General features: G+C 42.2%; 2 protein-coding genes and 1 long non-coding RNA gene across 5 annotated transcripts in view; 2 read left to right on the plus strand and 1 right to left on the minus strand.

The window, feature by feature from the left end:
- Positions 1-8,915: 8,915 nt before the first annotated feature.
- On the minus strand, positions 8,916-47,722 carry LOC141490574 (uncharacterized). Its single transcript, XR_012469271.1, has 3 exons — positions 46,582-47,722; positions 13,728-13,807; positions 8,916-10,201 (listed from the first exon to the last, which is right to left on the minus strand). It is a non-coding gene; the product is annotated as an uncharacterized LOC141490574 (long non-coding RNA).
- Positions 47,723-47,974: 252 nt separating this feature from the next.
- Positions 47,975-154,156, plus strand: MB21D2 (Mab-21 domain containing 2). 3 transcript variants are annotated; one of them, XM_074190629.1, is made up of 3 exons: positions 48,131-48,215; positions 65,244-65,356; positions 149,897-154,154. In XM_074190629.1, the coding sequence occupies exon 3, from the start codon at positions 149,899-149,901 to the stop codon at positions 151,159-151,161; it is 1,263 nt and encodes a 420-aa protein (XP_074046730.1). In that variant the 5' UTR covers positions 48,131-48,215; positions 65,244-65,356; positions 149,897-149,898; the 3' UTR covers positions 151,162-154,154. The 3 variants fall into 3 exon arrangements, with proteins under 3 accessions (XP_074046729.1, XP_074046730.1, XP_074046731.1); XM_074190628.1 differs by lacking the exon at positions 65,244-65,356 and having other exon boundaries at positions 47,975-48,215; positions 149,897-154,156; XM_074190630.1 differs by lacking the exons at positions 48,131-48,215; positions 65,244-65,356 and adding an exon at positions 84,063-96,875.
- A 70,600-nt stretch (positions 154,157-224,756) lies between these two features.
- FGF12 (fibroblast growth factor 12) overlaps positions 224,757-288,358 on the plus strand; it is a 490,477-nt gene continuing 426,875 nt past the window's right edge. Inside the window, exon 1 of the mRNA XM_074190632.1 lies at positions 224,757-224,989. Coding sequence (XP_074046733.1) covers positions 224,977-224,989 — 13 coding nt within the window. The 5' untranslated portion in view covers positions 224,757-224,976. The remainder of the gene's footprint in view (positions 224,990-288,358) is intronic.

Consider the following 288,358-nt stretch of genomic DNA (forward strand, 5'->3'; position numbering starts at 1 on the left):
AACTCCCCTCTGGGGACCAGCACAAGACTCACAGCAACACTTTTATAATAAGCAATTATCTTCTCAACCCCATTTTCCCCCAATGGGGCACAGAGGTTGATCTAGAGAACAATGGGGCTGATGTCATTTATCTCTGTCCCATCCCCAGCTCATTCTCTTCTCCCCAGAGCCGTTGGCCTCCTGGTCTCTTCTTTGTCCTCCTGAATAGAGAACAGTCCAGAGCAGAGTCCATCATTTTGAATGCTCATGACCAAGACCAAGTCACTGATAAAATCTTTTTGTTCCAATGAAAAGCCAGTCTTTCAAAGGATCCACCAGATAATCAATCAGCCAACATTTATTAGGCACCTATGATGGAGCAGGTTCTGAGGACATAATGAGGAAATAGTCCATCATTACCAGGAGCTAAAGTGCTATGGACCTTCCTCTATGATTTCCTAGATAATACCTGGCATTGATATCATGGATCAAAGTTTGCAAAATGCTAAGCACAGTTTATCTCACTTGAACCTCACACCCACACAGAAAGGCAACTGCTAGAGATATCATGATCCCTGTATTATAGACCAGGAAATATGAGGCTCAGCAGGGTTCATCTGGTCCAAGGTCACACTATCCTATCGTTAAGCTTATTTGATAGATAATGAAACAACAGTGCCCATTGGCTAATTGATTTGTCCATTCCCCCCACTCTACCTCCAGGAAGTATCAGAGGTAGGGTTTGAACTCAGGACTTGTGGACTTCAAGTATAGTACACCAGTTACATCATATCTTTAGACTAGAGTTTTCTGTCCATATCGTGGCCCCTGGAGCAGCATGGTCAAGCCAGTGGTGTCAAACTCAAATAGAAACGGAAGCCCTTCAGGCTGCATATTGATTGAGAAAGTCACAAATTATCCATGTCCACATAGAATTTTATTATTTATTTTCTTAGACATTTTTCAATTACCTTTTATCAGGGTCAAGTTGGGCCACATATGACAAGTAAACTTTTAATTAGATGGCTCTTTGTTTGTATATACACACCCATCATATATATATATATATATATATATATATATATATATATATATATATATATATATATATATATATATATGTAGATATAGACATGCATGTATTTATATCTATCTTCATCTAGGAGCAGACTACTTCAGGGACTATGTAACACAGTTCAGAGACCCACCCTTCATTCTATGATTTTGTCATAAGAGATCAAGGCTAGTGAATCTATATAAGGAAGGTGGTTAGAGACTTCAGGAGAAGAAGGGGACCGTATGGAAAAGTGACCATCAGGGTACAAGGGTTCTTAGTATAAGACAAAAGATAATAATATTATTATAGTATGCTTTCTGACTACTGAGAATACAAAAAGGAATAGCAGAGGGAGAAAGGGAAAAGAGAGACAGAAAGACAGATTCAGAGACAAAGAGAGATAGAGACACACACAGGCACAGAAAGACAGAGATGCATAGAGAGACAGATTTTCAGGTTTACCAAACACTAGATTCCCATTGTGGGAAATTATAAGGTGTCCGGTTTCCACAGGATGTAAGAGGAGACTGTTAGTTTAAAAAAAAAATCTCACAGATATCCAACAGAAAAAAAGGTTAGTGTTCCGGGTTATTGATTAGACTGAGACACAAGCCTACCTGCAGGAATGTGGAAGTAAAACAAAAGGGGAGATAAAGGGATTACCCTGACCAATCACTGAACTGGGAGAGGCCTTCCAATTTTCCAACCTCAACTAAAGATGCCAAACCTGAGATTAGACCGAAGCCTGCTCCAAATATTCCAGGTTGACCTAGGATCTCTGACCTTACACAATTATGCTTGCATAATTAGGTTCATAAATAGTAACTTGAATAGTCTCTGTGATGATTGCTCATAAGCATAATGTGTTGTATGAACAGGAAGGGGGAACATAATAAGGAGTGGTATGGGGTAGGCCTATCAATTAGATTATACCCTTGATGATTCAGATCACTGGCTGACTCAGAGGGGAGGAGAAAGTCTTTCACACTGAACATAAGACTAGACATTATCACAATTTGAAGCTTTTTTCCACTGGGGAAATTGCCCTTTCCTGCAGGAAAGTTAATTAAAAGCAATATAATCACTCCAGGCTAAGTTTTTTTATAATTATAGGTAATTCATAACACCATGGCCATGTATGGTTGTGTGATGTGCAACTAATCTATTTCATTATTTCTTAGCCAGGACCAAATTGCTTTGATGACTATGACTTCATAATATAGTTTGAAATAGAGAATTGCTAGACCGCCTTCATTCATATTTTTCATTGATTCCCTTGATAATCTTGAACTTTTGTTCTTGCAGAGGAATTTTGTTATTTTTCCCCTAGATATTTGAAATATTTCTTTGGTAGTTTGACTGTATGAAACTGAATAAGAAAATGAATTTAAGTAGTGCTGTCATTTTTCTTATACTGGCTTGGCCTAGCCATGAGAAATTAATATTTCTCCATTTGTTTAGATCTGTTTTTATTCATGTGCAAAGTAATTGTTTTCATATAGTTCCACAGTTTGTCCCAGCAGATACACTCTCTAGTAGTCTATGTTGTCTGCAGTTATTTTCAATAGAATTTCTCTTTCTACCTCTTCTTGCTGTGCATTGTTGAATATAGAGAAGTGTTGAGATTTAAGTGGGCTTATTTTGCTTCCATTAAATGTGTTGTTGGGGTTGTTTTTTTCTGCAAGGCAAATGGGGTTAAGTGACTCGCCCAAGGTAGGTAATCATGAAGTGTCTGAGGCCAGATTTGAACTCAGGGACTTCTGACTCCAGTGCCGGTGCTCTATCCACTGCACCACCTAGCCACCCCTAAATGTGTTTTTAATGACAACTTTCCCATCCAAACAAATCTCTCTATGGCCTTCGCTTCATGATAAAATGAGAAGTCTATTTGACCCTCTCAGTTCCCAGGTGTTTTCTGCATCTAGAAGACAGGTATTCAGAAAGAGCAAGGCCCCCCTTGACTGATCATCAAAAGAAACTCGAGCCTAGAGAAAACCAAAGTCAGAAAGAGAAAGAATGGAGGAATCCCAAAGGATTCATTAAGCATGTCCTAATTTTCCCCATTTCCCAGCCAAGGTGAAAAGACCTTTGCCAAGGCTAAAGAAAGTAATGTCTTTGGAAGAATGAGCTTTTTTGAATGCTTTCTCTAGCTGGGGGACTTAGGCACATTTTCATTTTGTCTGAAATATATCAGGAAATGCATTTTAAAATATCTTCTGGTACCCACAATATTTATATCACTATAAGTTGCACAGACATACACATTTCCTCAGGCTGTGAGAGGGGTTTTGAGGCATGTTTCAAAGGACATATTTTTGCCTCACATCGCACTTGACTTTGGATTCCCAGGAATCACTAGTTATAATGTAGGACATTTGGGTTTCAGCCCTCCTGTTTGTTCACTTGGTAACATTTAATGTAACCTAAACCCTGATTATACCAGGTTAGAAAATCAGAAATGGGTGGATCAGTGGAATAGACTGGGTGCATCATACACAGTAATAGATAGCCATAGTAATGTTGTATTTATAAATGCAAAGATGATTTTATGGCAAGAATTCACCATTTAACAAAAATTGCTGTGAAAAATGGGAAGCAGCCTAGCAGAAACCAATCATAGATCTCACACTGCACACCTAGGTAAAGTCAAAATCATTTAAATGATTAAATCATAAATGAATTGGGGGGGGGCCCTAGGTAATACAGTGGATAGAGCACTGGCCCTGGAGTCAGGAGTACCAGCCTCAGACATTTAAGAATTACCTAGCTGTGTGACCTTGGGCAAGCTGCTTAACCCCATTGCCTTGCAAAAAATAAAAAATTAAAAATTAAATAAATAAATAAATAAATTAGGGGAGCATAGACAAATTTACCTGTCTAGTCCATGGATAAAGGAATAGCTTATGATTATATAAGAGTAAAGAGCATCACAGGAAGGTTAATGATAATTTTAATTATATAATATTAAAAAATGTTTATACAAACAAAACCAATGAAGCCAAAATTAAAAGGAGAAAAGGAAACTAGGGAAGACTTTTTGCAATAATTTCCCTGATAAAGGCTTCATTTCTCAAATTTATACAGAACTGAATTAAATTTGTAAAAAAATAAGAGCCATTCCCCTGGTAATAAATGGTCAAAGGTAATGAACAGACAGTTTTCAGAATAAGAAATCAAAATGAATAATAATTATATGAAAAAATGCTCTAAATTCTTATTGATTTAAGAACTACAAAATAAAACAGCTTTGAGGTATCCCCTCAGAGATTGGGGACCTATAAGATTGGTGACATGACAAAAAAAGGGAAATGAAAAATGTTGGAGATGATGTGTAAAAGTAGTCAACTAATGCATTGTTGGTGGCATTGTGAAATGCTTTAATCATTCTGGAGAACTGTTTGGAACTATGCCCAAAGGGTTATAAAACTATTTGTATATTTTGATCCAGCAATGTCACTATTAGGTTTGTATCCCAAATAGAACAAATAAAAAAAGAAAAGAGCCTATATGTAGAAAAATATTATAGCAACTTTTTCTGTGGTAGCAAAGAATTGGAAATTGAGGGAATGTCTATCAGTTGTGGAATGACCGAACAATGTTGTGGTATATAAGTGTGATGGAATTCTATTGTGCTATCAGAAATAATGAGCAAGATGGTCTCAGAAAAACCAGAAAAGATCAATCTGAACTGATGCAGAGTGTAATGAGCAGAACCAGGAGATCACTGTAGACAGTGACAGCAATATTGTAAGAATAATCCACAAGGCAATTTATCCAGGATAATTCCAAATGATCCATGATGAAAAAAGCATCTACCTCTAGATCCAAAATTGATAGTACATGGGGGTAAGTCTGTGCAAAGACACAGAATATAAGATTAATATTAAGTGTAGGGAAAAGTTGCCAGGCCAGTATGTCTGGAATGCAGGGAAGGAAGGAAGGAAGGAAGGAAGGAAGGAAGGAAGGAAGGAAGGAAGGAAGGAAGGGAGGAAGGGAGGAAGGAAGGGAGGAAGGAAGGAAGGAAGAGAAGGAAGAGAAGGAAGGAAGGAGTAAGGAAGGTCCTGTGTTATTTTTTCCTTTAAATTTATTTTTTTATTCTCATTTTTGTACAAAATTTTTTTACATTAATAAAATATTCTTGTTTACAAGTAAACAAAATACCCCTCCTCCCCCATGAATATAGATAGACTTGTTTGGGCGAAAAAAGTAAAGGGGAGAGAAAAAAATTAAAATAAAAAAATAATAATAGTAATAATTGTAGGTATGGCCAGGTGGTACAATGGATGAAGCAACAGCCCTGGAGCCATGAGCACCTGAGTCCACATCCAGCCTCGTAAACCCAACAATCACCCAGCCATGTGACATGCAAGCCACCCGATCCCCACTGCCCTGCAAAAACCAAAAAAAAAAAAAAGAAAGAAAAAAAAGACCCAAAATAAAATAAAATAGTAATAATAGTAGGGGTGGCTGGGTGGCAGACAGAGCATTGGCCCTTGAGCCAGGAGCACCTGGGTCCAAATCCAGCCCCAGACACCCAAAGATCACCCCGCTATGTGGCCCCAGGCAGGCCATCCAGCCCTACTTGCCCTGCACCCTCCCCCAAATAACCATAACAAAAAATGTGCTTGAGTCTTTGTTCCAACACCAACAACTCTGTCATGGGTGGATCTCATTCTTTATGATAAGTCCATCACAAAAGTTATTTCCATATTTTTCCACCGTTGCCATTGCTGATCTCAACTCCCTCCTTTCTTATTTCTCCACTACCATGTACTCTATTTTCTCTCTCCTTTCACTCTGACTCTGCTGTAGGGTTGCTGAGTGGCACAGCAGACAGATCCCTGGTCCTGGAGCCAAGAAGCCCTGAGCCCCCATACCACCCCTTAGGCCCAGAATCCACCTGACCCTGTGGTCCTGGGCAGGCCTTCCATTCCCAGCCCCTTGCAAGAAGTAAGAAGGAAAATGTATTATATCTGGCCACTCTCCCCCCATGGTCCATCCTCTCCTCCTTTATTCACATCCCCACCCCTTCCCCCTGCTCCCCCCTCCTTCTTACTCCAGATGTCTATACACCATTGAGTATATTTGCTGTTTCCTCTCCTAGCCATCTCTGATGAGAGCAAAGGTTCCCTCATTACCCCTTGCCCTCCCCCCTTCCATGTCATTGCAATAGCTCATTGTAATAAAAAAAATCTTAGGTGAAATATCTTGGACTACTCCCCCCCCCCCTCCTTTTTCTTTCTCCCATTCCATTTCCCTTTTTTTCTATTGACTCCATTTTTACACCATATTTTATCTTCGAATTCAGCTTTCTCCTGTGCTTCAACTATAAAAGCTCTTCTCTACCTGCTCTATTAACTGAGAAGGTTCATATGAGTATTATCAGCGTCATTTTTCTATGCAGGAATACATGTAGTTCATCCTCATTAAGTCCCTCATATTTCCCCCTCTCCTCCAATCTCCATGCTTCACCTGAGTCCTGTATCTGAAGATCAAACCTTCTGTTCAGCTCTGGCCATTCCAAAAGGAACCTTTGAAATTCCCCTGGTTCATTGAAAATCCATCTTTTTCCCTGGAAGAGGACATTCAGCCTTGCTGGGTAGTTCATTCTTGGCTGCATTCTAAGCTCTCTTGCCTTCCAGTATATTGTATTCCAAGCCCTACGAGCTTCCAATGTAGCTGCTGCTAAGTCCTGTGTGATCCTGACTGCAGCTTCACGATATTTGAACTGTGTCCTTCTGGCTGCTTGTAATATTTTCTCTTTGACTTGGGAGTTCTGGAACTTGGCTATAATATTCCTAGGGGTTGATTTTTTGGGATCTCTTTCTCTGGGGGATCGGTGGATTCTCTCCATTTCTATTTTGCCCTCTGCTTCTAGAATATCAGGGCAATTTTCCTGTAGTAATTCTTTGAAAATGATGTCAAGGCTCTTTTCCTGATCATGACTTTCAGGTATTCCAATAATTTTTAAATTATCTTTCCTAAGTCTGTTTTCCATATCAGTTGTTTTTTTTCAATGAGATATTTCACATTTTCTTCTAATTTTTCATTTTTTTGGTTTTGAAGTATTGATTCCTGATTCCTGGTAAATTCATCAATCTCCCTGAATTCTATTCTTTGTCTGAAGGATTTGTTCTCCTCAGAGAGTTTTCTTACCTCTTTTTCCATCTGGCCAATTTTGCTTTTTAAAGCATTCTTCTCCTCAATAACTTTTTGAACTGTTCTATCCATTTGACCTAAGCTGGTTTTTAGCATGCTATTTTCTTCAGCATTTTTTTGGATTTCCTTGACTAAGCTGCTGACTTCATTTTCATGTTTTTCCTGCATCTCTCTCCTTTCTTTTCCCAGTTTTTCTTCCAACTCCCTCATTTGATTTTCAAAGTGTTTTTTGAGCTCTATCATAGCCTGAGCCCAATTTCTGTTTTTCTTGGAGTCTTTAGATGCAGTAGCTTGTGCTTCCTCATCTTCAGACTGAGTATTTTGGTCCTTCTTGGGCTCATTAGCAAAGTATTTCTCAATAGTCTTCTTTTTGTTTCTCTGCTTGCTCACTTTCCCAGCCCAGGCCTGGTTTGGGGTGTTTCTTGAGCTTTTGGGACACTCCCACAAGGGTCTCAGTGTGTGCGGCTCTGTCCTCCCTCCTGGTCTGTGAATGACCATAAGCGCCCCCCTCTACCATGGGGCTGATGGGGGGGGCTGCTGTTCTATTGGGGGGGCCTAGACTGTGGTCAGGATCTGAATGTGGTCAGAGCCCCAGAGTCCTGTTTCAGGGGCAGAGGACAGAGCTAGGCAGTCTCTCTTCACTCCCCTCCCTCAGCTCAATGGGCTCATGCCCTGGAGGCTCCTGCTTACTGGCTCTGCCTGCTTCTGTTTCCTGGATCAGGGCTGGGGAAAGACTATGCTGCTTGCTGTGTGCCCTGAGAGCTGGGCTCCACATGCTCACTCTGGCAGAGGTCCCCCGCTGTTCCCCGACTTTGTCCTTGGTGCTCCCTGGGGTGCAGCTCAGGAGACTCCCCTGCTGCTGTGAGCTGAGACCCCCAGCGCCCTGGGGCTGCCTCCGGGAGGCTGAGTTTCTTTGGCTCTGGTGGGCCACCCCTCTGGTGGGCTGCCTCTCCAATCCCGGGGAGCAGAGCCTTTCTGCTCTTTTCCCGGTTACCTTGAGTAGGAGAACTGCCTCACTGGGTCCCTTTGTGGGTTCTGTCTCTCGAAAGTTTAGTTAGAGTCCTTAGCTGATGAATTTTATCAGAGAGCACCTAAGACTCGATCCCTTCTTGTCCTCATCTTGGCTCCGCCCCGGTCCTGTGTTTTGCATGACTTCCCATATATGCTTGACTTCCCATATATTCCCATATATGCTTGACTTTGGATTCCCTTCCTTCCTTCTTCCCTTCCTTCCCTCCTTCCTTCCTTCTATTCCTTCCTTCCTCCTTTCTTTGTTTCCTTCTTCACTCCTTCCCTCCTTCCTCTTTCCTTCCTCCTTCTCTCCAGCCTCCCTTCTTTTCTCCTTCCTTTCTTTCCTCCTTTCCTTCTTTTCTCCATTCTTTCCTTCCCTTCTTTTCTTCCTCCCTCCTTTCCTTCCTTTCTTACTTCTCTGCATCCCAGACATGCTGGCCTGACAACTCTTCCTTACCCTTAACATTCAAACTTGAATATATGTGTTATTGCACAGATTTACCCCTATGGACTGGAAGTTATAGCTATCTCTTAGAATCCTTGGCTTCCCTCCCATCTCAGCCCATGTGCCACCTCCTTTACAAAATCTTTGCTGTCTCTGAGTGCTTGGCTTCTTCTCCCTCCTTCAATTGTCATAGACTGATTAGGTTACATATATAGCCCCTTCCTCCCCCCCCCAACCCCTCCATAGAATCTTTGATGTCAGCACTGTTGTTTTTATATTGCCTTGATATTTCCAACACCTAGCACCATGTTTCAGATGTAGCAGGTGCTGAATGAATATTTGCTGGATTTGATTGGATAGGACAGTGAAGTGTATTGATGTTGGAGTTTGCAGCTGGGGAAGTTTACAGCAGTAATGAAACAAAACCATCAAAATGATTGTTAACACCTTGAGGGCATAGCTTGTCATACACCTGAATTATGCCTCTGGACTCAGCCATTAGAAGGAGGGCTGCAGAGCTCCAGTGCAGAGATGAATGGCTTAAAAAAAAAAACAGAAGAAAGAAAGAATCAAGGTTCCCCCTCCATTTCCTGGAGGAAATCTTTTTCATACTTGAAGCTGTTCCAGGGACCCAAGGGAACAAGGGATGGCAGAGGATGAAAGCAAAGCCAGGATATTTAGAAGTTCTTAGATGAAGCCAGAAAAGGAAGTCCTAAGTCCTCCAGGATTTTGAGCTTAGGAAAAATAAAGGAGCTAGTCATGCTATAGAGGAGAGAATGATGACTTTATCCTGACTCTGCTAGGAATTATGTGGAAATGGAATGAAGGCTTTTTGTTTTTAAACAAATCTGGCTGCTTTTTCCAAGTGGGGAGGTTTTAACAACAAAGCAGGACCCTAAACTGGGAGGATTGTGCAGGTCGTTATAGGAAGGGGGGGTCAGATAGCTGGGTGTCCAAGTGCTTTCAGTCTAATTGCCTAGAGGTGCTTGGTGGACTGGCAGCTTCAGCAGAGAAGGGAAGAGACTTCTGTTCATTGTTTGTGGGTTAGGGATTCCTTTGTTGAGTTGGCAAAAAAAGCTGTTTTTGATTGAATGTCTTACATGTTTTAGTATTTCTCTAAGAACTTGGGGTCTTTTCCCTTGTGATTTGTAGACTTGGGCTAGGACAGATTCTGGTATTTGTGGGGGAGGTGTCAAGAGAAAGGGATGACAGAGAGTAAACCTGGTCTGTGTCAACCCAGCGTCCCTGGCTCTGGGTCCCAGTGATATTGGGGAAATGACAACAAAACAGGAATTTAGGGTTAAAAGGATCCTCCAAAGGGAAGTAGTGAGTGCAGGCTGGTGGCCAGAGGAAGAATTCTCTAATCCAGGAAGAGTTCAGTTTAAGTTATTTATAGAGGATGAGAGGTCTTGGGAAAGCAATGGAAGATAGTTATTCATGTACCTCTAAGCCCATAAGCTGAAGATAGAGCGCATCGATAGAGTGAATTGTTCACCAGGAGATCTTTATATTGATGTAATTATACATTCTTTCCAAACACTAGCTGCTACCTGTGGGAAAAAGAGACTCATTTCAGATTCTTTTAGCTGTTGAGTCTGTTCCAACCAGGGGTGTGCCAGAGCTAACTCAAAGCAGCTCACAGGAGCCCATTGTTAAGTGTTTCATGTGAGAAGGTACATTTCAGAAACCAAGTCTTTCAAATAAGGTATTGATTTATTGTTTTGTTTTTTGCCTGGACATAGAATGCTAATAATAAAGTTAGACTTCAAAATATGAACCTCAGAGTTGGTGGTTAAACATTTATTAACACACTCTCCTGCTGAATTCTCCCCTACACCCTCCTGCAACTCACAGAGTCCAAATATTTCCTGTTGACTCTAGAGTTGACAGATTAAGGACCCTGGACTTTGGGGCAAGGGGACAATTCACGAGAGCCCAAAGCATAGATCCCTGTACTCAAGACTGAGATGTGGAGCCTTGCCCTGGTAGCATCTCCCAATCTATAGGAAGGACTAGGACTTCTGGGATCATTGGTTTTATTTTTCCTTTAAATTTGATCCCCCACAAAATTATTATGTAGTTCAGGGGTTCTTTACCTAGGGCAGATTTCAGGAGATCCATGACCTTGGATGGGGAAAACCCCTCCAACTTTATTTTTACTACTTATGGCTTCCCTTTTAAGTGAGGCTCAAAGACACATTGAAATAAGGCTAGACTCAGTATGAGGAAGATTAGAGTTCCAATATGATTTCAGAGACAGGCTAGCTATGTGAGCCTGGGCCACTCTGCTATTCTTCATCTCAGTTTTTGTAAAATGGGGATAATAACAGTGCCTACCTTGATGGGTTGTTGTGAAAATCAGAAGATATAAAACTAACACACTCGCCATGTTTCTGAGTATATAATGCCCTGTTGTTGTTGTTATAGAAACCAAAATGATAGAAATACTATCATCTTCAATAGTTTCAGGTTCCCAGCCCTTTTATGACTAAGGGTCAAGGTTTAAGTGTTGTTCTAGCTAAAAAATGCTTCCCTCTGCAGCCATGCTCTGGACATATCAGGGCTGGTCCTCAGGCAATAGATAATTTGTGACTTTTGTTTGACACTATCTCGATGTACTTACGTAGGCATCATTCTCTTCTTGGCCTGTGGTCTCCATGAGGACTGGGGTTCTGGCTTATCTACCCTTTATATGTCTCCTCTCTCCTCCTCTCACCCCAATGGCCTCCATAATATTCCAGGTGCAATTTCCTAAAAGGGTTGGGTTTGGGTGGTTGATGATACCTTAGCTGTAGGGGTGCCTCTGGCAGCCTTTAGACTCCTGCCTCACTAATAGGGATGCAAGGAAATGAAAATGTAAGTCTGGTCTTCCTATTCGTTTTGTCTCTCTATGTCTCCAAGAGCAATATGAACTAGTTCCAAAATTCTACATGTTATTAAATCTCTACTCTGTACAAGGAAGGCTCTGTCCAGGGTGTTGAGAGAGACAGTTTCCACACAAGAAGCTAAAATGATTGGTGTCCCTTAGAGCCCAGGGGTCGCTAATCTATGGATTCACATCAATTGGTATTTAATATAGGAATATTGGGGGATAAGACTTCCTTTATCTAGTACATTTATTCAAATACTATTTGAAATTAGGAGCCTCTACATTTACTCAGGGACTGACATTCAGCTGTTTACCATGCTAACAACCAAATAGTTAAATATTTAATTAGGACTGAAACAAATGACAAAATATAAAAAAAATAGAATAAGGCTGCAAAATAATATTGTCTATAAATATAACAATAGCTAGCTTATATAGCACTGTACTGAATACTTTATAAATATTTTCTATTATCTGACTTATTATCAGTAGGTAAGCTCTCTGGTCCAAAAAGCCAGGCTGAGGGGCAGCTAGGTGGTGCAGTGGATAAAGCACCAGCCCTGGAGTCAGGAGGACCTGAGTTCAAAAGTGACCTCAGACACTTAATAATGACCTAGCTGTGTGGCCTTGGGCAAGCCACTTAACCCCATTTGCTTTGCAAACCTAAAAAACCCCCAAACAAACAAACAAACAAAAAGCCAGGCTGACTGACAGCTGTGCTAGAGGTGGCTGTGACTTGGTTGGGACTGGTCCAGTGATAGATTAGGCATTACCAAGAAATATTCCACTGATTAGAGCTCAAAAGGATGGAACTTACTTAAGACTGATATTTTATCTCGAATCCTCCATGGCTTTTGGTGGGTATACAATTGAGTTGGCCTTGTGAGAAACTGATTTATTGCCACATTATCCTCCATAACATTTTGTTGCGGATTCCTGCTTCCTCAATTTATTTCTGAGCTGGGACCTGCCAGAATGGTTTTCTCCTGCCTGCTCACAGAATGGTTTTGAGGCCTGAGGTGGGAGCTGTCCACAAAGTGGGCCACTATTCAGAGCAGCCTCAAGGAGAGGCCAATGTTCAACCAAAACAGGTCCTCTTGTTTTAGTATAAACAAGGTGGCTCCAAAATCTCAGTGTGAATCTCTGCTTACAGGGGTTGGGCTCATTTAGTAAGGGTAGTTGCTCCCAATGATTCAACTTTACCTAATAATCAAACTGACAAATTTCAATGTTACCTCCAGAGAGATAAAATAGTATTCAAGGTAGAGAATATAATGCAGAGTCCAAATTTGGGGTTCAAATGCTCTCAGTTTCTATTAGTAAATGATCTTTATACATTTGAACAAATCTCTTCTCCTTGATGAGTCCATTTTCTCAAACTTAAAATGATGGATCTGGACAAGGAAAGGTGCCCTGCCAGCTCCAAACCCTCATTTCCAGCACTTTGATGTATGAATTCACAGGGTGGAATATCCCTTTACCAATACAAATTATGGCCCTTTCTATGTCATGGTCCAGTTAGCAGAACATTGACTTGAGGATGAGAGATCTTGGGTTCAAATGCCACTTCTAATATTTACTTCTTGGAATGTTGCTGAACAAGTCATTTGATATCCTTGGGACTTAGTTCTTCATTTGTCAAATGAGGGGCATGACCCAAATGATACCTTTCAGCTCTGAAGTTATATGGTTCCCTAAAATCACATGCCCACAACTTACTATCTAAAGCCAGAATGTTCTTGAAGGATCAAGTCATGGTTCTGGCTACACCTGGCAAAAGTAGGGAAAACTAACCTGAATGATGAGCCAGATCCTTCTTGGACCAAATGCTCAGAAAGAGAGAAGCCCCAAGCTCTTGGTTAGCTCACATGGGTTACTCCATAGGAAAGCATCTTAGCTGCTCCTAACTCCCACTGGCTTCAAGCAGCAAACACTGAGTTTCTACTTGGAGGTTCTGAGATGTCCCCTGAATGGTTCCATTCTGGTCATTCAAGACCATTGATCACATACACCAAAATATACATGCCATGGACTTAAAAAATGTGGAAATTTCTCAGATCTTAGAGGGGAGAAGCAACTCAAGAGACAGATAGCAGATGCTGAGGTTTGCTATAGATCCAGCCTTCTGCAGCTTCCTTTAGGGACCAGTGTGAAAATTTCATTCTTCTTTGACATATTCTTGGCTTTTGAGTGTTTTCCAAACTCACCATCCTTATCTGAGGACAGAATATGACTCTTCCTTTAGACGTTGCTGCCACTGCCAGTGCCACTTCAGAGGGGATTTCATCTGTATTAACAATAATGAAAAATGGTATTTTAATGAATAATAAGGTCAAGTTTGCATCCAGTCATACAAGAAGATGGCAGAATGAGATACTTTTGCCTAGCTCTCCTCTTTCCCCCCCTCTAACATAGTCAACAATCTAGAAAATATACCAAACTTAATTCTGATGGAGAAATCCAAGGAAAAGTCCTAGGGCTTCATTTTTCATGCCCAAGTCAGTTTAAGATGGGGGGCCAGCTAGGTGGCTCAGTGGATAGAGCACTGGCCCTGGAGTCAGGAGGACCTGAGTTCAAATCCAGCCTCAGACACTTAATAATTACCTAGTTGTATGGCCTTGGGCAAGTCACTTAACCCCATTGCCTTGCAAAAACCTAGAAAAAAAAAGATGAGAGAGAGAGAGATATCTGTGTATCCTGAGCTGGAAGGTGACCAGAAGCACAGTGGCAGCCACAGTAAGTCCCAGAACAGGCAGGATTGGTAGCAGTCACTGTGGCAGTGACTCATAATCACATGTCCACAGGGATGGGAAGGCACTGGCCACTAGTCAAAAGCCATCCAAGCTCTATTTGACATGATTGTGTAAGTACAATCCATATCAGATTGATTGTAGAAGAGGGAAGGAGAAAAATGTGAAACTTAAAATCTTACAAAAACTGAATTTTGAAAACTACATTTACATGTATTTGAAAAAAAATTAAGTACCAAAAAAAACTTGCAAAAAGGGACAGAGACAGAGAGATAGAGATCCCAAATTCTTGCAACACTGGGAGAAGGAACCTTTTTTTTCCCATCAAAGTGCCATTTTTCATTATCATTAATCCAGATGAAACCTTCTGTGAAGTTTCAGCCATGTGGCAGCTCTATGTCTAATTCTTAACATTCATTCCAAGGTGAAGAGGAGCGCTTGCGTTCTGGAGGGAGCAGACTCTCTAGCTCTGTAAGGAGCAAGTTCCAGAACCATAATTGTGTGGCTCTGAGCCCAGGAGCAAGGGTGGGGCTATGGGGAGAGAGGACTGGGGGGTGAGGGGGGATCAGTTTTAACCTTTAACCCTGCACATGTCTGTAGGGAAATAAAGAGTGAAATCAAGAGGGAGCCAAAATTCATTCAGTCTGAATCTGTAGAACCTCAGTGGGTTGAGTGGTTGAGGCCAGGATCGATCTACCAAATCTACCAAAACTCAAACCACAACTAATTCAGCAGACCAGGCAGGTCCAACACAAAGTACAGAGCGGTAGGATGAACAAATTTCTTAGATCTTTGGGTGTACCAAAACCTGACAGACTGAGGAATGAAAGTAATGGTAAAGCCCTGGAGTCAGGAGTCCCTGAGTTCAAATCTGACCTCAGACACTTAATAATTACCTAGCTGTGTGACCTCAAGCAAGTCACTTAACCCCATTTGCCTTGCAAAAACTTAAAAAAAAAGTAGTGGTAAGACATAAAGAACAGAAGCTCAGACCAGTCTTTATCCCCCTCTCCCAAAGGTGTGTGGAGTTTAACACGTTACAAAGTCCAAATTCAAAAAATAGGCTAGAAAAAAGCGTAAACAATAACAAAAAAGAATCTTTCCATAAAAAACAACTGCGGTGATAGGGAAACTCAAGATACAAGGTCAGAAGAAACAAAGACCTGAAAACAGCTAAAGACAAAGATTCAAAGCAAAATGCAGATTGGAACAACCCCCCCCCCCCCCCAAAGAAAGACTAGAAGCACTGAAGATTAAGAAGAATCAAATGAGAATAATAGAGGAAAAATGGGGGGGGGCAAATGAGACCTATGTAAGAAAATTAGGGAAAAGGAATAGTTTAGTAAAAAAGAAGACATAAAAATGCTGAGGAAAATGTCCTCAAAAATCAGAATAATTGTGCATACATCTAAAAAATTGGAAAAATAATAAACTCCCCAATTAAATACCAAAATGTAATCCTTAAAATCAAAAGTGACTGATAAAATTAAAAAAGAAAAAGCTGAACTAATAAAACTAGAAGTGAATTTTTGTTTATGTTTTTTAAAAAAAGATAAAACATTGGTTAACTTGATTTTTAAAAAAGAAAAAATTAAATTATCAATTTAAAGTATGAAAAGAATGAGTTTATAACCAATAAAGATAAAATGAAAGCCATTCCTAAAACCATATTTATTATCTCTAAGCCAAATGTAAAGGAAATGAATGAATATCTGCAAAATATAGACATTTCCCAGAAAAACAAAACAGGAAATAAAAAATTTTTAAATAACCCTATTCTAGAAAAAAGAAATTGAACAATCTATAAATGAACTCTTTAAGGAAAAAAAATCTACCGACCAGATGAATTTACAAATGAATTCTACCAAACATTTAAAGAACAATTTAATACTAATACTACGTAAACTATTTAAAAATTAGAGGTAAAAGAGCCCTACTAAATTACTTTTATGATGCAAATATGGCTCTGACTGTTAAACCAGTGAGAGTCAAAGCAGATAACAGGAACTATAGAGCAATTTCCTCACTATGTATATATATATACATATATATATATATTTTGAAACAAGGTTTTTAATAATATACTACCAAGGAGATTACAACTATAAATCAGAAAGATCATCCATTATAAACAGACTATAATTATACCAGGAATGTAGTGTTGGTTCAATAATTAGGAAAATTATAAGTAGAAATGATAATATCAATAACAAAAAATAAAAACTATATAATTATTTCAATGAAAAGACAAAACACATCCCTGTTAATACATTAGAAAGCGTATATACACATATATCTATACCTATATATATATAGAGAGAGAGATATGAAAATGAACCCTTTCTCAAAATTACAAGTAGTGTCTTTTTAAAATTAAAAACAATTATGATCTGCAAGGGGGATAAACTAGAAGCCCTTCTAGCCAGATCAGGAGAAAAGCAAGTGTGTTCTTTATGACCATTATTATTCAATAATGCATCAGAAATGCTAACTACAGCAATAATATCAGAAAAATACATTGAAAGAATAAGCATAAGTTACAAAGAAAACTATTCCTTTTTTTTTTCAAATGATAAAATGGTTTACTTAAAGAAATCTAGAAAGTCAATTAAAAGCTAGTGGAAAGAATTGACAAAGTTGCAGGATATAAAATCATCAGCATTTCTATATATGATCCACAAAACCTAACAGTAAGAGATCAAAAAAGAAATTCCAATTAAAATAATTACAGAGACTATAAAATACTTGGAAGTCAATCTGCCAAGATACACATAGAAACTGATAGCACTAGAGAGAGCAATGGATAGACTGTAAGACTTATAATCAAGAAAACATTAGTTTCAAATCCACACGCAGACAATGATTTGCTGCATGATGGTTTTGAAAACTACCTTTACATGTATTTGAAACCCAGGGTTGTTGTGAGAATCAAGTGAGATAATAATTGTAAAGGGTCTGGCACATAGTAAGTGCTATGTAAATATTTACTACTAATTACTATTAATATTGTTATCATTATAATTATACAATTATAAAACTCTCCGCACATAAATACAGAACTAAATTCCTGGAGAGATATTAATTTCTCATGGGTAGGCCACGCAATATAAGAAAAATGACAATACTTCAAAAATTAATTTACTTCTTCAATTCTAAAACAACCAAACTACCACTAAATTTTTTTATAAATCTAGAAAAATAATAGCAAAATCATCTGGTTGGAAAAAAATAAAAAATATCAAAGGAATTTAAGGAAAATACGGAAAGGGACAGAGTCTAACAGTACTGATCCCAAATTATTTTACAAAACTATAACCAACAAAACATAATACAGATACAAATGAGCACAACAAATAATGTTTGATAAATCCAATGATTCTAACCGTTAGAGCAGGAACTATTTAGCAAAAAATTTTGAGAAAACTGAAAAGTAGACTGATATATGGGCTCATACCATATACCAAGAAAAACTCCAAATAGGTACATGATTTAGTCATAAAGGGTAATACCATAAGCAAAATAGTGGAGCATCAAAGAAATTAATTTTGCCATTTTCATTCATTCCTTTATTCAATAATGGAAATTGTCTCTCTTCCTCTCTTCCCAGGGACTTTAAACCTTCTCTTTTATCCAACCAGCTTCTATCAAATACCAGGCAGTGGAGTATACCATAGGGATATAAAAATACATCTCTACTTTCTAAGAACCTACATTTTACTGGGGATGGGGATAGATCTCAAGATATAAACAAATAAACAAATCCATGATAATTTCTTCATTTTTTCCCATCCTTCCTTTCCCCCATCAGAGGGGAGAACAAAGAGAGAAAAACAGAATCACAATGATGCCATTGCTCATCTAGGGATCCAATTAAAGATTCAGAACCCCAAATCAATGAGCATTAACTTAATATGGCGACAAGAATAGGCATTGAGAAAATCTTGAGTTGATTCAACTGGGCAAAGTTGCAGTAGAATCAGCCTCAAACCTCCCCATCAATATTCCCATGTCAATCATCTGTTCCTCCAATGGAATCTCATAGCAAGTGGTTTCTTCCTCTCCTGGACAGCTGAAGTTTTCAAAAACCATTTGGATAAAATAAGGTAAAGAAGAAATAGGATCAACTGAGGAAGAAGAACCTCTAAGCTAGAATAATTACAGGTGACTCTGAAATGGGCAGGGGTTCATTGTTGCAGCTGGAGGGGTTCTGAATGAAAGGGGAGGGGAGAAAGAGAGAGAGAGAGAGAGAGAGAGAGAGAGAGAGAGAGAGAGAGAGAGAGAGAGAGTGATTTTCATGTGTTGCTATAATTGTTCACTTTCCCAATGGGTCTTTCATTTCCATGCTATAAGTTCCATTATATTTGGTAAAGAAAAATGAAGTCATAATGCTTTATACTAAGAAGCTAGATATATGTGCCTGTATGTATGAGTGTAGGTAATTAATCTGCACTGCTGAAGGGATTTTTCACAATGTGTATGGGGGGGGGGTCCCCAATGTATGACACCATAAACCAAATCAAAACCAAAAAATATGTCACATACACACATGCATATTTCCATACTCCAAATCATTTTAGCCATGTAAATTCCTTCTGCCAAAAAAAAAATGCATTACCTGCTGGGAGTTTTAAAAGATGTCAGGTTTTTAGTCCTAAATATCTCTGAACTTGTCCAGACTGGTCTTCCATGAGCCTTCATTTCAAGCTTTCCTAGCTTGATCAGACCTGTCAGAGCTCTGCTCTAAGATTATAATCATCTAAGTCTCAGGACCAGTTCCCTCTTATTTCTGAATCCAAAAACTAAAGACTCCATGGCTAGAATTCATTCTTCCCCTCAAAGATATCAGTCACCCAAGTGTCTCCAATTTAGAACAAAAAAAGAGAAATCAACGATGGTCTAATCTTTATTATATTATTTATTTTGTTATAGAACCTAATTTTTCTTGCGTGCAAACATGCATCCTACTCTCAGAAGAATGTAAGCTTCTTGAGGGCAGGGGGTGCCTTGTTTGCTGTATCCTCATTATCCAGTACAGAACCTGGCACAGAATGTACTCAAATACATCAGTCTTGGTTGAATGGTAGTCCTAGGAGACAGGGAGATGAAGCAGAAGAGCCCCCATTTGGCCTCAAATTCTCATCTGGACCTCAGTTTCCTCATTTGCAAAATAATGGGTTTGGTCTGGTTGGCCTATGAGGCTCTTTCCAGATCCACATCTCCCATCATGGTCTGGGTTCACAAGCTACAGAGAGTCCTGGCATCTGAATTCCTCATAACCAAGTGCTTGCTCCCCAAGTCTCAGACTCAAATTTTAAACAGAACAATGAGACACAAAATTCTTTAAACTGCCACCACATCCCGGGTCTCTCAACAATTCAGGAGCTAGCTGAATGACAGGACTTCAAAATACATGTGTAAGAGACATATAGCCAAGTATCTCAAGTCCTGCAAATGATGCCAACTGAGTCCAAGGCAGTCCTGAAGCTGGAGCAGGGATGAGCCCCTGGGGGACCATGGGCCAGTGCTGATGGGCTGGAAAGTGGGAAGCAGCAGCAGCTTTCACAGTGTCAGTAACAATAAAGGCATATCATGCATTTCAAAACAGTTTTATTCACTTTGAAAATTAATGCCAGGCATGAGAAATGGCTTTTGGCTCTGCTCACTCCTGGTAAGCCTGCCCAGTATCATGGCTGTCTTTCTCTGAGTGCCCATGGGTCCAGCTCTCTTAACCTCACCATGTCCCCAGTGAGGGAAAAAAGAACTGGGGGTGGGGGAAATAACAAATGGCTTTAATGAAACTCCCCATGTCCCACAATTGCTATTGATTGTGTGTTGAGGTTCAGACCTGATAACCAGAACCCCCCTGATAGCAAGAAGGATGATGAAGGTTGGCCATGGGAGGGAACATAAATCAAGAGAAGCCTCAGCTTGTCTGGGTCAGGAGGAGGTGTCCCCCCCCAATCTCTCAGAATGCAAGAGACTTGTTTTAGACTCTACCTACCTTCCCCTCCCTGAAGCTTCCTTCAGAACCAAGTAATCCGGTCTTTTGGGTCTTTTTATTAATATACACACACATACACACACACACACAGACACACACACAAACACACACCCCTCCTATCAAAGCTAAGGAAAAGGAAGCATTAAGAGATGAAATTCATCTCTTTCTAAGCACAAGGACACTGCAAATTAAAATAAATGGAGAAAGATGCTTGTCATGGAAAAAGAAAATCTATTCCACTTATAAACCACAGCAGTATTTTCTCTCCTTTGAGTTCTCATTAAACCATAAGAAATATTTTTCACTCAATTAGTATTTTGGCTGTGGAGATAGAGAGTCTCTGGGAAAGGTCATTAGAGTTCCCAATGAGACAGTCACATAAAGTCATCTTTTCTGGGTGTGCAGAATGAACCTTTGGGGGCTTTCCATTTACAGCCATCTTTTTTTGCAAAGCTGCCTAGTCATTATGTTTTCTCTACTGAAGCAGTCAGAAGGTCTGCACTATTGCAGGAGAGCATCCATAGGCATGGCATTGGTCAGCTTAAATCTTATCCCTTCTTGCAACCATAAGAAACTTCCTGAGAACCAATTGAAAGGAAAGTCTCTCTCTGGTCCTCCTCCCATCTGTCTAATCAGAAAAATCCAGCCATTGTCTGTGGATCACAGGGTGGGAAGCTTTGCCCATGGGAGGATCTCCCACATGCACTCTGCATACAGTAGGGAAAAGAGCTAATAAGGAATGTTGATAAGTCAGCAATGTAACAGAGAGAATTCCAATGGGACTTCCTCACTAACTTCTCCCCCAGTCTCATATAGAAACCTATACTTTATAACAATGTCATTTATTATTTGTCCTGGATCTATACTTACTACTCAAGAGATGAAACAGTGGTTCTTTAAGGGCTTTAATGGAGAATAAGCTCAATAGAGTCAATGGTCTAATACGGCAACCAGGGAAATTAATGCTCTATTTTAGGTGACCTTAAGAGAAAATGTCTGTGATGAGGATGATGATACTTCCCTGTGCTTTGTGACTAAACAAGAACTGAGCTAGCCATTCATTTCTAGTAGCCTAGTTTAGGAAAGGCATTAACAGCTGATGGAGTGTCCAGAGGAGGAGGATCGGGAAGGTAAAGATAGCTTAAAACCGACAAACCAACAGGTTAAAAGAACTGCGGATATGTAGACAAGAGATGACAAGACTAAGTGACATCATGATAACTTGACCTTGTATTGCAAAACTGTCATGTGGAAGGAATCGACTTGATCCGCTGGGTCTCAGAGGGCAGGAGTAGGAGCTATGGATGGGAGGTGCATAGGTACCCATTCAAGACTGATGCAAGGAAAGACTTTGACAATGAAAGCTTGTCCAAAGTGAAAGGGATTGCCTATGGAGATGTTGGGTTATCCTTCATTGGAAATATTTGAGTAGACGATAGATGAGCAGAAGTAGGACTGGAACCCAGTACTTTCTCCCAGTCTGGCTTGCTACCCAAGATCAAAAAAGCATAAGAAGGGAATCATACAATCACTTCTCATCATTTGATCACCCTAGTAAGCCATCTGTCACAATTTTTCACTTAGAATATTGCAGATGATTAATTGGTCTTCCTCGCTTCAATCCATCCTCCATTCAGCTATCTTTCCAGTCTTTGCACACTTCAAACTACTGTCCACTTATGCTTCAAAAACCAGTGATTTTTTTTTAACTTTTCTTCCCAGACAACACTCCAACTCCTGACCCTGTGTCCTATACCTGGCATGATCTCCCTCTATTTCCTGGCTTCCTTCAAGATTCAGTTGGAATCCCCCTCTTTTCCTATTGCCCTCCCCTCCTCCCTGCCAGAACCTCCTCTTTCAAATTACTTTCCATTTACACTGTTTATCTGTGGTATGTACATAGCTGTTTGCATGTGGTCAAACCCACTGGACTGTGAGTTGTAGAGGTCAGGGACCATTCTTTCTACTTTGTGCTTATCACAATCCCTAATACAGAATGAACACTTTTTTTGAAAGATTTTATTTATTTTGTTTTACATTTCCCCCCCTAATCTTACTTCTCTCCCCCCCACCCCCACAGAAGGCAGTCTGTTAGTCTTTACATTGTTTCCTTGGTATACATTGATCTAAGTTGAATGTGATGAGAGAGAAATCATATCCTTAAGGAAGAAAAATAAAGTATAAGAGATAACAAGATCAGACAATAAGATCAGGTTTTTTTCTAAATTAAAAGTAACAGTCCTTGGTTTTTGTTCAAACTCTACAATTCTTTCTCTGGATACAGCTGGTATTCTCCATTGCAGACAGTCCCAAATTGTCCCTGATTGTTGAGCCGATGGAATGAGCAAGTCCATCAAGGCTGATCATCACCCCCATGTTGCTGTTAGGGTGTACAATGTTTTTCTAGTTCTGCTCATCTCACTCAGCATCAGTTCATGTAAATCCCTCCAGACTTCCCTGAATTCCCGTCCCTCCTGGTTTCTAATAGAACAATAGTGTTCCATAATATACATATACCACAGTTTGCTAAAGCTATTCCCCAATTGAAAAACATTCGCTTAATTTACAATTCTTTACCACCACAAACAGAGCTGCTATGAATATTTTTGTACAAGTGATATTTTTACCCTTTTCCATCATCTCTTCAGGGGATAGACCCAGTAGTGGTATTGCTGGGTCAAAGGGGATGCATATTTTTGTTGCCCTTTGGGCATAATCCCAAATTGGTCTCCAGAAAGGCAAAATGAACACTTAAATAGTGTTGGATGGCCACTTCTCTTCATTAATATAGAGACAATTCTCAGGTAGCTATTGTGTTGTTCTTTCTAGCCCCCCTCCTTCTCATCCCCACCTATGGATACACATAAACAATAATTGTAGGCTAGTCACAACAGATCATTTATCAGTTGATATGAGTGAAATACAAATGAAGCCAAGCTCTTGGCTTCAAGTCCTATCTACAATTTTATTCAAATATCTTTGTGAAATGGGAAATTTTATAATTGTAAGAACACAGGATTCACTGTAGAAGCTGGGAAGCACAATGGATAGAACACTGGACTTGGAGTCAGGATGACAAGTTCAAATTCAGCCTCAAACACATACCTGCTAGCTTGTGACACTAAAGTCATTTAAATTGGGTTTGCCCTGGTTTCCTCAATCGTAAAATGGGGATATTTATAGAACCTTCCTATTGGGGTTGGTATCATTTCAAATGAGATATTTGTTAAACTCTTAGCAGATAGTAGGCACTTGATAAATATTTTTCTTCTTCCAGCAGGAAAGTTGAGGTATCTTCAGAGGCTATAGTTTAAAATTTCCCAACTAAAAAAAAAAAAAAAGCATCTGGACTCCAACTGAGCCTAATGACCATTTTTAAGTCCCTATTACATAACTGGGAGCCATCGTATTTAGTGATAGGAATACAACAAAGACCATGAAAACAGCATTTGCCCTCATGGAGTTTATGTTCTGTTGCAGTGATTTAATATGGAGACAGATGAGTAAGGAAAGAACGCTGACCTCTGGGAGGCTCAGCACAGTCTCTCTGAAGGAGGCAGCACATGATCTGAATCCCAAATGAAGCTGGAAATTCTGATGGATCTGGTGTGGAAGGAACATAGGCAAACCATGACAGAGCCAGGAGATAGGTAGATCTGGTTGGAATGGAGAGAGAAGGAAAGATAGTCATAGGTCAGGAGAGGTAAGTGATGGAATAAGGAATGGGAATAAGGATGGGAAGGGCTTGACATGTCACAGTTGGAATTGGTCAGTGTCCATTGGGAACCACAATAGTTTCCTGATTGGGGAAATGACATATTCACATTAAGAAAATCATTTTGGGCCAGCATCAGAAATGATAGCAAGAGAACAGAAAGTTGGCATTAATGAAAGATACAATGGCATGTCATCTGGTTTTGTTACCAGGAGAACCAAAAGATCCAGAAAAATGCCCAGTGTATTGCAACAATGGCAACCTAGTATGCACTTCTGTTGGCTTCCCATATCTGGCAATACTGGATTTTGAATCTTAGATATAAATCTAGGAAGATCAGCATCTATGCCTATGTTGTTGGGGCCACTAAGTTTAAGGATGACATTGAGGATGAATGGTTGATTGTTTATATAATAAAACAGACTACAAAGAAGTTTCCAGAGTTAGTAGCAAGGGCTGAAGACAGGGATGGTAGATTCTTCCCAACAGAAGCTATTGAATTTCTCCCTAAATGGTTGGGTGCCAATAATAGAACCAAGTGTTTTTGCACTTTAGAGAACTGTACAGGATTCCAGCTCATCTGGGCAAATATTTCAGTTATTCACCTCACCTCTTGCAGTCAGACACTGGAGACCACCACCAGTCACTAAAAAAAAAAACAATCCTCACTTCAGAATCTATCGAGGTAGGTGAAGCAAAGATAGTCAAAGATCCCTTCCTTGGATCCACTGCTTCCTCCCAGCTGCCTCTGGGGCCATGTTGAAGCAATGTCCTTGGCTGATAGCTGCACCTGTCCATAGCTTTTACTTATGGGCTCCCAATGACCCACAAGTCTTTTGAAGTTTCAAAATATTCTTTTCAGAAACAAATAATGACCTTATTAGTATGGGAAGCTGGTACAACAGAGAGAGGTAAAGGATGCAACTGTCTCCTGTCTAGGTCACTACTGAGCATATCAACTGGATGTGAAACTGGTTTATGGCTTAGAGATTTTGTATGCTAATTCCAGTCCACTTTCTGACTCCAAGAAGTCTTTAATGACTACCACTTCCCTCTCTTTGGATCTGACTTACTGGACAATCTGCAACAGAAGGCTATTTGGAGGGAGAAAGAGAAGTCTCTGCTAAGCACATGGACAAACTCCACTTGGTAAAAGAGAATTTCTTTTTTCAATCTGTGAACAGTCAACTGACTTGGGGGGCAGGGAGGGGAGGAGAAATATTAACCTTATTACAAATAATGCCCTTTGATCTAAAAGTATTTAAGAAAGAAGATGCTAATCTCTCTCCAAGAAGGAAAATCACTGATTGCATATCTCACCAGATCAACTGGGCCAGATTCTATAAGAAGCAACCTGGAAAGACTCCCGGAGCTCACTCCCAAAGGAGAGAAGGAGCAGATCTATAACTTAAGCAAAGTTACTGATAGTGTGAAAGCATTTGGGTCCAAAGTCTCAACCCGTGAAGGAGCGGAGCTGCCTTGGGAGTCATCTGAGGTGCCTGGTACCTTTGATATAGAGTCTTTCCTCAATTACTTGCACAAGGTTTGGGGACCAGATTCTAATGAATCAGACTCATGAGCTAGACATGATCGTCATTTAGACCTGAATGCCTAGAAGGAATGATGTTTTAGACCTGCAGCCCAGTTTCCCAAGGCCCTTCCAAGAATCTCAAGAAAGTAGCCAGTCATCCATGGCAAGAAAGAAGCAGGACTGGCATTTGTTAGTATGGGGGGATCACTTCACCACCTGGGAACAAATGGAGAACTTGACAGTGATTCTGAAATTTTTGGTAGTGATTCCAAAAATAATGAAGCCACAGCAGATGGTTCTGTTCTGGCACCTGTGCACCTGGATCTGGATGTGGTTTCTAATATTTTGGAATTCTCTCATTCCCAACTGGATGGGCAGGACCAACCTCAAACCTATTATAGTGCTAGAGTATGCAGCTCTCCGATAACATTGATCCCAGAAATCCCAGAAAGTGACAGAAGGACTAATCTGTGAGCCCATCAAGAATCAAAACAAAAGCAAGAAAGACAAAGACATTTATGTTTGATAATGTATGAAGGATGACTTGGAAGAGGCAGATTGGAAGCTAAGAATCCAAATAGGAGTAGATGGCACTAGTTTTGGTGGAGCATGAAAACAAAAATGAGATTGGTGGTTGGAAGAATAAAGAGAAGAGCATGGAGACGAGAGATATGGAGGGAGAGTTGGAAACCTTTGGCAACTGATTGGATCTGGGAGGTGAAAGAGAATGAAGAGTTGAGCAGCTTCCATGACTGGAAAGAAGGTGGACGCTCCACAGAAATAGGAAGGTTTGGATGAATTTTGTCAAAGAGCCTGAGTTGCGTTTTGGATATGTTGAATTTGAAAGGTCCATCAGATGTCTGAGGCAGCTGGGTGTTCAGTGGACAGAGCGCTGGTCTTGGGAGTCAGAAATACCTGAGTTCAAATATGACCTCAGTCCTTTATTGCTGTGTGATCTTGAGCACGTCACTTCACTCTGTTTGCCTCAGTTTCCTTATCTGGAAAGGGAAATGAAAAACCACTCTAGTACTTTGCCAAGAAAACTCCAAATGGTGTCAGGGAGAGCCAGTCAATCCTGAAATCAGTCACAACAATTAGATGGCTAACTAGAGATGCCCAACAGCAGCTGGTTAACAAGCCAGAGTACATTAAAAGCTGCAATATAAAAATGCAGACAAGAGAAAATTTTCTGGGTGCAAGTGATTTTTAAAATAGTCATATACAGGTCTGGCACAGAGCGACAATGATGTTGATAGTGATGTTTGTCCTTCATTCTCGAGAAGACCATGAAATCAGGGAGGTGATGACATTTCAAGCACAAAAATAGAGTTTTAGTGAAGGGGACTGTGCTAAGTCCCCAGTCTCACTTTTTCCTCCAGAGCCATCTGGGTCCAGTGGTTAGAAATGAATCAAGATGACTGGAGATGGCCCTGGAGGTGAGGCCATCAAGCTGACACAGGTGGTATGTATCAAGTGTCTGACATCAGATTTGAACTCAGGTCCCCCTGAGTTCAGCTGGTGCTCTATCCCCTGCACCATTTAGCATCCCTTGGCGCATAATAGGCATCTAACAAGAACTCACTGCTTGAGTATTTTATTGAATTCGATAGAGGGTGTAAGGATGAAAGGCTCCAGAAGCCTTGAAAACCCCTTTCTCCTTTGTCTGAAGCAGTGAAAATGTTGCCCTGTCTGCAGGCAGGCAGATGGGCTCAATGGGTATTGTGGGCATTTTGCAGGGCAATGGCCACAATATTGTCAATTACAATTACCAACCACTTTTCATTCATGCCTGGTCTCATCTGACCAGGATTTCTCTATTTATCTTTTAGCTTTCTGGGCCATTTGTCTCTGAACTCATTGTGACCTACTTACATTATGTTTCAATCATCTAGTAGATGAGATTAAAAATGGCAAAAATGATGATGTAATTGGTGTCATATTTTGAGCACTTAAAAAGAAAATGGGCCATCTATCTGAGTCCCTTGGGTGCTGAGAAGTGAAAATATGCACCCAGACTATTTGAACAGAGTCAAACAGGGGATCCTAGCATCAAAGATCCAGTGCCAAAGGGGAATTTGGAGAGAGGTCATTGGGTCCAACCCCTGGTTTGTCAGAGGAAATGTGTCTTATCCAAAATTACACAGAGGCAGACCTTGAGTCTGAACCCAGGTCCTCTACCAAATACACAGTATCAACAAAACTTCTTGGCAGACCTGTGGGGGGAGAGCCACTTTTAGGAAGGTCACACAGCTCCATGTCCTCAAATCAGGGACCAAAAGTAGGAGTAGTCCCACAATGGAGTACCATTCCTCCCCCACCCCAGTTCCAGTATCAGTTCCATCAGGGATCCTCAGAGCGGCTGAATCCAACTTTCACTTCCAAATAGCCCCCAAGGAGAATGAGATAATAAAGATCCACTGGAGTCAATTCTCTGCTAACTTCCCTGCTTAACGGGAGAAGTTATTTCCAAGCAGATATTCAGGTTTCTCATTATCTTTGAAGAATCAGATGAGACTTATCACCTTCTGTGACTGGCTGTGACAAGAACGACCTAGTGAAAATGGGTTGGGCAGGGGATTTTACCCTTGAAGGAAAGAAGAAAACCAATTTGAATCCAAATAATTAGTTGAAAATATAATGCATGAGGTAAGCATTACCTAAACAATGAAGGGCAGACTGGCTTCTCCCCTCTTAACCCAGATGTGAGGATCAGAGACAGGTAGAATTCACAGTTGAAGACAAAATAAAGACCAAAAAAATCACTTTGAAGGACAGATAGCAGTATTATCAGTTTAGAGCTAAAAGCGACCCTCAAGATGCTCTAATCCAATTCCCCATTTTGGCAGATGAGGAAACTGAGACCCTGCAGGTTTTAGTGGCACAAGAGACAGAACTGGGAGTCAAACACATATCTGCCTCCTCTGAATCTAAGTCTTCCCAAGGCCTCCTCACTTAGCAGAAGGGTAGGTTGGGAGGTGCACTGCTGTGATCTGTCCTTCTGGTCACTAGCAGCAAATGGAAATAAAGCCCATATGATTTAAAGAATATAATTTGCAAAGTGGATATTCACCCAAGTCTAACTTGCAGGGTGCTGGGGATGAAGTAGAATGTAGGAGGTGGCACCTAAGCTGGGCTTGGGGGGAAGGGAGGTATTCTATCAAGCTAAGGTGATGGAGGAGCATATTCTAGACATAGGACTGACCAAGTCAAAGGCACATTGGTGGGAATTGGGAATGTTATACATGGACAATGGCTGATTTGGTTCAAATGGAGAATGTGTGAAGGGAAACAATGTGAAAGGAGATTGGAAAGGTAGGGCAGAGTCAAGTCATGAAGGAGTCTCTAGGCATCTGCTTCCCTGACCCAGTCAGTGTGTTTTGCATTCAAATGCTTATAGATGTCTAGTCTGGGCTGGACTGTGGCCCTGTTTCTAAACATCTTGAAGTTCCATGCTAGAAAAGATGTAGCACAACTATATTGGTCATATAGACTTCCTAGACAGCTGTCTTCACACTACTGAACAATGAGCTCATTTTACCTCACAAACCCATTGGAACAATCTTTCCATTTTCTAACATATAACCTTGTAGATAAGCCTTTATTTTGGCCCACAGGTCCCATAGCATCTGAATCACAGATAATTAATGGATGAGAAAAAGCATTACTTCATATCAGGAGTTGAAAATGCAAATAACAAGGCCAGACAGACCCTATTTATGATGAGTTTCTACCCCAGTGAGGGGAGACAGCAACTGAAGAAGCTTTAGCTATAGGACAGATAGAAGGGCCCCCAAATCCTAAGGTTCAATGGGGAGAATGCAATAAGGTCCCAGGGGGCTCTAGGTTACCTCCCTAAGGAAGATGACAATTATTAGAACAAAGAAGATGCAGAGAAAAGGCCCAAGGTAAGGCAGCAGAAGCAAGAAGAAGGCAGCAGGGTAGAAGGAAAGTCCTGGGGGTCCTCCATCCTAGCAGAAATGGCCTGCATTTATTTAGGAGACTGGGTATGGGGAAGGGCGGTAGACACCCTATATCCCTATTTGCTAGTCTACCTCAAGTTAAGTAAGACAATGTTCTAGATTTCAAGAATTCAAGAAACAAGAACCTAGCTATGAGATCACATATAATTGTTAACTCCATATTTCCTAACATTTACTGACCTAGAATCCCTGAAAAAGAGGGACATTTATATAAGGGGAGTGTTTACCTACACAAAAGGGGAAACCCATTTTTAAGGAAGTCAACACCACATTCCCAAATTAGATATACATCTGCAGCACTACAGCCCACCGCTTACCCCTGGACCCCTCCAGTCTGTTGGAAAGAAACCTCTGCCAGCTTTATTCTGGCCATAGAAGTCTTGGCCATAGGCTTTTCTCCTCTTTCTCTCCTTCAAATAATTGCTTAATCATTCAATTAGGGAGATCTTTGCAGACAAACGTTAGAATCAAAATGGGGTCAGACTGATGAGGGTCCTCATCTTAGAACTCCTTGGACTCACCCAGAGATCCTTCCCTACACTTCCTGTAGTGATTGGTCACATCAGAATCTAATAGAGCAGAGCTAATCTGTATGGCTAAGCCTCCCTCCTGTGCACATTCTTGAAGGAGGCAAAAGTAGGGGTTTCTAATAGTAGCCAGCATCTTAAGCCTAAAGATTCTTATGCCAGGGGGTCAGAGAATCTGTTGGGTTTCTGGCCTGGTATATGTTGTTTATGGGCATTTTTCTTCCAAGGAATTGCTATATAATAGGTCAAGGAAATTTTTGAACCAACAAGGCAATCTGTTGCTGGACTAACCCTTTCCTATTGCATTTGGGGGCGATATCATTGCCCATATACTTCTGCAATGTGGGCACAAACTGCCAGCTTGGAAAAAAGAGCTGCAAACTGAACAGCCTGCTTCTACAAATAAATGGCTGGTGAGAACAACGCTCACCCTTTTCTCAGGAAGACTCTACCTCACAGTCCCCAAACCCACATATCTCCAACTCAAGAGCAAACACAAGATTTCAAGTAGCATCTTTATGGAGGATTTAGAGTCTCTGAATTGAGAGAGAGAAAAAACAGAGAGACAGACAAAGCCAAATAGAGACAGAGACAGAGACACACACAGAGCCAGAGCCAGAAAGAGATAAACAAAGAGACAAAGACAGAGAGACATTGTGGTGATGGTGGGTGATGGTGCTGGTGGTAGCAGTAGTAGCAGTAGTAGTAGTAGTAGTAGTAGTAGTAGTAGTAGTAGTAGTAGTAGTAGTAGTGGTAGTAGTAATAGTAGTAGTAGTAATAGTTGTAGCAGCAGCAGCCCCATTCTAATGGTAGCTGGAAAAATAGTAAGTACCAATTTAAGTCTGGATCAACATCTCAGGAGGCCATGCCCCAGTAATTCTGAGTGTGCAGATATTGCCAAGCTTCCCTATGCAAATAAAATGTCTCCCTACTTCTTCCCTTTGGGAGTCTGTTATATGACCCTGTACACCAAATATTTCAAGTATCATCCCAGGTTCAGGGTGGGGAAATAACTTAACCATGATCTCAGAGCAAAGAACTGAATTTGAACCAGGCCTTCCTGACTCTGAATCCAGAACTCTCTCCAGTATAGCTCCACAATTCAAAGAGGTAGGAGACCACTTGGGTTTTAATGAACCCATCCATCCATCCATGGATCCATCGACAAACATTTACCGTGCTAGACATTTGAGGAAGGGACACAAAAATAAACATACTCTAATTTCAATGAGATTACATTCTATCTGAGGTCCCTGTACACATGTAAAGACATGGATATATGAAACACATGTACATGTGTGTTTATTACACATATTGATTGCATGCTTAATCTATCACTATCTGGGTAGATAAATGTATAGGTCAATGTCTATATGTAGCCTCACACATTCATACAAGATGATGCAATTTGGGGGATGGGGATTGAGGAAGACTTGCAACCCCAAATAAGAGAGGACATGGATGCTAATGTGAGGTAGGTATGATTCAGAGTTGATGGGATCCTTCCACCCACCAACATCACCCCACAGGCCATAAGCCTGGCAGGTGTTCTAAGGAGGCCAAACAGGGAGCCAGGCCAGCAGAGCAGAGTCAGGAAGAGGCGCAGCAAAATGGTCCCATGACCTCACCAGCCCACTGGCATATGAATCAATACTAGAAAAGATCACAAGGTACAAGATTGGAAGGCCCAGAGGGAATGGTGCAATCAGTCAGTTGTCTCTTTTCCTCCATGCATCCTCCCTGGCCTTTCTCCTCATCTGATGCTGACCTACTGGCCTCAGAGGCTCCCATTTCCATTTTAATCCCTTGGATTTAGGTGCTCCAAAGAACCCAGAAATTGACCTGACCGATTGTTCTGCCTCGGATTCAGACCTTTTCCCCCTCTTTTTGTTCTCAGTCCCCACAACGGTCCTGATCATCAGTTGTGTGTCTCTTCTCCCCTTCCCCTTTTCCACCTCCTGCATCAGAACACCACCAGATGAAAGATAAATTCCTCTCCTGGCTACTCCAACTCTGAACACCCTGGAGAGCTCCACCTATCTGGCCCCCATCAGCTTTCCAATGATGGGCACTTCATTGATTTCTAGGCTTCCAATCAATTCCTCACTTTCTTTGCTGTCCTCCCCTTTCTGCTCCTCTTGGGCAGATTTAATTAGAGGAATGCATTTTATAGGAATGTGAATCCAGGAAAATTTCAATTCCTCCTGTTCTATGGATTGGGGAGGTTGGGGAAGGACAGCAGTGGGAGGAACAGATGGGGTAAGCAGTGAAATTTGTCACTCCCAATGAATGGACCTGTGACCTGAGTTATGCTCCTCATTTCTCACAACTCATAGTAACACTTAGCAAGTTTTTAAAAAAATGATTAGACCCCAAGTTCCTCTATTTTAGTATGACCTTTGGAAACCAGGGGTTTCTAAAGCAATTTTGGGCCAGGCTTGGAAGCTTAAGCTTCCAAGTGCAGGAGGGCCTTGCAGGATGGGAGAGACTGGAGGGCTTATAGCCTAGGTCAAATCCATTTGTTACCCACTTGCCTTTCCAAGAAAGCCACTGAGGAAAAGAGGGGCCTCAGTGACAAATGAACTGAGCAGAATAACAAGAGAATGAAATGAGGCAGGAGAGCAAGTCAAAACAAGCAGCCTAGAGGAGCTTGCCCTTGGGGAGCCTGGGGGGCTGCTCAACAGATTTCCTCTGGGTGCTTTATCCCCTTGGTTGTGTCAATTTAATGATGGTGCCAATGAGCAAATACCCATGGTTGGGTCGTAAAACCAATCAGGTTTTAATTTTATGAGAGATAAATCCCCTAGAATCTTGTTTCTGGAGTTGATACCTAGATTTTCATTGGCAGTAAGGGCCTAGTAAACTTCTTTCTTTTTATTGAGGAATAACATGATTTCTCAAAGATGATTAAACTGAAACAACAGAGATGAAGAATGGTGATCTTTTCTCAGGAAGGAGCAAAATCATTGACTTTTAAACTCTTCTGAAAGAAAACAGTATGAGCTTTGAGACAGGAGATCTGAATTTCAGACTTATGGGTCAATGTAGCCTCTCCATGTGAAATCAGGCCACTTTCACCTGTTACTAAATACATATAAGTTTTTGTTTAAGCCTGATGTTTTTATGGTACTTTAAAAATTTCAAGTCTCATCTGAAACTCATAATAATATTTCAAGGATTATTTTTCCAAAGTTCCCTTCTGATTGCCCGTGCATAGACACTAGACAACAATCTGCTGCTTTGTCATTGTTCACTTATGATTGATTCTGGGTGAGCCCATTGGAGCTTTTTTGGCAGAAAGGCCAGAGTGGTATTAAATGAGGACAGTGAGGCTCATCCAGGTTAAGTGACCACAGCTGGTATCAGAGACAAGATTTGAACCCAAGAGTTCTTGAGTCCCGGTTCAACTCACAATGTCCCCTTTCTTCAGATATGGAACCTAGTCCTAGGAGCTGGGGGGAAAGGGGAGAGGGGAGGATCATTAATCAATGAACAAATATTCACTAAAAATCTACCATATCCCAGGGACTCTGCTATTCTGGGTCCATAAAGAACCTTTTTTTTTTTTCTTCTAGGTGGGCTACAAGCATAGATAAAAAAAAATGCAAGATGTTTTGGAGATAAATGAAAAGCACAGGACGGGGTGGGGTGGAGAAGGGCACTGCAGTTGGGGAGGAAAGACATTAAGGAATGAACCTTCAAAGGAACTCTGGAATTCTAAGAAGCTTAAGTGAGGGAGTGAATACATTCCAGACATGAGGGACTGGTCATGAACGTGCAGAATCAAGAAATGGAGCATCATCAAGAGAATAGCAAGGAAGCCAACATTATCACTGGGTTGTAGAGTATAGAGAGAGGTATGAGATGTTAGAAGAAAGGACAGGTAGGAAGAATCTGGGTTTTAAAGGACTGTATGTGATAAACAGATTGCATTTGTGGCAATAGGGATCCACAGGAGTTGCAATAGGAAAGTTATAGTCAGACCTGTCCTTCAGGAAGATTGGTTTGACAGTTGAGTGGAGGGAAGTGAGGCAAAGAGATCAACCTGAAGGCTATCAGGCCATAGGCAGGGGGTAAGGTGATAATGCCATGCACTAGTGTGGTGGTAGCAGCAGTGTTTTTCTCACAGGAGAGAAGAGGAAATATATGAGATTTTACCTTATGGAGGTAAAATGAACAGGACTTGGTGACACATTGGATATGAGGTGGAAAGATGAGAAAGGAGTTGAAGATGACACCTCAATCATGAGTCTAGATAACTGGGAAGATATCAATACTCTTGGAACCAATAGGGGAAATTGGAGGATGATGGAGTTTGGATAAAGGTTTGAATTCAGTTTTGGCTATGTTAAATTTAAGATTTCTATGGGAGATTCAGTTTGAGATGTTCAATAGGCAGGCAGAGAGATAGAAAGATGCTAATGGAATTCATCAGAACTTCTGAAAACATCAGATAAGAGAGTGGCAAAGAAGATAAACTAGATACCATGCTTACCAGGTATGACCATTTTGATTAGAGGGAGCTTATTTTAGACCAAAAATTTGTGAGTTCAATCATAATAATTCAGAGCCTCCAGGCAGAAGATTTCCAAACATTTAAGTATAAGTTGGTTTCTTTGCTAAAATTTAAATCTATATTTATTCTAATTAACCTTTGGATTCTTTGTGGTTGAAGAATCATGAGGCCAAAATTGTTTGTGTAACAAAGCTACTTAGTAGGCAATTAACTGGCACAGTGGATGGAGTGCCAGGCCTGGAGTGAGGAAAACTCATCTTCTTGAGTAAAACTCTAGGCTCAGAAATGTAATAGCTGTGTGACCTTGAGTGAGTCACTTCACCCTGTTTGTCTTAGTTTCCTTATCTGTAAAATGAACTGGAGAAGGAAATGGCAAATTACACTAGTATCTCTGCCAAGAAAACCCCACTTGAGCTCACAAAGAGTTAAATACAACTGAACAACGACAAAACAACAGATTGTTGTTTAGTGTCTATGTATAGACCATGGGAGGGTAATTTGGAAAAATAATCCTTACAATATTATTATGAGTTTCATATATGTGTGTGTGTGTGTGTGTATGTGTGTGTATCAATCTATATATAAAGAAACTGAGGCACAGAGAAAGGAAATAATTTTTCCAAAGTTGTTGTTCATTCTTTGTTTCAGAGAGGATAAATGACATGGCACCTGCATCATGGTCTTTGAACAAATTGTTCTCATCCACCTATTCTTACAAGGGAAGTCTTTGCAAGATTGAGGTAAACAGCCCCTAACTTCATTAAAGGGTTTGAGACCTGGGGGTTTTCCTTCAACCTAATTCAGATAGACAAAGGTGGATGAGCAGGCCTGGAAAGTGCCAGGCCCTTGCCCCTGAGGACACTATACCCTCCAGGAAGTTGTAGCATGCTCAGCAACCACACCCTAATAAATCATTTCAGCAGACAGGATAAACCAGGGTGTTTCAGACCTATCAGGGAATTAGGGGGTATCTACCCCAAGCATGGGCTGGATGAGAACAATTTGTTCCACAGTCCATGAAAGTGGCTGAAGCAGGTGATGTGGAGCTCTTAGAGCTTGATTAGACATAGAAGATGCCAAGGTCAGCCACTACATCTAGAGCAATGGCCAGGTGTCTTGACTCTGTCTTGTCACTGGACTGTGATAACTTTGGAAGTGAGAGTGAGACTGATGCCTTCATGCAACTCTGCCTCACTTCAATCCAATTTACACATGAAGACATCACCCCTACCCTTTTTACTATTCCTGTCTCAAAGTCGAAAGGTAAATGATGAAGCAGGATGTGTGGATACACCGGGAACTGTAGTCACAACCCTCTACACCAGTGGCCCAGGCCATAGGATCTTTTCCCTACTGAAAGCAGCAGTGGAATTGGGCAGCCTTTTAAGGATCACCTCCTGGTATGAGGAAGGGTCTATAAAATGTGCCCTAAAAATTGTCTGCTTACCCAATCCTGGCCTGATTACTGTGACAGGCAGGAATCCCACCCTGAAGTGAAAACAAAAATGTACAAAAACTTGAAAGAAGATTCATTCCACTCACCACTGATGCAAGGAATGTGCACACACTTATGAACAACACAAAATCGAATAGACCTGGAAGACGAGCAGTTCTTATGGCAAGGGAACTCAGCAGGTATCACACCTAAAGAGCAGCCCTGTGTGAAACAAGGCTGGCAAATGAAGGTCAGCTTCCTGAAGTCAAAACTGGATACGCATTTTTCTGGAGTGGTCACAGTGAAGGGAAGGACCATGAAGCTGGGGTAGGTTTGCAATCAAAATTAATCCAGTCAACAAGATTATATGCCTATCAAATGAAGTGGACTTCAGGCTCATGACAATGCAATTGCCACTTGCATGAAAACACCATGCCACTGTCATTAGCACCTGTGTTCCCACCATAAGGAATCCTGATGAAGTCAAAGAAAGCAATGAAGACCTGAAGACCCTTATCATCAATGTATCAAGAGGACAAACTTATAATTCTGGGTGATATTAATGCTAGAGAAGTCTTAGATTATCACATATGGCAGGGAGTCCTTGGGAGGAATGGAATTGGAAACAGCAAGAGTGATAGTCATCTACTACTGAAGACTTGTGCATCTCATGACCTTCTCATCACCAGCACTGTCTTCCATTTACCTAAATGCAATAAAACTTCCTGGAGGCACCTGTAGCAAAAATTGGCATCTAATAGACTAATGATTACAGAGAGAAGAGAAATACAGGATGTGAGAATGATGAAGGCAATGTGTGGTGAGATCAGAGACCTCGGATACTATCCATTGTGGGGTTTATGAAAAACTGTGTCAAAATTTAGTTGTCCAGAGAAGTTCATCAGTTTCATGACAGCAAGTTCTGGATAGCAGATGATGCTCTCCAGATTTCCTGGTCACCTAGAGAGTAAAAACAAGGCTATTTCTTTGCTGCCCTGCTACTTAGCATGATGTTTTCAGCCCTACTATAACTAACGTGTTCACTGAGGAAGAGCACGGCATCAAGGTCAGCTACCACGCTGAGGGTAAATTCTGCAATTTGAAAAGGCTACACACCAAAACCAAAGTGGAGGGAGTGTTGGTGCATGATAGATGGTTGGTTGTGCACTCACAGCAGCCCCTGAAGCCAAGATGAAACAAAATATAGATTGAGTCTCTGCTGCTTGTGCTCATTTTGACCTAACAATTAATACTAAGAAAACACACCCCATCTATCAGTACTACACCATCCATATAAGGAACCATTAATTACAGCAAATGGAGAAGCTCTGAGTACTGTGGACAAGTTCATTTACCTTGACAGTGTCCTTTCCAGGGAGGTACACATGGACAATGAGGTGGACACATACATTGTCAGAGCTAGCTTAGATTCCTGTCTTGGAGTCTTCAAAGGAAAGAGATATTAGACTGATTACCAAACTGAAGGTCTACAGAGCTGTTGTGCTGACCTCATGGCTATATACCTGTAAAATCTGGACAGTCTACCAGTGCCATGTCTGGAAACTGAGTGGCTTCCATTTAAATTATCTTGGGAAGATTCTGAAGATCACCTGGTGGGAGAAGGCACCAGACACTGAGGTCCTTTCCTGAGCTAAACTGTCAAACAATCAAATGTTACTAGAGAGAATGCAACTACGATAGGCTGGCCATGCTGTCAGAAGGCCAGAAGCACACTTGCCAAAAAGACTATTTTTATGGAGAATTCCCACAGGGCAAGGGCTCACAAGGTGGGTCAGAAAAAAAGGGTACAAGGACTGTCAATGTCTCTCAAGAACTTTGAAATTACTTGGGAAGTGTGAGGGATACTGCACAGGACCCCTCAGAATGGCACGTTCCGTATTCTCTGAGCAAGGCAGAATGGGAGCAGCTCAAAAGAAACATGAGATGCTTACATTTAGAGTAACCATGTCAGGTGTTCATAAGGATTATTTGTGCTGGATCTGTGGTAAGGCATTGCAAGCTCATATTGGTCTGTTCAACCTCAGTAGGTCACTTATCTCTGACATAGCATCTCCTTTTGGTCCTCTGATAATGGACAAGAACCAACATATATACACCTCTCTCTCTCTCTCTCTCTCCATATATATCATCTATCTATATATCATCTATCTATCTATCTATCTATCTATCTATCTATCTATCTATCTATCATCTATCTATCTATCTACATTCACATATAGACATATGCACACTCCTCTAGGTCGGCAATTCTATGGTTTTTATTTTACTCTCTTAATTGGATTTTTAGGGTTTTGACTTAGAGAGTCCCTTAAAGATCCTTGCATCTCTAGTGCCTTGCACCCAAGGGCTGCTGACTAAATAACCATTGAATGGAAAAGATACAATACTTGCTCTGAATTTGAGGGGACTACTAGAACTGGAGTTGAGAACCAAACAATTGCTTGGCCATTTCTAAGTGAAGCTGAACTGGCAGCTCTTGGCAGCTTTCTTTCCTTTGCCCATCTCCTTGGTTAGGTCCCTGGCCTCTTCCTCCTCTGTCACCAGAGAGGTTTGTGATATTGATACAGGGCTTATCTGGGCTTAATGAAGCACTTTCCTTCTCAGAAAGTAAGAATTATCCCATAAACATCCAAGACAAACCCTAGACAACTTTTTCTATTGGGTTTGTTGGAAATAAGAATGAGGTACTTTGGTCTTCCTTAACCCAGTGATTAATTCATCATTTATCATTTATCATTTCATCCATAAATTCATTCACATTACACCTGGGTCCCAGAAGAGGGTGTGCTTTTCTTCTATTTTAAGGCCTTGAAGCTCTGTTTGATTCATTTAAGGATCTTGTACATAAATCCTGGAATTTCCTATTTTGGTACTGGCCCTTTGTCCCCACTCAGAAAGATTTCTGGGGCCTGAGCATCCTTCCTGCACCCTCTCCCACCCCACCCCCAATCCACTAGCTCTTAGCTGCTGAGGGCCTTCCAGGGGCATACTGCCAACTCTTTTGTCCCCAGAGATTTGGAGATATGGAGAGCATCCTAATACACCAAATGCACACTTAAGGCATCTTTCCCCTTTGGGATTCTGGAGGTTTCCTTGCCAAGAAAAGATTCTGAGGGTTTTTCAGCATATAGACTAGTAGACACTGATGGAAACACCCCTTCTCATTTTGAAGCAATTGGACACAGCAGATTGCTGCACATTTCTTTTCAGAACAGAGAGACCCACAAGAAGTTTCCAGGGATTTATTTTTTTTCCGCTTGGACACCTCAAGGAGGAGCAGTAAAATTAGAAGACCAGATTGTGGGAGTATGTTGCCAAGCCAATATTGCCCTCACTCAAGTATCTCTTCTGAAGATCTACAGTTAGTAAACTTTGGCCATTGCTCAGTGTCCCCAGTCCTAGCCCAGGAGACAGACCTTCTTTAAGGGTATGACTTTTAAAAAAATATAATTTTAATTTTTTTATTTCCACATAATAATGTTGTGAAAGAAAACACAATCACCCACTTCCATTAAAGTAGAGGAAAAAGTATGGTTTGATTTTCATTCAGACAACATCAGTTCTTTCTCTTAAGATGAATAGCATTTTCCATTGTAAGTCCTGCATAAATGTCTTGGATCACTGGATCACTGAGAATAGCTAAGTAACAGTGTACCACATTTTCCTGGTACTGCTCATTTCACTTTGCTTCAGATCATGAAATACTTTCTAGTTTTTTCCAGAAGTATCCTGTTCATCATTTATGGCATACTATTTCATCGTGATTATATACAACTTTTACATCCATTCTCCAATTGAGAGATATCTCCTGATTTGAATTTTTTGCCATCATTAAAAGAGCTGCTATATTTTTGTACATATAAATCCTTTTCTTTTTTTTTTAATCTCTTTGGGTTATAGACCTAGGCATGATAATTCTTGGTCAAAGGGTATGCTTGGTTTTATAGTCCTTTGGGGAATACTTCCAGACTGATCTACAGAGTCATTGAATCAGTATTCAATTTTGCCGACAGAACATTAGCATCTCAATTTTCCTACACGCGCTCCAACACTTGTCATTTTCCTTTTTCTGTCATTATTAATCAATCTGCTGGGTGTGAGGTGATACTTTAGAATTGTTTTTATTTGCATTTCTCTAATCAATAGTGATTCAGAGCATTATTATATGATAACTCTATTTCATGTGGAAAACTGATCATATCCTTTGATCATTTATAAACAGATGAGTAGCTCTTTTTCTGTAAATTTGATTGTTCTCTACATCTTTGAGAAATAAAATTTTTACAAGAAATTTGTTGTAAATGTTTTCACAGTGTTGATTACTAAGTATTTCCCTCCATCCTATCTTCCCTACTGTGTCTCCTACTCTCACTCTCCTTTCACCCTCTCCATTCACAAAAGCATTTTGCTTCTGATTTTTACCTCCCCCAATCGGTCCTCCCTTCTAACCCTTCACTCCTTCTCTTATTTCCTTCCTCTCCTGCTTTTTGTATCTGGTTTTCCCACTGAGCCAATTTCAAAGAGATTAAGGTGAACATGATCCCCTTACCTCCCCATTCCTTTCCTTCACTCTAAAATCTCCTTTGTATCTCTTTTATGTCAGATAATTTGCCTCATTCTCCCTCTCCCTCTTCCAACACCTTTGTTTTCTTTTGGCAATTATTCCTTAGCATTCAGCTCACATCCCTGGTCTCTGTAGATGCATGCTCCTTGTAATTGCTCTAATAATGTTAAGGTTTTTAGGAGTTGCAAGTAACATTTTCCTATGTAGGAGTGTTAACAGTTTAATCTTAGTGAATTCCTTATGATTTTTCTTTCATGTTTACCTAATACTTCTTTTCGGGTCTTCCTTTGATAGTACAATTTTCTATTCAACTCTGGTCTTTTCATTAGAAATTCTTTAAAGTCCTCTATTTCACTGAATACCTATTTTTCCTCCTGATGGATTATATTTAGTTTTGCTGGGTAGGTAATTTTTGCTAATAACTCAAGCTCCTTTGTCCTTCAGGATATCATAACCCAAACTCTTTGATCCTTTAATGTAGAAATTGTTAAATCTGTGTTAACGTGACTGTGGCTTCTCAATATTTGCGTGGTTTCTTTCTGGTTGCTTGCAGTATATTTTTCCTTGATCTGGGAACTACAGGATGTCTTTCAAGAGGTGGTTGGGGAATTCCTTTAAGTTCTATCTTCCCCTCTGATTCCAGTTTTCCTTGATCCTTTCTTTTTCTTTTTCTTTTTAGGTTTTTTGCAAGGCAAATGGGGTTAAGTGACTTGCCCAAGGTCACACAGCTAGGTAATTATTAAGTGTCTGAGGCCGGATTTGAACTCAGGTCTTCCTGACTCCAGGGCCAGTGTTCTATCCACTATACCACCTAGCTGCCCCCAAATAATTTCTTGAAAGAGGATGTCTAGATGCTTTTTTTTGGGGGGGGGGGATCATCACTTTCAGATAGTTTAATAATTCTTAAATGATCTCTCCTGGATCTCCAATCCAGTTGGATTTCCATTTCAGTTGTTTTTTTCCCAGAGTTATTTTAAGTTTTAAAATTTTTTTCCAATCTTTCGATTTTGTTTCATTCTTTCTTGTTGTTTCATGGAGTCATTGGCTTCCACTTGCTCAGTTCTAATTTTTAAGCAATTATTTCCATTTGTTCAGTGCTACTTTTCAGAGTTCTTTTCTTCAGTGAATTTTTGTCCATCTTTTTCCATTTGGTCAATTATGTTTTGTTTTGTTTTGTTTTGTTTTAGGTTTTTGCAAGGCAATGGGATTAAGTGGCTTGCCCAAGGCCACACAGCTAGGCAATTATTAAGTGTCTAAGGCTGGATTTGAACTCAGGTACTCCTGACTCCAGGGCTGGTGCTCTATCCACTGCACCACCTAGCCGCTCCCATCAATTATGTTTTTCAAGGCTTCTTCTGTTCATTGGATTTTTTTGGTGCCCCTTTTATCTTTTGATTCTGATTTTTAAAGGTTCTATATTTTTTCAGTATGTTTTGTGCCTTCTTTTCCAAGCTATTGACTTTTTTCATGATTTACTTCTAGCACTCTTATTTTTCCCCCATATTTTCCCTTTATTTCTCTTGATTTTAAAAATCCTTTTTGAGCTCTGCCATGACCTGAGACCAATTCATATTTTTCTTTGAAGCTTTGGATGTAGCGGTTTTGACTTTATCTTCTAAGTTTTTGTTTTGATCTTCTCTGTCACCCTTTCCATAGTAAAAATCTTTTTCTGCTGTTTGCTCATTTTTTCAGCCTATTTCTTGTCCAGAATAGATAGGACATTGTCCCAAGTTTCAGGTTTTTTGTAAAGGTTTTTCAAAGATAATTCTGGGGACTCTAAGTTTTCAGTTCTTCCAAGGTAATATGATGCTGTATTTACTCCTTTCTGGTCTGTGAGCTATCACAAGCACTATTTTTTACCCTGCAACTGTGTACAGAGTCCTAGCTCCCCTGGAGTTGCAAATTCGGTGAGCTAGTATTCCTCTTGGCCCTGGGACTGAGTCCCAGGACTGCAACCCAGATCCAATTATAGGCAATGCCATAGAGTCTCGCCCTTGTTTCCTTCTGACCAGTTGTCTGTTGTCTTGACATCTGTGGGCTAAGAGGTCTGGAAACCACCCCTGCCAGGGGACGTAACTGTTGCAGAGAAAAAACCAAAATCAATTGTTTCTTAAAAGAGCTCAACCTTATTGTGGTGCTTGTTATGTTATGTTTTGCTTTTTTGTGGGCCTTCTTTGGAAAGACCCTTTCTAAGAATGAAAGTTAGCAGCTCTGGAGCCAAAACGGTCTGATTTTGAAGAGCGTCAATACTCAACCTTTATTTCTGCGACTGTAAAACTTGTAACCTCAGAAATAATTCATTGGTCAAAAGAGTGATCCCCACTGGGGAGGTAGCCTTGAATGGAGACTAGAAAGACTTGAATCAGTTCCTCATCCTGGGTTTCAGTTTCCTCAGCTGTAAAATGGGATGAGACAATCTCTCAGGGCCCTTCCAGTTGTGTCTCTCTCTGGGACTGTCTCTATTTCAGCCCGTTTATCCTGATGTTTCCAGTATCCATCATTCTATCTCTCACCTCTGTGCTTTCATATAGATGATTCCCCATGCCCAGCTTGCCTTCCTGTGTCATTTTGGTCTTTTGGAAAATGTGGATCCCTTTGAAGCTCAGCTCAAGCATTGCCTCTTCTGAGAGGCCTTCCTAGATTTCCCCAGTTTTTTCCCTTGCGCTAGAGATGTTTGTATTACCCCTCCACATACACTGACACACACACACACACACATGAACACAGACACACAGAAACACACCCACATGTTCTGGTCTGCAGAGAATTCAGAGAACACTAGATCTCTTGTAATGAGCATGGAACCTTCTCCATCAGGTCCTCTGTGTCCTTCCTGTGTCTGCTCTTCTAATTTAATCCAATTCTGTGAAATTTGCTTTCTGCCAAACACTGAGCTATACAAAGACAGAAATGGAAAATAGCTCAGACCTCTAAGGAGCTTATAGCACACAGGGAAAAGAAATACATCCAGACCAGAAAATACGAACTAGAAACAGAGTGAATGTTAGGCAGCTTCTGACATGTGGGTGGTAGGGGGATGGTGGGGGGGCAAGTAGAACTAGGAGGATGGGCAAGGCATCTGAGCTGAGCCTTGAGACTCATCAAGATTCCAGCAGGCATAGGTGAGGGAAGAGGGTGTGCAAAGTTGGGAAACAGGAGATGAGCACTAAGGGGTACAAGAAAGTTTCCTGATGTAGCATGTGTGTTTGGGGAGGGAGGGGAGGAGGAGACTTACTGGAGATTGCTGTGGAGTGAGGCTGAAATCAAGTCACAAAGGACTTTCAGTACCAGCCTGGATATTTTCCCATTTACCCTATAAAGGCCACAGGGAGCTGGTAAGGTATTTGAGCAGGTGATTAGGAGCCATGTCAATGAGGGATTGGAGAGGGGCAAGGTTAAATAGGAACTTTGCAAAATCTGAGAGAACTGGGCCACTTCCATTTGTCAGTATGAGTCTATCCTAAATTTCAACCTTCCAAGTCACCCAGGGATGCTATTTAAAGCCTCACCAGGCTCAGAGAATCATTTAAAATTTGATTTCATTAATTCATCAAGTGGCTCCGTCTCTTACTATTTTTCATGCTAACTTTGGCTCCCCACTCTCCCCACTGACTTCAGTGTTTCAGACCCCAGGTGCTTCCTTCTAGCCAGACTTTTAAGGAAGTAGATCTCTCCTGATGCTGTGATGGGTTTCCCCCCAAGACTTCCAAACATGAAAGGACGGGCTATAATGCTCAAAATGGGTAAGCATTTCTGAAAGTCTATCAAACTCTTAGAGTCTTAAAAATCTGTTCTACAGACTAATGGCACTATCTAAAGACTTACTTTCATGGCACACTATAATGCTACTATTTCTTTTTTTGAGTAGAAATGGCTTTTCCCTTCAGGACTCCAAGACTGCCCACTCTCCTCTGAGAGGCAGCTTAGGAGGGTAGAAATGGTTTTTCCCCCCCAGCAAAAGCACTGGTACAAAGCTCTGGTTGTGAGAGCCTCGTTTTGCTCATTTGCAAAATGGAGTTTATAATACTTGTTGTACCTTCTTTGACTAGCTGTTAGTTTAAAAGCACTTGGCTTCAAAAGGAACTAAACAGAGGATTTGTCTATGAAATACAACCCTCTCTCCTCACTATGTTGGGATTTCAGTGCAATGAAAGAACAATAATGATCCTTGTTAATTATTAATAATTTAATTATTCATTATTCTTTAAGATTTACAAAACACTTTACAAATATAATCTCACTTAAGCCTCTCTATAACCCCATGAGGTATGTGCTATTATTAACCTCATTTATAGAGGAGGAAACTGAGGCTGAGGGTCTAAGCCTCTGAAGCACTCTACCCACTCTGCCACTTAGCAGATTCTTGTAATCAATCATCACCATTTAACAAAAACTAATAAAGAATCTACTTGAGGTGATGCTCTTTGTGGGTTCAAAAATGAAACAATTCCTGGATGTCAGGAGCTTCTATTCTTCTGGTGGGAAAGGCCTTCTGAGTACCCAGATAATTAAATACCAACTATATTCTGATTGCATCAGGAAGAAAATGCTGATTTCTTGGGATGTTAGGAAATCCTTGTGCAGGAGGAAGGAAGGGAGGTTAGGCTTTAAGAGGCAGAGAGAGATGAGGAAAGAGAATACATAGGGTTTGTGTGTGTGTGTGTGTGTGTGTGTGTGTGAGAGAGAGAGAGAGAGAGAGAGAGAGAGAGAGAAAGTATGGAATGAGGGGCAGATCAGTTTGGGCAGTGAAGCAAGGTGGGTAGAGGGGACAGAAATCAAGGTGTGGAGACAGGCGGTCCTGAGTTTGGTTACTGCAACACTTCCTGTATTACCTTGAACAACCTTTCAGTCTCAGTTTCTTCAACTATAAAATGAGAATTAGAACATCTACTTTACAGGGAAGATAAAATTAAAACATTTTTAGTGCTTTGCAAACCTTAAGGCACAAGGTTACTATTAGCTTTCATCATTTTTATCACCATCATCACTATCACCAAGGACTGTTGTTTCTGAGTCCTTTGAATCATGTCCAAGTCTTCATGACCCCATTTGGGGTTTTCTTGGCAAAGATACATTCCTTTCTCCTGTTCGTTTTATAGATGAGGATCTGGGGCCAACAGGGTTAAGTGACTTGCCCAGGGTCACACGGTTAGGGTCTAAGGCCAGATTTGAACTCATCTTTTTTGACTCCAGGTCTGGTGCTCTCTTTGCTCTACCACCTAGCTGTCCTTGCCGCAATATACAGTACAGTAAATATGAAATCTGACTGAACAGGTGGGAGGTGACCAGTGTTTGGCGGCCTGTGTACAAAGTGCTAGTCGGTAGTTGATCTTAGAGGTTAAAAGGAGGAACTGATCATATCTGAGTTTTAGGAATATCAGCTTGGCAGCTATGTGGGAGATAGAGGAGAAAAGAGAGAGACATTATCCAGGGATACTTATGGGGCAGGCATCTCCATCACCCACTGGAATGGAGATCAGGGTTTGAACTAGGGAGGGCAGGTGTCAGGACAAATAGGAGAGATGTTGGGGAGGTAAAATCAGTAAGACTAGTCAGTCTTGCCTTTGTTCATCTGGTTTATTATTTTTTTGGTTCCCTTGGTACCACACTTCATTTTATCCTCAAAATAAATGCATCTGAACTAATAGAGATATGAATGATTCTTCCTTCTATCTCACTTTCCTTTTATGTTTCATGAAACAAATAGCCATTAGAGGATGTGAAAATGGCTTCATTTACCCAATCCGAACCAAAAGATTCCAGTCAAACCACCATGAGAACCTGTGAGCTGGGCCAGCACCAGCCCATGCTGGCATGGCATGATGATGATGGGAGAAAATGGGGCCCAGCAGTTTCTTTCTCAAACTCCCCTATATTGAAGTACTTGGAATTTCCAATTATCTTTATTCTTGCATTTATAGTCACATATATTTTGATTCACATCTATTCTTTATATTCACGCATGTTCTCACATCACACATATGTATCCTACATGTATTCTACACACATTCCCATACATACCTGGTTATCTTTTTCATTAGAATGAAAGCTTCTTGCGAGTAGGAACCTTTTCGGTATCCTGGTGCTGAGCACTACTATGTTGCTCTTCACCCTTCATTTCAGTGGATCGATGAAATCACGGGGTGATGTCTTGCCCATTGATGGGACTGAAGTGAGGGAGACTGTCCCAAGTCCGAGGCTGGATCCGAAGCTGGATCCCGTCCTCTGCTCGGCGTCCTAGCTTGCCTCAGGTGTCCTCCCGTTGCCTGCCCATAGGCCGCCCCGGGCAGAGTTAGTTCAGGGTCTTGTGCCTGGGAAGGCCCAGCTCTTTGCCAAGGGACGGATCGGCTTTGGTAGGGGCCTGTGCGGCTGAGTCTCCGGCAAGGGAAGCCTGCGCTTGGACTCTGGCTGCCTGGGCCCCCGCGCTGCCCGGCCCGCCACTCCAGGGTGCCTCTGGTTTTTGAAGTGTTCTCTGGGTGACCCCTCGGGGCCTCGCCCCGGGCAGTGCGGTCCTCAGTGGATGGCCAGGCCCATTCATCCTGAGGGTCACAACGCCCACCCTGGTGTGGAGGGGCCCCAAGCTTGCCCTCCTGGCTTTCCTCGCCACCTCTGCCTGCTTTTGGGGCACACAGCCCTTTTCCTTGCACCTTCCAGAAGCCCTTTGGCCCGGGAAAAGCCGTGGTCCGTCCGCGTGGAGGCCTGTCCCTGTTGTCTGATTCGGGGCGGGCTCCCCGGTGCCCTTCGGGGGGTGCCCGCCTTTCCTAGCGCCCCCAGGGGCTGCTGCCCCGCCCGCGGGCGCATCTCAGGAAAGGTGGCCCAGTGGGGCCCGGAGAATGGGGGTCGGTGCAGCCTGCGGGGTGCTCGGCCTGGGCGCCCACAAGCCGCGCCGGCCCGGCCGCACCGAGACTCAGTGTCCCCCCGGGGCAGGCCGTGGGGGCCCCCAAAGGCCCCGCGGCCCGGTGTCCTGCCCACCTTGTTTGGGGCAGTCGGGGGCCGGTCTCAGCCCCTCCCTCCCCGCCCCAAGTTGAGGAAAGCGGGGTGGGGGGATCGGGAAGTCTGGGATGGGGGGCCCGGGGGGGGGGGCGTGTGGGGGCGCGGCGCCGGGTGCGCTGCGCCTTTAAATGGCGCCGCCGCCGCCGCCGAGGCTGCGCGGGGGGGCCGCGGCCGCTGGGCTCGGGCGGGTGAACGTCGCGGGGCGGAGCCGGGCCCGGGCCAGGCCGGACCCAGCCGGACCGAGCCGCCCCGCCCCGCCCCGCCCCGCCCCCGCCCCCACCCCGCCCCCGCCCCGCCCCCGAGGCGCGGCCCCGCCCGCGCCGGGCCCCGCCCCCGCCCCGCCCCCGAGGCGCGGCCCCGCCCGCGGCGGCCCGGAGCGCGCGGCGGGAGGCGGAGGAGGCGCGGCGGGGCCGGGCCGGGCCGGGCGCTGCGCACGAAGATGGCGGCTCCGGGGGCCGGCAAGGCGGGCGCGGGCGCGGGCTCCGGCGCGGGCGCGGGGGGCCCCAGGGCCGCCTGCCCGGAGCTGGACTTCCGCTCGGGCGCCCGCCTGGAGGAGCTCACGCGGCTCATCCAGGAGTTCGGGCGCCACGAGCAGCGCGAGTACGACGACCAGCGGGCCCTGGAGATCCACACGGCCAAGGACTTCATCTTCTCCATGCTCGGTAGGCGGGGGCCGGGCCGGGGCCGCCGCCGCGCCTCCCCTTATCCCCCCGTGTCGGACCCCGGGACGGGCGGCGGAGCGGGGCTCGGGGCGCCGCGGGGCGACCAGTTGCTCCCCGAGTCCGGGGCGCCGGGGGGGGGGTCCCCGCTTGGCCGGGCGGCTCCGGCCCGAAAGTTGGCAGCCAAAGAGAGAGGGGGCGGCCCGGGCGCCTCCCTGCGGGAGAGCCGCTGCCCCAGCCCGGCCCGGCCCCCGATGCCCACCTGCGGGCCCGTGCCCCACTGCAGCGGGACGGACGGGGCACAGCGGGGCCCCGGGGGCCCTGCCCTCGGACCACCGCAACGGGCAGCTGGGGCGAAGCCGAGCGGCCCCCCGTGCCCACACCGAGGACCGGGGCCCCCCAGAGTGGCCCCGGGCCTGCCGGGTTTGGAAGGCTGGGGCTCTTACACACGCACACACACCCCCCAACTGTCAGAGGAGTGAAAGGCTTTGTCTGGCCCCGGGAAACCTGTAGATTATTTCTCCTTCTGGAGATGGCCCAAGCCGGGCTGTGGCCGCTGCCTTCATCCAGCGCCGCGGCTGCCCCCGAGGGGCCGGGCACACCGCCCCGAGTCCCCAGGATCTCCAACCTGGGCAGCTCTAGCCAAGGAGGGGCTCCCCCCGGCCTCCCTGCCACCGCACGGGAGACCTCGGGCCAGGGGCGTCATCTTCCCCGAGACCCTCCAGAAAACACCAGTCATTTGAGCATTCCTTCCCCCCTTCCCTGAAAACGGGCCTCGGTTCAGGAAACTTGCCCATCTCTGCTGCATTTGGACAAGGAGGCACCTCAAGTGACAGGATTCGCTTCCATTCATGGTTAGCTGCTGTTTTCTGTCCGCTCCGCCAAGCATGGGGCAGCGGCGGTCAGGGCCAGCTGGAGACCTGGGGAGGGCGGGGAGGGCGGATGTCGGCCTCTTTGGATGCACACTGGCCCCTTCTACCCTCTGAAGGGCCACAACTCCCTGGGGAGACCATTTTCTTTCTCCCTGCAGACAGGTTTCTTTTTGGATGAGAAACATTTCCATCTTGTCGTCCTTGCTTTGTTCTGCTATGACCATGTGCATAGGAGGACTTCTCTAGCGGAGCCCATTCCACTGGCCAGACACCTCCCGATGTGACTAGCTCCAGCTCTGTCTTCACCATTCAGGTCCGGGCTCCTCATCTTTGGGTCTCCCGTATTCAGCACTGTGGCACACTTGTTAAAGCTTATGCAATACCTTATCTTTGTGATACCTCAGCTGTATCGTATGAACGGCCACTGATTGAGCCAGACCTCAAGCCAGCCAGGACAGGTCTGAGAGGTCCTCTTTCAGCAGGGGAACTGCAGCCCCAGAGAGGTTCATTGCTTTGACCAGGGATTGGATCCCAGTTTCCCTGACTCCAAAGCCAGTACTTTTCCTCTAACATGGATAAAACTGGCTACCAGGTTTAGGCCAAGGAAAGCCACCTCACGAGAAGAAATAATGAATTCTCATTATTTGAAAGTGTTCCCATATTGGCATCCTTGTGTTCTGTTCCCTTCTGTCACACTGTTCAGGTGAGCTTGAGTCTGGATTCTGGATTCCTGGGTTCTTTCAGGGACCTCTCCTCTTCCCCAGGCTTCTTAAGCAGCTTTACCTGAAGTAGTCCCAGGAGAGCAGGGATCTTTTATCACCGTGACTTCTTATAGCAGCTCTTGAGGTTAGTAACACTTGAGGAAAATAGATCTCACTTAACACCCCCTCTCCCCCCATACACACAACTTCTATTGTCAGAGAGACAGTAAACATTTATAAAGTGCCAGAAGTCTGCTAAAATTCCTGTCCTGGAGGAGTCCACAGGCCAATGGAGGAGACAAGCCAACAGATTTGGCCAAACAGATGAAATGGGGATTGATGAAGAGGGAGGACACTAACATTAAGAAGGTTGGCAAAAGCTTCCTGGAGAAGGCAGGCTTTTAGTTGGGATTAAAAGGCAAAGATGAAGAGGGGAGAGCATTTCAGGCAGGGGTCTTCCTGAGAACATTCTAGTAGAGAGCCCCAATATCACACCATCCGCTAGGGAAAGTATCATCAGCCAGTAGCTAGCTCCCTTGTGCTGTTTTCTGGCTGAAGACCCTTGTAACTCTCTTCTCTCTTACATTATCTCATCTGATCAGCCTTTGGGACTTACTGGTGAGCCAGTGACTCTGAGTAAGTTATTGTTTCCTTATCTGTAAAATGGGGAGAATAATACCTCCAGAACTACCATGAGGTTGGAATGAGATGATGTCTCTAAAGTGTTGGGCAAAATTAGGGCTTTAGATAATGCCAGAGGTGGCATCTTATGGTGGGGAAAACCAAAACCCCAAAACCTCAAACCACCAAAAAACCAAACTCAAAACAAAACAAAGTGTAACCCCACTTTTGGATCCTGGTCAAATTCAACTGCAAATAGGACCTCAGGAGAGTCACTTAAGCTCAAATGTGTGTTTGTCCATTCTCTGGAGGTTTAGTGTGTGTATTTGGGGGGTTGGGGGGATGGTTTAACATCCAGGGTCCCCCCCCCCCCCATTTTTATGATCATTTTTGTTCCTTTTGGAGAGGCTTATGTGACAGAATCAGATGATTTTCTGATTGGATAAATCAGCAGGCATTTATAAGGCACCTGCTGGGTTTCAGTCACTGGGCTAAAAGAATTCAAAGACAAACCACAAAGGCCCATTTCTTGTCTTGGGAGAAATTATGCACTCTAGAGATATTGTGTCAGATTTATGGATAAGAACAATAAAGTATACAGTAAATGAATCCAGTAAATAAAAGTTCTGTGTTAAACAGAAATAGGATGAGACATTAGGGTAGGGGCAGTGGGGTTGGGATAGTCTATGTACTTGGTTGTTGCATGAAAATTAAACTGGATGGAGGAGAGTCTGGAGCTGGGAGGCTCATTAAGAGGGCACTTGTCCAGGGGAAAGCTGCTACCTTCCTTCTACCTGCGTGGTTTGGAGACCTTTGGAGGGATAGAATAGTTTGGATCCCTGAGGTGAATCCCCTTCATTTCTTCTCCATCTCGGCCCTTTATGAGAATGATTATTGTTATTACCTTGTTAATATTCGAGAGCTCAGCATGCAAGAGAGCTTGTGAAGAGCATAATAAATGCCATTTATCAAAATTCAGGGAAATTGTCAGAGTTCATTAATAGTTTAGTAATATTGGGCACTTCCCAAATGTCTTTGCGAGCTCTTTTGTCTTCCTCCCTCCTTGGTAAGTGGTCTGGGGCCTCCCATCCCCATTCCACTGGGCAGGACAAAGACTGCCTCCAACCCTGGGACATCCAGGACTAAGACTGAAATTCAGATTTTTTCACAGTTCTGTTCATTTGGTCTTCAACTGTCTCTGTCTTCCTTTGTTGTCTTTGAAGACAAATATCTATTTCTGTATTCCTGCCTTCCCTCCTACTGTGGCACCCCGATGCCGTGGCAAGGCTAGGTAGGTAGTTCCATGGGTGCAGAAACAGGAAGCAGAGAGATGGAATAGGGTGATACTGCCTTTTTTACATATTGGTTCCAGAAAGCAGCCCAGCCTTTGCTAATTAGGTCAGGTCATAAGGGTAATCGCTATCAGGCACCTGAATACTTGATTGAATCATATGGCTTTAATTGTGATGGAAGAAAACTGAAAAGTGCCAGCCTGGGGGGGGGGGGGGAAGATTCTCCTGGGTCTCGGATAACCCTCCAATGCCACTTTCCTCATCAATTAAATTAGATGATCTTTGACGGACCGTCTGGCTCTGACAGTTTGTGAACTTGATCCAGGATGGAGCTGGGCTGTGTCTCCGAGAGACCAACTTTCTGGCCTGTGTCCCAGCTCTGTGTGGGTAGTAGGTAGGGCTCTCCTCCGGTCAGGTTCAATCACTGTTCACCCCAGTGACTTAAAGTCTGGGGCTCCTAAGAGTCTGCTTTACACCTTTTCCAGTCAAACCTCAAATCATAAGATGTTAGCACCCCTTTGAGATCTTGCCCACCCCCATCATATGACCCAGAGTTAGGCATTCACTTACCCAAAGGCTCATCATCTGTGACAGAAGCCTTTGGGAACCATCAGAAAATTCTTTTTCTGTCTGGAGTGGGATTGGGCTAGAGCTCAGGAATATGGCAGCATGGGACATGGCCAGGAAGAATTGACACCCCAAACCATCAGTAAACACCCTTTGTCTGAGTGGGAGAAGCAGGGAGAAGATCTGGTGCCCTCTCATTCCTATTGCCTCTTGTCTGGCGGTGGCTGACCTTCAGTACTTGCCATTGGACTGTGATTCTGCTGATGGTGTGGATAGCAGTATCTGGGTAGTTCTCTTGTGCCCACTCATTGAGAGAGCCTGGAGCTTCATCTGAAAGCCTTGTGGCCTCCTGGCCAGTCCTTCCTTAGCCTGACGATTGCTTTCTATCCTGTCTGAACTCTCAGTTAATACAGTCTGGGACCCTCCCAGCCTTTCTTTTGATCCTCTGTCAGGTAGATAATCCATAGCAATTATTGAATACTTACTGAGTGCCATCTTGTGCTCAACATGTTACACAGATGATCTCATGTTATTCTCATATCCCCCAGGGAAGCGGAACCTGAGACTGGATTGGAACCGAGGTCTTCCTGATTCCCTGACCTCTGTTCTATTCACTATCCCATGTAACTGGCCAAGCCAGTTAGCCTTTGTCAGCTTCCATTTAATTTGTAGAACTCAGATCAGAGTAGAACCTCTACTAGAGGTTACTGGGAAAATCACTTCTATCACTTTGCAAATTGTAAATGCACTACAAACGGATTTCTTGCTGCTATTGCCATAACTAACTACTCCTGATACTACAGATGGCTTTCTAGTACTGCTGCTACTACTGAGGACTTACTCCTAGCGGTACTGCTATTACTGCGGACTATGAACTGCTGACACTGCTCTCTGCTGACTGCGACTGCTGACTACCACTAACTACTTACCAGGGCCACTCTTATTTACTACTATTACTACTAACTTATGCCCACTGGAACCACAGTCTACTGACTACTGCTGTTGGGAACAACTAACTACTTATTACTAGTAGTACTACTCTTTAATACTACTACTGCTAACTACTACTACTACTACTACCACCCACCACCACCACCACCACCACTACTACTACTGCTTCTGCCATTTACTTACTACTACCTACCTACCTACCACTAACTCCTTACTATGGTTTCTAACTCCTAGTAATACTACTATTTAGTCCTACTACTAGTACTGTTATTACTTATTACTGCGACTGCTAACTACCACTAACGATATATTATGACTGCTAACTACCGCAGTGATTATGACCTCTATTGCCTGGTTTTAGAAGACACTGAGAAACTGGGTTTGAAACCAGGATCAGTAACATTTTGCATGTGTGGTTACCTTGGGCAAGTCAGTTATCTCTGTGTGTCTTGTTTCCTACCCTGTAAAATGTGACGTTTAGACTAGACCCTTTCAGAGTTCCTTTTAGGTCTCCATAGCATCTTGACAGAATGGTGGCTTCGGCAGTAAGCCCAGTTTGAATCTTGTCTTCGACTCATAGACTATGGGTGAGACCCTTGATGAGTTTTTTCCATCTTTTCAGACTCAGTTTCCTTCCTTGTAAAATGGTGATGATAGTAGATCCTCCTCATGGTTTCTGTGAATGTCAAATTACATGTTCTTCACAAAGTATTTTGTGAATCCCCAAGTGCTTTGTGGATGTTTGGCATCATTCTTGCCTTCATTTTCCGGCCTGGAGTCTAGTGTGTCTTCATTACCTTAGTCCTTCCCTCTGAGAGCCCAAGTCTACTTTGTTCTGGGGGTGGAAAGGCTAAAATATGTTTCTGCTCAGCTTAGGTCTTCTGGGGGTATGCAGGGGGTTGCATAAAACATGCCCAAGGCAGGTTTAGTAAATATGAAATAATGCTTCATTTATGTCTCCCTCTCCCCAAGATCCCATAGGTGCATGTTGACTGATTGAAAATAAGATATGATGAATGTTTGTTGAGTTGTGCTGGGGGTGGGGTGGGGTGGGCAGGACAGGGGCAGAGCTGCACTGGCAGGATGCTCCTTGCAGCCCCTCTGACCCTGGTAGAACTTGCTGGCTGGATCTGTCTCTTCCTCTCCTGTTTGAAAACCTGTACCGGTCAAGTGGCCAAGCTGGCTGCTTCCTTGGCAGGCCAAGTCCCTGTGGCCTGGGGCCACACCTGCTCCAGCTGCATTTCAGGTCCCTGCCCGACTGGTTCCTCTTGTTGGTGGTCATGGTTCCAGAGGATTCTAAAGGATTCCGACAGGACTTGCAAAGCTCAATTATACCTCTAAGGGTAGTTCATAATTACCCCATTATCCCACAAGTAGTAACTAGGAGACACACAAGTTGTTTTTCTTGCTTTTTCCCCCTTCTCACTTAGGAGCTTTTTCACGAACGCCTCTTGTGCAGAGTAGAAAGATGATGTTACGGACAACTTCACCTTGGGTCTAAATGGTCCAGAGACGAGTCCCCTGGTTCCCTTTTCTCTGGTTGTTTGGTGCCAGCTGACTGGATTCCTCTTTATGACTTGGGCCTTGGTGGTTTTTGTGGTTGGGTTTTCCAGTGGGGCCCAGTGAAAGGAGCTTCCTCCTTTCTCCCTCATTGCTCATTTACAAAACATGTCAGCCCAGCCTTCAACCTCAAGGCCCGAGGCTGGTCATGGAGGGAGATGGGAGGCACAAAGGATGCAGACCTGGCCTACAAAAAGCTTATAGCCAGATAGAAAGCCAGTGATGGTGACATGTCCTTTAGATTACTAGGGTGATGCCAAGCCCAGAAATGAAGAGCCTATGAATGAATGATAAATGAGGAGCAGGACTGGAAATCAGCATTCTCTCTCCATAGAAGCTTGGCTCTGGGGTTTAATTGTGGAAGTTTCACTAGATCAAGGGTTAGAAGACCTGGATTTGAATCCTAACTCCCTTCTTCCCCTCCCTCCAGGTGATTTTGGCCTAGTTCCTGAATTCACCTTTGGGTACCTTCTCCTCTGAGGTCTATGAACTGATGACTTCATTTGTAAATAGCAGGAGGAAGCTTGGCTGTCCCATTAGGTTGTTTTTTTTTAAATTTTATTTATTTAAGGCAATGGGGTTAAATGACTTGCCCAAGGCCACACAGCTAGGTAATTAATAAGTGTCTGAGGCTGGATTTGAACTCAGGTCTTCCTGACTCCAGGGCTGGTGCTCCATCCACTGCACCCACCACCTAGCTGTCCCTAGACCTTGCAGAAAGAACACAGACAGCTCCCAGTAGAAAAGCCCAAAGGGAGCCTGCTCTTTGGGATGATCCACTTTATCCACTGTGAATGGTCCTTTAAGCTACACCTGTCTTCCAAAGCCCCCAACCCTTGGGAAACCTGAACCTTGGAGGAACAGAGGAGAGGAAACACATATTTTAAGGCTTAACAGGGGCAGTTAAATTCTCAGATTGAGAAAAAGTCCCCGAGGGGACGAGTTTCTGAAATCTATCTTAACAGCCGCAGGACCAGTCCTGAATTTGCCTGGCCTTCCATTCCATAAACAACTCAGCCAGACCCCCATCCATTAATTTGCCTAAATCAAACCCAGATTTACCTTTCCCCAACTTCCCCTTGTTCCTGTTGCTGCTCTCCAGGGCTAAGAGGAATTAAGTCTAGCATTACTCACATCTTTCTGCTCCTCACGTATATTTAGAGAACTGGTGTGCTCCCCTTTCCCTTCCTCCCTACAGCCTAATGACTGTAATTCTGGACAAAATCTGGTAGCCAGAGGAGAGAAGAGTCCACAGGAAAAAGAGGTGAACAATTTTGGGGGAGTTGTATTTGATATTTCTAGGGTCCATAGGACAAGTAGGGGATTCTCTTCACCAAGGGGTTGAATTCTTTCCTTTTTGGACATCTCGGGCAGTATGTCTGGTGATGTCTGGAACCCCCTTCTCAGAATATGAATATAAGAAAATAGGATTACAAAGGAAATAAATTACTTTGAAAAAGATTTATCAGTAAAATAAAACACAATGAATTTATTCCCCCCAACTTAAGAATCCTGAACGTGGTAGATTTTTTGAGATTTCTGTAACTGAAAAGAAAAACAAAAATCCTTCCCTTGTAGCCGACATGGTAATGGGTCAGATCTTCAGATGAGACACAGCACATCCCTGGGCTGCTACCCAAAGCTCCAGTGTCTAGAAGCTTCATTGGTATAGCTTGAGAACCTAGGAATCCTCTGAGTCTGCTCAGAAGTGGATTTTGGTGGATTTGGGGGGCTACATAAAACTCCTGGGCATCACCTTCTGGCGTTAACACTTTTCCCCATCTCGTGGTGGTGTCCACTTACTTCCAAGAGAGGAATAGTAAAAAATTAGAATGAAATTCCATCCTCAGTTTCCTCTGGGTTACTCTGAGGTATCCAGAGAGCACCTCTTGATGTCAGTGATGTCAAATATTGGGGAAGCAGCTGGCAAGCTTGACCCTGGGATGTGCAGGAGGGACAAGAATAAGATAATGCCAAAGAAGATCCCTGGAGGGCCAGGCAGGGGAGGTGAGGGAAGGAGGCCGGATTTTCTCCATGGTGTTGCTGCCTCACACTGTTTGCCAGTGAATCTATTTTTGCCCAGCTTCCCAGGCTTCCTATTAGCAGACACAGATGCTCATCACAGCAGATGCTTCTGTGTTTTCTTTTGTCCTTAATAAAGAAAATTCAACAGATTGTTCTTTCAACTGTGCCCCTAGAGCTCAGCCCCGGAGATTTAGAAGTTGTCTCTGTATTGGAGAGATGGAGTCTTTGCTGGAAACAGTCATGGAATGGGCTGAAATCCTGAATGTTGATTAAACATCTGTAATCTGTTAGACAATACCAGGCACGATGACAAAAACAACCATTGCCCTCATGGAGCTTGCATTCCATTGAGGGAGAAAACAATCACACCCAAAGAACCCAAGGTCTGGTGTGCCTGATGTTCTGGGCTTCTGTTATCTCTCCTTCCCTTTGCTCTGGAGCCAGTGTGTGTGTGGACTGTTGAGGGTGGTGGTGGGGTGCTTCCCATAAAAAGAGTTAAGCGTCATTTTTGTATTCTCTTTAGTTGGTGCCCTGGGAAAATTATTTAAAGCTTAAGTTGTGTGTGTGTGTGTGTGTGTGTGTGTGTGTGTGTGTGTGTGTGTGTCTAGAGTCTCCTAGAAGAGGGAACAGATGTGCACTCACTGTGTCTTATGGAACTGGTCTGAGACAGTTAATTCCTACCTAGGTGCATGTATTAGCGGAGACTGTAAACAGGAAGCAGTAATAACCACTGTTCTGTTCTTCAGAACTAGAGAATGAAAATGATCCAACAGAAAGCATTTGGCAGGATTTAGACCTAGCTTCTGTACTCTCCAAACAACAGCCTCTGGTCCATGGCTTTTGGGAGAGGCTTAGGCTTGGGCTCAGTCTCTTTTTTGGTGGCTATCCTTTCCAGGCCATAGACTAGTCCCATTATTCGTCATCTCTGGCCATTGAACCCATGGCTTCCAGACCGCTTGAATTACCTTGGAAGCAGCTCATGTCTGCTCAGTGATTGCTGTTTGGTCAGCTCCAGTCAGACAAAGGAACCTGAAGTCTAAGAGGCAGCCAGTTCGGGCTTGCCTGGTTAAGCCCCCTTGCTCTGATGGCCAGGTGGGAGCACTCCACAGGCTCTCCGGGAGAGAGGGGGAAGGGCAGCCTCAGACAGTCCCGACACGATCTGCCTCTGCCCAAGAGAAGAGAATTAGGAAGCGTCTCTCCTTGTCCAAGATGTACCGAGTCAGCACTTCTTCCCTCTCAAGGGTCAATAAGGGGATCAATTCATCATTTAGAAGCAACCACATCCTTCTGTGCTGAGCCATTTCACTGCAAAAGACCAGAGCACAGGCTAAGAATTCTATGAAGTATGTCCACCCATCCATCCACACACTACATGCTCCATACATCCTACATGCATACATGTCATTTTGAGTGGGAGGCATTGACCTCCAGGGGTGGCAGAGGGATAGGGCAATGGCCTCATGCCATGATGGCATTTGAACTGTTGTGTTAGTTGATTAGATATTCTAAGTGACAAAGGGGAGGAGGAAGTCCAGTTCAGGAATGAGGAGCAGTGAGAGCACAGATGTGGAGGCCGAAGAGATGGTGTCCGACCTGAGGGATAGAAGGCCTTTGCGGGGGGGAGGGGCATAAATGAAAAGGATGGTGCCGTGCTTCTCAGGTTGATTGATTTTTGGCGCAGTTCTCTTTTGCCCCTCTAGTGCAACAGAATGTAAGAGTCAGACAGCTAGACTAGATCAATGCGATGGCAAGTTGAATTTCTAGATAATTCAAGTGCACCCCTGGGCACCTTTGGAAACATAAGGACACCTTTGAGAGGGTTGTGGTTTACTATATTGGGGAAAAGGAAGCCTCCTCTCTCAAGCCCTCAGGGCCCTCCTTTGAACTGGCTCCTTGGCTGGAGAAGCAATATGCTGGAGTCCAGCATTGTCACTCATTAGCTGGGTGACCTCTGTTGTCTGGGAAAAATCCTTTGTCATCTGCTGCTTCACCTGCCCAGGCCTCAGTTTACTCATCTGTCTGATGAAGAAGGTTGGTGTCTCAGAACCTTCTCTCTATCTCCCTGCTGCTCCCTAGAGTGTATCCAGATGGGAAGTGACTGACATTGATCTGCCCTGGGTTTCCTTTGTTAGGTCAAGTGGAATCATAGAAAATTAGACATGGCGAAGAATTTAGTGGCTATCTTGTTCAGCCTTCTTATGTATCTCAGAAGGAAACTGAGGCCCAGAGAGGCCAGTGTGCCTCGGTCAAATTCCAGTTCTGATCCTGCTGGCAATATCACCACCTACTCGTGTAAGTCCAGGCAAGTTGGGTCAACAGGCATTTATTAAGTGTCTGCTGTTTGCCGGACACCATGCTGAGTGAGGACTGGGAATATGCAGGGAAAGTCAGGGCCTGCCCATAGGAGTTCCCCTTCTGGTTGGGGACAGCAGGCTCATCACCATGTACAAACCACATCTTTCCAATAGGAATGGGTATTTTTTTTTTTTTTTGTTTTAGGTTTTTGCAAGGCAAACAGGGTTAAGTGGCTTGCCCAAGGCCACACAGCTAGGTAATTATTAATTGTCTGAGACCGGACTTGAACCCAGGTACTCCTGACTTCAAGGCTGGTGCTTTATCTACTACGTCACCTAGCTGCCCCTAGGAATAGCTATTCTTAAGAAAGGCTATGAATAGAAGGGAATGGAAAGTCTTCCCACAGAGGAGCAGACCTCAGTTGGGCCTTGGAGGAACTGAGGACAGGCCAGCAGAGGCCAAGGTAAGGAGGGAGATCAGTCAGTGTGGGGCGAATGCCAGTGAAAGGCCTTCTCAGCTTCCTGAGCTGAGCCTCAGGCATCGCATCCATAAAATGGGAATAGTATTGCTATGTCTTATCTCCAGGAGGTTGTTGTGAGGCTGACATGAAGGAATGCAAGGAAAGGGCTCTGCTGACCCTAATTTCTCTTTAAAAAGTTGTTGCTCTAGGGGAGGCTAGGTAGCATTGTGGATAGAGCACCAGCCCTGGAGTCAGGAGGACCTGAGTTCAGATCTGACCTCAGACACTTAATAATTGCCTAGCTGTGTGGCCTTGGGCAAGTCACTTAACCCCAGTGCCTTGCAAAAACCTAAAAAAAAGAAAGTTGTTGCTCTTATTGTTATTACTTGTGTTGGAAATGGGGCTGCTCTGAGCCCAATGGGGGAGATCACCTAGAACAGGCAATCAGATGGACTGACCAAAGGGGGTTCCCTAATTTCACTGAACCTTAGTTTTCTTTTCTAAATGGGCTACTACTCACTGCCCACCTCAGAGGGTGACTGTGGTGAGCCATAGAAGATCAGCCTCAGGACAACTAGGAGGAGCGGTGGATAGAGGAGCTGAGTTCAAATCCAGCCTCAGACACTTAATAATGGCCTAGCTGTGTGACTTGGGGCAAGTCACTTAACCCCATTGCCTTGCAACCCCCCACTCCCCCCTCAAAAGAAAAAAAGAGCAGCCTCACAAATAGGGGGATGATCATAATGAAACTCTAAAGTGCTCTCTAAATGGGATTTATTATGAATTTTTTATCTGAGCTTCCTGTGGGGAGCTCTGCTGGGTTCTACTAGGGAAGGGCAGCAAAATTTCAAAGGAGGAATATTTCTACATTGGCTGCCAACATTTGAAGGTCTCCTAATTGCTTTTAGATTAATGATGCTGAATAAATATCTTTTAGGCAGAGGATGTTTCCTGTCTCGACTCCGTTTGTTTCCTGCGTGTTTGCAGACTCTTCTTCCTGTTTATTTTTCAGTTTTCCATACCCCAGTCTGTCTCTCTCTCTCTCTCACACACACACACACACACATACACACGCCCGCACGCGCATACGCGAAGGGTCTGGGCACTGCCAGGGGGTGTGTCCACAGAAGGTGGAACTAGGGATAGTGAAACAGCGGGGAGTCCAGAGGCATATGTGCATTCCATCCAAGGAAAGCCTTCCAAACAGCTGGAATGGGCTGCCTCAGGAAGGAGGAGGGCTTAGGCAGAGACTGGATAACCATTTCTCCTTGGGGTTCTAGCAGAGAAGAAGGCTTCCTGTTGAAGTTGGAGCCAACTTGAATGAACTTTCTCATGTTGGCCTTCTTTGGGAATCCCAACCTAGTGGATTAAGTTTTACCTTCAAGTTGCAAGGCGGGGCAGATGGGGAGTGGCCTGAGGTGCCAAGTGCTCTTGGCCTGGAAGGGGCTATAGCATCTGGACATCTCCTGCTGCCCTACCTAAGTCTCTACCTTTTGGGAGACTGGCTCTCCAGGAGCTGTATTTGGATATTTCTCTTGTATTGTGATAATTGGGAGGCATCTCCTGTTACTAATAGGCTTGGAATTTTGATTTGAAGAAGGTTCATTTTCACTAATTGGTTTTATTTGGGGGTGCCTGTCATTTGCACCTCTGATGCTGCCTAATTTATGCCTTTCATCCCACTGATGCTTTTTTTCCCCCCCTTTTCTCTCTGACCCCTGGGTCATTTTAGGTTTAGAACATTGAATTGAGGTTCAGGGGAAGGAGCTTTGTTTCTTATGGGAACAGTGTCTTGGCTGCTGCCTAGAAGGTGAACTGAGGCTTTGCAATGTGGTGGGTAGCATTGGGAAGACCTGGCCTTATGTCTTCCCTTGGTTTCATACCATCTGGATGATCCTGACAAAGCTGTCTAATCCTCAATTTCCTCATCTGTAAAGGGAGGGGATCAGACCAGATGAGCCCTAAGGTCTCTTCTGGATAAAGGTTTGGGTAGACTCCATTGCAGTCAACCTCATTCTGCTGCTTCTAAATGAAAGACCAGTAAGTGAATGAGAGAAGCCCATGATTTCCTGTATCCTAGAGTTGGCAGGGACCTCAGGGTCATGGAGTCCCAGCAAGAATCCTCTCAGAGCATCACCAACAAGTGGCCCTTCAGGCTCAGCTGTAAGACTCCTTGGGACAGTGAACTTCCCTCCTTCCAAGGGGACACTTCCACTTGTCAGGTAGTTCCTTCTGACTTTGAGCCTCAACTGACTCTTTGTATCTTCTGCCCTCTGAGTCTAAGCCAACCAAGTTGAAGTGGTTGGAGAAAAATAAATGGTGGAGCTCATCCCTGTAAAACCCTTGGGTGTTTGTTTTGTCTGCCTACAGTAATGTGGTGATAGAGCCATTTGAGTTCATTTCCATTCCACAGATGAGGAAACTGAGGCTTACTTAAGGGATTAGGTTCTCCTAAATGATCTGGGAATTAGAACTGGGATGTATCTTTTGCCACTATGATTTACCAATCTTTTAGAAATACAAAACCTTCTTTTGTACAGTGACTAAAACTCATTTGATTTTTACCAACTTTGCTAGAATTTTGTAAGGGTATTGGGGAAAGTGTCCCCCTTCCTTGAGTCTTACACCCTGGCATCATTCAGGAGGAAGGGGTGAGGTGATGAAGAGTGGGGCAGGAGTTTGCCGGCAGGCCTAGGGGCTGGGTCAAAAGACATCGGTGATGGAGGGTGACCTGAGGAGACAGCGACTTCATCTCAACTCAATAGATTCAGTTCCCAAGGATTTCTGAGCAAGGGCTTCAGCTGACTTTTAGGTCATTAAAAGACCCACAGGCCCCCAGATGTAGAACTGAAGGGGCTTTGGGAATCACATGGTCTGGCCCTTTCAGGTTCCAGATGAAGAAACTTTGTGCCAGGCTGCCTATGTCACAAGGGTGCAATGAGAATTCCTCCCTCCTCCACCCCGACTTGATGCTAAATATTGGTTTATTTTGGCCTCATCTCACTGGGCTTGGACATCTCCTTAGCCCCAGTCACTGGCACTCTGATGCCCAAGCTGATTCTTGTTACAGGGGGAAGGTCTGGAGCCAGGGACATGAAGTTCTGCAGCTTAAGGAGGGGTGGGGTTCCCCAGTCTCCAGTTTTTAGTGTAGCAGCAAGTCTGTTGGACTAAATCACTGTGAGAAATGATGAGCATGGGAAATTCAGGAGAAAATCAGAGACTAGCCTACCTCGAGTCTGAGGGAAATGAGCAGAGCCAGGGGAGCATTTTATTTCATTACTGAAGACAGCTATGTCATTGGAGAGCAAAGGCCCCTTCCTTCCCTTTCTGCAGAAGTGGAGGACTATTTGTTGGAACAAAGCATACATTGATGGCTACCAGGTTAGTGCTTAATTTTTCTAAACTCTTCCACCCCCTTTCTTTTGAAAAATCTTTACTCCGAGGAAAAGCTCCAGGAGGATGAGGAGGGTTCAGAAGTGAAGGTGTTTGTGAAAATAACAGATAGCAATAAAAATGAATCTCAGATGGCACCTCCTCCCAAGAAGTCTGACCTAACCTCAACTTGGGAAGAGTTTGCTCTCCCTTGCATCGCTTGGCCCTGGGTGATGCTCAGGTGAAGCTCCATCTTAGAACAAATGCTCTTTTAGGTTGGATGTTTAGGGAAATCTCAGGTAGCTAGGTAGCAGAATGATGCAGGAAAATCAGATGAATGCCTCTGGAGAAGTCACTCAACTTCTGTTTGCCTTGGTTATATGTGTGAAGGTCTGGCCCCTTCTTGTTGTTAGTGTTAGTCTTGTTCAAGTAGATAAAATGATTGGTTTTTTTCTTTCTTTCCTTTTGCAAATTAAATTCAGATTTTCAGATGTCAAATCATCTTCTGTGGAGTTCCCAAAGTCTCCTCTGATTCACTGCTCCAGGAGGAGTATGACAGAGATATTGTCTAGCTCTCTTCTTCGAGCCTGGTTTTCATTGCTTCCATTGGGGCTCTATGTATCGACAGCTTCTGGTGACAGGTAGTTTGGTGGGTAGGAGTCCTTGGCATGGCAACATCCATTAAACTATTCTTAATTTTTGGTGGGTTGGTGCTATGTCCTTACATATATAGGCAACAGTTTTGTTTGTGATGGTGCTCTGGTTCCAGATTGGCTGACTGGTTAACTTTTAAAGTTCTTGTGGAGTTGATAGTTTCAGTATCATTTTCTTTTTTGTTAGTTTTGGAAGAGAGGCAACGTAGGGTACCAGAGAGAGAGCCAGACTTGAAATTGGAGTTCCAATTCCCATTTCTGAAATATACTGTCTGTGTTACTCAGAAGAAGTCGCGTTGTCTGGGCTCTGGGCAAGTCAGTAAGCCCCTTTGTTTCTGAGAAAGACCTGAGCTGTGTTGGGAGGGGAACTGCCCTTTAAAATGCGAGTTATTAGGATTCTGCTTCTGTAGTTCTGGCTATTTGGTCACATATGGTGGAATATGTTCTTGTCACTTGTCATAGATTATATAGTTTGTTTCTTTTTGAAATACATTTTAGTCATGCTAAGAATAACTAGCATTTATAGAGCACTGCTTTAAGCTTTGCAAAGCTCCTCATTTGATTCTCGTAACAATATTGGAAATTAGCTGCAGTTGTTCTTCTGTTTTACTGGTGAGGAAATTGAAGCACAGGAAAATGACTTTTCCAGGGTCATGCAGCTCTGCTGAGGTGGGATTTGAACTCAGGATCTCCTAACTTCCAACCCACTACTTTATCTACTGTACCACCTAACTGCTACTACTGTGATCACTGCTCCCAGAATTTGAGGTGTTTGGAGTAGGGTACGAGGTATGATAGAAGTGGGTTTTGGAGAAGAGTAGCTGTCACATGACTCAGGAGCTGTAGAATGGGTGAAAAAGCAAGATAGGTCATGTCACAAAAGGGTGAGAAGATGGAGAAGCAGCCCGGAGGTTCCATGGAGCTCCCTTGAAAGTGCCAGGGACAAGCAAGTGGGGGCTTTATGCAGGATTGATGAGGATCCCTTCGGATGGGTAGTTAGGCATGGGTTGTGCCCAGCTCATATGAAAGGAGGATCACTCTGGGGAAGCTAAAATTACCATTGGTTCTTGGGCTGAGGGACAGTCTCTGGAGACTCTCCCATTAGTGGATGTGATCTGCAGTCATCTGCAGATCCCTCCAGAGGGGAGCAAAGTCTCAGACTCCTTCCTATGTCCTGAAGACACTCGCCCCTGAACAAGGGCCAGATGGATCATAAGCGGGACTGGTTGCCAAAAAAACTTTAATGGGATGTAATGGGGACTATTTTTAGCCTCCGTGGCAAGAGTGGATTTCTCTAATGGTCTATTAGACTGCTTTCTAGACCAGAGCAATAGCTTCCTTCGCTCAGGTTTAGGGATTCATGGGCAGGTCTGCAGAGGATCCTGGTTGTGATGGTTGAGTAGGTGTCCTGGGCCAGGAAGGCCTGTGAATGCCCTGGGGTTAGGTGATGCCTGTGCAAGGGGGGAGGGGGAAGCAAAGAGTTGACCTGAGCAGAGTCCTAAGTCCAAACCTTTGGGGGTCCGGATGTCAATCAGAGGTCAGTAAAGTCCTATTAAATACCTTCTGGCATTTTCCTAATCATCTAGGGGAAGGGAACAAAGCTTCCAGTTGCTGTTCCTGCTTCTAACCTATCATCTACTTCAAATACTTTTCCTATGGCAGAGGTCTGGCCACGCCACCTGACTGAACACTTCCTGTGGGGACTCCTGGCTCCAGTTGTCCATCCTGACACTGAAGACCTTCCTCAGTCTTGGTCTCAGACCTTCGGCTCTCTGGTAATACTCAACATTCACCAACATCTTTGTTCCAACCAGACTGAAAACTTGCTCACATCTGAACTTGATGTTGTTAGGAGTGCTTTGCAGACCTTCGGGTCTTATCCAGATGTTGGTTATGATTCTGGCTGGCTACTGCCACCCTTCTACTTTGCCCAGAAGGGAATTCCAGTTTGTCTTGGAGAGAATGTTGAACTGGCCAAATGGCCCATCCTTGAAATTCCAAAATGCAGTCTTAGAGCATCTTGTCTAGAGCTTTGATGTGGTCCTCAAGCAGAAGCCCCTCTTAGTCCTGGCATCTGGGAGGGGCTGGGTTGTGGGCAGTTGGGGTGCTTCCTGGCTGGAGACATCCCCATGGGTGAATCCCCTCTGGATCCATTGACTTGTCCTCTAGAGAAGTTGCCGTCATCTCTGACAATCATGACAGCAGGGGCTATAGCCCCGCCATCCTCTGCCCTGTTGCGGAGGGTCTGTTCTCCAAGCAGAGCCTATCACGGTTTATTTACAGCTGCATTTGTGGTAACAGCTTTTGTAGCTGAGATGGGGCCTTCCTTGGGGCAGAAGGCCTGATGCCAGGTGCCACTGGGGGCAGCTTTTACCTTGCCCTTCAGAGTCCTTATCCTTTGTGATGGGAGCCCACTGGGAGGCAAGGCAGAGAAGGGCAGTCACTGCCTCTTGACTCGTCATAGCCAGGGGTGCTTGGCCTCATTAGGAAAGTTTTGAGGGACAGGTCAATACCTCTCTCTGCTCTAGTCTAATACAATGCTTGTCCTCATCCACTGTCCCCCAACAACCTGTCACATTCCTGGAGCTGGCTGCCAAACAATTATATACCAACGTGTTAGGCCTCCAAATGGGAAATTTATCTTAATCTCTTAAAAATGCCCTTCATTTGCCATTATTCAGAGTAATATCAATTCAGAGGTTCCAGAGTATCGGATAAAATCCCTGCACACCTGCACTTCATTCTGTGTCCATTGTCTAGGTCTATTAGAAATACTAGAATAATTATAGACCTGCCTTTTCTTTTCTAATTGCTATGATATTTGCACTGCCTCCCTATGCTGGCTTTGATAATAAGCTCACTATTGAAATTTTGCAATGGTTCAGGAGGCTCTTACTGGGTCTGTTCCCAAGCATTTCCTCAGTGTGGCTGGGAGACAGGGCAGGACAGTGAAGAGGGCCTGGTTTTCAGTCCTGCCCCCTGATTCATGACCTTCAGCCCTCCAGGAATACTCAAATGGCGATCCACGTCAATGGATCCAGGGGAGGTGGCGATTCCCCTCCAGTGCCATGGATTGCAGCCTGGCCTGGCCCATCCTGTGTGTTTCCCAGAATTTCACCACCAGGAAGTCACTCAACCAGTTAAAGCATTGACTGGAATTTTTGAATTGACTCAAGTACCAGTAACGTGTGGCGCACTCCATGGCTGCCATATTATTTTCCGGTTGTGTATTTCTTGTGACAGTCTTTGCTGGGGTGACATTATTTCAGACTGGTGCTAAGGCTCTCTGATTTGCTCATCTCATATGTCCTAAAGCAGACCTTGTGCCCTGCTTCCTTCCCCTCCCCTCTCCTGGACTGCTGGTCACTCACCATCTCACAGGGGCCAGCACAGATGCTCCTCAGTGTAAAATTCCTGGACCTTTGAAGTTTTTCTTGACTCAGAATATGTGTGTGGATGATGGTCTGTCTTCTGCAAAGTGTAGGTATTTAGATTCATCCTGATTCAGATGTCTAAGGAAGGTATATGAGGGATGAGAGGTGGAGAAGCTCCTCAGGTCTGCACTGGGAGGAGCCTGGCTCTTTCCCTTATGGCAGCTTAGGATGGAATTTCAGGTTTTCTGGCCACCTCGGGGGCATCTGGTCCAGTCTCTTGCCAGTGATGTTTAAAATAAAATCTGCACCATTTTTGGCACAGCAGTCTTCCTCCATTCTTGGTCCAGGAATTTTACACTGAGGTGCATCTGTGCTGGCCCCTGTGAGACAGACGCCTCATCTCTGCTTCCCCTCCTATTGGACACTAGTTTCCCATCAATAATACAGCCATGTGGCTTCCATCTTTTCTTGCATACCTGAAGCAAACTTAAAAGACTTTCAAAGTAAATGTAGTTTCAGTCACCAAGTATTGTTCTGCCCAGGAGCTGATGGACCACTGTGGTCTAATAGAAAGGACCAATAGACTAAGTTCATTACCTGACTGGAGGAGACCTGCTTTTTCTGAATGCCAGGCCTCAGTTGAATGTTGTCAGATAAGTAATAGATCTGTAGACTCTTGGCAAGATCACTTCGTCATACCTTTTTTTCCCTATCTAGAGCAGTAAGGAAATCTTTTTTGTTTCCTTTTTCTTTTTCTTTTGGAGATAAATTGAGTGTCTTGGTGAATTTAATAAGCATCATCACTGATCCCTGTTCAGAGCAGCCTTCTTTGGTTTGATCGGGCTTTTTTAAAATGGCTACTGTGGAAGCTGATGGTGTTTGGAGGTAGGGGTTTGTGTCAGACTGGATTTGTGAAGCTCCTTCATGTGCCAGGCTAAACTTTGGGGATGCTAAGAAAGGCAATGACAGTCCCCCCTCCCCTTGAGGAAGTTATCATCTATTGGGGGAGACAATCTGCCAACAATGATGTATAAACAAGCTAATTACAGGATAAATAGGCAATAATAGACAGAAGGACGGCCCTGCAATTAAGAGATAGGGAAAGGGAGGGAGGGAAGGGGGGGGGGGAGAGAGAGAGAGAGAGAGAGAGAGAGAGAGAGAGAGAGAGAGAGAGAGAGAGAGAGAGGAGACTGTGTGTGTGTGTGTGTGTGGGTGTGTGTTAGGTGGGGTGGGTAGGGTGGTTCTCCAGGCCTGAGAGATCTGGAATTTGTTATTTAATGAAGAGAGCTATGCTAATGACTGGAGTCAGACCTATTTTATAATCCCAGCTCTGTTACCTGTTATGTCCAGTTTCTTTATCTGTAAAATGGGGATTCTTCTTCATGAAACTATAAAATACTGGTGGAGAGAGAGAGAGAGAGAGAGAGAGAGAGAGAGAGGCAGTGAGAAAAAGTGAGTGTGTTTGGTGGTTAGTTGATGGGTGGTGGATACTTTCTGCTTCAGTCTTGTGTTGTGGGGAAGCTGAGGTTGAAATCTCCATCTAGAGGTGAAGCCAGGATGAAGCCCAGTGTCATCACTGGGGGCTGGCAGGGAGCATCCTGGTAGGTACAAGCTGTAGGTCATTCCTGTCTCGGCCGTCTTGGATAATTCTTGTTCTTGTCTTATAGAAACCCTTTAGAACCTGTGGTGCTTCTGTCTAGAGCAGGACATCAACAGCTGCCCACTAGTCACGGGCCCTCCTGCTCCCCTCCCCCATACCCTCGGCTTCTCTTCTTCCTCCTCCTCCAGGGCTCTGCTCCTGGGCGCCTTTTTCACATAGATTCCCCCAAAGAGAGACATTCTTGAAATCTCTAGAGAGGGAGAGAAGAGAGAGTTTTGAAATCCTTGACTTGTTTTCAAAGGAGGCCCCAAGATACTTTGTACAGACCTGCTGAGGAAGATTCTCGGGCTTCTCTTTGGAGACATTGGGTTTGTATTTAATGTACCTTGTGTTGGGGGTGGAGGGGGGCAGCATTTTGGTTGCAGTTTATTGCTGCCGCCTCCCCCCAGCCCTCACTTCCTTTCCCTTTCTTGTATTTGGCCACTGATTATTTTCAGTGGAGCAGAGATCTCTACCTCTTCCTAAAATGGTCCCCTTTCACTGCAGAACAGCTCCTCCCCCTCCCACTGGAGTAGAATTCTCTGGGCTTGTCTTCCTAACACTGGCAGGGTGGTCGATCCAGCAGGAGTTTAATAAATGCTTATGTTAATTGACTGCTTTGCTCGGCACTTCTTTGGTCCCCCCTTTTAAGTGGTTTACCTTGTTTCTTCTTCTTTGGTTTTTACATTGATCTTTCCAGGAGACCCTGTCCTGCAAGGCTCCTATGTCCTGTGCCTCTGGGTGACCCTTAGACTCATCTGGGGATAAGCAGTGTGGCTGGGGCGGACTTATTCCTTGATCCTCATGCTTGTTTGTTTCAAAGGTTTCCTTCCTTCCCTCCCTTTCCCCCCTCCCTCCTTCCCTCCTTCCCTCCTTCCTTCCTTCCTTCCTTCCTTCCTTCCTTCCTTCCTTCCTTCCTTCCTTCCTTCCTCCTTCCTTCCTTCCTCCCTTTCTCCCTTCCTCCCTTCCTCCCTTCCTTCCTTCCTTCCTTCCTTCCTTCCTTCCTTCCTTCTTCCTTCCTCCCTCCCTCCCTCCCTCCCTCCTTTCCTCCCTCCTTCTTTCTCCTTCCCTCCCTGCCTCCTTCCCTCCTTCCTCCCTTCCTCCCTCCCTCCTTCCTTCCTTCCTTCCTTCCTTCCTCCCTCCCTCCCTCCCTCCTTCCTTCCTCCTTTCCTTCCTCCCTCCCTCCCTCCCTCTTTCTCCTTCCCTCCCTCCCTTCCTTCCTCCTTCTTTCCCATCCTATCAGCAGTATCAGACATGATTATGGATTTATGGCTTTGTCCCTTTCCAACAGAGCGCCCTGGTGTATCTGGACCTTGCCTTGATCCTGTCATAAATTTCTTTCTCAGTCCCTTCCTCCCCTGCCTGTCCACCCCAAGAATCAATTGCATTAGGCTTTCTTTAAATGGTATTAGCAGGCTGATAGCCTGGAATGCCACATCACGGCCTCCTAGGGTTAAGCGGTCACCTTCTTTTATTCCAAGTTTCCACTGGAAGACACACATGAGGTCCTGATGGACCCAAGTGGCAGCTCAAAGATTTGTAATTAGATTTTGAAGACAGCCCCTTGATTTGTTGGCTATATGAGCGGGCTTAGGTGACCTCTCCTACTGTGCCATTTAAGTTGAGCTACATCACATAGGCATCATGTGATAGACTGGTTAGGCTGAGGGAGGGGAGGGGCTGGGGATTTTGGGAATATTGGGGAGAAAGATGCAGCATGCACAATGTAATTGGAGAAATAAAATGTATACATGAGAGAGGTGGACTAATTGGACAACTCACCAAGCAATGTGGGCAGGAGGGAGTGACCTTGGCATCAGGAACAACCAAAGCCAAGAGCTTCCCCATATATTAGAGTTGTCTCTCTTGTTCTTAACCACTTACCCAGGAGTCTTTCTGGGGCCTAGGCAGTATGATTCCAAACTCCCACAAGCTCATTGACTAGGCTTCATAATACAAATGAGTGCTGTTTCTTTGCCTTTAAAATATTTCAGGGCACTTATTGAAGTTCTGGAAAAATGGAAACCCACAGGTCAGCTTTCAGGAGAGAAAGTTTCACTCACTTTCCATGCACCCTTAACACAATCCTTAATGTATTAAACACCTTTGCCAAGTGCTGGCACCTGTGAATTGATGGGTTAGTACTTCCATCCATGGCTTAGCAAACTATTTCCCGCAAAGCACCTACCTGGATCTATGATCTCAGCAAGGAGGGGCACTTCATCCACTGGGGCGTATTATAGTCCATCCCTGTCTTTCAATCCTTGGGGATTCTTGTCTTTTTGTCTTCTAGAAGTCTGTGATCGTGATTCTTTCCTTTATATCACATCTTTCCATGGCCTAGATAGAGCCCCAGACTTTGGGGTATCGATTGGTTATCTCAAGTCCCTGGTAATGACTGACCCCCTTCCTTTCCTGATCATGCCTGTCTTGGATAAGGTCTCTTGAGCAACCTCTCATAAGCTTGGAATTTCATAGTGGGGCTATAGCAGCATGCTTACTAGTGGGTGTCACCCCCTGCCCCTTTGGAGCTATAATTCTTTGGGATAGATGGATTCTGGCCTCGTTGCTGAGGATATTGGTGGGTGGGAATCATGGGAACCAGTCTTGTTTTATAGAACTGCAGAATTTCAGAGCTGAAAGGGCTCTCTTGCTCATAGAGTTGAATCTATAGGAAAAAAAAAATCCCTCCATAGTTCACTCTAATGGTGAGGGAAGATGGGCCAGGGCAGGGATAGGAGACTTCTTCAGACTGTCCATGCCTCTTTGAGGTAACTCTGATTAAATTAGTTAGTAATCATTTCTTTAGTGCCTCTTGTAAACTGGGTGATAGGTTTTGAAATAGAAAAATATGACAAGTTCTGCCTTCAGGATGCTGCCATCTTCCTGAAAGGTGAGTGAGGAAAGGCCTTCTGGACAAGGTAGAATTGTCATTGAGTTTTAAGGAATGGACTTTGAGGAATGTGAAGAATGGCAAGGAGATTTCCCTGGCATCAATGCCCCATTATAACATGTCTGGGGCCAAGCAGAGCAAGGTGGTGGGAGTACTTTGGGAATGCCTTTTACCTGCTGGAGGCCTGTCATCCTAAGAATATTTTCAGATATGATTTTATGAGAATTGGGTGGGTCTGATGGCTTTAAATGTGTCTACAGGCTCGAGTGCATTACATCTTTTCTTTTATTTTGTTGGGTTTTACTTTTTAATTGCCTTTGAAGAGATTTTGTCTTCTCTAGTGATGTTGGGTGTTGCAACTTTAGCCCCACAGCAGAAACTTGGCCAGGTTTTTTAACTGGGGTGACCAGCATAGACAAGGACCATTCATTCTAGCCAATGGGATGGTTTTAGCTGAGTTATCCTCCATTTAGTGTCTTCTAATTGGGAAGCACCCTCGTCTTGAGTCCACGTCAGGTCTTCTCAGAACCTGCTAGGCCACCTGCTATTTGGGGCTTGCTCTGTTCCCAGGAGGTTTTACAAATATAGCTATTGCTTCTCTTGGTTGTGACCCTTTTAATGCTTAGAGGGGCCTTGTCCTTTTCCTTGTGAACATTTGAATGAGAATTGATCAAGAGAACTTAGGTAAGGTCTGTTCATAGTATGGTCTAAGATCAGGATTCGCAGGATACCTTGTTGGTCTCTAAATGTGAACCCAGGTGAGTTTGCAGCAGAGGGGGCAAAGGAAAGGAGTGATGGGGCAAGCGGTTAAAATTGCACTTTGTGGTTTCTGCCTGAGTGGCCGAGGTAGATGGAGGTCTCCACTTAAATTGGTGGTGATCATTCACTGAGGGATGTGATGGAAGGAGGCCCTAAAGGCTAAGAACCAAGTGAGACTTTATCCCAACACTATCCGACTGTTTTATAAGGTAAAGATTTTTTAAAAAAATTTGGTTTATTCACTCATCCATTTATTTGTTTGGTAATTCTGAATTTGTCACCCTTAAGAAACAGGAGAACAGAAGAGTATTCCATATGAAGCTGAGAGTCCTTATCATAGATAAGATGCATAGATTCATTTCCTAAGTCAGTTTCCCAAGAGACTTCCTTGCCTGTTTCCCTCTCACCCTTCTTCTTTACTCTTCCCCCTTTTTTGAGATCCCTAGCACCACTCCTCATTCTCTCCAAAAAATAAAAGAAAAACAAACCTCCTTTGGCACAAATCAGCACAGTGAGGAAAAACAAACACATGCATTGTCTCTGTCTGAAAATGTTGGGCCAGCATGCTTCATCATCTGTTGCCAGCAGACCTGCTTGGTCATTCTGTTGATTAGAGTTTGAAAGTTTAAGTCTTTCAAAATTCATTTCAAGTGACATTACAGTTGTTGTATAAATTATTCTTCTCATTCTGCTCACTTCATGCTACATTATTAATTCATTACATTTATTAATCTGAATAGTCTCAGGTTTCTCTAAATTCATCCCTTTCCTCATTTCTTATGGTACAAGGATATTGCAATCCATCTATAGATCATACTTTGTTCAGCTATCTAATAGTTGATGGTTGATCATAACTTTCTCTTCCTTTGCAAACATAAAAACAACTGCTCAAATATTTTTGTACATGTCGGTTCTTCCTGTCATTTTTGAATCTCTTTGGGATATGTCGCTCACGGTGGTATTACTGAGTCAAAGTAACAGTCAAGTGACTTTCTGATGTATAGTTTAGAATTGTTTTCTAGAATGGCTGGGCCAGTTTTCAAGAGTGGATGAGTATTTGGTCTCCCTCTGCCCCTCCGACAACTGCCATTTTTTGGTCATTTTTTCTAGGCTGAGGGGTAGGAGTTAATTGGTATTTTTCTTATTAATGATTTCAAATATATTATTATTATTATTTATTATTATTATTATTATTGTTTTTGCAAGGCAAATGGGGTTAAGTGGCTTGCCCAAGGCCATCATCTAGGTAATTATGAAGTGTCTGAGGCCGGATTTGAACCCAGGCACTCCTGACTCCAGGGCTGGTGCTTTATCCACTGTGCCACCTAGCTGCCCCTTCAAATATCTTTTAAAAACATTCTTGTTGGTAGCTTATATTTTCTTCCCTGAGAATTGCCTGGTTATATCTTTTCACTGTTTTCAGTTGACAGATAGCTTTTTTTCTCATACATTTGAATCAATTTCCCATCTATCTTAGGTATTGGACCTAACTTGCTGAACAGTTCTTTCCAAGTTAACGTTCTTTACTCCTAGTTTTATTGTTTTTTTGCAAGGCAGTAGGGTTAAATGACTTGCCCAAGGTCACACAGCAAGATAATTACTCCATATCTGGAGCCGCATTTGAACTCAGGTCCTCATGGCACCTAGGTTGGTGCTCTATGCACTGGGCCATCTAGCTGCCCCTTTGCTCCTAATTTTAATTGCTTTGCTTTTGTTTGTGCAAAACAATTTTCAACTTCATGTCATTAAAATCTCCTGGAATCTTTCCGATCGTTGACATTAGAAATAGGAGAGGTGACAAGATAAAAGAAGAGATGACAAAGGCCTGGTGATCCTCAGTGCCTTAAAGCTGATAGGGCCTGGATGGAGAAAAGAGCTTTGGGGTCAGGATCTGGGTTCAAATGGGCAGTTAGGTGGCTCAATGGATAAGAGCATCAGACCCGGAGTTGGGAAAATTCATCTTCCTGATTTCAAATCTGGCTTCCGACTCTTTTTAGCTGTGTAATCCCAGGCCAGTCATTTAACCCCGTTGGCCTTAGTTTCCTGAAGGAGGAACTGGAGTACAAAATGACAAATTACCTAGTAATTTTTCCAAGAAAACACCAAAGGTGGTCACAAAGAGTCAGACATGATTGAAAAATGATGGAAAACTGAAACCTGAGTTCACATCTTAGTGATTTACTACCTATGAGACTTGGAACAAGTTGTCCCATCAAGTTTATTGGTGGATGATTTCCTCATTGATAGTATGAGAGACTACATTTAAATGATTTACGGTTTCTGCCACCTCTGGCACTGTGATCCTAGGAAACCTTTGCTCCAAAGAATCTCTTCATTTTCCTAACTGATACATCTATGGTATCTATTTCTGGTCTTTCTTCTCATTGTCCCTTAGAGTGAATTCACCAAGCCTGCCCATGGACCACATGGGCAGAATGGGCAGCAGCTAGGGCTTGGTGATGCAAGGTGGCAACTGGTTCTCCACAATGTAAGCACGTCTGTCCTGTCTCAGATTGGGAAGTCTGGGATGCTGTGCTGGTGTCTGTTCAGCCTAAAGTCTACTGGAGTTGATCAAAGGCTTTCTGCCTCTCCTTGTCTTTCTGAAGGCAAGGAAGGCCCTGAATTCTTTTGTGTTTGGCTGGATTTCGGGGACTTCATGGGACTGAGCTGTTTTTGCATCAGAAACACGTCCTGTGTGATCTGTTTGTCCCTGAAAAGCCCAACATTTGCTTCTGCCTTATGACATTTAGTAGAGATGGTCTGTTAGAGGAGCAAGAGGATTTTAAATAAGCTAATTAGCTTTGTGGCTTCCAAACGCAGCAGGCAGACAAGGACAGGAAAACAATATTACCCTGAGACAGGGATGATGGGATCTCAATTGCTCACCAAGATTTAATTTGTGGCAGACTTTTTTTCCCTTAATCATCATCATTTCTAGAATTTTCATTTTCCAGCTTTGTGATGATGGTGATTTTCATCTTTTTATATCTTACCTGATCATGATTTCAAGGAAGAAGAATGCTGAACAGTTCATTCCCATTTCCATCTAACTTCCCCATGCTCAAAAATGGTGCTCTCATTTGAGTCCAGGCTTCCTAGCCCCAGGATATGGTGGGCCTCCTTGCCATCTTGGGCACAACATGAAGAGAGGAATGTTCTCTCATGCTTTCTGTAGCTGAAGATCCTTTATGACCCTGCAGACACTGAGTGAAGGAATGAATGAAGCATTTATCAAGTTTACCACGTGTGGAGCATGTGTGTGGCCTTATGCGCTGGGGATATGAATAGAAAACTAAGACTGGTCCTGGCTTCCAGAAGCTCTCATTGTAATTTGTGTCTATACTGTCTCTTTTCAGAATGGGAGCAGGTCCAGGGGAGTGTCAGTTCTGTGCATATATCCCCCCCCCCCATTGTTTAGGGCAGTGCCAGTCACATCATGATCAGTCATCACTTGCATATCTATTCCCTTTAAGGCTTCAAAGTAATTTTCCTGTGTTATCTCATCCAATCTTTACAACCCCCCTCCTAGGTGGGGCTATTATCTGCCCTATTTTACATAAGGAGAAACTGAGGCATAAAGATGTTAGGGTTTAAGCAGTAGTAAGTATCTAAGGCAAGATTCAAACTTAAGTCTTTCTGACCTTTTGCAATAAACAGTACATTCTGACAAAACAAAACAGCTTGTTTATATTGCCTTTCTGGTGGTATTGGTGTAATTCTCATTAGCTTGTCCCTCCTCACCCCAGCCAAATTTGAAGCCAATTTACTAGTATATAGGTTTGTCCTAAACTTGAATGGATCCTAGATCATTGTTTGAGATGGAATGCCACCCAACTCCAGTTTTATATTTTTCAAAAGAGCAGCAGAAATTCAGAAAAGTCATATAAGAATTGTCTGAGTACAGATTTGAACCCAAGCCCTTGGACTTCCCTGGTAGTGTTTTCCTTATCATACCACCCTGATCTGACCAAATTCCCATTAATCATCCTCAGATAATACCATTACCCCCCCCAACACACACACACACACACACACACACACACACACACACACACACACACACACACACACCCCGGGTGGCTGCTGGGGGAGCCGTTCAGAGCAGAATTTGTTGGGTCAGCCTGGGGGTCCTATTGAGGTTATCAGATCCTGTGGGTCTCAGGGCTTTGTGGATGGCTGTGACTTTGGACAAGTTAGTTATCCAAGCCATGTGCAGTGAGGGGGCTGAATCTGCAAGGTTCCTGAGAGAGCTTCCATTCTGCGATTCTTTGTGGCACAGCCCTGCCCTTGAATCACTGTCTCTTGTCATTAGCTTAAGTCCTTGGAACCTCTGCAGAATGCTTGCCATTGACATCAGTTGGATTCACCTGTCAGCTAAGGTCTTTCTTCACATTAGAAGAGATGACTCTAGCAGTGTGGCCTGAGAGAACAATGAAAGGAGCCGAAAAGTGTGAAATTGGGGTTGTCTGAGCTTGGCCTTGGAGAAGAGGTAGGAAAACCCTCCTTTTGTTGAAGAGGTGGCGATTCTGTGTGTGTGTGTGTGTGTGTGTGTGTGTGTGTGGTGGTGGTAGGGTCCTTGTGCACAGAATGTCATATATGCCATGAAATACTTTGGAATTCTCTTGATTTTGCAGAACTGTGTTTTTTTTTTTAATAGCAGGGTGAGTAGGGGCCTGAACCTGGGAATCAGGACCCTGAATTCAAATCCTGTCTCAGATATTTAATAGTTATGTAACTCTTGGCAAATTACTGCACCTCCCTGTGCCTCAGTTTCCTCATCTACAAAATGAGAGTTAGCCTTGATAACTTCAAGGACTTTTCTGGTTCAAAACCTATGACCCTTCCATCCAAGGTAACTAGCCGGGTTTAGGGACGAGGGGAAGGGGATCTTTAGAAAGAAATGGGAGGTGAAATCAGAGATTACTCAGTATTATAGGGAGGGGAAAAGGGAAGGGAGGGAGAACTCAAAATCTTGTAGTAAATGAATGTTGCAAACTATCTTTACATGCAATTGGAAAAAATTAAACTGAAATTAAAAATATGCCCAATTAAAAATATATAAAATTATAAAAAACATAAAATATAAAAATAAACATATATATATATATATAATTATAAAAAATTTAAAAATATGCCCAATTAAAATTTAAAAAAAGAAATGGGCAGTGGAGAAAAAGGTAATCAGTCTTGGTTCACAGGTGGATCCTAGTTCTGGCCTTAGTATTTGAATGACTTTGGGCAAGTCAATTCTGAGCTCCCTGAACCCCAGGTGAAGGCTGCTTTCTGAAGGGTTTCCATTCAGCTATGTGTTTCTGGCTTCTCCGGGTCTCACTTTCTTTCTTTCTTTCTAAAGTGGAGAGTTGGACTCACTGGCTGCTGAGTTCTCTTTGGGCTCTGAGAAATGCTTCCTTAACTTAACAGAGCTGAGCTGCTCAACCAGCCATAAGTAGCTGTTTAAATCCCCTCTGCTGCCCACTTGGAACATATATGAAAATTTATGAAAACATGAGTGAAGTTTAAAAATTTTCTGGGAGGAAAATGAGTCTATGACTGGAGGACTCCATTAAGTCATTCTTTCCCAAACTGATGTCTGTCTACCTTCATGATTTTTTTTTCCTTCCCAGGACATTTTATATCCCTCATCCCGCCCAATTCTTTACCTCTCTTTTAAAATGGGGCAAGATCTGACCAGGAGTAGCCATGTTGAGCCCTTGTTGTACTTCTCATCTGCACCTGATGACTGTTCATTCTATCTTTCCCATTGTTACTAATTTGTGTCCTACCTATCTTTCAGGGGATGTTTTGTGGGTAATAGGATTCAATATTGAAATGTATTTGCTGAGGAAGGAGACTGAGCAATCCAAGGGATATAAATCTCCGAAGACATAGAAGATGCTTCACATTCTGCAAAGTCCTTGATCCAGGGCTCTGTGACTTCCATTCTTGGTTTGGCAGCAGAGGGAGCAAGTCGACCCATAATAGGACCAAAGACAGCCACCACTGTCATTGATAACATTTTTAAGGTTTGCAAGACCTTTCACATAAACTTGACCCAGCACACCCCCTTATCTTGATTGAATTCCACAAATGTCTATGAATTGTTTACCCTCTACAGGGTGCTCTAGAAGTTGCTGGGTAACATAGCTTAGAAATGACACAGTGCCTGTCTTCAAGAAGCTTACATTTTACTAGCATTTGACAAGTGGGGAATTTTTTTTTATATAGATATGCACAGAAATACATATGTAAATATGTATCATACATATATACATATAATCTGTATGCATGCATCTCATTCTCATTATATCCAAAATTATAATCTATATAAATCACATAAAGATACAATTGGTACATTTAATCTTTGGATAATATTTTTATTTTTAAGTTAAGTGCTGTGAGCCCTTCTCTTTTTTTTTTGAATTGATATTTTATTTTTCCAGATACATGTTCTGAAACTTTTTCATCATTCATCCATATGCATGTTTTTAAGTTATGTCATTTTCTTCCACCCTCCTTTCCCACCCGCCTCCCCTCAGTGGTGGTCAGGTGAACATTGTACTTTCACATGTCTGTTAAACATGTTTACAGATTAGTCATTTTTGGTATGAGGAATTAGGATTAAGGGAAAAGAGAGAAAATCATGAGATAGGAAAGAAATACATCAGATTCTGAAGGGATTTTTGTTTGTTTTGTTTTGTTTTGTTTTCCTTCCTCTGGATGGGGATAGCATTGTCCATAGCCAGTCTAATACAGTTGTCCTAGTTCTCCGCTTCTATCAAGGCTGATCAGCTTACAATGTTGTTGATGATGTGGACATTGTTCTCTTGGTTCTGCTCCCTTTGCTCAGCATCAGATCCTGGAAACGCATTCCATGCTTCTCTAGAGTTGGACCACTCATGGTTTCTTATGGAACAATAGTTCCATAACATTCATATACCACAACTTGTTCAGCCATTCCCCAATAGAAGGGCATCCCCTCAAATTCCAAATCTTTGCCACTCCAAAAAGAACTGCTGTGAATATTTTGGAACATGTGGGATTTTTCCCATTTTTTATGATTTCCTCTGGATATAAGCCTAGAATTGGAAATGCTGGGTCTCAAAGGGTATGAACATTTTTATTGCTCTTTGGACATTGTGAGCCCTTCTCTTAAGAAAGATGACATCAACCTGATTTCTGATAGGAGACTATGAATGATGCATTTGACCTAATAATTATGGATCTTCTCTCGACCAACCACTTTCCAGATTTACAGAAAAGCTGGAGTTTTCATTCACTTCTTTTGATAGAGCTGGATTGATGTTGTGTACACACACACACACACACACACACACACACACACACACACAGTTTTTTGTTTAAATTAACCTGCATTTTCATTGAGTTAAAATTGTTTTAATTATATAAACCAGAAATATCTGACATTCTCCTCCTTTGCCTCTGATTTAATTCCCTTAACCTTAGCATTAACTTCTTTTGATCGATACTGAGTGGCTTGTATTCTGGGCTGCTTTGAATCTCTGTATCTCATAATTCATGCATCCATCTATCAACCATCTATTTATCTATCTCTCTCTTTTTCTATTTATTTGCCTTTCATTTGTAAATAAGGGAATCTACACTTTGCATTAAACTTATGTTTTTGGATTATTTACCTAGACTTTTCCAAGTGGTTTTTGGACACCAAAGCATTCAAATTCTTCTCTTGTATGTACCAAAGAAATGTGTATTCTTTCAGTGCCTTCCCATAGGCCTTCAATGATTCTCTTAAAAGGCATTTCACATGATGGAATTTGGTGGCTGTCTTCAGGATCTCCCTTGATGGTTTCTTCTTGTCTCTGATGACTTTTATTATGACATTATTCTCTGTGTATTCTGCTGGGTAAAGTCCTCAAAATTTTTTTTCTACTTTCTGCCAAATATGATGTAGAATGCATTTATTTATTCATAGATAATGGCTCTTTTGAATTAGTCTATTTGGGATGACTGACCATTTCATTCTGTTTGTATCTCGCTTGTACAAAGTTGTTTGCATGTTATCTCTCTCATTAGACTGTAGGCTCTTTGAGAACAGGGACTTTATTGTAATTATTTTTTTTTATTTTTTTTAAATCCTCAGCAAAGCAGAATTGGTGCTTAATAAAAACTGGTTAATTTGACTGACTTCCTAGTTGGATTCAGTCAAACTCAAAAAAAAGTTTTTCAGAATTTTACCATTGGTCCATTTTCTTTTCAAAATCATTTGAAATAAAAGTAATTTTTTTATCATGTTTCCTTATTAGATATAATTTCTAGAGTTTGCATTCATTGAAGATTTTTCAGTGACGTCAGTATCTTCACCTTTTCTCTCTTAAGGTTTCAGGGATTCATTCAGTCCATCACTTAATTCTTCTAACTGAAGCTTAGGAAGGAATTTTTAAAAACATTTGCACTTCAGTCCTCAGTAATATGTTGTTCTGTGATGTGGAGCTGCAGGCACCTTGACAAAAATCAATATGGTGCCTGTTAGGCATGGTTGTGTGTGGGAGCACTGAAAACTCTCTTCACCAGGTGTCCTTGAGCACCAGAGCCTTGTCTTACTGAGTGCCATGGAAGTGGGAGTAGATTAGAGACTGGGAAAGATATTTAAGCACTTGTATTTGGTTCAATAAATGGGGTACTTGGGGATCTTGAAGAACTTGTCATCTTTGTCTTCCTTGTCTCCCACCCCTCCAACGCTCACCTGGGAAAAGATTGAGGGAGTCCAGAAAGGGACTCAACAGGTGCCCTTGCCTTTAAGTTAGTGCTGTTTGTTGTTGAGATAGCACTGATGCAATTAGGAGCCATGGAATGCCAAGGTAAGGAATGTGGACTTGAGTGGGAGCCATGGGGGGGGTTTCTGAGAAGAGGAGTGACCTGGTCAGAGATATCCATTTGGTATTGGTAACTGATGGTGGTATATAGAATGCATGAGGAGAGAGAGAGAGAGACTAGTCAGAAGAGGTAAATTAGATCCCCTCATTGTAGCAGTTGCAATGAAAGCTTCTTGAATTGAGAAATTTGAAAATGAAGAAACTTGCTGAGTTTACCTATTTATTTCAATTCCTTCAGTTGGCATCCATGTGGTTCCACTACACTCTCTCTAGGAAAATGAAAGTCATGTGACAAAAAGATTTATTGAAAGGAATTTTTTATAGCTACATGGAGATGAATGTGAGATGCTCTCAGAAGTCTCTAGATCTGAGTCTGGATTAGGGTGGAGTGACTCCAAAAATGGTTTTTCAGGTAGAGAAAAATCCCCATTCCTGACAAATTTGAGATCCTCCTTCCTTTCTAGGGTTTACAAGATGGAGACCGATGAGGAGCAAGGTGCTATCTGCCAGCCCTGTCTCTGAATTGATGCTTTGAGGTCTCTGAGATTATCAAGTGAAGGAGCTGAGGCCATCCACATGTAGCTAAGAAGGGACCTGGGGAAAGCCTTCCATTGGACACTCCAGGGTCTAAATTGGCAGCTTATCTGGGAAGTTATTCATGGTGAAAGCCAAAAGCAAGGTTCAAGAGAATGTGCTCCAATTGCCGGAATTGAGTTCTACTGAGGAACAGACAACTGTAAGGACACTGGAGTGTGTCTGCACATGCCTACGAGTATGAGTACGTGTGAGTGTGAGTGTGTTTGAGTGTGTGTGGATGTTTTAGCCCTTCTTGGGAGACTGCCTGGGAAATACTGCTTCATCTGCCACGACAGCCCCACAGCCAGTCTTCACTTCCCCATACAGCAATGGACAGAGTTGTGCGTGTGCCTGTGAATTCTGTGTGGAGCCATTTTTATTCCTCTGCACTCTTCACTGTGGGGAAGGAGATCTTGGGCAGTTCCAGAATTCCAATAAGTCAAATCAAAGCCCAAGTCACATAATGAAAAGGTATCATGGAAACAGCAGGGACTCGACATCGTGGAACACCGGCAGTGAGCCGGGACTTGTCGGCTCTGCTGCAGGAGGCAAATGTGCTAGCTCAGGCCAGTGGGGATGAGGGCTGGAAGGGGGCTAGAAATTGGAGAAAAGAAGCAGTGTGGCTGAATGATCAAGTGCTAGCTTTTGTTCAGTACTTTTAGTTTTGCAAAGGCTTTACAATGTTATTTTTTATCCTCATAACCTTGGGAGGTAAGTGCTCTTGTTATCCCCGTTTGACAGATGAGAAAACTGAGGGTGATAGGGTTAGGTGACTTGCCCAAGGTCCTCTATTAAAATGCTAAAGGGCAGGGGCGGGGGGCAGAGTTAGGATGGGGAAATTTAAACTCGGGTCTTCCTGGTTTCTAGGCCAGCTCCATCCATCTGAGACAATAGGCAGATCTTTAGCCTGAGTCTGGGTTCCTTCACCTCACCAGTGAAAATACTCCCTCTGTTCTGTTGAAGGAATGGTGCCTGCCACCAGTAGGGCCATCCCCAGGAAGCTGAGCAGCTACAAGCAAAGAGCAGAGAGAGAGAGAGAGAGAGAGAGAGAGAGAGAGAGAGAGAGAGAGAGAGAGAGAGAGACCGAGACCCTGCCTCAAGTTTCATGTCAAATAAACAGGGGAGCTTGGTGATCCTTAGAACTGGTTTGAAATGGAGGAGGCTGCTGTGGGAGATGGCAGGACCCCCTTTGCCAGAACTCAGCAGGCAGAGGCTGCAGGCCCACCTGTGTGTGTAGGGGGAGGCTCTGCTGAACAGGGTCTGCTGTTTCAAACAGTGCTGGTGATGACTTGGCTCCTCAGGTCCCTCCCGGCTCTCTGAGTGTCTGTGATTCAGGGAAGTTGGGGTTCTGTATCCAAGAATTTGTGCTTCATGGGAGCATGAAAGAGGTGGCTGTAACTGTCCTTTCAGGAAAATGAAGTGTGTAATGAAGGAACCAGGACCCTCCCTCCTAGAGGGAATTCAGAGTCTGTCGGTCTGGCCTGGTCCATGACCCTAAGGCCATTTCCATGGTTGGGCTGGCTTAGGCTGCACCTTCTAGGAGAGCTGCTTCTTAGTAAGAATGGGGACCTGCCTTTGCATCTTTTCCCAACTGAAGACCTGTACAGTCTGACAAAAAGAGGGCAGAACATGGAGGCTGGGACCTGGCCTCCCTTCCCGTTGACGACCTCTGATGCTTCTGTGACCTAGACCCACCCTCACATCTGGCTGCCTGGCGCCCTCTCCTCTCTGGTCCTGAGGATACGTTACCTGCTCTCTAAATCTTGTCCTTTATCCGAGTAGTTGAAGGATGGATGTAGACGGCTCTCCCAGCCAGGAGCACATTCCTATCATCCGCCCAGGGAGCAGATGGCATTTCAGGAATGTGGCCCGAGGCAGAGCACAGAGGCTGCAGTGTGTGGGGGCTCTACAAGGGAGCCAAGCTGCAGCAGCCTGTGACCCCAATACTCTGCTGCAATGGCAAGTTTAAGGAGGTGGGGAGGAGTTCTTTTTGGTCCTCAGGACTCCCCTACCCTTTTCTTTTCAGACTACTTGGAGAATAGTAATAAAAGAGGGAGAGAAGGAAGGAAGGAAAGAAGAAAGAAAAGGGAGAAGGAAGGAAGGAGAGAGTGAAGGGAGAAAGAAGACAGGAAAGCAAAGAATGGAGACAAGGGAGGAAAGGAGGAGGAAAGAAGAGAAGAAAGAAGGTGGGAAAGAAGGAAAAAGGAGGGAAGGAAGGAAAGGAAGAAGGAAAAGTGAAAGAAAGGGAAGGAGGAAAGAAGGAAAAAAGGGAGAAATATAGGAAGGAAAGCAAAGAAGGAGAGAAGGTGGGAAGAAAGAGCATTTGAGTCTGAGTTGCTTAACATTGCCCCCCCCCCCCCCGCCCCTCCAATTACTTAATGTGTGCCAGATTGACCATCACATTAATCGACTGTGGGAAAGCCTGACTCTGTGAATGGGGTCTCCAAAGCCCAAAGGGAAACTTCTGGGGGAGGGAGTGGGGGGGGTCTAGCCTGACTGCATTTATTTTTTTATGTGCTGCATCTTGGTAGATTCTGGGGGGATCGGTGGATACCCTTGTGCTGGCCCCTTGTGCATCATCTCCTCAAGGCTGTGGCTGCTGCACTGGGGCCTGGCCCCTGGTCTGCACTCTTCCTCAGACCCCTTCCTAAATTCATAAAGTGGGCACTGGTCTTCATTTTCCACCTGCCATCTCTGACCTGTTTCTGGTGTCTTTTGAATCTGAATGTTCTGTTCTTCCGAGGCCTCTGTGACCCTGGATGATAAGGGAGGTCTTTGGCCAGCCTTGTCTGTTCCTCTCCCACTCCTTTTCCCCCCTCACTCGTGTGTGTGTGTGTGTGTGTGTGTGTGTGTGTGTGTGTGTGTGTGAGACTTGTCCACTGCCCCCCCCAATTGGGGAACATGCTGACTCAGGAGTATCCAAACCTGCCTCCTCAGCATAGGCCTGGACCTGGGAGCACTCCAGGATGGACCTTAATGGGGTGACTTGACGTCCAAGCCTTTTCAAAGTTGGTTTCGTGAAGGGTGAGAAACCCTTAGGTCGAAACCCTCCTGGAACTGAGTGTTTGAGAGTTAAAAGCAAAAGGCTTCCGGTCTGGCTTTCTTCCCAGTTTTCTTCAGGGAGAGACACTGTAAACTCACTCCTCTGTGTCCCCCCCACAATGGCTGGGGAGGAGGTGGTGCTGGGGACGGGCACAGGCAGCCAGGGTTCCCCAGGATGGACACCACCAGACCCAGGGAGCTCCTTGGGTTCCCCCTCTGTCCCAGAGAGAACTGGTGTTCCCTGGTTTGGAATGGTTGGATTACTCCCAGTCACTAACCTAAGTGATCCTCAGCTCCACAAGGGTGCCCAGCCCATGGACCTAGGAGTTCCCCCTGGAAGTGCCAGTGCACCCAAGGGTTTCTAGGCATGCAGTGGAAGGACCTGGGACCCTGTACAGAGTTGAAGCCTGTTTCTATGTGTATGTGTTGATCTCCTGAGAGAAGAGAACCTCCTTGAGGGGAGGAACTACTTCTTTTCCCTCTTTGCATCTTCCACTGAGCACCCCCATGATCTAGATGACTTTGGTTGTGTCGTTGATCAGACTGGGATAGATCAATTGGATTCTACTTTTGCGTAGGGGCCACTGGTGCTTTCATCCATAGAGATTGCAGGGAATGGGGGTTCCCATGCTGTGTAATCTTGAGGCAGAAGGTTGAGGGGATACCAGGACCTGCCTTACATCCCTCTGTAGGAAGACTGCTCTCTCTCAGGAAGCAGCCAGTATATTTCATCTGATATTGCTACCGGCTCTCTGTCTCTCCAAGTCTGCGGTGTCTTTGACCTGAGGAAGGGAGAGCCATGATCCAACCCTTGTCTTGTGTCTGGGGGCTGAAGCTTTTGTTTCTGGTCTCTACCTGGTCCCAGAGTGATGCAAACAATGGGAATGTCACAACCCCTGGTGGGACCCAGGCTGTCCACATCTCCTTTGTCCCCATTTGCCCTCCATTTGCAGATAGCACAGGGCTACTGTCTTAGAGTGTTTGGTTAGCTTACTGGAAAGTTTGCATCACTTTGTGCTAGCCATGAGCAGGGGGAAAATGGGCTGTAGCTTCAAAGTGTGTGTCAGCCTCTGGGCTCAGGCCAAGAAAAAGCCCTTCCTTAGTTTGACCACATACAGTAAGGCATGATGATTTTTTTTTTAAAACCAAAGATAGCTATGTTTTGGTTCTTGAGTTCTATGGTTTCAGAAATGCCTCCCTTGTTTGTTTGACTTGGGATGGAAATGACCTCATCCAAGGTGGAGACAGAAACTCCCCAACTTTCTATAGCAACCCCTTTGTTTGAAGAGTGGGCTGCAGACAGGGCCTCTGTCAGAGCAGCAGCGGAGGCTGGCCCAGGCTACGTGACCTGCAGGCCCTTGTCTTCCTACTGGGTGACTTGGGGCAGCCCAGTTCATTCTCCTGGACCTCTCCTGTTCCTTATTCAACTCAGTGGAATTCAGTGAGCATCCTCCACCCAAGTTTTACATTTTTACATATGATTTTGCTGATGTCTTTGGTTTTTCCATCATTTACCTCTTTCCTGTTTTTCCTTCCTCCTCCCCCTACCAAAGAACCATCCTCCTACACATTAGCCTTCATTTATTAGCACTTAGGGGACACCTTGGTGGCACAGTGGATAGAGCACTGGCCCTAGAGTCAGGAGGACCCGAGTTCAAATGTGGCCTCAAACACTTAATAATCACCTAGCTGTGTGAATTTGGACATCACTTAACCCCATTGCCCTTTAAATAAATTTTAAAAAAGCAAAAAATATTATTTATTAGCACCTACAATGGGACAGTCATGATATTTGGTGCTGGGGAAGAAAAGGCAAAAGAAACACAGTCCCTGCTGTCAGGGAGCTTCCATTCTACTCCTCTTATGATTTTGGGATTTGGCAGCCTACTGTGGCCTGAAGGTTCAGAGCCAAAGGGGACCTTCAAGGTTAGTTAATCTAACCCTTCCCTTTTACAGCTGAGCAAACTGAGGCCTGGAGAGGTGAAGTGCCTTCCTCGCAGTCACACAGGAAGGAAGAAGCAGAGCCTGAATTTGACCCCAGATGTCCCTTCTACCCCAGGGCTTACTGATGATAGGCTTGTCTGTTGGGGGGGGGGGGCGTGTGGAGGTTTTCACCAGTGTAGATGCATCCTCTTGCCGCTGTCACTATTGTTCTTTCCATGCTCCCCACCCGCTGCCCTGTCCTTAGATATAGGGGACCGGCTTGTTAAGGAGGGTAGCTAGGTAGTCCAATGAATAGAGTCAGGAAGACTCCTCACCCTGAGTTTAAATCCAGCCTCAGACACTTATTGGCTGTGTGACCTTGGGAGAGTCGCTGAACCCTATTTGCCTCAGTTTCCTCATCTGTAAAATGAGCCTGGAGAAGGAAATGACAAACTGTTCCAGTTTCTTTGCCAAGCCAACTCCAAATGGGCTCATGAAGAGTAGTCACAACTGCAACGACTGAGCAGCAGCCCCTCATGAAGGAACCTGGGCAGCTTAGCTGGGAAGAAAATAGACTGCAAGACTGGCAGTTCCCTAAAACCTCTTAGAGAGCTGGTGGGGCTGTGGAATGGTGGGGGGCTTGGAGTCCCAAAGCTCTAGGAAGGAAGGGTTTGGAAGGTCAATTCTGAGCTGGGCGTTGCCTGGGGCATTGCCTCCACTGTATCGCCTGTTTTACTGGGGGGGGGGTCTTGTTTTATAGATTTACTTCAGAGATGGAAGGAGCAAGGCTTAGGATTGAATCTGCTCCTTGCTTCCTGCACTGTCATGGGGTGAGAGGGAGAGCCAAGGTGCCTCAGACCTCTGGGCTGTCTGTCCAGTGTCTCGCTCCTCAGGCAGCTACTAGGAACAGGTGGGCTCTGCCTTTGCTCGGGTATTACAGACTGGAGCCCTGCCAAGGGCCATTCATTCCAGGCTCATCAGACTCTGCCATCCCTGTATGATGAAGAGTATACCCTTCAAGATGCTCCTACCTGTCATCCCCATTGGGAGCCAGAGGCAGAGCTCAGCCTGGCTCCGTTGATGGTTCTGTTTGTCAGCATCATGCCAAGATCCTGCCCAGGCTTGACATCTGGTGATGGCAGACATCTCTGTGCTGAATGGCAATCACAACAAGACGGGGCTGGGACAGACAGTGCAGTGATCAAGTGAGATGTCTGTGAGGCATTTGTGGTGAAGCTTCCTTTACCATTGTGTTCTGTAAAGACTCAATAGCTTCTGATTGATGGATGCACAGTGAGTTGTCAGAGAGATGGTCAGGAAGAGGGGCAGCATCATGTCATCTCTTCTGGCCTCTTGTGTTCTTTATGCAGGACCCATGTCAGTATTGTTTCATTTGGTGGCACCATAGCAGGATGAAATGCCACCCATGACTGGCACTTAGTTATATAAAGTTAGACATTTTTAAAATAATAAATTAGGTAAAAAGTGTGGTACAGTATGATATGATTCCTTCCCCTCCTCCATGCCCACCAAAGCTTACTGGGTGACTTTGGGAAAAGTTAACTCTCTGTTTTTCAGCAAATCCCTTAAATTATATATTGCTGAAGAGAAGCTAATTTTCATTGATCATAGGATTATCTTCAACTGGAACTCCATATCTAGTTCAAAAAAAGAAAAGGAAAAAAAAAAACATACCTCATCCATAAGGGTTGGGACATGATACAAAACATCTGGGTGGATGGAGAAACAGAAGCAGTATAATGGCAAGAGTAAGCTAAAGCCTCCCAGCCAGAAGGAGGGCCTGAATGATAAGCTCAGGAAACATAATTAGAGGGTCACATTGATACTGGCGCATTGGGAAATATTAATAACCCACTGAGCATCCATTAGGGATTTTGCTCTGATAGGGCAACTAATCCTCTGCTTTTCCTTTCCTAATAATTTCATCATTACGAAAGTGGAGGAAGTGTTGATGAAGACCACTATTAGGGTCTTCATTTGACTGAATAAGGAGATATTGATAAGCATAGGAGAAAGATAGGAACCTTTGAGTTATCAGTCTTGGATGTTGGAGAACAGTAAAGAGAGCTATCTGGGGAGCGTCTGGCATGAAATTTAGAGAGCAGATTTTAAAGTCTTAGAGAAAAAATCGGCAGGTTGCTATGCTCTAAGATTCTTTGGGAGATAATGTGACTCAAGAGAAATGAAATATTCATTTCAGAACTATAAATGATTCTAATGAAGAAGAGGGCCAGTTTCTAAAAAAGGAACTCACTGACCAATTCAGATGAAAGAAGGATGTGTAAAGAAGATGGGCAAGGGTGAGGAGCTGGCAATGAAACTGAAAGGGCTGCTTCATCCCCTAAGAAGGAGCCCTTGTCCCTGTGCATTCAGATGATGCCATAGTTAGCATCTCTATCAAATCTGTGAATTTGATGAAACTGGAAAGGGCATGAAAATCATGGTAGATGATAGAATTGGGAACTGAAAAGATCTCATCAGATGAAGCTGATGTGCCAAATCTTACAAGATGAAATTTAATAGGGATAAATTTAAAATCCTATGCCTGGGTTCAAAAAACTCGACTGTAAACTTGCCAAATGGAAATTCATCATGGATATATGAGAGTTCATGTAGGAAAAAAAAGAACTGGGGATTGTAGAGGCCAATTTGCCTAGAATGGAAGATATGTGAAGGGAAATAACATAAAATAAGGTAAAAAGGGAAGGGAATGTAAGGCTGTGGGTTTTGTAATTTTGTCCTGGAGGCAATCTCTTAAGAGTTTAGATGAGAGACACATGGTTGGCTCTATTTTGTCAGAAATAAATTTGACAACTCTATATAGGCTTCATTGGAAAGGGAAAATTTGGGGAAAATGTTGGGGAGGCTTGCCTCAACAAGACTTGGCAAGTGACTGGTCTTGGACCATTTCTCCCCTTTGACCTTTGGGTGGATATGCTATAGAGATTGAGCCAAGATAGCAGCAGCAACAGAGGACTGACCCTCAGTTGGACTGACAGTAGTTGGGGGGGGGGGAGGTCATGGTTCTTGGAGGTGGACCCAGCCAACAGGCCAGGTTCAGGAAGGAAGGATCACTGGGACCAAGGGGCCATGCTGCCTGCTACCCATAGGACATAGATAGGACTGTCACTATAATTACTGAAACATTAGAGAGTGAGCAGCAAGCCCACAGTGATCCAAGTTCCCCCCAGGAGCATCCAAAACACTGTTGAGAAGAGCCCACTGTGGACACAGCACTGGGCTGGATGCTAGGGAAATGCCAGTAGCCCCGAGGCCTCCCACATGGATGATGCCTGAACAGAGCAGGGCCCTGGTTGGTGCTTGCCGATAGATTGATGGGCATTCTCTCTTCTGATGGGAAGATCACAATACAGCTGCAGTTTATTTATTTATTTGTTTTTTTTTTATTTAAGTTGTTTGGCAAGGCATTGGGGTTAAGTGGCTTGCCCAAGGCCACACAGCTAGGTAATCATTAAGTGTCTGAGGCCGGATTTGAACTCAGGTACTCCTGATTGTAGGGCTGGTGCACTAGCCACTGTGCCACTTAGTTGCCCCAGCTGCAGTTTATTAAGAAAAGTATGTGACTTCTTGCCCTGCCTTTACACTCCAAGGACAGTTGGGGCTTTTCCATCCAAAGCACCCCTGAGAGGTCTCTTTTTTGTGCCAAGCTGGGGCTGAGAGCTGGGCACAGCAAGGAAAAAGCAGGGCAGCCCCTCTGGTCAAGTGCCTGCTTCTCTAACTGAGGGAGACAACACCTTATGGAAACGTTCAGCCACAGGGCAGAGGGGAAAACCTCCAAATTCATAAGTGGCATGGTCAGGATGCTGGCAAACTTCTAGGAAGTCTTATCATATAGGAGTAGCACAGGCAGCAATGCCCAAGGGGACCCACCATCTTAGTGGAAGAATTATTGTTGATGCCCCTCCAAGCTATATAAGTGGCTCACTGATCAGTGACTATGGGGAAGGGAAAGGGAAGCCCAATGAAGGATGAGGGAAATTGGGCTCTGAGTTGCTTCTGGCAGTCTGGGCCATGAACTGGTCAACATCCAGATGGGAGGGAGAGTCTAACATCTGGTGGTTACTGGGCAATGGTCCTTGGTTGGGGAGAGGAGAAGAGACTTGATCCCTTTTGGGCTCTCAGGCCACCCACTGGAATGGTCTGCTTTTCTCATTCTTTCATTCATTGCAATTTCTACCCCTTGGACTATGATGCTCCAGGCAGAGTCAAAATCCAAGAGTGGACCACAGGCATTCTTCATCCACGAGATGTTCCTGAGCAGCTAGTTAAATAAAGCTCTCTTTTGAGTAGCTATGGGCTTCCTGAGTGGCTTCTATGATATTTTGATGATCCCCTAATAGCGCTTAGAGGGCCTCACCACCCAAAGCAAAAGCCTCTTCTACTTGAAGTCCAAGCTGGATCTTCTCTGTGACTCACTAGTGAAAACCTTTGGAGAGCACATGGCTCCTGTGTTATGTGTCACCTGATACTAATTATTGGGACATTCCAAAGAGGTACCTGTAGTTAGAGGCTTCATGGAATTGTGCAAAAGAGACCTTGTTAAAGGGGACAGCCTTAGGGGGGCAGCTAAGTGGCACAATGACCACTAGCCTTAGAGTCAGGAGGACCCAAGTTCAAATCCAGCCTCAGACTCTAATAATTACCTTGCTGTATGACCTTGGACATGTCACTTAACCCCATTTCCTTGCAAAAAGAATAAAAATAAAAAAATAGTAATAAAGGGGACAGCCTTTTAGGTTGTTTCTATTCTGCTGAGTCAGTGGATATTTTGGAGTCAATGAATAATAAACCAAAGAGATCTTGTGTTCTCCACATCACTGAGGCAATTGTGTAAGGATGAAGGGAGGGGGGGAGGAGAAGAGGAGGAGTAGAAGACAAGGAGATGAGGAGATGGAGATGGAGAAAAAGGAGAAGACTAGTTGTTGATCTTTTGGTCACACTTTTTTGGTTGTTGTAAAGCTTGACATTTTCTTCTTTCTCTATATAACTTTGGTACTCTGCTACTCTATAGCCTCACAGTGGTGTCACCTCCAGGATGGTTAGACCTTCTCTTCATTCATCCCAACTGCTTTTCCCATCTTTGTTTCAGTCCTCTTATATAAGCTTATCCCAGAATATAATGTTTGACTCTGTTTGGGGTGACTCTATTCTTGATGATGAAGATGGATTGCCTCTCATCCACGGCCATGTCCAGTTCTGATTCCTACCTGGTCACAGGACACAGATGGCCCTAGAGAAGAAAGTGAGACTGGTGACTTAGCACAGCCCCCTCCTCACTCCACTCCAATTCAAGTGCTTGTCATGGCATCATCTCCCTGATGTTTTGGTCTTCATCAAAAATGAAGGATAAATATCATCATCATCATCATCATTGTTAGTGTTATTATTAGTTTGTTTTAAATCTTGAAGTATATCTTCGCTGCTTCATCTGTCTTTTGTCCTTCGAGTTTCACCTTAAAAGTCCTTGTGATAACTTTGCTCAGTTAGGTGTCTCTCCAAGGTTTCATTAAACTGTGTTGACACTCTGCTGCTTCTCTTGGTTATATGAGATGATGCTGTGCATAACATTTCAAGAACCTTCTCCAGAAGAATTTGCAATGAGTTTATATTCTGTAGACAGTTATTGCCCTTTGCTGTCATTTGGTAACTAAGACAAAAGTTGGCTGAGTAAAACAGCTTTAGCCTCTTTATTTAAACTCCTTAGTACCATTGATTCACATTGAAATGGTTGTAATCAGTGTCAATATCCTTTCCTCCATCTCTGTCCCTTTTATCAGCAGCAATGACTTGGTCAAATAGGTTAGTTTGGGTTGGTTCAGAAGATACCCAGTATACCTTTAAAAGCAAATTCTCCTTTTAATTCCTTCTAACTTTAATTAAGTTCTGCTTTAATTCAGTAGCTGAATTGTAGGTGTATACAAACTCCTGTGGACCCTCAGATGTAGATGTTTCTATATGTATGTTTATACCCGCAACCATATATGTTTGGTTCTAGTATATAACTAACATATGTGTTAAATATGTAGGTGCAAGCTGAAATTTGAGACCCATATTTATGGGTGCAAGATTCAGAAGTGACTTCTACTTTGATGATCAGTAATTTCCTTTCCATTAAAAAGTCCCTTTTCTTTTTGTGATTTTATTCAATAGTTACCATGGCCAATGTCCACTAATTCTTTCACTTAGAGAGAATAGTTACAGTATTATTTAAGGAGAACCAGTTGCCCCCAGAGACAGCCTAGACTCCTTTGAGTGATTCTAGTGATTAGACATTTTTCTTATTTCATACATGAATAAGGTGCAAATATTTTTTGTGATCTTTCTTTGACATATTTATCATGAAGCCTGTCTAGGAGGTGACCCAATACCTCTGTTAAAAGATTTTTCTACTGAGCATGTAAATAAACCTGTTAGGAAATATAAAAGGAAGGGAATTTTTGTTAGTTTTTCATTTGAAAGCATAATGGGTTCAGAATATGGCGGCATCCTGTTTTGAGGCTGTTTCCTAGAGGATGCCACTGACTTCATTAACTTCTGGGCCCTGACTGTAGCCACAAGCAAGGGTCAGAGGACCAGTTCCAAAGCAGCCCAGCAGCGTCTGGCTGCAGTCTCCCTCTGTCATGCTTGAGCAGAGATGCACAGGTGCCTCCATCCAAGGCAACTCTCCCTCTGCTCCCTCCCCATCAATTAGCTGGCAGCTGACATGTGTGTATTTGAAGGTCAGCCATTTCCTATCCTAATATTACACTCTTTTCTGGGTTTATTATCTCCCTCCCACCTGCGGCTGCACGCCATCTGGTGTGTATGGGCACACACACACACACACACACACACGGAAGATTAGAAGGAAGGTTTATTCCTTTCTTGCTATTGGTTTCAGGGAGGGATAAATCAGCAACCTTTTATGATTTTGAAATTGGTGTCATCTTCTAGCAGAGAAATAGCACCAATGAGGGTGGAGGTCGGTGAGCAGAAAGCTTCCAGAGTCTTCTTCTGGGATATAGGAGACAATTTTTTTTCTGCCTGAAAGAATGGTTTTGCTCCTGGCTTCAGCCTTTAGGGATCCCTCTGGCTCTTTGGGGGTGGGGGGAGGAACTGTAGGGGTTATGGTTTCCTGTGGATCATCTCAAATGTGAACGTTAGGCAGGGGAACCTATGTATCCAGGACCCCACACCCACTCTCAGCCTTCTGCCCTTTTAATCCATTTGAAATCCCTTTTGAATCCAGAGTAAAATTTTAAAAGGACAAAGAAAGATTCTCAGGAGGATTATTTGTCTGGGAGCCATGGTATGTCTTCAGATATGGCAGATTAAGTGAGATGAGATATTTGAGTGACACTGGGAGTACATGGCTTGGGCAGGTGTCAACGGTCCTGTATTTGTTGGTGACTTTCTCATCCTAGTAAAATAGATAATTCATAACCAGAAAATGTTAGCAAATTGATTTTAACATTTCTGCAATCCTAGTAATTTCAATGTCTCCTGTATTTTAGGTTTCCCCCCTAATTTCCAGCAAGATATAGCTTTCTACTTAGTGCCTATACTGCCTTTTTCATCTCTCAAGTGTTAGATGCAGGTTTATTACTTTATTAAAGGCTGGTCATTTATGGATCTCTTTGTCAAGGAAAATCTCTTACTGTTAATATATGGCTTCCAGATTAGGAGCATCTGTGAGAGGCATACTATCCCCAGAGACAGTGTGGGGCAGTGGGTTGAGAATCAGGACAACCTCAGCTCAAATAGGGGCTCTAATGTTCTACTTTGGACAAGTTGCTTAAGCTCTCTATGACTCAAGGGATTCCCTAGGACTTAGGGATTTAGTCATAGAGAGGCTCTCACTTCTTTCTCTCTACACATCCCCTATGCATCATGATTTCAGAGCCTTGGGTTCCTTCCCCATGCTGGAAATTGTTTGATTTGTATCAGAGCTGAAAGACGTGGTTTAGTGGTTGGGTGGTGAAGTTCTTCATTCTCAAGACCAAAATGACATCATTGTATTGAGGTCAAGGTACAGCATGTCTGACTGTGGCTGATCAGACCAATTTGAGCTTGGAATAAATAGTCCATGTAATATTAAGTTTATTTGGAAGTACGACTTGAGTTTGTTGAACTCTTCAAAAATTAAGATGAATCCTGAAGGGTACATGAAGTCTGTAGGTCAGGTCTTTGCCTTCATTATAAAAGAATTCCTTCCTCACCTAGTGTTTGGGTGTTATGGCTTCCTGACCACTGGTTATGGCCCTATTTTGGCAGCATTAACAGCATGACCAAGCTCAGACATTTAAAGATCCAGGCTGTTGTGGATCTAGGGTGTACTGGAATCTGGAATCTCCCTAAAAGACTTCCATTTCTATCACTTAGCCTGTGACTCTTCTTCATGGTCTCTTCCCTTTGACCCCAACCCTGAAGGCAAGTTGTTTTTAATGTTGTGACTCCACGTTGGATGGCTGGTGATAGCCATAAATCTCTATAATGCTTCTGAATGTATAAAAGAAAATAGGCAGCATAGTAAAGATATATTATTAAAGATGTGGTTTTTTCCCCCCACCTAAGTTCACAAATCTCCTGAAATCTAACTTCAGACTTTAGGCTAAGGAGCTCAGAGCTAATTAATCACCCCAGAGCTCCTGATCTGTCTGGTGGATTTTGTTGTTGTTTTGCTGGGGATGATGGTGATGGTAGCTGTTTCGTCTTGTCCATGACTTGCCGTCATCATTGGCTTGTCTAGTAAATCTGTGAATGACATGAAACTGAGAGTGAGCAAGTGAAGTTGTTGACTGATAGAATCTGGGCAACAGTCAGTTCAGCACCATGGACTGAGCCTAATGAAATGATATTTACTAGGAATTATTGTTGAGGAATAAATGTGAAGGATGTTATTAAAAACAAAATAAGCTGGGATGGGGCAAGGATGGTCTGGCTGCGACCTGGGACTCTGTGCTTCCTGTTCATGGGGAGGATGGAAATGAAGATAGACTGAGGCCATTGACCAAAGGGTTTTGAACAAATTTTAACTGCTCTGTCAACTTCAGGTATCTTAATTCTATCTCATCACTCTTGAAAGAAGGCAGATCTCCTTGTGGCAGGTCTAACATCCAGCCTTGTCAGGTTTTATTCTGTCTCTTCTAATGGTTGTATTGTCAGCTTGTCTTCATGTCTACAGAGCCTACTTCAAAGAGTAAACACACCCCTTTGTCTCATGTGGGAGGGGATACCATTTGTGTGATCCTCAGACTCTTCTCCCCCCAATTCCCAGCATTGAATTGGTGATTTGAGATCACCATTGCTACCTGGTGGTATGGGATCCAAGCTGGAGCATGAGCTACTAGGTCACAATAAAGCTTGAAAAAGAATAAAAATAATAGTCTGCATGTATATGTGGGAAGAAGGGAAATGATGCTAATGGATTGTCAAGTATTTGGGCTTTGGGGGGGTGTTACATAAACAAAAACATTGTAGCCCTTTCCAGGAGAATATGGTCTTGGGCCAGGCCTCTTTAGTTGAAGAGATGCCCAGTGCCCCGTCATCTCCCTCTATTTTTTTAATAGATGTTGACCTTAATTTCTATCCAAGGTGACACAGAGTGTGACAAACTCAATCTATCAACTCTTAAATCAATCTTCATTCCCATAGTCCTCTCTGTGGAATATAGAGATATCCAGAAGCATTTGGTCTGGTCTCCAGGCTCTCTGAGACAAAGGGTCAGTTTTGTAATTGTTTTTTTTTTAGGGTTTTTTTTTTTTTGCAAGGCAATGGGATTAAGTGGCTTGGCCAAGGCCACACAGCTAGGTAATTATTAAGTGTCTGAGGCTGTATTTGAACTCAGGTACTCCTGACTCCAAGGCCAATGCTCTATCCACTGTGCCACCTAGCTGCCCCTACCACCTAGCTGCCCCAAGTTTTGTAATTGTTAATAAACCTCTTGATCCAAAATTAGCCTGTTTCTAAGAGGGGACCTCTACCCACAGATGATAATTGTGAAAAGAGATCTAGGGCAGCGTGTGAATCTGAGAAGGACAGAAGGGGGAGGGAAAGACAATTTGCCTGGCTACAGGTAGTGGGAAGGATGGGGGACAACCTGAGGAAACTACTTTCTCTTTTTCTCTCTTCTTTTCAGAATTCCCTGGACTGCTAAGCATGGGGCAGGGATTCTAGTCACCATCTGTTTCCACCCTGAGGCCATTTTGTCTTCTGGTAATATACCATGTGGACTCGATTTCCTCTAAGACTGAGCAACAGACTTTGCCAACTTTCCTAAATTGCCACTATCAATATTCCACTGTCTTTATTTTTATGTGGGCTAATGGCTTTCTTCTTTGAAAATGTCCCTGCTTTCCAGGCCCAGTTCTTTATAATTTAAAACACACACACACACACACACACACACACACTCTCTCTCTCTCTCTCTCTCTCTCTCTCTCTCTCTCTCTCTCTCTCTCTCTCTCTCCCCCCCCCAACAAAAAAGCCCCTCAGACCTGGTATAGTTTTCTGATCTGCACACACACACACACACACACACACACACACACACACACACAAACACCCCTATGAATCCTATTAGGAAATGCCCTTTGAAAATTCCCTGTTCTTCATCATTGGCAAGGTCCTTCTGGCCTTGCTCCCACAGACTAGTAGATTAGTAGAATCAATAGGTCAGAGGTAGTCCAGCGGGCAGGATCGTGCTGGAAAGAGTTTTATTTGAAAAAAACCAGGCCACTATAAGAATCCCTTTGTTGAATTCTTTGAGTTTAAGGAAAGCTCTGATGTCATCAGTGGTAGTGATGGCTAAGCCAGTTTGGATATTCAAAGGTCATCTGCTGTCAGATTGCTAAAGCTAGCTACCCTAGGAGGGTAGAGGTGGGTAACTGTATGAGACTTTCTGTCCCTCCCCAGTGTTGTGAAGGAAGCCCTTGGGGCATAAGTATCCTAGGGCTGCCTGTCTGTTCATCCAGTTATGCTCAAGAATTGGCCAAGATTTTTCTCTGGTTCATCATAGAGTAGGAGGAAGGCAGAATAAAAGCCAACCCCATTTTGGCCACCAACTCCATGACTCAGAGCAAGTCACTAAATCTGTCTCATCTGAACTAGATGTTTCTGGAAGTCCTCTCAACTTAATATTCAGCCCACCTATCCTTGAGGGTCCAGGGAAGCCTGGTCCTATAACATGAGTCTTGTCTGTGCCTTCTCAGATGTTCTTGGCATTTCCTGTTTCTGCCTCCATCATTATTGCCTGGTTCAGAAGTCTTTGTCTAAGGATTATTATGTATGTATTGGCTCCCTCACTGGTGCCTGTCATTGTAATTCTGGTACCTAGTGGGTGCTTAACAAATGCTTCTGGACTGACTGACCTCTCCAAAGGGATGTTACATTCTCTGTCCTGCATAACCCCTTGGAGGAGATATAGCAATATATTAGCAAAGAAATGTGGAGTATCTTGGAAACTCTTAGAAATAAGCTGAAGGGGTTAAATTGGGTGACCTGAGGTCCCTTCTACCTCTTAGTCCTTTGATCAATGACCTTTTTTAGATGTTCCCCTTATTAGAATGCTGCTTGATACTTGTTAGGAACTCAATAAATGATCTGTTGATTGATGAGAGCTCTGTTCAGGATTATATGCACTGAGGGCAGATCAAAGGGGGTCTCTTCCTTAGACCAATATTTCCTGAAGGTTTCATCTGCCTCTATAGTCCTGGAGCATCCTACAATGAATTCCTCTCTCCATACCTCTATTTTGGTCCTCTCCAACAGCAGCTTGAGGCTGGTATCCCAAGATCTCTGTCTACCCACTATGGGGTGGTGTCCAACAGTCCATTCTTTTGATAAGACTCCTTATCATCCTACTTTTTTCTGAGGGTTAATATCTCTGGCTCTTCATGATCTTCAGTCTCTGTTTTGTATTTTTTTTTAAATTTTGTGTTTTTTAGGGTTAAAACCTCTTGGCTTTTTTTAGGTCTTTGTTGTCTCCCAAGACTAGTTTTGTCTATGATGCCCCACAGCCTTTGTGGCATATAGAAGTAACTTTGGTGATCGGCATCACGATGATTTGATTTATTTTTGTGATTGACAATTTAAATAGATTTGGACATGTGACATCAAGGCTGCTATGGAGGGTTGTAGCTTTAAAGGAGTCAGGCCTCTTGCCAAGAATGTAAAGATGGTGTGGTAATGACTGAGTGAGTAATCTGAGCACTAGGATGTGGTTGGCGCAGATTATGTTCCCACAAACTCAGCCTCAGTGTGGATAAAGAAGGTATCAGGGTGAGGAGCCCTCTGGAGGGGAGGTGTGGATGCCAAATGTGCTTGGAAGGAATCGTTTATCCATTCTTGGAGGCCAACATCGAGAAACCCCCTCAATGATGAATTGGAGCTCTGTGGGCATGAGTTCCAAGACCCCTTTTGACTTGCAGAGAATAGGAAGGGTGTAGTTTTTTATTTCCATTATGTTTCATGAATATTTTTCTTTCTCTGCTTAAAAAGGAGACTAAGCTTAATTTCATCCCCCCCCTCAGTTTCTCCTTGCTGATCTCTCTTGAAGTGGTCTCTGAATAAACGATCTCCAGATTCAGAGTATGGGAGTAGTGAGGGTCAGGAAGGAATGTGATTCAGCCTTCTGATATCCAGGAGAGTGGAGTTCTCAGCTGCCTGCCTTTTTGATTGAAGATCCTTTCAGCTCCAAATTTATCAGGTGGCTGGTAGTCCTGAAGTTGGGAAGACTCAAGTTCAGTTATTGCCTTAGGCATTTACAAGTTGTATAGACAAGTCATTCAACTTCTGTCTCCCTCAGTTTCCTCAAGTGTAAAATGGAGATAATAATAATAACGCCTACCCCCAGGTGGGATGTGTCGATCAAATGAGCTCTTTCTGAAGATCTTTCTGACTCCCACAGTAGGAACTTAAATGAATGTTTGTGCATGCTCCCATCCTATGATTCTGGCTTCTACTCCTAGATCTTCTTCTTGTCACCTCTGAGACCTTGGCCATGTCACCATCTTCTCCAGGTCTGAGGAGGCTCCTCTGCACTGTGAGGATCCTAGGGTTTGGTTGGGAGCATGTTCCAGGAAGCATTTAATGTCTCCAGAGCAGATGTTGATGGACCAGACCTCAGATGGCTCTTTGGGGGACCCTTCAGGCCAGGTCCATATTTGGTGCTCTCATGAAGTTCACATTTTCCCCATGCTGAGCTACTTTTCTGCAGCAGTGTCGTGTCAGGCTCTTTCCCCAAGGATGAGAATTCCAGACCCTAGAAGGAAGAAGGCCAAGTGGTGGGTGAGGAGAGGTGTTCCAGGTTGGTGGATGTCCCCAGGGAGTTGGCATGATCTGGATGATGTTCGGGGGAGACAGGGAAGTGGGAAGAAAGGTGGCAAAAGAACTGAGACTCCGAGAGGAGACAACACATCATCTCTAGAGCTGGCAGGATGAGGACCAAGAAGTAGCAATGTCAGGAAACTGAGGTCTTAGGAAGACGTAGCCTATTTGTTACAAGGGTTTGACTTCTCTTTGACTTTTCCCACATTGGGGGAAGGGGAGAAGGAAAAAAAAATACTTAATTGAAATGAAAAAAATAGTTTTTAAGATTTGGAGCTTGGAGGAGGTCACAATTAGCATGAACTGAGGTAGATGCCAAGTCTATTCATTTGGCTTCCTAGTTTCACCCTTACCTGGTTTGACACATTTCTGTGACTGTCCTCATTTGCCATGGACTGTGAGCCAGAGGCCTCTGTAGCAGCCCTAGCATTCTCTGTTTGACTTTTGTTCCTGGTTTCATTCTAGTTGTTTTGATGCTGCTGGGGCTGGTGGGCCTGGCTGCTTCACCACATCACTGGTCATTGCAGATTCCTGGCCTCAGAGCCCCAAGGGCCTGGTCCCTTGGCACTCTTGGGGGAGGACTAGGGACAAAGGGGCTCTTTAATTACAAATGGAATTGAAATGAATAGGTATGACCTTGGAGAAGATCCCCAGGGGCAAGACAGGCTCAGTCTTGATTTGATTTGATTCAACAAGCAGTAAGCACCTACTGTTTATATGGTCCAGTCATAGACACAAAAGAAGTGTTACATCCTAAGAGGGACAATAGAACCTGTGATATAAAATAGATGCAATATAAAATAAAGGATAAGCCCAAGTCATCTCACCCCCACCCCCACCCCTCTGAACCCCTCCCTCCTCAATAAAGGCAAAACCACCTCCAAAAACAGTGGAGCCTGGACAGCTAGTGGTGGCAGTGGCCTGGGGCCCTATTTCCTGCCTCTCTGGTGGTGGCCAAGAAGCTTATTTAGTTCCTTGTATTCTAGGGTTGTTCCTGAATTTTCAGTTCCCCAGAGTTTGATATTCTTCAGTGGTGGTGTTCACTCTTTTCTAGTGAGCACAGTGGTGCAGTAGAGAGAGAGTTGGTCTTGGGAACCAAGTAGACATGAGTTCAAATCCATTTTCAGACACTTTCTAGCTACATGGCTCTGGGCAAGTCACTTAACCTCTATTACCTCAGTTCCCTCATCTGTAAAATGAGGATAACAATGACTTCTAACTCCCAGCGTTGTGAAGATCAAATGAGAGTAATGCTTGTTAAGTAGGTGTCCCCAGTGGCTGGCAAAAAGTGGGTGATATGTGAGTGTCAGCTACTATCATTATTATTAACAATGATTGTGAAGGTTGTTCCTGGTTTAATTGTTTTGCTCCACACTAGTTTGGAACTGAAAGAAATGTGGGTGCCCATTGCCTGGGGAATGGTGGGCCAATGTAGGACTTCTGAATGGACTCAAAAGACTGTCCCCCCAAATCCATCACTTAACAAAGGAACCTCAAGACCAACAGTTCCAGCATCTTCAGAGCTCTTTTCCTTATTTGCTGTGTGATGTTGGCAAAGTAGTTTCCCCTCTCTGGGCCTCCAGATGACCAAGAAGCTCCAGATCCCTGAGCCTGTGATGGATGTCGTCAGGTACCCTTTCCATCCTTATCAGCAGCCAGGTAAAGTTGGGTGAATCAGCTCCTGGGCCTTAGAGCTCCCCAATCCCTTGGTGAGACACCTGCAACCTCTTGGCACAACCCAGGCGGCATGTTTGACCACCACACCAATGTTAAAAGACCACACCAACATGTATCTTGTAGTAAAACACCGACTCCACTGTCCTTGTGCACATTCTAATCTTAAAAAAAATGAAAACTAAAGAAACATTGCATATGGACCTTGTTTAAAACTGTTTCACAAGTTAGGATGGAAAAGGGCACAGTGTTGCGTCTGCACGGATCTGGTGAGGAATTTGTCTCATGGCAAGCAAAAAGCAAAATGTCAGCTGCCACTGTGGCTTCAGTGGGCTCCTTCCAGCATATTTAGCACCTGACTCCTTCCATCTCCTGCCCACACAGAGCAGCCCTCTGTTTTCATACACGGACGATCTGGTGAGCTCACTTGGTTTTTTTTTTTTAAAGTATAAAATTGGAGATGGGTGAGCAGATGGGGAAACGCATCTCAGATTGCAAATGCCGATAATCTGCCACTGTGGCAATGTCATTCAGTCTAAAACACCCCTCCCCAGCCCGTCCATGTGAGCAGGGGCTCTGTTGCCTCTTTCTTTTCCAGAGAGGAGTGAGAGCTTTGGAATTCAGACCCAAGCTGAGCTTTGTGGTTGCTCCCCCCCGCCCCTTAATTACCAGGGCCTGCTAATGGGCTTCAACCCAGTCTTACCGGAGAACCATCCGTGTTAAGCATTTACGTCTGCTGATGTGATAGTTAAACCTGAAGTGGAGTTGGGACCTTGATGAGCCAGGGGCTGGGCAGCCAAGATGCTCCAGACCTTGGTTCTGATTTGGGATGGAGCCAGAGAGGGGAGTTGTCTTCAGAAACTTGATTAATTGTTTATTTTGATTTTTTTGTTGTTTTTGCAAGGCAGTGGGGTTAAGTGACTTTCCCCAGGTCACAAAGCTAAATAATTATTAAGTGTCTTAAGGATGGATTTGAACTCAGGTCCTCCTGACTCCAGGGCTAGTGCTCTATGCACTGGGCCATCTAGCTGCCCCTGTCTTCAGAGACTTGAAGGACCTCTCTGGTGGAAGAGGGATGATGAGCTTTGGGTGGGCTTGGCCCAGGACAAGAGCAGGGCCCTTTGGTGAGTTGGGTGGCCTTTCTACCAGTGCCCAAGGACCAACAGAAAAGAGGAAGGCAAAATTCCCAGACCTTGGTTAATTTTATTATTTTATTTCTGAGGAAATCTGGGATGAGAGAGAGATAAGGCTAATCAATTATTGATGGAGCACCTGCTATTCACCAGCTTCTGTGAAAACAGAGAAGGCTGCTACTTTTGGCTGAAGCAGGGTTTGGGGGTTACCTTTACTTCTCTTTTTCCCTTCCCACCTTCCTTCCTTCCTTCCTTCCTTCCTTCCTCCCTCCCTCTCTCCCTTCCTCCCTTCCTTCCTCCCCTCCCTCCTTCTTCCTTCCTTCCCTCCTTCCTTCCTTCCTCCCCTCCTCCCCTCCCCTCCTTCCTTCTTTCCCTCCTTCCTTCCCTCCCTTCCTCCTTCCCTTCTTTCCTTTCTTCCTTCCATTTTGAGATTACCACCTAATTCCTCATAAAATAACTAATATTCCAAGTATTAAGACTTTTAAATCCATCTGCTACCTTGAACCTTTTAACAGCCAGAATAATTATTTCTACTTCTACATGTGGGGAAGCTGAGACTTACAAAGGTCCAGGCACTTCCTCCTAGAGATGAACATCTGTATTCAATCAAAATCTGAACACAGCCCTTTCTTGAAATCCAAGATCATTGCTCTCCATTACCCTACACTATAAACCACTGACAGATCTCTTCTCCCTCCTTCCCACCATTCCCCTGTCATTGTAGCTGTCATTGTTTAGAGATTAGGAAAGTGAGGCACTGAGAGACCAGGTGAGCCCATACCTGTCTTCCATTCCTAAGCCAGCTCTTTTCCTTCCAGAGGTGCCACAGTCTGGATTCTGGAGAACCCAAGGCCAAGCTGCCTTCCGCCGTTTGAGGTTGGGTGACCCTGGCCAGGGGCTTCTTTTCTGTTCCCCCACCTGTTGGATGGGGGTCAGAGCAGCCCCTGCCTTTCAGGGCTGCTGTAGGGAGTCAATGAATAGATAACTGTTACCTCTTCAACATAGCACCTGGCCTTTGGAAGCTCTCCCACCATGATGCCATCTCCACATGGGTTTCCTCTCCTGGCTTCTCCATTGGCTCTTGCCCCTGTGTGTCATTTCTAGCCCCCAATCCCAGTTCCAGCCCCCAGGAGTTCCTCCCATCATCAGCTGACCCACTTGTACCCTTCATCTCTCCCAGAACTGGGGCTTGGTCCAGGAGAGGGGCAGGGAGGGCCAGGCTGTGGAGCCACCTCTGACGGCCAGCTCCCAAGATGACCAAGCTCTCATAATGGGGGAGACTCTTGTGGGGGAAGGGGGGTTGTGAAGTGAAGGATTGTAATTTAAAGGAAAGTAAACTATAAGCAAAGAAGGCTCAGAATGGGGAGTGGGGCATGCCCCTCATTCCTGTGAACCTCAGGCCTCAGGGTGAGCCAGCTCTGTTCACTTGGCTGGGTCTGGCATTAAGCCCATGGCTTCCTTTGGGATGCTGGGCTCCCTCCCAGGGGAAGAGAAAGACCACCCCATAAATTACCCAGAAGAATGGGTGATTGGCCATCCCCCAACAGACAGACCTCTCCTTCTTGGCCCAGAATGTCCACCCTCCCCTCTACAATGGACGACCAAGCCGCTGATCATCAGACTAAGCCACAACATTCTGCTTGGGCCTGAAGATGGCTGGGATTTAAGGTTGGTCCCAGCCTGTATCCCATGGTTCTGATGGGCCTTCCCTCTGATACACCTAACCTCTGAGAGTGTCCTGGACGAGCTGGGGTGGGGAGCTCAAGACTTGGGCCCTGTAACCCAGCTCTATAACCTTGGCACCAGCCTGCCCCAAGCCAAAGTTGGATCCCTATTTCCCTCTCTTTGGTTTTTGGTCTGTTAACCCTGAAGGATGTTCATTCCCTTCAGTTCCTATAGAAGGAGTTTTTAACCCAAAATCCATTCAAAGAAACTGCAATTGTATTTCAATATAATTTCTTCCTGTGTAATTGCATTTATTTATATACTTAAAAATTTTGTAAAGGGGAGTCCTTGATGCTCAGATATAGAAAAAGGTTGGGTGTCCCTGCTGTGGAGTCTATCCAACCCCAGGGGAGGGGGAGGTGGGTGCATCTGGTAGCCCCTGGTACTGATGACAGCCTATATGGCCTATCCTGCTCACCTGAGGAGGCTTCCCCTGTAGTGCCAGGGGGAAGACCTCCTTGTGGCCTCTCTCCAGAGGCCAGAGGGACTCCTACCTGGAGACCCCAGCTCTGTCTTGGATGATCTGGAGCAGCCCACTGTCACGCCCAACCCTTTGGGTCCAGGCTGGAGCACCCCATGGACCTCCATCCTCACAGTTGTTTGGGTGGGGAGGGGAAGGGGGCTCTGCTGTTCTGTTCCCCCAAGCAGAGCACCATCCTTGGGGACCCTGTGTCCATGTGACAGCTGTTGCTGCCTTCCTCAACCTTGGAGCTCTGGCCCAGCCACCTCCTGCAGGAGGCCTTCTCTGCCCCCCTCTCCCTGGGGATTTTCCAGGATCTCTTTAGCTCACCCCAGATCACCCTGATTTGTTCGTGTATCCCTGTCATATTCCCCTCACCTCCCCAAATAGAGTGAATGCCCTCTGAGGGCAGGGTGCACCAGGGCCTACAGAGCCCCTTGCATATAGGAGGTTGTTCTTTCTTTTTTTTTTTTTGTTAACAATTGTTTATTGATGGGGTGAGCCATCTGTTGTGTTTTACTGCTTCCCTGGCACATGATGAAGCAGCCCAGGATGGGGTGGCATCTCAGGGCAGCCTTGTCTTCCCTTCAGTAGCTCTTTGGTTCAGGTCTGACCAGGTAAGGAATGCTAAGACTGGGCATCCAACAGTGTCTTCCTCAGGCCTTAAGGGAAGGATCATAGAATTCAGACCTGAAAGGGGCCCTCAAAGTAGCCAGTCTCCATTTTTACAGCAGTAGAAACCAAGGAGCAGAGAGGGGATATGGCATTCACAATGTCAGGGGGCCAGGGCAGAGTCAATGTGAGAACAGACCCTTCTCCAATTTGGAGGCCAAGCTCCCTCCCTCTTTAGCCTGGGGTGATTTGAAAGGAATGGAAAAATCCATTTATCCACTGTGGTTCTGTCTCTTACATACACATTATTTATAGAATTAATTTTGTAGAGGCAGCGAGTTGTGTCAAAGAAACCTGCATCCTATGAATGAATTAGGGTCCTTAAAAAAAAGGAACCGAAGGTTGCTTCTAGCCTAGTGGAGTGGAAAGGTTCCTGAGTTCTGAGGAACTGGGTTCAAGGGCCAGCATTTCCCAGTGTCAGTTCCCTTGTTCTCTCTCCTGTTTAGATTCTGCATGTCCTCTTGTGTCCCCCATTAGATAGTAAGTTCCTTGGAGTGGGAATCAGTTCATTCTTTGCCTTGGCTCAGCCGAGGCTGAATCAGTACTTGGGGCTGATTCTCCATATCTCTATGTGATTCACTTGGCTTTCCATTTCCCTGCTTTGTGTGGACTGTTAGAGATACTCCAAGCCTCAACTTTCTCACCTGTGAAAATGGGAATGATAATACCTTGTAAGCTTTTAGATTACACCTGCAGGGCACCGTCGAGACCCCATTTTATAGACAGAGAACTTCAGTTCCCTGAGTGGCCTCACATAAGAAATAAATGCCAGGCCAAGATTATGACTCCCAGTCTTTGCACCATATATGCCTCATCCTTGGGTTGCTGGGAGGAAACAACACTATGAACAATGATGTCAGTGATGATGTTAAGGGACCTTTCCAGGATGTTGTAGGTTTTCGAAGGACATGGTCCCTCCTTGCATCGCTGGGGACACATTACTTAATCTCTGTGCTCCAAACGGAGGGGTTGGAGCCAATGAATGAATGAGAAAACCATAGTAAGCAAACTCCTCCTCTGCCCCAAGCCCTGGGGATGGAAATACAAAGTTGAGACCTTTACTACCTACTCAAGCACATTAATAGCAGCTGACGTTAGTATGGCGTTTTAGGGTTCGCTTTCCCCATGTGATCTCCTTTGATCTTCACGCTACCCGGATGAAGGAAAATGAGACCTGTTGACTGGCTGGTTCTTGTCCTTCACTATCAAAGAAAACCAAAATGACATCACTATGTCAGAAACAAATGTGGCTGATAAGACCAATAGGAGCACAGAATGCTCTACCGCAGGTCCAATGGAAACACCTGGGGTGGATCCTCTAAGCTTATGGATGTAAGGGAAGGATCCATTCTGCCTTTCTCATAGAGGGCAGCCCCTTACTGATGAGGGCACGCCATGCTGGGCAGTCCTGGGCCATAGTCTCCCATGCTGAACAGTCAGTTCTAAAATTCTTAAGAGAGACCTTCAGGGTGTCTCGGGATCTCTTCTTTGGACCCCCTTGTGAGCTCTTGCCCTGTTCCTCCCACTCCCTATGGGAGTTTTCCATAAAATAGTTGTTTTTTTCTCACCTCTAACAATGAAGTGATTTACCTAGGGACACACAGTTAGGACTCTGGAGCCCCATGCTCTCTCCACTGCACCACCCTGCTATTTCTAGGGTGTTTGAGTCGGGGAGATTACAGAGATGTTGAGTGGCTCCAGTTGGTAGGAGGGCAGAGAGGCTTCAGCTCATGCACACAGACCCCCTCTATAAAAAAGGGGGCTTCATTTGGATGTTGAGCTCATGGGATCAGAGATCTGGAGCTGGAATGAGCTTCCAAGGTCCTTGAGTCCAGTCTCTTCAATCTGAGATGTTGGGGGGGGGGGCTCAAGGCAACACTGGGAATAAGCATCTGCAGTGAGATTTGAACTCAGGGCCTGGACTATAAGAGCCAGGTCCTTTCTCCTCTACCACACTGCCTCCCAGACAGTTTCTGGTCAGTGGAGGTCTCTGAGCTGAACCAAGAGCACAACCTGACCAAGATGCCATCCAGTAGATGGGTGGGTGGGTACAGAGAGGCTGACCTCAGTGGCTCTGGGTCTTCCAATTTGTTTGTCCCTTCACTGAAGGGTTACGACTTTCCCAATATTTCTTTCATCCCAATGGGAAGCATGGGAAGCCTTTTTCTGGACTACATTGATGTGGTTCATGATCCAGGCAGGGGAGACGTCAGCCAGTTTCAGATTTGAGGGCATGCCCACCTTGGACCCAAACTCTGCCCTCTTCTAGACAGGCAGCCTCAGGATGCTGTTGTCTCAGCATCCACCAAAGCTCCCTGGTCAGTGGTGACCTTCAGATGGAGCCAACACTGTTGTGGGCCCTGCATGGGGCATTTCCTCCATGGTTGGCCAAAAGTTTTCCACAATCTGTTTCAGTATTATCTTATCCCTGCAGGGGAACATTTCTTCAGTCATCTCTGTGGAGTGGTGTAATGCTATGTGGCTCACTACAAGCAGCCTCTCCCTGACTCTCTCTACCCCAAAAGATAGAATTCTGGGGTCTTTTTGAAAAGTCAGAATAAAAGAAAGGAAAATGGGAAAGGAAGTTTTAATAAGAATATTTAATGAGCATTTGGAGACAGTGATCTGTGTGTGTGCCAGCCAGCGAGATGGCGCCTAGAATTCTCTCTAGTTCCAAGAGGTGGAGGAAGGTTGAGTCTTCCTTGCCAGCTTTGAGAATCCTCAGTCCGGCAGGGGTGGGCTGTGCTCCCCCAGGGCCCTGACATTCTCAGGTCCCTGAAATCAGGAGCCTCATCTGGAGAGGCTTGGTGTAGAGTGGGCAGCCTTTTTCACCAAGGCTGGCAAACATTTGTTTTTTAATCCAACTGAGTTTGGGAGCCTTGAAGCTTGGTCTTTACTGTCCTGTATGTGTCTTGGCTACATGAGCAGTGGCTTTGATGGGGCGCCACAAGATCTGTCTGTCCCTGTCTCTCTTTGTTTTTCTCTGGCTCTCTCTGTCTCATTCTGTTATCATGGCTTTCCCTTTCTTATCTACCTCCTCCCTCTCAGTTTCTCTACCCCCCCCCCCTTTATCTTCATTTCTCTAAGGCTCTTTGTCTCACTGTCTTCCTCTCCCCCCCATCTTTCTTCCTCCTCTATTTCTATTTCTTTCTCCCCATCTTTGACCTTTGACTCTGTCTCTGCCCCTTCTTTCTGTCTCCCTTCCCCCTTTTCTCCCCCTTTCTATCTCTGTCTCTATCTTTCTATGTCTATCTCTGTCTCTCTCTCCCTGTCTTTCTCTCTCTCTCTCTCTCTCTCCCTCTCCCTCTCCCTCTGTTTCTGTCTCCCTCTGTCTCTCTCCCTCTCTCCCTCTGTCTCTGTCTCTCTCTCTCTCTCTCTGTCTCTCTCTCTCTCTCTCTCTCTCCTCTCCTTATGCCCCATGCCCCCCTCCCTTCTTTGGTCTGGGAGTAGGTGGCTTTTGGGTTGTTCCAGTATTTGGGATAGCTGCTGATCCACAGTAGGGGCTCAGTGGATGATATGGCTGGGGTTGACGGTCCAAGAACCATGTGTTCAGAGCCTGGGGGCAGGATCAGAGAATGCCAGAGAAGGATTCTATGAAATCAGCCCAAAAGGATGAAGTGGAGCTGATGCCAAAGGGTTCTAGAGGTCAAATTGAGTGGTTAGTGTTTTAGCCTCCAGGCGCTAGGGAGCCAGGGAAGCTTCTACCATGGTCAACATCATTTATTCATTTCCTCATTGCCTACTGAGGACCAGACACTATTCTATAGGTGCTGAGAATAGAAAGATGAAAATGGACTCATCTCTGCTCTTGGAGGAGTTTGCAATCTACCTGGGGGAGGTCATGAAAGCATAAGTTTCTATGAAATACAGTGAGAAGACATGCAAGTAATAGGCAGGGGGGTGAGGCCACTGACCTCTGCAGTGATATGTGACTGATGTGCCATCTCAAAGGACTCTGGGAGGCAATATAATTTTGGATAATCTGGGTAGAGCTGGTGGTGACCCTGGGAGTGCATGAAGAATCTCAGAGGTAACAAACCTGGGAAGTGATTGGCACTATCCTTGAGACCCAGGAGGCTCCACTTCTTTCCTAACTCAGGATCCTGCTCCTTGGTCTGGGAGCTGCCTTTCTGGAGGAGCCGGTTCCATGCTGGCTCCCATAGGCTTGCTCCTGGGTGTGGAGTGGACCCGACCCACTGGCCTTTTGCAGTTGACTTCCAAGCAGATGGCTAACTAGGAAGCCCAGCCTGGTCTGCATGGGAGTGTGGACATCCCATTGCACCTGCCTCCTCCTTCCATGCTGGGACCATCTTCTCACCTGGATCCCCATTGCCCCCCCCCCCCCCAACTAGGATTTTTTTTTTCCCCTGGCTTAGCCCTAATCAAAGAGACAATGAAGGTGGTGGAGACATTGGCTCTGAGATCCAGATCGACCCTCTGTCCCTGCACAACCAAGGTGGATCCTTCAGGAGAGATCAGGCCCAGACCAAAAGAGGACATGCTCGACTATCATTTTGTTAACTCTTAAGACCCTCCCCAGATGGAACATTCAATGTTATCTATTCCAGGCTCCTCATTTTACACATGAGAAAACTGAGGCTCAGCAAGGTTAGCACTTGATTAAAGTCCCACAAGTGGTTGTCAGGGGCAGGAAAGATTTGAGCCTAGTTCTTGATGGTGAAGTGAATAGAGCCCTGAGTCTAGAGTCCAGAAGACCAGAGTTCAAATTTGACTTCAGAGATATATATATATATATGTATATATATATATATACATATATATATGTATATGTATACATATATATGTATATATATGTATATATATACATATATATATGTATATGTATATATACCAGCTGTGTGACTCCAGTCAAATCATTTCACCAATGCTTGCCTCAATTTCCCCAACTGTAAAATGGAGAGAATAGAGTGATGGGAAGATCAAATGAAATAAGAATTATTACATATTTAACACATAGTAGGTGGGAAATAAATACTTATCTCTTCCCATATTTCTGTCCTACCTCCTCTCCAGATCTTCCTTAAGATTCTTCACTTTTCTATGAGGAGATCCATAATCCATGGGAAATGAGGGAATTTCACCTTTTTTTCCCCTCCTTTTCTTGCCAATGATGATCAGTGGGCAGTGGAGACAATTCATTGTGGGCCTTACCTCCACTTGAGTCAAGTCCTTGGTCAGCTGATCCTGGGTTGTCTTCTTGGGGCCCCACAGGTCCCTCCACAGGATTTTACAGAAGCAGGTCCAGGCTGGAAGGAGTTGATCCAAACAGTTTGGGTTTCTAGGCAATAAGCATCCCCAGAAGGATGGTAGGCCTCCATTAAATCAATCAACCACCTTTCTGTTGAAAAGAGAGGAGCTGATGTTCTCTTCCAAAAAGTGTTAAAGATGACTCTCTAGCCCTGGCCCCCTGGGGTGAAGGCAGGGAGACCCTGCCCTTACAGAAACCAGAGTTTTAGAGATCAGAAAGGCCGTAGACCTACAAAAAGTCAGGCTGAGAGAGCCCTTTCACCTGGGAAGATCTAAGAAGGCTTGGGGAGGAGATGCCCCGGGCTGGGCAGGGCAGAGGAGGAAAAGGCCTGGGAAGACTGCTGATAGGGTGGGCTCTCAGGGGCTGCTGAGGCTGATGTATTTTTGAAGGAGTTACTGCAGTTTTTGTGAGAGAGGCACAATAAATTGATGATATTTTGGCAGCTGAAGGTAATTGGAGGCTTGGCCTGGGTGAGAGCTTCTGATAAGGAGAAAGGAATTGCACTGACATCATCTCACCCAGAGCCAGGAGAAAGGAATTGCATTGACATCATCTCACCCAGAGCCAGGCCTGTGCACTTGGAGGAGAGAGGGAAGGCAATTGGGGGGAGGAGACATTTTAGAGGTAGAAATGGTAGGTCCTGGCCCCTGCTTAGAAGGGAGGTTTTGAGGGAAAGGAGAAGGTGCCCCACAGCTGTGGGGTCTCGGAAGTGATTTTGGAGGAAGGCCAGGGGGACTCGCAACTGAAAGAGGAAGTTAGAAGATGGTGGAATGGGGGTTGGGGGGTGGAGGGGAGGAGTTGAACTGGGGGGTTCTAAGTGTGAGGAAGGGGAATGAGACTCTCAGCTCCCTGAACTTTGGCTGATTTTAACTTACTAGCCTCCAGATGTGATGGGGAGGACCGGGGGCTTCTAGATGATTCCACCATTTGCATTTGGCCCTGGAGCCTCCCTACCTAAGTCCTGACCACCATTTCTCTCCACTTTCCACCTTTCCCAGATCCTTTGGTCTCCCCAAAGCTTCTCAGAGAATGAAATGACCTCAATGTCTTCTAGTACCACTTGTATCCATAAAACAATGTTCTGCAATGCTCCGAGCAAGGGGAACTCCTGCCTTGGAACTGCCCCTGAGAGAATGCCTGGCCTCCAGAGACAGGCCAGATGACTTGGGCATGTCCTTGCCCAAGGGGTTATTATTCTCATTTTGCAGGTGAGGGTGACTTGTCCAAGGCCACACAGAGATTGGGATTCTGAATTCAAGGTATCTTAATTCTCCTGTCCATCACTCACATCAGCTGCAGATCATCTTCTCATCACTGGTCCAGATACTTGGAATGGCCCAGTTCACACCCTCATCTTCTGACTTCTCCAGTATTCTTGCTGGTTTTGACACTGGTCTTGAATCATTCACTGGTGATGAATACTGTGCTGGGGGTACCCTCAGTATTCCCATTTTAGTCTTCATGGGCAATGAATGATGGCTTAGTGATAAAGCTACTTGGGCTGCTTGTTGAGTGTCAACAACTTCAGTCATCCAAGGGGGGCATTGTGGCTCTGGGAACCCTTCAGGGTGGTCTTTGGGTCTCTCAGGGACTTGGGCTTGAGTTTTGTCTGTGGAGGGGGTCAACTTCCTTTCCTAGAGCTTCTGACTGGGACAAAGAGCACCAGGTCAGTTTTTTCTGAGATCACGTGACCTGTACCACTCCTCATGAGCTTCACAAACCCCCAGGATGGATCCTGATTCAAAGGAGGGCAATGAGCCTCTTCCCCAGCCATCTGTGATGGGTGGGGGGGGGGTGATGTTTTTTCTGTTTTTCACTGTGGTCTGTTTTCCTAAGGCTGTGCAAATTACATAATAAAAACCGGTCCATCTGCCCATCAGAGGCTTCTATGAGACTCCTCGGCAGTGTCCATTGCCTCAGCCTTTGACCACTCCAGACTGTGCCATTATTTGGAGGGGGAGCTATGAAAGCCCCATTATTTATGAGAAACTCAGGGTGTTTAAACAATCTTTCTATAAATATTGGCTCTCTGGCGGCTGTAGTTGGGTTGACATCAGCAGAGGCTTGGCTGGCTCACCTCTAGAAAGCCCCTGGGGAGATTGAGGTCTTGGACGAGGGGCCCCGTCACTGCTGAGGACATGGCTTTTCTCATCAGCCATTAATAATAATGCCATAGCGATCACTATAACTAATAACCATAGCTGATGGCATTAGCTAATAATGTTTGCCAACCATTTTATATACATTATTATTCTTTTGATTCAATGAAGTAATTAGTATGATCCAATTTGAGTGTTTCTTTAAAGCTTGTGATGAACAAGAGAGGAAGCAGTGACTTCTCCAGTGCTGTAAACTGGAGCAAGGGAGGCTAGCAACCGGCTTTCCTGGCCCAGATCAGGTTTGTGCTGGTTTTTAAAACTTTTTAAGTTGTTAAAAATAGAATCAAATGGAATCACAATTGTAATTTTTGAGACAAAAATATAGAATTCATGCAAAATAGGTTGGAATTGTGGGTAAAATCTCCTCAACCCAAGTTTCAAGTCCCAGCCCAGGATGAGATAGACGCGGTCTTGGGTAGAGTCCTAGAGTCAGAAAGACCTGGGTTCAGCTGTGGGAGCCTGTGCTCTGGGACAGTACCCTCTGCTACTCCCCTATCTGACTCCTCTTTTGGGGTCCCTGATCGCCTCTCTGGGCTGTGGAGCAACTCTTGGGCCAGTCTTCCAGCCTCTATCTTTTCTCTCCCTCTGCCCTGCCCATTTATCCTTTATCCACATCCCAAAACTGGCTTATGCCACCCCTCAACTTGGCTCCCTTCCATGGCTCCCAGGCACCTTCCATGTAAAGTTCAAGCTTCCTTGTCCAGGATTGAGAGCTCCCTTATGTACTCTATCTGCTGGCCTCTCCAGGGCTCCTTGGATTCTTCCAGATGCCCCTGGAGCCTGATGCTGATTCTCTCCCCTCCTCACCCCAGCCTTACTAATAAAAAACAAAGCCAAAGACAACCCCACAAAGAACCATGTGCTTTCCAACCTCTGTGGCTTCTGGGCTTCCTACTTTAAAACCCTGCCTGCCTTCTATTCTGCCTTAGATTTTATGGTGTAGTTTAAAAAAAAAATGTCATTCTAATGTAAATTAGATTCTCTGTCACTGTCCTCTTCCAATGCATACCTGTAGGGTAGAAGCTTCAGGGGAAAGGCCAAAGTCTTACATTCTCCTTTTGTCTGGTCTTTTAGCTCCCTTAATTTTCATTGAAATTCCTTTATTTTTGACATCCACCATATTTCTCAGCTTCTTCATTGTTTAATTCATGTTCATTGAATTCAAAGGAAGAGTTTGGGGTTTGGATGGACCATGGACCTCCTCCTGCCTCTTCTCACCGGCTTGACCTTGGGCTCTTGAGGCTTCTCTCTATCTAGTTTCTTCCCTTGTAAAATGAGGGAGTTGGATGCAGTGGTCTCTGAGGTCCTTTCCAGCTCTCTGCCTCTGGTTTTATAGTTTCCTAATCGAGGACTATGACTCCACTTGGGAGAGTGATTTTAGAGCTGCCTCCCTCCTTCCAGGGCTTGTGGTTCTCCATGTCCCCGAGACTTCAAAGTTTGTCCAACCTTTCTCATCTGTTGTCCCTAGCATCCTTCTGACAGAGGCAGCCTCCCAGCTGATCCCATTTTACAAGTGGAGAATCTGGTCTTTGGGATGCTGGCGTCTACTACCTGGGTCCCAGGTTCTTCCCTGTCAACTTCTGTGGCTCCTGTCTGCACACTGAGCAGTCTGGAAGGGAGCCACTAACATTCCAAGCAAGAAAATGGGCTCATGCCTGTAAACTAGGGTGATTGTGATGGAGTGAGTGTAAGTGTGAGTGTGAGTCTGTGAGTGTGTGTGAGTGTGTCAGTCTGAGTGTGAGTATATTTGAGTGTGTCTGTGAGTATGTGAGTGTGTGTCTGAGTGTGTGTGTGTGTGTGCGTAGGGGTGACATGGGGACATAGGGAGTGAAAGTGAACTGACAGTTTGGTCTCTGCAGCAAACAGCCAGAATTGGCCTCTGTGTGGGCAGGACTGGGCAGGGTTCCACCTGGCCCTTCACTCCCCACATTTGGTCTCTTGCCTATGTTGGCTCCAGCCAGAAACGACATGGCCTAGAGGTGGGCAGAGTATGTGATGGGGGGAGATGGGAGGGACGATTTCCCCAAATCAGAGCCTGCTCCATCAACCTGGGGGGAGGGTCTCTCCTCCCTCCCTGGCAGGATGAGGTGGGTTACCAGAAGGGGAGGTGGTCACCAAGCCCACTCCAAGCATGATGAGCTGGGCCTGTTACCGTGTCTCTGAGCGTGTTCTGATGGAACGGCGGGCTTCAGCCAGCAACAGCTGGGGGGATGGAAGGGGGAGTTAATTAACTTGGGGGAGGAAGGGAATGCAGAGAAAAGCTCCATGCATTATTTAAGGCCCAGCTGCCCACCTTCTCCACCCAAGCCTGAGAGCAGTTGAACCGGTGCTGGCACCACCATGTCCAGGAGCTGACGTGTCCCACTGGCTCCTCAGGCCAGGCAGGCAGCGCCAGGACTTGGGACTCGGGCTGGCCGGGTGGGCAGACAGGTGGAGGGTCAGAGCCTCCACTTCTCCACACACCCCGGCTCCAATCTGAGTTCTAGCACCAGTATTCCAGACTGGAGTGGTTATGGGCGTGGGGAAGGGGGTGAGGATCAGTGGGCGGAGGGGCCTGGAATTTCTTCCTGTGGTCCCCAGGTGGCCTTTGGGGAACTCAGGGGCCCCCTGAGGTGTCTCCCCAAGGCTGGGGATTCCCTGCTGAGAATGCTTTTAATCACTGTGGTCCTGGAATTAAGAGGCAGGGAGACTGAGACCAGGGCAGGGGCCAGCCAGGATGGCCAAGGCAACAACCAGCTAAGGGCCAGCTCAGCCATCAGATGGTCAGTGTGGAGACCTTGGCTCAAGGAAGATGGGTCAGAGGAGAGGATACCTGGGGGATGGGTAGACTCTTCATCCTGAAAGAGCCTGTGAGCCCCAGATGTTTGTCCAGTAAGAGCTAGGAGGGTGATTCTTGTGGGGTGAAGGGTGCAGACAGTGCTAGGAAAGGGCAGAAGGAACCATGACAAGGCCCTCCTCTGGAAAGAACTGGAAGGGAAGATGGGATTAAGAACCCAGCATCTAAAAGGGGGAGGGGTAGCAGAAGCCCAGAATTCTGAGCTGGAAGGACCTTCAGGAGCCATTGAGTCCCCTGGCCAATCTTCCCTCCATACCTGATAAAATAAAAATCCTCCTCTGGTATACCCTAAGGGGGGACTGTCTACCCTCTGCTTGAATACCTCTAAGGATGGGATGCTCACTACTTTGATCCAAGCAGAAGTCTGCTTCTTGGCACCTTCTTCTCACTGCTCTAATTATGCTCTGGGCCATCCGGGGCCACAGAGCCTAGTGCTGACCCTGGATTCAGGAAGACCAGCAGTTCTTAGCCCAGTGGCCGACCCAGGGCAGGCATCTAATAAAAGTGATCACCAGCCTGAAAGGAGTGCCTTTGGAGGCCTGGTGTGCCTGGTCAGAGGACGCTGCCTCCAGGCATTCCCTGTCCACCCCTTTCTAGTAGAGCAAAACCCAGTGAAAACCACCTGGGTCACTGGATGCTCAGCTGAAACCAGAAACGGGGACAAATATCCTGGCCCCTGGGCAGGTGCTGAGCTCTCTGGTAGGGGGGTTGCAGGCTTCTGATGGAAGTCTTTCATCTCCCCCTGCCCAAAGACCAGAAGCTTAGGTTCTGGGGCTCTCCCATCTTGAGAGGCCCCTGGAACTGGTGACATCAAGGCTTTTCTGGGGCCACTTTCCATCCGGGGTTGGTTGCTCCTCACTGGTCAGGACCCTTTTGTTCAATGTCCAATCCACGTGCACTAAGGGAGAAGCTGGACCATCAGCACCTGACCTTTACCCAATCAGGTAAAGCTGGGGGCCCTAGCAATCAAAGGTGGCTCACAGATCCCCTCCTCACCCTCCTTGCTCATTCACAGATCTAGAAAATCAGGCCCAGAATAACTAAATATTCTCAAGGCTTCTTCTATAACAAACACTAAATACTTTAAAAACTGAAACAGTTCCTGCTCTCAGGAAGCTAACACTCTACCTAGGAAAGCTTCCCCTCACCTGGGACATCACAGATAGTGAGAGTGTGCCAATGGGGCAGGCTTGGTGGTACAGACTTGACAGAGTTGGAGGGAAGAGAGAGGAGAGGTTTGACACCAGAATTCTTAGTCGCAAGAGGTCAATACTACTGGGCTTCGGTTTCTCTGTTCTCCCAGTCCCTCCATCTTTGGGGACCATTGGAAACCTGTCTGTGGTTCCTAAGACATTGCCTTCGACTTGGATTCTCTTTGTGTTTTACTACTGGATGGTCCTTAAAGAGTAAAGTCCTTTGAATAGCACAGGTGGCAGTGACGCATGGACCCAGAGCATGTTGGAGTTCTCAGAGATCCCTGGTCAGACCCACCTAGTCTACTGAGGACACAGGCAGAGAGGGAAGGCTGCAGAAAGTAGGAGGGATCTCCTGACCCCTAGTTCCCCAGCAGAAACCATCAGTCTTGGTGAGAGAGAAAATAGATTCTATCAGGTTACACTCTCAGGGTGCTCTGGGATCCCAGGGAAGCCAGGGCCAGGGCAACACTCCCTCCTTCTGCAGTGGACAGAGCTCCAAACCTGGAAGCAAGAGATATGGGTTCAAATTCTGTCTCTGACTCTCACCTGTCTCTCTGACTCAGGCCCTAGTCATTGTATCTCCCAGGGGATTGGGCAGCAAACACTTATGACAGTAACTGTACAGAGTTATGGTAACAGAGCAAAAGCTCTGATGGTAACTGCCCTAGGTTGGCACCAGCAATAAAAAGACTGGACATTGTGGCCAACAGAGCCAGCACGGATGTGGACAGATATAAATGTTACAGAGGATATTTGTAAAATGGGACACTGCTAGGATAGCCTACCTCGGAAGGATGCCATGAGGCCCTTGTGGTTGCAGTTTGGAGAGAATGGGCATGCAGTGCCTTAACTTCCCCTTAATAAGCAGGGTTGTACCATGCTTTGTGTAACTTTTTGCTTATTTTGAAAATATAAGCCTATTTTATTTCCATCTTGTGCTTATTAGAAATGGTGAAGTTAGAGGGGGCAGTTGGCACCACCACCATTATAAAGATTAAAGATCTGGGGCACTGGGAGATTGGAACCGGGATGGAGTCAATCTAGTACCTCCTGCTTGAGGCAGGATTAGACTGGAAGGCTCCATGTTTACAGCCTAGAACTTTTTCCCGTTTTCCCCTTGGACAGGTCGTTTAGCAAACTCACAAAGAAAACTGGACCATGACTGAAGCCTTAGAAATCTGATGACCCAACCTAGCAGGTGGGGAGCTGTCCAAATGGATGGGAGGGCCAGAGTCACACTGGGCCAACAGTCTCTGTCAACATCCTTTAGGACCCTTAGCTCTGTGGCCTCATCTTTCTGTTGGAGCTTCAACCAAGCCCCAGAACATGCTCTAAGAAAGTGGGTGGGAGAGGAGAGTGGCGGGCTGGGGGACTCTGCCACCATCAGCTGACTTACAGTGCTCTACAAGGCAGATTGCTTTGGACGCCTTTGTGGTGGCAAGATAAAATGAGAGCTTCAAATGGCTTCCATTTTAAAATTCCACTCAGAGACAGTGAAGGGCACAGCACAACAAGGAATAGGAGGGAAAATGTTAGTATTTGCTTTTCTTAACAGCTTCTCTGGCTTCCCTCTGAAAGAGCAGCCGTATTTCTTGTCATGCTATTCCATGTCAGGACTTCTTGAATCTGAGAACATGAATGTGCCTTGGTTCTGAGAGACTGGGTAGCCAGGAATGGAAATCGCAGGAGCAGGGTATCAGGGCTGCTTGGCCAGGTTGACCTCAAGTGATGTTGCCTTGGGTAAAATAAGCAAATAGACAGAATTTTGAGATTTTTTCCAAACACTTAATACATGTAATGTCATTTTATTCTCACAATGGGAGAGGCCCCTGGAGGGCCCCCCCTTGGGAAAGGGGGGACTATCATTGTCACCCCATTTTTGAAGATGAGGAAACTGAGGCAGACCCAGGGGGAAGTTGCCCACCCAGGGTCACAGAACTAGCAAAGGTCTGAGGTCGACTCTGAGCTCCAGTCTCCTTGCCTCCAGGCTTGGTTCTCTCTGGGTCCTTGTACCAAAAGAGGATCTTCAGTGGAGCAGGACCAATGTGACCAGGAGCCTCTGTCTGCCTGAATCCAGGCTCGGCAAACCACTCTTTGAGGCCTCTGAGGAGGGAGGGCCTTCTCAAGCTCAAATGAGTTGATGAATGCAAGGTAGCATGCAAACCTTAAAACACCATAATTAGGAGTTATCATCAATTTCCACACAACAGCCCTTCAGATACTTAGAGACAATTATTACGTTCCCATTAAGTCCTCCATTCCCACCTTTGCCTTCACCCTCTACTCACCGAGGTTTGATTCCACCATTTATCAGTCTAGGTTGTTCTGAACCCTCTTCCAACTCTCCTCGTCCATCCCAGTGGTGCTCAGAACTGAACACAATGACTCGGCTGGGATGTGACCAGAGCAGATACTTTCCTAGCAGCCATGCCTCTCTGAATGGAGCCCCAGAACCCACTCACTATTTTGCACTTTTGATTCTCCCTGTCTCCAAGTTCCTTATTCTCTGACAATGAGAGGGCAGAAAGAGGAAACAGAGGATGATCCCCTGAGCCTAGGAGCATCCAACCTGGCTGTAGAGTGCTCTGGAAAAGCCATTTCCTTATATCCTTTTAATGCCATTTTACTTGGCTGTCATGATATCATCTTTTATTGTTCAGTAGCCAAGAGACCAAAGAAAAGGAAGCTTGTGGAGTTTTGCCACACCTTGGGCACTGCCTTGTGGTAGAGACTGGAAAAGTGACTCCAAGGAAAATTTCCAGAGACAAGTGGAGCTATCTGCTGCCTTACTCATCCACTCTCCCTGTCATCCCTGCTGTACCCCCAAGATGGACGTTCTGTAGATTAAACCATAAAATGGGATCTTGGCAACCATCCCTTGCCATCTGAGGGCCATCACTGGTTTTTATTTCTCCTTCATTGATATTAGTTCTTCATGGTCCATACTACTGCTGGTCACTGACCAGTACCTGGGCTGTCATCCACCTTTTGGTTTTTCCTCCTTTTTCCAGTGGACACTGGTCCTTTGTTGTTGCAGCCTGGCTAAACCTTTTCTTTCTTTTCTACAACCGTTTGAGTCCCAGCCCATCAGGCATAATCTCGAGACCGATATCCTTAGAGCTCTGGGTTCTTTTGCTATTGCAGCCTGGTGACTTCTTTGCTTTTTGAGTTTTTGGTTTGGAGGCCAAGACATCAAGTGGGAAATGTATTTTTCCAAGGCCAGTGTCATATTAAAACTTGAAGACTAGCTAGGTTATTATGAGTGGTTGTGATGATGAGTAGGGAGGAGGAGACAGCTTTTTAATACTCATGGTGTGGCCATTAATGTATTTGGGGAGATGGAGGAGGGCATTCCAGGGAGGATAAACCCTCAAAGAGATGGGTGGAGATAAACAGGGACTGCTGTGGGCCAATGGAGAGAGTAGTGAAGTGGGGCTAATTTTCAGGATGGGGAGTGTTGGAAGCAGAGTGTACATGGACAGATTCCCCCCCCTCCCCAGGCTTAGATTGAAGGAAAATCTAAATGGGTCACAATGACTGTGTCTTTGGAATTTCCCCAACTGGTTCTCACTGGGACCTTTGTTTATTCTTTAGGGCTGCAGCTTTGTTTTTCCCAGGTCCTGGCTGGTGGGCTGTTCTTTATTCCCATGGCCATTCCACTGCCCTGTTCTTCGAGTCCAATGGGCTTGTTTAAGAGGGCCATTTAATTCAACAACATTTATTTATTCCCTATGTTTTTGTGTAGGACACCAGCCAAAATGGGCTAGGCTTGGAAACATAAAATCCCAGGAAGGATCCGGCAAGAGCAGATATGGTGGTTGTAACATAATCACGTCTAACTCTGTCTATTTATCTAGTCATTATAAAAGTTGCCCCCCACCCAGTACTGCAATATTCTCCCATCTCACCTCGTCATTTTAGTCTCTTAGAATGCCTAGGGCTCCTCAAAGTTCAGGTCCAGCTCCACCCCCCCCAATTATAACTATTATGAGTTATTTTCCCCTGGACTGTGTGGTATTTACTCTGTAATCTTCTGAACTCCTTGAGGAGAGGAATTGGCATTTTGGGGGTTGGGAGATGGGTAGGCATTATGTCTACCTGCCAGCACCTGACTCCTTGCTTGGTTCTTGGGAAATTTCCCACAAATATCCATCGATAGAGTTAGACAGATGGATGATAGACTGAGGTGTCTCTATCTCTGCCTCTTTCTATCTATAAAAACAGACATTTGTTTTACATATGTATATTTATATAGAGAGAGATAGCTAGATAGATAAATACAGGCACACGCCCCCCCCCTTACATAGCTGCATGAATAAAATATGCTCTTCTTTCCCTCTGAACTCATCCCAGATAGCCCATATTGCCAGGCTCCATTTCTCTTATGTGATGCTTTCTATTTAAATTTCTACTTAGGGCTTCTCCGCATCTGTGAGGTGTGCATTTACTTAAAGCCTAAGTAGAGAGATTTAGGAATTCTCCAGCTGCAAGTCATTTCAGAGATGATCAGGTATTTATGTACACAAAATGTGTTCAAACTAAATTGAATTAATTTTATGCAGCATTAATCTAAAGAAAATCAAATTTTGTTCATTCTCGATAGAATTTTAGGCAGGCATTTGTAAGCCCCTCCTCTCTCCTTTGCCATGTCACTGTAGGACATTCATAAATACAATCCCACTGTGGTGGTTCTGACTGGCAGGCTTTATGGCCAAGTTCATAGGCAATGATTGCTGAAAAATGAAGTCTTTCTTAAGCTGCCTAAGTGGTGAGGTCTTAGCCTAAAAGAAATTAACATTTTTTTTAAATGCCCCTGATACTAGCTCAAGATCTCTGGTAGGAAGAGCTTAGAACTCAGCCTATGTGACTCCCTGAACACTCAGACCCCTCCAGTTTTCATCAAAGTAAGGATTATGGCACTATTAGCCACATGGATGACTAGCTGTGGTACCCAGACATTCCCGTGAAGACAGACCCTGAAAGCAGAGGGACCTTGAAGATGTGGTTTCCGGGGCCACCTCCAACATAGAGGATGAGCCAGTCAATAGATATCCATTGCAGAACTCAAAGCTCCTCTTGGCCTCAATTTCCTCATCTGTGAAATGGGAATATGAATGATAATCACAAGATTATGAGATTCAAATGAGGTCATACATGCAAAGTGCTTTGGGATATGAACTATTTAAAAATTACTATTATTATTATTATCATCATCATCACTAAGCTGGACACACTTTTAGAGGATGACCTAATTTCTTTTGTGTGTGTTGGCCGTGGAGGGATTCACATCATATGTCACCCACTTCTCTGTTCTCAGTGATTTCCTCCTCTTCTCTTTCTCCTTTCTCCAGTCCCCTCTTTTGCTCATTTAGCCCTTGAGAGGATGCCACCTCGGCCTTCATCCTTATTGGTTCTCAGTAATGAGGGAAGCCCTGTCCCCATCCCTTCTCCTTCATTTTTCTTTCAGCATTACCAAGGACTCAGAGCCCTGTCAGCTTGTTCATTTAGAGAAGGAAGTAGGGATGGGAACTCTGAGGGCGAGATGGGAGGTGGGACTTGTTGGTCAGCTACGCGCTCATTCTTGGCAGCCTGTGAGTTGACCTCTGCTCTGACAGAGAAATGAAGGCCACAGAAGGAAGCGAGCTCTCCACGGCCACAGGGAGTCTGTCACTGGCTATGCCACATGGAAATTTGATTTCCCTGGCTTGCTTTCCTAAGAGCCTCTTAAACTTTCCAGACATCCCAGAATAATTCACACTTACACATCTGAATGAAGTTATCTTATTTCCTAGATCTGCCAATCCAGTGATTTTATTTGACACAAACATACATCATCACATAAGCACCAGTGGCATATTTTGAAAGTCCCTTTATAAAGAGATTTCAGCCAAGACCATTGGCACATTTGCATTGGCAAGGGAGTGTATTTCTGATTTTCTATTGGGTCTCAAGCATCTCAGGGAACAGCAGGCAGAAGCTTCCTCTTCCAGGTTCCCCACTGACAGCAGAGCCTGCTTGATGAATGGGTCACAGACCAAGCACTTGGGGTGCTATGACTCCTCCAGAAGCTTCTTGCTGCTGGAACTGGAGAAGATGAGTCATTTCCATGGGTTATTTGACCTTGGTATTCTTTTTGAATCCAATTTCATGTATTTTCCATGTCCTGCACTGGGCCATCCTCAGTTTCAACTGGCCCATGAATCCCAATTTTGCCTAGGAGTTCATGGGAATATTGGTTTAGAGTTGGGAGGTATCTTGGAATCCATCACTTGTTCATTTAAGGAAACAGAAAGGTAAAGTGAGTTGGCCAGCCTCACATAGCCACTAAGTGACTGAAACTGGACTTGAACTCAGGTTTTCCTGGTCCTCGAGTCCAGCTTACTATCCTAGGACACCTGGCTGCCTTTACCTTTCTAGTTGTGTGTTTTCACATAGGGGGACATTGGATTCCTGGCCACTAGGCTCCCAGACAAGCTCACAGAGGCCTATTTACCTGCAGACTTAAGGGAGACATCCTGAATCTAATAGACCCTTTGAGAAGCATGAGGGCAGTTTTCTTTACTTTTGGATAGGTAGGACGCAGGCCCTATTTGGAAACAGGAATATACCAAATATATCTCTTTGTTCGTTTATTTTTCATTCTTCCCTATAGGCCCATCTCTTGTTCCTCAAGAAACCCTGGAACCCTCCCTCTGCCTTAACTCCTTCATCACAGCATCCCTCAATCACCTAGACCCATCCTCCTAAGAAGGCTTTGTCATCCCTAATGATCAGAGCCCTCCTCCCAACTGAAAACCCCCTATAAATTCAACAGACATTTTTGAGACCTAGGCTCCATACAGTAGGTGAATGGGACAAAACTGATTAACTCTCAGACTATGAGACATGTAGACCTTGGTGGTTTTTCTAAAGAAAAGACCTTGGTTAATGCAAAGTAAGTTAGTGGGGATTAATCAGGGTATGGAAATTTCAAGACTAAATGAGTGCATCACCCAACATTTACGCAGCGCATGGAAGAAAGGGCCCTGTGGCTAACCTCCCTAAAGATGAGGATGCCAACTTAAGGGGGAGGGGGAGAAGCTCCCTTTTTTCTTTCCCAATGGGAGGGACTGGTCCACCCTTCAGCATGAATAGGTCATTTTTAGCTTTGGCCAGTAATTGCCTCTCTGGCAATAGAGTTATTTTAGTCCTGGAAACATAAGAATTTGCCCATCATTGTAACTGCTTATGGAAAGCTGGGACTTGGCATCCTTCACTAGATCCATGTGTATTGATACCTTAGAGGTCTAAGGAGGGCATTGACACCTAGGAAAAAACCTTAGAGATTGTCTAGTTCAGGGGTTTTAAACATATGGTTCATGGATCTCCAAGGTTTCTGTGAGTGGATATAAAGGGGCTGTGAACTTGGATGGGAAAAATATGCTTTTTTAAGAGGGGAATACTGTAACTGAAATTTAGCTATGAATCTAAAGAACATTCTTCTGAGAAAAGGTACGTGAGTGTCACCAGACTACTGCCATGGGTTCCACGGCATATACACACAATTGTAAGAATCCAGGATCTAATTTAACCTCTTCATTTTGTTGTTGAGAAAACAGAGGCTCAGGAAGCCAGGTCCTCTGATCCTGTTATCCAGCCCTCTTTCCACTGACTGATTATTTTCTAACTCAATTAAAGAGTTTCTTGACCATTTCCTGTTTTGTCCATGCCCTTCCCACAGCCCCATTTGATGAATGAACAAAATGGAAGAAAAGTCCTCTCGTGCTGCTGTTCTATTTAAAAAAATAGCATGTATCTTAGGTCAGAAATAATAATCCGATCAGCTGGTGACTGGGATACCCATTGAAAGATAACTGAACATCTCATCTTCATGTTGATTCTCTGCAAGGATTTTATATCGGAGCTATTTTAGTCATGCTATCCATTACACCTCTACAGATAGTACAAGTCATACAAATCTTCATATTTAAAAATCTTTATTCCTTTGCCCTATTTTCCTTCTTCCCAGAGGGTATTTCCTTTTTATTTCTTCAGTGGGCTTTCTCTAAATCACACAATCACAGGTTTCCAAATGAGGTAGGTAATCCTCGTGGGGTTTTTTTTTCTGGTCAGAAAACATCTGGAATCCTACTTGGAGTATCAGACACCATAATTTAAAGAAGACATTGATAAGCTGGAGAGAGTGCTAGGAGAAGAGGAAGCATAAAGAGAACGGGCTAGGCCTGCAATTCATTTCTTTAATGAGGGATTGAACCCTTGAGAAGTTGGATAAGTTGAGAGAATCGCAGCTGAACACTAAAACTGATGTGCTCTTCTTTCTTTGCTCTTCCTGCTTTTCCATGAGTTCTCACACAATGTTAGAGGTATCTTTTCTGTGTTTCTTTATGGGGTTCTTCTGCCCCAATATATGATCAATTTGGGGGAAATTTGGGACCCAGCTGAGAAACTCCCTTTTATTCGCATTCAGTAATCAACAGGGAACTATCTATTTTTAAATTTTTATTTAGATTCTTGACTTGTTTTTATTGTTAATTTGTCTGTCTGAAAGGGGGTACATTGAGGCTCTTGTACGTATGCTCCCATATTCTACTTGTTGCCTCTATGTAGCTGGGAAAAGCATCTGAGGCTTCCATTCTTGACCCTAAGACTTGGTGTAAGTCATTTGCTCTCTGAACCTCTGGGTTTTCATTATAAAATAGGGGTGGGGTGGGGGTTGGGCTAGATGAACAGCATCGTCTCTTGCAATTGCTATAGTCACATGTTTGCTTTTGATATATGTCTGCAAGGAAGACGGAGGGCCTTTCACCCAAGTGGCTTTGGTTGATGTCTCTGCAAATATAGCTAACACTAGTTGATTGGCTACTGAAAACAAACTCTAAATTCCTAGGGCAGACACTGCAGGGAGGCAGGGGGAAGGGGGGAGGCAGTTTTTGTCCTTGCAGAGCCCCAGTTGTCAGGGAGCTGGAGGCCTTCTCTGGAGAGGGCGGCTGCACCGCTTCGTCAGCCTGTCTGAGGGTTGGATCGATCCTCCTGGAACAGATGGCCCACTCATTTAATCGCCTCAGTCTGGCTATAAATCCCAGACCATTTTTTTCTCACCAAGCCCCTTAAAAATGTTTCCTGCGCAGAGTATCCTCCTCCACTCTGGGAAGGCAACTCTGATTTGGAAATGCCTCTTGAGAGACCCAGAACTATCACTGGCCTTGTCCTGCCATCATGGCAAGGAATACAAACCACATCTCCTGCTCCGCTCATTCTGCATCTTCACACACAAAGGCAACTGCTTGTCCTAGTGACTTTGGTGTAAACCTGTTCCTTGAACATTCCCATGGGCTCTTAGTGAAGTCCACATGTGCCACTCCTGAATCTGGCTGGTATTCTTGAGCCCATTCAGGCTGAGTCTCCCCCCTCCACCCCCGGTCTTGTTCATAGCATAGCATCACCTTCCCATGTGTGCCCTTTGCCGTGGGTTTCTCCCAAGACTCCACTCTCTTCATTCCTCTCTCTCTGTCCCCCCACCCCATCTCTCCCTCCTATCTCTGGACTCAGAGATGTATATCTCTGAGCCTGGATCTCTTTCCCAAAGACCACTCCTGTTAAACATTTCAACATGAATACATCATCGTCATCATCGAATTTTACATCACTTTAAGATATGAAAAAACATTGACATCACATTCTCTCCATCCTCACAACAATCTTGAGGCCACTATGGTCACCATTTCCATTTTACAGAAGGAAAAGTCAGGTCTTGCTCAGAGTCACAGAGAAGGAGCCTGTAGCTGTATGTGGGTTCAGATCTTGCTGGATCCAGGTTCAGGGGCCTCCCTGCTGCACCCCCTATTAACTACAGGAACAGTTTGGGAGGGAGGGACAGGCTGGTACCTGAGCTGCCTCTTTGAGGAAGGGAAGGATACTAGAAGGCAGAGCTAAGTCAGGAGAGTGACTCTTGTGTATTGGGGATGGCCGGTGCAGTTCAGGAGATGGTGATGGAAAGAGGAGCAGAGAAAAGTTAAGTTCTGAACAGAGGGAAGGATGTCCAGGGAAGTCAGAAAAGTAGACTGGCTGGAACTGGTTTTAAAAGCTAGGAAGATGAGCTTCTACTTTATCCCAGAAGCTACAAAGAGTCACAAAAGTTGAAGGAGCAGAAGAGTGACCTGGTCAAATTCTTGTGAAAATCTCTTGAACACATCACTTTTTTATTTCTTTTTTTAAATACATACAAATTTTCCCCAATTACATACAAAGATTGTTTTTAACATTTATCTTTTTGCAAGCTTTTGAGTCTACATTCTTTTACCACCCTCCCTCCCCCTGGCAATGAATAATCTGATATAGGTTGTACACAGAACTGTTTTTAACATATTTCCATATTAGACATATTGTGAAAGAAGAATTAGAAAAGTAAAAAATATAGAAGAAGTTAAAAAGTGAACATAATTTGCTTTATATTCAAACTCCGTAGAGTTTCTCTGGATGTGGATGGTATTTCTCCATCACAAGTCTTTTAGAATTATCTTTGATCACTGAACTCTGAGTAGAGCTGAGTCCATCACAACTTACAGTGTTGCTGTTAATGTGAAATGTTCTGCTCGCTGACTCACCATCAATTTGTGCAAATCTTTCCAGACTTTTCTGAAAACTGGCTGCTCTTAATTTCCTTTTTTAAAAATTTTTTTCTTTAAGACAGTGAGGTTAAGTGACTTGCCCACGGTCACACAGCTAGGGAATTATTAAGTGAGTGAGGCTGGATTTGAACTCCTGACTCCAGGGCTAGTGCTCTATCCACTTCACCACCTAACTGCCCTTGCTCTTAACTTCTTACAGAACATTGCACTCCATCACATTCATATATCATAATTTGTTCAGTCATTTCTTAATTGATGGGTCTCCCTCAATTTCCAATTCCTTGCCACTACAAAAAGAGCTGCTAACATGTTTGTTTGTATATGTGTATCTTTTCCCTTCTATTACATATGATCTCCTTGGGATATAGATCTTGAGTGCTATTGTTGGACCAAACAGTTTACATAGTTTTTTTGAGTTTTTTCCCAATTGTTCTCCAGTATGGTTGGATCAGTTCACAACTCCATCAACAGTGCATTAGTGTACCAGTTTCTCATATCCCCTCCAACATTGATCATTTTCCTTTTTTTGCTCATTTTAGTGAATCTGATAAGTGTGAGGTGGTAGGTATCTCAGTAATGATTTAGATAGCTATAGATATAGCTATAAATAGCTTTAATTTCTTCATCTAAGGACTGCATGTTCACATCTTTTGACTATTATCAATTGGAGAATGACTTGTATTCTTATAAATTGGACTAAATTCTCTATATTTTCTGTTTTAGAAATGAGTCCTTTTACTAACTCTGAAAATTGTTTCCCAGTTTTCTGCATTTTCTTTCTAATTTTGATTGCATTGGTTTTATTTGTGCTAGGTCTTTTTAATTGAATGGAATCAAATTATCCATTTTGTAATTTATAATGTTTTCTCTCCTTTACTTATTCATAAACTCCTCCTCTATCCATTGACCTGACAGATAAACTATTATGGCATAATTCTTTATGTCTAAATCCTTGTACTCATGTTGATCTCATCTTGTTATAGGGTTTCAGTTATTGGTCTATGACTGAATTGTTCTTCTGTGTCTAGTGTCTGTCATACTATTTTCCAAATTTCCCAGAAATTTTTGTCAAATAGTGAGTTCTTTTCCCTGAAGCTGGAGTCTTTGGGTTTATCAAACTAGATTACTATATTCATTTACTACTGATCTTTTTATTGCTAATCTATTTCACTGATCTGCTATGGTTTCATAGCCAGCATGAGATAATTTTGACAACTGCCGTTTTGTAATATAGTTTAAGATATGGTATATCTGGGCCACCCTCTTTTGCATTTTTCACCTATTCCTTTATATTCTTGAACTTCTTCCTCCATATGAATTTTGTTCCTATTTTTTTAGCTCTGTAAAATAAATTTTGGGTAGTTTGATAAGAATGGCAATGAATAAGTAATTTAATTTAAGCAAAATTGCCATTTTTATTACATTAACTCAGCATACTCATGAGCAATTGACATTTTTCCAATTTTTTAGATCTGACTTTATTTGTGTGAAAAGAGTTTTGTAAGTGTTAATATAGTTTCTGGTTTTGTTTTGGCAAGTAGACTCCCAAGTATTTTATGTTATCTAAAGTTTGTTTAAGGCAACTAGGTGGCAAGTGGATAGAGCACTGGCTCTGGAGTCAGGAGGAGCTGAGTTCAAATGTAGCCTCAGACACTTAATAATTACCTAGCTAGGTGACTTTGGGCAAGTCATTTAACTCCATTGCCCTGTAAAAACCAAAATTAAAAAAAAACCCCACATTTTTGTAATATATTTCTTTAATTTTTAAAAAGAATTCTATTTATTTAAAGCAATGGGGTTAAATGACTTGCCCAATAATTGTACATGATTATTAAATGTCTGAGGCCACATTTGAACTCAAGGTCCTCCTGACTCCTGGACCAGTGCTCTATCCACTGTGCCACCTAGCTGCCCCATTAAAGTTTCTTTAAATGGAATTTCTCTTTCTATCTCTTGTTTCTGGGCTTTGTTGGTAATATATAGAAATGCTGATGATTTAGGTGGGTTTATTTTATATCCTGCTACTTTGCTAAAGAGTGTTTCAAGTAGTTTTTAGTTGTTTTTTTTTAGGATCCTCTAAGTATACCATCAAAGAATGAGAGTTTTGTTTCCTCATTGCCTATTCTAATTGCTAAAGTTAACACTTCTAATACAATATTGAATAATAGTGGTAATAATGGACATCCTTGTTTCACCCTTCATTTTACTGGGAATGTTTCTTACTTATCCCCATTACATATAATGCTTACTGATGGATTTTAGATAGATACTGCTTATCATATGAAGGAAAACTCCATTTATTCCTATGCTTGTTAATGTTTAAATAGGAATGGGTACCATATTTTGTCAAAAGCTTTTGCAGCAACTACTGAGATAATATGATTTCTGTTAGTTTTGTTACTGATGTGCTCAATTATACTGATTGTTTTTCTAATATTGACCTGTACCTACATTCCTGATATAAATCCTGCCTAATCATAGTGTATTATTCTAGTGATAATGTGCTATTATCTCTTTGCTAATATTTAATTTAAATTTTCTGCATCAAAATTCATTAGGGAAATTGATCTATAATTTTCTTTGTCTATTTTGGCTCTTCTTAGTTTAGATAGCATCACCCTAATGATGTCATAAAAGAAATTTGGCAGAACCCCTTTTTCACTGATTTTTTTCAAATAGTTTATGTAGATTTTGAATTAATTGTTCTTTAATGTCTATTAAAATTTATTTGTAAATCCATCTAGGTCTGGAGATTTTTTATCTTAGTGAGTTCATTGATGGCTTTTTCAATTTCTTTTTCTGAAATGGGGTGATTTAAGTATTTTTATTTCCTCTTCTGTAATCTGGGTAACTTTTTTTTATAAATATTCGTTCATTTCACTAAGATAGTCAGATTTATTGGAATTCAGTCGGGCAAATAACTATTAATTATTGCTTTAATTATCTTTTCACTGGTGGTGAATTCATCTTTTTCATTTTTGAGACTTGTAATTTGATTTTCTTTTTTAATCAAATTAACCAAAGGTTTATCTGTTTCATTAGTTTTTTCATAAAACCGACTCTTAGTTTTATTTATTAGTTCAATAGCTTCCTTACTTTCAATTTTATTAATTTCTCCTTTGATTTTCAGAATTTCTAATTTTATATTTACCTGAGGATTTTTAATTAGTTCTTTTTCTAACTTTTTTTTAGTTGCATGCCCAATTCATTGATCTCATCTTTCTCAGTTTTATTCATGTAATTATTTAGAGATATAAAATTTCCCCTAATAACTGCTTTGGCTGCATCCCACAAGTTTTAGTATGATGACTCATTATTATCATTGTTTTGGATGACATTGTTATTTCTATGATTTGTTGTCTGATTCACTTATTCTTTAAAATTAGATTATTTAGTTTCCAATTAATTTTTAGTCTTATCTTTGCATGGCCTATCACTTGTGATGATTTTTATTGCATCATGATCTGAAAAGGATGCATTTAATATTCATGTCACTTGATTTTGATTCTCAGATAGCAAACTATTTGGAGCTAGGCTTCCTTGAGAGGTATTTAGTTCCCCATCCCCAGAGGTCTTTGGGAAGGCAAATATGAATCTAGTGCAGACTTAGATGAGGCGAGATGTCCTCTAAAATCCCTTCCAACTGTAAGATTTTGTGCCATGATACTCAGAAGACTGAACTGTGCCAGCTCTGTGCCCCCTGGAAGCTCATTGCCTTGTCTGGGCTTCTTCCTCCTCGGTAGGCAGAGGGGGCTGAGTTGGCTTCTCTCTAGCCCTTTCTGGCTCATGTTTTCTGTTTTCCCCCATTATTATGAATTTTTCCCCAAGCAAAGAAAAGCATGAAAATGCTCTCAGATTTTTTTCTTTTCAGTTAAAACAAAAAAGGAAAATGTAGCTTATCGAGGTTTTGCACAGGAGCTCCTCTGTGTCTGGGTCTTTAATCCTTTCTGTCTGCATTCTTTTCTTTTCACTGCAGTTTAGACAGTTAAGCCCGGAGATGGTCCGAGCCCATTGACATAGTGTTCCCTCGGCTTCCCAAGACCTGAACTCTAATTGTGCTGATCCCTTGGAGGCTCATTGGAATGGTTCCAAGTGAGCCCTTGTGCTCAGTGCCCACTGAGAGATGTTCTGAATTGGGAAAATGCTGTTTGGGTGTGTGGTGTGGACTAGGGAGAAGCATCTGTCCATCACTAAGTGTGGCAGCTCTAGGGGAACAAGGCAGCCATCATTCATTTGGTTGGTGTTCCAGACTGACTCTCCTCATCAGCCAGCCACTAGCACCATCTGAATGATGCTACCTGGGAAGGGGGAGGTGGAAAGGCTTTACCAGAGTTCTGACCAGGGGGAGGTTAATAGGAGATGGCAAAGCTGCTACGTCCTAGTGTCTTCTTCATCCTGAATCCATGTTGGGACATTTAGAAAGATGTGTTCCATGTCACCTCACTTTGGAACTTTAATCCCTGAAGATCAGAGTATGCTTGGACAAACTAAGGCTTCCTTTGTAACCATGGCACCCTTCAAGAGAATGGGGCCTACAGAGACCACACTGGATGTAGAGTCCAAAAAAAGTCTGGCTTTGCATTTCACCTCTGCCATGTGCTGGTTATGTGCCTCTTGGCAAGACAAAGACAGCATACCTATCTCCCTAACTGAGTTAGAGTGAGACCCCAAGGAGACAGGAGTCTTGTGGTATAGTGGATAGAATGCTGGGGTTAAATTCAGGAAGACCTGTCGTCTTGGTTGTCATACCATGTGACCCTGGACAAATTGATCTTTCTAAATCTATTTGTTCTTCTCTAAAGTGATGGAAAATGAGCTAGATAGTCTCCGATGGCCTTTCTAGCTCTAAATTGTGACCTTGAATACCTGGCAGAGTGTCCTGAACCATGGCTACTTATCCTGATTTTTGTGCTACATTGGATTTGGATGACTCTGGAAGAGGTAGTGAGGATGACAACTTTGTGCAACTCTGCCTCACTTCCATCCAATTCATGTGTGAAATCACCCCATTGCGTCATAGTTCTTCAAAACAAAGGACAAACAACACCACCACTCCACCTCTCTCTCTATATATAATCTGGTTTCTGACCTCATCCTTCAGTTGAAAAAGTTCCTTTGGAGGTTATTGATGACCTTAGCTAGCAAATCTAATGGTTTCTTCTTAATCTTTAGCCTTCTTGATCACTCTGTAACATTTGACTTGTCATTCACCTCCCTGGTGCTCTCTTTTCTCTAGGTTTCCATACCGTTATTTCATCTTGGTTCTTTTCCTATATTTCTGACCACTCCTCAGTTTCCTTTGTAGGATCTTTATCCAGGTCCCACACACTATTGATGAGTGTCCCACACGACTCTATCCTGGGCCTTCTTCTCTCTCTGTTCCATTTTTCTTGGTGATCTCACAAAGTCACCTGAATTCAGTGTTTATCTCTATGATGATGATTCTCAGATTTATTTCTCCTAACCTCTCTCCTGCTCTCCTCTTAGGAGGTATCTGTAATTACCTTTTGAGTATTTCAAACTGGATGACCTATAGGCACCTTAACCTCAACAATCTAGGACTGAATTCTCTATCTCTCTTCCTAAGCCCTCCCCTCTTCCTTATTACTATCAAGGATGCCACTGTTATCTCAGCCCTGGGATTAGAAGCTAGGGGTGATTCTTGATTCTTTACTTTCTCTTATTGTGCTTCTAATTTGTGGCCAAGTCCCATCTATTATACGTTGGCAACTCTTTTACACGCCCCTTTCTTTCCTCTGCCACTGCCACTGCCCTGGTGTAGCCTCTCATGACCTCGGGTCTTACTGTTACAGTAGCTGATTGATACAAGTGTCTCTTCACTCCAATCCATTCTCCACTCAGCCAACAAATTAATCTTCCTGAAGTACAATCTGACACACAACCCCACAATTTAATAAACTTCTGTAGTTCCTGTCACCTCTAGGATCCAACATAAAATCTATATTGGAACATTCAAAGACCTTTCTAAGGTCTTCTAAGGTGACCCCTCCAGCTTGGCAATTTCCTTACATCTTACTAACTTTTCTCCCTCCCCAGCATTCTTCCCCATGTGCTCCATGATAGAGTCCCTGTGGCTTCCTTACTTTTTACTTGGATTAGATGCCCTTCTCTTGGCTCCATACATTTTCCCTGGCATTCTCCTGCTTGGAATACTGTCCCTCCTTCCCTTTGCTTCCTGACCCCCTGGCTTCCTCAAGGTTTAGTTCAAAACCCTCTTCAGCCTTCTCAGTCCATCTTCATTCTCATGCCTTCTTTTTAAGTATTTCTCATTTATTCCATGTTTGTGTTGCCTGTATGTAGTTATTTGCATTTATCTTCCATATTATATTCTGACCCATAAAGAACAACAGATGGTTTTTTTGTTGTTTCTCCTTCATTCTCGAAGACCATGGCATCATGGGAGGTGATGCCATGACAAGCATGTGAATTGGACTTGAGTGAGGAGGGGCTGTGTTAAGTCATGAGCCTCACTTTCTCCTCTTGAGCTAGATATGGATCAGGATGTCTAGAAATGGCCCTGGAAATGAGGCAGTCACAGCTAAATGACTTGTCCAAGGTCACAGAATTCATAAGTGTTAAGTGTCTGAGGATGGATTTGAACTTGGGTCCTCCTGACTCCAAGACCAGTGCTCTTAACCACTGTGCTACCTGCTGCCCAAATGGTCTTTTCCATTTCTTTTGTATCTCTGGCTCTTCACATAGTATCTGGCACACTGTTGTGATAAAGGCTTATTGCCTGGTTATGCATTTCTGCTGGTCCGCCTTCTGCTGATTCTCAAGTAATTTTTGTCATAGACAACATGCATTTCATCAGAATGCACCAGGAGTCTTATTTCCCTTTGGCTGATCCTCATTGGCAGTTCTTTGGCATATGGATTGCAGTATTACAACCAAACATTACTAGACAAATATTATTGTTAAAAATGTCAGCCCTTTGACTGTGGCAGAAGGACTTGTTCAAAATGTTGCCCAATTTCTCAGTCAGCCCACTCCAGCCCTGATCAGTTCTGTCCCCAGCTCCTCACTTATTTGTGCCCATCTAAGAAGTAAGTCTAATGGACAGCTTCATAGTATCATCCACCTAGATAGCATAGTCTGAACAAGAGACATTTTTCATCCACTTTGTTTTTTCTATATGAATAGTTAGTGCACGACCTTTTGAAAAATCATAAATCAATCTCCTTTAGGACCCTGTAGTATCCTTGTCCCAGTGTCATCTACAACCAGAAGCAGTGTCAGGAAGGTGGTGAAAGGGAGTCTTGTGGAGGAGAATCCTTCCAAAGACCTCTTTTATTGACTTTGGCCAGACATCAATTTTGCAAACAATAGTGACAGTTTCTAATGGTAATAGCTTCCTGGCTGAGTTGGATCCATCCAGTTCAGCTCATCAATATCAGCATCAAAGAATCCCAAACTTTTGGCCCATATTCAGACAGCACCTCTTGATGGTATTAACAGAAGCACTTAAAAAAATTTCTAAGGTTTTGCTTCCTTTTTTGTCTGAGTTTCTTTTACTGACTGGTTGTCATCAGTTACAAGTTATATCATTAGTCACAAGAATGAAGCTGGTGTCATGACTGATCTTGGGATGGAAGTTCCCTCAGCTTTAGCAGGGGCTGTTCCTGAAGCCAGTTCATCCCCTCATGGGGTGGGGGGCGGAATCATGAGTCCTCCACCTGCACCCACAGGTGCATTTCAGAGACAGCCTTCTGGAGGGCTGCTTCTTCTCCCAGCCTGGTTTCCACAGTAGTCACCACTTTTGAAGCTGAATAGAATGGTCAGAAACCTGGGAAGAGATTTCCTGAAGGTCCCCCAGTCTGAAATGGCCCCAGTTCCTCCATAACAATCTCATCTCCACTCCAATAACCACCCCTCTACCCTCTGGACCTTATCCCCTGGCACCTTATTATCCTGACCTGAGATTAGTGCCCCTGCTTCAAGTTTCTCTCTACTGTAAACCCCATTCCATTGAACTATCCAGTTAATCTTCCTAAAATGAATATCTGCCCATGTCCTGTGCCCCTCATCACTCCCTCCCCACCATACACACACAATATAAACTTCCCACATTCAAGGCTCTTCAAAATCTCTTCCCTTCCTATCTTTCCTGATACAGTGTCCCCTTGCTTAGAGCCTGCTCTTTGCAGGTGACCCTCTGACTCCTACTGATTGTTCCCAGAACCTAGATTCTGGTCCTCTCTCCAATCCTGGTGCTTGCACAAGATCCCGCCCTGGCCCCTGACCTCCTAGTGTCTTTCCTCAATAAATAGTTTGACTTGAAGTTCCTTGAAGAGAGGGTCGGGTTTTGCCTTTCTTATTATAGTTCCTGGCACCACCTAGTAACTAGTAACTAGTATTTAAGATGCTTCTAACAGACCTGTAGATCCTTTGAGGTCCTCCTTCAGGAAAACTCTGGGGTCACCTGGAATGAGTTTCCTTCTGTAACCACCCTGGCCATGGACTAATAAGCATATTTTTCTTTTGTGCTTTCTGTGCCCACCCCCACCCCCCAGTCCATGGGTCATTGCTCCTACCAGATTGCTGGCTCTTGCAAGGCAGAACCTAAATGATGGATCACGAGCTTCCCAGAGTCCTTCCCAGTAGAAAAGTAGAACTCAGTGCTCAGTAAGAGTTGGTTGAATTAAATTTTAAAAAATCTTACAATTTATTTCAATTCTGATTCTTAGAAAATGTCTTTTTTCAGGAATTTCTAATAACTTTTTCTTTTGAAACAAAATGTTCAATAGTCATCAAAGAGACATTAAAAGATCAATAGAGCAAGAAATAAATACTTATGAGTAATAATTATCATAATAGCTATAATAATTAACATTATATTAAAACTAGACTCAATAGTTTCCTAAAATTCTGTCCCTGTAATAATGACATCTTGGTGGTACATTGGACAGACCATTGGAGCTGGAGTTAGGAAGATCTAAGTTCCGTCTGATCAAGCCCCTTAACCTCTCCTTGCCTTAGTTTCCTCAACTGTAAAATGGAAATAAGAGCAGTACCTGCCTCTCAGGGTTTGTGTGAGCATAAAATATAATATTTGTAAAATGTGTAGGATACCTTAGAGAACTTTACAAAGACTAGTTATTATCATTCGCTATAATTATTGTCATTAGGTCTTGCAATGAGCATATTGAAGACCAGGCTCTCAATCTCTTGATTATAAGGTAGTCACAACAAACCGGTGATTTTCATGGAGCTTGGGTACAGGCTATTGGTTTCAATCCACCAGTGGGATAATGAGAAAATGGCAGCCTTCTATTGCCCAACCAATGAGGGACCCAACCCAATGAGGGATGCCTGCTTTCATAGCCTGGTGGCTCTCTTCCCATTTGGACCCAAGACTCCATGTTAGGAACTAGCACATTGTTGGCATTTCATAAATCCTGTTGGATCAGATTGGCCAAGGAGGGGAGGTGGAGGCTAGGAAGAAGCCCCTTTGCTACCGAGGGACCCCATAGTTCTCCAAGGGGATTTCAAATGCAACTTGGGAAGTGATGGGTAAGTTGTGACCAGAAACTGGACAGGGCTTTGAGTGACCTGGCACCAGATGGGTTCATAGCTTTAGAATGGGCAGGCAGAAAATGCCCTTTTACAGAGGACCTTACTGAGGTCTAAGGAGGCTAAATGACCTGACTGACAATTAAAGAAATGAATTCCACATTCTTCCCTCTGCATCCCAAAGGTGCCTCTTGCTTTTCACCTTCCAGCCTAGAATTCACTCTGAACCCTTGAAATGCCATAGTTGTATCTTTCTTTTCAAATAAAGAAGCTATTTTGTAGTGAGAGGGGTGATGAGCTTGCTCTTGGGTAGCTCTCCTAAGCTGGCAGGCTTCTCCCTGAGGGCAGTTCTTCCTCCCTTTCTTTACCAGGGCCTGGAAATTCTCCACCATGCTCCTCCAGCACTGTCGCTCCCTCCCCCTTTTCCCTGTACCTGAAGGCCCATTCATGAATTCTTAATGGCCTCAATGCAGTGATCTGAAGCTGCCTTCCCTGCTAGCATGCATTAAAAATTCAGTGGGAATGAATTGTTGATGATGACACCGTAACAAAACATCCCTCAGACAGGGCCAGGGGAGACCTGGGACTTCTAGAGCCCTGGGCTTGCTGGGGAATCAGTGCTTCCTCCTTGGGGCTCAGGGGGCAGCAGGTGGCTGTGAAGGTGGAGAGGAAGGATGGACTCAGTGAGGAAAGGGTACTAGGGCCATTAAGCTGAAGGTGCCACTGGAAAACAGCCATATTCTTACCAGAGAATCAGAGGCTCCATGGCTGTTTACCTCAGCCCATGACTAAATTTTTCAAGAAAAATCCACTCGATTTCTTTGAAATGGTTAAAATGACTGGAAGCAGTGTCTTGGCATTGGTAAATGCCAACTCTGATGACTGCTCACCTGTGGGGAAGCACATCTTCCCCCCACCATTAGTGTGGCTCGTGTTCTGAGGGGTGAGGAGGGGAGAGAAAGTGTGCCAGAGCTGGGAAGGACTTTGCAATGGAGGATCCTTGAAGCTAATTTAGACAGAATTAATAGACTCTCAGAATTGGAAGCGAGCCTAGGATCTAGAACACAGCATCCTGTATTTTACAGGAGCTGGACCTGGAGCTGGGAGGGACCCTAGAATGCGGAATACCAGACCTGGAAAGGACTTGGGAACAGAATGTCAAAGGTGGAAGAGGGTGTTGAGGATAGCGTCCAAGCTGGGCTGGACCTTAGATCCTCAAGCAGAGAATGGCAGAGCTAGGGAGAACCAGAGAGCCCCCAAGGACAAGATATGTCAGAGCTCTGGAAAAGATGGTGACCCCCCACTCATCCTGTGAGTTTGTGGCCTTTCCCTCAAGAGAAGCCAGGTCCAGGCACCAAACTACACCTTGGGTGTGTGTGTGTGTGTGTGTGTGTGTGTGTGTGTGTGTGTGTGTGTGTGAGTTCATGAGGGTTGGATTGGAGACCTGGAGCTGAAAAGGGAAATCAGAGCTGCTATTTTTTTTTTAGGTTTTCTTTTTTTTTTTGCAAGGCAAACGGGGTTAAGTGGCTTGCCTAAGGCCACACAGCTAGGTAATTATTAAGCGTCTGAGACTGTATTTGAACCCAGGTACTCCTGACTCCAGGGCTGGTGCTTTATCCACTGCGCCACCTAGCCGCCTCCAGAGCTGCTATTTTAAAGAAACTGAGACTCAGGCCAGGAAAGCTCACCTGATTAAGAAGCAGAGAAGGCTGGATTTGAACCAGCTCCCAGGACTCCCAAGGACAGTCCTCCCTCTTATAATCCCTGGTGCATCCTCAGGTGTCCCTTTAGACTTTCCTCTGACCATACTTCACCCCACTTCTGTTCACCAGCCCTTGTCCTGCCATGTTCCTGCATGGATGTGGTCCTTGGCCTCTAGTTCCTGGAGCTTCTGGCCAGAATTCCTTCCCTCCCTCCTGTTTGCTGTCCTTGGGAGTCATAGGAACTGGCTCACTCTTGAGGGGAAAAAGAAAATAGAGATGGTGGATCCTGAACATAAAGTGGTGTGTGGGGACATCTGTCGTCCAGAAGAGGAAGTAGTCAACTTTTAAAAAGAAATCAAAAAAACAAAAGGAAAGGTTCCATTTGTTGGAATGCATTTATTGTCTTTTTCATCAAGAGAGCCCTGGGCTCAGTGCCACCACCCTGAGATATGGGAGAAGTCTCCATGTAGCCATGGAGAATGAGGCCAGGGGCTCGGAAACTTGGGAGCAGGGAGGTGTGCTCGGGTCTGGCTTCCTTCCTTCCTTCCATGGTGACTCATGAGCTATCCTAGATAAACCAGATCCATCTGCACATGAGAAAGGGTCTGAGTGATCTCCCCTAGGGAGGGAAGGGACTGCTTCTGTTGCTTTGGATCCAGAAAGATCTTCACCATCTTGAATGATGGATGGACAACTTCTTTAAGAGTAGAGAATGGCAGATACTGGACGGTCTTGTCTCTCCATAGCTTTTGCTTTTTTCTTCCATTTTAATTTCCACAATTTTCTTCTCTCCCCCCTGTTAATATATCTACACTTTATGATAAAAATACAAATAAATATACATTAAAAAGGGGGATGGATGGTCAGCCAACTGACCAGTTGACTCCCACTGTCCAGGTATTCTCGACAGCATGCTAGAGGAAGCTCCCATTTGTATCTGGCTTAGAGCAGATGACCTCTGAGATCTGCTTAGAGCAGATGACCTTTCTGTTTTGGTGACTCTTAAATATGGGATTCTTTGTTACCTCCTGTCACTGACTGTGACCATATGCCATCTCAATAACTCTCAACTTTGTTTTCTTCATCTGTAAAATGGGAATGACATCACTTGGAGATTGAGATACATACATACGTTTAATTTGTAGATTTTTTCACCACTATGGGCATATTCCATGGTGCCTAGAACTTAAGAGATTCACTATTTTTAATTAGCAATAAATCTTGATGAAAATGACTAGGGTGGCCAAATAGAGAACTTTAATCTCTTCTCTGCTTTCTTAGTTCAGATAGCCAATGAAGAAGACAACCAGAGATGCCCAGTTGCTCCAGGAACAGAACAAAGGGCACCAGCTACAATAGGGGCTCCTGCCCCCTGACCAGGCTGTGCCCACACAAACTCATTGAAAGCATGGGGATTGGAAGCCCTCTCTTTAGGGCTTCTTTTGGCCAGGGACTGACCCTGCTCATTGATCCCTGGCATGGCTGCCATCTTTGTGAGCTTCCCACTGTGGGCGAGCCCAGCCTGCTCAGTGGCTGGCACCCCTTTGGCAAGCTCAATTTCTCTACCTGGGACCAGACTTTCTTTCCTTCTGGTCTCCTAGGCTTTCCCTTTCTAGATATTTAGGAATAAACAGAAACCTTGCCATAATAGACATCCTAACCAGCCCACCAATCAGAACTTGTGTAGTCACCCTTCATCCCCACTGATCTTCTCTTCTTTACAAAAGCATTCAATTTTTCCATTCATCAAAGTGCAGGCTCAGTTTCTCATTCTCCTGAGACCTGGGACTTTACCGCTCAGCCTTAGTTTCCCCAACTAGAAATTAGAATTATACCAACTACTTATAATGTTTTGTTATGAGGATCAAATGAAATATTGCATAGAAACTACTTTGCCAATGTAAAGAGGTGAAAGAAATACCAGCCACTAATTATACTTAAGGGCTCCTAGGGGGCACCAAAGACCTTGAGTTCAAATCTAGCCTCTGACGCGGTCTGTGTGACCCTGAGCAAGTCACTGCAGTGCCTCAGCTTCTTCATCTGTAAAATGGGACTGTTGTGAGGATAAATAGAATTATAGCTCTTTACAAATAAGTCCTATCGAATTGCTTGTTCTTGTCGTTGTCATTATTATGAGAGGTGATGGACATAGACTGCTTTGTGATCCAAAAAGTGTTCTCTAAATGCCTGTCATTTCTTTGTTCTGTGGCTTCCCAAAGTGCATGAATTCCCCATCTTGTGGCCAGGTCAAACACCCAGCTGAGAAGTCTCCTCAAATAGAGCCCAGACCTACATCCTTTTCCTGCTCGGTAGAAGCTGCCCACTTTTGCTCTCTGTCACAATAACTAGGGGTGGGGGGTGGCCCTTGTGTTAAGCCAGGTCCATGCACAGAGGTTTGATGGGGGAGGCAGCTTAGAGATCAGTACAGAATTAAATGTATTTGGGACAGTTCTTCTGGGTGAAGCGTAGAGGTCCAGAACCTCAATGGCATTGGGTAGCTGTTGGACTCCCCTGCCCTGACTCCCTTCTTCAGGCAGAATTTTGATCTCTGGAATCCTAGGTCCCAGCCCAGCCTCCAGCACAGCCATCATTTAGATGGTTAACAAATGTCCTTTGATCATTTTTGTGTGAATATTTCTTCTTATGGAGACTGAAGAAAAAAAGAAAAGATACTTATTTTGTTTCTCAGTGTAGATCTCATAATATGTGATATTCCAGCTTCCCCCAGGCCCTTAAAATGGTTTTCGTGTGCATCAGGAGATAGACTCAAGTTTGAAAAGCCCCGTGCCCCTCCCTCTTTTACACGCACCTTGTCCACCGCTAGGACACCAAAGCTATTCACTCGTTCATTTATTTTTTAAGTTTCTGAGTAAGAAGAGACATTGTGTCCAAACCATATCTGACAGAAGCCAAAAATAGGGTGTCCCCAAAGTCAAAGCTATTGCATTAAGATTTTTGAGATACCCAGTCTAGAGAGCTCCCTAAAAACGAGTCATTTGAAGATGGGGGGCTAGAAGCATAAGCCGGCAGAGATCCAAGCAAGGTTCTCCAGAGGAGGCATCAATGGACTTGAACCTTGAAGGAGTGCTTTTTAGGTATGGGGGACATCTGGAGGTGAGCTGTAGGATGTGGGGTTGGCACTGGTGTTCAGAAGAGAGCATAGTCCTTAGGATATGGTCTGATCAAGGTGCCACCTTAGGGGTCAGCAGGGACCACCTGCTCTGGGTGTTGGAGGGGTGGGAGATAGAGAGTAAAGGAGCAAAAGCAGCACAGTGAGAGAACTGGGTGAGGGGGGAGAAGGTGGCATGCCACAGTCTCCGCCTCCAGGCTCATCATCAACCCACCAAGCCTAAAGGGGCACATGAACCAGAGTTCCTTCGTGCTTGCGGCAATAGGGGTGCTGAATTGAGACTCCATCAGTTGTCAGACCTAATTATGAGCTGACCTCTCTCAGTCATTCCTCAGAGCAATACAACAGAAGACAAGGTGTTCCACTGAGGCAGCTGTGGGAGTTTCTGAGTGACAGGGGAAACTCCGCTTCAGCCAATCCTTCATGACCTAGAAATTGGCGGCTACTTTGCTTGCGCCATAGGGGAGGTCTGGACTTCCCTGTGCAAAATTGTGGTTATCAGAAGTGGAAACCGGAGGGAAAGATGCCTTCAACCGCTCCCTCCTGGCCCTTCCAGAAGAGAGCCAGGAAGATAAAAGCAAAGAGAAGGGAGGCAGGGAAGGCAGTAGAGTCTGCTCTCCTGAAGGCTTTGATAGCTAAAGATCCCCAAGCACCCATCAGCATCTGCTGATCCATTCACATGCCCTTCCTTCATTGCTCCACCAGTGGGCACCTTAGAAGGTCCAAGGGTATAGTTCCTGCTCATGTGGGGGAATAACTGAATTACCCACTGGGCACAATGAAGGTGGGCTACCCTTTGGTTCCAAGATCACCCCATCATTGATGCTCTTACCTCAGCATCATCCTTCATCCTCTGCATCCTGTCCTAATGTAGAGGGAAGGGGTGGCTCAAGGGGACAGTGCATGGAGCAGTGTTGGCCTTGGAGCTGATCCTCCCAGACCTGTATTCAAATCTGCTCTCAGATGCTTCCCAGATGGGTGAGCCCAGCAGATCATTTAACTGCTATGTGCCTCAATTTCCTCACTTGTAAAATGAGAATAAAAAGAACGCCAATCTCCCAGAGTTATGAGAATCACGAGATAACGTAAGTAAGGGAATTTACGTAGTGTTTAAAGTTTTGTATAAATGCTAGCTGTTATTGTTATGGGTATTAGGCAAAAGGAAGGGAATGAGCTGTAATATGGGGTCCACTATGTGTGGAGGCACTGTTAAGGAATTCTGTAATGACATAATAATAATATCTCCTTTGATTTTCTCCACAACCCTGTGAGGTGGGTGTCCCTAGTATTCCCATTTTACAGGTGAGGAAACTGAGGCAGGAAGGGACAAACAGTAAGCAACTGAAGCCAGATTTATCTCAGTTCTTGACTCTGGACCCAGCACTCCATCCAAAGCGCTCACCTAACTACGTCATTGTTTAGATTGTAGTCCATTTAAAACCCGTCCACTCTCTTTGCTAATGGAGGCTCATTTTTAACTGAAACATCCATAAAAAATACCTAAGGACGAGATTTCCATTTGCCCAACCCTGGGAAAAAGCTATCGCTGAATCATCTGGGCAAAGGTGGAAGAGAAAAGAGAAGGGAGGGAGGGAAGGAAGAGGAGGAAGGGGAGAGGGAAAGGAAGGAAGAAAGGAAGGAATGGAGGAAGAAAGGAAAAAAAGAAAGTGAGGGAGGGAAGCAAAGAAAGGAAAAGAATAGAAAAGAAAATCTACCCTCTAATGTGTTAGCCAAAGGAACATTTAAATGTAGGCATCACAAGGGATTCCTTTCAGGAACACTGTGGTCTCTGGACTTTGTTTGTCCCCCTAAGGATTTTCCAAATGAGCTTCTGGATCTTTGCAAAGTTGCTGAAAACTCTTCTCTGTGACTTAGGTCTCTGATTGCACCAACTTGGGACTTTTCCAGTTCAGTTGGCACTTTTTCCTGGCTTTTAGAACTGGGCATCTTCCATCCACCTGCCTTCTCCTCTTCTCCCTTAAGCCCTTCCCCCTTGCCCACCTTGATCCCTGTGCCCCTTCCTCCCAGTACACTGCTCCCCAGAGCAGTGAGAGGGGATATGTCTGAAGGTTTCCCAAAAGTAAAGCCCACCCAGACTAAGGGTGAAAATCACTTGTGCTCTGGCTTCCATGTCAACATTTCAGGCCATTTGGTATTCCATAAGTGTAAATGGTTTCTCTATTTTGGAAAAAATATATAAAATTCTAGATTGATTTCATATCCTGACTTCTTTGGAAGACTTTCTCAGAGCTGTCTTCTCTTCCAGTCCTCTGAGTAATCCCAAATGGTCTCTTTCCCTAATTTTTTTAGGGACTCTGCTTATTTCCTACCATTTGTTTGTTTAACCCCAGGAGGGAGGGAGGGAGGGAGGCATTCACCCTAGGACTGAAGCCTCCAAAATATCCCATTTGCTGAATAATCTCCATAAAGAAGGTTGGGAAGTTTGTCTCAGTATGGCACTATTATTTCTGACTGGGGGAGCTTGAATGAAGTTATTTCTAACAAACTAAAAACCAATGTTGTCAGGATAAGGTATTCTCTCATTAGTGAGGAATGCATTGATCTGGACTACTGCTATGAGGAAGATGGGATAACAGAATGATTGAGCCACATGCTGTTAAATACATTGATGACTTGGCTTTGCCACTCCCTGATCACTGGGACTGTGGGCATGGCATTGGTCTACTCTCTTCCTGTTTCCTCAGGAGACAGGAGGACTAACCCAGGGTGATTCCATATCAGAGCAGTCTCTGTTTACCCTGCAAAACAGCCACCCCCCCCCCCCAAAAAAAAAAAAGAAAAAGGAAAAGGAATCATTCCAATAAAAAGTTCACTGTTATAACTAGGAAAAGAATATGCTGTGAGAAAAACAAAATGAGTCCCCACTGGCACTTGATTAGTTCAGTATATGAAATTTAAGAAATATCAACAAACATAAACATTTACAATGCTAAGAACAACAAAAAAAAAAGAGGATTGTCCATGAAATTCTGAACTCCTATTAATGTAGGTTCAGCCAACAATTTCAGTCACTGTAGTAGGGCTGAGGATACAGAAAAAGCCAAGACAGTCCCTGCCCTCAGGGAGCTTTCAATCTAATGGAGGAGACAACCTGCCAACAAATATGGACAAAGCAAGCTTGCTCTATCCAGAGTCCATAGGAAATAATGAACAAAGGGCAAGCCCTGGAGTTAGGAGGGGTTGGGGAAGACCTCCTGTGTGTGTGTGGGGGGGGGACTTCAAAGGAGCAGGGAGGTCAGCAGTTGGAACATTCCAGAGATGGAGGATGGCCAGGGTCGCTAGATGGATGCTCTTCTAAATGTATATTAAATTTAACAAGGTCATGATAAAGGCAGCAAATAAGTAGGTGCAGTAGAAAGAGAACTGGTTGCCTCCCCTCCTCTCCTTTGTTCTCACCCGTCTTTAGCAGTTGTGGATGGGGGAGAAGACAAGGCTGGGCCACCATAGCCAGGCCTTGCATGGTGGCACCCGGCTCACACTCCAAGGGGCTGGCAGCCTGGGCGGCACTGCTGCCTAAAGGTCCTTCTGCACCTGGGTGGGAGGTAGGAGTGAGAAGAAGATGGACAGGACAGGACTGGAGGGAGGCAAACTTGACCAATCTCCTGGTATTTGGGGGTGGAGGGGAGAGAAGAGCCGGTGGTGACTAGGTGCCCATAGCCAACCTTTGTAATAACATTATTCCAAAAAAGTGGAAATCTGCCTTGGACCTGGGGAGACTCCAAGAAAGTTCCAGGAGGACCAAGAGAAAAAGCATGGGGGAAGGAACCTCTGGCTGGGCTCCCTTCGAAGATAGAGTGTAGAAATGCACTAAAGCTTCTGGCCAGGAGAGGGCCCAGGCAGCCATCAGCCACAGGCCTTGATGAGCAGCTTCTTTCAGTTCCAAGAAAATTCAGTGGCTGCACGTCTTTTCTTGTCAGCCTTTCTCATTTATTAATGACTCACGTTGGTCAAGGCTGGCGCTGTCTTTAGCTCTGAGACCCGTAAGGCCAATCTTCTTCCCTGACTCTGAGTTTTGTTTTGTAAAGTTAATATTTCCTTATCCAGATGAGGAGGGAATGGGCAGATGGGGAATGGGGATCAGTCAGTTAAAAAAACCCACAGAGCAGCTCTATGATAAATAGCTCAGAGAGAGGATTTGTAAAATAGGTGCCACGGAAAGGTCTGTGTGAATTTTACCATTGTTCTATTAACTGGGTGTCCATGGGCAAAGTCTTTCACCTCTCTCAGCTTCGTTTTATTTGTGGCAGAAATAATTGGAAGTCTCTAACTTTCAAACCAAACAAATCGAACCATAGTACAATGAAGATTGAACCCCTTCTTTCCCCATCCCAACCCAGGAGTCCTGAGAGTACAGTAGCAAAAATTTATCCCCCAGTAGACAGGGAAGGGGGAGCCTTCCTCAGGGTATCTTCCACTTACTCTGTAAATGGTGATGCCCATCGATTAATGTAGATAGCACCTTCTTCATCGCTCCTGGGGGCAGAACTCTTTTTTTCTTTGTCCTTGTGCATCCTTGTATGCATAGACATTTAGAGGGATGGGAGTTTTTGCTCCTGGTTAGTAATGGGAGACAGACTAGGGCCCTCTGATCTTGTGTCTGAGAAGCCTGGGTACCACAGCTGCCTACAGGGATGCTGATTCACTTTCAACCATTTAATGCATCAAGCATTTAAGAGGCACCTGTTGTATACTGGACACTGGGGGTGAAAAGACCAAAAAAAAGGAGCAAACTCACCGATATAAAGGACCAACTTGGGGGGGAGGCAGGAGTAGCAGGAACAGCAGGGGGAATTCAGGCCCATGTCCAGCCTGCTGACTGTCCCAGGCCACCACTATCCTCTTGATAAGTGAAGGGGTCCCGTGACTTCCCTGCTTTGGGGACCTCCCTGCCCGAGCCCAGCAGCTCCTTTTCTGTACCTCCACTCTGAAGCAAGCCCAGCTAGCATGGGAGACTGAATAATGATCACCATCATGATAGCTAGCTTTTCCACAGAGCTCAGAGGCTCACCCAGCACTCTCCAGATCTTCTCGCATCCAGTCCTCCCTCCAACCCTGGGAGGCCCTTCTTTTATCATCCTTGTTTGACAGAGGAGAAAACTTGAGTTTTCAGAAGAGAAGGGCCATACTCAGGAGGATGCAGCTAGGGATGTCTGAGGCATGGATTGGATTCCATCTTGACCCCACGTCCAGTGCAAGGAACACCCTTTGGTAGGGGGCTTGGGAAGCTGGACTCAGGGGCAGAAAGATCTGAATTTGAATCTGGCCTGGGTCAGTCTCTTCATCTCCATGTGCCTCAGTTTCTCTACTTAAAAAATAATAGTGCTTACCTCCCATGGTTATGAAGAGGACTCACACATACATACAAAGGCACACACATAGTCTCACACACATATATGCATACACACACACTCTCATACATACTCTCACTCAGACACACCTCATACTTATACTCACATACATGTAGACTCACACTCACAGACACTCACACACACAGTAATTCACACATATACTCACACAGACTCACAGTCACACTTACACAGATACACACTCACATACATCCCTAGTGATTCACACATATACATACATATTCACTCACACATACTCTCACAATACATACATACAAAGATAAATACACACACCCCTCACATACATACCCTCACACACACCTCACATTTATACTCACATACATGCAGATTCACACTCACAGACACACAGTGATTCTCATCCATACATACATACAAAGATTTATACACACCCTCACATACATACTCTTACTCCACTCACATGCATACAGACTCACACTTACAGACACACACACACACACTCACACATCCCCATGGTGATTCACACACATTCACTCACCCAGACTTACACTCACACATACATACATACATACATACATACAAAGATTTGTACATACACCCTCACATACATACTCTCAAATGCACCTCACACTTATACTCACATACATACAGACACACACATACACACACTTACACTTGTACACACACTCACACTTACCTACACATAAGCTCATGCTCACCCACTCACAGTCATTCACACACACCCATGGATAAAGCAGATGGATGGCTCTATATTGATGAATAGATATTCCTTAATCCTTATTATATTCCAGACACAGCGGGTGCTCCATTAGACTGCATAGACTTCGAGCTCCTCAAGAGAAGAGATTGGCAATGTTTTACCTTGCTTTGTATCTCCAGGTCATAGCTCAGGGCCTCTCACATAGTGGGTATATAAAATATTTATTGACTGACTATAGCTATAAAGCAGAACAGCCCTAGCTCTCTAAGAAACTCCATTCAAAAGTGTCAAGTCATGCCATAAAGAGTAGCTAGGGTGGGGTGGGAGACTCCCATGTTACTCAAGGTGCCCAGGAAGTATAGGGAGAGGCCTGGAACCGAGCCATATCTGATCAAAGCTGGCCTATCCAAGGTCCTTTGTAAAAAGCTTGGCAAATCTCAAAGCTTCATAAATGTGGGTTCTTAGCTGTTTTGTGTCAAAGATGGAACACGAGTCTCTGTCACATTGACTTAGGGGCAAGCCCTCTAACCTTCGCCTGGATGTTCATAGGATTTGGAATATGGGATTTTGAGGAATAAGAAGCTATATTGGTTAAATGAAAAATTAGCTAAGAGACTAAAGTGATAAGGAAGACCTTAAAAGTTAATTTTTCAGAAGTTCTTTCATAGTCTTAGAGATTCAAATAATAATAGCAAAAATGAATAATATTTATGAAAGAGGGTAAGATCAGAATCAAGGAAGTAGGAGTAGACCCTTCATTGGTGTTGATCAATTGAACCCTAAAATCAATGCTTCCATATATGAAATTTTGTTGGCATTGATTTGTTAACAGGCTGCTGCTAATCATGAGCCTTTGACCTGAAAATCCTTTCCTCTGTGATTGAGCTGATGATGAGGCCCTCTGCACTTAGCTGAGATGCTATTTGAATGGCAAGCATGCATTCCATTATCAGAGCAAACTGGAAGTTGCTGTGGCTAGAAGGAACCTGCCAATTCTTGTTCTTTACTACCCTGACTGCCAAGAACCCAAGGGTCATACCCATGCCAGGGTGATTCATTGAATTCTGAAGTAAACTAAATGTGGTGCCAAAATATATGGATGGGGCTGGGGGGGGGGGCAGGGAGAGGGAGAGAGAGAGAGAGAGAGAGAGAGAGAGAGAGAGAGAGAGAGAGAGAGAGAGCGAGAGAGCGCACAGACTTTTTTTTTAAAAAAAAGCCATCAGTGAAGTATTCCTTTTGGATTCTGCATTTACTTAAGGGAGCCAGTAGAGGATCTGCATTATAGATGACCATTTTGAATATTGTATGATAGGCTTTGAAAAATCACTCTGTAGTCATTCCATCCTATTCACTGAAGAAAAACAAAAACAAAACAACTATATATACATACACACACACACACACACACACACACACACACACACACACACACACTTGGGGCCAAGGCTGGTCCATGGCCTATACCAGAGACCCCCAAGTTAAAACCTCTTCCAGGGGATGACTCCTAGCTTCTTATTGATGGACAGAGTGCTAAAGCTTGAAGGCCATATTTTTTGGGTATCAGCACCACGGACAGCAACATAGTGCTGCGGAAAGGCTCTTGTTTTCCCTAGGCTTCAATTGCCTTGGCCGTCAGGACCTTTGTAGTTCCCTTGAATTCTCCTGAAGCACTTTCTTGTGATGTGGGGATGGTCTCTAAAGTAGCTCTTTCCCTTTCTGTTTTAGGAATGGTGCAGAAACTGGACCAGAAGCTGCCTGTAGCCAATGAGTACCTGCTCCTCTCTGGAGGCGTCCGGGAAGGGGTGGTTGACCTTGACCTGGATGAGCTGAACGTCTACGCCCGGGGCACAGACTATGACATGGACTTCACCCTGCTGGTGCCAGCCCTCAAGCTACATGACCGCAATCAGCCTGTGACCCTGGACATGAGACACTCAGCTTTATGCCACTCTTGGCTCAGCCTTCGCCTCTTTGACGAAGGCACCATCAGCAAATGGAAAGACTGCTGCACCATCGTGGACCACATCAATGGAGCCACCAACTACTTTTTCTCTCCTACCAAAGTGGCTGATTGGTTTTATGATTCCATCAGCATCGTGCTCTCTGAGATTCAGAAGAAGCCACAGCGAGGGATGCCCAAGGTGGAGAAAGTTGAGAAGAATGGGACAATTCTGTCCATCATCCTTGGGGTAGGCAGCAGCCGCATGCTCTATGACATTGTCCCAGTGGTATCTTTCAAAGGTTGGCCTGCAGTGGCCCAGAGCTGGCTCATGGAGAATCACTTCTGGGATGGGAAGATCACTGAGGAAGAAGTCATCAGTGGATTTTACTTGGTGCCTGCTTGTTCCCACAAAGGCAAAAAGGACAACGAGTGGAGGTTGTCCTTTGCCAGAAGTGAAGTCCAACTTAAGAAATGCATTTCCAGTAGCCTCATGCAAGCCTACCAGGCTTGCAAAGCCATCATCATCAAACTCCTCTCTCGCCCCAAAGCCATTAGCCCATACCACCTGCGCAGCATGATGCTCTGGGCTTGCGACAGGCTCCCGGCCAACTACTTGGCCCAGGAAGACTACGCTGCACATTTTTTGCTGGGCCTCATTGATGACCTCCAGCACTGCCTGGTGAACAAGATGTGTCCCAATTACTTCATCCCCCAGTGCAACATGTTGGAGCACCTGTGTGAAGAGACGGTCATGCTTCACGCACGGAAGCTATCCTCCGTGCGCTCTGACCCTGCCGAGCACCTGCGGACCGCCATCGAGCATGTCAAGGCTGCCAACCGCCTGACCCTGGAGCTGCAGAGGCGAGGAAGTGCCACCAGCATCCCCTCCCCCCAGTCTGATGGCGGGGATCCCACCCAGCCTGATGACCGCTTAGCCAAAAAACTGCAGCAGCTAGTGACTGAGAACCCCGGGAAGTCCATCTCGGTCTTCATCAACCCCGATGATGTCACCAGGCCTCATTTCAGAATCGATGATAAATTTTTCTGAGCTTTTTGGCTGACTCGTTTTTCTCTGATTTTGATCCTAAGATTTGATTTCCATGGTGTTTAGTGTGTGTGCGTGTGTGTGCGTGTGTGTGTGTGTGTGTGTGTGTGTGAGAGTGTGGATTCTGTTTTTTTTACATGTTCAGCACAGGTTGGATCTATCGAGAACAGCTGCTTAAATTGAGGCTCCTGGGTCTTCAAGATGGTGCAGTTTCTTCTCCCGGACATTACTATCTCACATTCAGCCTTTGCTTTGCTCTTCCTCCTTTGTAACTGTTGTGTCAATGTTCTGTTGAGGGGCTGGGGGGTGGTCACAGTTTCATTCTGGTTCTTTAAAGAAGGACTAGAGCCATAGCTGCCAATGCCCAGGGTCTTTCTGGTGATTTTTTCTTCTCCTCCTTCACTTCCTTTGTGCTGAGCTCTTAGTGGCTGTGGGGAAATGATCTCCTTACAAAGAACTCTATTTTTGTTTGGAGCTTTTTTATTTTTAATGAGCTTCCATCACTTGGAACGTTGGCGAGAATATGCAGAGAAGGAAGACGCTTTGACATCCTCTCTGGATCAGCCTCCCTGTCCAGTGGCCAGAGGGGCTTCTCTTTTTTTTCCTCCCTCAAGAAAACATAGACTTTAAAAGTGATTAAATGCTACACATTTTGTAGCCTTGGAAGCAATTTCTTTGAATGTAATCATCCTCAAAGCCAGTCTTGTGTGGTTGTGAGGGTGGTCTTGCCAGCTCTCCAGGTGGAATAGGGTGACCGAATGCTAGTTGTAGTGGTGTAATTATTTGAAGCCTTATTTAAATCCTCTTAAAGAACATACCATTGTTAATGTTATTTGCACTAATGAAATCTCTGCCATTGTCTTAGTCCGTGTGTGTGTGTGTGTTGTGTGTGTGTGTGTGTGTGTGTGTGTGTGTGTTCCCACCTTGATGACCATCTGCTGTTGAAATGCAGCAGTGTTTCCCGGAGTCCTTCCCTGGAATCAAACTGGAGCAATTTTTTTTTTGCATTGGTTGTGTTCTCCTTTCTAAATGAGGTCATGCTATGCCTTCCTGGGCTTTCCTGCCTGAGACATGTTTTAAGATGGTTGCCTGGAATTTGAATAATCACCCAAAGTTAAGAGGCATCATTTCCATCAAGTGTGTGTGCTTCTCCTGGGGCAGAGAGAGGCCACCTCTGGGATAACACTAAACCAGATGCTGTGAGAGTGGAAGCAGTCCTGGAAATGAAGCTCCCCACACTAGATGGGGGACCAGCTATTTACAAAGCAGACTTGGGTAGAGCAGGAATATGGCGGCATTTGGAAACTATGACCATACACAAAAAAGACGTTTTACAATCTCGCTGAATAGAAAGAATTCTCTAGCCTCTACAGCTAAGTACAGGCTTTGGCTCTTTTTTTAAAATGTAGAAGTAACTCTGAAACTGCTGGCTTGGACTGGAAAAGCCCCTGATGACCTGTCTGCTTCTGAACTCCCAATTCAAGGGTCAGACAGCTACAGCTCCAAGAACTCCTACTGGATGCCCAAGAGGCGACTTGAGCCAAGGGCTCCCTCACCCTTCTCTTGGTGACCTCTAGCATCCAGAAGTTTCCAAGTCTTCTCCTGATTGGAGTTGGGTTTTGCAGCCTTGGGGTTTGCATGGGAATTAATGTTATGCTTATAAAAGAGAATGAACTTATTCAACCATCTTAAGTCAAAGACAGGTCAAATAATGATAATAAAAAAACAGAATTTTCTGGCTTCAAAAATACTTGTGTGTGTATTTACATAATCCAAAAATTCTTTTTATGTCAAAACCACAAATTCTGAATGGAGCTGATTCTTGGCTGGGTATTGGCACATCCAGAAGGAAGAGTTGGGAATTTGCTTCCCTTAACCCATGAGCCTCCCTGCCTCCATTGGTGATATGCACCTCACTGTTGTCACCCAGATATGGCCACTTAGGGGAATATACTCACTTGTAGTTGCTAGTCTTGTATCTTGGCTGGCAAAAGAACCCAATTTCATATGACTTTATTTTGAAGTTAATATCTAAGCATTCCCAGGGATCCTATAGAAGTAAAATGCTATGTACATCCACACACCCACATCCACATCCACATCCACACACACAGTGATTATGTTGAGACAACTATAATTCAAGGGAATACTATACATTGAAATTTTATTGTCTACTCTCTGAGAAGTTAACCACTTGCTGCAGTATTCCTTCCAGTTGGTCTGTGGATCTCCAGGATTGGAGTTTGCCCTTCCACAATGCAAATCCCAACCCATCTGTGTTTCTCCCACCATGTGACTCTCATCTTAGAACTTCTGTAATGTGCTCTTACTCAAAATCACTTTCAGTGGAGAAATCACATTTCTTCACTTTTTAATTATGTACTAGGGACTGTTGAGATGGAAACAATTCCTGCCTGCAAGGGACTTATGTCCTAGGGGAAGTCAGGAGGTAAGCAAAAAATTTAGATAAAATGATTTCTGGGGCAATTATACAAGCAATGGAGAAGAAACGACTCCTATAGAAGGGAGATTTGAAATGGAGCCTTGAAGGAAGCCAGAAACTCCACCAGGTGGAGCTGAGCTAGGCAAACATTCCAGCATAAATAAAAAAACTCAGTACCAATGTCACCATAGGCTTCACATCCCTTTCTTAACCTTTGCTCAGTCTACGCCTTGTGGCGTTTTAAGTAGCTCATATCCATCAAGGTTCCTGAGGTTTTTTTTCAGAAACTATCCAGAAATCCTAAGGGATCTCTACACAGTGAAATCCATCAAATGAGATTCTCTCTTTCCCTCCATATATCTATGTATCCATCTGTCTCTCTATGTGTGTATATATGTAGACCTACATACATATAATATAAATATACCTACATACATACAAATAAATATCAAATGAGATATTTATAGACATACATGCATTTATATATATAAATGATATTTTATACATGAAAGTGCTATGGAAATGGCAGCTCTTATGACTTATTTCAAAATAAAGGGAGTACTTTTGGGGTTTTTTGGAAACCTAGGAATAATGGAAAGATGAAAGCCTGCTTGGCATTTTATTCTAAAGGAAACGGTTGTATTTTTCTTTAGTTTTTTAGGAGAAATGTACAGTTAGAACCTTTTTTTTTTTTACAAATGTTTGTCTTCAAAGAATATCCAATAGAGAATTGTGCATAATTATACCAAAATATTAAATCTTGGAGCCATAAAAGTACTTTAATATGCCACCATCCCTAAGCTGTAATGGGCTCCACTTCTTTTCTGATAATCTCTAAGTGGTGAAGTACAGCTTTGTTTTCATAAATCATTCAGAGAAGCTTTAGGACGCACTTTAGAGGTTTAAAGTAGTTTCAGTGTGGTCGCTCTGAAAACTCAAGAGATGCCATTATGCAAATGAGGCATACTAGGGAAGTTTTCAGGAATGCGGGATCTTAGTTGTATTTCAGTAGATTTGTTCATTTTTCCCCAAGCAAAGAAATGAACCACAATTGCAAATATGGGAGGTTGGTTGGAGGATGCAAGACAGCCAAGCATTCATTACTTCCTGTTTTTCAGGAGGTGACATTCTAAAGCAGGAGCAAATCACCACATAGCTAGATCCATACAAATAACAACTGAATCTGAAGGTAGTCTCAGAGGGAAGGCATTAGCAGTGGCCGTGGGCAGCTTTCACTTAGCAAAAAAACCCCCCAAAGATGCCAAAATACATGCACAAGATGTCCTTTGGATACTTAGATCCTTTTCATTGCTTTGGCCTTTTTTTTTAATAGTACTGACTCGATCATCTCATGGTAGCTGTATTAGAGAGGGTTCTCTGTTTACTGAGCATCTGGCAAAAGCAAGGAAGGATAGATGGGGGCATTATTGCCAAACCATTGTGCTCCTCCATATCTTAATCCTAGACGTAGTGGAGGGAGAGAAGGAAGAGAGGAGGGGTCGTAGAGATATCTGGAATGGACAAAGGGAATCAAGACAAGGTGGCAGCAAACATTTCAAGTCCTTCAGTATATGAGCTGTACTAAGTGATGAGAATACAAATAGAAACAAAAGCCAGATCCTGCCAGGGGGAATCCTTCATTTTGATGAGGGGAGATCAAGTCAAAGGAAGCTGAAAAGAGTGGAGGACAGGAGGTGGGAGAAGGTACCAGTTCAGGGGAACACAGGGGAAAAGTCTAGGGAGTGGGGAGCTAACCCCAGAGAAGAATGGCATGGATATGACTGGCCATTGAAGGTTCAGGGAGGACCTGGCCAACCAAGAAGATACCAGTGAGGCAGAAACATTTTCCATCTAGAGGGAAGCACAACTGGAGAAAGTATTATATAAAAAGATATCTAGAGGGGGACGGGGGGGGGGGGGTGGAGATTGAAAGCAGTGAAGGAGGAGAATAAGAATTCCCTTGGAAAATAATTCTTCATGTGCCACCCTATACTGTATGAGATTCCTTATGGCCAAGACTTTCTTCAGGGAAAGGTCTTGCTGTCAACTGAGCAGTGTCCATGGAACCTGTTTTGGGGTATTCTCCTGCCATCCTCTGTGGACCATCACAACATTAAGTTAGGTTTGCCAAAGAACTATCTGTGGAACTTTAGTACCATATCCTTGGAAGAGTGATGCCCAGGACATCCCGGAGAAATGCCTGCCTTGGAGTTCCCTTGAAGAGTCAACAGACCTCGAACAAGGACAACACTCTTAGGAATAAACATTTTCCCTTGGAGAAATAACTTCAAAATTCTATAGTGCCTTCAGTGAGTGGTAAAACCACATCCTTTATGCCAACCTAGACAAAGGTATTGTAGAGTCAGACACTTGAGCATGTGGTTCTTGTAATGATGACATTTCTTGCAGGATCCATGCCAGTTATTCTTTAAAAACATTCCAAATGACTACTTCCTTAGTAAAAAAAAGAAAGGGGGTAAAATCATACATGGTTTGAAAAGTTGACTCAATGACTCTTACTTTGAATTTACTTCACACAAGCAAACTGCATTTCCATTCTCAGGCAAGTCCACCTAATTAGCATGGGCTGGAAAGGCTTTGGTGAAGATGCTGGGTGAGCTGATAGCTTTCAGAAGTGAATTAGCTCCAGAGGTGGGATCCTAGGATGTTTAAAGAAGCAATCCTAGTCTTGGAGTTGGGAGGAGCCTTAAGAGCAAATCCTTTTCTTGTAACACACAGACACACCCATACACAGATACCCTCCCTGACAGGGAGCCTCCAGTTTATAACTCATCTGAACTCCCCATTCCCACATCACATTCCACTCGGTTCTACCTTATTTATTAAATTATTTTCCTTATATCAGGGACAAACTCTACCCCTTCTTCAGTCTCTACCTTTTTTCCCTCCTCTTTTCCCACAAACTTTGAAGTTGGGAAGTAAGATCAGAATTGGACTCATGACTGCTAGCAAATCCCTTACTTTCAGTTCAGGAAACTAGTTGGTGCAGTGGATAGAGTGCCAGTTCTAGAGTCAGGAAGACATTTTCCTAAGTTCAGATTGAGCCTTGAAAACTTACTAGCTATGTGACCCTGGGAAGATCATTGTTTGCCTCAATTTCCTCATCTGTAAAATTATCTAGAGAATGAAATGACAAACCAATCCCATACCTCTTCCCAAAACACCCCAAATGGAGTCACATGGAGTGTACACAACAGAAATGATTCAGCACAGCAACAATCAACATAGCACCTTGGGCAGGGCATTTCCTGCCTCTGATCATCAGTTTTCCCATCTATAAAATACAATTTGAACAAACTGACCTTTAAAATGTCATTGAAGTCTGAGTTTGTGATTCTTTGAATCGATGCCCCTTCTCCCAAATCTGATACAACCCAACAGGTTGCTTTCTGGTCTTTAGAGCCATACACAGATATATATTTTCACATATAATCTTTTTTTCTTCGCCTCCAAATGGTCTCCAGGTAGTGTTAATTGGGCAAAAGCCCCTTGGTCAGCTCAGGAGGATTGAGAAGTCTATTCCATCGTCAGGAAGACCTGAGCTCACATCAGCTTCAGATACTTAATTGTTAGGTGACCTTGGCCGAGTCACAACTTCTGTTTGCTTTAGTTTTCTCATTTATCCCATGGGGATGGCACTGTTTTGTGGACAACATAAATATTTGCAAACAACTTTGCAAAATCGATTGCTATTGTTATTCTATTTCAGCTTCATTCAGAGGCTTTTAAAAATTCCCTTTCCTACTTAAAAAGTCTTTGTTAGCCATCCATCCATGCACCCATCTGTCCATCTATTCATCTATCCATCCATCCATGCATCCATCCATCCCAGAAATATTAAACCCTTACCAAAATAAAAGAATGAGCTCCCTCCAGTGAGAGGAGCTTAGACTTAGAGAACCCTCCCTCCTCCATCTAAAATGCTGGAGGGATGTGGGGGGCTTGGGCTGCAAGAAGGGGCTTATTTTACATGTGGTTTTCTGGATGCCAACTTAAGGATTTTTGTTGTTTTGATCAGGTTTTGAGGTTCCCTTGATGGTTCATCTACTTTTTTTCCCTGCAAGACTGCCTCAGAAAAGGAGAGAAATGCAATTTTTAATTTAATTTTTATTCTATGTCAAATACAAAATCTCAAAATTTCTTAAATACTTCAAAAGAAAACCATGCAGAACAATTAGAAATGATCACCAACTTTTGTTTCCTTAGTTTGTTTCTTTATACTGGGTTTTTATCAAAAGAACAGACTTTTCTTGAAAAATTCCATGTTGTTATGCCAATCCTGGTCCTGGTCCATATAGATGGCCCCAAGATGGCATTCATAGTCTCTCCAGCACTCCAAGTCATTCAATTTCCAAAGTATGAATCTCACCCACTGGGAAACTTCAACTGGGGTTTACAAGAGAAGAAAACAGCTTTCTCCTATTTTCAGCAGTCACAATTACTAGTAGCTGTGTCCTATAAATTAGCTTTGGTTCTAATTGTAGGTAGGCATCTACTCACTCTGAAATGATTTAGGAGATAAGAAATCAAAATCACTTGGAAATCTTTAAGTGAGAGACCTAGAAGTAATGTACCAATGAGTAACTGGCCAACTATCTGATGACAAGGTTAAAAACAGAACTTAGTTCAAGGGATGAGGATGAAAGAACACTTGGCCTCTTCACTGTAACTGTCTCCATTTGGACCAATGACATCTTCAATCTCCCCCCTATATAGAGAAAGCTGTTTCTCCTTAGGGTTTCAAAAATGTAATTCTGATAGATTGGTGTGAACTATTAAACAAATACAGCCTTGTGGCAATGCATTATTTATTTTGGAATATGGCAACAGTAAAATGTTCTGTTGAATTATACAATGCAAAGCATTAGGAATCAAAACTAATTAAGAGAATTTTGCAGGTTACATAGAGCCCCAAGAGATTTGTATCCAGAACACCATTAAGGACTCCTGATGTGGCACTACTAAACCTAAATGTTCTGACCAAAACTGTATAACATAACACAGGCTAACAGCTCGTATGAAATGGTTAACATCGCAACTGTACATTTTTATATTTTTATCAAATACATCTTTTAGTTAGGAACTAAGATCATGCATTATTACCACTAAGAATACCACATTCAAGATTTTCTTTTAATTTCCAGTATCATCGAATGAAAAGTGGGAGTAGTCTTATGTGTAAAAATAGAGTCCACAAAAAACATTCCAGTTTCTTTTGGTTCTTTGTAGTGCAAAGAAACTTCTCAAATGACTAAGTTACTCTAAGAAATATCTAGCTCAAGAGATTTTTCTAAGTCAATGAATGGGGGTTTTTTAGATGTTTAACTTCCTGTACAAGGAGAAATAATATTTCTCCATCAAGTTGCATAATTTAGGAAATTCTCCAAATGTTCATTTTCTACTTTCTTCATTTCTTTTGGTTAGCACGAATATACATTTTCAAACCTTTTTTTTCAGAATGTCTACTTAAAATCTGGTGTGTTTGAATGACACACAATCTCATTTCTAACTGTGTTACCAATGGCTCCCTAAATGTGTAACAGCAGTAAACTTTAATTTATAGCAGCATTTTACATCCTTGTATTTTAAAAGTAGGCTAACAATTTTTGTACCAAGTGTTTAAATTACACATGATTTCCATTTCCACTCACTATTTACATTGAGAATATCTACAAATCTTTATATAAGAATGACTTTTATTCCCACATCTCTTCACAATTCTAATGGTTTGGGGTGTGGGTAGGTGGTGCAGTGGATAGAGCACTGGCCCTGGAGTCAGGAGTACCTGGGTTCAAATCTGGGCTCAGACACTTAATAATTACCTAGCTGTGTGGCCTTGGGCAAGCCACTTAACCCCATTTGCCTTGCAAAACCCTAAAAGCAAATTCTAATGGTTTTTATATTTAAACCTCAGTTCTGACCTGAATAGGGAAGAGATATTTGCAATTTGGGTTACATTCTTGATTTAGGGTTTCTTAAAAGTTTTAAGAATGAAAAGGATTTTAAAATTTCAATCAGAATCATTTTCCACACGAGACGAAAAATGGGTCCATTCCTAAGTTGTCACTGGAAGTGGAATTTGAGGGGTCTGTAGAACATGTGATAGGCTCTAAAACAACGTAAGCTCCTTATCATATACCGGGGTATCTGAAATCCTGTTGGCTTTTGTTTGCTAGGAAAGATAACAAACTTCCCTAAGAGGAATGACAGACACTGAATGAGAACAGTACTTGATTTTGATGCCTATGTGTTATCTGTAGTGATGGACTGATGAAACAAACCATCTAAAAAGGTAGTCCATGTTGGAAACAGTTAATTGTATAAAGAAGGGTTTTTCCCCATTAAAAAATAGTAATTAGGGGTGGCTAGGTGGTGCAGTGGATAGAGCACCGGCCTTGGAGTCAGGAGTACCTGGGTTCAAATCCGACCTCAGACACTTAATAATAATTACCTAGCCATGTGGTCTTGGGCAAGCCACTTAACCCCATTGCCTTGAAAAATCTAAAAAAAAAAATGAAAATAAAAAAATAGTAACTTATGCTATCCCTAGGACATTTGGCACAAAAGGAGATTGGAGATGGATCTTAATGCTGTTTTTCATGAGCCCATTTTGCATATTTCTGGGTTGTATATTATTATAATGGTATCTCATTCTAAAATGTCATCCAGGTTCAATGTTGGAAAAAGTCCTATGTTTAAATCTTTAGGAGGGAAAAGATACCACATGTATACAAAACATATCCTCTAATAATAGAAAATGTTGTTTAATACATCTCTTCTTTCTAACTCCCAAGAAAATAAAATGTATCTGAAGCAGAAAGTGGCACTATAAACATTTTTAATCTTTTGAAATGAGCTTGAAAAATGGGGGGAAAACCACTATAGAAGGCTTGTTTTTAGGGGATAAACATTCGAGAAAAGGACCTAGTCATCTCTTCCCTTAACTTCCTTCAAAACGCCAACAGCAACAACTCCAAGCAACCAATCAAAAAGGTTGATGTGAGACCCTGCATGCAGAGCAGTCTGAAAAACAAAAATAAAAATGAATTTGGAGCATTTAAAAACCTGAAAAACTTACTAGGACTTTGGTTTAATGAAATATTTTTCTGCTCTTAAGAAAAAAGGGAAATATTTCAAAGCATCTGAAAGGTATGAAAATGACCTGAATTGAGACAGTTTAAATGTGAATGTGGTGGTGCAGTGGATGGAGCACTAGTCTTGGATGCAGGAGGACAGGAGTTCAAATCTGACCTCAGATGCTTGCTGCTTATTAGTTGTGTGACTCTGAGCAAGTCACTTAACCCTGGCTGCCTCACATCCAGGCTTCCTGATTCCTATCTGGCCACTGAACCCAGATGACTCTGGAGGAGAAAGTGAGGCTGGGGACTTAGCACAGCCTCCCCTCCCTCAAATCCAATTCATGTGCTTGTCATGGCATCACCTCCCTGATGTCATGGTCTTCTGCGAAAATGAAGGACAGACATAATTATCCAACAGTATCAAACTGCATGGCCAGCTGGATACTTCTCTTACAGAAAGTGGCAACCCTGAAGTGTGTGCAGAAGTAACATACAGAGAATTATTATCTGAATAGGTGGAAACCATGCTCAGCTGAGCCCTGAATTCCTACTCACCTTGGGCCACTTTCACTGCAGGCTGGTGCAGGTGTCCTGAGACATCCCAAGGTTCATCTCATGACCAGTGTTCCTGACATTGTCTTGGTCACATCTCTTCTCCTTCAAAAGGTCGTGGCTCCCAGATCTTAGTTGCTTGTTTCCTTCTTGCCTCCTCCTTCCTTTGTTGGATATTATGTACAAATTCATTTAAGCAAATATCAACCCTGAAAAGAAATAAAATCTCACTGTGCTCAGGTTGAGATATAAATGTTTAGACTGTATGGGCAGAGGTCTACACAAAATGTATAGACTCACAAAATGTGTAGACACATACATTGATACACACACACACACACACAAACATATACACTTCATTGTTGACCTTTCCAACCCACATTCCCATCTTCTTCCCTCCCCAGGGCAGGTTGGTCTTATTCCTGGGGAAAGGATTTGGTAGGTGAAGAGAAATCTTTTAGGACTGTTGTGAGTGATAAGACAATCAGAAACTAGATGAAAACTAGTCTCAATATTCTGTCTTACAGTCTTGGAGGGGCTAGAGATTCTCTGGATCTCATCCCATGGTTCCCCTTTTCTTAGAGTAGATCTTGGGAGCCCCAAATTTGCTGCTATCCTCCTGACTTTTTTGCTTGATTTGTTTGTTCCCCAGCTAATGAAGGGGGCAAAGGGCACAAGGGACAGTCAAATAATCTTGACTTTGTGCTGTGAGCTCTTTCATACTATTTGCCTTGATGTCAATGGTCCAAACCACAGCTGGTTGGAGAGAAAAGGGGAGGGAAGGGAACAGTCATGTTTTATAATGAAGCAGGCAGAGTCACATAAACAAGCAGAGGCTGGATTTGAATTCAATGGATGCTGGTTTTGGTTTTGCAAAGCTATTAGGGTTGCAGAATCAGAGAATATAAGTTCAGAGACTTGCTTCCCATGTGACTATGGAAAATGTAGTTAATTCCCTGGGCCTCCATTTACTTATTTGTAAATATTCTACATCTATAACCTGTTTATTCAAAGTAATTCCTTCTTTCCATACTTATTCCATCTAAAAGAGTAGGCAGAGCTCAGAAACATCCCCAGGCTCTGCAGAGCCCTCCAGAATCCTCCCTCAGCTCTCTATACATGCTTGCTTGTCCTATCTGAACTATGGGTCATTCTGCTTTCCCTCAGGTGATAGCATCTGGTTATCCAGAGAGAAGTTCTCTGGACAAGCTTGGAATGGGAGTTGGGTCTGTCTGGACAATGTCCTTTTTAAGATGTGAGACCTGGTGGGCTTCAGCTCTTCCCTGACCTCCCCCAAGAGAATGATCAACCTAAGGAGCCTTCAGAAAAGCCTTGTTTTTTTCTTTTCCCTCCCCACTGAAGATTTGATGGCATTTTCTAAGGATCTCATGATAGTGAAATGTGTTTCCATTTGATGTGCATTTAAGTAATCGTTGGAAACATTTATTTTAATTTATTTTAATTCATTGTAATTGCATCCAGGGATACAAAAGTCAAATGAAAAACTCTCCTTCTTTTCCAGGACCTTACCTTCTGGAGGGCACTGACGAGGCACACAAGACTTTTAGTTCTTCCATTGATTTGTGATTCTGAACTTTACAAACATCAAATCAAATGGGTATTTGTGCATCCAGCAGGATGGAAAATGAGGATTGTTAGAAAATAAAGTAGTTGAGGTTTCCTAAGGGTTCTATTATGATGGGATTTGAAGAAAAAGTTTAGTTTTGGCCTAAAAGACCCTTGACTTGATTTCCCACTCAAACTACTTTCTGGCCCAGTGACCTTGGGTGGGTCCCTTCACCTAGGAATCATTTACCTCAAGTATAAGATGATAATGTTCACTGTTCTACTTTGCTCATAGGGTTTTTGTGAAGATCTTCTGAAACAATGCAGATGGAAGGACAACGATAAAACTGCTAATAAGCATTAGTATATTCTAACATCTTTTCTTATTGTTAGATGCCCAAAGGGTCTATCTTCCTCTAAATAAAAAAAGACAAAGCCTTTGATGGCAAACAAAATGAGCTTGATCTTTATGTGGCAATTTGACTGCGTGTGACAAACTATGCTATGAAAGCTGTAAGTCGATGGATGGAGGCCTCCTTTGAAGGACCCAGCATCTGAACATCTCCTCAATCAAATGAATTATTGTAATGTGTCTGCTTCCTTCAGTAGACTGAAAAGAGAGTCACAGAGTGGAGACAGAGAAAGATGGAGGACAGGAAGAGATAGAGAGAAAGGGAAAGAAAAAGAGAGAAAGACAGACGCAAGGAGAGGCAGGCAGACAGAGCTAGAAATACAGACAGAGAGAGAAAGGGAGCCAGAGAGACAGACAGAGACAGACAGATGGTGAATCAGAGCTTATCCAAAGGTGATGGGGAGGCAGAGACAAAGAGCTCAACCTCTGAATCCAGAAGACTGCTGACAGATATTGGTTGGGTGACTCTGGGCAAATTGCTTAACTGTGACGTGTCCCTAGAACATTCTAGAACAGCATGTTGCAGGGTAAGTGACAATATGAACTGGTCAAAGGGATTTCCTGATCTGTTCTCTCTCCCCCCAACTCCAGAAGGGGGTTGGGGCCAAGGTAGAGTAGGCCAGAAGACCCCTGGAGTTTATAGAGTTTGATAAATAGGAGGGGTAATATGAAGGGAAGAGACTTTGCTGATCTTCTTGGACAGCAAGCTCATGTTTCCTTCTTCAAGATCTAGGGAAATGCAGATGGATGTCCTCCACCTGGTTCTCCAGGACTCATAGTCACTGAGTTCCCATTTGAATGTGTTTATCCATGACAGACGGGCTCTTTTCTTCCCTGTGGACCACTCTTTGGGTTGTAATCTCTTATTTTTAGAAGTGCTCTGAGGAGCTTTTGTATGTTCTTCTTAGGTCAGCATTCAGGGCTTGGCTGGACTGGTTGGAAGAGGCTTTTGTAGGATTCATTTGGTCGGGTCCGGGGAAAGCTCTTGTCTTATCTTCCTGACCTTCTGGTTGTTGCAGGAAAACATGCCTGGTCACTCCAGAGACATAAATTGTGGATAATTAGGTTGAGTAAAAGAGTGGATTTGGATGTGGAAGAAGGAATTATTTTAATCTAGAGTTTATTTTTATAAAGAGGAAGGAAAACGAATAGTTTTTTTTTTTTTACTGCTAAGATTAAATTCTTTAAGTCCTAAGGCTTAAACTTCTAAAGAACAAATTTTGGAGAGAAAAGTAGGTCCCTGTAGAGTTTCTTTCTACCAATTTATTTTTATATATTTCCCTAAATGTCTCCCAATTACATGCGAAATTTTTTAAATTCATTTTCTAAAATTCTGAGTTCCAAACTCTCTTATTTCCTCTACCCTCTTAAGAGACTAGTAGTTTGAGAAAGCAAGCAATTTTTTATTGATTATACATGGTGAAGTCATATAAAACAAAAGAAAACACAAAAAAGAAAAGGAATGTTTAAAAATATGCTTCAATCAGCACTCAAAATTCATTGGTTCTCTCTCTGAAGATGGATGACATTTTTCATTATGGGTCATTTGGAATTGTTGGAGACCATTGTTTTGATCAGAATATCTGTCTTTCGATATTTACAATATTGCTGGTACTGACTACAGTGATTCTGCCTTTGTTCATGTAAGTCTTTCCAGGTTTTTCTAAAGCATGCTGCTCATCATTTCTCATAGTACAGTAGTATTCCATCATAATCATAGATAATGACTTGTTCACTCATTCCCTATCTGGTGGACATCCTCTTAATTTCTAATTCTTACTCACCCCAAAAAGTACTAGTGGAAATATTTTTGTCCAAAGAGGTCCTTTTCCTTTTCTTTGCTGTTTCTGTCCTAGTAATGGTAGTACTACCCTGGGGGGAAAGGGAGCTTTTTAAAAAAGAACTTTGGAAAGGGCAGGCCTGGGGTTAGAAGCCAGGAATCTGATGGATGTGGAAAACACTCTAGAATGTTAATGTTTCAGGGACAAGGCTACCATCATGATAATTCTTGTATAGAACAGCTCCAAAGGAGCTGGAAAAGTTTAGTAATCTTGGTGATGATTCTGACAAAGTGCCCCCAACTAAATGTCAACAGATAGGAATTCTCTTACTAAGTAGACCTACTAGCTTCTCTTCTTTTGGTTTCTTTATCAGTCAAGGCAATGGAGTTAAGTGACTTGCCCAAGGCCACACAGCCAGGTCATTAAGTGTCTGAGGGCAGATTTGAACTCAGGTCCTGCTGACTCCAGGGCCAATGCTCTATCTACTGCCCCAAAGTGAAGTATTTTTAAAATTTTTCTTCACCTTAACACATGTATAGGAGTTAAGGTAGTGAATGATACAGGCTGAGGCTTGACAGGTCTTAATTGACAAAATGATAACTGGGTGATCCAGGACAATCCTGACAGACCTATTAAGGAAAATGCCATCCACATCCAGAGGAAAAAACAGAACCATGGATTATAAATGCAGATCAAAGTATAGTATGTTCACTTTTAAAACTTTTGTTTTTACTTTTTTTCATATTTTTCCATTAGTTCTAATTCCTCTTTCACAACATGATTAATAGATAAATGTGTTAAATACAATTGTTCACGTGTGACATATTTCATGTTTGTTGCCATGGAGAATAGGGTGGGAAGGGAGGGTGGTAGAAAAATGTGGAACTCAAATGCTTGTAAAAGAATAAATGTTGAAAACTATCTTTGCATGTAATTGGAAAAAATATTTAGGGTCATTAAAATAATAAATAAAATCATAACTGGGATAGGCATTCAAGAGAAAAGGATAGTGGAGAGTTGAACTGGTTCACCAAGGCATTAATATGGAGTAAAGAGGAGAGAGTGACTAGTGCAGAGGAAATATCCTTGGAATGGATTGAGGGTCAAGAGATTGGAGATCATGATGTGGATGAAGAGTAGGGTGTTGTAAGGGAAGGAAGAGGAAGAAGTAGGAACTCGATAGATTATGGTCACAGAAAGGATTTTAGGAATTCTTGAACATGGAGGTTTCACATTCATGGGTAATGAGAAGATGAAGGATATGAGCATCTTTGTGTGTGTGTCTGAGGTAGGGTGAAGAAGTAGGCCATGGGAAAAGGGTAGGTTGAGGAACTAGGTATTAGAGCATTTAAAGGAGAGTAAATAGGTTTGTTTAAATATCCTATGAGGAGGGTATGAGTCAGAGAGGAGAGAAAAATCATGGGTCTTGTACCAATCATTGAGGAAGAAGGAAGGCGGCCTAGAAGTCTGTGGACAGCTACCAATACTTAAATTGGTGCTAGATTTAAATAACCTGACCTTTAAAAGGAGGATAGATTACTGATTAATGAAGATAGAAGGAGAATCTGAAAATAGCCTTGGGAAGTGATTATTCTCATTCCCCCTCTTCAGTCCAAGAGCCACTCTGAATGAGTGAAGATACAGCCAATACTGACCAGGGTGACCAGGGAGACACCTCAGACTTACTCATGTTTTCTTCTAGAGTCCTTATTTCTATTGAGAGAGCATGACCCTCAGGCAGGTATATTTGCCTCCTAGGAGCTTTCCTCAAGGCTTCCCACTCAATCACTCCCCCACCAAATAAACTGTCATTTATCATTTCTTATAAATTCTACATTCTTATCATTTCAACTTCCTAAAAAATCGATCCCATCTGTCTCTTTTTCTCCATTCAAATGACATGCACCTAGTTGAGATTCCTTCTCCTCACTGAATAACCAAGGATCTTGCCACTCAAACCCACACCAGAGCCAGTGTTCTGAGAGGTTTCAACTTGTTCATCTCTGAAACATTTGTCCAGGACTGTTGTGATTGGTGACTACCTCTTCTGGACAACTCTTCCAAGAGAGTCGCAGTCATACTAGACTTCATCTCTCCTTTCTAAGTATCCTCTTTCTCTCCACTACTGCTTTGCTGATTTGTGCTTTCTACCACCACCCCACTCCATTTGGAAGCCATGAGCCCTTATTACACCAATTCTTAGCCTGCTCCAAAATGAAATGGTTCAGTCCACTCTTCCATTGCCACATTCACCATCCAGAGAAATTTCATGACGTAAATTCTCCTTCCTGGTCACCATTGCCATCTGTATCTTGCCTTCCCCAGCAGAATGTAAGCTTCTTGAAGGTAGGGGCTGCCCTTGACTTGGATCCCCTGTGTTTAGAAGGTACTCAATGTGTTTTAAGGGCTTTATAACTTCTCATTCATTCATTCCAACCATAGTTATGATGACTGCTAGGAAAACCCCAATTCATTGGCCTAACGATTAAAATTCCCCTGAACAATATGGTTTCCACATACCCTTAATGAACTCTTTTCCCCTTCATAAAATCTCCAATTCAAGCACATTGAACTACTCGTGCTTTGCAAAAACAATCCTTCATCTCTTGCCTCTGAGCTGTACCCTATGTGTAGATACACTGTCCTCACTTCCACCACTCAGTGTCTTTTGTTGTCCTTCAGAACCCATCTGAAGCATAAATTCATAATGTCTTTCCTCTGCCTCCTTTTGGTCAGTGTTCAAACCCTACTCAGTTTCCCTAATATTGCTTATATCATGTATAAGCGATAGCCCCTATTAATGCTGCTGCTGCTGCCACTTAACATTTATATGGAACTGCCCAAGTGACCAACAGTGTTCTCAGTGCTTTAAATTGATTATTTCATTTGATCCTAACAACAGTCAGGAGTTAGGTGCTATTTTTATTTCCATTTTACATTTGGGAAAATTGAGGCAAAAAAGAGGTGAAATGATTGCCCAAGAATAAACTGCTAGTTAAGTGTCTCAGGCCAGATGTGAACTCCTTGATCCTTGAGGATAATGAGTATTTTTTTTTCTTTTTTCTTTTTTTTTTTTTACTTCCAGTCTCTAACCTTGCTAAGGAGCATTAAATATGGAGTGAGTAAATCATTTCTGTGCACAAGAGAGCAAGCTTATATAATGCCTTTTACTTCCATTCCAAGAGAAAGTCACTTAAGCTCCTTGAGTTTCAGTTTCCTTTTCTGTAAAATGGAGTTAGACTAGAACATCTGTAATGCTATCCAAAACTGTTTCTTTGATTTTGAGACAGCGATGGATAATGCAAGAGGTTCTGTGTTTCCCAAAAGGAAGGCCTTAGGCTGATGAGCTTGGCATTAATCTTAAATAATATTCTCAATCCTATTACTAAAGGCAATCCTCTTACTAAGACTATATAGCTGAGGCTAGTTTTCAGGGTGTTCTGTTATTTCTCCAGTTTAAATGTACCAGGTTCAACAGCTCATTCTGAAAAATGAACTCCAGACTCTTCACCATTCTGTTTTTCTGCCATTTGGGAACCTTTCAGATCACCAATGATCTCCTTAAAACACATTTCCCCCAAAGGAACACAAATTTCCAGGCAGAGTCTGAATAGGGAAAGAAGACTAATCTGGTTTCTTATTGTGGTTCTTGTTGCTGCTGGTGGTGTAGTATTATTACTGACCCATATTGAACTTGGATTCCATTAAAGTCACTGGGGCTTTTTCGCCCTTCCCAAAGGAGTAGTGCCAATAAGGGCAGCTAGGTAGAACCATGGATAGCAAACTGAGTCTGGAGTAAGGAAGACTTGACCTTAGTCTAACCTCAGACATTCATTAGGTGTGTGACCCTGGACCAGTCACTTAACCTTGTTCGTCTCATCTGTAAAAATGAACTGGAGAAGGCAATGGCAAACTATTCTGGCATCTTTGTCAAGAGAAGCCCAAATGGGGTCATGAAGGGTAGGACATAACTGAAATGACTCAGCAATAACAACAAAGGACCTACTATAATGCTATCCATTTATTCATTCATTCCAACCTACTAAGGTGAAGGACAGTGTATCAAATATTGGATAAACCCTTAATCCTCTGGTAAGGTCTCAGAGATCAGGCCATGCTTCAAATCTGAATGTCAGGGCACTTTCATTCAAAGCTTTTCTGAAAAAAAAATGATTCCACCATCAGCAAGTCTCAAGCGTGACCAACTTATGAAATTCATGGCATTCCTTTTTTCCCTGTTGAGTTTTGTTTTCAGTTTCAGTTCTGGCTCTTTTGGTAACTTGCAGAGGAACAACTAAGAGCCAAAAAGAATTGACATGATCCTCTTCAATTAATCAAAACCTTATTGAACCCATTAAATAGTTTACTTTGTTTATGACAATATGAGCTCTGTCTTCATGGGAATTCACAAGCTAGCGTTTCTTGTTTTTCTACAGATCTAACCCTCTAAATGGTGACCCCTTTCCCTAGTCTTTGCAGCAACTGAGCCTCATGACCTTGGAGTTAGTTACCAAGGTCTAAGCAATTCTACTTTCATGAGATTGCTCACATCTCTCCCCATCTTTCCAAAAGCACAGTGACCAGCCTCATTCAGTCATTCATCATAGCTTGTCTGAGCCATTACAAGAGTTTCCAGAGCGATATCATTGCTCCTCATGTCTCCTTTCTGTAATGTATCCTCCATCCACAGACTTCCCAAAAGAATCTTCTTCCAGTACAGATATGACCATGTCCTTCTCCATTTTTCAACCCTCCATTGACTATGATAAGCTACAAACTCCTCACTCTGGCATTTAAAAGCTTCTCAATTTACTTTCCACTTGTATCTCCAGACTTCCTTCATCTTACTCTTCTTGGGCTCTGCATTGAACCAACCAACCAACCTGTTTGCTGTTACCCAAATTGGCCATAACATTTTCTACCTTCTTTCTCTTGCAAACTGTCACCCATAATTGTAATGCACCCCACAACTTTCTTGCTTATCTTGTCCATTTAACTTCTTATAGGACTCGTTTACAATTCCATCTCTAATTTCCTTATCCCCTCCCCCTTACTATGTCTCTCCTCATACTATCTTGATGTATATTTGTTTTGTAATGTTGTCTATCAGAGTAAAATGTCAACCTTTTGACAAGGTTAGAGGTGATATGTTAGAATCCCCAGGGTTAAACCATAGCAGTACACCGTACTCAGTAGACATTGAATAAAATTCAGTGAATTAAACTGAAATGTATACAAAGTGTTTGTAATGTGCAGATATATATGTGTATGCACATCTATATATATAGACACATATATGTAAATATTCTATCTCATTGATTTGAATTCCACTCCCAACCCAATAATGCAGATCAACATATATCCACATTAGCCTAGCTCTGTAAATCTTGCCCATGTCTTTTTCATAAGTTCATTAAAAGGGGATCTGTCCAATGTGCTGTGTTCTTTTTCATTTTATCTTAACATGATGGGGTTCTTGCTGCATACAGACTTTTCTAAGGTGATTACCACTTTTATCATCTTCTCAATTCATAAATTTATATGATGTCAATTTAATCTTTATAATCTTAATCTTTATTTTTTATTTGTTATAGGTTGAAGTCATACCCATCATACACTTCTTCACTGTCCCTGAGTGACAATCATTCTTTCTAAAATGTTCTATGATTCACAATCATATAGAACATTGATAGAATTTGGTGTGAAAAAGGTAGTCTTTGATTCTTGGGGAAATTGGGGGGGTCATTAAAGGATTGTTTTTCTCCCTAAGAAATAAAATGTAGTTTCCTTCTTCTGTTTAGTTCCAAGACCAGATCATTGTCCATTTACAATAAATATAAAAACTTCAAGTACTAAAGATGAATTTCATCTGTTGACCATTCAAAGTCTTAGTCTAGACAATAGACATTATTTCTTCCACTTAACTTTCTTGAGTAAATGGCTTTCAATTGCTTGTATGTCTCATCTAATAGACCTGATTTAATCACTTATGTCTCATCTAATAGACCTGATTTAATCACTACAATGGCAACTGCAAACAGTTACATCTGACCTCACCTTTTATAAAGAATCTCTGTTCAATGTAGACCCAAGTTGTCTCTCCTCCATGATTGCAGCCACATGACCACTTGTTTTATATATTTCCTATCTGATATGAATGCTTAGGGTACTATTGACCAGGATTATTTTTATCGATTATGCACATGATAGTAATCTCAGTGTATATATATGTGTCATATCATTTGAAATATACAGTCCATTGTGGGCCAGCATTTCTGAAAGCCTGACCTTTCCTAATTAATTATATGATGGAGGATAGCCTTTGTGCTATATTGAGATTATTTTCATATCATTTAATAAATATGGAAAGTAGATACACATGATGACAGTTATTAATATTCTCTGGCTCACCTCTCTGGGGGAGATTTTGAAGATTCAATATTTTCCCCACTTCTTTTTTATCTCCTACTTCTTCTGATGTCTTGATAATTGATCTCTAAACTTTCTCATAATACTATTGCCTCCAGAATGGACCTGCTTCTGTTTACTCAGTCCACTTTTCTCACATTTTAGTGTCATATATACATTCTCAGTATAACTGCGATTTTGATTTTATAGTTCAAGTTGGCGGTTTTAACTCTCCTTACTGATGAAAAGGGAAAAATGCAGGTCTTTTTCATTTTTCTTCTATATGTTGCTCTCTTACTTGCATCTTTAAATGCTATTAGGATGATTTTCTTATTGATATATCTCACAAAGCTTTCTTTAAACTTGTTTTAAAAAATTAACATTTTATTTATTTTCCCAAATATATGCAAAGATGGCTTTCAACAACAATTTTTGTAAAGCCTGGAGTTTCACATTTTTTTTCTCCATCCTTTCCCTCTTCTCTCCCCAGACAGAAAGCAATCTAGTATAGGTTATTCATATATAACTATGTTTAAATCTTATTTATATGAATCATGTAATGAAAGAAGTTAACTGAAAAAATTAGAGAAGAAAAAATCATAATACATAAGACAATTTTTAAAAATTGAATATAGTAAGCATTTAAATCCCATCATTCCTTCTCTGGATATGAATGGTGTCTTCTATCATGGGTCTTTTAGAATCCTTAAACTCTTTTTATTCTATACATATCTTCTTTGTTTTGTGAGAAAATATTACTAATAGTATTCCATCATCTTTTTTTCTATAAGATATTACAAAAGAGTGAATATGATAAAAGTTTTGTTCTTATCCAGTATCTCTCTCTGGTAAGTCAAGGACTTGTGGAAATATTAGACTCTTCTTCTTTTGTTATTGCATTTGATATATTAGTCTAACATCTTTATGAAATCCTTTCTCCTATTCTTTTTCAGTTTTTATCATCAAAAGGTTGTTCAGATGGTATAAAGGGCAACTGTTTCAATTACATGCCACATCCTTTTTTCTCATTTTAATTCCGTGATGAAAATTTGTACTAATTTTGATTTCTGGTTGAACAAGTTGAAGATCTGTCTATATGGAGACAGATGATTCAGTAATGATTTCAATTTCAGCAATGAATCATTTCCTGTCTGTTAAAGTCTAATCAATGTTACTTTTTGTGATGTTAGGCCCATTTATGAATTATTGTTTTCTGTGTCTGTGTGTGTGTGTGTGTGTGTGTGTGTGTGTGTGTGTGTGTGTGTTTGGGAGATGTATCTGTGTGGGTGGGGGGGGTCTATAAGATAGAAAGAAGTCCATATATATCCATACACATGAAGCTTCTATGTAATTTGCAAGTCTTTAGCCTCATTCATTCCATATTCCTGAGCCATATTTTCTAATATATTTTTCTCAACATCCTTAGCCATTTCCATTTTTTCATTGATATTGCTGAATATAAAGTAAAATGTCAACTTCATTGGAAGCATTTTAAAAGCTTCTTTAAGAAATTTCTTGACCTCTCCCTCCTCTGTAACAAATGCTGCCACATATGCTGCAATTATTTTCTTGTTGGCCTTTTTGGTATATTTATCATGTTCACTGTGACAGGAGATGCCCAGTTTCTCCTTAGATAATATTCCTTATTTCCTACATGTGCATGATAAAAACCAACTTGCTTGATTCCTTTATTAAATCACCACAAATAAGATATGTAGTCTACTGAAGTTGGAGCATGAAAAGTAACCGAGTGAAGTAAGACTGAGAAGGTAAAATGGAACTACATTGGGAAGGGTTCCAGAGTTCCTGGTCAAGGAGTTTGTATATTATCTCAAAGCTACTAGAGAACCACCAGTTGTTTGTTTTTTTAAATTTTTATTTTTATTTAAGGCAATGGGGTTAAGTGACTTGCCCAAGGTCACACAGCTAGGCAATTATTAAGTATCTGAGGTCACATTTGAACTCAGGTCCTCCTGACTCCAGGGCTGGTGCTCTATCCACTGCACCACCTAGCTGCCCCACTGATTGTTTTTGAACAGAAGACTGATATTAAGTATTAGAAAGAAATCAAGAAAATTGTATTATTGATTTTTGTGAAGGATACATCCAAGCAGGAAAGACTGAGCAACTATTTTTGGAGCTCTGGTAATAAGCCAGCTCAAAAATAATAAAGACTAAAATCATGTTGATAGTGGTAGAGACATGAATAAGGGAATGGCTGCAAGATTTCACATGAACTAAAAAGTGAAAGAAAGGTCAAAGATAAACTCAAGGTTTTAAGTCTGGGAGACTTTGAGTATAGTGGCAGTAGTAATAGAATTAGGGGGAGGTGTAGATTTGTTAATGGGAAAATGATAAATTCAGTCTGACTTGAATTCTGTTTAAGATCCCAAAAAGATATCCAGGTGTAGATGGATTAGCCCTACTGGGCTAATCAGGATTAGTGATATATTTATTAAAACACATTGAAATAGATATCATCTCTTTGACCATAAAATAGATGAGTTTTATAAGAACAAAGGAATAAAGAGAGATTAGAAGAGGCTAAGTCTAAGTACAGTGCTTTGGGGGGAAATCATGATTATCAATAAAGGAGGAATTGGAATATGAAAAGGAGGCAAAAGATAGCCATCTGAGGGGTAAGAGGAGAACCAAAACAGAAAAGCATAAAGAAATCTCATCAAAGAGAATGTATCAAGGAGGAAGTATTCAGCAATACTCAATACTATATAGAAACATCTGAAGGATGAAAATATAATCACTCCGCATTAGAAAAGATATCTCTAGGGAGCTTTTCCTTAGGGGTCTAGAGTTGGCCATCTCATTTCCCTAATTACTGTACAACTTCTTAATTGAGCTTTTTGACTGAGTTTTTCATCGATTATACAGTCACCCAGAACATGATATAATCTTGGATTTGATCTTAAGATCTCAGAATATTGGATTTCTTGCATATTTGTTCTCTAGGGAGACTGTCTCCAGCACTAATTTATGTCTTGGATGATATCAAATGGAAGAATAAATGTTTAGCTGAATAAGGAATATTTGTGAGTTCAGAGATTTAAACTGTTTCTAGGAGCTGCAGTCTCCATTCATCTTGCTTAGTTTGAATTGTCTCTAGTGACAAATAAATGACCCTGTAGTCATTTACAGAATGTTTTTCATTCTCCTTGTACGCAATTGATGTAGCTGTTGTTGAAAATGCAATAATTGGAGGCCTCAACTTAATCCTGCTCCAAAAACCCCCCATTTTGCATTTACAGGTAGTGTTTGCTTTCATCAAAGAACCCCAATACTCTAGGCAGACTTGCTCTAGCAGATGTCAACTGGGCATGGTTGTAGAAATGATTAGGTCCTTTCACATATCCTTAGCAAAGCTTCCAAGGAATATGTAAGTGCTGATGGAAGAAAATGAATGTTCCAGATAGTTATGGTGGAATGGTTTATGGTCCAGCCTAGTGTTTTCTCTACCTCCCCTTCTTCAAAGGCTATATATACATCTGGAGACATGCCACAAAAAAGTGGGGATAATTTAAGGTGCTTCCCAAGTAAAATGCCCTTTGTCAAATTGGTCTCCCATAAAATTTCAGATCTTCACAGGAGCTAAGTAGGGTCCTGCCAACATACAGGGATTTTTCATTTTATGGGTGTATCATTGACCTTTTTTGATTACCCAGAAAAGTCTAAGAATTCCTCAGAATAAGTTGTTAAATGAATATATAAAATGCAAAGGATTATAAACCCAAAAGTTGATGAAATGAAGTTTGATTTTTTTTCCCTACCCAAGATCATGTATATCCTGAATATGTCCAGGAATCCATGAGATAATATGATAATGATGATGATGATGATGATGATGAAATTATTATTGTATTTATATAATGCTTTATAATTTGCAAAATAATTTAAAAAGTATTATTTCATTTTATTCTCATAAAAACCCTGGGAAATAAATATTATAATTTTCCTTATATTACAGAGGGAAACTGAGGCAGAGACAGGTTGAGTCCTTGACTTGGGTCATGTAGCTAGTAAATGTTTGATGAACTTGAACTCAGGTCCTCCAAGTTCAGCAGTCTATCCACTGTATCACACAGCCAGGAAAGAAATCCTGAACTATTTCAGTCCATATATGTATCTGCTGAAGAGGTGACAGGTGATTTGAAGGGAATAGAACTGGTGGCTGTGGGTCTTAGGCAGAAGGGGCTACTTGAGCTGAGGATGTGGTTGGATATGGATGGATGTGCGTGCATGTGTTCAGGCTTTTAGAATCTTGATTTATGTTTCCATGGGAGTCTGAGCCAGAGAAGAAGCTGCCCAGCTGTTCTAGAGGGGGAAATGACCAGGCTGGGAAGACTTAAAAGCCACAAATTAAAAGCAGCCTGCCATTAACTTGTGGTAATTGCTCCTTGTGCCTTGATTATGTTGGCATGTATTAACAGCTGTTTGGCCAAGTCCTGATACCTCAGAAGTATTTAGATTCTGAAAGAATTTGATATTTCTGAAGCTTACAAAGTGGCTTAGTCCACAGGGACTCCATGGAAAACAAATTTTATTCTTCCTTGAAATAACATTAGAAAAAAGAGCTAGACATTGATTCAGAGAAGGTCACTTAGAGGCTCCAGAACAAAATTGGGGTCACTTGCAGCTCTATCTTCCTTTGATTACAACCCAGGTCAGAGTCTGACCTCACAGAGGTCTGACCTAAAGACCTCAGTCTCCATCCTGATTGTCTTCCTCTGGACAGGCTCCCATTTACTGGTCAACTTCCTGTGGAGGTGAAGGGAGTACCCCAAAATAGAGCTAGAACCAGGATCATATACTACATGGTGTCCTCTTAATTAGCTTAATGTCCACTAAACCCCCAGATCCTTTTTTTCACATTAATTACTACCTTTCCATGTCTCCCTCAACTTCTATTTGAGGAGTTTGTTTTCAAAGCTAAGTGTAGAACTTAGCATTTATCTCCATTAAATCTTAATAATCCTGTTCAGTGTTCTTGTCTGATCTTTTCCAATCAATCCCAGGGATGAATCTTCCTCATCAAATTACAGCAAGAGTTTGCCTCTTTGCATGAGAATCTTCAAGTTGCATCACTTATGGACCAAACTTTTGCATTTCTGCATACATTTTGAGCCTATATGGACTTTGCTATTGGATTTTGCCTCCTGTGAGTAACTGGGCCTTTTTCCTGATATCCCGTCCACTAGATTCTTGTAACTTCTCTATCTTCTCTTTGCTGTCAGATCCCTACAAAGAACTCTAAGAACAGTGAAGAAACAGAAAACTGCCATCTCTGAATGTTGCTTGGGGCTCTCTGAGTATGGACAGTCTGCATCAGAGTTGGTAGTTGAGTTCCAACCTTTTTTGTTCCCCCATTCCAGGCTGCCCTTATTCGTAATCCCTAGCAATGTTTATTAAGGACCTACTGGTAGGATCATCTGCTTCCATATTTCTCACTAGATATGGGACATGGTCTAAAAGTTCTGGTTGATTGGTTCTTGTCCTTTGTTATCAAGAAGATGGAATGACATCACTATGATGAGTCAAATGGCAGTGTGTGTGTGTGGCTAATCAGATCAATACAAGCTCAGAATGCTCTACCAAGTTGGGCACAAATAGTCCATGGGAACGCTAAACCTACGTATGTCACATTTCCTTTGAGTTGCTTCAACTGTGCCTTCCTCATAGAGTTCAGCCCCCTCACTGATGAGGGTACACCATGTTGAGCAATCCTATACCAGTGTCTTCTAAGCTGTAGAGTCAATTCTAAGGTTCTTCAATGAAACCTTCAGGGTGTCTCAGTATCACTTTTTCTGACCCCTTATGAGAGCTTGCCCTGTGGGAGTTCTCCATAAAATAGTTTCTTTTTTATTTTTGGCAAGCATTCTGGTATTCTAACATGTACAGCATTCCCAGTAAGATCAGGGGTGAAACAAGGATGCCCATTATTACCATTACTATTCAATATTGTATTAGAAATGCTAGCTTCAGCAATTAGAGAAGAAAAAGAAATTGAAGGAATTAAAATTGGGAAGGAAGAGACAACACTCTCAGTCTTTGCAGATGACAAGGTGGTATACCTAGAGAATCCCCAAAAATCATCTAAAAAACTACTAGAAAGAATTAGCAACTTTAGCAAAGTTGCAGAATAGAAAACAAACCCTCATAAATCCTCAGCATTTGTATATATGACTAGCAAGATGCAGTAGAAAGAGCTAGAAAAAGAATTCCCATTCAAAGTCACCTCAGACAATATTAAATACCTGGGAGTCCGCCAAGGCAGACCCAGAAACTTTTTGAAGAGAATTACAAAACACTTCTCACACAAATAAAATCAGATTTAAATAACTGGGCAAATATCAATTGCTCATGGATAGGCTGAGCTAATATAATAAAAATGATAATTCTACCAAAATCAAACTACCTGTTTAGTGCCCTATCAATTAAAATTCCAAAAAAAATTACTTTAAGGAGTTAGAAAAAATTGTAAGTAAATTCATATGGAGAAATAAGAAGTCGAGGATCTCCAGGGATTTAATGAAAAAAGTGCAAAAGAAGGTGGCTTAGCCTTACCAGAGCTAAAATTACATTATAAAGCATCAGTCATCAAAAATGGATACAGGATTTAGACATAAAAAGCAATATTATAAGCAAATTAGGAGATCAAGGTGTAGTGTACCTGTCAGATCTATGGAAAGAGAAGCAGTTTATGACCAAGGAAGACATGGGGAACATCATTCCAAACAAACTAGACAATTTTGACTACATTAAATTAAAAAGCTTTTGTACAGACAAAACTACTGTTACCAAGATCAAAAGAAATGTAGTAAATTGAAAAATAATTTTTATAACTAGTATTTCTGATAAAGGACTCATTTCTAAAATATATAGAGAACTGAGCCAATTTTGTTTAAGAAAAACAAGCCATTCCCCAATTGACAAAAGGTCAAAGGATATGTAAAGGCAATTTACAGATGAAGAAATCAAAGTGATCCATAGTCATATGAAAAATTACTCTAAATCATTACTGATTAGAGAAATGCAAATTAAAGCTTCTCTGAGGTACCAACTCACACCTCTCAGACTGGCCAATATGACCAGAAAGGACAATGATCAATGTTGGAAGGGATGTGGGAAATCTGGGACCCTAATACATTGTTGGTGGAGCCGTGAACTCAAGATGATGAAAAAGAGTAAAAATATCACTTGTACAAAAATATTCATAGTGGCTCTGTTTGTCGTGGTAAAGAATTGTAAATTAAGTGCATGTCTTTCATTTGGGGGATAGCTTAGCAAACTGTGGTATATATATATCATGGAACACTATTGTTCTATTAGAAAACAGGAGGGAGGGGGTGGAGCCAAGATGGCCACAAGAAAGGATGGAGTCTTAGGCGCTCTCTGATAAAATTTCCAAACTAAGGACTCTAACTAAACTTTTGAGAGACAGAACCCACAAAGGGACCCAGAGAGGCAGTTTTCCTACTCAAGGTAACCTGTAAAAGAGCAGAAAGGCTCTGCTCCCCAGGGTCGGAGGGGCGGCCTGCCGGAGGGGTGGCCCGCCAGAGTGAAAGAACTTCAGCCTCTTGGAGGCAGCCCCAGGGTGCTGGGAGCCCCAGCTCACAGCAGCGGGAGAGTCTCCAGAGCTACACCCCAGGGAGCACCGAGCACAAAGTGGGGGAACAGCAGGGGACCTCTGCCAGAGCGAGCACATGGAGCCCAGCCCTCGGGGCACACAGCAAGCAGCATGGTCTTTTGGCCCAGATCTGGAAACAGAAGCAGATGAAGCTGGTAAGCAGGAGCCTCCAGGGCATGTGCCCATCGAGCTGAGGGAGGGGAGTGAAGAGAGAGACTGCCGAGCTCTGCCCCTGGAACAGGACTCTAGGGCTCTGACCACATTCAGATCCTGATCACAGTCTAGGCCCCCCACCATGGAACAGCAGGCCCCCCCCACCTCAGCCCCATGGCAGAGGGGGGCGCAAAGGGTCATTCACAGACCAGGAGGGAGGACAGAGCCTCACACACTGAGACCCTTGTGGGAGTGTCCCAAAAGCTCAGGAAGCACCCCCAAAACAGGCTAAGGCTGGGAAAATGAGCAAGCAGAGAAAAAAGAGGAACACCATTGAGAAATGCATTATCTACGATCCCAAGAAGGATCAATATACTTAGTCTGAAGATGAGGAAACACAAACTCCTGCATCTAAAGACTCCAAGAAAAAACAGAAATTGGGCTCAGGCTATGACAGAGCTCAAAAAAGACTGAAAATCAAATGAGGGAGACAGAAGAAAAACTGGGAAAAGAAATGAGAGAGATGCAGGAAAAACATGAAAATGAAGTCAGCAGCTTAGTCAAGGAAATCCAAAAAAATGCTGAAGAAAATAGCATGCTAAAAACCAGCTTAGGTCAAATGGATAGAACAGTTCAAAAAGTTATTGAGGAGAAGAATGCTTTAAAAAGCAAAATTGGCCAGATGGAAAAAGAGATAAGAAAACTCTCTGAGGAGAACAAACAGACAAAGAATAGAATTCAGGGAGATTGATGAATTTACTAGAAATCAGGAATCAATACTTCAAAACCCCCAAAAATGAAAAATTAGAAGAAAATGTGAAATATCTCATTGAAAAAACAACTGATATGGAAAACAGACTTAGGAAAGATAATTTAAAAATTATTGGAATACCTGAAAGTCATGATCAGGAAAAGAGCCTTGACATCATTTTCAAAGAATTACTACAGGAAAATTGCCCTGATATTCTAGAAGCAGAGGGCAAAATAGAAATGGAGAGAATCTACCAATCCCCGCAAGAAAGAGATCCCAAAAAACCAATCCCTAGGAATATTATAGCCAAGTTCCAGAACTCCCAAGTCAAAGAGAAAATATTACAAGCAGCCAGAAGGACACAGTTCAAATATCATGGAGCTGCAGTCAGGATCACACAGGACTTAGCAGCAACTACATTGGAAGCTCATAGGGCTTGGAATATAATATACCAGAAGGCAAAAGAGCCTAGAATGCAGCCAAGAATGAACTACACAGCAAAGCTGAATGTCCTCTTCCAGGGGAAAAGATGGACTTTCAATGAACCAGGGGAATTTCAAATGTTCCTTTTGGAATGGCCAGAGCTGAAGAGAAGGTTTGATCTTCAGATACAGGACTCAGGTGAAGCATGGAGATTGGAGGAAAAGGGGAAAACATGAGGGACTTGATGATGAACTGAATGTATTCCTGCATAGAAAAATGACACTGATAATACTCACATGAACCTTCTCAGTTAATAGAGCAGATAGAGGGAGCTTTCATAGTTGAAGCACAGGAGAAAGCTGAATTCAAAGATAAAATATGGTGCAAAAATGGAGTCAATAGGAAAAAAAGGGAAATGTAATGGGAAAAAGAAAAAGGAAAGAGGGAATAGGCCAAGATATTTCATGTAAAAAATTTTTCATTTGTTACAATGAGCTATTGCAGTGATATGGAAGGGGGAAGGCAAGGGGAAATGAGGGAATCTTTGCTCTCATCAGAGGTGGCTAGGAGAGGAAACAGCAAATATACTCAATGGGGTATAGACATCTGGAGTAAGAAGGAGGGGGGGGACAGGGGGGAGGGGTGGAGATGTGAATAAAGGAGGAGAGGATGGACCATGGGGGGAGAGTGGTCAGATATAACACATTTTCTTTTTTACTTCTTGCAAGGGGCTGGGATTGGAAGGCCTGTCCAGGACCATAGGGTCAGGTGCATTCTGGGCCTAAGGGGTGGTATGGGGGCTCAGGCCTCTTGGCCCCAGGACCAGGGATCTGTCTGTTGCGCCACTCAGCTATCCTACAGCAGAGTCAGAGTGAAAGGAGAGAGAAAATATAGTACATAGTAGTGGAGAAATAAGAAAGGAGGGAGCTGCGATCAGCAATGGCAATGTTGGAAAAATATGGAAGTAACTTTTGCAGTGGACTTAGCATAAAGAATGTGATCCACCCATGACAGAGTTGTTGGTGTTGGAACAAAGACTGAAGCACATTTTTTACTATTATTATTTGGGGGAGGGTGCAGGGCAAATGGAGCTGGGCGGCCTGCCTGGGGCCACATAGCAGGGTGATCTTTGGCTGTCTGGGGCTGGATTTGGACCCAGGTGCTCCTGGCTCAAGGGCCAATGCTCTGTCTGCCACCCAGCCACCTCTACTATTATTACTATTTTATTTTATTTTGAGTCTTTTTTTTTCTTCTTTTTTGTTTTTGCAGGGCAGTGGGGATTGGGTGGCTTGCATGTCACATGGCTGGGTGATTGTTGGGTCTACAGGGCTGGATGTGGGCTCAGGTGCTAGTGGTTCCAGGGCTGGTGCTTCGTCCATTGTGCCACCTGGCCATACCTACAATTATTACTATTTTTTTTAATTTTAATTTTTTCTCTCCCCTTTACTTTATTGCTCAAGCAAGTCTATATTCATGGGGGGAGGGGGTATTTCATTTACTCTTAAACAAGAATATTTTATTAATGCAAAAAAACATTTGTACAAAATGAGAATAAAAAATAAAATAAAAAAATAAAAAAACAAACAAAAAAAGAAAACAGGAGGGTTGAGAATTCAGGGAAGCATGGAGGGATTTGCATGAACTGATGATGAGTGAGATGAGCAGAAACAGATGAACAGTGTACACCCTAACAGCAAAACAGGGGTGATGATCAACCTTAATGGACTTGCTCATTCCATCAGTGCAAAACTCAGGCACAATTTTGGGCTATCTGCATTGGAGAATGCAATCTGTATCCAGAGAAAGAATTGTCAACTTTGAACAAAGACCAAAGACTATTACCTTTAATTAAAAAAAAAACATGACCAGCCCACCATAGTTGCACTCACTGTAGTCATGTTGAAATGCTAGGCAGTTTAGCTTGAGAAAGGACCTCAGTGTCTGGGATCTTCTCCCACCAGGTGATATTTGTAATCTTCCTAAGACAATTAAATGGAAGCATTCAGTTTCCTGACATGGCACTGGTAGACTGTCCATGATTCATAGGCATTTAGCAATGAGGTCAACACAATGCCTCTGTTTGGTAGTTGGTCTAACACCTCTTCTCTCCCATAGTTTCTTTTGGAGCCTCCCAAATACTGAGCTAGCTCTGGCAATGTGAGTGTCCACCTCATTATCCTTGTGTACCTCTTTGGAAAGGATACTGCCAAGGGAAGTGATCTTGTCCACAGTACACAATACTTCTCCATTTGCTGTAATCTTTGGTTCCATAGATGGATGGGGTTGTGCTAACTGATGCAATACCTGGGGTTTCTTTTGGTATTCATTATTATACCAAAATTAACACAAGCAACAGAGAATCAATCCGTATCTTGTTGCATCTCATAGGCTGCATTCAGTACACAATCATCTGCAAATGGAAGATCACGCAGCAACACTTCCTCCATTTTGGTCCTGGCTTGTAACTTTTTCAGGTTAAAAAATTTGCCATCAGTTCAGTAGCTGACCTTGAGGCTATCCATGTTCATCCTTGTTGAAGGCATTTGATAACATGGCTGAAAATCATGTTAAAAAGTATGGGAACAAGGACACATCTTTGTTTTATTTCATTGGTAACTTGAAAATCTAGAGAGTATCATCCACCATCCAGATCCTGGGCAAATATGCCATCATGAAATTTACACACAATACTGATTAACTTTTTTGAGCAACCAAATTTTGACATAATTTTCCATAAACCCTTCAATGGATGGTACCAAAGTCCTTGGTCAGATCTAAAATGTCACATACAGATCTCTGTTCTATTTCTAGTATTTTTCCTGGAGTTGTCAGGCAGCAAACACCATATCAACTATTTCTGAAGCCACACTGGCTCTCAGGAAGGTGACCAACTTCCAGGTGGAAGGATCAGCCTATTGAATCTTACCAGGAATGACTAAAAGAGAAATAACCCTGATTGATAGAGGACAATCTTTTCCCTTTACCTTTATAAAGATGGACAATGGAGGCATCCTTGAGATGACCTCTTCATGCCATATTACTTGGAAAATTTCAGTCAGTTTTTGGATGAGTAATGGACCCCCAACCTTTTAGATCTCAGCTGCAATAGAATCAGCAGCAGGTGCTTTGCCACTTGAGAGGAGCCTAATGACATTCAGAACCTCTTCTTCAATTGGAACTTCACCTAGGGACTGATTGACTTCAATCTGAGGTAAGCTGTCAATGACTTCTGCATTGATTGATGATGGTCTGTTAAGAACACTCTGGAAGTGTTCAGTCCATCTATCTAGGATCAAGTCCCTATCAATCAATGTGGATCCATCAGCACTGAGTAGCTAAGATGCACCATATGTCTTTGGCCCATAAATAGCTTTCAGGCCATCACAAAAGCATTTTGGTTTATTACTTCCTGCATAAAATTGAATTCCGTTTGCCTTCTTACTGAGCCAAGAGTCTTGCAGCTCTCTGAGCTTTGCTTAGACTTTTTACTTTTAATGGAATTAAATGCTGCCATTTTAGAAATGGCTGAACTATTTTGCTGGTAAACCCCGGAGTTCTCAATTTTCATTTAGTGACTTTGGTATTTCCCCATCATTTTCATCAAACCAGTCTTGGTTTTGTAAGTGTTCTGACCCACATGAGTAAAAGAAGTGCTATGCATCAGATCTCTGAAAACTGCCCATGCCTTTTCTGCTCCGCTGATGCCGACCATACATTGTCTCAGAGAGATACTCTAATCTCTTGACATTAATTCTCCTTGTATTCATTTTGTCTTGGGATCACTACTTTGTTTGAATATGAATATTTAGCTTAGAGAAGATGAGTCTGTGATCAGTCCAGCATTCTGCACTACACATTGCTCTTGTCACTCTCACACCCTGTCAGTCTCTTCTCCTTATGATCACAAAGTCTAATAGATGCCAATGTTTGCTACAAGGGTACATCCAGGAAGTTTTATTGTATTTAGGTAAATAGAAGACAGTTCTAATAAATTAAATAAATATTTGGGTCTACCTAAATGTCCAGGTGGTGATGGGGGAATGTATCCTTTAAAAAAAACAAACAAAAACTTACCCAAACTAAAACCTTGCTAATTATCTATTCAACACTTTCTTCCATTCACTGATTACTTATAAGGGGACTGACCTTGTCTTTGGTGCATTAGGAGATGAAAAGACAACATACTGACAATCCTCTAAAAGTTTGGTGTGTCAGCCAAGTGGAAATAGTAGGACCCTATGTAAGTCACTGAGGTGGTAGTGCATGCAGGCTGGTGGAGAATCTACTTAGTGCTTGGTCCTGTGGTAAATTCTACCCTGAGTGAAAACTGAGGCCACTGATGCTTCAATAGATAGAACATAGGGATCTGGAGTCAGAAAAACCTGAGTTCAAATCCAGACTCAGGTACTTCTTAGCTGCGTGACCCTGGAGAAGACACTTTACCTTGTTTGCCTCAGTTTCTTCAACTAGAAAATGAAGAACATATTAGCATCTACTTTTCATGGCTATTATCAGGAGCACACGAGGAAAATAATCGTAAAGTGTTTGGCACAGGGTCTGGCCCCAAGGAGGAATGAGAAAGCACTCACTTTTCATCTACCTCTGATCAGCTCAAGGGAGCAGTAAAAGGAGAAAGAGAAGTGTCTCTCAGGTCCAAATGATCAGCAGTCTTTACTTTTCAATGATAATCTGCAGGAGAATTAGAGAGGGATTGAAGGAGTCTGTGGTTCCCAGTGCATCTACTGGGCCCATGGAGCTTTGTTCTGAGCAATTGGTCCCTTTTGTGGTGGGAAGATGGACACAGGGCTCACTCAGGAGTTCCATTTCTTGCTGTTTCCTCTAGAACCTATGCACCAAATGCACCAGAATCTGAGTGCAAGTAATGGTCAAAGCTTCAGCCACATTCAACTTAATGGGACCTGCTTGGAGCATACAAGCTGCCTCACCCCCAGCCTCAGTCACCCCAAAAAGAGTGTCCCTGGGATGAGAGCTATGGTATGTCAACTGGCAAACAGTGAGCTGGAATACAAAGAATCCAAAAGAGATTCATTATTGACAGTGTGTTCATTTGTGCATTGGTTTAAAATGAGATGAGCTTTTCAAAGTTTAATAAATAATAATAATGTCTCACATTCTGATAGCTCTTTAAGGTTTGCAAAGGAGATGTTATCTATCATTTTTGACAGGGATGAGCCAGGAGGGAGAGCAGTGCAACTGAATTCTGGGAAGAATTGGAAGAAGAAAGATAAGAAAATGGGAAGGCCGTGGGCTGACAGGAAACAAAACAAAAGAGAAAAAGTGATGGATGGGGGAGCAGAAAAAGGAGCTACTTTGGTAAGTCCCACATTGGCTATTTAAGACTTGAGGTTAGAAGCAAACAACTCTAACAGATTACAGCCTATGTGCAAGACCACAGTAGGTCCATGTCTTCTGTCATTCTACCTTCGACTCTCACCTTCATAAGAGTTCTCATCCCAATTGTTCTCTCTGAGAGGCTTGTACTTTGGAAGGTGTGTGGTCTATGCTCAGAAAATAACCCATCCTTTAAAATGGGGAGAACAGAGCTGCAACATATGGGTATTAGCCCAATACTCTCTTTGCATGGGCTGTACTTGGATGACTTTCTATCTTAATTTTTTTTAATTTTATTTTTTTCTAACTGCATGCAAAGGTAATTTCTACATTCATCCTTTTGCAAGCTTTTGGGTTCCACATTTTTCTATCTCCCTCCCTTCTTTCCTCCCTCCTCATGGCAGTGAACCTACCTCAATTTTTAACTTGATCTATTCTCTTTGGGAAAGATTTCTTCTGGGCAGAGAACATCCATAATGTACCAAGCATCTCTGATTATCATAAGAGCATAATGAGGCTTCTAAAAGGTTCTCTGATCCAAAAAGTACTTCACCAGCATTGCCATCGATCTTCACAGCACCCTAGAGGTAAGTAACAGCCCAGTGACAGGTCTTTAGGGAAAAGAAAAGAGACTGAGATTTCATAAGCTTTCACGATTTAGTCACTGCCTTACCAAAATGAAGTATTATTTGGTTTTAGAATCTATGAAAATGCAATAGAACTTGTCCAATTCATAAGCCAACCTGTAGGATAGCTTACTAAGAGAGAAAATTTTTAAATTTATTTGAAAAAATATTTTATTTTTATATTTTGTTTTTTTTTAAACATCACTGTCATTTCTCAATATATTCCTACCTCTTCCCTAAAAGAGATTGACCTTAGGGACAAGACTTGCAATTACATTGCCATACAGAACTCTCAAGTAAGGAAATTCCAATGTGCCAATTTTGTTTTTTTTAATTAATTTATTTTTAATTTTACAATTTTCCTCCTAATCTCTCTTCCTTCCCCCCACCCCACCCCCACAGAAAGCAGTCTTGTTTCCATGGTATACATTGATCTAAGTTGAATGTGATGAGAGAGAAATCGTACCTTAAGGAAGAAAAATAAAGTATAAGAGAGACAGCAGAATTGCATAATAAGATAACGGTTTTCCCCTAAATTGAAGGTAATAGTCCTTGATCTTTGTTCAAACTCCACAATTCTTTCTCTGGATACAGATGGTATTCTCCATTGCAGATAGCCCAAAATTGTGACTGGTCCATTTTAGTTTTAGTGAATTATCTAGAGTACCAAAAGATTCACTGAAATGTCTAAGGTCAAACAGCCCATATGTGTCCGAGATGGATATTGAAAGCTTTCAGGCTCTGAGGCTCACTCTTTATCCATTAGACCATGGTGCCTCTCAAATCCTTTAAAATAAATAAAGAGAAATAAAACAATTCATCAAAATGAACCAAGATATCCAATGAGTATGAGTATATATTTAAAGAAGGAAAGGGGTTGCATTTTCATTTCTCTTCTTTGGACTTCAGCTTGATCGTCATAATTACACAATATTAAATTTCCATTTTTAATTTTTTTCATTTATATGGTGGCAGTCCTTTGGTGTATTATCTTCCCAGTCTTCCTGATCTCACTTCTTTTGAAATCACATCCATCTCTCCAGGCTTCTCTGACTTCTCCACACTCAGTTCTTTTGCTATGGTCATATCCACTTTATTCAATTTCTTTATCCATCCCCCCAAGTAGAGGCATCGCTCAGTCAATCAAAGACTAATCCTGCACAAGGTGTTGTTATTCTCCAGATAGAAGCCAAAACGAAATTAGGAGAACGCCCTTTGCCCTTCACATGTTAATGGAAGAGACAACACGTAAAGGTCACACTTGACACATAAAGAGTAGAACAAAGGAAACTTGGTTCTCTCATCTAAGGGGACTCCAGGGATTCTTCTTCAGATTTGAGCATTTTTTTCTGAGTTTTGAAAGAAGCCAGGAATATCAAGAACTGGGGGAAAAGGGGAGAAAATTCCAGGCATAGTTCAGTTCTTTGCCATCATAAAAAAGTAGAATTTTGACTGTTTTAGTCTCTCTGAAATCCTCTTTTCTGTCTTTGACCTCCTTGTGGTCTATCTTTAACAGGGATCTCTGATCAAAGCATGTGGACAATTTAGTCATTTTCTTAGGAAATTTCCAAATTGCTTTCTAAAATGGTTTAAAATTCTCCCAACCATTTATTAATGGGCCTGACTTCCCACAGTCCTTCCAGCTTTGCCCTAATCCACCTCAGAATTAGAACAAGAAATAATAGGTAAGGGAATTAAGTGGAATTTGTGAAAAGAACATGAGCTTTTCTAAACAGGTAAATTAATAAATAGTTGATATACAAGTGAATATATTGGTCGAATGAATATCCTAATTTTTTTCCGTCATTCAACGTATTCTTTCATTTGTTCAACAATATTGAGTGTATGTATGTGTGCTGTGGCTATTGTGTGTATTTGTGTTTAATAAAGGGATCTCCATATCTGCGTTTCATTGCTTCAGCAAACTTCTACAACAGAAATTCACCCTGATAGAGATCAGTAACTCATTTGAAATTTAGAGACTTGAAGCATTTGTCTGGAAAATTGAAAGTTGAGCTTACAAGCTCATTTTGTTGTTTATTTATTCATGACCCCGTTTGGAGTTTTCTTGACAAAGATATTGGAGTATTTTTCCATTTCCTTCTTTAGTTCATCTTACAGATGGGGAAACTGAGGTACGTAGGGTAAAGTGACTTGGCCAGGATTGCAGATCTTCCTCACTCTAGGCCCGGAGTCCTCTGCACCGCCCAGTTGCCCTACTTGCCCATGGCATATGTTTAATATGTGTCAGAGGAAGGTCTTCAAAGAAAGCTTTTTGAGCCCAAGGCAACCTAATGCGATTTGATTCCTTACTTTGGGGTTGTTTTTAAGGACTGACCGAATGCATGGAAACACCCTATTCTAGGTGAACATTAGAGATACAAAGACAAAACAATTCCTTCATGTAGTTTTCCAAGTGCCTAAACACATAGATACAAATTTACAAAGGTCTATTATAGTTATGAAATAACTATAATTTAGAAAGGAATAGAATGGAATGGGGAAAAATGGAATAGAATAAGCCTCCAGGCAAGCTTTCAGTGGATGGCTTCCCTTAAATTGGGAATTGTCTTTGGCTCTTTGAGGTTATGCCAGTGGAGTATGAGTTTTAGCATTCCCAACTTTGTGTAAAGATTTGGTGTGATGAAATATGACTATGAATTTGTTGTTCAAAGTTGTCTAGTTTTGGGGGCAGCTAGGTGGCACAGTGGATAGAGCACTGGCCCTGGAGTAAGGAGGACCTGAGTTCAAATCCAACCTCAGACCCTTAATAATTACCTTGCTGTGTGGCCTTGGGCAAGTCACTTAACCCCATTGCCTTGCAAAAAAAACCAAAAAAACAAAAAGCAACCTGAAGTTGTCTAGTTTTGTACACTTGTTTGCCTACAGCATTAAGGAATTTGGGGGCTCCAGTTGTACTTAAAGACTGTGTGTCATTATAATACATTTGTGAACTACATCAGCATTGAAAACAGTAATCTCTTTCCCTCTTCCAAATACAAAGAAAATACATTTTTCTAAAATATCAGAGGCCAAAGATATTGAGATTTCAGCATCTGGTCCTATCAGACCCACTATAGGTTTAACCATAATGGGAACAGGGCTTTTCTTCTATTCTCAACAGCCTTTCTTTTCAGTATCTGACCATCACCTTGCCTCACTTCTCTTCAGTAGTGTCCTTGAGCAATGACAACCAGTGTCCCATGATGCATGTTGTTTCTCCATAGATAACTGCTATGATGGGGCTCTGCAATTAGGTTTAATGGCCATCTATTAAATGGTTGCCATATGAAAGATGTTGGTTGTTAGTTGCTGGGGATCCTAAATCAAAAAGGAAAAAAAAAGTCCCTGGCGTTGAGTATCTTGTCTTCTCTGAGGAAAAATGTATAGAGATAAGTAAGTACAATCCATTTTGGGGGGGAGGAGAAGAATTAATAACTGGAAGTTTTACACAAAAGATTGTATTGCTATGCCTTCTGTAATTATCAATGACAATTATCTTTCAGAAAGCATAATCACTAAGCAGATATATAAAGAATACTTTATTTTTTTACAGAAAAAAAATCCAAATGGGGTTTACACTCTCCCCTTACACTTACACACACACACACATGTACACAAACACAAATACAAACACACACACCACTTGGGCAGATGTATAGTAATGAGGTCATGAAGCACACATTTAGGAAATCCATGTGACAAAGGAGTCAATATAGTTATATAATTCTTGGTGCCTGGAAATTCTTTTCTCTCTCTACCTAAAATTCGCATGAAATTCTCTTTAGGTATAGTTTTCTGTTTTACCTCAAGGATGGGAGTCTTCTCTTTGTGAAGCTAGCTGGTCCTCAATATGTCTCTCATCTCCTTATGGAGATGCTATTCCAACTTCTGCTATTGGTGAAATAATACTGCTTATGCCATCTTTAGATCATCCAATCCTTTCAAACTTTAACTAATCTACTTAGCTCTCTGTGGATAGTTGCTTGAATTTTGTAGAGAACCCTTAGGTTTGCCTTGGACACTTCTCTACTTCTGTATGCATTCTAGTCACATATTCAATGGGAGGAGGAGAGAAAGGGACTTTATACCCTTCTTCTGTAGCCTAGAATTCATGGATTCCAGAATTGGAATCCTCTCCTATTTTACCGACAGATGATCCAGGCTGAGTTTTTATATGTAACCCAAGAAGCTGCATATAACTTCCATGAACCAATCAAAAGATATTCCTTATGTGCCATCATCTATATTCACCCACTGACCAAAACCCATATGATCATTTTCAATTGATTGAGGACATTCATATTTACTATAATTGGTTGGTTCAATTTAAATGCCTGTGATTAATTGGGGATGACAGCGACTCCTTAACTTATACGTGCAAGACCTTAGAACCAACTTTTCAGAAGAAGACTCAAAGATCTGTAAATATCTGGACACCTGGAGCAGATTCTGATCTATTGTAGTTTCAGAAAACCAGCCCACTGGGATCACCAATCAGTCAATCAATAAACATTGATTTAACACCTATCATGTGCCTAGTATGTGCCCCACACTACTAATTTCTGGACATATAAAAAGAGTCAAAAGACAGTCTAAGGAGTTCAAAGTCATCCAAGTGTTCAATGCAAGTCAGGTTGCCCTACAATCCTGAAGGCTCAAAGTGAGTCATACCCAAGGAACCACAATGTTTCTCAAGGATCCAAAGACTCAAGCATTCCCATAGCTTTCACTGGCCCTTTATACATCATCTGGCTCATTTTTAATGAAAATATTCCTGTCTATTGCCAGTTCTGTTACCTTCTATTGGGCCACTTGAAGTGCCACCTGCCATTAAATTTATAACTTAGAAATAGACTTTGGCTGCAAAATGGGTTTCAAATGATCAGAGAAACAAATCAATTCAGTTAAAGATAGCAAACATTTATTCAACTAAATATAGGTTAGGTATTATACCAAATATTTATAGAGATTCAAAATGGCATTTTTATCTCTGTATCTCCAACACTTAGAACACTGTAGATCCTTCATAAATATTTTGTATAGTTAATTGATATTTCATTATGAGACCTTCCAAAAATTCTGAAATAGAACCCCCCCCCCCCAACCTAGTAAGGGTACACTTAATCTAACCCAAACCTGCCACTAGGGAGGGCCCCTTGTCCTCACCTCTTTCCCTGCCTCTGCCCTTCACAAGAGTGATAAATCTCCTCATACAACTGCCTCAGCATCACAACCTCAAAATGAGAAGGCTTCAGGCCCTTGTGATTTCTTTTTTGCTCAGTTTAATCTCAGATGCTGTTTTTGTTTCCGTGAACATCTAGCCCTTCTCTGAGTCATGCTGGGCTGTTGCTGATCTTCTTCAGAACAGCCACATGATGGAACAAAATCAGGGTCGAACTGAGGCATCATGTTTAGGAAGCATGGCCTTTGTGCAATGACCGAAAAATCTCTCCAATGAAGATTGGTTGGTCCATCATTGGACCAGTGGAACATTTAAAGTCTCTGATGAGGGAATAGGCAATTGGTATATTTAGGAACAAGGGTTTCCTTTTATAGATCTCCTTTCTGTTGGGCAGTAGAAAGATTTTTGGAATCATTGGACTCTAAAGCAATCAGCTAGAGCTCATCATTAGACGAGTTGGTGTAGACTTAGTTATTGCTAAGTTCAGTGGGCCTAACTTGTCAGCCTCTTCTTTCCTGATGAAAATGTCATCAAGGAGAAAAAGGTGTCCATAAATGACAAAACATAAGTAAAGAAACAATACTAGCATTTTATCATTTTTCCAATCACCACCTCCCTCGTTGGGAAGGAGAGATGTTTGGCTAGGAAGACTCCAAATTCCAAGAAGTGATCCTGAAGAAGTTATGTCCACCTATCATTTTATTGTTTCCAGACCTGCATGTAATTCGATTCAGGAAAGATTTCTCAGGCACAGGCTCTGGATAAGGCACTATATTAGGTGAACTTGAGTTGGTTAGTTGAGGAATCACAAGTCAAATGTTATCAGGTTTTGGTTGTAAACAAGTTGCCTTGGCATGACCATATACTAATACCCTTATGTGAAGTTGCATATCCTTTAGCATGGATGACCCACCAGGCTGTAATAAGTGAACCCTGAGGGGACTCTAATGATTACAAGCATTGTTTAAAATGTTCAAAACTAAATTACCTTTTATTTGCTCCAATTTGATGCAGTAACAAATGGTGAAAGGGACGATTTCAGAGAAAATTTGTATGAATTGTTACAGAGTAAAGTAATCAAAATCAGAAGAATAATGTATAATATAATGCCATTGTAAAACTTAAGAGCTCTGATGAACATGAGCAACCACTATTATTTCAGAATGTGGGTCAAGAATTCTTCTCAACTCCTGAGAGTGAGAGATGATTGGTTTAATATACAGAAGGTTACACATATTTTGGTTATGGCCAATGTGAGCATATGCTTTGCTTGAGTTTACATATTTCTGTAAGTTTTTAGTTTTTACTTTTTCTCATGGTATGATACAAAGAAGAGGGAATGCAAATAAAATCAAATTTACTTTTAAAATAAAATGAAGGAGGGGTCATTAAGTCATTATAAATTTGCTTGATTAAAAATACTGAGGACTTAGACATATTTGGAGCTAGTCAAATGGCTGGATTCAAAGCTTAATTATCATTTGCTATTTATATAGAAAAAAATCAAACACTATAAACCATTGAATGTAAACATCCAGAGAACTTTGCTTCATTTGAAATGTTATTACATATTTGGTATCGTCAGCTTGGACAAAGGCAGCTATGGGATGTACATCGGTCATGATGATGACTCAAAAATTAGAAGGCTGGTCAGCACACTCAGTGACAAGATTATAAAAGGTCTTGGCAGGGGAGAATAATGGACTGAATCTTATCAGATGAACTCTAATAAGAATGGATGCAAATTCTTACATAGCAACATCACCAAATCCAAAGGGAAGAGTTATGGCCAAATGGTAGTTCACATAAAAATGTTATCTAGAAGATACAGAATGTATGAGTTAATAGTCTGCTCTAGCAGCCATGACAACCAGCACCATTATACAATGCATTCCAAGGGGATAGAGCTTCAGGAATAATGAAGTAAGAAGTCTTCGGCATTCTGCTCTGCTTAGGTCACATTGAAGCACTGCATTTCAGGAAAGGTTTCAGTAAGATGGAAATGTGTATAGTGTATATGTGATGAAAAACTTCCAGGTCATGCTACAAGAATTGGGTGAAGGGCCTGGGGATATTAAACAGGAGGAAAGAAGGCTCACAGAGACATGAGAGCTGACCTGGAATACCTGAAGAATTGATATCTAGAAAAATGAATAGGCTTATTCTGTTTGATGTCATTATGGTGCTGAACTAAAATCAGTGGGGAGAGGTGCAGAGAGATATAGCAGAGAAGCTAATTTCAATTTAATTTATGGACAGCTTTTCCATCATTGAGAGCCATCCCCAAATGGAATGAGCTGATTTGGGAAAGGTGACTTCTTTTGCAATGCAAATGAGCCTGAAGAAGTAGTTAGAGAAAGCAGCTAGGTGGTGTGGTGGATAGAGCCTCAGCCCTGGAGTCAGGAGGACCTGAGTTCAAATCCAACCTCAGATCTTAAAGAATTGCCTAGCTGTGTAGACTTGAGCAAGTCACTTTAACCCCATTGCCTTCCAAATAAAAAAGAAGTTAGAGGACCCTTTGTTAGAATGCAAGTTAGGGAGAATATTTCTTCTCAGGTTCCAATAGAACTAAATGTTTTCTGAAGTTGCTTCTGGCTCTAAGATTCTGGGCTTCTTTAAGTCTTTTAATTACCAAATGGGAGATAGATTTTACAAAGTTAATTATTGATCTAGTGACATGTTCTAGAAGAGCAAATCACTGGGCATGAAGGGACCTTCTCAGCACCTCTCTAATCTATAGCTTTGCTGTCTTTGTATATTAAACACTGACTTCCTTTACCATGACTGGGATCATCAACTAATTACTCAAAAGCCCTGAAAAAGATTCAACTACTAAAGGGATATACAAATATATGGTGTGTTTTACATTTGTCTTATAGTTTTCACTTTAGAGTTTACTGTTTTTTCACTTTTCACTTTAAAAAATACTTTCATACCAATGATTATTGTGATTTTTCAGATCTTCAGTTGGATTTGACTCTTTGTGACTCCAGAACATAGCATTCTAGGCCCTTCTAACTTCCACTGTTTCTTACACTCTCTAATCATGTCATCCTCCAAAATTCCCCTTTCTTTTTGCCTTCACTCTTTCCCAGGTCTTCCCAAGACTGGTTCTTTTCCAATGAGTCCTGTATTCTTATTATGTGGCCAAAGTATTTAAGGTCTATGTTTAGTATTTGATTCTGCCTCTCAGCTTTCTTTATAGTCCAACTATTATGGTCCTACTTTACTACTGGAAAAAATATAACTTTGACCATACAGACCTTTGTCAGCAAGATGGTGTCTCTGCATTTTAGTCTGCTGTCCAGATTGGCCATACCTTTACTTCCAAGAAGTAAGAATCTTTTAATTTTATGACTGAAGTCACCATCTGCAGTGATCTTTGGAACTAAGAATATAAAATTTGTCACTGTTTCCATTTCTTCTTCTTCTGTTTCCCAGAACATGATGGCACAAGTTGCCAAGATTTTAAATTATTTGTTTGTTTATTTGTTTTAGTGTTACACTTCAGCTTGAAGCTTTTATACTCTCCGCTTTCCCCCCTCTTCAAGTGACTTCTTAATTTCTCTTTACTTTCCACCATCAAAAAAAAAAACCCAATGATTAATGAAAGCCAAATTTGGGGCCATAAAGTTTTTTTAAATGATAATAATTATAATTCCTTATGATGAGTTTTATTTGTAATCTGCTGTGCTTTCTTCATTTTTATTATTTGAAAACTGATTTTGAAGGGTAGTCTGTAGGCTTTCCCAGATGAACTTCCCCAGGAGTCCAGTGGGGCAAAAAAGGATGGAGAATCCTGAACTCACAAGACTGAATATAGCCAGTTTGAGAAGTATTTCAAGTGTTTAACTAGTATAGGGTACTGAGAGATGAAACTTGGAGTATCAAGAATCATGTTGAATTTGGAATCAGGAAGACTTGGAGTCAAACTGCGTTTCTGACATTTAATATGTGTCAGTTTTCTCATCTCTAAATTGGAGAAGTTCAAACCCACACATTGTTGACAAATTTTCAAGAATTCTCTTGTCAAACTTTGACACTTTCCGAATCACTGTTCTCATTCCTCTCTACTGCCTCAGGTTCGTATTGGCAGCTAAGTGGAAACAACACTGGATCTGGAGTCAGGAAGATGTGAGTTCAAATACTGCCTCAGACACTTAATAGATAGGTGACTCTGGAAAAATCTTTTATCTCTGTTTGCCTCAGTTCCTCATCTCTAAAATGGGGATAAACCATTCCATGAGCTTCCTGGGGATGTTGTGAGGATAAAATGAGACAATATTTGTAAAGACTTTGAAAATCTAAAAGTGCTATATAAATTATTCCAATGTCTCTTACTTAGTAAATGTCCTTTGGGAATTGTTGTGGTTAAAAAAAAGAGCTCCTCACCTTGCAGTAGCAGACCTGGTGATAGGTCTCGCCAAATGTACTCTAGCTGGTCTTCAGACAAGAGTGATGCAGTCCATTCCTGGGCTCCAGGCCAACAAAAAGCTTGGCAAGGCTTGCCGGAGTCTGTGCAGCCCTGTCATCACCTTCTAGAGTCCAGGGATGTCTCTCTCCCCTTTCTTCCCCACCCCCTTCCATGATAAAGCATCAGAGGAGAAATCATAATGGAAAAAGTCATATAGTCATTTAACCATCAATTGACAGATGAGGAAACTGACTCAAGGAGAGATTCCTTCCCTGACTTGTTTATGAATACATAGAAATCAGAGGTGAAGAGAACCAGAGGCCAGACTCATTCACTACCAGTGCTGGATTCTTCCCACTGAGACCATTTGACCTCGCTCCTCCTCCATCGAGGGCTCTTTGCTGAGTCACAAACATGGCACTTTAACACGATTTATTAGGCGCTTGCTCTTGGAAAGACCCTGCAGTACTGGCAATATAAAGGGGAAATAACAATAAAAAACCTGCCCCCCCAAAACAGAAAAGAAGCCTTACGCTTGGGGACCTTACAAGGGGCGGCGAGAAGCTAGAGGACCACTGTAAGGTAGACTTTTAGATGCAAGATGATTGGAGGATAGGGAAAGACTACTCCCAGGGATGGAATGGGCACCAGAACAGGTTGGCTATAAGAGACTGCCAATGAGATAAACTTCAAAGGAAACTAGAAACTCGAGCCAAAGTATATACGATTGTCCACATTCAGGAATTGAAGGAAATCAGACTCATGTAGTCTCCATTCTTCATTCCCATCTCATTAGGATTTTATGAGTAGTGCCTGTGGGAAAATATTGCAAGAATAAAAGATAGTTGGTCTGGGTCCTAGCCCAACTTGGAGTTTCCAGGAAGAACTCAGCAGTGAGAAGAGACTGGTAGGGGCAGAGGTAGAAGACAGCTGAAGCAGAATGCTGTCTCCAGTGTCTTGTCTTAGCCTTTGAAGAGAAATCAGCAAAAAGGTGGAATGGAGAGAAGAAAGCACCTCAAGCAGCCTGAAAAATTTCTTGTAAAAGTCTTTAAAAACTTCATGTCTTTTGTTCTTCTAAAGTCTTGAATTCAGGAACTTATGCTGTCATGAATTCTGTCTTCCTTCTAGTTTCTCAGGTTTTTAGCCTCAGTATCATCCTTGATAGCTCATTCTCTCTCATCCAAATATCCAGTCAGTTGCCAAATGTTGTCCTTCCCCCTTTTATAACGATCTCCAATCATCTTTTCTGTCCATTCACAGAGCCATCATTATTAGATAATTAGTTCAGGCCCCCATCTATCTCCAAAGACCTTTGATTGATCTCAACACCAATCTATCCCATACACAATGCCAAAGTGGTTTTCCTTAAGTGCAGGTCTGGCCATGTGAGTCCTCTATTCAACTAGCTCCAGTGCTGTAAGATAAAATAGCAAATCCTTTTAGCTTTTAAAGTCCTGTTTAATCTAGCTCCTATCTAGCCTCAATGAACATTATCTTACTCTCCCACTCTCTCAAAGTGACTCTCCATCTCAAATATACTATCTCCCTTCTCTAAGACTTTCTATTAACCACCCACCCTTATGTTTAGAATGAACTCTTTCTTCACCTCCTGCCCACCAATGCCCTCCCCCAAGGTGAATCGTTCCCTCCCTTTAAGAAACATTTCTATGTGAAATTTCTGATCTTCTCAGCTGCTGGTGCCATTTCCTCACAACTACTTTGCATTTATTCCAATCTGGACTTCACCACCTTGCCTCAGCTGTCTTCCACCTTTGCCCCCAACCAGTCTCTTCTCTCACTGATGAGTTCTTTCTGGAAACTTCAATTAGGGATAGAACATCATCCAACTGTCCTTTTTTTCTTCAAATATTTTATTTTTTCCAATTACATATAAAAAAATTTAACATTTCTTTTTTAAAATTTTGAGTTTCAAATTCTCTCCCTCCCTTCATTGAGAAAGAAAGAAATTTTATACATGTTATCCCTGTGCCACTATGCAAAACATAGTTTCATTTTTATCATGCTGTGAAAGAAAACTGACCAAAAACCACTCAAGAAAAATAAAGGTCTGTGAAAAGTATTCTTCAACCTACAACCAGACTCCATCAGTTCTTTCTTTGGAGATGGATAGCATTTTTCATCTTGAGTCCTTCAGAATTGTCTTAGACATTTATTATTGCTGAGAATACCAAAGTAATTCACATACTATCTTTACTTTTCTTGTTTTTGCTTCATTTTTTAGTAAATAGTAATTTATTTTTTCTACTTACATGAGATAGTTTTCAATATTTATTTTTAATAAGATTTTCCATTCCAAATTTTTCTCCCTCCCTTTGACCCCTCCCCCCAAGATAGCAAGCAATGATATACGTTACACATGTAAGTTGCCAATATCCATCCAGGTGGTTCCAATAGTTAGTCTCATTCACACCAGAATATTATTTGTCTAAGTCTGATTTCTGGTAGAGAGACAGTAAGATATAAGGGGCAGAGTGCTGAATTAGATACCAAGAAGACCTGGGAAAATATTAATAAAAAATTTTCCACCTGAGACAAGAGTCAACAAAGGCACATTGGGTCAGGAGCAAAAGATTTGCCCTCAATATATTCTATTTCAATCTAATATTTAGCATTTAAAAGTTAGCTTTTCTAAATATTGATAAAGAACCTACTAGGTACAAACACTCTTTTAGGTACTGATTGGTACAAAAAGAAAACAAAAAATGTCTGCTCCCAAGGAGATTATCATCATCATCATCATCATCATCATCATCATCATTATTGCTGTTGTTGTTGTCATTATTATGATTATCGTATTTGTGTTTTATTTTAGTGGATATCTTTAAATGCTAGGACACCTAAATCTTCCTGGTGTTCGGGGCCCTTTGATTAAATCTATATGGTGAAGATGATGGACTCCACAGGAAAAAAAATGTGTTTAAATGTACAATGTAGAATCTATTGGATTAGAAAAGAAACCTCTCATTTTGAAATAGTAATCAAAAACGCATCAAATGTATATAGCAGATAAAGCAGTTCTATAGCAGATATAGCAGATAAAGAAGCAGTACTGTACCAGAGGCAATAGGGGGCCATTGAAGGTTTGTGAACAAGGCAGTGACATGGTCACTGTACTTCCTGTGTATGACATATGCTTCAGGGAAGGTTATTTTGGTAGTGATGTGGAGCATAAATTAGAGAGAGGAGAGACTGAATCCTGAGATTCAAATGATTATAATTATCTAGATGAGAGGGGATAAGGGATTGAATGAAGGTAGAAGCCAAGAAGATGGAATTCATTGTTTGGAGAGACATTGTTGAGAATAAATCATTACACTTGCAAACTGATTGGACATGAGAAATTAGGAAGAGAAAGGCAGTTGATGGTGCTGTGTTTGCAAACTCAGATGATTGGAAGGGTATTCGATATTCTCAACTGAAAAAAAAAGACTTGGAGGAGGGAATGATTGTGAAAGAAGGGAACGAGTTACCAAGTTTGAAACCGCAATGGAATATCTAATTAGAGATTCTAATGGCCAGACTTGTTGATACAGAATTGCGTCTCAAGCAGTATTTCTAGAGCAGCAATTCAGGGGGATACTTGTCAGTAATTAATGACTGGACTCTTTGGAGGGAGGAATGTATACCTAGAGGGTTTTATAATTTTAATCTGCATTATTTGCACTTTTTCAATCTAAAGAAACAACAAAAAATGAAATCCCGAGTTTTAATGATTGCCAATTTTTAAAGTGAAAACAATCCTACCCCAAATTTAACATTCAGTTCACAAAATGTCATTAGAACTGGCTCTATCCTGATCCTGGGACCTGGGATATAGGAGAAATTGAATAATGCTTGTTTCTAGCTTGAATGATCATTTACCAATTCATACATTTTCCTCTATGTGACTCAAGAGTAGGACAGTGCACTTCCTGTAATTCAAAAAAATATTAACAACAATTTGTCAGAAAATGGCAGAAGTTCCATGAGTACCTAGCCTCTTCTTCATGAAAATTGCCTATAAAGTCAACGATTACAATGTGGTACATGAAGATAAACGATATATTAGCATGAATGAGACATAAACAATGGAAAAGTCATCCGGTATTATATAAAATGCTTATAATGAGATTGTTCTACTTCAAAACAGACTACCAACTTACAAACTAGGAATACCATTAAATCATAGTCTAAATACTCATAGAAGGATTACCAAAAGGGTCAGCACAGGTTGAGAAAAGGCAGTGAAACACACATAGAAGGGACATGTTTGCCAAGGCCACTCTGACCTCTCTGGTCTCATTGATTTGCTGCTCTCTGAGTCCAGGATTTTGGGGGATATCCTATTGAACTAGGTCTGCTTTTGTCTGTAGCTCTCCTCTCACCTCCCAGGACTGGTATTTTTGGAATCCAGATTTGGCTTCCTTTTTTTCCTGTCAAATGCCACATTCCTTGAAACCTCTTCATGTCTCAAACATTATGTCTGCGTGTCTTTTCCTGCTCCCTACTATATTAGATGAATAACTTGGTAGCTCATCAGCAAGATTCAGGTAGAAGAGAGAAGAGAGAGAATTCACATTTCTCCCATGCTTTTGAAGAGAGGTGCAAGTTTCATAATCCACAAAGTTGTTCCTTGCTCCAGCTGTGCCTGGACTTCCTCCAGAACTGGAAAGCTTGTTTTAATAAAGGTCAGCAGATAAACAGCCCATCTTTGGTCAGTCAAGAGCAAGTTGCCTTTTCATTCCCATCAGGAAAGTATCTTAAAGGAAAACAGGGCATCAACTTACCTTTGGATTTCATTTTTAACTCATCTCCTTTGCTCATTTCATCAACTAGTATGAGGAAAATGGGGACGACTCCCCCTATCCTTCACAGAAATATAGAAAATAGATGCAGGTGATTTCTTGGAGGAAGGCTGTGGAGCAGCTGGGGCTCAGAAAAAATGGAAGGTGGCAAGTCAGTAGCAAGATAGAAGATCAAAGATGATAAAGAGGAGAAAGAAGGTCATTTTGATTGGGCAACAATGTATGAGAGAGTGATGAGGATAGAAAGGTAAGAGGACCGGGTTGCAGAAGGCTTTGAATGACAAGTAGAAAGAATTATAATTGATACTAGATGTAATAGGGAACAATAGCGTAGAAGAATATCATGTTGAAACCTGATTAGGAAAAATTACTGTTAGTTGTGTGGGAGATAAATTGGCATAGAGAAACTAAAGATATTTGGATGGTTGTGGGAAGAATGGATTGAAAGAGAAAGAATTAAGACAATGAAACCAAGAAATCAAAAGGAGGGTAAGGGTAGCCATATAAGTAAACAGTAAGGAATGAAAGCAAGATATGTCATGTGGGTGGACTGGTTAAGACTTGACAGTGAATCAGACATGTGAGATGAGGGACAAAACAAAGCTAAGAATGATGTCATGAGTGTGAACCTAGGTGTCTACAAAGATAGTGGAGTCCATGAAAGAACTAAGGTAGATTAGAAAGGAGGAGATTTGTTAGAAATGATAGTGATTTTGTTTTGGATTTATTGAGTTGAAATGTCTAAAAGGCAGATGATGATGCAGGACTGAATATCAGGAGAGAGATAATCTCTGGATATAGATCTGGGAAACATTCTCATTATATAGTCATTGAAACCATGAAAATTGACATGTCATTGAGGAAAGATGAGGAGGAGGAAGAGGAGAAGAAAGAGGAAGAAAAGAAGAAGAAGGAGGAAGAGGAGGAGGAAGAAGAAGAAGAAGAAGAAGACAATGACAACTATAATAAAAAAGATAATGATTATGGAAGCAATCTGCTAGAAGAGATGAGAGTTGTTTGGATCAAGGGGAAAGAAACAGGGTATGACTGACAGCAAGAAGGAGCATTAGAGTACAGTAAAGGAAGAAATAATGATGAATGATATATGCTTAGAGATTTGGGAAGAGGAAAAAGGAAGCTCATAGGTAATTTTTTGCATATTTTTGAATAAAGTCTGAGTTACTATTCTGCTAACAGTGAGAGTAGTGAGTAGATGGGATGTTTGAGGAAAGAAGTTTAGAACATTTGCTATGGAGAATTTAATAATTAAAAGCATATTAGCTAATATAAACAATAAAGATCCCACCAAATTGTGAAAGGAAGTGAATTAAAATGAAATGAAAATTCAAAGTGCTTTCTAAAATCATCAGTCTCTCAAAGTATTCAAGATACAAGTGGTCATTTAATCCCTATCTGTATAAGAGAATAAGGTCACCTAGTCCTAGTATAGAGCTGTCCAGGGAGGGAGAAGACACAACTTTCTAAGCTCCCCATCTGGAGACAGTTGTCATTTTTAGGAGATCTCTTTATTGAGCTCATATTTACCTTTAAGTAACTTTCATTCACTGTCCCCCACTTCTGCCCAGGGAGAGACAAATAGATAATTCCTTTTCTATGTCATTGCCCTCCCATTCCTAGAAGGCAGTTATCACATCAATACTCAACAGATTCTCCTGAAACATGATGTCCTTGCTTCAAAGCTTCAAAACCAACATCTGAGCAATGGAAGAATAACCAAAGCTGGGAGGTGTCAAATCTTCATTTAACTGCCCCCTGGTCATCCCCACAAGCTACCAGTTTGTGAGATGAATGGTTGCCACCCATAAATCATTCATTTCCCAAAGCAAGTTTATATCCTTAAGGGCAGAAAACTTAAAAAGCTATATTCTTGGATTTGATATTATATTTCACATATAATAGGCACCTACTAATGCTTACTGAAATGAATTGAATCCGGCATCAATTAACCTCTACTGTGGGCAGGTCTCTGTGTTGGGTGAGGTGAAGATAAAACATCTAGAAAAGATGGTCCATTGAGCAAAGGGTAATCAAGTGGTAGTCACAGAAGACCTTTCCCTGTTAGTCCAGGCAAAATTCACTTGATAGATGAAGAACTGAAACCAACATATGGCAGAAAATCCTGACCCCCTTCATTTTTAGTTTTTGCTTTTCAGTTGCATCATGAATGGGATAAGGGGAAGAGAGGAAGGATATGAGTTGGGACAGACTAGGAAGAGAGGGGGAGCATGCTAGGCTCTGTAACCTCTGCAGTCAAAGTGAGGACCCATCTTAGTGAAAGGTTCTCAGGAAGAATTGTCTACCCTTTCAGCTCTCTTCTTTGGGCTTAGAAGGTTCATCAATCTGCACAACTCCCCCTGATAGGGAAGTCTAGGCAGACCAGCTCTTACAAACTGGGTTTGTTCCAAGAGTTCATTCGCAAGTTGGTTGCTTAGAACTTAGAATAAATTTTCTTGTTTAAATAGCACTAAAATGATAGTTCACTCACTCTCCAGAGTTGTTCATAAAATCCTACCTTCCCAACAGCATTGTTGACCTGCAATAATAGTCAAAGACCTGAACCCTTAGTTTACGGTTTCTCTGAACACCGCCTCAAAGTCTTTAACCCCCTGGTCCCAGCCAAAACTCCCCTGAGTTTATCAGAACACAAAGTGATTCCATGACAATGACTATTGGGATAGCAGCAGTAGGGAAAGAGTAGCTCCTCACCAGTGCACCCAGATGAAGGAATGAGTCCTGGCATGGGTCCCTAGTAATTAGCCTTTGACTGATTCATTAATCATTTTTTTATATATTCCTTCTCTCTTTAGGCTGTGAGCACCTTCATAGCAACAGCTGTTATGGAACTGTTCATTTTCATTATTATCATTCCTATCTGTAGGAGACACACAAGAGATGCTTAATGTATGTTGTACTGCAAAGCACTGGGTCTCAAGTGTGCTCCATTTGATTGGATGAGTAGAGAAAAAATGTAGTGACCTGGGAGCAGGGGCTGGGCCAGGCTCTATCTTTGTATCTGCTATAGCAATAGTTGTTCATCCTTTGTTCTCAAGGATCATGACCACAGGGAGGTGATGCCATGACAAGCAGGTGAATTGGATTCGAAGGAGGGGGTGCTGTGCTAAGTCACCAACCTCACTTTCTCCTCCAGAGCCAACTGGGTCCAGCGGACAGATGTGAATCAGGACAACTGGAGATGGCCCTGGTTGTCAGGCAGAGTTAAGTGACTTGCCCAGGGGTGTCCAGTGCCTGAGGTGGTGGTGGTGGTGGTGGTGGTATTGGCAGCAGCTGCAGCAGCTGGGGCAGATGACCATAGCAGTTGCAGCAGTAATAGATGTAATGGATAAATTGTCCAGTTAGCATTTGATTCTTCTCTCTCTCCTACTTTCTGAAAGAGAGTGTAGCTGAATCATCCTGGGTCTTGCTTGTCTCTTTCCAGAGGATGGACTCCTTTAGGTGATTGGCCTCTCCTTAGTACCTGTTATGTTCCAGGCACTGTGCTACCTGCTTTAGAAATAGTCTTTCATTTGACACAATAATCCTGTGAGATAAATGCTATTGTTTTTCTCATTTTACAGATGTGAAAACTGAAGCAGAAAATGAATGCTTAAATGACTTGCCCAGGGTTCTGGTGCTAGCAAGTTCTGAAACTAGAATTGAACTCAAATCTTTCAGAATTGAGACTGAAATCTCATCTGGAGGCTAGTTAATTAATCAGCCACTAAAAATAATCATCTCCCTATTAACTAAGAACCAATATATTGGCCCTCAAGTCTGATACAGTCCCTTTCTCTGCTATTTTATAGAGCTCATAGTAAATGAAGTGTTACTAATGGAACCATAATAGTTCAAGCATAATGGTTCCTAGCTAAGAAAATTCTTAACATTAGGATGGAGCTTTGTCTCCTCTCCTTCTCCTTCTCCTTCTCCTTCTCCTTCTCCTTCTCCTTCTCCTTCTCCTTCTCCTTCTCCTTCTCCTCCTTCTCCTTCTCCTTCTCCTTCTCCTTCTCCTTCTCCTTCTCCTTCTCCTTCTCCTTCTCCTTCTCCTCCTCCTCCTCCTCCTCCTCCTCCTCCTCCTCTTCCTCCTCCTCTTCCTCCTCCTCTTCCTTCTCCTTCTCCTGCTCCTTCTCTTTCTCCTTCTCCTTCATTTTCTTCTTCTCCTCCTCCATCACTTTCTTTCTTTTCTTTCTCCTTTCTCCTTTCTTCTTTCTTTCTTCTTCCTTCTCTTCTTCTTTTCTTCTTCTTCTTCTTCCTCTTCTCCTTCTCCTTCTCTTTCTCCTTCTTCATTTTCTTCTCCTCCTCCTCCATCATTTTCTTTTCTTTCCCCTTTTCCTTTCTTCTTATCTTCTTGTTTTCTTCTTCCTCCTCTTCTCCTTCTTCTCCTTCTCCTCTTCCTCTTCCTCCTCCTCCTCCTCCTCCTCCTCTTTCTTCTTTCTTCTTCTTTTCATTACCTTATCCTTATCCTCTCACAAGTCCAGAGTAGTTGGAAGGAGTAGATCTTTGATGAGTTTCCTTTAATGTCTGAAGAGGCAATTATAACCAATAGCTTCATTCTGATGCTTCCAGAGACCTGACTGGGCATCTAGAGGCCTCCCCTCTCTGCCGTAGCTCAACTTTCTTTTCTCTCTTGCTCTCTTATCCCTTTGTAAATTACCCCTGGTTCAGGCCAACCATTTTATTCTATTCATCTCAATTTGAGAAGTCCTGTATGGGGCTGAGGATGCCCTCTACCCTGCCACTATTTTACACCAGGAACACATTTCCCATTTCTTTTTATTGGTCTCATTTGTTGCAGACTGGGCATCTTTTTTTCATAACTATTAGATTCACCTTCTGCTACAAAGATTTCAATAGTATAAATGGATTTTAAGCCTAGAGGGAATGCTGAGACCTCATAATTATAAATCCCAGAATGCCAGCAAGTTCTCATCCTTTTATATGAGATGAAAGACATTATAACAAAAGGAAGAATGGATCCCTCAGAAAAGGGAGGAAATCAAAAACAAGTTTGCTCCATTTTGTAGTGTTGCCTTGGACCATTTCTGGTTTTACTTCCTCAAAAATTATTTCTGAGACTTTAGAACCTGGGAGCAACATCAGCATGTGGACAAAGGAGCTAGCTATCTACACAATTCAATGTAATGGATTTTGGGAAAGTCCCTTATGCAAAAATACCTTCTTTACTTATGCCTGAGATTTCATTATTCATTATTTCTGCTTTCCCATTTTATACTAATTATATTATTGAAAATTTCTATAATGTTTTAAAATTTAGAAAGTACTTCCATCATAAAAGCCTTTTGCTTTACAGATTCTCAATTTATAGATAAGGTAACTAAGAATTATACTCGACTGAAAGTTTAATCTGAGTTCATGGCATGACAAGAACAACAGGATCTGATGACTATAACATAGGAAACCCAGTGCTGTTACTCTATCTGCAAACTGGAAAGAGTAATATTTGTATTACTTAACTCAAAAATGTATCATGGTTTAGTCATATAGTAAGTCGAAGCCCAGGTCCCTTTGCTTCAACTCTTCTCTTTTTTTCCACTCCTTATTCTGCCTCTTCCATTCCATTCCACATTCAAATCCTTGAGTTGTACTTCTAATAGAACCACAATTATGTCCTAAGGAAGTTTTAAACTACAAATACAGAAGGTTTATGGGAGTTTGGTCTTTCCATCATTCTGGGAGGTGATGCTATTTATCTTTAGCATGAAGTTGGAGCCAGGAAATAATTCTTTTCAAGGTGATTAGATGAGGATTATGAGAAATCAGGATGATGTGATATATAACTGAAGTCAACTCATGCCACCCTCTCATGTTACAGATTAAAAACAAGAAAGAAAATGAGATAGTATGGTCTTTTATAAAGACCTACTTGGTTTGAATTTGGCACAATATTTTTCAAATGTTCTCACATTAATTTTATGACCAAGATGGAAATATGTGGGCTAGTTGTTAACATATACATACATACATATATATATATATATATATATGTTTGTGTGTGTGTGTAGATTTTGAATTGGTTAAATGACAAGAATGATAGTTTAGTTATTAATTATTAAGCTTCTTAGAATTTGCGTGGCCCTTTACTGTGCCACCTTTATATCGATGCCTTTGATGAAGGGAGAGTTGGCACAAATTTGGCACAAAATTTGGAACATACCTAATTCATTGGATAACAGGCTGAGGGTAGAAATGAGTCCAAACTGACTTGGATAATGGATTAAATCTCACAAGATGTAATTACATTGAAATAAATAGAAAGTCCCATCATGTGTTAAAATATTAATTTCAAAACAATGCATAGGGGATAGTGGACTAAAGAATTTTTGCTCTGAAAATATTCTAAGAGTGATACTGGACTGAAAGTTCAATCTGTGTTCATGGCACAGCAACAACATCAGTGTCTTGTGGCTCCAACATAGGAAAGCCAGTGCTGTGAGCAATCCAGGCAGTGTTAGTTGGAGCCCTCACTATGGTCATAGATTGCATCCTCATTGCTGCCCTTTGAAGGCAGTGTGATTTTGTAAAAGGACACTTACTAAGATCTTCAAAGTGCTTCCCCTGAAAGGTAATCTAATATTGGCTTCTTTCTGCACCATAGAATTCAATTAAATTCAATCTGAAAAGTATTTAAGTTCCTACCATGGATGGTGCCCTGTCCTCCATGCCAGAGATACAAGAAGGCATTCTTCTGCTCAAGGACCTTGAATTTTCTTCACATAATCTCTCTCCTTTCTTTGTGGGTTTCATTTTTAGATCCCTTTTATTTCAGAATATAACGCAGTCAACTAAGCCTGCTAAGTCAGACATTACAACAAAGATTTTTAAGAAGAAAAGAAGAGTTCAGCCAAACAAAATCACATACTGCCTAGGTCTTCTGGAGTGTTCTGTATTCAGAACAGTCTCCCCAAAGGGAGAAATCGTCTCAATGCTGTCTCTGTCTCTCTCTTTCAGTGTCTCTCTGTCTGTCTGTCTAGCTCTCTGATCACAATGTTGAAGTTGCAGAGTCAGTATCTGAACCCACATCCAGTGAATCTGAACATTTTTCAGTTGTTCTGTCATCCTGTGTATCCATTGACCCTCCTAACTTTGGACTATTTGGAAGTTTAATCAACTTGTCATTTTTCTGTTCTCATTCAAACTATTGTTAAATTGTCGAATTGAATTGGACCAAGGTAAAGGACTTTTGTAACTGCTGTAGAGGTGGGCCTCTACCTTATTCTCAATCTACTAATCCACATTTTTTTGGTCATTCATCCAATTAGTTCTAAATTAATTTAAAATTACTGTCAACCTGCCCACATCTCTCCATCCCATCCTCAAGGCTATTGTGAGATACTTTGGCAAATGTCTTGTTGAAATAAAGGAATACTGTGTCTAAGGCCATCCTCTGATGTGTTTTGTCTGTCTATGAGAATCTCAGTGATTCTTTGTTAGATGAGACTGACAGAAGGAGGGCAGAAAGTCCAAGTTTGGAAACTCTTCAACACTGGCTTACAGTTAATGTGCCTGACCTTGGGATCTTTTCTGTACTTCTCTAAATCTGAGTCATCATAATTTCTCAGAAGAAAACTTAAACAGTGATTGCTTCCCAGGGCAATTGGGACGAGTAATCAAGGGAAAAAATGGACAAGGAGAAAGTATTCTAGCTGACTCTGAGGCAGGTGATAGTAAGCACATCTTCCATAGTGAACATTGGCCATTTGTGAGTTATGAGCCCACTATCTCTTTTTACCCCAAATCAACCTTGGATCTTGAGCCCTGGATTATTTATACTTAAGCCCTGGATTATTTGATGACTTAATGGATTTTTCTGCAACATGCTTCATTTTTAAGAGACACCCTCATTTCCCTTCCTTCCTACCTTCTCCCTTAAAACTTCATTACAAACAGATATCTAGATGGAACTAGATGGAACTTAGGCTGACACAGACTCACATATGTAGTCCTTTTATAAAGAAATAGTCTTACTGAAAGTCTTATAAGAAGTAAAAAGGAGACCCTGCAAGCATGAACACATTCAGAATTCAGAGAAGATAACTCACAAATGATACCATCTTTCTGCAATGTGAAATTTCAGGACACAAGTTGGGACAGTTCTCTTCCTGCATGTTTTGCATCTATGGAACCCAGGGCCCCTCATAATATTGCTGGTCAGGGGAGAATCACCACTTCTGAGTGAAATATTCCTTTAAGTAAATAGATCCCGAGGGACATCTTTTCCCTGTGAAAATTGCCCATTATAAATTCATTCCTTTGAGCCTTGCAGAGGCTTCTCTATGTCTATCTAGCAACCTGCTTCTCTAGATTTCTATCTCTATATTCATATCTATATGAACAGTTTCGACAAACTGAAAATAACCAAAATATGCAATCACTAAATGTGCATTTATTAAGAGCCCACCAGGCTCCAGACCCTGTACTAAGCAGTGAACATAGGAAAAGAAGCATAAGACAGTCCTGCCCTCAAGAAGTTGATCATCTAACGAGGACAACACCCAATATGTATAGAAAGCAAGCTTCATATAGGATAACCAGGGAAAAGGCCCAAACAAGAAAGCAACGGAATTAAGACAATCTAGAAAAAGCTTCCCCAGAGAAATAATTGCACAAAAGACACTTCACTCTTCTTCACCCCCTCTAAAAAAAGAACAAATAAGTTTATTTAAGTATTTAAGTTTCTCCAAATGTAATCTAATCATTTCCAAATTGCAAAGGCACCTTTGCAAGAGATGAGCTATTTGCTTATTTGTTTGATGGTAAAAACCTTTGCAGAGAGGCAGTCAAATATAGTAGGAATATAGTACAGTACAGCAAAGATGGAGGGAAGTATGAAGACCTGGGATCAAATACTTCCTTGGACACACACACACACACACACACACACACACACACAGATTTTGTCAGCAGCAACAAGTCATTTCCCATTCCCTAAAGAAGGGAGACTTTCAGTTGTGAATTAAAGGAAACTAGGGAGTTCAGTAGTTAGATCATAGAGGAGAGAATATTCTAGGCATGAGGGACAACCAGAGAAAATGCCTGGAGCCAAGAGATGGAACAACCAGGAGACCAGTGTCACTGGACTGAAGAATACCTATTGGGGAGTAAGGTCTAGGAAGAAGGGCTTTTAATATCAAGCAAAGGATTTTGTATTTGTTCCTGGAAGTCACTGAGAGTCATCAGAGTTTATAAGGAAGATGACATGATCACAGCTGTGATTTAGGAAAATTATGTAGTGACTGAATGGAATTAATTGGAATAGAGACTCAAGGCAGACAGATCCACCTGCAGGATATTGAAATAACTAAGGCAAAGTTAGAGTGGAGGCAGTATCAAAGAAGAAAAAGAGGCACATAGGAGAGATTTGCAAAGATGAAATCAGCAGGTCCTCACAATATTTTGGATATGGGAGGTGAGATGTGATGAGGAATCGAGGATGACTCCTGCTCATTTGAAGGGCTTGGAAGGACTGCGTTGCCCTCTAAAGTAAAAAGGGAGCTGGAAAGGGGAGGATTTAAGAAGAAAGATAATGAGGTCAGTTTTGGATATATTGAGGGGAAGATGTCTACTGGACATCCAGTTTGAGATTTCTAAAAGGAAGTTGGAAATGCAAGCTTGGAGGTAAGCAGAGAGGTTGGGATAGGAAAAGGAGGTTTGGGAATCATCTGATAGAGATGATGATTAAACTCAGAGGAACTAATGATGTCACCAAGTAAGGTAGTATTGTGGGAGAAGAAGAGAGGGCCCAGGATAGAAATAGGAGAACCATCTGTAGTTAGAGAGTGTGAGCTGGGAGAAGATCCAGCCAAGGAAACCGAGAAGGAAGAGTTAGATAGTTGGAGGAAACTTGGGGAGAATGGTGTCCTGTAAACCTGGAGAGAAAGAGCATCAAGGAGGAGAGGATTATGAGAAGTGCCAAAGCCTGAAGTGGGCTCCGGGGGAATGAGGAGTGAGAAAAGGCCATTGGATATGACAATGAAGAGATCACTAGTAACTTGGAAGACAGCAGTTTTGGGAGAGTGATAAAGGCAGAAACTGGATTGTAAGAGGTTAAAAACAAGAGAAAGAGAAGGAAAAGTGGAACTAGATATTGTAGATACCTTTTTGAGGCATTTAGTAATGACAAAAGAAGAGATATAAGGCAATAGTGAGCTGGGATGGAGGAGCAAGTGAAGGTTTTTTTTCAAGATAGGAAAGACACGAGCAAGTTGGAAAGTGCTAAGAAATGGTCTACAAGAGAGGGAGAGAATGAAGATAAGTGAAAGAGTGAGGATGCCAGGAGACAAATCTGTCAGGGGAAATGGGATGGAATGGAATCATTTGCATGAGAAGAGGGGTTAGCCTTGGCAAAGAGTAAGGTCATCTCAGCCTGTGAGAGAAGTGAAGGAGGAGATAGTGGCAGAATGTCCCTGAGTGATAGGAGGTGAGGAAGAAAGAACAATAGGAAGTTCAGTAAATGGTCTTCATTTTCTGAACCTAGAATGACATTGGAGGGGGAGAGCTGGTTGGGTTGTTTTTGGGTACAAAGTTGTTTTAAGGACCTCAAGCTCCTCCAGGAAATAAAGTTCAATCATCTAACACCAAATCATTCTGGTGATGGTATGTAGCATGAGTCACACAGTACTACAGTCTCTCTCAAATACTTAACCTTGAAGACCATCCTAAGGGCAATTGAGAGGCCTGCTGTACCCTATGGTTACATGTAACCATGGAGTCATGCAAAATAGAGAAGTGCTATGAAAACTGCACAGCAGGTAAAGGTTTTGCTAGAATGAAAGATGACCTGGTCACAAAGTGAGAGGGAAGTATAACTGCCTGCTTCATTGATATCACTACACCAATAGAACTCATAAAAGGCCTCTGCTATGTTGAGTGGACAAGAAATCACTGTCAGGAATCAGATATGTTCTTTGTCCATTGTTAAGAGTTATAAATGATGAGAAGGCACAGATGAGGCATCATCTGTTTTTATTTCATGGAGTGCCCACAATGATATAATTATAGACCAGAAGTCAGATATCGATGGAAGTGCTAATTATTTAAATCTAAGCTTTTTAATTGGAAGACCTGGTTGGGAATCCTGGTTTAACCATTTATTACTTGTTTTACTTTGGGCAAGGGCTTAACCTAGCCAGGCTTCAGTTTCATTATATGTAAAACAAGACTGTTAGATTTGATAATCTAGGACCCTAAATCCTTGATCCCATGACCTCAACTTGAGTCACATTCCTAAAGGAAGAGAAGAGATAGGAATGGAACTATGACTTCCATCCTCCTAAAGAGCAAGAAAACAAAAGCTATTGGGGGTGGGATGGGTGGAGAGATTAAAGGTTAAGGAATTGGGGGGAATAGGAGAGAATAGGGAGAATTTCTTTGATTTTTGAAATTTTGACTATTTGTTGGGTTTACCTTCAAGATAATCTTGGATGACTTTAGTGTCCTCATTGAGGAATAATTGCTTATAATTTGTTTTTTCTTTAGTGGAACAATTTTAGTAAGAGTATTCTGTTGGATATGTTTATAAATTACTTCCAAAGTCAAATTTATAACACACCACTGGGTAGATATGCAGTTAAACTGGAGACACATACTTAGTCAATGTACAGGTACTACTTGAAATGAAAAAGATCTATTGGCTCTTGGAATCTTGAAAATAAATGTTCACATTTCTTTGGGACTATGAGCCCTACAAAGCCTGTTCCCTATGACACAGCCCTTTGAAGTAACTTAGTACTGGCATTATTGATATAATGTTTGTCCTTCCTTCTTGAAGAAGACCATGACATTAGTGAGGTGATATCATGACAACCATGCGAATTGGATTTGAGTGAGGGGGGCTGAGCTAAGTCAGCAGCCTCACTTTCTCCTCCAGAGCCATCTGGTCCAGTGGTCAGATATAAATCAGAATAACCAGAGATGATCCTGGATGTCAGACAATCAAGGTTAAGTGACTTGCCCAAGGTCACAGAGCTAGTGAGTAGCAAGTGTCTGAGGCTGGCTTTGAACTCCTGTCCTCCTGCCTCCAAGGCCAGTGCTCTACCCACTGTGCCACCTAACTGTCTCTATTCTTTTTGTCCCCATTTTGAAAATGAGAGAACTGAGTCTTGGGGAGGTTAAGAAACAACAAGCAAGCACCAAAGATACAAGCTCCATAGCAGATAGAGTTAGCTTAAATAGTCTCTAGAAATTATCAGATAGGGAAGATTCTATTTCAGAAAGCCAGACCAAGTAAAAATTTCCTGACCCTACTGACTTTTCTGATAGAGTGATAATGGGGTCAAGTCATTTCCCCCAGTGCATGTATTGCTTCCCTCACTTAAGATTATGACTTGGTCTCCGGGTCCAAAATAAAACAAAATGTTTCATGACTTTATGAATTTATCAGTCTAGTCCTTTGATAAATATTCAAACTTCAAATAATTCTTATCCATTAGCAATTTTGCTATAGTAACAAATTAACCAAAAAAGTCTAGATTTTCAATGCTGGCAGAGATATTAAAGACCTTTCCTCTGTGGTGGAATTCCCTCCACAAATTCCCTGACAACAGGACATCTGGGGTTTTGTGGAAGACTTATCCTGATGTTGACTTCATGATGCCTCAAAGGAGCTCAGCCTACCTCCTTCTAACTCTGATTATTAGGATGTTCCTTTGAAGAACAAGATGAAATCTTGCCCCCTCCCATCCCCCCCCCCCAACTGCTCCTGGTTGTGTCCTCTGGTGGGGGGGGGGAAGCTGGTCAATGCTCATCTCTCTTTCACATGAAGATGGCTCTTCTGATATTTGAGTAGAATTCCCCAATCTTCTCTATACCTTCTTCCCAGGCTCCTTATATTCACTTCTTCCATTCATTCCTATGATGATGTGGCTTCAAGGTTCCATTGTATATTTGGCATTTTATTCTGGAGGGAGAATAGTTTGTCAATGTCCTTCTTAAAATGTCCCATGAAAAGTAAAAATAATGCCCCAGATGTGTTCTGCCCTAGGCAGGAAAGAATGGAGGAAGAACTGAACTTCTGAGCTTTTGTTAACATAACCCTTGATTTTGTTTGACTGCTATGGCATGCCATTAACTTCTATGTGCCTCAAAACCCACTAAAATTCCTAGGTCTTTTCCCACAGAATTACAGAATTTCAGATTGGAAAGTGGCATTCAGTGTAATTATGTCTAACTTGATTCAGAATAGACCTTCTCCTGCCCCATTAAATAAGATCCCATGAAATCTGCTTTTCCTCATTGTCTTTTATCATTACCCTATCTATCTACTCTGGCCAGCAGGGGGTTTCATTCCCTCTTTTCTGGCCCCCATCCTTAGATTGTGGGCATCATCCATCTTTAATAATTCTCTTGACCCCTGCATGGATAAATGGCTATGGAATAATCTAGGTGAAAAAAGAATGGTACTTTCTTACCAGTTTTCTTTTGTGCAATTCTCTCCTGGCCTTTGTTTCTAAACATCCTTCATTATCATGGAAGACTGGATCAATCATGGCCTTTATTTTAGGTCTGTTGTGTGACTGTATGAAGGTAATTTACTGATAGCACAATAACTATCTTTAAAAATGAGTACAAAGAGGGTGTCCAAAGAAGGATCTTGAGACTGGCTCTGCTCCAGGCTTCCTCTGTGTTGACAAAAAGTATCTGGCTTTGGCACTTACTGAACATTAGCTTTTTGGCTCCACTCATCTGAACTTATAATGCTGAATGTGAGCATCACCTTATTGGGTGTGTGCTTTGTATATGGAAACAAACTTGTTCACAAATATGCCAATGGATTCCATAGGGAGAAGTCACTTTCTTAACAGACTCCTCTAATAGCTCCTCTTAAGTCAAGAAAGAATCCATAACAATTAATGGATAGGTGAAGCTTCTCTTTCCCTTCTGGGAAGGCACTTGATAAGTGAAACCATTTGTTTTTCTTTTGATAAAACATTTGAGTAGCAAAGAATATTAACATTTTAGCAGAAGGAGGGAAGAATGATGAGAGAGAGAGAGAGAGAGAGAGAGAGAGAGAGAGAGAGAGAGAGAGAGAGAGAGAAGAAAGAAGAAGAAGGAGGAGGAGGAGAAGGAGGAGACAGAGGGGAAGAGAGAAAAACAGAGAAAGAGAAAAGAAAGAAAATCTAAATGTCATTCCTTGCCCCAACATGCCTACACACACTTCAAAAATCATTGCAGAAAAATTAGAAAAGCAAGAAAATGGGGTCAACTGAATCTAGGGAACTGAATCTAGGAATCTGGATCTAAGAAACAATTTAATCAGAGTATATACTTCCTCTTTACATTAAACTTGAACTTTTTTTCCTTTAGCCAAATATAATAACCAGCTATCTTTGTCTAGATATCTGAAGTTAAATATAACAGAGATGAAGGAAGGATGAGAAAGAATTTAGGAGTCACCAAAGAGAAGAGAATCCTGTGGAGTCACTTTCACCTTCTCAAAAGTCAACATTCCATCTTTAATAAGGAATCATAACCTGTGATGATAGATAATTAGCAAACTTGGAAGGAAAGGGCATAGAAGGGATTCAAGCCATAATCTAAAAGAAGATGAAAAAAGCTGATAGGAGACAAAGACCAAAGAATTTATTGTCATATTTATACCCAGAAGATTATATCCAGAAGGACATGAATGGAAGGAGGACTCATTATCATCAACCTAGAACAAGGGTGAAATTCAGCAAAGGGTTAACTTATCAGTAAAATAAAACCTAGTAAGAAGTCATTTGTTTTACATATTTTCTTACTCGAAGATAATGTTTTTTTTTCTTTTAAGAGAAGAGCAGGTTAGCCATTCTGTCCTTGCTAAGCTGAGTCAGTATTGCTGCAGGATGGGACACATCCTCCACCAGCCACCATTCATGCTTAACTAGCAGTTTCCTCTGATTTCTGCAGTATCATGATGATAAGTATAGTGCCATTACACAGGGAGATGTCAGATGACTTACTGATCACAGGAACTTTCTTTAGTCAGTTAATTGACTGGATTTTTTTTCCTCAAGGAGTAGCTGGGGAATCATATAGTCATGGTCTAGTGGGGTTTGATTCTATGGTCAGGGAATATAAACCATAAAAGGTTCTTCTGGGTGTTTATTTCTATTACATCTAGGCATTAATAGCTTCCTCAGAGGAAAGGCAAGTGTAACTATCATAAATTAAGCAAATACAAGTCAATCGGATCCAGCAGGATTGGTTCAAAATTTCAATTCAGGAAGGACAAGAGGGCAAAGGAGAAAGACCCCTGAAAGGAAAAAAAATGAGTTTTAGAGGATGACAAACTTGAAAGATGTCAAAAAATTAATGACAGGTGAAAAAAGATAAATATAAAAAAGGTGATATTGTCTATAGCTTCACTAATAGGCAGTGTGCAGGATGATGGAGCTGTGATAGTTCTATCGGCCTATGTACTGGTTAGACCACATCTGGAAAAAATGATGAGAAGTTGCAAAGTGGCAGATTTAGATTCCACATTAAAGAAAAATTTCCTAATAATAATAAGAGATATTCAAAAGTGATATAGGTTCCCCCTGGGAAGTGAATCTCCCCCCTCCTCCACTAGGGGATTGTTCATCCAATATTAGATGTCCACTTAATGAGAATATTTTTGAGAATTATCAGCAACTCAGGTAAGACTTGGAATAGTTGAGGAAAAGTTGACCCCTTTGCATCTCTTAGATCAGGGCCGAGGAACCTTTATGTTCTTCCAAAAGCCATTTGGATATTTATGACTTCATTTGTCTGCTATATTTGTTCAAATATTTAATTAATTCATCCCTCATAAGCTCCTAGATTTATTGAATTTCAAATCCAGTCTGCAGTTGCCATGGCAGCACCAGACCAAATGACTTCACAGGCCTTTTATATTGGGGGCTGGATATTCCCTGCTCCTAAAGGTGATGAAAATGTTGAGCTGCAGTGCTACTTTTCGGTTTAACTATAATCACTACCTCCATCCCCATGACTATTTATTAAAACCACCAACAACTTTGCTCAATTTAGTTATTTCTAAGCCCTATATTGAAGAAGTTTAGGAATTTGAATTATCTCAGTATACAATTTGAAAATCATTTATTATGTATCTACCTTGGGTCAAACATCATCTTAAGTGTTATACTTAAAACAGTCCCTGCTCTCTAAGAGATTACATTTTTCAGGAGTTGGAGTGGGCAGTGGACACCCTATGCCTAAATGAATGAAGATAAATATATCTGAATGAAACAATGATCTTGGAAGAAGAATGCTAAACTCAGAGAATCAAGGCAGACTCTTGAAAAAAATTCTACTTAGACTAATTCTTGGAAAGGGTTAAAGTTTCCAAAGAGCAGTAATGAGAAAAGAGACCAATGCAGGTCTGGAAAAAGCTTATATAAGAGAAGGGAGAAAGAAAATGGAATGTTAAATATAGGGGCAGCACATAGGCCAGATTGACTGGACCAAAGAATGACCAGAGGAAATGATTATGCTATTAGAAATTGGTGGTGCACCAAGGAGCCATTGCTTATAGTTTCTTTGGTTCAATCTAGATGTTGGATCAATTATTTCCATGTCCTTGTGCCTGTGTACATCCTTTCTTTTTGGTTGTATGGAAATAATCATCATCCCTCATTAAGAGCAGGTTTTTGGCCCCAGTTATGTGGCTAATTAGTTGGTTTTGACCCTTTACTTTCCCTAAGCAGCCACCACTGTCATTATGCAGATTGGGATCTGAGGACAGATTCGGAAAATGGTTTTCACCAAACAAATCTATTGCTAATATCACCTTCCCCTGGCATTAGTCCAGCAACCTGAATTGCTATAGCTCTTTGGTGAAGGATGAGGTTTGCCTTCAACTTATCTAACAGTTAGATAATGGATATTTTAAGCATCTACTAAGTGGGTTGTATGATAAGAAAAGCAAAGAGTAGTCTTTGCTCTCAAGGAGTAGGAGTTCATAGCCTAAGGAAAGAGATAACATATGAACAATTACAAAAAATAAGATATATAAGACATATATATATATATAATAAGATATATATATATATATATATATATATATATATATATATATATATATATATATATAATATCTATGGTGTATGGAAAAGCACCAAGATTTAAGAGGGTTAAAAAGGCTTCTTTCCGAAAGTGGGATTCTTAACTGAAAGTTGCTACAGGCCAAACAATCTGGGAACACAGAGGAGTAGGCATTGGGGAAACCAGAGAAAATATTCAAACTTTTGAGATGAATTGCATGTGAGATCTGTTTCATCGATACTTGTATGGGTTCAGCTAAGTGATGTAGTAAACAGTGCACCAGCCCTGGAGTCAGGAGACCTGAGTTCAATTCTGGCACTCACTATCTGTGTGACCTTGGACAAGTCATTTAATCCTGATCGCCTCCTATTCAGACCCATCTGCAGTCATTCTGATTCATTCCTGGCCACTGGACCCAAATGGATCCAGAGGAAAAAGTTAGACAAATCCAATTCATGTGTATGTCATTATCTCATCTCCCTGATGTCATAGATTTCTTTGAGAATAAAGGACAAACATCATCACCCATATAGGTCATTTCCACTAATCTCTGTGGTAATTTGGGCAGTAGTATGTATTCATATGGTATAAGGTGGTGTGGCATAATGGAGAAAAGACTAGAATTGGGAGGGTCAGGAGACCTAGGTTTCTACCCTGATTCTGATACTTTCTAGTTGTAGAAACAACCTTTTGGAATCTCCTTTCTCTTAAACACATGGAAACATGGCAGAATTCCTATTGTTCATGAGGTTTAAGGAAGCATCTCAGTTTAGACTGTAAAGCTTGGTTTGGATAGTGAGACAACCCTGCCTAGATAGGAGCTGTTCCTTTTCCATAGACATATCCTTTTCTGTCCCCAGGGTTTGAGGCAATGTGACTAGCTGAAAAAAAGGCCACTTCTAGGTTTCATTAGTCAAACTGCCTATTTCAACTGGTCTTTACTTGAGGCCTAACCAGTGATAAAGCTGGCAGAGCTCATTGTTGATGGGCATTGTTCCAACTTCACAGATGGGTCTGGAAATTGTCAGATGACAGACCATGTAGAAATCTCTAATATATTCACCATGGACAAAGTTCTTAACGAGAAGTGTCAAAATGTTTGTCAGTTCCAAGATCCACAGGTCCCTAACCAGCCCATCCACCATCACCCTACCTTAGTGCTCCCCTCTCAGAGATCCAGTCACCTTCCACTAGTTTGTTTTCCTAAGGGAGATACCACCAGTCACTCTAAGCTGTGTTCTCCTTTGTCTCCCCCTTGATCCCACCCTTCAACTTTGTGTCTACAGTTCCCCACACTTCAGGCCCTACATCTGCCATCCTCATCCCCAACCATTCGTCTTTGCCACTCTTCATCTTTAATTCCATTTCCTCACTCCCAGCTGAATCTGCCTCATAGCTATTTCCTTCTGCTTTGCCCTATGAGCTGTCCAGCCCAATATAGGTAAAAGTTATGTTTGTACAGAAGTTTCTTGTACTTGCTTCAGTAGAAAACACAATAATATACAAAATAAAATCTTTGCCATTATTGCTCAAGGAAGATGATTCTTCTGCCTTTCCTATTCACTTGGAGATAGATATGTGATCAAAGAAACTTGAACTAAGATTGAGTTGATGCTTTGTCTAGAGTATTTATTAAGTGTTATGAGTGGAATCTCAGTTTTCTACACAGTCTCTCTTATGGTGTCTCTCATACATCACTCAGGATTTTGGTCCCAAGATATTTGTGTACCCAAGAAAACATCTGAAAATTGGGGCTTCCCTCCCAGCATAAAAATTTGAAAATAATTCTTCCTCTCAAAACAAGACATTGTTTTATACCTATGATTCAAAAATTCAATAGCCAATAAAATTTCCCTGTTTTAATGACTATAAACATACTGCTTTTGTTTCTCTAATACAATTTATTTAAAAGAAAATAAATATCTCTATTTCACAAAGAGTTGCATTTATTGGCATTAGAATACATTTCTAGAAATAACATTGAAATTTCTTGTTGTTCCCATGAAAGTTTTGCCAGAAGTTGTTGGCTGCTCTGCCTACTCTTAGTGTCAGTTTTGAACAACGCTATGGGTCACATCATCATCCTTGAATACTAAAAGTAACTAAAAGCTGACTCACTTTATCCAGTAATCAGAAGACCTGGCTTCATTAATTTACCCTGCAAAGAAAGTCCCCAGTAACTACTAAAAATGACACATTTATGAATCCTTAAACTCTTTAAAATCCTGGAAATAAATTGTCCCTCATAGTCTATAGGTATCAAAAACTCTGGAGTTTATCCAAAACTAGATTAAAATGTTATTGGGAAATGTTTAACAAAAGAAACAAAAAATGTAATATATAGCATGGAGAATGATGGGCAGCTAGGTAGTGCAGTGGATATAGAACCAGGTCTGGAATGAGAAAGACTCATCTTTGATCTTAGATGCTTACAAACTGGGTGATCCTAGGTGAGGCACTCAACCCTGTTTGCCTCAGTTTACTTATGTGTAAAATGAGCAGGAGAAGAAAATGGCAAACTATTCCAGAATCTCTGCCAAGAAAATTCCAAATGTGGTTCCAAAGAGTCAGACACAAGGAACAACAACAAAAATGTATAATGTTAATTTATGACTTTCGAAGGCTTTTGTTGGAGTTCTCTCTCTGTGTGTATATGACTAGATATCTATTTCTATTCAAGTCTGACACTCCTGCTCCCCAAATACCAGTTGTAGCAAATACTGAAGAAAAGAAGAAACCACATCTTTTGTTCATTTTACATTAAGTTTAATCAATCCATTAATAATCAATAAATATTAATTAAGCACTCACCATGTGCCAGGCACTATATTAAACTGGGAAGACAGAAGAAAAAGATAGTGTCTACCCTTGATCAAGGAGCTTTCATTCAAATCCTCATTCTTAGGAAACTTAAGGTCAATTTGCATAGATCCATCAATTTAGATTAGGAAAGAAACCAGCTCACTCAGCCCCCATATTTCATGGAACTGAAGTCCAGAGAGAAGTAACTGGACCAAGATAGCAATGCAAAGAGTAATTAGGGAGCTGGCATTTGATTCCAGGTACTTTTATTCCAAAAGCGGCCTTTTTTTCTACTGAATAAGATGGCTTCTGATGTAGAGATTACTATATTCTTTAGAGTGGTGGTGGGGAACCTTTATTCTGCCAAGATCATTTGGATGCTTGCAGCATCCTTCATCTGCTATATTTGGTCAAACATTGGATTAATTGATCCCTAAAAAACTCTTAGATTTATTAAATTTGAGTTCTGCCTGCAGGTGACAGAGCAGCACCAGACCAAATCTCTCCTCCCCGCCCCCCATTTTATTTATTTACTTTTTGCAGGTTTATTTTTGCAAGGCAATGGGGTTAAGTGACTTGCCCAAGGCCACACAGCTAGGTCATTATGAAGTGTCTGAGGCCAGATTTGAACTCAGGTCCTCCTGACTCCAGGGCCAGTGCTCTATCCACTGCGCCACCTAGCCACCCCCATTTTAAAGAATAATTTGATTTTAATTTTCTCAGAAGATGGTTTAAAATGCATACAATAAATTGCTTTGGATTACAAAGGTAACTGATTCATATTTCAAATGCAAATCAAGTTTGCTCTTTCTCTACCTTACAGCATCTCAATATGTTTGAAAATAAATCATCAAAATCCCCAGTAAACTGAAGTTGAAAATCAAGGGATGATTGAAGTGACCTTTGAGTTTTCTTTCATTTGCCACAGTGGGGAGACTACGAGATATGGAGTCAAAAGATTTGGTTTCTAATGCCGGCACCACTGCTTGACATCTGTGTGACCTTTGGTCAGTCACTTATTCTCTCTAGAATTTCTACTTTCCTAATCTCAAAAATTATTGAATTGAATTGGCTAATCCAACTGTTTGAGTATCTCTGAGGTTGGGAAAGGCAGCAGCTAAAGGGCATAGTGAATAAAATGCATGAGATGGAGTCAGGAAGATCCAAGGCTGGTCTGAATCGCCCACTAGCTGTGCTCATCAGTCCAAGATTATGGGCATGTCACTTAAATTTGGAGGTTCAGTTTCTTTATCCATTAAATGGGGGGTGATAATAACCCTCCCTCCTAGAGTTGTAAAATGCATTGCAAACTTTAAATGTCTCTATAAGTACTAGCTAGTATTATAACAGCCAAGCTTCTTTTCATCTCTAAATTCAGTGTAATTCAATTTAATTAACACCAAGTATCTACCATGTAGCAGGAGCTGGGCTAGGACCCAGTCAACTTACCACGAACATTTATGATAATGATGATGAGAAGAAAAAAGAGACAAAAAAGAAGATAACAACAACGACGATGATGATGATGATGATGATGATGATGATGATGATGATGATGATGACGACGACAACAGTAATCTTGGAGTAGGGCACTGGGAAGAAACAAGGACATTTGCTTCAAATGAAGACTGCCCTTGTTGCTGCTTTCTATGTGCAGAGATCGCCTTCCTTCCCCACATCCCACCTCATGAAGGCAAGGCTATGAAATTGTCCTGGTCATAACAAATGCTTACTTGGCCTCATTCATCTTGATATCTTCTCTCTGAGATTATCGTCTGTCAATGCTGACCATGCCTTGCTTGTACATAGCCATTTGCATACTGTCTCCTCTGTTAGATGGGTAGAACACAGTGAGCACTTAGCAAATTCTCACTGCCTTGGCTTTGCACGTTGAGGATGGTATGGGAAACCTAGAAGGAGTCTAGTTGTCATCCCATCCAAGAAAGAATCTCTGGTAGTTACTTAGCGTTCAGTGTGAGGCTGCAGTTGGTTTGTCTCCCATCAGCTGGAACCTTCTATTGACTGGAAGTCCCCTGCTTCACCGTGCCAATGATGATTCACAGACATGGTAATGAACAGGAGGCTTGCCACCACTCATCCTCCAGCACCCACTGTCCTGTCACCCTCATCCTCCAGCACCCACTGTCCTGTCACCCTCATCCTCCAGCACCCACTGTCCTGTCACCCTCATCCTCCAGCACCCACTGTCCTGTCACCCTCATCCTCCAGCACCCACTGTCCTGTCACCCTCATCCTCCAGCACCCACTGTCCTGTCACCCTCATCCTCCAGCACCCACTCTGCTCACAGGACAGTTAAACATTGGGAGCATAAGATCCTGGGGTTAGAGCTGGAGATTTTGGAGGACATCTAGGACACCCTTACATTTTATAGGAGAGAAAACTTTGGCCCAGGGAGGTAAGATGATTTGCCTAAGCTACGTATGGTAAATCAGAGGTAAGATCCGAACTAGGGCCTCTGCCTACAGATCTGGGTGGTTCTTCCCATCCTGGATGCTTCACGTATCTTAGTGGTCCGTGTGGTTTATCCAGTCCAATCCAACAGACATTTCTGAAGTGCCTGCTCTATGCCAGCCATGGGGCTTGTCGTTGAAGATCGGAGAACAACCTGAACACAGCTCAGCCCCTGTCCTGAAGGGACTTAGATGTTAGGGGGGATATGTCGTGTAGCCTACTGCTCGCCCAAGTGGCCGTTCCTGCAGGAAGCCAATGCAGACTCGGGCTTTGCTGCCCTGCCCGATGCATCTCCTAAGGCAGGGCCCTACGCAGCGTAGGGCTAAGCGCGTGTCTGCGCCCCTTCAGCTGAGCGCAGCTTTGCCACAAGGCTCTCCTTCCCAGGTCAGTTCGTGCTTCCGTTGCACATGAGGCCTGCAGATGAAAGGCGACTGGCAAAACACAGTTTTCTTTTCATTCTACTATTTCAAGAGGAGAGGAAAAAAGCAAGGAAACCGGGGGCTGTTTCCTTTCAAAATCTTGACCTGTAAGTAATGCTTCAAAAGGTTTTGCCCAGGAAGGCCCGTGATTAATTATTGATTTTTCTTCTTTACCTGGGCAGGAAGCTTTAGGCAAGCAGGCAGCCGCCCCCTTCCCTCGCCAGCCTCCACACACATCCCCTTGCTGTAAAACTTATTCGCCATGGGTTTCCTTCTCTGCCCCTGCCTCTGTTCCCATGGGGCGTGCTCACCCTACGGCCACGTCTCCAAGGGCCACCAGGCACATGGTGCGGCTCCTCCAGCTCCCGGCACCCCCCTTGCACCAGCACCGCTCCCCGGCGCCCTAGGGAGGCAGAGGGGGTGGGGAAGGGGGTGGGGAAGGGGAAGCCCAGGGCCCGCCTGAAGGCGGAAAAACGGGCCAAAGCCCGCAGCTAAGGTTTGCCACCGCCTGGACTCGCCGAAACGCCCAGGTTTTCTTTCCCTCTTCGGGAGGAGACGCGGGATCCAGGGCAAGGAAGGAGGAGAGGAGGCATCGGGACCGAGCTCCGGGGGCACCGAGACAGTCGGGAGATAAAGGTGAGGGAGCGAGGGAGGCCGCTGCGGCGGGAGGCCCCGAGCGGCCGTGGCCTCCGCTCTGTGGCCGCAGCCCCGGGAGGTGCCCCCGTGCCATCCGGGGCGGTTCAGCGGGGCCCGGGCCCGGGCCCGGGCCCAGGCCCAGGCCCAGGCCCAGGCCCGGCCCGGCTCGCGGCGGAGAATCCGGCCCAGCGTTTCGTTTTCGCAGCGCTTCCCCGTGACCGAGCCCGGAGCGCGGCGCTTCTGGACCAGCCCCGGGCTTCTGGGGAGGGGGAGGAGGCAGGTGGGAGGGGGCCGCGGGGCGCATGCGCGCCGCGCCTATGCAAATCAGGAGGCAGCGGAGCCCAGCTGAGTGGGCTGCTCGGCCACTCCACCTGCGGCAGCACCCGCTCGGCGGACAGCTCCCGGCCCGGCGCCCGGCCCCGCGCTCCCCGCCCGGCTCGGCTCCGCGGCCGCCGGCCCCTCAGGTAAAGGTGGGGCGCCGGGGGGGAGGGCAGGGGCGCCCCGGCCGGCCCGGGCCCCCTCCCTCACGTCACGCCCTTCCTCCCCAGGTGCCGCCGGGCTCCCCGATCCCCCCGCGGCGGCGGGGCGGCAGCGGCGGCAGCAGGAGCAGCGGCAGGAGCAGCAGCAGCCGCCGGGCTCCGTGTCCTCCGGGGCTCCGTGTCCTCCGCGGGGGTTCGGGCGCCCAGCCAGCCCAGGAGGGAGGCAGCAGCCCCGGCGCCCTCCCGCCCTCGCCCTCCGCGTCCTCCCCGTCCCGGGCTCGGGGCTGCCGGCCATCCCGAAGGGGCCCCGTCCCTGCAAGTTGCCCTGAAGTTGCCCGCGCGCCCGAGGGACCGAGATGGAGAGCAAAGGTAGGTGACTGCTGCGGCCTGGCCATCCCCGGCGGCTCGGCCGGCCAGGTGTGTGGGGGCGAGAGCACACTGCAGTGGCCCAGCCGGGCTCCCCAACGGCCGCGGCGGGCGGGCGGGCGGGCGGGCGGGGACGCTGGCGGCTCGGGCCCAGAGCTGCGGCAGCAGGACCCCGGTCTAGCGGGGGGAGACAGCGGGCGACTGCTTCTCAACTCTCGCAGCTCTGGAGTGAGGCTGGCGGGCAGCCTCCCTCCTTCCTCCTTCCTCCCTCCCTCCCTTCCTTCCCTCCTTCCTTCCTTCCTTCCCTCCTTCCTCCCTTCCTTCCCTCCCTCCCTCCCCTCCTTCCTTCCCTCCTTCCTCCCTTCCTTCCCTCCTTCCTTCCTCCCTCCCTCCCTTCCCTCCTTCCTTCCTTCCCTCCTTCCTTCCTTCCTCCCTCCCTTCCCTCCTTCCCTCCTCCCTCCCTCCCTCCCTTCCTTCCCTCCTTCCTTCCTTCCCTCCTTCCTTCCTTCCCTCCTTCCTTCCTTCCTTCCTTCCTCCCTCCCTTCCCTCCTTCCTTCCTTCCTTCCTTCCCTCCTTCCTTCCTCCCTCCCTTCCCTCCTTCTGCCGTAAGCTGCGTAGGGAAGTGCATGAGTTTGGGGGGGGGGGGTTCCTCGGAGAGGGAGGTGGAGGCTGTGAGGACATCTCGGCCAAGTGTTCCTTACACTTGCAAGGGTGGGAACACATTGAGCACCCCAGCGGCTTCGGGTCTGGCTGCAGTCGTTCAGCTGCCATCCCTTCCTGTGACTGAGAGCCGCTTCCCTCGGAGGGCCCCGAAATGGAGACGGCATCCGAGCCGCTCGGTCCTCTCCCCGCCGCAACACCAGCGGGGATGGTGCTCTTGAGCAGCGTGCATTTGCACCGACCTCCAGAAAGGGGGTGGAGGGGAGAGCGTTCCAGAGCCCGCTCAGCACTTCCCCGGTATCGAGGTGAACACGGTTACAGACTCCTTGACTTCCTGCTCACAAATCGGCCTCGGAACAAAAAGCCAAAGACAAACAAAAGCCCCGTGGCTGGAGATGGGAAGACCTCTGCTCAGAGGCAGAGCGGTTCATGGCTCCTATTCGCTCCAGGGACGTCTCTTTGTGATGTTTGGTTTCTTGGGAACTCACCCCATCCATTCACCTCCCCCACTCACAACGCCCACGATTCGCAACAGACTGGCTTGGTAGGACTTGAGGGAGTAGAAGGTCGATCGAATTCAGGGGGAACCTGGAGAGATGATGGCAACTTCTCTAAAACTATATGCATTACCCAGACCTCAAAACGCTAGATGTAAAGCCAGCTTTATTGTTATGCCAACCGTGTCAATCAGGATGGAGCTTTTGGAGACTGGCAGTAGGGAGAGCTGCTTCTGTGCAGACTGAGAAAACTGGCTATTTGGGCATGCAAGGGAGGCTGCAGGTCTCATTAATCCGTAATCAATAGATTTAGATGCTTTGGAGTCCAGGTAAGTGATTTCAGCTGGGAAAAAACCCAGCCCCACACAGAGCTTGGCCAGATGTGATTTAGCTAAAAACCTGGCATTTTCAGCAATTGATTTGGGGGGGGGGAATAGGTAGCTATACTGATGGGCATGTGTCTCTGGCAATGGTGTGCGTTTTAGGGTGGGTTCATAGACATGGACACAGAGATCTCTCGTCATATTGTCTCATTCATCTGAAACTAGGAAGCACTGTCTTAGAAAAAGCCTTCCTTGTGAGGTTTCTGACAGATGTCTTGGATCAAAGGGTAATGGCTCCAGAGGGAGCTTACCTTTATTAAAATGCCATCACTAGACATTTATAGTTTGGGGTGAGGGGGAGAGGATATCCAGTTATTTGGTCACTGTCCTACAGTATTGGCATGTTGAATCTGAATTTCCTTTCCCTCATTGTACAGCCAAGAGTGATCATAGAAAGAGGGCGTGCCTTGTAGCTGTTCATTTCCTCCGTCTGGCCACAAAATATGCTTCATGTCCATCAGTACTCCAGGTGGTTTCCATCAAAAAGCGGCAAGGCCAGAGTTGCTGTGTTCAGCTCTCAAGCCCAGAAGGGAAAGATCATTTCCAAGAGGTTGGGTTGTTTTGTTTTGTTTTTTGCCCTGCAGAACTTCATCAGGGAAACCAAACAAACTTTGAGAGCAGAAACACGGACATGAGATCAGGGCCATTGATCAAAAGGAAAAAAAAGAAACTTGACCAAATTCTTTGGTGCCTTTGCAGATAGATCTCTATGAATATGTCCAAAAGACAGAATGAGGGTTTTTATTAATTCTTGTATTCTCTAACATGGCAGACCCAACCAGAATAGTTCATCTGGAAAGTGATCAAGTATTTTCATTTGGTCTCCAACATTAAAGGAAGTCATTGTGTCTTACTTAAATATTTTATTTTTCATTACCAAAAATGTCAGCATATGGTAAAAAAAACCCATTGAGTTACCATCAGCCTATACTGTATCCCTTAATCCCATCTATTTTCCTCCCATGATTTTTTAAAGTCCTGTAACAGTAACTGGCCATGGCATAAATTCAAATGTAATATCAGAAAACATTGTAAAATATAAATATATAATTAAGAGTTTTGAGTTTTGCTTGAAATTCTGAAAAAAAGCTTTTAAAAACCATAACATTCTGGGGGGCAGCTAGGTGGCACAGTGGATAGAACACTGGCCCTGGAGTCAGGAGGACTTGAGTTCAAATTTGACCTCAGACACTTAATAATTACCTAGCTATGTGGCCTTGGGCAAGCCACTTAACCCCGTTGCCTTGCAACAAACAAACAAACAAAACATAACATTATATTGGACTGATTCAAACAGATGCAAAGCTTTAATTTAGGAACATAAGATTCTTTATTAAAAAATTAGACAAGGAGGTTATGTGATATATGTAAAAAGTGACTGAATTTGGTATCACAAGGACCCAATTCAAATCCAAGATATGTTGTTTACTACTTTGTGACCTTGGGCAAGTCACTTCCCCCTCTTGGCTTCAGTTTTCTCTTCTGTAACGAGAGGGAATTGGGTTAGATTACTTCTAAGGTTTTTTTCAGGCATATATCTATGTTCTTTTGTACTCATGATCCATTTTATCATAGTCTCCATTTCTCAGACTTGTCATTTTCCTAATCAGAAGAGAAAGAAAGCAGTTTCTAATACTTTTTATAGCACTTAGTTGAGCTCTCTAATTTTAACTCCAAGGATTTTGACTCCAATGATTCCAAAGAACCTTAATTCAGAAATAAGTTCAATTAATTTTTACTTTATTATTTTACAAGTTGCATCATTTTCTGCCATTCTTTAGGGAGGATGAGGGGAAAAATAATTTTATCTGATGACTGGTGCATCAGATTGTACTTTCTACGTATTACAAAAATGATCCGTTCCTCAAAGTTAGGAAAACATTTATAACACATGGTCAGTCTCTAAGAAACTGAGGTCCTTATTTCAGATATAGAGGTCATGGAAAAGCATTTTTTCCCCTGCTCTAGGTTCTCTGACTTCTAAGTGACTCTTCATTGGTACTTATGGACATTGCTATTGTCATTGTTATAGGTAGACCATTTCAATGATGGGAATTTGCAAATATCTAGCAATACCCGAGATGGAGGTAGGAAAACCCTTTATAACATTATAGGTTCAGTTGTTGATAAAAAGCTGAAGGGAAAAGTAATAAGATATTTAGGTATCTAGTTGCATCTCAAATGACCGGGTCAGCCAAATTACTGACTCTCTAATGGGGCCAAATCTGTTTAAGCTTAATCTCTTTCTATTGAGTTTTTCTCAAGAAGATTCATTTTAACTCCTTTCTGTAGGAGACTGCTCACTCATTATTCATTGATGTTTTCTGTCTTCTAGGTTATTTATTTTTAAAATGAGGTTCAGTCTCTTCTGAGAGAAAGGATCATATCTCCCATTGAGTTGCTTATGAAATATTTATGTAAATAAAAGAATGTGAATTGGGAAGGAGTGGAAAGGGAGATTGTAGGTAGCTTGGTTAACTCCAATTTCAAACAAACAGAAGAATTTTACCAGAAAAGTACCTTGGTGCCACATTCCGGATGACTGATCTTTGGCAAATCCTGAGAGATCGCAATATAATTCATGAACTACTTTGACCCCCAACTCTGGTCACTGGGGACTTAGTTATCTTGCAGTATCTTTCAAAATATCTCTTTATATCTCTACCCTTTTCCTCTGGAGACTTCAGTATTTGATTGCAATCATTCCTTTAAAGGGGTCTTAGCTTATCTAGAAAGCCCACAGGGGAAGGAAATGTCTTCTATAGCACAGGTTTTACTTAACAACTCTCTTTGAGATCCCATCTACTTTTGGGAATTCCATCCTGTGATCTACCCAATCCCAATTCCTCACAATCTCAGGGAAGGAGTATGTTTGACTTATATATATGGCTTTTGTCCTTTAAGGTTGCACAAGTGATGTTGCCACATGAACTGGCCTTTTACAATGGCCTCTTAGTTGCTCTCCTTGACTCATCTTTACTTCAATTTTTCCTCTATCTAGTTTGCAAACTCATTTTCTTTAAGCACAGACTGCAAGTCAGTGAAATCTCATGGCCACCTACTGTAGCTGGGTTAATTTTGCAAACCATATTTATTTTCTCATTATAGATTACTCTCCCACTAGGAGCTCTCCAGCCAAAATGACATTCTCTCTGTTTCTTACCCAGCACTTAATTTCCCATCTTTTGTAGCTTTTCACTGGCCATGCCCATACCCAGAGGGAAATCTCTCCTCATGTTGGTCTCGTCTTTACAATGTATTTTATACACAAACTTGTATTGAAGCTTTTCTCAGTCCCTGAAGCTGCGGATGCCTTCTCTACCTAAGACATATTTTCTTGTCTTCCTGACATGCAGGCTAACTTTTTAATCTCATCGTTGGAGTTCTTATCTTACCTAGGAAAGAATACTGTGTGATATGGCTTACCCTACTCCTATTACCTCATTTTCCAGGGATGCCCAATATTCCACAATGAGGACATGGGTTCTACCCTCATTCATAATCCAGCTAGAGAGATTAGCCATATGGCCAAATAATAGAAATTCTTAATAGAATCTGATTAAAGATGTGAGTTCAAGACTATGAAAGGAGGGAGAGGCTCACTATACCTAAGGAAAGGGGCAGAGGGAACACTTCTTAGAGGATCTGCTGTTGAGCTGATATTGAAGGGAAGACAGGATTCTCATCCATGTTTTCTTAGCTTACATTATCTGATGTGTGACCTCTTTGGGATTGTCTTGTTCAATGATAAAGACCAGAAGTCTTTCTGGGTAGTATCTTGGGCATGAAAGGACAATCATTATTCTCTGGAACAGTTTTTTAATTATGTGGTGTTGTGTAGAGAAAACCAAATCATACAAAGGAACCACTGGTTACAGAGTCAGAAGACAGAAATTTTGATCATAATCTTGAAGTTCATGAGTCACTTTATCCCTCCGAGCCTCATTTTCCTCATCTGCTAAATGGAGATGATTACACTTAGAAAGCATTTTTCAAAGGTATTTAGTTTGGTACTACAGTGTATAGAGCATCAGACCTGAAATCAGGAATACTTGAGTTCAAACTAACTTAGATGTTAACTAGCTATGTAACCCTGGGCAAACTGCTTTATCTCTTTCTGTAAAAATGGGTATAGAACCTATCTCCCAGGCCAGTTAAAGGCATCAAATAAGATATCATACGTAAGTAAAGAATTTTGCAAACTCCAAAGTGTTATGGTAACTATTTTCTAGGAGAATCTCAGTTATTATGGTTGGTTGGTTCTTGTCCTCTTATTGAAGAAGACCAAAATGGCATCACTATGTTTGAGACAAATGACAGTGTGTCCAATTGTGACAGATCAGACCAATAGGAGCTCGGGATGCTCTACCACAGGTCGGGCACAAATAGACCATGTGAATACCTGTGAGAGGTACTCTACATGACTGACTCTGTAATGTATACTGATGCTCTAGGTCTTAACAGTAAGGAACTGTTAGCAATAAAAAACCACTCATTTTCTTAAAATTGAACATCAGAATTCTGTGTGAACAGGGGATAACATGGAATGAAAAGCAGAATGTGTAGACTCTAATATCATCTCTGTTATCAACAACCCATGAGTTTAGGGAAGACACGGTATCTCTAGACATCAGTTTCTTCAACTGTAAATAGAGGGAAATTAGATGACATCTATGATCTCTTCCAGATCAAATCTTTTGATCTGGTGATTTCTATAGACATCCTGTGATGGAATTGATTCATAGTGATAGAATATAAGTATTCTGAGGACAGGGATAATTTGGTTTTGTCTTTGTATAACTAGCTCTCATCATTGTCCCTGTTATGCAAGAGGCATTTAATATATGATTGTTGAGTAACAGTATTTATTATATTTATAATTGTGTAAAAAATAATATGTAAATATTGGCCAATGAAGAGATTGATCATTCTCACTTCTTGAAATTTGAAAATCATGAAGATCTTTTACTGTCTTGGATCACTGACCACCATCTTTTCTTTCATCCCTTTTCTCTGTTGCCTAGAGTTTTCAGTGGCTTGAAAGAACATTGTCCTTTTGAGAATATCCTCTGCCTTTGGTGTCCTTACAATGTAAGATGGGATCTCATGGAGCTCTGGGTTTACTCCAATGTCACTGAGCCCTTCCCTGGCAGCACAATGTTCCCTGATAACTGATGACCTCAAGATCTGCCTTCAGTAGAGGGACATCTTGGGGAAGGTCTGCCCACTCTCATCGATTTGTGCTTGTTCACGTAGGCTAAGATCAGTCATTCGGAGAGTGCAGGAAGGAAGTGCTGAGACTTTTTTTTGGCTCAGGGTCTTTAAATGTTGAATAATTCAGGCAGATGCAATATCTATCAAAACTAGAGCTTGGCTGGCCCTGGGACAGCCTTGACTGGGGATGGCAAAACCTAAACTTTACTTGGGGAAGAATGGGGATTAGATAGCTGATGAGCACTCATCTTGCAATAGACATTACCAGGAAATTCAGACATGGAGAGAGATCCAGAATGAGCCAATTGAACCCTCAAAGGACTAGGTATTTGGGATGAGATTGTAGAACCCAGGAAAACTTAGGGGCAAAGAGGCTGAATTCCAATCTCATGATCCCCACTGTGTTTCAGTTTTGCCTTGTTATTCCTAATAATTAGCACAGCTGTTGACATTGAGTAAGTGCCTAATCAATATTTATGTTGAAATTCAAGGACTCATTTTCTTGGAATAAGATAAAAGACTGGGGGCTTAGTCATAGGAAACACAAAGAAAACTGATCCAGGGATGGGATCAGAGTGGGACTCACAGTCAGGTAGATTTGATGCTGAGTTATTCAAGATGGTTCCTTCTATTTCTTTTTTTTATTTTAATTTTTAATTTACATTTTTATTTATTTACATATTATTAAAATAGTTTTGATGTGAGAGTAAATATATTCCCCTCTCCCTCCACAAAAATAAAAATCCTCTTCATAAATAAAGTGAAAGAAATACAAGGTACAGGAGGGAGCTGAATTTGAAGGTATATTGTAAAAATGGAATCAGTGGGTGAAAAGAAAATGTGCTGAGAAAAAGGGAAAGGAGAGGTAGGATAGACTAAGATATTTCATGTAAAAGAGTCAAGAAATAGCTTTTGCAATGGTATGGAAGGCAGGCAGAGGGAAGGGGAATGGGGCAACCTTCATTCTCATCAGAAATGGCTGAGAGAGGAAACAACATACATACTTAATAGGGTATAGAAATCTAGAAGGAAAAGGAAAGAAAGGGGATAGGAGAAAGGGGACAGGAAGAGGAGAGGGCAGATCATGGGAGAGGTTAGTCAGCTAAAACACATTTTTGTTTTACTTTTTACAAGGTGGTGAGATTGGGTGACCTATCTGGGACCACAATGACAGGTGGTTGCTGGGTCTCTAGGGTGGAAGGTGGACCTGGGGCCTCCTGGCCCAAGGGCTGTCTGCTAAGCTACTCGGCTGCCCCACAGCACACATTTGAAGGACAGAGTGAAAGGAGAGAGAAAATATAATAAATGGTGGTGGGGAGGATGGATGGAGGGAATTACAATCAGCAACTACAACTTTGGAAAAATATAACAGTTACTTCTCTGATGGACTTATGATAAAGAATTCGACCCACCCCAGAGACAGAGCTGATGGTGTCAGTTCCTTCTCTTTCTCTTGTCTTAGGTCAGTTAGATCCCAGATCTGAGACAAGGCAAAGCATGCAGGTGGGGATTAAATGGTTCCAGCTGTGGCTAAGCTATATTAAGGACTGAAGAGACACAGGGGAAGAGACTTGGGAGCTAGGCTGGTTATTACAATAGCAATTGTGGAACAAACAAATGGAGTTTGAGAAAAAGATGGTCTTTAGAAGTTGTGGCTAAAAAAAGAAGATGACAGAATCCATCATTGAAGCCATCCTGGTCCAGGGCCATGGACACCTGCAGTGCTTCCTGTCCATTCACTGAGAAGTCTCACATGGAACAGAATATGAGAACACAGATGCTAATGAGGTAGCTTGGTTAACTCCAATTTCAAACAAACAGAAGAATTTTACCAGAAAAGTACCTTGGTGGAAGAGGGAATACATGTGTCTTTCTCTCTCTCTTAGAGGATATGCTTATAGGTTTGAAGAAGTATTTGTATTTAATGGATCTAGGTTTGGAATTAGAGTCGCATGCATATTGCCCATGTGTCCTTGTACAAATCACTGAATTTGTTTGAACCTCAGTTTCCTCATCTGTAAGGTGAGGGCTGTCTTAAATGACCTTGAGTTTCCCTATCAGACATAAATCTATGACCTACATATAAAAGAAATTTGGTTAGCATTCATCATTTTAGTAAGTACCAGTTTTCTCTCAAAGAAAACAAGCTAAGGCTGGTCCACCCCAAAGGTGAGAATGGCTCTCTCAGACAGTCATCATAATGAGTCACAACTGAAGTGTACCTTTGTGAGTGGGGAAGGAACTAGTCCTAATATGCCCTTGCAGTAAGTACCTACTAACTTGCAACATTGTGCAGACTGAAAATCAGAAAGCCAGGGTTCTAGTTGTTTCTTTAGTGTCATGACCTTGATTCTCCTTTATGACCTTGCTCTCCTCTATTGGTAAATGATGTGCTTGGACAAAATAATCTTTACAGTCCTTTTCTCTGACAATAAAAGCCCTATGTTCTATGGACCTGTCTGGTTCTGGCAACTCATGTTCTAGAGTCAAGTTCCTTCCTAACTCTACCATTCTGTATTCCAACATACTTTACTATGAGATCTTTTCAATTTTAACATTCTATGTTCTATGTTTTAAAGTTTTCTCCAGTCTGACAGTCTATCAAACCAGATCAAACCATGAAGCTCTACCCTCCTGCCAACTTGCTTGATAATATCAAGGACATCAGAAGCTGATGTCATCAACCAAAGTTTCAGTCTTCAATCTGTTGACAAGTCTCCTTGTTTCCAACTTTTCTTCATCTATTTCTCCTTTCCATTCCCACAGTTATCACATTGGTGTAGGCTCCCATATACTCGTTCTTGACTTATTGCAAAAGAATTTCTGATTGATCTTCCAACCTCAAACCTCTCCTCATTCCAATCCATCCTCTACCAGTTAACCAAAGACATTTTCCTAAAGGGAAAGTCTGGCCATGATAGCCCAGTATACTTCAATAACTCCCTGTTATCTCCAATATCAACTAATTTCACAGATACAGCACTTTTCCACACACTATTTTCACTGACTGTCCTTCATACCTGGACTACTTTTTTTTTGCAAGGCAATGGGGTTCAGTGGCTTGCCCAAGGCCACACAGCTAGGTCATTATGAAGTGTCTGAGGTCAGATTTGGACTCAGGCCCTCCTGACTCCAGGGCCGGTGCTCTATCCACTGTGCCACCTAGCTTGCCCAGACTACTTTTCCTCCTCATCTCTACCACGAGCCTGCCTTGAAATTCTACAAGACTCAGATCAAACCCCACCCTCTGCACTTCTTTCCACTTCATTGCTGTTTCTGCCTTCTCTCGGAAGTTATTTTACATGTTGTATATTTTCTATGGCTATGATTAGAATTTGAGTTCCTTGAGAAAAGGGTCATTGTTTTTGCTTTTCGTTACCAAAAATTGCCACAATGCCTTAGATAGACTAAGTGCTTAGTAGATCCTTATTCACTGACTGCTTAGATCTCCTTTTCCCCTGCTAATCTATATATTAAGACTCTTTCTGACACCAACATTATTTGTTTTATCTTCCAAAGCCCCCTTCTGTTCAGAAATTCTGTATCTTATCAGTCCCCTGACAGACCTGATATCCTATATCTAAAATATAAAGTCCCTTTTGAGCTCTAAAATAACATGGATTATTTTTAAGGTCTCACTGAGCACTGATATTATAAGAGTTCTCAGGTACCTTTGAGTTTTGACATTCGATGACTATATTCTATGGTTCCTTCCAGCTCCATCATTTTGTATTGTGTTCCAGGACCATTGCCAGACTGACATTCCAAAGTTCCCTTTGATATCATCTATTCTGTTTAACATTCTAAGGTCCTATGTATGTATGCATGTATACTATATGTATATATATATGCATATAGACACACACATATATGTATAGAGACATATATTTGAACATTCCTCTTAGCCCAATTCTTTTATATTCTAACGTTCTGTGTTCTAAGACATGTCCCTGATCCAATATTCTCTTTCTACTTTTCATTTGTCTTTTAGGTTTCTTGTGGTTGACCAATAATCTATAATATGAATTATTCCAGTAATGAATGACCTCCACAGACTTTAAAATACTGCATAAAATCTATGCCCATGACCTTTCCTTTCCATAATGTTTGGTGGGTTGCAGTCAGACAAGAGATTTATCTTGGACCAGACCTATTTTGACAGAATAGGTTTGTTACTAACGTGTGTAATAGAATATTTGAATTGAAGTTTGCTTCACTAACTCCTGACCAAGAGTTAGTTATTGGGAGACTCAGACCCTCCCTATCTCTTAAAGTTGTTTTGAGAACTATCAGAGAGAATGTATACAAGGCACTTTGTAAATGGATAGGAGCTATGAAAACACCAATGATTTGTATTGCTGTCTATGTTAGTCTGGTTAGGCATAGATGCCAAGCTCTTTGTGTCTCAGGGTGTTCCCAGTCTGGGAAAGGCCTTAAATACCTCCAGTCTGGATTCCACTGAATGCTCTCTTTTATTTCTCTGGACAATGGGAATGATCACAGAAGAGCCCATTTTGGAATGTTTTGATCAAGAATTGTAATTTTGGAGGCTGTTTGTTACGATACTGGCCTTGGCAGCTTGGAATCTAGAGTGAAATCCAACTTCTGACATCTCCTAGATATGTAAACCTGGGCTCAGCTTAGTTCCTCTCCTCAAGACTCAGTTTCTCCTCCTGCTCTTTTTCTTCTTTTTTTTAGGGTGAATCATTCTGGGACTTTCTTATCCATGGAGATAAGAGTAAAGGGCTTTCCCAACCACAAAGCAGGAGAGAAATAGGAACTGCTGTCACTAGCATCTAAGTTTCAATAAACTATACACTCTTTAGGAAAGAGCCAAAGGGAGCAGATGAGAATGCTTCTTTGAATTTGTCACAATCATCTTCAAGAGCAGAATGAAACTTTGAAATGTTTTTATTTTCTTTTTCTTTTCTTTTTAACAGAAGTTAATTTTTTATCAGTGTAGGAAATTCGCAATGAGATCATCCCCTTCTCAAAAAAGGCCCCTTTCTATCTCTTGTGATCCTAGAGAAGTAGCTTGGGTCATCAAAATTTAAGTGACTTGTCAAGAGTGTGTGTCAGAGGACAGCTTTGAATCTAGGTCTTTCCAACTCCAAAGCAGGTTCTTTATCCACCAAAACATATTGTATATCTTTTCTTTCTTTGTTACAATAATAGAACTGAAGAATTTGTAAATAACATTCCAGGATGAGGTTGGAGGGGAAGAGCCAAACTTCATGGCAAGCTTCAAATCTGGGCCTCTTTGGTTGTGCTGGCCATCCCTTTTGGCAGGGAGTTGCTGAACATGGGGGAGGGACATCATTGGATTCGTGATAGACCTTCATCCAGGTCAGCATGATGGCTATTCTCCAAGGGCCTTGCCTGAATCAGAACCAGAACTTTTGTGATTTCATCCTGGTAACAGTGAAGAGGAAGACTCTATACTTCAGACACAGTTTGTGAGATGGGCTATCTAGAAAGTTCTCATCCATGCTAATGTCCTCATCATGGGATCCTTGTCGTTCTTTCTCCTCTTAGGACATGGCGGCATGTTTCTTAGGGTTAAATAATTAGTCACTTTTAAGATCTGGTCTCTTCTCTTTGTGCTTGTTCGTTTTCTTCCAGCTGTTCCAGTTACTTTTCTTAGGAAATGTGAACTCTTCACACACTGCCTAAACAAAGGCAGATAGACTCAAGTTTGTGGGATGAGATGGGACAGGTCCTTCAACCTCAGAGGGCACCTGTTGCCTCTTTGGGGAAAAAAAAGAAAAGCAAAACTTTCTTAAATGTAACAAGAATTTGAATTGGGTTTTGCTGAGGACGATCCCACATTTCAAGCCCTAAAAGTGGTGCGTTGTTTTTAGATAAAGAAATAATGGGAAGCTATCTTTTTTGTGATTAGATTCTTATTTCTCTCACTGCCAGCAGAGCTGACATTAGCTTCAAACGAAACTGTCTGCAGAGGCTAACTGCAGGCTGCAGAGAAAAACCAGAAGCTTCCCTAGTGCATTCTGAAAGCTAAGTAAACAGATTAAGGATTCCCTTACAAGTTAGAAAGCAAAATGGCCTATCCCTCATTTGCCAAGAGCATAATTGAAGCAACTCTCTGCCTTCTTTCCATGTTCTGCAACGAATAACTTGACCTAGGGTAATTATAATCCAAAAAAAAAGATATCACAACAAAGGCCATGAACTTTCAAATGAGTCCCTTGTCCTGGAATTTATTGGTCAATTCTAGGGAGTCCCAGCCTCTTTAGAGATATAGATGCCAGACATTAAGGCATTTCCTGGCAATGTGAAATACTGGGATATTTTTCTTTAAGCCCAAGCATGTAATAAAGTGTGAGTATTCAATGCAGATAAGGTAATTACACGTAAATTATTGCAGACTTTTGAGCCTTTTGTGAAGATCTGGAAAATTTCAAATAGGATTATTCAAACAATTATCTCTACATAGATGCCTTTCATTTCGATAATTCTTTTCCTTTTCCAGATTTGTCAAAACTGTATTTGCTCCCCATATTTCTCTCTTCAGAGTTTTATAGGGAAAAAATATGCAGAAGACATAAGACAAATTGTCACACATAACCCTAGAAATAATTTATTCTTTTAACATAAAACATCTTGTTTTCATTTAATTATATGTTATAAAAAGTTGTTAAACATTTGCTTTTTGTTTTTTAAAAAGTTTTGAGCTCCCTATTCTATCCCTCCCTCACTTTTCCCCTGAGATGTTAAGAAATCCTATGTGGATTATACATGTGCATTCATGTAAAATATTCCTAAAATAATTTGAAAGGAGTTAAACTAATATATTTTCTGTGGACTCTTTATAAAGCCCATTGTCACATGAAAAGCATGGAATATCAAAATGCAATGAGATTCTGGCTCAGTTTCCTGGATTGTTATAAATACAGAATTTTACAGAGTTCAGTGAAAAGCATGGAATAGCAAAATACAAAGGGACTTCAGATCAGTTTCCCTAACTGTACATATGTATGTATATATATATATATATATATATATATATATATTATAGAATTTTACTATATGTAGTTCAATGGGTTTATCTATCAGCAAATAGTACCTGAAGGTCTCCTTAGGGAAGAAATCTTAGTGCCATGGGAAAGAATTCTAAATTTGAAGTGAGAAGGCCTGAGTTCAAATTTTACTTCTCTGATTTATGCTATCTTGATTCACTAAAATTATCTGGGATTCAGTTTTCTTGTTTGAAGTTAGACAAATATATATTTTGAATCTAGTAGCTTTTCATGATAAGAATTGGGACTGAAATGCAAGTCTCATAATTCCCAATTCATTCCAGAGACATCATGAGTGTTCAGCAGGAAGAGCTTTTAATGAATTCTTTTCTTTTGTTTTAAAATTACTTTTCTAATGTTTTAAAACTTATCCTCCTTTTTCATCCTATAGAAACAGAATGCCACATTGTCTGTCTTCCTCTCAATGATTTTCTTTGAGCTTGTATCAAGTGAGATAGTCACTATATCTTTGTCACTGATGTATTTGAAAGAGTATTGACCTCAGCATCAGAAGAAGCATGGGATCTAATTATATACCTGATATGAAGTTTGTAGAACTGAGCAAGTTAAATGACTTCCCTGGGCCTTAGGTTCCTTGTTTGTAAACTGAAAGGGGTAGGCTGCATAACCCCTATGCTTTAGGTCCTGTAAAAGTCTGCAGGGAAAACTTGATAGGTGTTTTTTTTTTAATAAGGCTATAGTGTTAAGTGATTTGCCCAAGGTCACACAACTAGGTAATTATTAAGTGTCTGAGGCTGATTTGAATTCAGGTCCTCCTGACATCAGGAGGCTCCAATTAACTGTCCCATAAGTGTTTTTAAATTGGTTTTGAATTGGAGGTCTCCAGAGTTATGCCAGAGGTCTGGGAGTTCCTCCCTGGTCAAGGCCTGGGTCAAAAGCTCAGGGAGAAGAGGATTTGGAATTGTTCTCTGTTCTGTTCTTAGAAAGGAACTCAGTAGCGTCTTTCTGTATCGTCACTGACTCAGAGACTGACTTGATGCATCCATGTCTAATCTGGCACTCTCATCTCCTGCCTCGATCACAGGGTCTTGCATGAAGCCCTTACCCTCTCTGACCAGTGCAGGGTGGGTGTGATCAGAGTCTTGAACATGTTTCCTAAACATCCCTTTCACAGGTCCAACATTTCTTTTCTTGACAATTTAACTTAGTATTATTGTGCTCCAGTCAGTCACATTTGAAGTTAATTTGGTGAGGGTACAAGCTAAGGGAAGCACACACACATGCGCACACACACACACACACAAGAGAAAAGGAAAGAGAGAGATGCAGAGCAATCCAAGATGCTGAGTGCTTTATTGACATAATCAGCAATAGAGAGGTTTTTCTTCTTCAGCTCCTTGACCATTAGTAATACATTATTTAAAAGAATAGTTTTGATTTGTCCATAGATATAGAAGTGAAAGAACAATCCTTCCTTCTTTTTTTAATTTAAAAAGATTGTCTCTAATTCTATATTCTTATCTATAAATCTTAGTGTGAAAGCACCCCCAACCCCTTCATTTCTGTTGGTTTTGTTGCTGCTCTCAGAGCAATGACTCTATTTGATGACAAATTAATCAGAAATCATTTTTCAGGCAAACAAATAGAGAAGGCCTCAGAGAGAGCCTGAGTATGGAGATTCATGAATGAAGCCTCTTGGTAATATTCCATCCCAGAGAGAGGAGTCTAACCCTAGGTACTGGGCTCAATGACCAATCACCAATGCTGTGCTATATTACACAAGGTGAGACAAATATGTTGAAACACATTCCAAATTTTTACTTGCTGAAAAATTTCAAAATGAATGATGCAGTTGTCTTTTAAAACAAGACACATAATACTAGATTGCAGAATCCAATAACATTAAGTCCCATAAGTTGATGGCTTTGCCCTCTCACATTCTTCACTGACATTTCTGGTAAGTTATGAACCTCCATTCAGGCCCATCTGCAAATGAACTGGGATAAAGAGATTCAAGTCATGTATTTGGAACTTTTTAGAGTAACAGGTCATTGAGTCACTGAATTTCTTAAAGGTAATTTATTTCCTTCAAGAGATGATTTACTGCTGGGTGACATTGAAATACTCTGTTCACTACTGCCAAGCTTCTTGAAGGAGAAGAGAGGAGAGGAGAATGCGCGTTGGTAAAAAGAGCTCACATTTGGATAATACCTTCCTAGACGTTATCTGGTTTGAGTCTCACACCATCCCAGTGAGGGAGATAATATAGCATTGTTACAGAGGTATTATAATCTTCATTTTATAAATGAGAAAAATGAGACTTAGATAAATGAAATCATTGAACATGAAACCCTTGATTTATTAAGGTATTCATTTTTAAATAGTGATTCACAGTGAATTAATCATTGGATTCATAATTCCAAAACTATTTTATGTATAACATTTTAGGAACACAGGAGTTGCATGAAACAAGGTAGATCTTTATAGGAAATAATTATATATTATATGGATATAATGTGAGATATTAATGCTATATAACATAAAATGCAAAATAGAAAGTACTGACTGTGGTCCCAGAGAGGCAGCTGGCGGAACAGTGGATGGAACACTGGGAAGCAAGAAGACCTGAGTTCAAATTCAACCTCAGACACAACTTCTTTTTGCCCTATGGGCAAAAAAAATGGGAAAAATGACAGAACCTATCCTAAAGGCTTAGTTTGAAAATGAAATGAAATCATATTGGTAAGAGACTTAGGACAGTGCCTGCTATATAAGCATGCAAATATTGTCTGTTCTCCTTCCCATAGAAACAGGGAATTCCCAAATTATCTTTTCTTTTGTGACTATTGGCAAGATTAGAATCACAAAATAATTAACTAGTCACCAAATATTTATTACATGCATCCTATTACCTCTTTTGTGCTTGGTAGTCGTTTCTATTCTGAAAGAGCTTACATTCTAACTGGGAGAGGATGTGTGCATGTAAGTATTTACAGAATAAATGCTGACCATGTTCCTACCAGAAATGGCAAGAACTTCTGCCTGGCTTGGCCCAGGCCTTCTGAAGAATGGCTGGAGGAGTAAAAAAATGGACAATTTTTATTCAGGATTCATGCAGGGAAGGTAAACACATTCCAAGTACATTCTTGCTGCCACTATATTCTTTTCAAATCTTTGCTGGCTCTTTCTGTTGTTTTTCTTACACCATTTGTTGTAGAAAAGAATGAGGACAGAATGGAAGAGATAAAGCACAAGGTTGCCTTGGAGCTAGGCCCAGTGAACTTAGTTACTGAAATGTTAAAAGGACTTTCTAAGGCTAGACTTTTTTTTTAAATAAATGTAGACAGTCTATTTTAAAATATTAAATTGTCATTCCCCAATACCACATGTTCTGTATTTTTTTTAAAAAAAACCTTTATTCTTTTATACAATTTAATATTATTTGTCCAATTCATTTTTTCTTCCTCTCATCCTCTCATTTAATTGCACAACAAAGAGAGAAGGAGAAAGGGAGAGGGAGAAGGGAGAGGGAGGAGGGGAGCAAGACAGAGAGAGAGACAGACAGAGAGTACCTTTATAATGAACATGCATAAGTCAATTCCCTCCTTGGCTGCTACAGTTTTAAATCCCTATCTTCTATGTCAGGATGGATAGCATAGCTCGTCTTCAATTTTCTGAAGTTACAGTTTGCAATTCTATCAGTCTTACAGAACTGTCCTTTGTACTAAGAAAAGGATAGTTAAGTAAAACCAATCAAGGTCTTTACTATGTCTGACAATCTATGCCTCATCCAACACCTATGATCCACCACATCTCTGTTTAGAGGAGCAAGGCTGATCATTGTCAGTCCGATGCAATCTCACTTGGCTGCTGCAATGATCATCAACAATCCTAGCTCCTCAGTGTTGTTTTTCTTACTTTTTTCCATGGTCTCTGTGGGAAGAATTCTTTCCTTTCTGCTTCCTTCTCTCCATAGCAGATCCTTTTAGTCTTCACAAATTTCCCTGAATTCTTCATCTTCATCAAGATTAGGTTGTCATGGGAATGTTCTCAATGCTAAGGAGAGCCATATCATGGCAAGCCAGGGTCTTGACCTTTTTGCCTCACCCCAGTTTAAGATCCAACAAAAGAAATAGAACTTTAGTCCAATTCCCAATCCAAGTCTCTTCTCACTATTTTTATTTGTTCATGTTGACTTCCTGAGAGGATTGAATCTCTTGGAGGGCAGGGGCCATTTGTTTTTCTTTATATTGGCACCTTCTAAAGGCTTAGTAATTGTTTGATTCATCATTCACTTCAGTGATATCAGAAATGGGAGATTTACAAATGGCATTCTGATGAGAAATGCTTATTTATCTGTGTAGCCTTGGGGATCCCCAAAACTTATCATTGGTATCATACTCATGGATTATGGATGCAAAGAACCCTGTAGACTTCCGAGTATACTATTCTCACAGATGTTGCTGAATAGGTCATCTATCTCCCTTCTGTGTTTGTTCCTCTAGGATTGTCTTATTCCAATCTTGGCTGTATCTATGATTAACTATAGCAAATATTTTAAGTATCATATACTTAATTGTTACAATTATCATTGTTAGGGAATGTCACAATAATTATAGACCCTAGAGTCATTTAGTACAGTCCATCTCATTTTTTTTTGTTTTTTTCAAGATAATGGGGTTAAGTGATGTGCCAAAGGTCACCCAGCTCAGTAATTATTAAGAGTCTGATGCTGGATTTGAACTCAAGTCCTTCTGACATAGGTAGTAATGAATTTCAGCTCAGGCTTTTAAAGCATATTTTATGTCTCATTTGTCTTCTAAGCTTACTAAATGTATTTCCTGATAATTATACCTATTATATGACATAATCAAATAGTCACCCTGTTTATTAATATAATCAAGCGCATTTACAAACTTTGTGGCTAGCTTTAAAATTTATTGAGAATCCTGTGAGTCAACAGATTGATATTTCAGTCTGGGGTGGGGTGAGGAGGTGGGAAGAAAACTATTACAATCTCAATCTAGAATGAGGGGCTCAGCTATAGGAATCAAGGAGGTGGTTATCCTTCTGCCTTTGACTCCAAACGCAAACAAATATTGACCAAAGTTCTAGAGACCACATTTAAGGAAAAGCATTGGAAAGCAGGGGAATGGGAAGAAGCTTACATGGGAATTGTTCCTTATTATTCAAAGGGTTATCATATGAAAGAACTATAGGACTTCTTCCATGTGATCCCAGAAGGCAGAACTAGGAATCACAAGTGGAATATGCCTAGATAAAAATTTTGATTTGCTATAAGGAAAACTTTCTTACTAATCAGTACTAATGGACTGGACTACTTGGATGAGTAATGGAGTCCTTCTTACTGGAAGTCTTTAAACAAAGTTCTGACCACTTGTCAGAAATGATGTGAAAGAGATTATTTCTCCAGGCTGGGTGGGAGCACCCGACCATTTAGATTCCTGACAATGCTGAATCTATGATTCTGTGACTCTACTACCTTCAGCTAAGGCATGGTACCTTTCAGTGAAACAAGGCAACACATGAGCAATTTTAAGAACTTTTTGAAAAGTTTGATGACTTGTTCATCTTCTACCTAAGGAATCTCCCAATCTCAGGTAATGGTCTTCTATCAGTTTGATTTTGGAGGAGTTTATTGATCTTCATAAAAATAATTCTAAAATGTTGATTTGTGATTTCAGAACTGAGAAGGACCTTAGAGGTCAACTGTTCAATCCATGATACTCTTCAGGAAAGGTCCCTCGGGCTAATAAACTAGGTGTCATCCTCAGTTCCCCCACCCCGTATCCAAGTGATTGCCCAGGCCTATAGATTTCACTTTCATAACATCTTTCAAATATGTCCTCTTCTCTCCTCTGACATGGTCACCACCCTAGTACAGACCCTAATCATCTCATACCTATATCACAGCAATAGCTGCTGATGGGTTTGTCTGCCCCAGGTCTCTCTTCACTCCAATCCATTCTCCATTCAGTCACCAGAGTAATTTTCCTAAAGGGTAGTTCCAACTATGTCACCCGTCAAGTGCATAGCTTCTATGACATCCAATGCTTCTAGGCTCAAATAGAAAACAATCTGTCTTTCATTTGCCCTTTATAACCCTTCCTCCCACATATACACCTTTTTACTTTTCTTACACCTCCTTCCCTGTTAACTGCCTTTCAATCACATTGACCACCTGGTTGTTGCATGGACAAGAACCTCTATCTCTCACCTCTATGCCTGTTCCCCGATTTCTCCTCATCGGCACCCACTGGATTCCCTGGCTTCCATTCCATGTTTTCTAAAAAGTCTTTCCCAAGTCCTCTAAATGCTAGTCCCAGTCTTTTCTTTTATTTCCTATTTATCCTGCCTAGAGTCTGTTTATACACATATTTATTTGCTTATCTTCTCTCCCAATTAGAGCTCTTTGAGGGTAGAGAGTGCCTTTGACTTCTTTGTATCCTGATTGCTTAGCACAGTGACTCATACATAGTAGTAGCCCAATAAATGTTATCTCAGGATTGTTTTAATCTACATTTCTAATCAATAATGATTTAGAGAATTTTCAGATGACTATAAATTGTTTCAGTATCTTCATTTGAAAGCTGCTTTTTCATATCCTTTATCAGCTGGGAAAGACTTGTATTCTTATAGATTTAACAAAGCTCTTTAGATATTTCATATATAGATAGATAGATAGATAGATAGATAGATATATAGCCTTTATCTGAGAAATTGTCTAAAAATTATTTCCCTGATTTTCTAGTTTCCTTCTGATCTTGGCTGCATTTGTTTTATTTATACAAAAAACCACATGAATTTAATGTAATCAAAATTATCCATTTTATACTTCACACAGTTTTATATCCCTTGTTTATTCATAAAATTTCCATAAACATACATATTATCTTTCTTTTAAAGTGCTACCACATTGGAGGAGATACTGGTTTTATTTCATAAATTCAAAATAAAATAAATCAAATTTAAAACAAAAAGATAAAAATAATGTTTATTGATTTGGTGACACTGAGCATGGGGACAGAGAAGTAAAGTGTCTTGACCAATTCACACACCTTGATTCCAGGGGAGTGGGAACTGGAACCCATGTTTGCCCTGACTCTTTGAACAATTTTCTTTCTTCTGTGTCCCCATTGTACTATAGAGTGCCAGGAGAGGAAGAGAGTTTTCCATATAGACAGCCTGCGAGTCTGCATCACATAATTCAGGAGACGAGAATTTGGTTTGCTAGCTTTGAGACCATCAATCATTAAAGTCACCTTGGTAAACAAGGGGAGATCTGCACCCAGTGAATGTTCACCCAGAGATGGAAGTGGAACAGTGTTTATTTTCTGGTCTTGGTCAAGTCTGGTGCAGCCACAACCTGGACAGTTGAGGCCTGATGTCTGAGTCCTTACTGGTTGTGTGTATGCTGGTGTGTGTAGGAGAGGCAGTATGGTATAATATAAAGACCCCAGAGGCAGTCTGGGAGAGTTTGGACCTTGCCCTGATACTTCCTCATCACTTAATATCTCTGAATTGCCATCTCCACAGATTTAAAATGGGAGCAAAAGAACAAGGAAAAGCCAGCCCATAGGGTGTTGAAAGTCTCAGGTGAGACATAAGTACTGAGTACTTTGCAAACTCGGAAGATTTTTTTTACAAGTTCTGAAACCTGGGAAAACAGAAGATCACATGGCCAGCAAGAAAGAGTTAGACTTCACATTTGTCTTATAATTTTGAAGCTAGTGCACTTTCCACTGTCCCACACTGCCTCATTGAATTAATCCTCAGCTCTGCACCCTACCCCCACTTCCCTCAACACCCTCCACAATTTCATCAATTCATTTCCCCTCAAAAAAAGTCAATTAGTTTGATTCCACTCCTTCTTTCCTCAGTCTTGAAGGATTGGTCTCCCATTAAATCCATATGGATTCCCCAGAATTGTTCCAAAGCTTTTCATAGCCAGTCAAGAGTCACCCTGTTGACAATGACCACGATTGACATCTTGCTGAATTATGAGTCATGTCATGGAAATTCCCATTATTTATCTCCTTAAATCCCTAAAATTCTTTTTTTTTTAGGTTTTTGCAAGGCAAATGGAGCTAAATGGCTTGCCCAAGTCCACGCAGCTAGGTCATTATTAAGTGTATGAGATCAGATTTGAACTCAGATCCTCCTGACTCCAGGGCTGGTGCTCTATCCTAGCTGCCCAATCCCTAAAATTCTAAAGTGTCTGTTGCCATTTTGTTTTTCCCTCAGATTTCATACTGAGTATCCAGACTCCCTTCCCCTTCTGTAACTGCACTTACTCCCATCCTCTCCAACTTCCATCAGGGCCTTGCTCTTATAATGATCAGTCCCTCATTCCTCACTTCTGTACCTGGACTCATCCTCTGATCCTGATTACCTGCATATGAACAAGATGTCACACTATCTCACAGTTACTTTTCATTTCTGTGTGGCCTAAAAAGAGCCACCACCACCAACACCACCCAATGTGCCGGCTACATTATCATTTGCCTCTCTTTGAGAACATGACTTTCATGCCCACAATTTTACTGAAACTGCTCTTTCAATGTTCTCAATGGCCCTTTAGTGGTCTATTTCATAAGCCTCTTAGGCATTCTCTGCATAAGCACACTCCCAGAGCAAGTGGATTAGTGACAACAACTTTCAAATATCAAGTGAAGATAGGAAGAATGGGAAAGGTTTGGGGTTAAGATTTTCAGTTCTGATTTGGATAGCCTAAGCTTGGAATTCCTATGTGGGGTTCAGGAATATATGGAGATTTTAAGGAATTAGGATCTCCTAGTGAAAGGACTTATTTTCTCAATAAAGTAGGAATCTAGGTCTTTTGATGAGACAGTTGGTATGGAAGAGGTATTGTGGGAGGCCTGAGTAGTGTAACATTTCAACAATGCAAATGTGACATGACAATCAAAATTAGTTAATGTTAACCTGGACACAAAGATTTTTTTTCTCATCATCAGTTTATGAAGGCTCTTGATAAGCTAGACGATGCAGAGCAATAAGGATGGTGAATTTAGGTCTTGAGTTTCTGGTTTGAAGGTCAGTTGAAGGAACTGGAGATGCTGAGCCTAGAGAAAAGAGGATTGAGAAGTAATCATTGTCCTCCAGTCCTGAGGGATTCTCCTGCAGGATATTGATCAGATGGATACTGGTTGATTCCATTGGGCAAAAGTTGCAAAGGAAGATTTAGGCTGGATGCCTGGAAAAAGGAAATCACACTAGGAATCCTCAATGATGACTCAAAAATCACAATAAAAGATATTGACATTGTTAGTGAAATAGCTAATGTCAAATAAGGTCAGCACTAACATCAAGTAAAAATGTTGACTCCAAGCCAATGTAGCTGCCCTCAGGTAGGAATGCATCTCTAGTTTTCATTCTTTCTCTTTTGTGATTAATGAACATTTATGTTCCCTCTTTGCCCCTTCTCCTTTCCCATTTCAAAAAGGGAAACTAAGCATTTGTCCTAAATATACATAGTTAAGCCAAATGTGTCTCATGCTGCTCATTCAATTCTCCATCCCTCTCTCAAAGGAGGGGAAGCATACCGTTTGACCTAATTGTACTACTATTAGGGCTAAAGCCTGAAAACCTGAAAGAAGGAAAAGGACCCATATGTATAAACGGATTTCTTTTGTTGTTGTTGTTGGTTTTTGCAAAGCAATGGAGTTAAGAGACTTACCCAAGGTCACACAGCTAGGTAATTATTAAGAGTCTGAGGCTAGATTTGAACTCAGGTCCTCCTGACTCCAGGGCCAGTGCTCTATCCCCTGTGCCACCTAGCTGCCCCAGGGCCTCCAACAAAATGCCATCTACTAGGGTGCCCAACAATTGGGAGATGACTGCACAAAATACATAAATGCCATGAAGGGGATGATGGTTTTTCAAATGTATAGTCCTTTTAACAATCAAAATATTTTCCTCTCTATTGCCATTTTGGAAAGCTATTTCCTACTCAAAGTCACCTGATTCTGCCTCCTTTGATTTCGCAGGTTGACTGTATCCTAACTAGCATTGGAGAGGCACCGAATGTGAGGACTGGAAGCCAGCTCTGCACCTCTGTAACAGAGCCCATGCAGGTTTTAATGTAGCTGCATTAAATGGATATGGAGTTTGCCTTGAGGTTAGGAAGACCTTGTCTTTGGCCTTTGGCATGAAATGGCTTAGTGAGGCTTGGAGACTATTTAACCTTTTACTGACCCAAGAACCTCTATAACACTAAGAGTAACTCCTGATCTGTGTTGGCTGAGGGAATGTGTTCATCAAGAGATCTGATAAATCCCTAAAATATTCAATTTGAATTATGGCCACTACAGATGGCCTGTTTTAAAAGATCAGATTTAAATTAAAACAAACCAGTGCAGATAGCCAGATTTAAACAGTCATATTCTAGAAGATGGACATTCACTCTAGCCTGTATTAGACCCTTAATTAGAGTATTGGGACTGGTTTGGGTTACCATACTTTTAAAATAAATTGTATTTGAAAAAATCTGGACTGAGTACCAAAGAGAAAGAGGTGTCATGAGGGAGAGAGGAAGGGAGAAAAGAGAAGAGATGGAGGGAATTGCGGTTCCTCTTCACAGTGAGGGTTGGCAGATTTTTCAAAAGTATGGATTATTCTTATGAGGAAAATTGGCACTGATCTGCATAGAAGACCAAGGGAAATGACTGCTTTTCCAGTGAGAGAATGTGCAAAGGAACATTTTGCCTACTGCATGGTGCAGTGGGAAATCAGTAGATGGTGAACTCCTTGAACCAGGTCTTATCTTAAACATTTCTTTACATTGATCTTATGAATCCTCAGGACTTAGCACAATGATAGGAATGTAGCAGATACTTAATAAAGACTTAATAAAGACTGTGGAATTAAAAAAGAAGTATTTGATTTGTCATCAAAGATCTTGGGTTCACAACCTCCTTTCACTTTGATAATCTCCATCTACTTCTAGGGGATGGACTTTATCCTTTATAAGGTCTCTTATAGTTTTACATTCAGTGAGAAGTCAGGGGTTAATCCTCAGGAGTCAGCCCATGGAAAGGAGCTGGATGTGGAGTTTCCACTTCTAGGGAACATGAGGAAAATCAACTGGCTTCCCTTTCTTTGTTAACTGCACACAACTGGACCAAGTATGATTGCAATGTCTCATTAGATCCCAGGATTTCCTTTTGGGCTTATTTGGTGTCATATAAAATCCAGAATTTTTGAACCATCCAAGTAACTTTAATAATAGATTGTTGGATGCTCTAATTTACCACTACCATTGGAGCCAGCAATACCCAGTAACTAGATTTCCTTGATAGCAGAAAGGGTGTCCTGTAACTTTTACTTTGTGATATAAATAACCATTTCTTGAAGGGATTGGTTAGATATTTTAACTCAGATGATATTGAGGATGGAATGTTATTATGTAATAGTTGCCTTCTTTCGTTGTACATATTGCCTCTGGAGAAATTCAGATCATTAGTTGCTTTCTGAAATGGTGACTGGTTTTTTGAAGTCAGCAATGAGTTGACATTCAAAGGAATAGTAATGATTGTAAATGCTTTGTAAATCATAGAACTCTACCCATAAGAGAAGTAATTAACCATTGAATATCTTAACTTTTACATCTTTATTAGGAAATAATTAATAATTATTTGGAAGTAATCCTATTCAGTTATGGGAAAAGTAGCCAACAAAGATGACAGTGATTATGAGGTAGTAGAAACTGAAGGATTTGTAACCAGAAGTCATTGTTTCAAATCTTGATTCTGCGTCATGCTGTCCATGGGACCTTGGACAAGCAATTGGGCCTTCCTTTCCCATCTTTGCAATGAAGGGACTGGACTAGCTGATTCCTAAAGTTTTTTCTCTTGCTAAATGTATGATACTATGAACTGATGTAGAAAATGGTTAACAACACTTCTAAGGGGAGACTGAGCTACCTCAAGAGGTGATAGTTTACACCCCTCTGGAAATCTTCAAGCTGTTTGCTTGGGAAATTGTTGGCAGAGTATAGTAGGAATTCCTTTCACTTATGGATTGAGATAGATGATCCCTAAGTTACTTCTCAATTTTTAAATTTTGTTATTCTGAGTTGCTCCTAATTTGTTCCTACAATTTCTATTAGATAAAAATCAAAAGCTCATTCCACAGATTGAACCTTGCCATGCTTTGTCTTCCCAAGAATGACTTCCAAATGACTTTCCCCTTTCTCCTAATTCCATGACCCTGGAAGAATAGATGCTATCCCGAGCATGTTGCACTTTTCTCCACACACCCCCTTATATCTAGATGAGTTGTACTGAAAAGTCATATTCCCAAAGAACAGAAACCTTTCATATAGAGTGGAGAATGAGGGATCTCCACACCTCCTGGCTACAGCACTAGCACTGATAGAAGCCTTAGGCCATGACTTCTATCTGTATTTTTGTTTACTTTGGAAAAAAAGGAGCAATAATAAATGGATCCTCTATCCTGGAAATTATCATTTCCCCTCCCTCTCCCTATCATCTGCCAGTGAAGATGAGCAAAGAAGACAGACCCTTTTCTTCCTGATGAATAAAAAGTTAATTGTTCACTTTCAGTGGATACATTACTACATTAGGTCTTTTCTAGCAGCTAGGGGCCATTCAAGATAATTAATTATCTTTCCCAGTGCCTCAAATAGTCACAACCATATTCCATTCAAGTCAGTTCAAATCAACATATATTAACTTAGTGAATAGTGTGAGGATGGCCTTAAGCTCTGCACTGTCAGGGATACAGAAATTAATAGGCTAGAGACTTAGGAAGTTCAGGATCCAGTGGAGATGGGAGTAGCCAGAAGACAAGTATTCCAGGCTGAAAGTTAACATTACCAAAAAAACCAGGGGTGTTAGGGAAAGGAAAGTAGGTTCACATAAAGTAAGGAAGTCTGCATGAAGGAGGTGGCATTTCATTGGCATCTACAAAGATGAATATATCACCTAATGTAATAACAGCAGGAGTAGTAGCAATAGTAGTAGCAGTAGTCATTGTAATAATGGTGGTGGTGGTGATAGTAGTAGTAGTAGTAGCAGTGGTAGCTGTGGTAGTGGGGAAGGTGAGGATGTTGGGAGCAGCTTCTGTTGCTGTAGTAGTAATGATAGTGGTGGTGGTAGTGGTAGTAGTAATAGTTGTAATGGTCGTAGTAATAATGGTGATGGTGGTGGTTGGTGCTACTATTATCTTCATTTCCTAGATGTGAATGAATATTGAAGTAAACAGAGCTTAAGGGATTTGTCTAGGACACAAAGTGTCTAAGGATGAATTTGTATTAAGGTCTTCTTGACTTCAGGCCCAGTTTTTTATCTACTGTGCCAGCAGTATGGTGGCTGGATTTATCAGAAGAAGACTGATGCTTAAACCCTGATGGTTACTTGCTAGCTGTATGACTGAGAAAATTACATCCCCTCTCTGGGTTTAGTCTAAATGATCTCAAGGGTCCCTTATGTTTTTAAAGCTTAGGATCTGAAAAGATGGAGATTGATGCTATTTCAACCCAGAAATAAGGAGTCAAGTGGACAAACACATATAGGTTGGAAAGCACAGGTCACATTCTAGGGACAGTGAGGTCAGTTATGCAGGTTGGACAACATGGAGACTACCTTGGGAGGTGAACTGTTGGAATTATATTGTAAGGATTTTTAAGAGACCAGACCTAGAAAATGGAGCTAAGCATTGGGAAGGAGCTTGGACAAGGAAGTGGTGTCATCATTAGGAAATTCATCTAACATTTATGTAAAGGACAGTTGGGAGGGGAGAGACTGTAGAGGCAGGGCATCAGTTGGAAGGTGAAACCAATAACTTAGACAAGAGGCAACAAAGACTTGATGGTAGTTGATGGCCATGGGGATGGAGATGAGGGACTGATTTTGAAAGGAATTGTGGAGATAGAATTGAGAGAGCTTGGCAGTTTCTTGGATGTGGGAGGCCAAAGAAGATGGTGGGGTCAAAGATTAGATCAAAATTTTAGATATTTTAGATCTGAACAATGGGGGGAGGGATGAATGACATGATTAGCAGAAACAGGAAAGTTGGAGAAAATGAAACTGGTTTGGGAAAGGAAGGGGGAAGATCAATTGGATTTTAGTCACTGGTTTTTAGTTTATTTTTAGACATAAATCTAATCTAATCTATCATTCATTCATCAAGCATCTACATTACCCTTTTAAGTAAAGTTTTTATTTTCAATTTTTGATAGATTCAGTTACATTTTCTTTGCTTCTCATTCCTTCTGATTAGGGGAAAAAACTTATAACAAATATTCTCCATTTAACAATACTAATTGCCACCTTGGTCGTGGATTTTGATTTTTAGGAATCATCATGACATCCAGAAAGTAACTGCTGTTTCCCAGGCGTTGCCAGACGGTGCTGACATTCTGTTTGTCTGTCATTTTCCTCCTCCAAGTTACTGAAATGAGTTACGTATCTAAGGGCTGCTAGGTGAAGTAGTAGATAGAATGCTGGGCCTGGCATCAGGAAGACATCTTTCTGAACTCAAATCTGGCCTTAAGACATTCCCTAGTTGTGTGACATTGGACAAGTCAGTTACCCTATCTGCCTCATCTGTATAATGAGGTGGTGAAGGAAATGGCAAACTCTTACAGTGTCTCTGTCAAGAAAATCCCAATTCGGGTCAAGAAGCATTGGACACTGCCAAAATGATTGCACAACAATGAGATGTGCATTTATCATCTCACGATACTGCTCCATATTTCTTTGTATTCTTCATATTCATCGTCTTTACGCCATTGGCTTTGTCAATGAAGAGTTCCCCTGTCCTCAACAAGAGAATGGTAACCTCTACCATAATGAACAGACGCCAGGTTCCAAAAGTTTAAGGACTCCGTGAATGGATATGGGAAGAAGAAATTAAGGGAAGACAGCTCCTTCAAGAAGTCTGAGGAAAGGAGAGTGATGGTGGTACCCTGATAAGGAATGCTTTCTTTCTCTTTCTCTTTTTTCAGTCTAGGGAAGCTTTGAGCATTTTATTATCCAATAGCCAAAAATCAATCGAGACAGTGAGAGGAAAGCTAGTGCTGATGAGAACCAGACTAGATAGAGATTTGAGGCTATAATACAAAGGCAAAAGGTCCAGTTTGACCAAGGATGAGGGATGCTTCTATTTCAGTGACAGGCAAGGAAGAAAGAACAGTGAGGAGGTACGAAGATTCAGAGGTGGAGAAGGAGGTTCAGAGAATTCATGTCACTTAGACCTTGATCTCCCCAAAGAAATCATAATGTATTTGGATGAATAAAAAGAATCCATGAATGAATAGGGACAAAAAAGCTTTCTAAGCATTTTACTCTCTGCAAAACTCTGGGAATATAAAGAGAGAAGGAAGACAGCACCAGCTCTGGAGAAGCTGACATTTGATTGCTTGAGATAGTTGCAAGTCAGAGGGACAGGTCCCATGGTTCTTAGGCTACAGCAATGAAGCAGAGTCATGCCTCTTTCTGTAATGTCATTTCCAGTGATAAAAATTGTATCACTGATGAACCATTTCTCCATGCTGATGACTTTGGCAAGAACTTTCTTTTCTGGATTTTCAGTATCTCTGGTTTTGCATGAGACAAGCCTCATCTCTAGAGGGGTGGATTTCTGAGATGATGCCTAGGGGGACTGATCTGGAAGAAGGAATGATAGGCTTGCAGATGCTGTGTCCCTTCCAGGGCTCAGGGCCTTGAATTCTCTCTGGTGGTGGTTGGTATTAATGATAATAAGGAAAATGGAGCTCTTTGTCATCGTGATGTTTCCCTCAGTGATGCTTTTGGGTCCAGGGTGGGAGAAAGGTTGATGTTCTGGGGCACTTTTAAGGGGCTTCTACCAGTCTTAGCTAGAATGTGTAATATCCAATATCAGAGTAGTACACAAGAAAGACTTTCCCTCTCATCTACCAAACATATCCCTTTATGGGATCATAGATTTAGAGAAGGAAATGGTCATTGAGAATCTCTTCAGGAGCTTAAACTTTATTGGAAGGCTAATTAGATCTCTCTCTCTCTCTCTCTCTCTCTCCCACTCTCCCTCTATCCCTCTCTCCCCGCACAATTCATGTAGGTTTTAGACATTGCTGACTTTGGGATCATTGTAGTTAGTGTTGTAGTAGAGGCTACTGTACCCCTTTCATCCATCCCTCACCCTGCCCCAAAACATCAAATTGTCTGTTCAATGGAAAAATAAGGCAGCGGGGATTAAAGAGTCAAGATCCCAGTGAAAGAGCAGGGTGTTTGTCATCGAGAATAAGAGTTCTTAAACTGAGGTCTGAAACTTTATGTTGGAAAATATGTTGGTAGCTGCATTTCAGTTGGTTTCCTTGGGCATTTTTACGTATTTTATCACACAAATTTTAAAAACTCTGGTTCAGAGAAGGGGTCATACTCTTTGCCTGATCCAGGCCCACTAAATAAAGGACTCATGTCTAGAAGTGGGGATTCATGGGGTGCTAAAGGGCCTCTTGAAACCCATAGAGAAACATTGGCTCAGGATAGACCTTGGGGTGTTGGAGAAGGAAGGGAAGGAGTTAGGTAGAAGAAAAGGCATTAGTAAAGGGCCCAGGAAAGAGGACAAACCTATCTAGACATTGAGAGAGGAGGGGTCCTGCATGGAGAAGAGGAAAGCTAATGGTGGCATCTGTGGAGAGAGGAGTTGGAAAACCTTGATGTTGGGAAGGAGGGTGAGCTAATGGGGAGCAGAGTTCAGCTCAGAGGCTACCTTCTCCACCCCAGAGAAATAAATGACTTTGGGCATGTCAGTGTTTCCCTAATAAGATTGCCCTCTGAAAGAGCTGGATCCTTGCCTTAGGAAGTAAGTCACCTAATCACAGTGGAGTTAGCAGAATATGGTGGAAAACCCCACTGAGGCCAGTTGTGTGCTTTGGGGCAGGGTGGGGGATGGGCAGGAATGGGAATCTTCCATCTTCCTTTGAATGGCTAGGAATTTGAAAACCCCTGAGCTCTGGCCTGGGCTGGCACTCTTCTGGACTCCCAGACTCCTCAGAGGGGCTTGGCTATGGGAAAACATGTTCAGGGGTACCCTTGTACATCTCTATTTGGGGGGACCACTAGCCAGCAGATGATCCCTCTGTCAGATGTCCTGGGGTTTCCAGAACAACCACCCTAAGTCTGAAAGCAGAAAGAGACCCAAATATCTTACATCAAAGTTAACTTCTCTGTCTTGACCCTGAACCTTTGGACCTGGCCAGGTCCCTGACAGACCAGGCTAGACCTCCTTTCCTCTTGGAATCTCCATGGGTGGTCAGTAAGAGTCCCTAGAGAAGTGCAGGGATTGTAGAAGTCTTACGGGGACTCATCATCCCTATTGCAAGTTCAAGGCTGCCGCATCTGAACTAGGAGGGAGGCAACTGCTGAACTGGAACCAATGACAGCAAAGCTGAGAGTGTTCAGAGAGCCCCTGGGGCTGCTGGGGGATGGATGGGGGGAGGGGAGGCAACAGACCATAGGCTGCTGGGGGGCATAATAGACTCTCAAAGGCATCTTCTCCATCTGTACCATTGTCAAGTTTCCATTCTTAATGGGAGCAGCTGACTTGGCCCAAATCTCTAAATGCTTTGGAGAGACTTGGGGTGGGGGGGGAGGTAATCCTCAAATAATCCCATTAGGTCCCAAACCCAGGGAGGGGCTTGTCTGGCACCTAGAAGCTTGCCCAATGAATTTTCCTTGGCAATAGCTCCTGTCAGCAGCCTGGACCCCAAGGGCTTGTCCCAAGAGAGTTCAGTCTCCTCCTTATCTCCTTCTGGTGGGCTGCCCCCCAATGTCCACATTCCTCCCCAGTACTGCTGCAGTGCCCATGTGGTGCTCAGGAGGAGAGAATTTGATAAGAGCTGTTGGCACCCATCTGCTATTCCAAGGATGCCTGCAGAAACTTTGTTCCTGCAATCAAAGTGAGGGTGTGTGTGTGGGGAGAGAGAGAGACAGAGAGAGACAGAGAGAGACAGAAAGACAGAGAGAGACAGAGAGAGAGAGACAGTGAGAGACAGAATGAGCGAGAACAGAGAGGCTGGGGGAGAAAGAGAGAGAGAACAGAGAGGCGGGGGAGAGAGAGCAGAGAGGGAGAGAAAGAGGACAGGGAGGGAGAGAGAGAGAGAGAGAGAGAGAGAGAGAGAGAGAGAGAGAGAGAGAGAGAGAGAGAGAGAGACAGAGAGAGACAGAGAGAGACAGAGAGAGACAGAGAGAGACAGAAAGACAGAGAGAAAGACAGAGAGAAAGACAGAGAGACAGAGACAGAGAGAGAGAGAGACAGTGAGAGACAGAATGACCGAGAACAGAGAGGCTGGGGGAGAAAGAGAGAGAGAACAGAGAGGCGGGGGAGAGAGAGCAGAGAGGGAGAGAAAGAGGACAGGGAGGGAGGGAGGGAGGGAGGGAGGGAGGGAGAGAGAGAGAGAGAGAGAGAGAGAGAGAGAGAGAGAGAGAGAGAGAGAGAGAGAGAGGGAGAGAAACAGGGAGAGAGAGAAACAGAGGGAGAAAGAGAGAGAAAGACAGAGACAGCGACAGAGACAGCCATCTTTCTTTGTGGAGAGATACCTGGTGTGTGGTTAGTCACTGTTCATTGCAACTCTAGTTTATTCTTAGCACCCTACACTGTAACAAGGGCAGGGTGACTGGGCCTTTGTCCCTGGGTGCCAAATTTAGAAGGCTCTGAGATTCCCTTAGCTCAGTCAAAAACAAAAGAGCTTCGCCCTCTGCTAGCAAGAACACTAGTCAAACTAGGTTGCTCCCTGATGATTTTCTGAGATGCGCTCCCCCCCGCCCATGTCCTTCCCTGCTGCCTCTCCTGGCAAGGCTCATGGGACTGAGGAGCCAAAACATCATAGTCGTGGTTCAGCCCGTAACCTCATTGTCAGCTGGGTAAGGTGAGGCCTGGAGACTTGTGATTGGCTGGGAGGTCTCCTCAGCATTCAGCATCCTCTCTCTGCCCAGGCTGACCCTTGGAGCTGCTGAATCCTTTGGAAGTTTTCATTTAGATGCTCAGTACAGCTGAGGAGACCAATTCAATCAACTATCTTCCTATAGACAGAATTGGAGAGTCTAAAAGTTACCATATAGTATCAGAGAGTAGAAAAAGGCCATTTTGGATAGAGGGAGCCTGGGTTCGAAACCCAACTCTGTGTCCTGAGATAGACCCCTTCCTCTTTCTGGACCTCAGTTGCTTTTTTTTGGTTCTCAGCTGGCTTTCTCTGCCTGCTGTCTCTCACCCATCCCAAGCACAGAGCAGTTGGGAGTTTCTCAAATGCAACTTAACCATAAAAATTTGGGAAGTTGAAGCTAAGAACCAGGCTCTCACCTCACAGGATTATTGTGAGGATCAAATGAGATTGCATAAACAGTGCTATGCCACCTTATACCCTATAAATTTAGACATTGTCAAAGGGCTTCTAGAGCATAGAGTACCAGCCCTGGAAAAGGAAGACTCATTTTCCTGAGTTCAAATCCAATTTCAGATACTGGCTGTGTAACCTTGGGCAAGTCATCTCTTTGCCTCAGTTTCCTCAATTGTAAAATGAACTGGGGAAGGAAATGGCAAACTACTCTAGTATCTCTGACAAGAAAACCTTTAATGGGTTGCAAACAGTCAGCCATGACTGTAGCATTTCTTCATCATCATCATCATCTTCTTCAAAAACATCAAAGCCAAACTTCTTGTCCTGGCAAAGGCATCATAGTCTCAGTTGGATTTTTTTCTGTTACCCTTGGAGAGGTAAACACATTTCTCTACTGGCAAAGGTTTCCTAGAAAACATTTACCACCACCTTCTAAAAGTTTTGAAAACTTAGAAATGTTGCCCCTTTTTGAAAGCATATTGAAATACACACACATACACATCTTAGGGCTTTTCTAGGGTACCCATCTTTGAGAAGTGCACAGAGTATTGCAGATGGTGGATTGAAGAGTTTAAAGGAATCTCAGAGACCACCTGATCTATTTCCCTCATTTTCCATATAAGGAACTAAAGGCCCAGGTGCTTGAGAAGATTGCCCAAAGTACCCTAGATAGTTTTATAACATTTAAAACTGATAGGAGGCAGCTAGGTGGCGCAGTGGATAGAGCACTGACCCTGGAGTCAGGAGTACCTGAATTCAAATCCGGCCTCAGACACTTAGTAATTGCCTTGCTGTGTGGCCTTGGGTAAGCCACTTAACCCCACTGCCTTGCAAAAAACAAAAACAAAAACAACTGATAGGGACCTTGGAGAGCATCTATTCTAATTCTGTCACATTACAGAGGAAAAACGTTAGGTTTAGAGAAGGTAACAATGAACTTTCTTAGAATCACATAAAACTAAGAATGGAACTGAGATTTGAACTCTGACCCTCTGCCCCCAAACCAATTCTCTTTCAATAAAGCATGTGGGATTGAAACATTCCTGTATCATTCCTTATTGTGATAATGGTGACACACATTTGAAAGGTGATTGAACTGAGATACAGAGATACTTACAAGGGATTTGCTAAAGGTTACATAGAAAATGGGGAGTCAGGGGTGGCTAGGTGGCACAGTGGATAAAGCACCGGCCTTGGAGTCAGGAGTACCTGGGTTCAAATCTGGTCTCAGACACTTAATAATGACCTAGCTGTGTGGCCTTGGGCAAGCCACTTAACCCCATTTGCCTTGCAAAAGAAACCTAAAGAAAAAAAAGAAAATGGGGAGTCAAGCTACAGGCTAAACTCTGCTCTTGTTATTCTAAGACCTCTCTGTTATTCCCATGAGCAAAAGTTGGAATCATCTTGTTAAGGAACTGTTAAGATCCCCTGACCAGCAGGGATTAATTCAGCTCAGGAGAGAAAAGAAACATGCATACACTTGGGTGGGGTTGCCAGCAGGACACCTAACGGAATCGTTTATTGAATGTATCAAACAGTTCTTTATAAGCAGAAAACCTCAAAATTAGCATACAGGGTAAATCTATGATGTAACTCTATTTTGGGTAGGATGTAACGTGGCAGGCTGTAACCTGGCAGGATGTAAGCCAGATCAAGAAGTTTCAAAAAGGGGTTATCAGCAAGTGAGGCCACAAATGATACATCTGTGGAAAGCCTTCAGCTCGAGGGTCACCAGAGCTTAGAATTTTTTTTTTGTCATAACTGACTTTCTAACCCAAACTAACTGGAGCTGCCATCAACAAGGAACCTGACGGAATCTGCCCAGACCTTCTTGGGAGTCAAAAGAGGGACTGGGGTGGCAGAATTTCTGAGTTTGATTGTTGGTTTTGCTGTTGATTTGGCATTTTCATATCAGTTCAGAGGAAATGAAGGTACCCAGGGTGCATGACCTCATTACTGGCATGACTTGATGACCACTGTTCTGTCTTATCAGTAGCTAACAGCATGCAAATTGCTTCGAACAATAAATTGGTTACCAGGATAGCTTAGGGGTTTTTGGGGGGTTGCAAGGCAGTGGGATTAAGTGATTTGCCCAAGGTTACATAGCTTAGCAATTATTAAGTGTCTGAGGTCAAATTTGAACTCGGGGTTGGTACTCCATCCACTGCCAACAAGCTGCCCCACTGTGTCACCTAGCTGTCCTGCTTTTAAAGAAACATTAGACTGAATTATCCAACAAAAGGCCCTTCTCAAAGTCATAAAATTAGTTCCAACCTTGCCAGGGACATTTCTACCACAGACTCATTCAAACATTTTGAACAGGACTGGAGATCATCCCAGAGCTTGGTACCCCTGAAATCCTCTTGACCTTCAAGAGAGAATCTAAGCATGCTAGCTCCAGGAATTTTATGAGTCAATCTACAGTTGGAGAGGGCCAGCCTTTACCAAGAATCATCAGCAAGTTGGCTAGAAGAAACCATGTCTGGTACTCCAGGCCATCCGTGGCCCAAGCCATCCAGTCACTCTTCCTGCTGACTGATTTCCCTCCTAGACACCCAAGTTTCACCTGATTTTTTTTTTTTTGCTTTTGGTGCCTATAGAGAAGACTCAGTGACATTGGACCAAGATTCCTTCTTCAATTTTTAGTCCAAGGGATCACTAGATGTATTTCACTTCCCTTTAGTTTGCACAACTTCAGAAAATGTGAATGAGGGAAATTATTTCGGTATAAATTTCTATGCTTTTAATTGCTTTTGATGAGGGACTTCGATATACATATATACTCATGTATAAGTTTCCGGGGAGAAAGAGATATACACCTCATGCATATGCATGTGTGCTTAATACATATATATGCATCCATGTAGGCATGCAGACAAGCATCATTTCCTCCCCATCTACAATGGGAGGGATTTTTATTTTAAGTTTTTTTAAGGAGGGAATTTTTAATGACAGAATTATTTAGTTCCATTTGAGAAACTTATTGAGTTCCTACTTCATACCAGGAAACTGGATATAAAAGAAAGTAAACATTCAACAGTGTCTAACCTAAAGGAATTGATATTCCAAGAAGGGCAGATAAGCAGTATGAGGCAGTGGATTTCTGAAGTCACAGATCAGGTGAGGAGGGCCACCCTGGAGCAGACAGCTCTTCCAGGAGCCAGGGCTGACTGGATGTGGTCTTGATTCCAGAACTAGAACTCTGGTTGGGGGTGAGGCAGAGGTGAGTATAGAACCTGTGGTCATTCATCTGAGAAATTGATGGTGGGGCGGCTAGGTGGTGCAGTGGATAGAGCACTGGCCCTCAACTCAGGAGGACCTAAGTTCAAATCCAGCCTCAGAAACTTAATAATTACCTAGTTGTGTGGTCTTGGGCAAGCCACTTAACATTTGCCTTGCAAAAAAAACCTAAAAAAAAAGAAATTGATGGAAAGCAGGGATGGATGGGAGGTATGTCTGAGCCCTGCAAGAAATGAATGGGCAAGTGGGAGTGGTCAGACATCAGGACAGTCAGGGCCCTAGGATAGCAGAACTGCCTGAGATGAAAGGGTTACAACATTCAAGGCATAATCTCTGGTTTGGGTGACAAGAATGCTGGAGAACAGATGGCTAGGGAGTAGGGAGGTAAGTGTTTACAAAAGAAAGACAATGTCATTTTGGATGGGGCTTGTACTGAAGTATGCTGTGAAGGATGCAAGGATTCTACCATGCAAAGAAGAGGGGGAACTTTCTAGGCAAAAGTATGGTGGTGGCAAATGGGATGTTTATATGGGGAAAAGCAAGATGGCTTCCTTGGTTGAAATTAAAAATCCAAGAGGACCACAGTCCTGCAAGATCAATCAAGAAAGTGAGGTTTGGGCCAGATCATTAAGTGTGTGACATGCTAAGGAAAAGGAGATGGTTGTTTCTAGTCAATTAGAGAGGGAGCCAGAAGCCGCTGATGATTGTTGAGTAGAAGAGGGACATGGTCAGACATCTACTTTTAACAATATCCATTTTTGTGCCCAGTTGGGAAATAGATTAGAGACCAGTGAGTGGAACGGAAACAGATTGGATCAGGAGGATACTGAGTCTTGTCGTGGTAGATGCAATAGATGAACATGTCAAATTGATTGGCCAGAACAAATGAACATATCTAGGGGAGTGGAGTATAGCGCAACATCAAGGGTGACTCTGAAGTTAGCGATATGGCTGATGGGAAGAATTGTGGTAGCCCTGAGAGAATGAAGGAAAGGACTAAAAATATAGAGGAATTTTTGAGACACCGTCAGTGAGAGCTCACAAATCACAGAGAATGGGAGATGCACACAGTAGGACTAGGGGAGGGCACATCTGTCTGAACTTTTGAAAATAGAAGGAGAATCAATTCTGTCAACTAGAGGCCATTGAGCTTGACTTTGATTCTGGGGAAAATTCTAGGAGAGGTTACTCAAGCAATGTCTGCTGGTGTAGAAAAGGAAACCAAGATTAGCAAGTAGCATTTTGTCAAGAACAGGCCACGTCAGATTTAGCCATTTTGTGTTTTAACAAGATTTCTAGTTGGGTAGATAAGGGGAAGTCACAGAGAAATTAGAATTGGTTTTCAGTGAGTTCTTGGATGATGCTCTGTCACCAACTGGAGGGGAGATTCTAGTTCATGTCTGAGTTGGACTTCCCAGCACTCAAGATATGTTTCTATTGTTCAATTGTTTTCTGTTTTGTCAGACTAGCTCTTTGTGACCTCACTTTAGGGTTTCCTGACATAGATGCTACACTGCATCCTCTAGCCCTTTGCATGGGTTATCCCCAATGACTGCTTTGCATACTTTCCTTTTCTCTGACTCTTTGAATACTTAGCAGATTTCTTCAAGGCTCAGCTCAGGTGATACTTCTTACTGGAAGCCTTTCTGGATCTCTTGAGTAATTATTTCTCCCTTTTCTCCTCTAATTTTCTTGTGTCTACTTTTTCTGTTTGCATGTAGTATCATTTCATATAATATAAGCCACCTGAGAGTAGAGACTTTTATTTTTTTGTCATTATATTCCCTGAGCCGAGCATAGTGCTTGGCAGACATTAGTCATTTAATAATTACTTGTTTAATTGATTTGTCCTACACTAGAAGGCTTTGAGGAATATTTCAACACTAATATTCTTTAAAAATCCTTTTGGGAAAAACGAGGAAGAAGTGGACTTGATTGTAGAGTTAGGTGGTTTCATAACTGGTTGAATGATTGGACCCAAAGAATATTTATTAATTAATAGATTGATGTCAAACAGGAGTTAATCTCTTTTACAGGTCACCCAGATCTATCTTCAGTTTCATTTTAGTCTGACATACCTATAGAGGTGAAAGCATGGTTGATCTGATAGATGGTAGATTTGGCATATCCAAAGACCTCTCCAGGACAGACCAATAGGCTGAGTGAGACAAGATAAACATAGAGACAAATGGAAAGTCTATTACTTTTCAGAATCCATTGTGCAAGTCTAGAACTAAGGTAGCATCAGAGCACTCATGTCCTTCTGGGCTGAATGAAGAAAACATTGTTTCCAGGAAACCAGAAGGTGTGAGACCCACTGTACTTACACTGGCCAGACAATGTCAACATTGCTGGGCTAAGCCCTAGATGATACATTTTCCAAAGGACCTTGGTGTGCTGGGAATGTCCAGAGGGGGGAAACTATAGAATTCGATAATCTAACTCATTTATCTTCATTTTACCTGCAAGGATTTAAAGAAACCTAACATTAGAACCCTCTCATCCAATCCAAATCAATTCTGTAAGCAATGGTTAAATGCCTAATGTGTGTCCAAGCACTGTACTAGGCTTAGTGTATATAAAGACAAAGCGGGGGGGGGGGTAATTGATCCAAGAATACCTAGAATTAGTAGAACAAACTTGGGAACATTTAACCTGCAAGGGAAAAAAGTTTTAGAAGAGAAATCATAGTTATATTGGAATAGTTGAAGAAGAATTATCTCATGGAAAAGATCTTTTTTCTTAGCTTCAGAGGATAAAACTAGGTCAACGGACAGTTCCAATGAAGCAGATTTCAGTGCAAAGATAAGCAAGAACAACTGCTTCATAACCAGAGTCGTCCATTAGCCAAATGGGCTTCATGGGGCTTCAATGAATCAACATTTTTGGCTGAAGGCATTGGAACACAGTCTGGATGTTTTCTTGTTTAGGTTACTATAAAAGGGAGAATATATGAAATTCCTTTCTCTTTCATTTTTGAGACTTTTATCTATAGCCATGCACCCACAGACACATACACACAACTACGTAATTATTAAGCATCCGAGGCAAGATTTGAACTCATGTTGTCCTGATAGCAGGGCCAGTGCTCTGTCCATCTCAGTACCTAGCTACCCCCCATCTTACCATCTTACATTCTTAAGATCATGCCTCTGATAATGGTTGAGTATTATTTTTGTTAGTACACAAAAGACAGCTCACTCACTAGGACAACAAATCTCTGAATTTAGAATGTTTTGAAATCCATAACATAGAAGCCAAAAGAAGGACACTATTATTTCTCTTTCTCCTTTTGTAACTAGAAAAATCATGTTTACAGAGGTGAGGGGACTTGCCCCAAATCAATCCATAGACAGAAAACAGGGATTTGAACCCAGGACCCCTGCCTCCCACCTGCTAGGTGTGAGTTGTACTGGATGGCTATAGAAGTTCTTTCCAACTTGAAACTTCCCTGACTCTATGCCTCCAAAGCCAGAAATCTTCCAAGTGTCCCTAAGTTTTCCATGGACCACAAATGGGATTTCAGAGCTTTGAAAGTGTAAGGTTTAGGGAAAAGATTTTGTAATTGTCTTTTAACCTATTTTCTGTGCATTTTGGGGAGCTGCTAAAATGATGAATCCCTTTCTCCCTAATGACCCAAAATGCATCCTCTGGGCTGTATGTCCTCTCATTGGTATCTGGGCTCTCGTTCACTGCTCTGGGAAGGCTATGGCTACCAAGAGTAGTTGGAGTAGTTGTTCTGAATGGATAACAGCTGAAAATGGTCTTGAAGGGAGAGACGCAAAACAGTTCTTTGCCCTTTTGTTCTTCTGAGGAATGCAACTTGCCCAGCTATTTATGATCTACAAAGGTGCTGTTTGCCATCAGACCTGTTTTTCTACTTACTTCTTACTCTCCTAAATTTCCTGTTGCCTGTTGTAATGGACCCATTATGGTAAGAAGAAGAGTTTCCATTCAGCCCCATGTCAGACTCACAAAAATCCTCTTGTGTACTGAGATTCTTGTGACCTTGGGCAGCCAGATGGCACAGGAGATAAAGCATGGGATCCTTCTAAGCTACTGTGTGATGCCGGGCAAGTCACTTCCCTGGGGCAGGTGGGGGGGTAGTAGATCAGAGAACTGTCTCAGTTTCCTCCTTTGAAAAATGGAAATGGTAACAGCTACCTCACAGGATTGTTGTGAAGGTCAAATGAGATCAGATGTTAAAAATCCTTTGGAAATCTTCAAAAATTATAGAAATGCTATCTTCCTAACATCATCATCATTTCAAACTATGATTCTGGGGTGCCCCCATGTCTCAGTTTTAGCACTTTTCCAAAAGGATTTTCCTATGGGTTGGAACCAATGTTCTTTAATTATTCAACAAATTGGGAATCAATTCTCCATTTTATTTTGACTGAGATAGACTCAAAGACTTTATTTACTCTGTGGATGTGTATGTGTGTGTGTGTGCTTGCATACATCTCATGTTCTCCCAATAGAATCTAATCTCTTGAAGATAAACTTTTGTATTTTTTTGTATTTATATTACCCAAAATTACCACTGTATACAAGCAATTTGATGCATTGGGTTTTTTTTCACCCTCTTTTAAGGCAGGTAATCATATGTAGTTGCAAGGGACCTTATAATCTATTTATTTCAATCTCCTCCATTTATAAGTGGGGAAACAGAGTGCTAGAACCATGAAATAACTTACCCAAGGCCACTCTGATAGTGAATGACAGAGCCTTGTTTTGGATTTATGTCCAGTAATGGCCAATAAGAAAGACAGCAAAATCTTCTAGGGTCCTAACCTTGGAGTTTAAGACAATATTTGGGGTTCCATGGGTGAAATAGGAATCCAAGTCAATATTATCAGAGCATCAGAGAAGTTATGTTTGAATGACCTCTTTAAGGAGTGGATTGTCAGTGGTTTCTTAATATAAAAGGGAACAATTCTTTTTTCATCTTGAGAGTTTCCAGTACAAATCTCTTCTTTTCCACTGGATATTGTGACCTCCAAGGTACTGTCAGGAGGAGCATAAAAAGAATAGAAGCTCATCTTCCTTCCCATGTCAAGCCAAGCTTCAGCAGGTTTTCCAACCAAGGATAAGACAGAGTTGATGGAAACCCATCTGGGGCACCCATCTTTGCCAATTTTAATCTCTAGACAAAGATTTGGGTTCTCCTTGGTGAATGATGGATATCTCAGCTCATTTTTGGGGGGCCAAGAGAGCAAGTGAAATAGAGAAGTCTTAGAGCAGAGAGAGCTTTGGGAGGAGGGATGGGGCTCTGGATAAGAGACGACAATGTCTGTCTATGGGGTCCAGAAGATTTCCATGTGAAAGGTGAGTCAAGCGATATATATATATATATATATATATATATATACACACACACACACACATATATATATATATATGTATATATATATACACATATATATATGTATATATAAGTGCCAACTATGTATGTGCCAGTCATGATGTCAAATGTTTGTGATTCAAAGAAAGACAAATAAAATAAAGAGTTTACAGACTAATAGGGAAGATGAGAAGAAAACATTAGAAACAAACAAGATATAAATAGGCTATATTGGAGGATAATCTCAGTTGAAAGGTACTATCATTATGGAGAAATGAGCTTCAGATGAAGCTCCTGGGAAAGGACCTTCAGATGTTTATGCAAAGAAATATCTTGCCGAGCTTCATGGTACAGTGGACAGTTCAATGTTAGGCTGCAGGAACTATATGAAGTTATTTTGACCCTCAAGAGGGTGTGTATGTATGTATGTGGGGTGAATTGCTTTCTATAATATTAGAGATCATGGTCTTTAGAAATGAAATGCAGCTTGATGATGACTGAATCCAATACCTTCATTTCACAGAAAAGAAAATGGAGGCCAGAATGGAAGTGATTTACCCAAAATTGTTGGAGTAGTCAGCTTGGGATAGAAACCAAGTTCTCTGACTCCAAATTTAGCTCTTTCTCCACTAAACTATTTTGTCCTTAGCTTCCAAAGATAGGGATGGTGCAGTGGTTCTCGGATACAAGTTTACATGCTTGGCCAATGTGAAAAATGTCCAGACTAGAGTAATGGTTGTTTTGGGGATCCAACCAATGTGAGATCTAGCACACATCAAGTAACTTACCCTGCAGTTGAATTCCAGAACTTCAGTTTTAGGTTTTGATTCAGTTAACAGATCTGGCATTTGATGGGAAATACTGATATCATTCTGCATCTTTCCATGCCCTCAGCTGGGAGGAAGCAAACTCAATTATTTACCTTATAAGATGTCTCATCACCCCCTTTCATAATCCTAAAAGTAGACATGAGATGCAAATATACAATCTCCTCTCATGAGTCACTAGAAGCATTACTGCCACCATCATCTCCTTTCTCAAGATCTTGGTTTATCCACTGGACCTATGAAATAGGCATATATCAAAGTTGCTCTAGAAAGAAAATATTTTCATGAAATATTTTGTAAGTGCAACATATAAAAAGTTTGAGACATAATGTCATTTTATTTATTATTTCTATTGAACAATTAGTAAAAAAAATGAACATCTGACCTTCCGTTGTAAACCAAAGATGTAGCATGGAACCTTATCTACACTTAGATGGCCTTAAAAATGGATGTTTCTGAAAGGCAGCAGTCAACTCTGGTTAACAATTAATTAGAGAATGAATCATATAATAAGAGGTAGAACTATTCCAATGAGGGACTCCTAGGGCCTTGACTTTGATCATGTTACTCTTACTTCCAGGCCACCTCCAACCTTGGACAATCTAGACAAAAGGTCGACCACCACCACCTCCTAAATCAATTAGGTCTCAGAATTCACCTAGATTACCTTCTCATTTTAAGGCTTTTCTAGTTGAGTGGTGTAACAATTCCATTTAGATATGATGATTAAGTGGGGTAAATTTTTGGGCAAGATCAGTAATGTCCTTAAAAAACTGACTGCATTAATCTATAGGAATTTATTTCTGAATGAGAAAATAGAAAGAAAAAATCTAAATCTATTAATAATTATTTCCCTCAGAAGAAAATTGTATTTTGCATTTGGGTTGAAATACACTATTCCTCCCTTCTTTTACTTTCCCAAATGTTTCTTATTAAAGTCACTTTATTAACAAGTCTATATCAAAACACATTTACTGTGTGTCAGACATCAGACTAACTTATCAGGACACATGTGAAAAAAACAAACTGGCCCCTGCTTTCAAGTGACTCTTATGCTTGGGTTACATCTTTGGTGTAAGTCACAAGTTACAGGTACTTTGTTCCATTTCTCCATTGAGATGTGTCCACTCATCTTCATGCTAAGACACCACCACAAGTCTGTAGTTTGAACAGGGAGCATGGAGGGAAGAGCTAATGAGGAAGGCTTTTGTGTACAAGTAAGGCTTCATGGGATGCTTAGAGGTGGAATCAAATTGCCTAAATTGACTCAGTATGGAATTCTGGGAGATGAATCCAGATCTAGGAACAACCTCTGGACAGTCTCATAATTCATGGGATCACAGGCTTTGTGCTATCAAGTATTTCCAGTCTTGCCCCCTCATTATCTAGAGGAAAAATGGAAGCTTAGAAAAAGCAGGTGACTAGCCACTCAAGGTCACACAGGTAAGATGAGGCAGATCTGGAAATCAATCCTGGTTCTGTGATTCCAAATCCAGTCCTTTCTCCATTATTCTTATTACAAATTTGAATAAGAGTTACAAAAGAGGTCTTGACATTCACTGGGTCCCAAAATATATGTCTCATTCTCTAAACTTAGCTCATCATTTCTTCATCAGGAAGTGGATGGCATGTTTCATCATCTGGGCACTGGAATCATAATTAGTTATTGCTTTGATCAGAGTTCTTAATGACTTTCCCATTTTTTGTATTTACAATATTGATGTTCTGGAGAACAATATTGTTCTCTTGGTTATACTCACTTCACCTCAGTTCATGTAAGTTTTCTTATACTGCTCTGAAACCATCTCTTTTATCCTTTCTTATAGAACACTAGTATTCCATGATATTCAGATACAAGAATTTATTCAGTCATTTCCCAGCTGATTTGAGTTCCCTCAGTTTCCAGCTTTTGCCACTACCAATACTCATGCATGCGTGCATGAGTGAGTATGTATGCGTATATATATATATATATATATATATATATATATATATATATATATCTTATGTATATTTATGTAGACTACATATATATTTATATAATCACATATGAGTTCTTTCTTTGATCTCTTTGGAGTATAGAAAGACTGAGCAGGCATATTACTAGGGTAAAGGACATACACAGTTTAGGCATTTTGGGGATATTGTTCCAATTTACTTTCAGAATGACTAGGCCAATCTACAGCTGCAAGTATTTCAAGGCTCTCCCTTTCCAGTCCATTTTCACCAGAGATGTCTAAATAAAATTCTCCAAATTGACCACATCACTCATCTGTTCAGGAAGTTCTAAGAGTTCCTCAATTATTATAGCTGATCCTTTAGGATTTGATATGGAAAGTTGTTCACACAAACAACTGACTCCCTTTTCAGACTTATTCCCTATCACTTTTTGTTCTCCCTCATTGATGATTGAATAATTTATTGTTGTCCTTCCTAATCTTACAGTTTCTTACACATGGAACCCCGTGATCTAGGTCTATTACTTTGTTAGATGTCCAGGATCCTTCTCTCTTCATCTCTGTGTCTTAGAATCCTCAGTTCCCCCCAACCATCTTTTAAGTACTTCCTGTAACTGAAGGTTGCTTATATCTCTCTCCCTTCCCCTGTCCCAAAGAAGTCCCATTGGACTTCTGTGATATATCCTTTACTTATATACACAGAATCTCCCTTGATCATTTGATAGACAACAAGCTACTTGAGGGAAGGGAATGCTTCATTTTTGTGTATGTCTCAAACATAGTGTTGTCATTTTTGGTCTTCTTCAATAGCAAAGGACAATAACCAACCAACCATGAATCCCCAGTGTCTGGGCACAGGATGAACACATAATAAATACCCATCGAGCAAATTATTGAGTGAATACAAGAGGGATTCATTTCCTTGTGCCTTTCCCCAGAAGATAAAACTTAAAAACAATAGGTGGACATTTCAAAGACATGGATTTAGATTTGAATTATGGAACCCAACTAGACATATCCTCCAATAGGGCAGGCTACTCAGCTAGTTGTAGGCAGGTTGGTCCTTTCTGGTAGTCTTCAAGCAGAGGCTGAATGGCCACTCTATGGAAGTAATGGAGAAGGAATTCTGGGCTAGGTACAAGTTGTACTAAGCTGTCATCAGAAGATATCATCTTCCAGCTCTTTATTTCTCTGATTATGAAGTTAGAATTTAAGCTGGCATGTGGTCCCAGTTGGGAGTTGGGGGAAATCTTCATAAGCAGGACACTGGGTGAGCTGTAGAGTGGGAGATCAGGACAGGAGAGTTCAGAATACCTACTCATTAATTATACTCAGGTGAATATCATTTAGTGGGATAGAAATGCAAGTTTCTCAAAGTAGAATTAGACCAGGGAAAAGAATTATTCATAAATCAGAACACTGGGGAAGTAACTAAGGGAATTACAGTTAGGGCTAACTATGAGAAGAGAAATGATAATGAGAAAAAGTCACCCTTGATTTTCTTTGAATCCCAGTACAATTTTTTGTATTCTTTTTAGTTATTGCTTCCTTTTGTGCACAGAATGGATATCATTAAGAGCTAAAGCTATAGTGATGTGTGATTAAGGAACCCAAAGTTCATGATCCAGCTCTGTCCCACTAATTCACTGTTATGCCTTCTGGAGAGTTACTTCCCTTCTCTCAAACTTAGTTTCACCATGTATAGAGTGAGAGATACAGATCAGTTATATAGACTCACATACATGTTAAATAAATACATTTAACTTCTCTCAATTTCCTTACCTAAAAATAGATGTGCCTTTGCTTCCCTTGTGTCTCAAGAGTTGTCATTTGTTGTGAGGCTCAGATCAGCTGAAGCATATGGAAGGGCTTTGGAAACCAAGAACACTTAAGGTCTGTGAAAGGACTCATCTACATTGCCCAACCTTCTTCAGATAGGACTCAGTCCTCATGTTGCTGTTGTTCAGTCATTTTGGTTGTGTCCAACACCTCATACTTCATGACCCCAGTTGGGATTTTCTTGGCAAAGATACTGGAGTGGTTTGCCATTCTTCTTCCAGTTCATTTTACTGATGAGGAAACTGAGGCAAACTGGGTTAAGGGGCTTGCTAAGCATTGTTAAGTATCTGAGGCCAGATTTGAAATCAAAAAGGAGTGTTCTTGACTCCAGACCCAGTTCTATCCACTATGTCACTTGACCCCCCCCCCCCCATGTCTACTATCATATAACATGACCAATACTGGAATATAATCTTTGTCACAACAGGAAGAATAGTGTTAAATGCTCCTTTATTCATGGACCCTTTTCCTTTCTTTAATGTCTCTTTAGGTTATGGGCCTAGTAGAGGACTACAAGATCAGAGTGAAAGGACTGTTTGCATATAGTTTGAAATTTCTTTCTAGATTGGCTAGACTAATCATTTCCAGCTTCACTAAAAATAGAATTAGCATGCGCATGTTCTCTCAGTCCTTCAAATAGTTTCCATTTTCTTTTTGTGTCATCAGTGATTTTCTGACAGGGGTCAGGTGGAGAAAAACGAAGGTTACTTTAATTTGTATTCCTCTAATTAACAGTGATTTGGAGCATTTTTACATGGATGATGATACCTTGGGTTTCTTCATTAGAAAATTAACTGTTCACATGCACAGAACATTTTTCAATGGGTTTATAGCTTTTACTCTTCTAAGTGTGAATTTATTCCATATCTCTTGGAAATGAGGAATTTGTTGCCCATGTTGTTTTCCCCAGTTAACTCCTTCCTTCCTAATTTTGGTTGCATTGACTTTACTATTGGAAAAAATATTGTCTTTGGAATTGTCTTTATTCTATTGGATATTTGTGATCCTCTGTATCTCACATTTGGTCCTGAAGTCTTCCTTTGTTCCCATAAATCATAGAGGAAATAGAAGCTTTTCCTTTCTAATTTTTGATATAACTATATATTCCTCATGTATGTCTTTGAAACTTATATTTGGTATGTCAGTAGATTTTAGTCTATACTTCACCTCTGACCTGGAGCTTTTCCTTCCCCCCTCCCCCAGAATTGTTGTCAAGTACACCTTTAGGCTAGTAGCAGGGATCTTTAAGTGATTCAGATTCTGATGAATTTTTTCTCTAGTTTCTCCATCTTTCACTAATCACTCTCTCCATTTGCTCATCTATGCTCAATCATTTGGCTGATTCTACCTTTGGAGCATGTTTTGAGATAGGACACTTCTAGACTCCCCTTCCCCCTACCCTTTTCATTATTACCCCTGAGATTCTTCATCTTTTATTCTTTTAGATGAATCTCATCCTCATCATCCTCATCATCCTCATCATCATTTCAGCTCTATAAAGTAGTCCTTTGGTAACTTGATTGGCATGATACAGAATCAATAAATTTTAGGAGTTTGTGACGTGAATTAGTGGTTTTCATCTTTTGAATGATGACAATGCAACGTGACTCATGACTTGGGCACATCACTCTATCTCACTAAGCTTCAGTTTCCTTATCTGTAAACTAAGGAGATCGAGTTGTATTATGTCAAAATTCCCTTGAGAATAGAAAAATCTACATTTTTAATAATTATTTTTCTTTTTTCCAAACCCTTCACAAAATTACTTTAATAATAGCTTCTAATAGGTTCAAGGGGACACCCAGAGTATTAGGTCACTCTTGGTTCCTGAAGCTGAGAAGACTGACTCACTTCTAGAATTTTCTCTCATTAAGGTAGATCTGAGTTGACCTGGTGGAATTTTTAGGGTGTCTTGAATTCCCAAAGCTCTAAGATCTGTACCTTCAATTCTGCACTGGATCCAATAACCAATTGTGTCTCTGCTCCAAGACCATTTGTATTATTTGCTTCAGCCATGAGAATTGCTAGTGACAGCCCTGAGTACATGAAAACATGGGTATATTCTTCTAGAATGTGTCTCTGAGAGTGACTGTCAGAATTAAAACCTAGTCTGGACAGTACATGCCTCTGGCTCTGTATAACTCTTGAGAGCATTTTGATACCTAGGTAATGGAGCTTATATCCTCTGGGGTCATTCTGTACCTACCAGAACAATACTGGCCTGGAGGTCAGCAGAATACTCACTTCCAGGATAAGAAGAGAACCTTGGAATGAGAGCTCGAAGGGCCAAGAGAGGTCATCAAGTCTATCCTATTATTTTACATAGGAATAAACTGAGGCCCAGGGAAATAAAGTGGTAATAACTATCCAAGCCAGACTTTCAACTCCAGATTTCGTGCTCTGTCCTCCAGGCTGGCTTCATGCAGAGGTCAATGATTTAATTCTTTGGGTGGGCCTAGAGATATGCTGATGTGTCTATGACATTCGAGATACAGTCTGAATACAAACAAGAAGTAGGACCAATCAAAACTCAGAGTTCTTACAGATACTTCTCACCTTTATGGACCTTTCCTAACCCAAGAACAAAATTGGGGAATGAGGGGGGGGATTTGCAGGTGACACCAGTCCAACCTGGTAATCGATTGCACCTAAATGGATACTTCTGAAATCCCTGAACTAGATTTCATAAATTATCCTCTAGCCCAAATAGAAGACTCTAGAGCAGATGGGTCAGGATGATGCCTAGGCCCATTTAATTGGCACTCGGAGCTCCCATTCAGCCTATATATCCTCAGTAAAGACAAAGCCCAGGGGACCTTTTTAGCATTTCCATTTTTCAGGGAACCTAATTGACTTTGAGCCCTCATTTGTTTCATTTTCCTTTTTCCTCTGGAAAAATAAATGCATTTTTCATAACTGAAGAAATCATTAAAAAACCAACTTCATACAGAGTCCAATAGATTAGAAACTAGGGGAAAAGGGGCAGATGCTCTATGTTTCTCTCATTGTCTCTGTCTATTGCAGTCTCTGTTGTTGTTTCTTCCTCTCTTTCCATGAATATATATGAGTGTCTATTTTTATACACACATGTACTTGACACATGTGTGAGCATATACATGTATGTATACATACATATGGACATGCTTTGGTTGAGAGCTATGGCTTCCTCAATCAGAGAAATTCACTTAATTCCGATCACCAGCTCACATTAGATCAGACTTTTCTAGGATGATGAAGAGAGGCTGGAAACTTGTTCATGGCTCCTAATCCTATTTGGAGCAGTGGGAGACCTAAAGTCATTTATTTCTGAACTTTCACAACTATCTTGCTTCTATGTGGGTATCAACTGCCTTAGGGATTGAGTTCTGAGGAAACCTCCATATATCATGGACCCTCTACCTAATGAAGAATTAACATCAAGGGCCTCAGTGATTGGAAAAGCACCTGAAAGGGTCAAATGAAGAAGGTATCAATCAGCCATATAACAAGCAATTCTTAAATATTCACATTTTGCTAGGAACTGATAACAGTCAAACATTCCAAGTGTTTTACTAATTGTTATGAAATGTTACAGAGGCAGAGACACCATCCTTTCTAGGATAAGATGTGAAGGACAGGGACATGGGCATGTTGATATTGCCATCAGCCTCAGTAAAGTGAGATCTCCTAACTAGGAGATTCAGAGAAATATCAAAAAATCATAGATGATAAAAGGATCTCTCCTCTGAAAAACACCTTGGTCCTATCCTTCTCTGGTTGTGGGCAAAGGAGATAAAACACAGATTGCTCTAATAGGTTTTTTGACCAAAGGATCCATTACTTTCCTAGAGTTGTGTGCCAGGGATATGACCCATGCTCTTTGAATCTGCCAGGGGAAGTGAGCAATCAATGCTGAGCAAGGGGAGCCCATTGGGGTTAGGGTTAGGGTTAGGGTTGGAAGGAGTTAGAGTTAAGATTGAATCCAGTGAGTTTACAGTTTCTTTTCATTCTAAATTGGCAATTCATGGGAAGGGTTCCTGAGTCCAATGAGAGAATGAGAGTCTCAGAAAGCATCGAGATGCCATTTTCTCATGCTGTTTCTATTTTTCTGCTTGAATTTAGAAAATGTGAAGACAGTTCCCAACACAGAGATACTATTCTATAATATCAATGTATATCATCAAGGTCAGAAGGTGCCTTGGCAGACATTCTCCCTATGGATTATCACTTGGATGGCAGAATCCATGAGATGGCATTAAACAAACCTTTTTGAGTACCCAAGAGTGTCCCCATATCCCTCTGTTATTACTGAGTTTGAATCAATTCTTCAGCAGAATTCATCTTTCTTTCTGTCTTCCTCCACAAGGCTGCTTTTTCCTATGGTTTTTTAATCTGTTCCATTCATACGCTCTGTGAGAGGGAACCTTGAACCTTTCGACCTGAAAGGGCTTGAATTGCTATGGGCTCCATTTTCAGAATGGCTTCTAACTAGCAGATATGTGAGATGTCCCATTCTGAGGGTGTTAAGCTATCTCTAGCAGAAGCAGGGGTTCTATCCCTGATCTATTTAGGGGCTCCTCAATGACTAATAAGGCAAATCTGGGACAGGCAGGTTTTGACACAATTCAGACAGCTGTTTCCACATGTAAAATTTGGGCTTAGATTCTCAAGTTGCTATTTTTATTGATCCTCCTCATCATTCAGTAGGATGACAGTTTGCAGGTGTTAGGACCTTCATGGGGAGTGATTTCTCTCTTTCCCTCCTCCCCCTTTTCTGTTTATTTCTCTCCTCTTTCTCTCTTTTCCTTTCTTTTCTCCCTCTACCCTTCCCATTCTCAAAAATATTGTTATCTTGTTTCCATTGAGGAACTACCCTAAAATACCACATTCAACATACTTTTACATACTTTAACATGCATTTACATATAAACATGTTGATGTCAATACCCTCATTTTATTAATGTGGAACTTTGATGAATCCAGAGAGCTTAACCTATTGTCCAAAGAGTTCTCATCATATCTGGGATCAGAACTTACGTGTCCTGGTTTCCAGGCTAGTACTCTTAGAAGAGAGAAGACTAAAATGATGACAGGATGTTCTCTTCAGGATTAGAAGATCCATCACATAGAAAAGGGATTGGCTCCCAAACAGTAGAATTAGAAGCAAAGATGAAAAGTTGAAGAGAGGCAGATTTAAACTTGGTGTCTGGAAACACTTCCAAGTAAAGAATTCATCAAGGGGAATGAGCTTCCTTTAAGGAATAATGGAATCTAGTGGATACAGCACCAGCCTTGGAGTCAGGAGGACCTGAGTTCAAATCTGGATTCAGACACTTAATTATTACCTAGCTGTGTGACCTTGGGCAAGTCACTTAGCCACATTGCCTTGCAACAAACAAACAAACAAAAGTCATGGAATCTCTTTAGTTTAACAATTTCAGTCAGATCCTAGGTATCATAGGTCATGTCATAGACAGGAAGTAGGATTGGATTTCTTAGTCTGAGATTTCTTTCTAACCTTGACAATCTCATACTCTGCGTTTCTTTTTGCTTGTGTTATTCTCTAGATGAAAATTCTTTGCTACCAGGCATATATTAGAAATACTCTTCCTGGGGGTGGCTAGGTGGCGTAGTGGATAAAGCACCAGCCTTGGAGTCAGGAGGACCTGAGTTCAAATCTGGATTCAGACACTTAATAATTACCTAGCTGTGTGACCTTGGGCAAGCCACTTAACCTCATTTGCCTTGCAAAAACCTAAAAAAAAAAAAAAAAGAAATACTCTTCCCACTACCCACTGCTGGAGTCTGCTTGGACAGAGCCCACCATTCCTTCCTTCAATAAACAGCTTTGCATTCACTTCCATGTATAGCGCCATCTTCCTTTTTTTACCAAGGGTTCACCTTCTGACCTTTCAATAAGGTTCTGGCTCAAGAGTAGCAAATGTCAACTTTGAATGAAGGTAGAGATAGGGTTCTTTTCCATTCAACAGCATCATCTGGGCTCCTCTGTCTTTACATGTGTCATAGAATTACATGACCTTAAAGGTCACTTAGACTAACTTCACCATTTACAATGGAAGAAAATGAGACCCAGATGATTTGTCCAATGTCACATAAGTAATAAATGTTAGAAGTTGTATTTGAACCTGGTTTCTGTGTTTCCTGATGCAGAGCTGCTTTTATTATGTGCTCCTTCCTCATATTGTGTCACAAAGAAAATAAGAACTGGGGCCTATAAAAGTCCCTTGGGTTTAGCTCTATGGGCTCACTTTTCCTTGGAAGCATTTTCTGGATGTCCCCTGGGACTAACTAGCTTGATGAAGTAGAGCACCTTACCATGCTGCTGAAACTCAGATTGTGTTTGGATGCCAATGTGGACTGACTCACATCATCGTGTTCTCTGACCTCAGCCTGTCAACCTGATCTCAGCCAACTGATTTACAAATGTGTGCCCTTGTCCATAAGGGAGATTAAGATTGTTAGGTTAACACTAATCCATCATTGTGGCTGGCACCATTTCTCTTGCCTCTCTAATGCCTTTAAAGTTCCGACCCTTCACTTTTTTAGGGTCAGCAGATTTCTACATCCCTTGTTTTAGAACTTGTATAATAATTACTACAAACACCTCTGAAATCTAAAGGGTAAGGGTGTAGGCCATAGATTAAGTGAATATATTAATATTGCAAGGCCTAGGTCCCTGAATAATACCCCACATATGCCATTTGTTCTGAAGAAACTCATTTGGGAGAGCGTGTCCACAGCTTGATTGGAAATTGCTGTGTCAAGGAGATGTCCTCTTTTCTTGTTGAGGGAAAAGGTGATTATTAGTCATGGCTAACAGCTTCATGGGAGCCTTGGAGGTGCCCAGTAATGCCTACTTATGAACTGGAACTCAATGAGGTTGAGCTCATGGGATAAACTCAATATACCAGATACTGGAAGCCCCTGCTTCTTCAAGTGCCAGTTTGGGCTTTGCTCCTGCCCTGCACACTTTTTAGAAGAACACTCTGATGGTGGACAATTTGTTGCTTTCCTGAGACTCATTAGCATCACTGAGTGCCTTTCTATAAGAAAAGTGACTGTGCTTATTTGCTGTTTGGTTCTAATTCTGATTGGATCAGTTTTCTTCACAGACTCTATCCAGTGGAAATCTTAGTGGAAAAACTAGACCACTGTTCAGGGCGGAGAGGCCTTTGCACCTCCTATATTTTCACGAACTTCTTAGGAGGCAGATTGTGTACTGAATCCAATTTAATGGTCATTTATTAAATTTCTACGATGTGTGCAGGCACGAACATGCACAGTTCTGGATCTCATTGACTTTACAGGCTACTGGGAAAATAGAATGTGAAAAGTAAACAAATACCAAGCTACACAAAGACAAAGTGTTTGGAAGAGAGACGGCACATTAACCATCATGGAAATGGAATTGGGATAAATTTTTATAAAGATGATACCTGAAACACACAAAGCAAACCTTTTATTAGGAAACTAAGCACCTGTTTTGAGCAAGACAGTGTGTTAAGTGCTGAGGAGTCAATAAAAAGCAAAAAGACAGTTTCTGCCTTCTAGGAGATTCCATTCTTAAAAAATGTGGGAACATACAAAAAGAACTAGGAAGCTGTAAATGGTGGGGAGAGGTTCCTGGGGGGGGTGGATCAGAGCTAGGAGGGGAATGGAGATTAATTTGGGTCCCTCACAAAATGGAGGCTCCCAGGAGAAGTCAGTGATGGGAGAAGAGAACAGAACTTAAGGATGAATTTTAATTTGAGAACGAAGGAAGTTAGATATGAGACCTGAGGTTCTGAGGAATACCTACCTGAAAGATACTAAAACATTCAACATGAGACTCAGGAGGACACATTGTTGTTGTTCTTCCGTCATTCTTGAAGAATTTCACGACATCAGTGGGTAATGTCAAGATATTCAAATACATTGGATTTGAGTGGGGGACAGAGAGGGGATTGACTATGCCAAGTCACCAATCCCACTTTCTTCTCTGGGTCCAGTGGCCAGACATAGATCAGAACGACTGGAGGTGACCCCAGATGATATATTTTCAGATCTTTAAAATGTATCAGTTTGACTAAAATGAATGAATCAGTGAAAAATTTACATATAATGACTATTTGCCTTCAATGAGATAAAGTCAAAGTTCTAGAAATAGAAATATAAGGAGGTAATACAGACTTTGCCCTCAAGGTACTTATATTCTAGAAAGAGAAAGACAGTATTTTTAAAATAGTATTGGTATGTTGAGTAGAGTCATAGGGGTCTAAGTGATTGAAATGTCCCTTTTCAGGAAGCATGGTGTGGATTTGATCATGGTTCTCTGGAGATAGAAGGGGAGATTATATACATGATGGAGTGGCTTGGCGATTTCTGGGAAGTGGGATGGTAGGCATGACAGCTCACCAATCAGAGCCCGGGACACAGGCATATGGACTCATTCAAAGACCTTTCAGGAGGAACGAGAGAGGAGGGAGTCCAGGTCTGAAGGAAGACTTGTGAGTTATGGAAGGTCAACATGAGGAATCACCGACAGTCTGTTATGGCAAGAAGGTAGAATGTGCCAAGAGGAATCATTTGAAATGTCTAGAAATGTTGTTTTGCATTCAGTGGTGAAGGTCTTTAAACTCTAGGCTGAGGAGTTGGCATGTCATACTTGTGGTCATAGAGAACTATTCACAATTCTTGAGATGGGCATCATCAGACTGTTATGGTAAGATTGTGTTGGCAGCTGTTTGGAGGATGGATTGGAAACTGACTGGGAGCTCAGAGCACAATTATTCTATTTCTGTTGATTGTGTATCATGACACACTTTGCTCAGCTTCTTCCCCTTTCTGACAAACAACACATTTTTGTGATCTTCGACAGCTTTTATCAGCTTCACTGCAGGCTCTGGATTCCTCTTCAGGGCAACACTGATACCTTACCTATCCATCCACAGGCTGTGTGGCCACACAGGTAGACTGGGAGTTATTAAGCCTTGAACAAGCAAGAGGAGATAATAACATTTGGGGGGAAGGGAGACAAGATTCAAACTCCCTGCCCATTTACTGGTGATAACAAGCCCTGAGTTATGAGGACATTCCAACACAAAAATAAAAATACATTCCTTGCACTCAAATGATAATAAAGATGGAAAGTGGATCGCAAGTGCTGGTGGATATTCAGTCTTTCACTCTCTGCTTTTCCAGGACCAATGCCTCATCAGCAAAGGGCACAGAAATGCTTGGCTTTTCTCTCCTTGGGAGATGCTTGGTGCCTTGGTCTTGCTAATGAGCAGGGTTACTGCCAACCTTGCCCACTAGAGCTCTGGAAGAAATGTTCCAGTCATGTCTCTGAGGCAGCAGTCTAACCTGGGTCTGTGGAAGAATTTTCACCCCAACAAGTGGTTATGCAGCTCAATGATGGGGAGCCCAGATTAAAATTGTTAAATTATTTACATTAGGAAGAATTGACCTCTCCTTCCTCCCCATTCTGTGGCTACTGTTTTGCCTTTAGGGACAAAAAGACTAAGTGTCATCCTTTCTTCACATGGCATACCCTGGTGATAGTGCTCATATCTTTCTTAAGTCCTCTCTTCTGGAGACTCAAACTCCCTAGAATTTGCAGTTTATACTAGGATAGTGATCTTCTACAACCATCATAAGACCATTGAAATATTGCTAAAATTGTATTGCCAAGAACAATGCCAATGAGTAATCACAGATATCACTTTATAGTTCCCTTATTTTAGGGGAAAAGAGAAAGGAAATGGATCATATGCCATTTACAAAATGGACAATTTGGAAAACTCCATTCTCTATCAAATATATATATACATGCAAATATATACATATTTATACATATATGTCTGTGGGTATCTGTGTGTATGTGTGTTCATGAGGATGGGCAGCTAGAGTCAGGAAGATGCATCTTCATGAAGTCAAATCTGATCTTAGACACTCACTGGTTAGGTGACTGTGGACAACTCACTTCACCCTGTTTACCTTAGTTTCCTTATCTGTAAAATGAGCTACATAAAACAACGACAAATCACTCAAGTATCTTTGCCAAAAATCCCCCAAATGGGGATATGAATAGTGGGACATAATTGAAGATCATTAAAAGTTAATAACCCATTAAGTCTCAAGTTCCTTGAAGGAAAAGATTAACTTTTGCCTCTTTTGGTATTCCTAATGTTTAGTACAATGATTGGCACATAGTAGGCATCTGGTAAATGATTACTGATTCATTATTATGTTTTGATTTATTTTAATGTTGACACATTACTTCTAGAGTTTAGAGTCATCAATGTGGAAATCCCTAGTGTGTAAAACTCACCCCAGTGATGCTGATCTGGTGATAGATGTGATGATAAGTCAGGGCTCAGGAGAGGTTAGCCCTCCCCTGCCCATGTCAGGGGCAGAATTTGATTCCAAGTTGTTACAATGACAAGACCAACCCACTGAATCACTCATTATATATTCAATTGTCATTCTTCCTATGAAAAGTTACTTAATATGGAATCAAGGTTGGTAATGTGGTAGGTTAGGGTGTGTCCTGTGTCATGTACTAGGGTTTTTATCACTGTCTCTTGGCAGTTTTAATTAATCAATTAGCAGTTAATTTGTCTGTAGTCTTGTTACATGCTGAATAGCTCCTCTGAACCTGGACTACTTTTGTCCTGATTGTAAAGGCCAGCTCATCAAACCATATACATGTGTGTGTATATACAAATATACATACACATTTTCGTAAGGCTCATGTTGTTTAAAGCTATGCTTCCTTTTCTTGAAATTGAGACTATCCTAGAAAATCTGGTTGCCCTAAGTGTTGCTGGCTTCTTGAGTGTTTGGAGGTTTGGAGAAAATTAACTGGTAAGATTTGGGATGAAGGTAAAGAATGGGAGCCCTGGACATTTTTCTGGAGCATTTTTCCAGTTAGATGGTAATGATCTAGAGAGAGAGATCCAGGATCAGTTCTGCAACCTTGGAGAGAATCAGTGTGGGGGCCATGAAGGAAGATGAAACTGAGACATACTAGATTGGGGCCTAAGGGTGTGGGGCAGGACTGTGTCAGTTGACCAGTTTCAGGCTGATGCCTTGGGACTACACGTCCAGGAATGACTCCATGAAGAACATTTCTATGAATATTCTGGCTCCTTTGTCAACTTGTTCAAGAATCTGGGCAAATCTTCCTAATTTTCCTATCTAGTCACTAGATCATTCCCTACATTTTGGAGTGCTTAGTGCAGCTCTCAAGAGCGCTTCCTTCCTCTTGAGAATGTTTGAAAGATTCATGATGAGCAGAAGGGATGCTCATTTGCAGTCAGAAGTATCTCGGACATCTTTCAAGGTCCACAAGCCTTAGTCTCAGAACTTGTAAATCATCTCTACTGATGCACTGGCACAAAGACGGAAGTGTTTACAAGAGCCTTCGCTAACACTTGCAGAATGTACTTGAAGCAAATTCTTTTCAGAAAGGTCCATGATGCTTGTATCGTAGATTGCAAGAGCCATTCCAAGTCTAGATTTGAGATATACCAACAGAAGGCAAAGAGAATCTATGCTTCTTGAGAGAGATGGTTTCCTTTGTGTCTTTCTATAACCATTCAATACTCTGCACCAGCCACTGAGCTAACCACTAAGATACAAGGTAATGCTAAAAAATGACTAAAAGAGCAACAACAACATACCGTATCATCCCTGCCCTGGAGAAACCCACATTTTAATGGGAGCAACCACATTTAAGCAAATAAAGTACATTTATAAAATACATAAATTCGGTATAACTGGAAAATAATCTTAGTATTGAGGCAGTATCAACCAAAGGCTAGAAGTGTGAGAGACCAGAAATGGCCTCTTTAAGAATGGAGGATTTGAGATTAATTTTGCCAGAAGTCGGAAGACCTAGGTGAGGAAAGAGATTTCCAAGCATATAGAAGGCATGGAAATGGAAGATGGAGCACTGTGGGCAGGAAAGAACAAATAAACCAGTGGGTTGGGTTAGGGATGTAGGATGAGGGGAGAGTATAAGAAGGTAGACAAGGTAGTTAGGGGTAAGGGAATAAAAGATTGTAAGTGTCCATAAGAATATTTCCTATTGTTTCCAGAGGGTGTGGGGAGTAATTGGAATTTGCTAAGTAGGGGATGAGGTATCAGACCTGCCCTTTAGCCAAGTCAGAGATGATTTGGAATGATGTGTGGAAGGTCTACATTAGGTTCTGTCTAGGAGTTGAGAGAAGGGCATATGGAAGGGAGAAGCTGTTGAGGGAGAAACAATGACTTGACAAGTTGCTTGAATTTGTGGAAATGAGAGTTCCAGGTTGAGGAGGATGTTACAATTGATAGCCTAGCTAGAAGGATGGTGACACTTCTGATAACAAGAAGGAAGATGGGAAAGGGGGAGGGTTTGGTGGGAAAGAAAGTGAATGTTGTTCTGCATACACTGAATTCAAGATGCCTATAGGACATGCAACTGGAAATGTCCAAGAAGATAATAGATGATTTGAGAGTACAAACTCAGGAGGGAAATTAGGGCTGAATCTATAGCTCTGGGAGTCACTGGAGTAGAGAGATGATAATTGAATACATGGAAGTGATGCAAGAAAGCATAGACGGGAAAAGAAAGCTCAGTAGTCAGCACCCTGAACAGTAACATAACTGGCTGGCCATCTTACAGAGTGGTTAAAGTGTTGAACTTCGAATCAGTAAGATGGATTCTGATCCATACTTCTTAATTTACTAGGTGTAGGAGATTAGGCAAGTAACTTCATCCCACTCAGCCTCAGTTTCTCATCTATAAAACAGGCATATAATTTGTTCTGATTACTTATAACTCATTGAGGGTCTTCTGAATCAGGCTTCTTATATTTATATTACATCTCAACATTGACCTTTGGGTTTCTATAATTTTGATTCTATTGAAATGGTAGTATATCATGGTTCACAGGAATATAATGACTGTGGAGATCATTGGTGTTGAAAATATGGAGGAGGTTGAAATGACTGAGAATAAAGTTTATTTTCAAATCAGAACCAGCATGACCTTTTCTCCATCCCCTGCCCTCTCACCCTCCTTTTCAATTCCAGGACTATTCCAAGCCTGTCAGTCCTCCCTACCCAAGAGAGGAATGTATGTTTAAACCATGAAAATGCCAGGCTCATTAGCCCTGAAATCACTGTTAATGAATATAAGCATCAGCTTGCCCAGCTGTTAGTAGCTTTTCCCTGGTGCAGTTCTTCCTGCCTTTTTCACTCTGCCTTTTATTTTCCCCCTTTCCCCATGGAGCCCTTGGTCATTAGTTTGTAGGAAGCCTTTGTTCTCCATCCCTAAATCGCATTTTTAGCTCCCATTAGAGAAAGTTGGGCCCAGATTCTGCTGCATTGCTCAAATCTCTCACACTGACAAATACGTACTTTTTGTTTGGAGTCAGACTGCATGCTCAGGTCCCTGGGTGAGAGATGCTGATGGATCATCTCCACTTGGCTCAGTTGAAAACAGAGAGGGTCTTGTGTCATGATCACTGGATAATGAGCCACTGCAGCAATAGCAATGGTCACATGAAGAATGCCAGGATCTAACAATTCAAAATATTCCAAAAACTTTTCTCCTTCCTTATCAGCGAAAGGAACAAGAAGAAGAGTACAAGGTCATTTTCCTGGGAAGAAAGACCTCAAGGTCTTCACAGTGAGCATTCATTTGTTAAATCAATGAATCAATCAATCAACAAGAGATTCACATCTTTTCCATGCCTACAGTATGTTTGGTACCATGCTAGGGACTGGTGATGCCAAGACAAGAAGGCAGTGGCATTCTCATTTTCAAGGAGCATATACTTTATTTGGAGAGACGACACACACACACACACTGAGACATGCATCACCTTCTACACATACAAATGGAAAAGTTAACACATGGTACTGGGGGAGAAGGGGAGGTTTCGTGTGATTAAGAGCTTAAGAGGGTTGCTGCTTGTGCTGAGACTTGATTCAAGTTAGAGATTCTCAGGGGTGAAGAAGAGAAGTATTCTAGGCATGGGGAATTGCCTGTGAAAAGATGAGAGATGAGATGTTGTATTTGACGGCCAGATAATATAATAGTTTGGCTGGACTGACAAGGCTATGAGGGATAGTGCATTGAATGAGTAACCTAAAAAACTTGATAGGCACCCAATCAGAAATAGCTTAAAATGCAAAAATGAAGTCTTGCATTTTTATCTAGTCAATGTTTCAAAAAGCAATGTCACTTCAACATTTTCATTATGAAAATCAATATTCACTTCAGTATTTCTCTTTTGCTCTTGCATGACTATGAGTCTTGGAAAACTATGATCCCTTAAGAATGGAAACTGAGTCACTCAAAGGGCAATAGGTAGCCATGGGTAGCCATGAGTACACTTCAATTCATCCCCAACAATGGTTGTCCTTTGAGTGGTGACACAGTGTTTGTCATCAGAAATATGCATGGCCAAAGGAAGGGCTAGGCTTCTCATGCAGTGGGAGTGACATTTGACTGATGGACAGCCTAGCTTTTTTCCACCTCTAACAATCTATGCTTCTAATATGGAAGTAGACAGAGAATGGAATTTTAGAAGGAAAAGTTTCTGAATTATTTTCTTGACTCCAACAAATGTCCAAAGTAACTAAAGAATTTGTGTTGTCCTTTGGGAGAATAGGTTTGGATTATAGGGGGACTATAAAGTTCATTGAATCCAACTCCTAATGTTTTGGAATGAGGAAGCTGAGGCTCAGAAAATTGAAGTGACTTGCTCAAGGTCACATAGAAATCTCTGAAGCAGGCTTCAAACTGATGTTTTCCTGACCTGTAAATCTGGCATTTTACCTATTACACCAAAAATTTCTATTGACTGATAGAAAAGATGAAATCCAATCCATGGAAAACACTGTCTATGTGTTATCAGGTAAAGATCTGTTGTCGATCTCCATTAAAGTATTCTTTGCTGCATTTTGAAACATCAGTAGCAAGTGCACTTGAAACTTCCAACATCCCTGCCCTATCCCCTTGAAATCTGGGGAAAAGTCAGCAATGGTAGGATGGTATGTTAATAAGTCTGTCTGCCATGACTTTTCCTTTGACCACCTGGTGCCAGGTCCCCTGGAGTTTGCCTGGGTAGCAGATAAATCCAAGGGCATGTAGAAGTTTTGTCTTCTTTCAAAAATGTCCTTAGTATCTATGGGTCCAAAAGGTTTGGTAATATTGACTGAATGTGTCTCTTCTATCCTTGACTGCTGGGGGGGGGGATCCTTTCAAAGAGACAAAGGTGAGCAAGAGTTTAAACTCATTTTCCTAATTAGATAGTTGGAGCAGGTTTCTGTTCCTAATAAGAGGGCAGTGAATTTGGCCTCTAAGTCATTTCTTTGCCAAGGACAGGCTGAAGATCCTAGGAGCCATAAATTCCCAGGAATGGTAACACCAGAAATAAATTCAGAGAAGGACGAGGAAGTCAGCTTAATGCAAAGTTTTGCTCATTGTGCTCATCAGTGTCAGATTTTTTAATGCTTTGACAAAGACTGACTCTATGAGAGTCTGAGAGGCAGAGGAAAGGAGCATCCCAGTGACTTTGGCCCATGAATCAAATTCTTAATATTGTTGGGTAATTCTAATCAGTTCTATTCCTGAAGCCCTTTCAGGCTCACACAATCACTCTCCAATCTAGGTGATATGAATGATATGATTTCATGTACCCAACAGCAAGATCAAGACTCAGAAAGATGAAATGATTTCCTGGGCCATCCAGATGGTTTTCCTTCAAGTGGTGATTTAGAAGCAATCTTGTGGCCCTCAAACCTTGTGAGTCTTCTACTGCCCCACACAATGGGGGAAGGTCCAGGCAGTTTCTGAAGAGAGCATTTGGAGCTCTGCCTCCAGTCCCTGTTTCTTCCTAAGTATGGATGTGTCAGGAAAAGGCTCTTGAACTTCCTTCAGAGCAATCTCCTTGTTCTGAGGGAAAAGCTCCCATTTTAAACACAGAAGCACACCCACACAATCTACTGATTTTCTAGTAAGCTTCAAACTAAAGTGAGCAAGGAGATGACCCTTGATATGCAAATTACCCAGTCCTTAAAGTATCATGCTTCCAAGATCTCCTACTTCATCCATACTTTATTTAATCTGCATTGGATTTCTGGAATTGCTTTGATGTGTATTATGGAACAGTTGAGTTCAGAGGCCCTGGGTTCAAAACCTGGTCTTGCCTCATACTACCTATAAGTTTTTTAATAAGTCAGTGAACTTCTCTGGACCTTACTTTCCTCATATGTAAGGTGAGAGAATTGGATGTGATGATCTCTTAAATCATCTTCAGTTTGAACTGCTATAACCTAATACTGTTAGTGGATGGAAACTGAATAATGGTGCTGAGGTTATTGATCTTGGATTCAAGAAAAATGGGGTTCAAGAACAGGTGAGACCTGGATCTCACCTCCAATGTATACTGGCTACATGACTCTGGGAAACTCATCTCATTTCTCACTGTGACAGTCAATTGCTGAAAAATTTAAGCCACAGTGAATTTGATGATTGGCATTGGTAGAGGAATTTTATCCACCAAGAATTTGCCATGCTAATGAAAATACAGATCTGGTGAAAAGAAGGGGTATCCCTCTCTACCAGGATTCCTTGAGTCCAAAGTGAGGTTGTCTGGGACATAGGGAAGGAGATATTGAAATCCCAACACAACAGAAATTCTATAGACTTTGATTTAATAAAAACCATCATAAGTGGTTACCTCCTTTTCTATAGCCAAATGAAAGATCTGGGAATTAGAGATCAGTGGTATCATGATGGGGAGATTTCCAGAAATGTCAGGCCCTGAATAATGAACTGCTGATAGCTTAAGGAATTAATTCTTAGAAGTTCTAGTCTTAAGTCATAGTTTTACAGTATTTAAGATGCAATCAGACCTGTCTTTGAATGACTCTGAGTATATTGTGTGCTCTTTCTCATAAATTTGTTTGCTTGGAGCAGATTTCATTAGGATTAAGAAAAACACACATCTATCCCTGCAACTCAACAATAACAGTTGGGGTTAAGGAGGA

Source organism: Macrotis lagotis, chromosome 6, assembly GCF_037893015.1.
Source record: "Macrotis lagotis isolate mMagLag1 chromosome 6, bilby.v1.9.chrom.fasta, whole genome shotgun sequence".
Taxonomy (NCBI): Eukaryota; Metazoa; Chordata; class Mammalia; order Peramelemorphia; family Peramelidae; genus Macrotis; species Macrotis lagotis.

What these genes read in the sequence shown, in the direction of transcription:
- MB21D2 (XM_074190628.1), top strand. Translation starts at nt 47,993, where the DNA reads ATGGCGGCTCCGGGGGCCGGCAAGGCGGGCGCGGGCGCGGGCTCCGGC. An exon ending in CTTCATCTTCTCCATGCTCG is followed by an intron (nt 48,216 to 149,896) that starts GTAGGCGGGGGC and finishes TTTCTGTTTTAG; the next exon opens with GAATGGTGCAGAAACTGGAC.